This window comes from Maylandia zebra, linkage group LG3 (genome assembly GCF_041146795.1).
Source record: "Maylandia zebra isolate NMK-2024a linkage group LG3, Mzebra_GT3a, whole genome shotgun sequence".
Lineage (NCBI taxonomy): Eukaryota > Metazoa > Chordata > Actinopteri > Cichliformes > Cichlidae > Maylandia > Maylandia zebra.
Genome location: NC_135169.1, coordinates 28,477,458 through 28,765,082, shown reverse-complemented (window position 1 = coordinate 28,765,082; position 287,625 = coordinate 28,477,458). Strand labels below are relative to the sequence as shown.

General features: G+C 41.6%; 13 protein-coding genes, 1 long non-coding RNA gene and 1 other non-coding gene across 28 annotated transcripts; 5 read left to right on the top strand and 10 right to left on the bottom strand.

The window, feature by feature from the left end:
- Positions 1–58,290: 58,290 nt before the first annotated feature.
- On the top strand, positions 58,291–59,797 carry LOC143417057 (uncharacterized). Of its 2 annotated transcripts, XR_013097270.1 has the most exons (4): positions 58,291–58,320; positions 58,651–58,897; positions 59,116–59,224; positions 59,350–59,797. It is a non-coding gene; the product is annotated as an uncharacterized LOC143417057 (long non-coding RNA). The 2 variants fall into 2 exon arrangements; XR_013097269.1 differs by lacking the exon at positions 58,651–58,897.
- Positions 59,798–76,374: 16,577 nt separating this feature from the next.
- LOC143417054 (secretory phospholipase A2 receptor-like) lies at positions 76,375–81,070 on the top strand. Its single transcript, XM_076882693.1, has 7 exons — positions 76,375–76,421; positions 76,828–76,896; positions 78,166–78,507; positions 79,209–79,535; positions 79,750–79,841; positions 80,308–80,401; positions 80,536–81,070. The coding sequence occupies exons 1-7, from the start codon at positions 76,394–76,396 to the stop codon at positions 80,541–80,543; spliced, it is 960 nt and encodes a 319-aa protein (XP_076738808.1). The 5' UTR covers positions 76,375–76,393; the 3' UTR covers positions 80,544–81,070.
- Positions 81,071–94,653: 13,583 nt separating this feature from the next.
- On the bottom strand, positions 94,654–97,689 carry LOC143417053 (secretory phospholipase A2 receptor-like). Its single transcript, XM_076882692.1, has 5 exons — positions 97,325–97,689; positions 96,614–96,940; positions 96,321–96,412; positions 95,227–95,320; positions 94,654–95,091 (listed from the first exon to the last, which is right to left on the bottom strand). Exons 1-5 carry the CDS (start codon positions 97,563–97,565, stop codon positions 95,084–95,086), a joined length of 762 nt encoding a protein of 253 aa, XP_076738807.1. The 5' UTR covers positions 97,566–97,689; the 3' UTR covers positions 94,654–95,083.
- A 14,509-nt stretch (positions 97,690–112,198) lies between these two features.
- supt16h (SPT16 homolog, facilitates chromatin remodeling subunit) lies at positions 112,199–128,844 on the bottom strand. Its single transcript, XM_004563519.4, has 25 exons — positions 128,777–128,844; positions 128,437–128,678; positions 127,342–127,434; positions 126,618–126,788; positions 125,076–125,228; positions 124,839–124,985; positions 124,389–124,540; positions 121,974–122,146; positions 121,309–121,399; positions 121,160–121,233; positions 120,965–121,077; positions 120,690–120,755; positions 119,385–119,483; positions 118,867–118,982; positions 117,348–117,501; positions 117,083–117,210; positions 116,673–116,935; positions 116,440–116,558; positions 114,983–115,221; positions 114,817–114,892; positions 114,520–114,689; positions 114,284–114,413; positions 113,989–114,115; positions 113,761–113,835; positions 112,199–113,107 (listed from the first exon to the last, which is right to left on the bottom strand). The coding sequence occupies exons 2-25, from the start codon at positions 128,500–128,502 to the stop codon at positions 113,010–113,012; spliced, it is 3,093 nt and encodes a 1,030-aa protein (XP_004563576.2). The 5' UTR covers positions 128,503–128,678; positions 128,777–128,844; the 3' UTR covers positions 112,199–113,009.
- Positions 128,845–133,760: 4,916 nt separating this feature from the next.
- On the top strand, positions 133,761–133,832 carry trnat-cgu (transfer RNA threonine (anticodon CGU)). Its single transcript has one exon. It is a non-coding gene; the product is annotated as a tRNA-Thr (tRNA).
- A 7,944-nt stretch (positions 133,833–141,776) lies between these two features.
- On the bottom strand, positions 141,777–158,639 carry tox4b (TOX high mobility group box family member 4 b). Of its 2 annotated transcripts, none has more exons than XM_004563521.3 (9): positions 158,490–158,639; positions 153,994–154,062; positions 150,075–150,362; positions 149,729–149,989; positions 149,308–149,628; positions 149,145–149,225; positions 145,863–146,525; positions 145,606–145,760; positions 141,777–143,353 (listed from the first exon to the last, which is right to left on the bottom strand). In XM_004563521.3, exons 1-9 carry the CDS (start codon positions 158,493–158,495, stop codon positions 143,296–143,298), a joined length of 1,902 nt encoding a protein of 633 aa, XP_004563578.1. In that variant the 5' UTR covers positions 158,496–158,639; the 3' UTR covers positions 141,777–143,295. The 2 variants fall into 2 exon arrangements, with proteins under 2 accessions (XP_004563578.1, XP_004563577.1); XM_004563520.5 differs by lacking the exon at positions 158,490–158,639 and adding an exon at positions 155,839–158,460.
- Positions 158,640–160,034: 1,395 nt separating this feature from the next.
- Positions 160,035–198,033, bottom strand: slc12a6 (solute carrier family 12 member 6). Of its 10 annotated transcripts, none has more exons than XM_012922539.5 (29): positions 197,856–198,033; positions 193,218–193,234; positions 192,498–192,753; positions 184,290–184,384; positions 183,684–183,812; positions 177,252–177,398; positions 177,114–177,168; positions 175,089–175,219; positions 174,576–174,802; positions 174,373–174,491; positions 174,070–174,258; positions 171,984–172,148; positions 171,438–171,536; positions 170,287–170,344; positions 170,009–170,183; positions 169,368–169,486; positions 169,181–169,279; positions 168,984–169,103; positions 168,686–168,790; positions 167,724–167,892; positions 167,445–167,640; positions 167,192–167,361; positions 166,979–167,110; positions 166,269–166,376; positions 166,073–166,135; positions 163,003–163,077; positions 162,640–162,875; positions 162,425–162,558; positions 160,035–162,145 (listed from the first exon to the last, which is right to left on the bottom strand). In XM_012922539.5, exons 3-29 carry the CDS (start codon positions 192,715–192,717, stop codon positions 162,054–162,056), a joined length of 3,627 nt encoding a protein of 1,208 aa, XP_012777993.2. In that variant the 5' UTR covers positions 192,718–192,753; positions 193,218–193,234; positions 197,856–198,033; the 3' UTR covers positions 160,035–162,053. The 10 variants fall into 10 exon arrangements, with proteins under 10 accessions (XP_012777993.2, XP_076737754.1, XP_076737752.1 ...); XM_076881639.1 differs by lacking the exon at positions 197,856–198,033 and adding an exon at positions 197,575–197,812; XM_076881637.1 differs by having other exon boundaries at positions 192,498–193,234.
- Positions 180,529–182,158, top strand: LOC112431481 (uncharacterized). Its single transcript, XM_076881642.1, has one exon. The coding sequence runs from the start codon at positions 180,669–180,671 to the stop codon at positions 182,142–182,144; it is 1,476 nt and encodes a 491-aa protein (XP_076737757.1). The 5' UTR covers positions 180,529–180,668; the 3' UTR covers positions 182,145–182,158.
- Positions 198,034–200,336: 2,303 nt separating the features above from the next.
- nop10 (NOP10 ribonucleoprotein homolog (yeast)) lies at positions 200,337–204,598 on the bottom strand. Its single transcript, XM_004563529.5, has 2 exons — positions 204,362–204,598; positions 200,337–200,662 (listed from the first exon to the last, which is right to left on the bottom strand). Exons 1-2 carry the CDS (start codon positions 204,413–204,415, stop codon positions 200,522–200,524), a joined length of 195 nt encoding a protein of 64 aa, XP_004563586.1. The 5' UTR covers positions 204,416–204,598; the 3' UTR covers positions 200,337–200,521.
- A 472-nt stretch (positions 204,599–205,070) lies between these two features.
- Positions 205,071–209,129, top strand: LOC101488056 (uncharacterized). The gene is made up of 7 exons (XM_004563531.6): positions 205,071–205,146; positions 206,108–206,606; positions 206,691–206,791; positions 206,931–207,136; positions 207,255–207,383; positions 208,430–208,507; positions 208,623–209,129. Exons 2-7 carry the CDS (start codon positions 206,119–206,121, stop codon positions 209,127–209,129), a joined length of 1,509 nt encoding a protein of 502 aa, XP_004563588.2. The 5' UTR covers positions 205,071–205,146; positions 206,108–206,118.
- On the bottom strand, positions 207,257–218,684 carry LOC101487696 (lysophospholipid acyltransferase LPCAT4-like). Of its 2 annotated transcripts, XR_191502.6 has the most exons (14): positions 218,193–218,684; positions 216,430–216,793; positions 215,955–216,067; positions 215,776–215,836; positions 215,385–215,443; positions 214,050–214,084; positions 213,513–213,567; positions 213,119–213,201; positions 212,287–212,412; positions 212,023–212,176; positions 211,741–211,833; positions 211,521–211,659; positions 208,358–208,486; positions 207,257–207,353 (listed from the first exon to the last, which is right to left on the bottom strand). XR_191502.6 is itself a non-coding variant. In XM_004563530.6 (13 exons), exons 1-13 carry the CDS (start codon positions 218,280–218,282, stop codon positions 209,847–209,849), a joined length of 1,530 nt encoding a protein of 509 aa, XP_004563587.2. In that variant the 5' UTR covers positions 218,283–218,680; the 3' UTR covers positions 209,431–209,846. The 2 variants fall into 2 exon arrangements, 1 of the variants encoding a protein (XP_004563587.2); XM_004563530.6 differs by lacking the exons at positions 207,257–207,353; positions 208,358–208,486 and adding an exon at positions 209,431–210,004 and having other exon boundaries at positions 218,193–218,680.
- A 5,789-nt stretch (positions 218,685–224,473) lies between these two features.
- On the bottom strand, positions 224,474–235,420 carry lpcat4 (lysophosphatidylcholine acyltransferase 4). The gene is made up of 13 exons (XM_004563532.5): positions 234,986–235,420; positions 233,718–234,081; positions 231,745–231,857; positions 230,854–230,914; positions 230,618–230,676; positions 229,939–229,973; positions 227,965–228,019; positions 227,577–227,659; positions 226,594–226,719; positions 226,338–226,494; positions 225,500–225,592; positions 225,073–225,208; positions 224,474–224,943 (listed from the first exon to the last, which is right to left on the bottom strand). The coding sequence occupies exons 1-13, from the start codon at positions 235,076–235,078 to the stop codon at positions 224,792–224,794; spliced, it is 1,527 nt and encodes a 508-aa protein (XP_004563589.2). The 5' UTR covers positions 235,079–235,420; the 3' UTR covers positions 224,474–224,791.
- A 2,862-nt stretch (positions 235,421–238,282) lies between these two features.
- On the bottom strand, positions 238,283–244,840 carry emc4 (ER membrane protein complex subunit 4). Its single transcript, XM_004563533.4, has 6 exons — positions 244,688–244,840; positions 242,925–243,069; positions 242,079–242,193; positions 241,311–241,464; positions 241,074–241,234; positions 238,283–238,997 (listed from the first exon to the last, which is right to left on the bottom strand). The coding sequence occupies exons 2-6, from the start codon at positions 243,026–243,028 to the stop codon at positions 238,962–238,964; spliced, it is 570 nt and encodes a 189-aa protein (XP_004563590.1). The 5' UTR covers positions 243,029–243,069; positions 244,688–244,840; the 3' UTR covers positions 238,283–238,961.
- Positions 244,841–245,530: 690 nt separating this feature from the next.
- On the bottom strand, positions 245,531–260,436 carry cyld3 (cylindromatosis (turban tumor syndrome) 3). Of its 2 annotated transcripts, none has more exons than XM_004563534.5 (17): positions 260,341–260,436; positions 259,872–260,094; positions 259,269–259,386; positions 258,774–258,931; positions 255,280–255,777; positions 254,991–255,096; positions 253,255–253,715; positions 251,592–251,757; positions 251,297–251,438; positions 250,081–250,203; positions 249,534–249,625; positions 249,376–249,439; positions 247,832–248,030; positions 247,635–247,743; positions 247,431–247,549; positions 246,809–247,016; positions 245,531–246,725 (listed from the first exon to the last, which is right to left on the bottom strand). In XM_004563534.5, the coding sequence occupies exons 2-17, from the start codon at positions 260,037–260,039 to the stop codon at positions 246,541–246,543; spliced, it is 2,916 nt and encodes a 971-aa protein (XP_004563591.3). In that variant the 5' UTR covers positions 260,040–260,094; positions 260,341–260,436; the 3' UTR covers positions 245,531–246,540. The 2 variants fall into 2 exon arrangements, with proteins under 2 accessions (XP_004563591.3, XP_004563592.3); XM_004563535.3 differs by lacking the exon at positions 260,341–260,436 and adding an exon at positions 260,165–260,326.
- A 189-nt stretch (positions 260,437–260,625) lies between these two features.
- On the bottom strand, positions 260,626–286,387 carry LOC101464825 (adenylate cyclase type 2). The gene is made up of 26 exons (XM_004563536.4): positions 286,085–286,387; positions 283,287–284,537; positions 280,447–280,644; positions 280,086–280,247; positions 277,935–278,084; positions 277,047–277,201; positions 275,579–275,690; positions 275,334–275,461; positions 273,650–273,808; positions 273,409–273,568; positions 272,479–272,616; positions 272,305–272,330; positions 272,106–272,159; positions 271,233–271,296; positions 271,026–271,123; positions 270,841–270,925; positions 270,139–270,276; positions 269,036–269,113; positions 268,533–268,708; positions 266,536–266,620; positions 266,268–266,426; positions 264,877–265,023; positions 264,653–264,760; positions 264,345–264,459; positions 263,988–264,112; positions 260,626–262,009 (listed from the first exon to the last, which is right to left on the bottom strand). Exons 2-26 carry the CDS (start codon positions 284,181–284,183, stop codon positions 261,875–261,877), a joined length of 3,852 nt encoding a protein of 1,283 aa, XP_004563593.2. The 5' UTR covers positions 284,184–284,537; positions 286,085–286,387; the 3' UTR covers positions 260,626–261,874.
- Between the last annotated feature and the right edge of the window lie 1,238 nt (positions 286,388–287,625).

The window sequence follows — 287,625 nt, the reverse complement described above, 5'->3', positions numbered from 1 at the left end:
GGAGCTGTTAGTGGCTGTGTAGTCGTAGGTGTAGAGTGAGTACAGGAGAGGGCTCAGTACACACCCCTGTGGAGCACCAGTGTTCAGTGTGATGGGGGATGAGGTGATGCTGCCCAGTCTGACCACCTGGCGTCTGTCAGACAGGAAGCTAAGGATCCAGCTGCAGAGGGAGCTGCTCAGTCCTAGATCTTGCAGTTTCCTGTCCAGCTTCGAGGGAACGATGGTATTGAATGCTGAGCTGTCATCTACAAACAGCATCCTCACATACATGTCTCTCTTCTCCAGGTGTGACAGGGCAGTGTGTAGTGTCAGGGCTATGGCATCATCAGTGGACCTGTTGTGGCGGTATGCAAACTGTAGAGGGTCCAGTGAGTCGGGTAGTGCAGAGCAGATGAAGTCCCTGACCAGCTTCTCGAAGCATTTGCTTACGATGGGGGTCAGGGCTACAGGTCGCCAGTCGTTCAATGAGGAGATGGTGGAGGATTTGGGTACAGGGACGATGGTGGCCATTTTGAAGCAGGCTGGGACTACAGACAGAGAGAGGGAAAGGTTGAAGATGTGCGTGAACACTCCAGCCAGCTGAGCCGCGCATGACCTGAGGACGCGGCCGGGAATCCCGTCCGGACCAGTAGCTTTGCGTGCGTTCACCTTCCTGAAGCACTTCCGCACATCCTCCTCAGACACAGTGTGCGCACTGACGTCATCATCAGAATTAGTTCAAATCCCAGTGACATTGAACTTATCATCTAACTGTCAAAGAAGGTGGTGAAAGCTTACTGATTTGGGCTTGTTTTTTTCAGTTATTGAGTCATCTATACACCCCTCAAGGCCAGGTTGTATAAGGGTAAAGTTGCACACAAGTAATACATCATAAAGGAATTATGTCTCAACTTGATCCTTAAACTTCATCCTTGAAATGTACTTTTTCCTACTCAGTTTGAAATTCTGGACATGTGAAAGCATGCAGGTGTAAAACACGTCATTTGCTTTGCTTTTCATTTATATTCATGCTGATGCAATGTTCTTATTTAAATTCAGTCTATGGTTCTTGCACAAGTCTTTTAAGTCACAACTCATCTGCATCTCATATCACTGAACTGCAGGTTTGTTGTGCTGGTGTGGTGACTGGTTCCTGTGGGAAAGTCTGTGAAAGTCAAATGAAGTGATATATAACTTTCATAAACATAAATATCAACACTAAAATCTTCCAAAACAACTTTTCATTTCTGGTTATAGTATTGCATTAACAGTTTAGAGAAACAGCAAATCAATCAAAGTAAAACATAAAATATAGCCACTGTAGTAATTAAACATTTGTATCTAAATCCACTCAAAATAATTAAGAATGCAAGCTAAAGGTTTGCAAACATCATCATAGCTTTCCTGCTCCTGATGTCAGATCTTCTCTGCAGTCCTCTTTTAGAGTAAATCGCTGTCCTCCACACACGTATCTGCCGCTGGAAAACAAGATTGGTGAACCTGATATTATGAAATTATTTATGTTTTTTCTCTGAAAACAGGTGATGTAAAACCTAAAAAAGTCCCTCATCCTGGCCTCAAGGATTATCCACCACTTGTTAATATCAGATAGGACATTAGTGAATTCTAAACAGATCTGTAGCTCAATTTAGATTAGACGCTGAATTAATCAAAACATAAAACAAGCCATGAAATTTTGCTTCTTCTACTTACAGAAAACTTCTTTATTTAGCATATGGATAAAATAAAACATAACCATATATGGGTCACTTATGACATGGTGTAAATATGTTATTTAGGATCCGTACCTTCCTTTTGTTGCTTTTAACAGCTGATGTGCCTCCAACGCAGACTAACAACACCAGAGACCTGACTTTGAAGAGAGGCCTCCAGCTGAATACACAACATATAAAAAAAGAAAATGGCGTCATTTGTTGCTTGAGTTGCTGAGAGCTGATAAGAAAATGGAGTAGAGGTGTTTAAAAGCAGAGCAAACACATCTGTTTCCTGTACCTGCTGCAGCCCTTGATCCCTGATGTTTGGATCTGTCAGATCAGCACTGCTTTTCATTCTCAGCCTCACTACAGTCCTCTTCTGCACATCTGGAAATGGCAAATGAAATAATAATAATTATTTTCATCTTAAAAGAAATTCTTTAGTTTTGTATCAAACAGAAATGAAATGTATTGATGGACTTGATAAGAATAAGACTTATATAAGACCAGAAGCTGCTTCTGGCCTGCTACCGCTCCTCAGGGGAGAGTGTACTCTCCTGCTGCCCAGGTGTTTGGGAAGCAGGCGCCACAACTGAGAACAGGAAAGCTACGCAGAGGGTATTAACACTGCCCAAGAAAATCATTGGCTGCCTTCTGCCGCCCCTGGAAGCGATGACGATAAAGGCTACTCTGTTCTAATTTCTTTCATTGTATCAAGCTATGCAAATTACAACAGATTGTACCTTTCATAGGAAGTCTGATGTCAGTTGGTGGAGTTGTAGTAAGAGGAGTAGCAATGGTATTATCTGTTATAGTTGTAGTTGTAGCAATAGGAGTAGCAATGGTAGTATCTGTTGTAGTTGTAGCAATAGGAGTAGCAATGGTAGTATCTGTTGTAGTTGTAGCAACAGGAGTAGCAATGGTGGTATCTGTTGGAGTTGTAGCAACAGGAGTAGCAATGGTGGTATCTGTTGGAGCTGTAGTTGTAGATATAGGAGTAGCAATGGTGGTATCTGTTGGAGTTGTAGTTGTAGCAATAGGAGTAGCAATGGTAGTATCTGTTGTAGTAGTAGTAACAGGAGTAGCAATGGTAGTATCTGTTTGAGTTGTAGCAACAGGAGTAGCAATGGTGGTATCTGTTGGAGTTGTAGTTGTAGCAATAGGAGTAGCAATGGTAGTATCTGTTGTAGTTGTAGCAATAGGAGTAGCAATGGTGGTATCTGTTGGAGTTGTAGTTGGAGCAACAGGAGTAGCAATTGTAGTATCTGTTGTAGTTGTAGCAACAGGAGTAGCAATGGTAGTATCTGTTGTAGTTGTAGCAATAGGAGTAGCAATGGTGGTATCTGTTGGAATTGTAGTTGTAACAATAGGAGTAGCAATGGTGGTATATGCTGGAGTTGTAGTTGTAGTAATAGGAGTAGCAATGGTAGTATCTGTTGTAGTAGTAGTAACAGGAGTAGCAATGGTAGTATCTGTTTGAGTTGTAGCAACAGGAGTAGCAATGGTGGTATCTGTTGGAGTTGTAGTTGTAGCAATAGGAGTAGCAATTGTAGTATCTGTTGTAGTTGTAGCAACAGGAGTAGCAATGGTGGTATCTGTTGGAATTGTAGTTGTAGCAATAGGAGTAGCAATGGTGGTATGTGTTGTAGTTGTAGTTGTAGCAACAGGAGTAACAATGGTGGTATCTGTTGGAGTTGTATTTGGAGCAACAGGAGTAGCAATGGTAGTATCTGTTGTAGTTGTAGCAACAGGAGTAGCAATGGTAGTATCTGTTGTAGTTGTAGCAATAGGAGTAGCAATGGTGGTATCTGTTGGAATTGTAGTTGTAGCAACAGGAGTAGCAATGGTGGTATCTGTTGGAGTTGTAGTTGTAGCAATAGGAGTAGCAATGGTAGTATCTGTTGTCGTAGTAGTAACAGGAGTAGCAATGGTAGTATCTGTTTGAGTTGTAGCAACAGGAGTAGCAATGGTGGTATCTGTTGGAGTTGTAGTTGTAGCAATAGGAGTAGCAATGGTGGTATCTGTTGTAGTTGTAGCAACAGGAGTAACAATGGTGGTATCTGTTGGAGTTGTAGTTGGAGCAACAGGAGTAGCAATGGTAGTATCTGTTGTAGTTGTAGCAATAGGAGTAGCAATGGTGGTATCTGTTGGAATTGTAGTTGTAGCAGTAGGAGTAGCAATGGTGGTATCTGTTGTAGTTCTAGTTGTAGCAACAGGAGTAACAATGGTGGTATCTGTTGGAGTTGTAGTTGGAGCAACAAGAGTAGCAATGGTAGTATCTGTTGGAGTTGTAGCAACAGGAGTAGCAATGGTAGTATCTGTTGTAGTTGTAGCAATAGGAGTAGCAATGGTGGTATCTGTTGGAATTGTAGTTGTAGCAATAGGAGTAGCAATGGTGGTATCTGTTGTAGTTGTAGTTGTAGCAATAGGAGTAGCAATGGTGGTATCTGTTGGAGTTGTAGTTGTAGCAATAGGAGTAGCAATGGTAGTATCTGTTGGAGTTGTAATAAGAGGAGTAGCAATGGTAGTATCTGTTGTAGTTGTAGCAATAGGAGTAGCAATGGTGGTATCTGTTGTAGTTGTAGCAACAGGAGTAGCTATGGTAGTATCTGTTGTAGTTGTAGCAACAGGAGTGGCAATGGTAGTATCTATTGTAGTTGTAGTTGTAGCAATAGGAGTAGCAATAGTAGTATCTGTTGTAGTTGTAGCAACAGGAGTAGCAATAGTAGTATCTGTTGTAGTTGTAGCAACAGGAGTAGCTATGGTAGTATCTGTTGTAGTTGGAGCAACAGGAGTAGCAATGGTAGTATCTGTTGTAGTTGTAGCAATAGGAGTAGCAATGGTAGTATCTGTAGGAGTTGTAATAAGAGGAGTAGCAATGGTAGTATCTGTTGTAGTTGTAGCAATAGGAGTAGCAATGGTAGTATCTGTTGTAGTTGTAGCAACAGGAGTAGCTATGGTAGTATCTGTTGTAGTTGTAGCAATAGGAGTAGCAATGGTAGTATCTGTTGTAATTGTAGCAACAGGAGTGGCAATGGTAGTATCTATTGTAGTTGTAGCAATAGGAGTAGCAATGGTGGTATCTGTTGGAGTTGTAATAAGAGGAGTAGCAATGGTAGTATCTGTTGTAGTTGTAGCAATAGGAGTAGCAATGGTAGTATCTGTTGTAATTGTAGCAACAGGAGTGGCAATGGTAGTATCTATTGTAGTTGTAGCAATAGGAGTAGCAATGGTGGTATCTGTTGGAGTTGTAGTCGTAGCAACAGGAGTAACAATGGTAGTATCTGTTGGAGTTGTAGCAACAGGAGTAGCAATGGTAGTATCTGTTGGAGTTGTAGTTGTAGCAACAGGAGTAGCAATGGTAGTATCTGTTGGAGTTGTAGTTGTAGCAACAGGAGTAGCAATGGTAGTATCTGTTGGAGTTGTAATAAGAGGAGTAGCAATGGTAGTATCTGTTGTAGTTGTAGCAATAGGAGTAGCAATGGTGGTATCTGTTGTAGTTGTAGCAACAGGAGTAGCTATGGTAGTATCTGTTGTAATTGTAGCAACAGGAGTAGCAATGGTAGTATCTGTTGGAGTTGTAGTTGTAGCAACAGGAGTAGCAATGGTAGTATCTGTTGGAGTTGTAATAAGAGGAGTAGCAATGGTAGTATCTGTTGTAGTTGTAGTTGTAGCAACAGGAGTAGCAATGGTAGTATCTGTTGGAGTTCTAGTTGTAGCAATAGGAGTAGCAATGGTGGTATCTGTTGGAGTTGTAGTTGTAGCAATAGGAGTAGCAATGGTAGTATCTGTTGGAGTTGTAATAATAGGAGTAGCAATGGTAGTATCTGTTGTAGTTGTAGCAATAGGAGTAGCAATGGTGGTATCTGTTGTAGTTGTAGCAACAGGAGTAGCTATGGTAGTATCTGTTGTAATTGTAGCAATAGGAGTAGCAATGGTGGTATCTGTTGTAGTTTTAGTTGTAGCAATAGGAGTAGCAATAGTAGTAGCTGTTGTAGTTGTAGCTATATTAAAGAAGTTTGGCCATGAAGAGTCTGAAAAACAGGATGACAGATTTAAGGAGAAAATTAGAAAGAAATTAGAAAAAAATATAAGTATAAAACTATATTTATATAAAAAAAAATAGGTTGTATGATAAAACATGAAAAATGGTCACAGTAATTTCCATTAAAGACATCTTTTAGGCACATGGATGATTTCGTGTTGAGTTATTTAGTTGCTGTCATCATTACTATTGTTATTATTAGTTATTGCAGTACACCCCTGCTGCTATCACCATGTTCTTATTTCGGACAGTCAGTTATACTAGAGAGATATAAATTCACATTTTCTTACCTGTCAGCTGTGTTATCTGCACATTGAAGAAAGAAAAAAGAAAAACTCCTGTAAAAACAAAAGAAATCAAAATTCATCCCAAACAATTCAGTTCAGTTTTATTTATAAAGCACCAAATCACAAGATCAGTCACCTAAGGGCACTTTATATTGTAAGGTAGAACCTACAATAAAACATAAGCAAACCAAAACATATATACTGTATATATGTACTATTTCTCAACTAGAAATATAAGAAAAGAGTACAAACCAAAGATGAGCAGTTTCATTAATCTTCCCTCCATGATCTGCAATTCAACGCCCTGAATAAAATGGTTTTTTTTTTTTTTTTAAAAAATCTCCATTTATAAATACATAATGTATAATGTATTTCTATGAGTGTAGTCTTACCTCTTGGCTTTGTTTCCTCACTATGACAAAATTGTACCAGTGTATCTCCTTCCCCTTCTCCATTAACTTTTTATAATAAATAGTCCATAGCTTGGAGTTGTGTTTTTTGATTGTGCACTGAGCCAAAACATCACGTCTATGAACCGTGGCAAAGTGAGCAAATTCCTAGAGATGAATGTTAGCAGGGCACTTTGTCACGCTTGAAAACACATGTACGTCTGCATGTGTGAGTAAAAGAGACGTCTCAGATATTCAGATATATTTGGTTTGCAACTCACCGCAATTTGAATGATCTATGGTCAAGGCATTTGCTTAGTCTAGATTAAGTTTTCTTAGTATTGCAGGATCATTCAAAACTTTGTTTGTTTAAAAACGAATCCATACCAGGTCAGCTTCTTGTTTGTTTGCAATTTTCATTAAGAAAATTTTTTATATCATCCTGACCACCATATGTACTGTATATTTGACAAGAGTAGAAAGAAGTAAAGCAACAATAAATATATTACATTTATCATTCCTTCTGGCACAGATTATGGCTTTTTAGTGTTACACTCACAGAGCACTAAGAGAAGCTAAAGGGAAGAGAGCCACACAGAAACAAAGGTCAAAGATGTTTTAGTTGTTGTAATGGTTTGCTTTTATTGATGGGAGAGGCGTGAGTTTCTCGAAATGGGCTCATTGAGTGCAGCACGGATAAGATCTTGGAAAGGCTACGGCTGCTGTGAATACTCAGAATAAGATCTCTGACTGCAGGCTGGATACATCTCGGAAGGGCTAGCCCGGAATAACATCTCTGGGCGCAAATTGGATGACATCTCGGGGAGGCACACTGCCGTGAGTTCTCAGAATCGGCTCCTTGAGCACAAGAAATGACAACATCACAGAACGCAAGTATGGCGAAGCTTGCGGCTCTCCAACAGGAGATTGAGAGACCAGTGTTGGACTGTAGAACTGCTTTGAAATTCATATGAGCTGTTCGCACTAAAGTAAAAAGCACCATCACTTCATGCGGATACCCCTTCGGCGCCAGCTACAGTCGAAAGGCTGGAGCTGAACAAAACACCCTGATAATGACTGTGTTTAGACTGTTCCTTCCCATTCCATGCAAGGCCACCTGGGTTGGCTGGAAGACTGTTTATTTAGCCTAGCAGGGTGAAGGACACTGTCTCAGCTGAACTCTGGACACGCACACACATACATATACACTGATATGCACACACTCATCCCCCCTCCCTTTCCAAACACCTTCGACGCTTATTCCCTTCCGATGCTGACGGGGATCAAGGAGACCAGCGCACAGGCTGCAGGCCCGGATGTACTGTCTAAATTGGCGGTCTCTCACCCTTTACCCACCCCTGTTGCTTGTCATGTGTTTCTTTGGTGTATTAAGAGTTTTTTTTCATGTGCTATGTGCAGAGATGTTTTTTTCTGTTCTCAAACTGATCTCCCTGTTGGAGCTCAGTCTGGGGGGAGTTATTTTTTTCTCCTTATCTTTCTTCGTGTGGTGCATTTTCCATTGTTACTGTATACCTCTCTGACCTGTCTTCCCCATGTGATGTTTTGTGTAATGTATGTATGGTCGGAGGGTAAGATGGTGCCACCATTGCGTGCAATAGGTCGGCAGCCTTATGAAATTTCCCCTTGTGGGACTAATAAAGGTATATCAATTATTAATGAAAGTTTATTGGCTGTTTGAAATGATTGGCAGTAGTTATTGCACTGATGTAATATTGGCTCTCATTCCAGATTTTATTGTTTGTATGGGAACAAAAAGAAATCATACACATTCAGTAGCTGTCATGCAAATTGGAGGAATAAATGAAAGGGAAACTAATGAGTCCAGTCGGCTCTTGTATCTTGGAAACTGAAAAATAAATGTTGCAGAACCTCTTAGTCAGTTAGTTCAGTGCAATATAAAAATGCCATATAGTGCTGAGTGCAAGGGAGGCGGCTCCCAAGACTTAAAGGTTAAACGGGCCTTATCCATGTTTCGTTTATGGTAGGGAACGGAACTAGGAGACATATTAACTGCATGTGTAGGTTATATGTGATGTTTTCACATATAACTTCTTTCATTCTGGAAGGACAAACGCAAATGCAATACTTTGCTCTGGACTCATCAATGCAGGAACTGAAATATCTGGTCACATGTTGATCTGAAGAATCTACATTATAATGAAAATAATTTTTGTAATTATTTTTAATTATTTTTCGAAATCATGGATACTGCATCCTTCAGAATAGAAGAAGAGGGAACTGACTTGCTATCAGCACAGTTCAAAAGTCTGTATCTGTAATGGTACATTAGTGCCTATGATTTGCACTTTGCATATCTGGAAAGGCAGCACCAATGCTGATAGGTATATACAGGTTTTAGAGCACCCTATGCTTCCATTCAGATGACTTCTCTCAGGAAAACATTGTATATTTCAACAAATAAGGATCTAGTACAGCAGCATGGCTTCATAGTATTGTGCTGAACTGGTCTGCCGATATTTCACACCCTTCCCCATCAAATTCAAATAAAAAATTTGACTGGTGGTTTCTCTCATTTTAAACATTCAATATTTTTTCTGTGTTTATGCAATTTGCAAACCATTTCACATGGGTTGGACTTGTATATGGGTTAGTAAAAGGGACATTTCTGTATATTTGGTTTGCAGCTCACCACAGCACTGCACAATCAGGACATTTGCTTACTGCGTGCTTTCTGTGGCAGGTCTATTCAAAACCGTGTGCTTGTTTTGAAAAGGCCAGGCAAGCAGCTTGTCACATGTACCTCCCCTACCACTGCGTATCCCTGTTTTCTTGATACATAAAAAAGAGCAGATTCATTTAATGTTCATTAAATAAATGTGTATATTACTTTAATTTATTCAAATCAAATCAAATCACTTTTATTGTCACATCACAGGTGCAGGTACATTGGTACAGCACATGTGAGTGAAATTCTTGTGTGCGAGCTTCACAAGCAACAGAGTTGTGCAAAATACAATAATGTAAACAAGCAAAATACAAGAATGGCTACATCTGAAACTAATAAATATATATACAATATATAATAGTATATGCATTTCTGGATGTGTATACTAAATATTTTCCTACGTGTGTGTGTGTGTGTGTACACATATTTTACAAATTAAATAGAGTAAACAATAATAAATATATAAAAATAAAAATATACAGAGTTGATACATACATTGTATGTAAAAAGAGTAAAAGTAAAACTGAAGAAGTTATATTAACCCTCTCGAGGTAGGCATTGCCAATTTGCAACAGTTAAAAACTAACAACCTGGTCAAAGGAGCTTGCAAAGAAAAGCGTCTGGACTTCTTTAAGTTGCTTGAAGACGTTTCACCTCTCATCCGAGAAGCTTCTTCAGTTCTAAGGTCAAATGGTGGAGAGTCCCAGATATAAACCTAGTGGGAGTGACCCCCCACAGAGGGACAAAAGGACCCCCTGATGATCCTCTAATCACCTGAGCCAAGGTGTGAAATTGGGTGTGGGACCCAATCAGCCAGAGTTTCGGGTGTGTTCATTGTGAAACCTGGCCGCACCTTGTCATGCGAATTCCTGAGGTCAGATGGCCCAGGATGTGAGTGGGCGTTAAGGCGTCTGGGAAGGGATCTCAAAAATGGATTATAGATGGCAGAGAGTTGGTGTCGTAAACCCCCGCCTCTGTTCAAAGATGGTCGCTCACAGTGGACATAGATGCTTCTTTCACTCCTCTTTCAAACCATCTGTCCTCTCTGTCCAAAATGTGAACATTGGCATCCTCGAAAGAGTGTCCTTTATCCTTAAGATGCAGATGGACTGCTGAGTCTTGTCCTGTGGAGGTGGCTCTTCTGTGTTGTGCCATGTGCTTGTGAAGTGGCTGTTTGGTCTCTCCAATGTAGAGGTCTGGGCATTCCTCGCTGCACTGTACAGCATACACCACGTTGTTAAGTTTGTGTTTTGGCGTTTTGTCTTTCGGGTGAACCAGTTTCTGTCTGAGCGTGTTGCTGGGTCTGAAATACACTGGGATGTCATGCTTGGAGAAAACTCTCCTGAGTTTCTCTGATACACCGGCTACATAGGGGATGACAATGTTGTTGCGTCTGTCCTTCTTATCCTCCCTCGCTGGTGTCTGGTCTTCTTTTCTGTGCCTCTTTGCTGACTTTAAAAACGCCCATTTAGGATAGCCGCACGTTTTGAGTGCTTCCTTTACATGTGTGTGTTCCTTCTTTTTTCCTTCAGGCTTAGAGGGAACATGTTCTGCCCGGTGGTGTAGGGTCCTAATTACTCCAAGTTTGTGTTCCAGAGGGTGATGGGAGTCAAAGAGGAGGTACTGGTCCGTGTGTGTGGGCTTCCGGTAAATTTCGATGTTGAGTTTGCCGTTCTCTTCAATGTGCACGGCGCAGTCCAGGAAAGGCAAACAGTTGTCCTTTGTGTCTTCCCTGGTGAACTTGATGTTTTTATCCACAGCGTTAATGTGCGCAGTGAAGGATTCCACTTCTTGTGTCTTGATTTTGACCCAGGTGTCGTCCACATAGCTGTACCAGTGGCCGGGTACTCTTCCTTTGAAAGAGCCAAGAGCCTTCCTTCCCACTTCCTCCATGTAAAGGTTGGCTACAATAGGTGACACGGATCATCTGGATCCAGGGTAAGTTTCTGAACCTTTTCGGTGAAGTCGGTGGAGTTCTTGATGTGGTGTGGGGTGTTCCCCACGAGAGGCGCAAGGATGGTAGCAAGGTGTTTTGCAATGTTATACGTGGCTGAGTTTATGCTACTGACTATGGGTCTGAGTGGGACAGCTTCCTTGTGGATCTTCGGAAGTCCATAGATGCAGGGTATGGCATCCCCTGGGTAAAGGCGGTGATATGTAAGGCGGTCAATAATTTTGTCCTTTTCAAAGTCTTGAAGGCAAGCTATAACTTTCTTTTTGTAGCTGCTTGTGGGGTCTCGCTTTAGGGCTTCGTAGGTATTGTTGTCACTGAGGAGAGTAGTGATCTTTGTATGGTAATCTGTAGTGTTTAGGACCATGGTGCATCTTCCCTTATCAGATGGTAAAACAGTGATGTTGTGAAACATGGAGGAAGTGGAAAGGAAGGCTCTTGGCTCTTTCAAAGGAAGAGTACCCAGCCACTGGTACAGATATGTGGACGACACCTGGGTCAAAATCAAGACACAAGAAGTGGAATCCTTCACTGCGCACATTAACGCTGTGGATAAAAACATCAAGTTCACCAGGGAAGACACAAAGGACAACTGTTTGCCTTTCCTGGACTGCGCCGTGCACATTGAAGAGAACGGCAAACTCAACATCGAAATTTACCGGAAGCCCACACACACGGACCAGTACCTCCTCTTTGACTCCCATCACCCTCTGGAACACAAACTTGGAGTAATTAGGACCCTACACCACCGGGCAGAACATGTTCCCTCTCAACCTGAAGGAAAAAAGAAGGAACACACACATGTAAAGGAAGCACTCAAAACGTGCGGCTATCCTAAATGGGCGTTTTTAAAGTCAGCAAAGAGGCACAGAAAAGAAGACCAGACACCAGCGAGGGAGGATAAGAAGGACAGACGCAACAACATTGTCATCCTCTATGTAGCCGGTGTATCAGAGAAACTCAGGAGAGTTTTCTCCAAGCATGACATCCCGGTGCATTTCAGACCCAGCAACACACTCAGACAGAAACTGGTTCACCCGAAAGACAAAACGCCAAAACACAAACTTAACAACGTGGTGTATGCTGTACAGTGCAGCGAGGAATGCTCAGACCTCTACATTGGAGAGACCAAACAGCCACTTCACAAGCGCATGGCACAACACAGAAGAGCCACCTCCACAGGACAAGACTCAGCAGTCCATCTGCATCTTAAGGATAAAGGACACTCTTTCGAGGATGCCAATGTTCACATTTTGGACAGAGAGGACAGATGGTTTGAAAGAGGAGTGAAAGAAGCCATCTATGTCCACTGTGAGCGACCATCTTTGAACAGAGGCGGGGGTTTACGACACCAACTCTCTGCCATCTATAATCCAGTTTTGAGATCCCTTCCCAGACGCCTTAACGCCCACTCACATCCTGGGCCATCTGACCTCAGGAATTCGCATGACAAGGTGCGGCCAGGTTTCACAATGAACACACCCGAAACTCTGGCTGATTGGGTCCCACACCCAATTTCACACCTTGGCTCAGGTGATTAGAGGATCATCAGGGGGTCCTTTTGTCCCTCTGTGGGGGTCACTCCCACTAGGTTTATATCTGGGACTCCACCATTTGACCTTAGAACTGAAGAAGCTTCTCGGATGAGAGGTGAAACGTCTTCAAGCAACTTAAAGAAGTCCAGACGCTTTTCTTTGCAAGCTCCTTTGACTACGATGACCTGGATGACTGAGAACCTTCACAGATAACTAACAACCTGATTACCCCACATACATATTTTATGAGTTTTTTTTATTCAGAAGTACCATTGCAGGACTTGGTTGTGCATTAGCAACAAAACGTTTAATTTGAGCCTGAGAGGGTTAATCAGAATCACATTAAATTCAAGGACATCAACATGACAATAGCCATTTGAGCAGCAAAGTCCAGCCAAAGGTGTGTCCTTCCATGAAGCACATACTTCAATTTATATGGCTAGTGATTGTGGTTATTGCTCTGAGGTAGTATTAGTTTTCATTCAAGGTTTGTTGTACTGTATGCATAAAGAAATAGAAACAAAGATGTGTAACCATAGCTGATTTCTTAAGTAGTGAAACTTAACTCATGATTGTCCTGTCTTGTGCTTTGAAGGAAACAAAAACACTTTTAATTATTTCAATTATTAATTATGTAAATCAGTCTTTTTCTTTCTCTTGTAATTTTATTCTGGCCAAGTGAAACAGAGTTCACATAAATAACAAAAATGTTTGCAAAAAAAGACAAATCTATTTATTTATTTATTTATTTATTTATTTATTCATTTATTTATTTATTTATAGGGAACCTGAATGGCTGTGCATGACAAGTCACCTGGAGATAAGTTATCTGAAGTTTTAGAGCTGGGTCACACCCAAAACACTCCCTTGTCAGTCATACATCTATAAATGCCTACGTGCACCACACATTTAGCCCATCCGTACCCTTTTACTCTGGTGCAGTGGCGGGCGGGGGGGGGGGGTGGCTTACTGGGCTTAAGCCCGGGTTGTTTTGTCAGAAGTCCGGGTTCTTTGGAGTGTAATTTTTTCATAGTTAGATGCCTGGCTGACAACTGTATAAAACAAAAACTACACACAATATTCGAAGCACATAGTGCACACTGTGGGAATTTACGACTGTGCGTAAATCCCCCCTAATATTGGTATGATATGAGCTCAGGCACTAAGCGGGGCGGGGCAGCTGCTGTCTGCCAGTGCGCTGTTGGAGAAACGGAGCCAGGCAAACAGAGGAGAACTGAAGTTTGACCAGGTACCAAAGCAAATCATTCGTACTGTACAAATAATGTAAATATGACGGTGTATCATGAAAGATTGATGTCAAACTGATCACTTGACCCATATTACGTTACTTGCTCTTCGAGTGAATCAACAAATGGCGAAATGAAAAGCCGAGAAAATCAAAGAGACATCAACCAAAACACGTGGAAAAGAATTGTGGAGCTCCATAAGTGTGGCTCAGTTTGAATACTTGGTGCCATTTGCAATTAAGAAATACAGATAGTTTCTCTCTTTACTCTTAAAGTTAACAAATATGTTTTTTATATTTATTAATCTAAAAAAAATAAACATTTAGTTTGATTTGATGTGTAGAATAAGGAGGGGATGTTTTTCTCATTATCATTCATTATTTTAATATGGCATTATTAGTTCATCAGAAGTATATAACCAGCTTTGCATTAAACATAAATTGAAGTTTTTGACCTTATATTATCCTTTGTATTACAGTGATGGTTATAACTTTAGTTTGATCTTTTCCTTACAGGTACCAGAATAATAACATGATTTTTCATTGCCGATGTAACCATGATCATTTATACACATTGCAGTTTGTTGCTTATTCTAGAGTTGTGCTCAAGTTAATTAAAGGTTAAAAGCTACAGCCAGCGTGATGTCTGGCTGATCTATGGAGGGCAAAGGCTTTGAGCTTGGAAGGCCACACGCGCTTACACAGCACTTATACGATGTTATTCTTGGTGATTTTGTGCTTAGTCATGTTTTAATATGTTTTAAGTAGAAGTAGCTGATCCAGCAATATTCATTTAATATTATATACTTAATATTATATACTTGATTTAGAGCAATACACACTGATGGTCTTAATAAATGAAAGAGTCCTTGTAGCTGCCATGTTGTGTCTTAGCAGGGGTACAGACGGTTCCAGGAGACGGGGGCAGTCAGCGTCTGCCCTCGGGAAGGAGACAATGTTATTATTTGTGTTAAATAAAATTGTCAACATTGATTGTATTACAACTGTCACTACGCATGAAGGGGCGTTCTAATACCCTGATTTCATAAAACTATGGTGATGTGTTTTTTGAGCTGAGATCTGAGGCTGTCTGCATACAGTGTCCATCTCCCACGTGTGACCATTAAAATCATCGTTTGACTCAACCCGACCGGACCAGTGTTGTTATTGTGGGTTTTTCCTCTGGTGTCCATCCCCAATATTTTGAACTCGTAACAGATGTTACAATTAAAAAAGTGTTTGTGTTTTCTGAAGAGTACATAAATATCTGGTTTCAACTGTATATTTGATGATAGTCAGCACAAAGAGGGAGAGAGAGGAGAACGAGGACAGAACAGAGATGAACAAGAGCAGGTGAGACACACATGTTAGTCAAATGGTTGTTTACCAAAAGTATCACCGTATCATAGGTACTCATGTATCTCGTACCTAGTGTTTCTTTTTAGGTTTGCTATTTTTCAAGTTATATATTTATTAAGTTATGCAGGCTTGTTTGCACAACAAGGCTAAATAATTATATAAACTTTTCTCAATCTAAATATTGTACTTTGGTAGAATTAAAAAATAATTGTAGTGCAGGTCTATGATGATTTTTAGTGCTACTATCATCTAGTTCTGATTCTGGTTCTGTCTTGGTTACTGTTGTAGTCCTGTTTTAATTCTGGATCAGTTCTGGGTCTGGTTGAATTGGGGTTTAGTCCCTGTGTCTTGATACAGCCCTGATTTTGTTCTGCCTTGCTGCTTAATTAAAAACCTAGTTTAAGGTGTCCTGCATATGTGATATATTTTTTTTTTCATATATGAAGTCATTCTTTTTTGAAGAAAACTCAAAACAGAGCCTATTAATCTTTCAGTCTGCAAACTAATCTGACACTGTGTATGTTTGCAATGTTATACACAGCGCAAAGGGCTGTGTATTCCAGCAGCATTCAAAACATGGTGTGATTAATGAGGAAGGTGATTAATGGAGTCATAGTTCCTAAAGTAGAGTGGTCCCTCATTATAACGCAGATCACCTTTCGCAGCCTTGCTGTTTCGCAGGTTTTTTAAATGCAATTTTTCATGGTTTCTTTTTTACAGCGCATTGTGTTCTGCATCCTGACTGGCTGTAGACCATCAATCAATCTCCTCCTTGCTGTGTCTCCTGTACAGTACAGAATGTGTTCAGCTTGTCAAATTTACATAAATCTTCGATCGCTGGCTGTGTGACTCTGAAGTGCTGCACTTGTAAGTTTTCCCCCCAACAAACACAACAATGTCGACAAAACGTTTTGTTTGCACCATCAAAGACACCTGCGGTAGCACGCAAAAGGCAGAGGAAGATGCTAACTATCGCACAAAAAGTTGGACTTCTGGACATGCTAAAGGAAGGTAGAAGTTACCGTGTTCTTCGGACCATAAAGCTCACCGAAACAAAACAGTCAGAGAAGTCAAACGTTACTCAAGTCATTCTTCTTGCTTTCTCTACTGTCATACGATTGATTTATTAATGTTGAATTCTCTTGCAGCTGCTCTACTCCCATGTTCTGGATCTGAAAACAGGGTTTGGGCTTTGGTTTCATTCTATAATACTGGACTTATTTTTCTAGGAAGGTTTGGACTTTGAGAGAGTTTAAACAAGAGAGAAAAGTGTGAAATGTTCATGCTTGTCTGAGAAAAGTGTATAAAGTGTGTAGTGAGTGGTTTTACAGTCTTAAAACATTTATAATAATTGTAAAAAATAAAGCTGGCTACTTGCTTCACCTATCGCGGGTTATTTTTAGAACATAACTCCCGCGATAAAGGAGGGACCACTGTACACACAAAAGCGTGGCCAGTGTTTATCTTCTTCCATTTTCTTCCATTATTCTGTCAGCACAGAAGGACACGCTAGAACTTCACTCATTTTCAGAGAGGCCTGTTAATATCTGCACTTCACTATTAATGAATGGTAGAATATTCTGGAAGTAAAAGGAACATCTCTTATAAAGTCCAAGATTTATCATGACCAAAAGTTTTCTTCATCTTGAATGCATAATTGACCTGTGAAACAAGAGTACTGTATAAGTTTAATGATTACAATATTGTTCTATAAATTGCATCCCTTCTATAGCATCCACAAACATAAAATGTCCCAAACAGGCATTTAAATCAAGTGTCTTTTTGCAGTTCTCACTCCTGGACACTAAATTTAGCAAGTGAGCACAGTAAACAATACACCTGCAAACCAAGAGCAAATTTACACCACAGCAGAATTGTTAGTGCTAGCATTAAGGTGAAAGGGCTGCTTGTTCTCACAAAGCTACGGTCTAAAGTCTAAAGATAACTATAGTTTAATGCGATCCTGTCTTGTTGTATATCATAAATGACTCTGTATACAATCACAATCATATCATACAATAAAGATTAAGCACTTGTCAAATTTCTAATGATGTTACGTGAGTAGTAAATGATCCCCAGGTGCTGCCTGCATGTGTCCTTGTCCCAGAATGCAGTAAAAAGCTTCCAGACCATTGCTGTAAACTGCATGACAAGCTATCTCAAGCTATCTCCTGAGATGTTCTCAAAACTGTTTACAGCCTGTGCTGAAGGAAGCAGAAATGATACTGAAAAAGCTTCTGACAAAAGTAGTTTTGGTTATTGTTTACTTAATAAATACTAAATAAAACATAAGATATTTAAAAGCAATAAGTTATTGTAAAGGGTAAAGGGTAAAATTGCAAAGTTTAGATGAACCAGTTGAAAGAGCTTTGGCTTGTTCACTCTGGCTACAGAGGCTTATTCGTACGTTTTTTTCTCACTTCCAGGGTGAAATAAACGGGAAAATGGTTAAACATCCAAGGACAAGAGCACGTGTCAGATAAAAGTATTTCTATGTAACTGTAATGCTACCGAACTCGTGATTTACTATTCTCTATGAAGGAGTCAAATGCTTGAGGTGTCAGCTTTGTGTGGATAATCAAAAACGGTCTAAAATCAATCAGGGCAGAAAAGAACATTATTTATTAAAGTTGAGTTAAAATCTGTTGCGGAGATTTGTATAATAGTTTTAAAATATAATTTAAAATGAAGTGAAATGAAAAAAAAGTTTAAAAATTGTCATTAAATAGTTTCATGTGATATTATTTACAATATTATTTATATTACAATGTGTACATAATCACTGATATTTCTCACAAAATCCATTTAATTTATAGACCACTATGTGAATATAGAGATGTTTACATATTTCTTCTTGCTCTTTTTATACTCAATGTTTTATACTGGTTATGATTTATATCACAGTGACAATGTGATGCTGATCTTCATCTTTGATTTCATCCTAATTACATGCAGTTTTAGGAAGTACAACCATCTACTAAAAACTGTTACAAATCAACCTGTAGCAAATCCCATTTTCATTCATCAAAATCAAATCATTTTTAAAAAAAATGTCCACAGTTCTAAACGACTGAAAGACAAATATCAAAGGTCAGAACTGTGATCAGGTCATGCTTATTATTGATGATAAATCACGTCAACCTTCATGATGCAGAGACTTAATTCCAGCTTTGCCTGTTATAAGGGTTAACTGCATTTGTATTAACATGAACCCTTGGATAGTCTAAACCATGTTGAAGTGGCTGTGGCTGCTGCTGCCGCCATGGTGGTTGTAGTTCCAGTTGCTGTAGTTCATCTTCTTTTTCTCCATCAGAAAATTTCAGGATTAAGCAACACAGGAGTCCATCGAGAAAGACGTTAAAATTTGTGAAATAATAAACATTTACAAAAATTGTATTATAGTCAGCTCCTGGCTGCCCAGAGGTGGGCCTGCTGTAGACTAGGTACTTAAGAACAAAACTGGGGAAGTAGACAGCAAAGAACGTGACCATTGAGATAACTGTGATGCCTATCTTTACTATTTTTCCCCCTGTGGCAGCAAAGCTTAAAATAGCTGTTGAAACAATGGCCACAGCCAATCCACAAATGAGGATTTCTAGTAGGTAATCTGCCTCAATGGTGTAGAGCACAGAACTGTAGTGTAAAACACAAATCAGTAAAGACACCACAGAGAAAACACAGCGTAGTGTGGCTCCCAGGTGTGGGCGATACAGGTATAGGAGTGATATGAGGGCAGTCAGGAGATGTATCATCACTAAATACCGTCTTGAAAACATCCACAGGTATTCGGTGTACACACATGGGTTTCCAGGACAGGTAGTTGCAGCCAGTTGACTTCCGAAGGTCATTGCTCCGATGACATTTAGAACATCGATGAAAAGCAGAACGAAAAGAGAGATGTGGGTGTTCTGAGCACCTCTGAGGTTCATGTGCTCACATGAAAAGGACATGATGAAGCTATTTTTAAGGAGGCTTAGGGCACCTCGTTGGAACCAGAAGGCACCGATGTAGGTAACCAGGCCCAGCAGAGAGGTGGACAGGAGAATTCCTGCAGCCAAGTTAGTGTTTACCACAACACCCCAATTTTTTGGGCCAATTGCCAATTTTGGGCCATAGGGCGATTTGCTGATCACATCTGTGATGTTCTCCATGACGTGGTGATCTTACCCAGCTTTGTGAACCTGCTGGAGGAGAGAGAAGACCAATATCTGTATTAGTATTTTGCCCTGCAAATTACATTACTATACATTATATATTTTCATGTATAACTGTTGTAAAATTTATAGTGTAATGAGAAACATGTTGCTGCCTGTTCACATAAAGGGCACAGGGGCTTAAAATGTGCTAACTGACTGAAGTCTTTCTTGTTTCTCTTAAACTGTCACGGTTCTGGGTCAGTTTGACCCAGTATTTTGAGTTATGTTTTGATTTATTTTTGAATGATGGATTGTTCTTTATGCTTCTCTGGTGCTTTGTTGGGTTTTATGATGAATCTGCATTTCAAGTTACTTTGGTGTGTTGGATTGTTTTCTTATTCTCTTAGTGCTTGTGATGATGATGATGATGTTCTATGTTCCAGCTTATTCTGGTTTATTTTTAGTTCTGCCCGTGTTTCTTAGTCTGTGTCTTTGTGTCTTATTTCCTGTTTTATTGTGAAAGTCTTTGTCTTATGTTAGTGTGTGCAGCTTGGTTCCCCCCATCTCGTTAAGCCTGATCTCTCCCAGCTGTGTCTCCCTCCTGTTGCCCATTCCCTGATTACCATCCTGTGTATATTAGCCCTGTGTTTTCCTGTGCTCAGTGTCATGTCGTACCCTCAGAATTATGCCTGTGTGTTCAGTTCTCAGTGTCATTGTTCAGTTCATGTTTTCATTCATCACCAGCAATAAAGCTAAGGTTCTCAGTTTCAATTCAGTCTCAGAGTCTTGCATTTGGATCCTCCTCTCCATCCGCCTGCACACGGAGCCCTGACATAAGCTCTCATTGTGAAGGCAGACATTTGAAAATTAAAGGCTGGAATTTACACTTTTCTACAATAATCAACAGGAAGAAATATATACCCTCTGCTCAACAAACAGGAAAAACAACAACAACAAAAAACATTTAAAACATTTTGTTCTGTCAGAGAATCAGAGAACATGTAAAAATCATGTAAAAATCATTTAGTCTTTTAATTTTTACATATACAACATGAGAATTTGAGAGTAAAAAGACATAATTTAATCTTACTTTATTTACAAAGTGATCTCCTGTCTCTGGGGTAAAATTCACCAACTGACAAACACTGCCACACTGAGCTGCATATATATGGATGTAATTATGTCGTAAAAACAATTAGTCAAGCACATGTCTTATCGGGGTGTGTTCTTCTATTGGTTATAAACCATTTACAGCATGTGAAACAGACTGCTGCAAAAGTATTCACAATATGTTTTTGTCAAAACATGCCACGTAATTCAAAATAAAAAGGATTTTTGCTGTTAAGAAAAAAGTCATGAAAAAGATTATTGGACATCTTTAGTGCATAGACTGAGGTGTTTTCATAGATATAATTCCATGTGAAGCAACCCCCCTCCAGTAACAGAAAATATAATGATGTTTATAATTTATACTAAACTTTTTATAAAACATTAAAAGCTTTATTAGAATGTTTTAGTAACATCAAAACCTGGATAGTAATTTTTTAGAACTTTTATTTTTATTAAGAACAAAACTGAAGACATTCCTTGGCTTCCTATGTGTTTTAGGATTGATTTCAAGATATTATTGCATGTTTTTAAATCCCTTAATGGGTTGAACACCTGTCCAGATCACAAAGGGCATCAATGCGCTTTATGCAGTATGTTGCTTCAATGTCACTGGTCTGCTGACCAGCTCCTCCATATTCTAGAGACTGAACATCAGGGCCGTGCAGAGAGGTTTAAAGGGGCGGGTGCTCAAAGTTAAAAAGGGGCACATTGAACCAGGCTGAATAACAACAACACACATTCATCAAGAATCTAATATGGGAAGGGCAGGGCTGTGTTGATCTGAGACTGTAGACATTAAAAAGTCCATAGGAGAGATGGTAGCTGATTAAATGTCATGAGATAATAACAAAATGCAAAGATTGGTGACAGCGCTTGGAACCATAAGGCAACAAAAACTGTGAGAAATAATTTAGGCTCTGCCTGTGAATCACTCTTTGCTTCTCTTCTTCCTTCCATCCTATCATTTCATATATCACTCTCCACTTGCTGTCTATCTGAGAACAAGGCACAACTTGTTATTGCAATAAACTATAATCTAATTATCCACACCTAACAACTCTTGCACTTAATCTAAATGATGAGAGAAAAATGTTATAGCCCTGCCTTTAGTATCCTCACACAGCTCCTGCTGTTTCCTCCTCATGTCCTTACCAGCCATGTCTGGACAATGTTATATCATGAGTAATATTTTTTTTTTTTAAATCCATCTAAATAAAACACACACATGCACGCACACACAGTGACATTTTAGACCTTCTTCAGAATACTGTATATACTATGGGCATCACAGTGCTGATCCAGAATCCTTACATTATTACTTATTACTAGAGCTACAATAATAAAGCAATGAGGAGGGGGAAGTAATAAATATGAAATAATGTCATTATGATGATTCCATTTGTTTCACTATCCACTCTGTGCAGGGCAAAGCTTATTACATTTTTAAACTGTAGATATACAATCATTTTACTGCTGTAAAATCCAAATTTTGTCTTATTTAAAATATAAATCTAATATAATCTGCTTCTTAATGTATGTTCTTTAAAATACAGCGTGTGTTTTTAATATATTATAATTATAATTATTATTATGTGGACATGAATATTAGATCGTTTTTTAGTGAAATATAACCCCTCCAGAAAGGCAGGAAAAGCCCTGTAACTTACTTTAAAACTAAATATGTTTCTAAATACTTTAAAACTAAATATGTTCCCTAAAACGGTGACAGAGCTACAGACCCATGACAGCCTTACACAGGTAGCCAGCAGCTGTGACCAGCACTACTTGTGCAGTTAATAAAAGGACAGGTAATGTTTGTCGCGCTGTTGCACACACTCGTTTGTTTCAGTTCGTCAGTTGCAACAAGACATCTTACCAACGTGTACGTAATAAGCTAATACTCCTGGGTGCTACACACTACAGTGTGCGCTGTACACCTACTTACTGGGTTTGTCGCATCAGTCTGTGTCTCTGAGTTAACTTGTGTTTCTCCTACAGCTCCGGACCGCTAAAAATGCGCGTGCTCTTTGTGAGCTCGTTCCCGGCTCGTAACCAGCGCGTTCTGCCGTCAAGGGCGATCATTGGTTAAATGGATCATGTGACTGATGCAAGCCAGATCCTTTTATTTAGCAAAACTGTGATTAATAGCTAAATATTATTGTTGAGGGGCACAGACAGGACTCCGCACGCACACACACATAAAAAATATATATATATATATATATTTTTTTTAAAGTTGCCTCAACAAAAGGGCACTTTTGGCACCCATCAGGAAAGGGGCGGGTGCTCAAGCCCCTCTAGCCCCCCCCCTCTACACGTGCCTGCTGAACATAATAACAAGGGGTCAACCTTTCTCTGCCATAGAAACTGTGGAATGAGGTAAAAAGTACAACTTAAAACATATTTTGGTCTTTCTTTTTCAACCTGAAAGCTTGGGTATTTGTGTGTGTGTGTGTGTGTGTGTGTGTGGTATTAGGATTGGATTGGAAAGGATTCAGAGAAATCTCTGTGGGCAATGGACAAGGCTAAAACCCAGTATTGGATGCGTAGGATCTTTGGGCCCTCAGGCGGCACTGGATTAAAAACAAGAAAAATTCTATCATGGAAATCATTTCATGGATTCAGGAAGACTTTTCAAAAACAGTTAACTGTCATTGTAAACATGGCTTACTGTACCATTCACAACTGAAGCTTATATGTTTTGAAACTGTGTTTGTAACATGTAACTTAAGTGCACAGATTCATAATTTGTATTAGTTTTTACACATTAAAATCTGTTGTGGAGATTTGGATGATGTTTTACAAAAAAGAGAAAATGTGTTTGTAATGTGTCTCCAGGCTGTCTGTTTTCTTCCCTCTCATTTTACTTGCCATTTCCCTGGGTACGAAGACTGCAGCCTGTTGCCCATTTGTGAATCTAAAGCTAACTGGAGGAAGGAGGCTTTGAATGGACCAACCAGGAATAAGGAGAGGCTCATAAAAGGAAACTCGCCTGTGGTTAGAGGCGGCTTTCTCGTCCACTCGCTAAGGATCGTTTGGCACATGTGTTGAGCTGCCCTGCAGCATTCAATTTGTTTGTGAGAGGTTTGTGGTGGTAGTAAGAGGGCTGGGTAACTCTGGGGGAACCTGTACATTTTCACACATGTTTTCTGTTAAAAAACACTAGGTAGTAGGTTGGTGCCACCCATGTAATGTTTTGAGCTTATTTTGTGAGATGAGGATTAGGATCGTCTTTCTTTGCTGTTTCCCTCTTAGAGTAAAGCTCAGCTAGGTTCTGGTTTTGTCTCTTTGGCACAACCTAGCGCTCCCTTTCTCCCCCACATTGTTGTATAAGCTGTTGTTATGTGTGGTTGGGGTTTACTTTTGTTGTTTGTTTGTTTTTGTTTTTTTGAGAAGTTGATCTGTCAAAACCAGGCATAACAGTGTAAAAAAAAAAAGAAACAACTTTAATTAAAAAGGATATTTTTTTATTACAGTGTTTGTGTAGTTGCTGTAATTTGTCACATAATCACATTTATAGTGCATTCTGTGTGTACTTATTCTTCTGTGTTATACATTGGCTTTAAAATCACAGTAGAGGTACAATAATCATCTTAATCTCTGATTTAAAATTCCTTTCATCCAATTTTAAATTAAATTAATAGAACATAAAGTACAGCCATCTGAATAATAGTGCTATCAACCTTTAACTAGGCCCTCACCCATCTAGTCATTTTTTTAAGTGATTTTAGTGTCCACAGTTGCAAATACTTGGGAAAAAAATACTACATGTAGCTGATTTCAGAGATATGATCGAGTCAAACTTCATAGCACAGAGACTTAATTCCAGTTTTGCCTGTTATATGCAGTAATTGCATTTGTATTAACATGAACCCTTGGATAAATTAAGCCCTGTTGTTGCTGCTGCTGCCATTGCTGTGGTGGTGGTTGTTGCTGCCATGGTTGTGGTGGTTGTGGTGATTGTTGCTGCGATTGTTGTAGTGGTGGTTGTTGCTGCCATGGTCGTGGTGGTTGTGGTAATTGTTGCTGTGATTGTTGTGGCAGTTGCTGCAGCCCTTGTTCTTGTAGCTCCCATTGTTGTGGTTGTTGTTCTTCTTCTGCTGCAGACATCTTCAAAATTGAATAGCACAAGAGTCCATCGAGAAAGACTTGAAAGTTTGTGAAATAATACACATTTACATAAATTACAAAATAGTCTTCTATTGGCAGCCCAGAGATGGTCCGACTATAGATCAGGTAATCAAGAACAAAAACCGGAAGGTAGACAACTAAGAAGGTGCACAATGCAACAGTTACAATTCGTAGCTTGTCTTTTTTCCTCCCTGTGAGTTTAGATTTTGCAGTTATAGCCAAAGCCAGTCCGCAGGTGAGAACTTCTTGCATGTATAGTACTTCAATGGTGTAGAGCATAGAACTATAGTATAAAACACAAATCAATAAAGACACCACAGAGAAAACACAACGTAGTTTGGAACCCAGGTGTGGGTGGCAGAGGTAAAGGATTGAAATGAGGGCAGTCAGGAGATGTATCATCACTAAATACCGTCTTGAAAACATCCACAGGTTTTCGGTGTACAAACATGTGTTTCCAGGACAGGTAGCTGCAACCAGGTGACTTCCTAAGGTCATTGCTCCGATGACATTTAGAACATCGATGAAAATCAGAGCAAAAAGAGAGACATGGGTGTTCTGAACACCTTTGAGGTTCCCATGGTCACACGAGAAGGACGTGATGAAGCTTCTCTTAAAAAGACTGAGTGCACCTCTTTGGTCCCAGAAGGCACCAATATAGGTAGCCAGGCCCAGCAGAGAGGTGGACAGGAGAATTCCTGCAGCCAAGTTGGTGTTTACCACAACACCCCAGTTTTTTGTGCTGAATTCCATTTTTGGGCCATAGGGCGATTTGCTCATCACATGTGTGATGTTCTCCATGATGTGGTGGTCTTAACCAGCTTTGTGAACCTGCTGGAGGAGAGAGAAAAACAACATATTTTCAATTGAATATTTTGCTGTTCTGACCTTATTTGTTTCAAAGAAGACACTGTTTACAGTGCGATAAGTCATATATGTTTTTTAAATCAGAACTGTGCAGTAGCTCTTTGCAAGACTTTCCTATGGCTTATTTTTGTGAAAAGGTAACCGAACGTTGAAGTATAATAAAATTGAATGAATACACAGGCAAACACAGCTTTATTTCAAGCCAAATTCAAATTTTTAATAAATTCATGTGTATTATGTAGAACACAAGCAGAAAAAAAAGAGATTTGCTTTAAAGGTTATAACCTATGTTGTAGCTGTGTGACTTTTACTCGACTGAAAAAAACTGAAAAATGTGTGGAGCATAGGGAACAGAATCACTCAGAAATAAGTTTAGACTCCAATTTCTCAAGATGTGATACTGTGAAGCATCACAGTCGTCATCATCAACTTAAAATAAAATGCTTTGCAACAGTCCAACACTTCACCACAGTATTGCAAATTAACTACTGTAGTATTTTCATGGAACATAGTTAGTAACAAGACTGTTTTGAAAATGTAAGTGATACAAAGTACAGATATTTGCCTTAAAATACAGAGAGTAAAAGTTAAAAGTTGTCAGAAAAATAAAAGTTCAACCATAACTCAAGACCAGATTTAACTATGCAATTTTTTTGGTTTCAATCTAAATGTTTAGATTTTTTGCCAGGAAATGAAGATTTAATAGAATTTCCTAGAAACCCATATTTGTTCATATTTAAAAATAGAGTAGAGCAGTCCTAAAGTGCTGATCACCTCAGAAACAAATATTAAATACATAGAGAACAACAAAGTTTTACACGATGGTTGTGCAGTGCAGACAGGTTTGCTTCCCTTTAAGCTTTTCTTTAAATACATAAACTTTGAACATGTTTTTAAAAAATAAACATGTAAAAAAATAGACACTGAACCCCTTTTCAGAAAGAATACAATACTACAAAACTATTAGTATCAGTTAGATCATATATAACAAGACTTTGGGGGTGAAATGAAAAAATATCTAATCTTACCTGACAGACAGTCTATGCTGATGAGTTGTGCCCAGGAGAAAACCACTAACTGCTGTGAGTTGCATATTTATAGTAGTAAAGTATGTTGTAAAACTCATTATTCAAGCCCATGTCTCGTTATCTTTACTTTTATTATCGGAAACACTCAAAACAGGATTCTTTGCCCTCATAAACTTGACACAATCATTTAGAGAGAAATGCAACTGAAGCATGAAACCAACGGTTTAGTTATTCAAATAATCAGGAACATTAAAGAAAACGTGTTTTGTATAATCTAAAAGTATTCAAATCAAGTCAATTTAATGTGGTTACATTAAAAGGCAGCTTTTGGGAGCATGAATATTCTGATGAGTGCATGGCAGAGCCCACCCTGGTATTTTCTGCTATTGAGGATAAGTCGGATAAAATAGAGATTAAAATTGTGATGTGGATGATTTAAATTTATGGGGGGAAAAGGGGGAATATCTGTGAATGTTTTACCCTTTAAAACCTGAACCATGAAATAACTGCCAGAAAACTTTTTTGATTATGGAGTGTCTGTTGAACATTCAGACAAAATATATAAAAAATATATCAAATTTTAATCTGCATCTGAGTTTTAATTTGTATCACATTTGCTACATTAGCCACATTTTTCCAATGTAGTCATTAAACATGTGCCATGCAATTTATATCATTTTTGAGGTCACACTGATCATGTAGAAGTGTCAAAAACTCACGGAAACACACATATCAAGTATGATACGCTTGGCTTTAAAGGGTTAAGAGAAAAAAACTGGAGAAACATTTTATGGAATGCTGACCTGTTAATGCTGTAGGGTCAAACCACCAGAGTACTTCAACACTTTATTTTTCCTCTATCAAACAAAAAAAAGTATTTAGTAACTAGTTTTTGTTGTTGGGTTTTCTTTGTACTTTTCCATGCATCAATAAAATAAAAACACTCAGACACAATCAGTCACTGAATATTTTGGGAAAAGTGTTCACACGTCAATAATTTAAAGGTATTTGCAACAATTCGTTTTTCAAAATACTGCTTTTGCGTTTCTATATTTATTTAAAACATAGTCTTTAAGAGATTTAAAAATCACTGTGATAGGTTTGTAGCTTGTACCTATCCGCTGGAACGTTGAAGACAATATAATTACACTGCAAAGCAAGACACAAGTAGGCAATGTTCTTCATGTTTCTCGTGCACGGGAGAGAACCGGACAGGCGCCGTTCCTTCGCTTGACCCCAGTTGCTCTCGTCCGTTCTCCCGTACCACTGTTCTTTTATTGAGGTTACATGAATATGCATCGGTTCATTAACATATGACGTCTACATACACACAAAGAGTACCTTGCCTGTGTGTGTGTGTGTGTGTGTGTGTGTGTGTGTGTGTGTGTGTGTGTGTGTGTGTGTGTACTGCTGATCAAAGGGTCAAACATCCTTGGTCAGGAAGAGGGTAGCCTCCCCCTCACCCTAGATGGTTCACCCTAGATAACACGGTGAGGAAGTCCTGCAGTTCATCTAAACAAAGAGCACTTAGACTAGAACAGACGCAACTACGTTAATCCTACCATAAAACAATAAGACACGGTATGACCTCTCATGCTCCCAGAGTGCTCTCTAATACACACAAAGTTTGCAGACTATCAAGGATCAAAACCTCTACCAATCTACTACTAATTACAAAACTCTAAGCATATATAAGTAAATATTTCTAAGCATAAATGACAATCAACAATACAAAACCTATCACACTGCACTCTGTTTTAATGACATTATGGATGTGCAATAAGTTGTCATAAAGCTTATGACCATGTTACTCAAGTTCATGTAGTATGTAAGTATAGTAGCCAAAGCATATTAGTATAGTATACAGTATATAGTAGTATAGAGATACCTCTGGGTTTTTTTTTTATCGGGGCAATCGTGGCTCAAGAGTTGGGAGTTCACCTTGTAATGGGAAGGTTGCCGGTTCGAGCCCCGGCTTGGACAGTCTCGGTCGTTGTGTCCTTGGGCAAGACACTTCACCCGTTGCCTACTGGTGGTGGTCCGAGGGCCCGGTGGCGCCAGCGTCCGGCAGCCTCGCCTCTGTCAGTGCACCCCAGGGCAGCTGTGGCTACAGTGTAGCTTGCTATCACCAGTGTGTGAATGGGCGAATGACTGGATGTGTGAAGCACTTTTGGGGTCCATAGGGATTAGTAAAGCGCTATACAACTACAGGCCATTTACCATCTTGTACAAGTGTTCTAAATCTTGCAAAGAGGTTGCACTATGCCTGCATGTATCTGTCACTTAGATGAGCATGAGATGACCTTCTTTTATGGAATTTCCCTGTTCAGCAAAAAGTGAGAAAAACAGACTATTGTGCAACTTTAGTGCACAGACTGAGGTCAAGATGGAGGGTGTGTCTCTGTGTGTGACACAGAGACACACCACCTGTGGTGGTGCTGAAGCCATGCACTTTACCCACTTTATATGCATGTATGTGTTGGAAATTGTAGGGTAGATGCAGGAAACCCTTCATGAAGAATTATGATTTGTTTTATCCAGATATTGTGGCTCAAATGGAGCATTCAATCTGGCTACTCTTTGTCTTTTCTTTCCTTCCAAGGTGAAATAAAAATGAGTTACATATATAGTCCATTTTATTAGTACTGGGACAGTTACACATTTCTTGTTGTTCATGTTGGAATAGATTTTTTTTTTTTAAATCACAGTAAGAGTGTAATGATTGTCATGTCTTATTTTATCTGTACTCCATCCATATATGAGATATATGACCATCCACTAAAAAATCTGCTAAAAATTAGCTTTTACAAAAGTTTTTCTTCAACAAACAAAATCAAATCAAATGACATGAAGCTGATTTTACTGTTCACAAATATTAATAGTAGATCAGTCCAAAATTGTGAATCAGTCACTGTGACCTTGTGATGATGAATCATAGCAAACTTCATGGTGCAGAGACTTGATTCCTGTTATGCAGTAACTGTAATTGTGTTACTTGAATAATTTAAGCCTGTTGTTGGTGGTTGCTGCTGCTCTTCTTGTTGTTATTCCCATTGCTGTGGTTCGTCTTCTACTACACCTTCTTCAGCAGACAATTTCAGAATTAAGCAGCACAGGAGTCCATCGAGACAGACTTTATAATTTATAATATTGCTCTGATGTAATATTTACAGTATAATGAGAAAAGTACAGGATTTTTAAAATATATTCAACCACCTTTACCCGTAAACAGCTGCTGGCAGTGGTTTACACAAAGCATAATAGAGTTTTCCTAAGAAGAGTACAGGTTTTCTTTGTTTGTCCACATTTAGTGTCCAGTCTCTTTGTCAATATCTGCAGTAGCAGATCATGAGGAGCAGAGGGAGAACCCAAATGCATGGAGACGGGAATTAACAGAAGGTGAGTCATTTACTAAGGCTGTTTGGTGAATAATCCAAGAAGGAGAAAACCAAACTGAAACAAGGACATAAACAGGAAACCTAAACTAGGAAACAAAACACTAGAAACCTGAAACTCTTGGACAAGATGACCTGATGTTAAACCTTACAAGTGAGGAGGGGAGGGTGCACTTTCTTTTAACCACGACTGCAGAATGACTCTCTCTGACAATACAAATAATATCAATCACTGTTTAAGTCAAAGCCTGAGTCTTGTTCTGAATTATGTCAAAGAAAGTCAACATCTTGATTTCTTCTTCTTTTTTCTGTCTATTTATTTTTACAATTTAAATTACTACTTTATATTTTTACAATTAAAATCTACTTTGTAATGGAATAAATATCAGTTACAGCCAATGCCTATCTGAAAGTTAAAGAAAATTAAGGAAGCAAATCATAGTAATTTCCCTCAGTGTTAGCTACCTAACCTAACAAAGCTTTAGTTATCGTGTTGCTTGAGCTGCATACAGTGAAAAACAAAGAAGTAACCAATGAAAACTCCCTCACAAACTACAGGAGCTAGTTGGTTAGGGACAAGTTTGTTTCCTTTAAACTTTTCATCAGGAAAATAGACCTCAAACAGCTACATTTTTGGACTGAACCCTTTTAACAACGAATGGGAAAGATTATACAACCTCTGGTCAAACAGGAAAAAACAATAAGAGATTTAAATGTTTTCTTCTTCTGTATCCCATAATTTGAGAACACATATTTATATTTTAATGTGCTTTTTACGGTCTGGCTGGCAGACCGTGGGGAGATGGGGAAATAGGACCCAAACGCCGGACTTCTTCAGTGCAACAGTGTTTATTTACAAGGTGGTGAAGTAAACAACAATAAATCCCCAGTTTCCCAGACTCCCGTGTAGTGTCTTCTTCCCAAAAGTCCCCGTGTAGTGCTCTCTGCCCCAGCGTCCCTGCACTCCCGGTGCTCACTGCTCCATCTCGTCCCACACTCCTCCTGAGTGGAAAACAATAGAGGCAGCCGTTACACACTGAAGACTGCCGTGTAGTCAAACGCAATAATCCCACATCGGTGGAAGCTCCATTGCTCATCTAAATAGCTCCCCTGAGGAGACCAGATGAGGAGCAGGTGTGCGGCAAGGACTTCGGGTGTGGCCAGCCCTCAAGTCAGGCCACGCCCCCAGGGTTGAAGGTGCCTGTAACTTGGCCACAGAAGAAAGGCAACACACACACCTGCCTACATACAGATGTGCACAGGGGCAGTGCAGACAACACACCAAATAATAATAACAACAATAATAACAAAAACAGTCATAGTCCCCACTGCTCACGGACCCCGAGTCCCCAGAGTGCTAGTCATGAAATATAGAAAATTAGGGGTGAAAACAAAAGAAAAAGATGAATATTACCTGATCTGTAGATGGTAGCAATCACTTGTCTCTAGGAGCAAACTACTCAGTGGCAAATCCTCAGTGTTTAAATTGCATATTTAGGGTAATAAAGTACCTTGTAAACTCAAGGATTCAGCATATGACGTGTTTTTTTGTTTCCCTCTTATCATAAAACCCACACAGGTGCTTGTATCTAGTGCATAAAAAGCATTAATTTCCATTATTCCCCATTAAAAGCATAAACCTTAGCTTACCACACAGTTTGTTTGTTTTTACCGTGTTAATAGTACAGCAGCCTCTGAAAAAGCATCCATTTATAGCATGATTCATTTCCCATAAATTCATCCATTTCTCCATTTCTAAATTCATCCATATCCCATCATCAGTTTGTTACCTGTTGAAATTCAGAGCTTCAGATGGAGCCTGAGCAGTCAGGCTTTATAGCATCATGTTTTTGATGTTTTTTGATGTTTTTAAGGGCTTTGTCTTACTGAAAGCACAGATTTGCCATCATTTAACTGGATACGAACATATTTATTAATATTGTGACTTGAGTGTACTGTTTTTGCTGTATGGCATGAGGCAAAGCTGATGTTATTTTCAGAGCACCTGCATATGGATCTCTGTCAGTATGTAAGATGGACATAGATTCAAGGTCTGAAGACAGTAGACAGTAGTTCTCTACACCTGCATTCTTTCCAGTGTCTACCAATCAGAAATACTTTCAGACTGTATATAATGTCATTATAATAAAGTCTTTGGGACAACAACCCTTAGTTCCCATCCTCTGATCTTAGTATGCAGTTTCCTGATGTGGATAAACAATTTTTAGGATATGCTTGTTGGTTGATATTTTGTAACACACAAGTCATTAACCAATGGACATTTCCTGTCCTCAGTTCTAGAGTCTCGTACTCCTCTCAGTCTGGTTTCAATAGAACAACTTCACTTCATTAACCAGTGGGTGGCATCATTGTGCTACAGGAATCTTTTACATAGTCTATTGTGTAGTCACTGAGGAGTACGTGCACACACATGAAACAATAGCTGGATAGACTCACTCATAGAGTCAAAGGGCACTGAAGCATCTGGATTTACTTTTTTGTATAGTCCATAAAAAGATTACTGCTTCATTGCTGTATGATTGTGGACTTCGTGTTCACTGCTTGAATTGTACGAACCAAAAAGACCTTAAACTGGACTGGAAGTAACTATAATATTGTGTTGGATTACAATACTGCTTGCTACTATGTTCCAACATTATGCTATGTTCTTATTTCGGTCAATTTTGATGGTGCTCTAACTTAAAAAGCCGATACAGCCAAAAGAGATTTGGATCCCTTTTACTTACTCATTCAAGATTTAGAGGAAAATTGATGAGTAACTGGGCTGTGTTGTGGACATTACAGCTTTTATCCAGGGCCAAAGAGAAAAAATATATAAATTGCTTTCTTGGTCTTTCAGCTGAACCTCGATATTTTCCTCAAGGTCCTGAAACCATCTTGTTATAGGTCACTTGGAGAGTGCGTCTTTTTTCCCTTCGGGCATAATGCCACAGGAGAGCCCACCAAACACTCTTCGATAAACTAGATTTTGATAAAATCAGAAAATGGGTTACTGTTTCTTGGGCTTTTGTGGAAAATCACAAAGCTGGTCTTGACTGCTCTATTCCTGAATGTGGAAAGCTTAGTAAAAACTCCCTGTTACTTGTGCAGCTTTGCTAGCGCATGTCTGGTCCCATATTTCTCTGCATCTCACGTAATGGAAATTCTGAACTGAAATACAATACACGTTAAATACACCAACCTGCTTTCCACAATCTAAGTGCACACCTTTGCCTCTAACTCCAGTAAATAAATACTTAGAAGTCTATGTTTTCAAAGTTGTATTGTGAATTTCCACAAAACTGAAAAAAAAACTTATAAGTCATTCTCTAATTGGGAGTTTATCAAAGAATATGTTGGTTGAAATAGGAAAAACTGAATGACGTATACTTATTTATGTCTCTATCTTTATTTCCCATTCACTCTATTGGACCAGGTGTCAGTAGCTCACCAGGCTGAGTAGATGACCAGTATATCACCATTCTGCCCCAGTGGTTTGATGTTGTCTTTCTCCTTGCCGGTCTGCCTTACTGTCCTATATAACAATGAAGGTATATATGCCTAGAAATAAATCTAACAATGCTGCAAATCAAACTTTAGCCAAGCCCTCACCCAAAAGGAAATTGATCTCAACGTCCACAGATACTTGATGAATGGACAGCAAAGGCCAATGAGATGAGAACTGTGAGACAATTTGCCTGCTATAGGCAATATCAAATATCAAAAACATCAACTCTTGGACAGTGTGTCTGTTGCTGAGATTAAGGGAGTTGAGTCCTGGTTTAATATTATCCATTTTACTGGCAATATTGAACTGTTTCTTATGGCTTATATGGCTTAGAGGTGGTTTGCACAATGACTGAAGTTATGTCCTGGGTTAATGATCTTCTTGAAAGCACTGCGTTAGTAACTTATTCAAATGCCTAATATAACAGCACCCTCTGGTGGCTGTGTAGTCCATTAAGTGTAGGGGTTGTAGTGAGACTCAGGAGCGTACTTCTATGTGAAGAAAGGAATGCAGTTAGTTAGTGTGACAGAAGAGGATGCTTTGGATAGAGTGAGATGGAGGCAGCTGATCTGTGTGGCAAATGGAGCAGCTGAAGGAATGAGAAGGCATTATTTACTTTTCCAGAAGCATCAAATCTTGCACATTCAAAACCCTAATGTTGTTGGGGGTGGTGTAGTTGTAAAATGTTTTAAAAAAACATTGCAGTTGTGAGGCCACTACTTTTTTCCAAAATTTTAGTAACAAAAGAAGCTTTGACATCCAGGCCAAGGAGTTTCAGCAAGCACTGTATCAATGCCTGTTTAAAAGTTACAAGAACGTCTACTAAAGTAGCCATATACGATCTGTTTTCCTATTCACAGTGTGAGGATAAACATCTTTTTGCTCACGTAAAGTACATGAGAAACAAAAATACTTGCATTTGGTTTTGTGCATTGTCATCAAGCAAGCATTTTAAATGTTTTAATAGAAGCAGCAGTGGCTGACTTTAACTTTCATGTAAACATTGAGGATTCAATGTCTGGAATTCAGGCATGAAATCAAAAGAAAAACACTGAAAACTTATTTCCAAGGGCTGCTAATGATTTGTCCCCAAGATTAGGGGTGGGTATCATCATTGATTTCTATAACTCATTTGAATCTGGTTCACAAGGTCCAGATTGGATTCAGTTTTGATCACATCATTCAAACTAAAATCTATTAGAAATTGATTTTTTTAAATCCACCCCTACCCAAGGTGATTACAACTGATAATCATTGCCTTTTAGAGCTATTTAGAACTATAAAGTAGATTGTAATACTTGTAAAACTTTAAGCATATGCCCTTTTTTAGTTCCTTCTAGTATTGTAACCTGTTAAGGTGCTTGCATTGACTCCTGAAAGAGCATTCACTTAATTCCCATGAAGTTGAATCAGATTAATGATTCAGCTATTTTGCCACAGTGACAAGAGCTGTGTTTGGAGTAAAGTTGATGCTTTCCAACCTAAGAAAATTGAACCAACTGTTAAGCATGGTGGTGGTAGTATCATGCTCTGTGGTTGTTTTGCTACCATTGCAATTGCTGATACATCAGATGGCATAATGAAAGAGGCCTACCCACAAATTCTTAAGCTTCACCTCAAATTCACAAATAGATGGTTAAAACTTTGAGACAGTTGGGTGTTACAACAGGAAAATGATCCCAAAAACATGGATTTAAATGCTATGTAATGTTATGTTATTTATTTTAAAACAGTATTTAAAATCAAATAATGTCAGAGAGATTACAATGGTGATGACCATTTCTGATTTCATCTTTATTACATTCATGTTAAGATGAATAAGACAGGAAGTACAGCCAACTACAAAATACTGATACAAATCAACCTTTGCTTAAGCCCTTGCCTCCTATTTAACAAATAATGTCAAATACGTTTAAAGAAGAAATGAACAATGTCCACAGACATAGATAGTTAAAGCCTGAATAGCAAAGATACATGAGTTAAGAGTTGCGAGCCAATTACTAATTACATTTGCAAAAACAGCAAACCATTGACCTTCAAAATCCTGGTGTTGCTGCTCCTGCTACACTTGTTACTGTTGTAGTTGTAGCTCCCATTGCTGTTGTTGTTCTTCTTCAGCAGCTGACAACTTCAGGATTAAGCAACACAGAAGTCCATTCATAATCAGGTGACAGTTTGTGAAAAACAAAACATTTACGTAAATTGCATCGTACTCGTCTGTCACCTTCCTGTTGTCAGTGCTGTAAATTAAGCATTCAAGAATAAAACTGGGTAAGAAAACAACTAAGAAAGTGCACATTGCAAGAATCCCAATCAGGTCCTTCACTGTGGCAGCAGAAGGTAATTCAGGTGGCACTCTAAATTTTGCAGCGATACCCAGAACCAATCCAAAAGTAAAAATTGCCATCATGTATGCTGCCCACTGGATGAAGAAAGTATAAAATGGGATCAGAGCACACATGATTAAGTAAATAATTGCAAAGGTACAGCGTATTTTAGTTTCCTGTTGTGGGTTGCAGAGGTAAACAAGCGAAAAATAGGCAGTTAGGAGATGGAAAATCACTCCGAACCATCGCGAAATAAAATATATCAGAACAGTGTAGATACAGGTATATTTCAAGTTGCAGGCAGAAGTAGCCATCTGACTTCCCAAGATTATTGCTGCGATTACGTTTACAATATCCATGGAAATCACAGAGATAAGAGGTCCGTGGATGTTGTGAACACCTCTGGAGCTGAATTGGTGGCATGAGTAGAGCATCCACCAGCTTCTTTTAAGAAGAACAAGTCCATCACGTTGATACCAGAAGGCCCAGATATAGGTGGCAACTCCGAGGAGGGTGTAACCGAGAAGAATTCCTGCACCCAAGTCAGGATTTCTCACAACACCCACAGTATTGTTGGATGATGTGTCTTGTCCATAGGACCAATCACTGATAAGACTTGTGATGTTCTCCATAGCTTTGTAGTCTTAATTAGCTTAATAAGCTTTGTGGGCATGCAGGAGGAGAAAGAAGAAAAAACATCTAGATCAACACTTTATCAAAGACATTAAATATTCACATGTAATACTGATCTGTTTTTCCAGTTACAGTGTGAGGATAAACATCTTTTTACTTGTTCTCATAAAGTGCACAAGAATGAATATTCAACAAACTTTACTTTAAGTAGCTGTTGCTACCAACAGTTTTGGGTGTTAAACCATATAATCACCATTATATAATCATTTTTATTATTTACAGTGTGGCACAAATAACATGCGGTAGAGTGCCAGTACTGTTTATTTTTGGTTCATCAACCACCTGCTTCATACTCAACATTTGACCTGAAAGTCTAACTTAAGGAAGTGATTTTAATTCTGTTTCTTCAACGCCAGCGAGCAGCTACCTAATCTTTACTCTCACAGAGTTCAATTATCCTTTTCTTAACAGTGCTGCAGACTGAAGCAAAAATGTAGTTTTCATTAGCAATATATAATTTGAACAGTGTATCTTTGTATCAAACACTTACATATAACTTTCATGATCGAAGGGAATAATAATGAGAAGGCACAACCTCGAACACAGAAAAGAACAACGTGTTTAAATCATTAAAAGCATTTTGTACTCATTGTGCCCATAAAAAAATAAAACTCGTGAAAAAAAGGTTAAAATCCATCTTACCTGATATACAGAGGTTACTGTCCACAAAGTAAAAGTAACAAGTGAGAAACATTGTCTCTTTCAGCTGCAACTTTAGGGATATAAAGCAGATCATAAAACTAAGAATTCAAGCACATGCCCTCTTTTATTTCATCTAACCATCAGACTAGTCATAATCTATGCAGGTGCTTGTATCTATTGCATAAAAACATTAGGTTAAGTCCCATTAAGTTAAATAGGATCAAACAAAATTTTTAACTGATATGGCTGATGTGATATCAGTAATTTAAAAAGTCAGAAGATTGGGAAATCTTCAGATATAAGAGGAATATTATCATAAGAGAAAAACAAGAGCAGCATTTTATGTAATCTTTTTCTGACCTTTGTCTGCAAGTTATGTATTAATCCACTAGTATGGTGGCAGTGTCCCAGACCGGCCCGCTTCACAATAAAAAGAGTAGTAGGTAGGTTGGTTGCTGAGTTTAAGGATTGCTGTTTGAATCACCTGTGCGAGAGTAAAGACGCAGAGAAATACAAGAACTTCACGGACTCAGTCGGAACGCACATCTGAAACTTTATTGGCAAAGCTGCAAAAGCAACAAGGAGTTTCTATAAAGGTTCACACATCCAGAGATCGAGCAGTCAAGTAATTTCCCACAAAATCCCCCAAAACCTTCAGTTTTCAGTTTAGTTCAGTTCAGTTTAGTCTCCGAAACTAATATGACCTGAGAATGTGCCCCTCTCCAGGTCTTTGTATGTTGTATGTTGGAGTGAGTTTGAAATCACAGAGGAGCTGGACTTTATTACACTTATTTAACCTAATTTTTATTTCTCACTGAACAAGCATGACCATTCATTCATTTTAGGAATGGTGATCAGATAGTGATTAAATGTTGCTGTTTTTATTATGTCTAATTCCTGTGATACATTATGTCAATCCAGTTCTTCTTGGTCACTTAAAATATCTTGACTGGTGACTTCATTCATGACAAGTATGTTTGCAAACCCATTTACAGTAGTCTATTGAATTTTTTTTTACATGCTGCAACCTAGTGTTGCTTTGGGTGATGACATGGAGATAATTCCTCAACAACAAGAAAATAATTGAAAAAATATTGCACACATAAAAATCCACAGGCCAGTTACTCCTTCTCATTCCTGTGATCATGGTGCAAATGTCGCTCTGTGGAGGTATGTAAAAACGACAGATGTCTCAGTGTCTCACTCCAACTTTATTAGCTGACTCAGCAGAACTTCACATACAGTAAGCGCCAAAATCTCCACCCCAGCACTTCCCTTCAGCTTGGGTGTGAGTGGAGCCACCTTTAAGGAAGCGTGAAAAGCAGCCTTAAGGGACCTGTGGAACCGTTCACGCATCGCATTAGCTTGCGGGTTGTATGCAGTTGCGCGGTGGACCTTGGCCCTCAGTCCATCAGCCATAACTGATCAAAACTCAGAAACAAACTGGGGGCCTCTGTCTGAGGTAATGTCCACAGGGGGTGCCGAAACGCAAGACCCAGGTTGGCAAAAGCGCCTTGGCCACCACTGCTGCGGTCCGCCAGGGGGACGGCCTCCAGCCATGGGGTGGTGCAGTCAACAATAGTCAAAAGGTGTGTAAAACCTTGTGACTGCGGCAGAGGACCCACCAGATCAACATGGACATGATCGAAACGTTTGCCGGGTATGAAGAACTGCTCCAGGGGTGCCTTGGTGTGTTTATGAACCTTTGCACACTGGCATGGAATGCACGCCACCGCCCATTCCTTCACCGATTTGTGGAGGCCCGGGCAAACAAACTTTAACAGAGGACCAGTTTAAAAGAGGCCCAAAAACTTGACGACGCCATTAAACAGGAACTACTGGACAAGGGCGGCCGATGGAAACGTCACAGACCAGGAGAGGGCCGCCGTCCTGTACGGGTATGTCTTCCAGTATGAGGCCCGTCTGCGTGGATTTAAGCGCGAGGATGTCTGGGTCACCGCTCTGATCGGCAGCTATGGCAGAGTAGTCTATGCCGACAAAGATGGGAGAAACCAGCGCATGGGACAAACAGTCCGCCACATGATTGGACTTACCAGCCACGTGCTGAATGTCCGTGGTAAACTCAAAAATGGCTGCCAACTGGCGCTGCTGGCACACACTCCATGGATCAGAAACCTTGGACAATGCAAACATCAAGGGTTTGTGGTCCACATACGAGGTAAAGTGATGACCCCCAAGAAAAAAACGGAAATGACGAGTCGCCAGGTGGAGAGCTAGTAGCTCCCTGTCAAAAACGCTGTAATTGTGCTCGCTGTCACGTAGTGTACGGCTGAAAAGGTGAGCGGTTGCCAGACACCCGAGATTCGCTGTTCCAGCACTGCACCCACCACTATGTCCGACGCATCGGTGGTCAACGCAATCTGCGCCGACGGGGATGGGTGAGCGAGAAGGGCAGCATTAGCTAATGCCGGCTTAGCATCAGAAAATGCTTGGATGATTTCCGGAAACCAGTCAACGGAGTCATTAGCCTTCTTACCTTTTTAACGCCCCATAAAGGGGCTGCAGCAGATGCACCGCTCTGGGGAGAAAACGGTTGTAAAAATTCACCATCCCCAAAAATTCCTGCAGTGCCTTAACAGACGTGGGACGCGGAAAATCTGAAACAGCTCTAACTTTGTCAGGCAACGGCAAACTGCCACCAAGGCAAACAGGTCCCCGCAAGATGGGCGGAAAAATATTTGATGTGGGGAATGGGATAACGATCGTTCTCTGTGACATTATTGAGACGGCGGGAATCCCCACAAGGTCGCCACTGACCATCAGATTTGGACACCATGTGTAACGGGGAAGCCCAGGCACTATTCGAACGCTGCACGATGCCCAGGCGCTCCATGGTGGCAAACTCCTCCCGAGCAACAGCCAGTTCGGCAGGGTCGAGGCGGCGCGCACGCGCGAATACCGGGGGCCCTACTGTGCTTCATCACAGTGCTCGAGAAAGTGGGGACAGTGAGTGAGGGAAACTCAGAAAGCAAACACTGAAAAGCGTCACCCGAAGCTACTGAGTTAGCATGCACCACGGGCTGAGCACCCCTAGTCAAACAGGTTAATGTGTCATGTGTCAATTAAACGTCTGTTTGTCTGCAACATCAACCAGCAGTCCGTGAGCACAAAGAAAATCAACGCCTATTATAGGCACAGAGCTAGCAGCAACAACAAAGTTCCACTGAAAGTCACCGTCATCTAAGCAAACAGTCACCAACCTTTCACCGAAGGTTTTGATGGGGGAGCCATTAGCCGCAGCTAGCAGTGGCCCGCAGCCCTCAGCTAGCCTGTCCGAGCCAGCCGGGGTAAGAAGGCTCTTCTGTGAGCCGGAGTCCACCAGGAAACGCCTTCCTGAGCGTGAATCCTCTGTGAAAAGCAGCCTCTCCTTGTTGCCAGCGGTCGCAGCTGCTACAGAGCGCTGGCAGGCCTGTTTCCCTGGGTCTGGAAACTGCAAGGCGACAGACAGTGCCGTGCCTTCGCTCCAAAACGCTGGCTTCGTCTTCAAACCTTAGCATGTGTGCTACAGGGGTCACCAATGTGGAGGTATGTAAAAACGACAGGAGATGTCTCAGTGCCTCACTCCAACTTTATTAGCTGACTCAGCAGAACTTCACATACAGAAAGCGCCAAAATCTCCACCCCCAGAACTTCCCTTCAACTTGGGTGTGAGTGGAGCCACCTGGTGGTCCGCCACAGCTCATTGTTTTCTGTGCAACATTATTAGAGATGGAGAAAGATTAAAAAAAAAAAAAAAAAAAAAGATAAGATAAGACAGGAGAGGAGAGGAAGAAGAGAGGTTATTTTCAAGAAGTAGGAATTACTCAGCATGTGAAATTTAAACCTTTCATGTAATGTCTTCATTCATTTTAGAGCTTGAAAAACAATGCATTTCTCATGGGTTGCAGTAAAAGACCAGGCAGGTTAGTGCAGGCTAAGCTTGTTAACTCATTGCTTGTTGACACTTATTCATAGACACATTCAGGATTTGAATTTGTTTAACCCTTTAAAGCCGGTCGGAGCGGACACGCTCCATTTTGCTTAACTATTTTTAAATCCCGGTAGCACTGCAACCACGTGAGCTAGCGCAATCATTTTTTTTGCATATGAAACCGGAGGAGTTGTACTTACATCTTATGCCATCAGCTTGTCCTAGGTCACAGTTTCCTTCCACATATAGCTTTGCAAAAACTGCATAAAAAGCACTTGCAGCAACAAAAACATAATATTCCAGAAACACGCTTTGCCGATCCGATCAGCTGTTTGTAACACTTCCTACGTCCATCAGCGTGAACTATCACATGTCCGGCATGACCTGCCCGAAACCGGAAGTGATGTCATTTTGCAGAAATGTAGTTTTTTACCATTGTGGCCTTATGAGCCTATACTTGTGTTTTTAAAAGTTATGTTTGACTTTTTGACTTTCTGTGTCGTTTCTGGGATGCTGAGGACTCATATTGCACTGCTGGAAATATTTTATTTTGATGCATATGCTATTTTTTTTTTGCAAATTTGCACTATAATATATTTTTTCGTTTTTCCTTCAGTATATGAAAATTGGTGTATCTCAAAAATAAAACTATGAAGACACTTAAAATAAATTTCCTTTGGTGGGAAACTAGTTTGTGCAACTATTTTGTATTTACATTTTTGAGGGATAAGCCTCTTAAATTTCTCAAACTAGAAATATATGTTAAAAAAATCAAAAACAATTTAAAATGTTTTTGTAGTTTATTGCACTTTTTTGCAATTTATGTAATTACTATGCACTTAATGCAGACGTATTATTAAAATGTGGGCTATAATGGCTCCTCCTTGAATCGCTACCTTATCGTGGTGGAGGGGTTTGTGTGTCCCAGGGATCCCAGGGGCTATGTTGTCTGGGGGCTTTTGCCCCCTGGTAGGGTCTCCCATGGCAAATTGGTCCTGGGTGAGGGACCAGACAAAGAGCGATTCAGAAGACCCTTATGAAAAGAATATCGAGGGAACAGTTTACCCTGCCCGGGATAGGGTTACCGGCGCCCCGCCCTGGAGCCAGGCCCGGGGAGGGTGCCTGAGGGCGAGCGTCTGGTGGCCGGGCCTTAGTCCATGGGGCCCGGCCGGGCACAGCCCGAAGAGGAGACATGGGCCCATCCTCCCACAGGCCCACCACCCGCAGGAGGCGCCATAGGGGTCGGGTGCATTGTGTGCCGAGTGGCGGCCAGGAGCGGAGGCCCTGGCGGACTGACCCCCGGCTGCCAAGACTGGCAATAGGGACATGGAATGTCACCTCTCTGGTGGGGAAGGAGCCCGAGTTAGTGCGTGAGGTTGAGAGGTACCGGCTAGATATAGTCGGGCTCACCTCTACGCATGGCTTGGGCTCTGGAACCAGTCTCCTGGACTCCTGACTGTCATCTGTGCTTATGCGCCGAGTGGCAGTTCGGAGTACCCAGCCTTCTTAGAGTCCCTGGGAGGGGTGCTGGAAGGTGCTCCACCTGGAGACTCTGTTGTCCTGCTGGGAGACTTCAATGCTCATGTGGGTGACGACAGCGAGACCTGGAGGGGCGTGATTGGGAGGAACGGCCTCCCTGATCTGAACCCGAGCGGTGCTTTGTTATTGGACTTCTGTGCTAATCACAGTTTGGCCATAACAAACACCCTGTTCGAACATAAGAGTGTCCATAAGTGCACGTGGCACCAGGACGCTCTAGGCCGTAGGTTGATGATCGATTTTGTAATCGTATCACCAGACCTGCGACCATATGTTCTGGACACTCGGGTAAAGAGAGGGGCTGAGCTGTCAACTGATCACCACCTGGTGGTGAGTTGGATCAGGTGGCGGGGGAGGACGCTGGACAGACCTGATGCACCTAAACGCGTAGTGAGGGTGTGCTGGGAACGTCTAGCAGAGGCCCCAGTCCGCGAGATCTTCAACGAACACCTCCGGCAGAGCTTCAACACCATTCCGAGGGAGACTGGGGACATTGAGTCCGAATGGACCATGTTCAGCGTCTCCATTGCCGAAGCTGCTGCATTGAGCTGCGGCCACAAGGTGGTTGGTGCCTGCCGTGGTGGTAATCCCCGAACCAAATGGTGGACACCAGAGGTGAAGGGAGCCACCAGGCTGAAGAAGGAGTCCTATATGGCTTGGTTAGCCTGTGGGACTCTGGAGGCAGCCGACAGGTATCGACAGGCCAAGTGGAATGCGGCTCGGGCAGTGGCTGAAGCAAAAACTCGGGTGTGGGAGGAGTTCGGAGAGGCCCTGGAAAAAGACTTTCGGACTGCCTCGAAGAGATTCTGGCAAACCATCAGGCGTCTCAGGAGGGGAAAGCGGTGCTCTACCTGCACCGTGCATAGTGCTGGCGGAGTGCTGCTGACGTCGACTGAGAAAATTGTCAGGCGGTGGAAGGAATACTTCGAGGACCTCCTTAATCCCACTGACACGTCTTCCGAGGAGGAAGCAGAGTCTGGGGATGAGGGGAATGACCCGCCAATTTCCGGGGGCGAGGTCACTGAGGCAGTTAAACAACTCCTTGGTGGCAGAGCCCCTGGTGTTGATGAGGTCCGCCCCGAGTTCCTGAAGGCTCTGGACCTTGTAGGGCTGTCCTGGTTGACACGCCTCTGCAATGTTGCGTGGAGATCAGGGGCAGTACCTGTGGACTGGCAGACCGGGGTGGTGGTCCCCATCTTTAAGAAGGGGGACCGGAGGGTGTGTTCCAACTACAGGGGGATCACACTCCTCAGCCTCCCTGGGAAAGTCTATGCCAGGGTGCTGGAAAGGAGAGTTCGTCCACTAGTCGAACCTCGGATACAGGAGGAACAATGCGGTTTTCGTCCTGGTCACGGAACACTGGACCAGCTCTTTATCCTCTCCAGGATACTTGAGGGTGCATGGGAGTTTGCCCAACCAGTCTACATGTGTTTTGTGGACTTGGAGAAGGCATTCGACCGTGTCCCTCGGGGTGTCCTGTGGGAGGTGTTGCGGGAGTATGGGGTGTCTGGCCCATTGCTACGGGCCATTCGATCCCTATACAACCGTTGCAAGAGCTTGGTTCGCATTGCCGGCAATAAGTCGGACTCGTTCCCGGTGGGTGATGGGCTCCGCCAGGGCTGCCCTTTGTCTCCGGTTCTGTTCATAATTTTTATGGACAGGATTTCTAGGCGCAGCCAAGTGGCAGAGGGCTTTCACTTTGGTGGCCTCAGAATCTCATCTCTGATTTTTGCGGATGATGTGGTTCTGTTGACTTCATCGGGTGGGGGCCTCCAGCTCGCACTGGAACGGTTCGCAGCCAAGTGTGAAGCAGCGGGAATGAGGATCAGCACCTCCAAATCTGAGGCCATGGTTCTCAGCCGGAAAAGGGTGGAGTGCCCACTCCGGGTCGGGGATGAGTTCCTGCCCCAAGTGGAGGAGTTCAAGTATCTCGGGGTCTTGTTCGCGAGTGATGGGAGAAGGGAGCCGGAGATCGACAGACGGATTGAGGCTGCAGCTGCAGTAATGCAGACGCTGCACCGGTCCATCGTGGTGAAGAGGGAGCTGAGTGTAAAAGCGAAGCTCTCAATTTACTGGTCGATCTACGTCCCTACCCTCACCTATGGCCACGAGCTGTGGGTAGTGACCGAAAGAACGAGATCGCGGATACAAGCGGCAGAAATGAGGTTCCTCCGAAGGGTGGCTGGCCTCTCCCTTAGAGATAGGGTGAGAAGTTCGGCCATCCGGGAGGGGCTCAGAGTAGAGCCGCTACTGCTCCACATCAAAAGGAGCCAGCTGAGGTGGTTCGTGCATCTGACAAGGATGCCCCCTGGGCGCCTCCTGGGTGAGGTGTTCCAGGCAAGTCCCACCGGGAGGAGGTCCCGGGGCAGACCCAGGACACGCTGGAGAGATTATATCTCTCGGCTGGCCTGGGAACGCCTTGGTGTTCCCCCGGATAAGCTGGAGGAGGTGGTTGGGGAGAGGAAGGTCTGGGCCTCTTTACTTAGGATGCTGCCCCCGCGACCCGGCCTCGGATAAAGCGGATGAAGATGGATGGATGGATGGGCTATAATGGTTGTATTGCAAAATGCAAAATTTCACTTTCATATTATGAGTTACAGCACCCTCAAGTACACAGAATTTGTGGAATTTGGATTGAAATTTTTTCCAGTCACTTACCAAAAAGCTATATTAGAAAATAATTTTAACACAAAAGGAATCAGGTCGAAGCCTGGCATGTAAAATCGAGACGTTTTTTCCTGTATTGACCAACCACCTAACCCAGATGTTGATATCACAATTGAAATTATCAGTTGATTATCAGGTTTGTAAACATCCAGTAAACATCCAGTGGTCACAACCAATGGTTATTTTTGTTATTCTACATCCAGACATTACGTAAAATATAAATGGTGCAGTTTTGCTATTGAAACTATGGTGAATCCCACTTACACTGATCAACTGCAAGGACTACAACTTCAACAACATGCTGACACACGTTGAAAAGTAGAAACAAAGCTGACTGAAAGCATTTCACAGGGAGGCTCATTTACCTTCCAAGGAAATAAGTATGGGGAATGCTCACATTCAGGTTAAGGCTGAAGTCCACAAACCAGTGATCTAGGTCATTGTATCTGTAGATATCTTCCATAGTAGAGTTTGTCACCAAAGACTGCATGTGTGTACTTTTGTCTCTTTTACAACCTCATATAACTTTTATAGTTTGGTCTGTTGCATGTGATAGTGAGTTTTGTATCAATAATAAATCATTTAAATGTTTCCATCCAAATGTGCCCGTCTCTATCTGTCCTTTCCCCTTCTACAGTGTGCACGTCACATGGTGGTTCAAGATGAAGGATGAGTCTCAATGGATTCTCGTATATGTCGAGTAATGATGAAGTGCGGAAGAAATATGTATCTTATTTACTTTGAAAGAAACGTTGGCAGGAAAGAAGTCTTGGCAATGCGAAAACATTGTAACTGGAAATTTTACTATGTTTTGTGCTGTTTTTAATTGACAAAAACCTTTAATTGTTACAGTCAAGGAAGCTGACTGTGTGGAGTGAGGAGGAGGAGCCAAGTGCAGACATCTGTCAACAAAACTTAAACTTAACAGAAAATGAGCCGTTTATTAAAGGCTGGTTTTGACACTACAAAACAAAGGGCAAAGGAGAAACTACACATTAACCTAAACTGGATGAACTAAGGCTAAACACAACCCCCCCCCAAAAAAAACAAAAAACAAAACATGAATGTGAACATGGGCACCTGATATGAAAAACCTGAAATATGAGAAGGCTTGTACATTAAAATCCTAGAAACCATGGCATGAGCACAGCAGTATAGCAGGACGACCAGACAAGGAATGAAAGCCACTCAGAGATTAAATACACACCGGAGGTGATCAGGGGAAGTACAAACATGTGTGGAAACAGCTGATTCGAATGAACATAATGACACCAGGCTTGGAAGAACATTTACCATGAGCAACATTCCTATGCTTTTTAATGAAATGGGATTCACCTTTACCTTCCATTACATAATGAATTAACAAAAATCACTGATTTATCTTGATTTGGGAAGCCTGCATGGAAAATTCTGATTGTCCAAATTTAGATCTTCAATACAATATCTTGTGGTTGCCATTCAACATGCTCCTAGTAATACGATTACTATCGTGTCTTTGGATGGATCTATCAAGACACTCTGAGGCCAGCCATTTATACAGTGGAAAACTAATTTAAGAAAACACAAATGATTAAAACTCTTAAAACTAATAAATTATATTTCTTTAAAATGTGACAATGATGTCACCAAACAGATTTTTTTATCCATTGTTTTTAAAAAATTGATTATATAAGAATATCACATGCTGAAGCATGAGAGAATACCATGGGATGCATAAATAACTAAGCTGCTGAAGTAGGTATGTAATGCTCAATTAACTTAAAACAATTCAAACTAGCCTTAACCATCTTTGAAATCTTCATCAGAATCAGAATCAGAATCAGAATACTTTATTGATCCCTGGGGGAAATTATTTTTTGTTACAGTGCTCCATTTTAAACCAATTACATGCTTATCAAATTTACACTGACACAGGCAGCATTTAGAGCATTTAGAGCATAAGAATGATTCTTTAACTGGTATTTGTGTGAAATACCCACAAAGCTCTTAAAGCCTAAAGCACTGTCACCAAGCACTTGGTGAAAGTGGGAATGAAACTCTCTTTTAACAGGAAGAAACTTCGAGCGCAATCAAGCTAAGGGAGGAGCAGCTATCTACTGCAATTGGTAAGCGGTGATGGGAGAAAGACAGGAAAAAAGGCACAGTGTGGAAGAGAGACAGAGATCAGACTAAGGCTCAGCTTTATTGTCATTCAGTTGTTTGACATGGAATGAAACATGGTTTCTTAGGTCTTAGTACTGCAATATGCTTCCAAACAACAGATACAACAGTATAACTAACTAGAATAAATACTCAAATAAATATATAAAAATATAAACATATAAAATATATATAAAAACTATGTATTAAAATATACAAAAATAAATCGACCTTAACCCTTTCATGAAAAGTGGTCACAGGCTGTGAAACACACCCTACCTCCACCCTGAGTTGAGAATAACTGCAATGCCAACACTCATGGATATTACACATAATGCAACCAACATTCTTACCTCATTAAACCGTATTTATTACAGCACAACAGCAGGGCTGTAAAGTAGGTTATAAAACATGTGCCTCTTTTATTTGTCCTTTGACTTGTCATCAATCTACACACGTTTGCAGGTACTGCCTGAAAAACAAGACAAGAGCCCACTAAACAACAGCAACAGCTGGTTGGTGGCTAACAGCTGCAGAAACAGCAGCACCAACAGAAATGTTCAGTATCGCTGTCATCAGTGTGTACAAATTTTTATTTAATTATTTTTACACAAATGAAAGTAAAGACACAACAGACAGCTGTGATTGTTATAGGGTACTTTCAACAACAGAAAACAAAGTGAAATTAATCTAAACTAAAGGTAGACCAGCTAAACAAACAGAGGAAGGTAAACAGGCATCGTAACAAGCAACTAGGAAAAACTATAGCTCTAAATATACTGAAATAACGAGGGAGGGAAACATGGGGAAACACAGCTGAAACTAATCATGCTAGACAAGACAATAGAATCAAAACTAAGCACAGCACACACAAGATGAAAGACAGGATAAAATAAAACAGGAAGTAACTAAGTGGTTTTACAAGCAGAGATTAAAAAAAATTAAAAGAAAACTTGACAAGAAGGCACAGGGAACACAAGGTGCCTATGATGAACAAAGGGCCAAATACTAAGACATTACAACTATGAAAAACCAGATAACTAAAAAATATGAAGACAATAAAAACTCAAACCATGAATAAAACTGGAACTAATGACTCAGATCTCAGAACATTAAAAAAAAACATGCGTTTCAAAGTCCAAACACAAAATGCTGGGTCAACGACCAAGGACCATGACGTTTACAACTCTTCACTGCTCATGGAAAGTCATAAAGGAAGTTATTGTTCTTACACTGAGGTGTCATCATAGACATACCTCTGCACACCTACACATCCTCTAAGTCTCTAACCTAGAGCCATGTTTAACATGATAATTTTACCAAAAGTGACCTATGCATGGGAATTTTACAGTCAGATATGTTTCTCAAATGCATTACCTGAGTTGAAGTTTTGATTTTTGACAAGCTCAGCATTCAATCTGGCTGATCTTGACCTTTTATCTCTTTCCAGGGGGAAGTAAGAGAAACAGTTTCTTAAAAAATATCCACTGACTAGTTGAAAACTGTGTCAGAGTAAAGTAAGTGATTTGTGTAGATTGATAGGGTGGTGACCGTGCTTTTATTCGACAGATATCACTAAAAAAACATTTTTTTTGTGTGGGAATAGACTGTTTGACGAGGGCTGTGCCTTTTGTTTAATGCAGTTATTAAAATGAAAAAAATAATAATTGTTTTATACTTCTTTGTTCTTTTCTCTGTTAAGTTCAGATAAAATATGAGCATCAAATATAGCCAATGTTTATTAAAAAGACAAATGTGTTTACATTTTTTTATTAAATGGAAGTTTTAGAATGCAAAGTGTGTAAAGTATAATGTTTTCCTCTATAAAAATAAATTACTTGCTTTTCTTTGATATACATTGGATTTAAAATCAAGCATTAACAGTGAGAGTACAATGCTGATCTTCAACTTGGATTTTATCTTCATTACATTCAGTGCAATATGAATATGAGAAGAAATGCAATCTTCTAAATACTGCTGGAGATTAACTTCTAGTGAAGCCGCCATCCCTCTTTAACAAATGAAGCAAAATAAGTTTAAAATAGAAAGTGATGTCCACAGACAAAGACAATGTTGAGGCGTTTGTCCAACATATCCATCTACAAACTCACATAAGTCTGGTGCAGAAATTTAATGTGAGTTTTGTCCATTATGTATAGTAAATATAGAAGCATCACGTCTCCAGCCCTGTTGTTGCGGTTGTTGCAATTGACGTTGTTCCGGTTGCTCCTGCTGATGTTGTGGTTGTTGCCACTGATGTTTTTGAGGTTGTTGCCACCGAGGCCATTGACTTTGTGGTTGTTGCGACTGATCATGTAGTGGCTGTTGCCACTGTTGTTTCTGTTGTAGTTGCAACAGTTGTTGTGGTTGTTGCTGCTCTTCTTCTTCTTCTTCTTCCTCTTCTTCTTCTTCTACACCAGCAGACAACTTCATGATTAAGAAACACAGGAGGCCATTGAAAATTAGCTGAAGGTTTGTGAAGAATAGAACATTCTTATAAATCATTTCACTGTCAGAGGTGCCGATGATGTTGAATAGGCACTCAAGAATAAAACTGGGGAGGAAGACAACCAAGAAAATATACATGGCGAGTGCCGTGATCAGTTTCTTCTCTTTGGCAGGTGCAGGAGATGCAGCTGACAATCTAAAGTTTATAATGACACCCAAAGCCAACCCAATGGTGATAACTCCCAAAACGTAGATGGCCACCTGTTTTACAAATGCATAAACAGGGGACAAAACACAAATCAAAATGGAAATTACTGTTAAAAAATAGCACTGTTTGGATTCGCTTTTTGGATGAATAAAGCGATGCAGGCACCAAGCAGAGGTCAGGAGATGTAAAATCACTCCATATAATCTGGTCAACACCCATGTGACTGAAACCCATGAAGAACTGCAAGAGATTCCACAGTCGGAGATAGACTCAACATATCCACTTCCTACACTTATTCCCATGAAAAAATTTACAATATCCACACAGATCATATAGGTAAGAGGACAGCAGATGTGCTTAATGAGCCTGCGCTGATAAAAGAAAACGCAGATATAGGTAACCATGCCCAGCAGAGAGGTGGACAGAAGAATTCCTCCAGCCAAATTGCGGTCTTCATAAACACCTGCTCTGGTGTTCCCCATTATGTGATGGTCTTAACTAGTTTTATGGACCTAATGGAGGAGAAAAAGTAAAACAGAATTTTTTTTCTATTTAAAAAAAAATGTTACGTGACCACACATAACTTTCTATAATCTTTTCCACACCGGTTAGACATTTCATGTTAAAAGTGTTTCAATGCAGATTGACAAATTCATAAGAGGAATTATTTTATGTATAAAACAATGGTAAATATAACTATACAGCTTGAGTCATCCATGATGCCACTTGGACACAATGTGACCATTTAAAGGTTAAATTCTGACATTGTTTTTTCTCAGTGCCTATTGTGCTACTTTTAATGTATTTGCTGTCATAACTGAATTCGACATATTTGTTTTTGCAAATTAGCCTATAAAACAACTTGCTGAAGACTGCAATATCTCTGCTTAATGCTTCATTGAAATCGGGAAAACTAAAAGTTATCCACAGCAAAAATATTAAAATCACCTCAACGCATATTTTTTAGAAATTAACAAAACAGGTTCAACATGTTTTTCTTTTTTTATCTTCACACAATGCATTATGTTCATTGTCCAATTTTCATTGCACTGTGTAAAGAAATGAAAACAATTATTACTGATTACAAGTGATGAAACTGCAAAATGTTTACTTTTCACGGATGTAATCCAAATACATTTATCAGCATGAAAAGAATTAAAAGTAAGAAAACATTTAAAGTGTACTCCTACCTGTAGGTACTGACCATCTGTTGCCAAGCGAAAGCTTCTGAGTGACAAACACGTCTCTTTGTTCAGTATATTTATGGCTCTGAAGTGCCTTGTAAAACCCTTGGCACATGATTTCCAAACACACCCACTTTTAACGATGAATTTACTTTGAAAGCAGGCAGCACTCTGAATGCATGTTTCTTTTTGGTGAAATGGGATCTAACTTTGGTCACATTTCTTTACACTGAAACTGAATTCACTTCATTTTAATTGTGAGGGATTATATGATGTAAAAGACATAAAACATTTGCACTTTTTATACTTTTATTGAAGCCTGGGGAAATCTGCTGACAAAGTATGAGATAAAAAAAATAGTGCAGAATTTTATAAGATAATAAAATCTTCTTGCCACATTGATTCAATTTGCATTATGCAACATCCATCATGTGAAAAACAATGTCAGATGTAGCAAATATGATTGTAATCCTAGTCACGACACGTAACACATCGTACTTGAGATCTTAAACAATTATTTCATGCCTTGGGCTTTAAAGGATTAAACATTGCTTTTACCTGGAAAACTTTGTTTGAGCCACTTTTGGGGTGGAATGCTCAAATGAAAATGGGTGGTGGTCATTTTCATGGTGAACACAGCTGGGTGGTTTCACCTGCAATTTTAGGATAAAGATTTAGTGCTAAAAACTATCTAGTAATGTAAAGTATTTTTGCCTGATAATAGCTATAAATATATTAGAGAAGCATGGCACACAACATCATTGTATTTGCACAGCTGATGCTCATGACTCAGCTGTGTCTATGAGCATTAATTATGATCTTGCTCTTACTGGTCATGGGTTCTCTCCGGGTATTCCAGCCTTCTCCCACAGTCCAAAGTCATGCAGTTAGTGGAGCTGGGTTAATTTGAGATTCTAAATTGCTCATAGGACTGAATGGGAGTGCGAATGGTTTTGTATCACTCTATGTTAATACTGCATCGGACTGGCGACCTGTCCTGGGAGTACCCTGCCTCTTAACCCATGTTGCTGGGATAGATTCCAGCTCCAGATCATTTGTAACCTTCACAAAAGCCTTTTCAGTTCTGTGATGAGCTCTGAAACCTGACTAAAACTCTTCATATAAACTATTCCTCTGCAGATGATCAGTTAGCGGTTTTAAAACTAGTCTTTCAAGACTTTTTAAGATAAAAAGTCTTGAGATTGGCCTATAAGTAGCTAGGATAGCTTTGTCAAGTGATGACTTTTTAAATGGTCAGATTATTGCCACCTTAAAGGCCTGTGGTATGTAGCCTATTAATAGAGATAGATTGATCATATTTGAGGTTTAACGGTTAATTAATAATAGGATAATTTAAACAGTCGTAAAGGCATGGGAACTAAAAGATGGAGGAGGAAGTCAAATTGATTGATTGAGTTAATTATTGAAGTTCAGAAGGATCAATAAGACAGGACTCTAATATCAACAGTATTGAAACTAGCTATACATAATGACACTGTCTCTATTATTGAGTAATTGTTTCCTCTAATTGTTAACCTTTCATTTATTAGGAAATTCATGAAGTCAGGGTTAGGGTTAACCCTAACAGTTAAGGTTAAAGGAATACTCAACAGATAGTTCAGCTGAGTGCTCGCTCTTTGCTAGCCTTGCTACCGTGCTGAAGGAAAATCTGGGATGGTTCTCATTTTCTTCAACAAACAACAACAAACTCTTTTTCATGGATAAATCAAGATGTTCTAAAATGGTGAAATAATATTTTCTCTCAAGTTTATGCTTTAAGGTGTTTGAGAGTTGTACCAGGGAGTCAAGTAATTCTGACTTGAGGTTTTCTCTTTCAAAGGAGCCATCACTTCCAGAGCCATTTTCAGTGATGATGTAACCATATTAACAAGATAATCAACTTCTATGGGAATATGTCTTGGAATGAAAATGTCAGGACTTCTTTAGGTTCAGGGCAGGGATAACTCAGTAGGTAAAGTGTTGGCCCTGTGATCGGAAGCTCAGGGGTTCAAGTCCCCTGAACAGCTACCCTGAGGTACCCCTGAGCAAGGTACCGTCCCTACACACTGCTCCCTGGGCTCCCAGTGGCAGCCCACTGCTTCACTGAGTGAATGGGTTAAAAGCAGAGAGGAATTTCCCCACGGGGATCAATAAAGTATACATTATTATTATCCCCGAAGCTTATTCAGTTCTAAGAGCAATTCCTGAAGAGTCCCAGATTTTAAACCCTATGAGAGTGTCCCCCCTAGCCACACTTATTCAGTGTTATTCAGAATAAAAAGGGAATTTAATTTGTGCATTTGTGAAGACGACCCCACTCGACCCTAACCTCTGCATTGCATTCATTGAATACCCTGCAGTGTTATTGTGTTATTTCTTAGATCTGAGTGAAAACCAAATTCTTCTTGTGGTTGTGTAAGGATATACAATACTAATGATGTAGGTACTGATGATACTAACAACAAATATGACGTGGGCATAAAAAAATGATGTTCTGGGTTGTTGCATAGTTTAAGCACAGAAATGAACTGATATGATGTTATATTGAAATCTAATTGACTTTGGCACAGTGGTAAAATATTTACCAACTACAGTGCTGTCTCATTGTTCACCACTGGAGGGAGTAGGAACAACAGTAGAAGGAACATGATCTAGTGTGTGAGTATGAGAAATACTAGCTAGATGTGGTCAGGCCTCAATGCATGGCTTGTGCTTAGGAACCAAGGGAAGGGGTGCCGGATTCAGTTCCTGAGTTGCCCTCAGTCAGAGGCAGTGAGCAGGGGTGGGTAGACTTGTATACACCTGGCTCCTCCCATTGTCCTCCCATCACCCCCACTCAGATGGCTTGTTGAGCCTGGTTGAGCTGGTGGGGGGGGGGTTTCTTGACAAAAGTGACTTTCTACCGCCCCACTGTTGCCAAGTTAATGCATATTAGATCATTAAGTACTTAGTAATTGTAGGATTAAAGAAATTATTCACTGCTACTGTTCATAATCATCTTTATCATAGCATTAATCATCATTTCATCAAATTATTTATTGAAGCTGTTGGCATTATGTTATAATTTGTATTACAGGTGTTATCATAATCACACTAACCTTTATTACAGGCGCAGTTATAACCACTTTAAACTGTTGAGTTTAAATTTAGAATCTTAAATGCTTATATGCTGATTATATTGGGTTATATAAGAAAGGCCCAACTCTGAGTACAGTCTGTGCCAAAAGTCTTGACAGGAAACTGCATGCTTTTGCATAGCATGCTTTTGCACCCAGAAAGTGAAACTAAGCAGAGTGTAAGTGATGTGGAGCTTAGATGGTTAATCTTACAGTAAAATAGTAGCTGAGCAGAGGCCTGAGTGTATTCAGCAACCTGCTGCGTTGGAGTTTGCTTGGTAACAGATGACTCAGAATAAGTCAGGAAATATACTTCTAAAATGTCTTTGTTTCCTCTGTAAAGTGTGCATTTTTTGGTTGTTATTTTTAGGAGCTGTCTGGATGAGGTTTTGAATAATCAGGTTATTCATTATTATCTTTTATTCGTTTATATTCTTTTTTTATTAAGCTTTGAGTTTTGGCATTTAATTAAAGCATTTATTCAATATATACATATATAGTTTTAGTTAGATTTTTACACATATGAGAGTGGCCTCTGTCTGGTTGTGAGTTTTAGTAGGCGAGGTGAGAGGAGAAACAGAGTGCCTGCAGAATTGACAGTTTTGTTGCAGAGCATGCATCTGAGGTTTTGGAGAAGCAAGAGCGAGACGAGCTACAGGAAGCACCTGGCTTGGAGGCGAAGAAAATGTTCTTTTCTGACTGTGTCAAAACAGAACATTTGTGGTTTTGAAAGTTATGCATATATTGTATCTGCTTGACGCATGAGGGGGCGTCATAAATAATACCCTGATGCTCTAAAAACAATGTAGTGTTCATCTCCCCACACGTGTGTTCATTAAAATCATCGTTTGACCTAACTCTCCTGGACCAGTGTTATGATTTTGGATTCCTCCTGTTTCCCTCCTAAATATTTGAACCCTTAACATAATCTAGTAAGTTGATTTACAGGTGAAACTGTACATTTGTAAAGAAATGTGCCACGATATATATGAGTAATGCATTTAAATATTTATTCATGCTTGATATTGTCATGGTCCTGGGTCATTTTGACCCAGCGTTTTGTGTTTCCTTGGATTTCATTTTGTGTTTTGTGTTTATTCTGATTTTGTATTAGTTTAGTGTTGAACCTGGAGTTTAGTGTTTTATCAGCCCTACCTGTGTCTGTCCTCGGTGCTCTGTTCGTGTCCCCGTGTTTGTGTTGTAAAACAGTCTGTGTGTTTCCTGTTTTACTTTGAAGGTTCGTGTCTCGTCTGGTGAATTAGGTTCAGCTGTGATCCCCTCCTGTGTGCCATTCCCTCATTACCTTCTGTGTATTTATAGGGTGTGTCTGCCAGTGTCCCTCGTCGTGTCGTTTGTGTTCATCCTCGGTGTCTCTCTGTGTCTCGCCCTGTGTCTCGCCCTGTGTCTCGCCCTATGTCTCGCCCTGTGTCTCGCCCTGTGTCTCGCCCTGTGTCTCGCCCTCCTTTTGTTATTAGTTTCCCCAGTCTAGGTTTGTTTAGTTCTGTCCTGGCTTTGGTTATATTTCACTGTAAATAAATCCTCATTCGCATCTCCCCCGCCATCTGCATCTTGGGTCCTCATTCATTCCACAACACGTCTGGGTTGGGTTGCAGGAATTTTCCTATTGTATTTGATGACTACCACCAGGACTGGACTGCTTTTAACAGGGTCAAAAGAAACAGGTAAATAAGATTGCACAGCAGCAACCTGTTCTGAGTTTGTTTTTACCAGTTGCACTTTTGCATTATGTGTAATGTAATTTAGGTCAATGATCAAGGAGATGGTTTTGTGATTTGTACTGACACTGCAACAATACAGTATCAGAGTTTAAGGGAAATCACAAATCACCAAATTTAATTACTGTTGTAAGAATTTCATGAATTTACAGGTGATTACCCTTTTGGTTCTATACTTGTTTTTACAGTTTTATTGAATATTGTGTTGTCGCATCCTGTGTGTCTCAGGGGGTATCTCTTTTACATATCTCTGGTATTTCCTGCCTTCCTCTGGTTCTATTTCCGGCTCAGTCTGGTCTCGGTGGTTGTTTATTTTTCTGTCTTTGTGTCATCTGAGTGTCCCGTCTTTTGTTACTGCCTGTTTTATTTTGGTGGTCTTAAACCTCTTGTGTGTCATGTCTAGTTCTACTTCCTCTTTCTAGTTGTCTGTTAGTACTTAAGCCTTGTTCCCAGTTACTGTATGTGTCTTGATGCATTCTCAATCATCCAGGTAAGTAAATCTTCAAAAGTTGATTCTGTTGATCTGGACGTAGCGTTTTCAGTGGGAGAAACGTTTCGTCACTTATCCAAGTGACTTCTTCAGTCTCAGCTGACTGCAGGTTTCCCCAAATCTTATAAACCAGCCCACTGAAGGAACAATGGGCTGGGAGGTCAGTTCCTTGATCATTAATATGCGAATTCTCATGACCATTGATCAACAACCACTGATCAAAGACCACTGTGCTCTAATTATCCTTGACAAATTGAACCTCTGTGTTGATATTGTTTGTCTATATTTCAATAAAAAGGACAAACTAATCTCTTTAGCGCATTACCACTTCGTCAATGAATCCCTGAACTGGTATGAGGCTCAGAGCTTTTGCAGATTGAAGTACAATGACCTGGCCACCATAAATAACATGAATGATGAAAACCAGCTGATCAGCACACTGGGCAGCAATGTTTGAGCCAGCTGGATTGGGCTTTACAACGGACAGTATAAAAGGTGGCTTTGGTCTGATGGCAGCGGCAGAGCAGACTTCACCAAATGGAGCCCTGATGAACCAATCAACTCTGGAGGCATTGAGTCATGTGGAGAGATGTATGCTAATGGCTTCTGGAATGACGCACCATGTGGTGTAAACAAAGCTTATGTGTGTTACGAAAGTAAGTAATGCAATTAAAGTAATGTAGATAAAAACACACCTTAAAAACAAAGTGATTAATATTAACAGCAACTCTGAGATCTTATGAGTTCGTACTGCTTAATCTGAACTTAATTTGTCTAATGATTTTAATATAAATAATTTTTGATACTGATAAAGGTTAGTTTATATTAGTTATTTATATCTAAAAACAAAGACAAGAAAAAGTCATTAGTTGACTTGTAGACATGTTAGTGGTGTCATTCTGAGGGTTTGATTCACCACTTTTGGTCCACTGAAACTGAAATATCTGGATGGGATACTATGAAAATTGAATATTTTCAAAAGGATATATTCCTGGATATATCTGCAATTTAACATTAGAACATTAGAAATCTCATAGCCAATCAATGGTGGGGAGGTTCAGGAGGTTGCTACCCTTAAAACAAACTCGAGAGTGTGCTGTTGAAACTCGTTAAAATGGTTCAGAACACAAAACTACAAATCAAAACAGGAAAAAAAAACTAAGCGATTCATGGACAAGAAAAGGGGTCTGGGAACTTTGAGCATATCTACTAGCTTGAACAGGAATACTCACAAAAACAATACATCAGCCTCTCATTGTGTAAAAATTGATGTTTTTCTCCTAAAAAAGATATCCATACAGTTTAACTTTTGTTAAATAAGCTGTAAAATCATTTCTATGAAGATTAGCATATGGCTAAAGGAAATAAAAAGTTCAGTTTGTCAACTAATATGTGATCAACAATGACAGACATAATCCAACAGCAGTGGAGCACATTAGCAGCACATAAACAAGCAGAGTTTTATAAAGCAGGAAGTAATTTACTGACCAAATTTATAAAGTGCATGCCTGTGTTTATCACCAGAAACATTGTGACCCTGCTGTTAGTACACCTTTTGTATCGCTTGTATGTGACTATGGCTTTTCTTGGCAGAAATATGAGACCTGATTTCCTTTTACTCCTATCTTTTTTTGTGTGTCTAGCTCACCAGGATGGCAGCAAGAAGAATGTGCATTACTTACAGGGACAAACCTGGCCGAGCAGTCAGAATTTCTGCAGACAGAAGCACACTGATCTGGCATGTGTGCATTCAGAAGAGGGAAATGTAGCGATTAATACACTACCAGAAAGCAACATCCATGTGTCAAGGAGGTAAGTTCTGAAAACACAAAACTAATATGTTCATTGATAATGTGATCTACATACGTTTTCTATTTTTTACATTTTGGCATGAAACTTTGGTTTGGATCTCACTGACTCCACTACTTCCAGCTTACTCCTGCAGAAGGTACAAACGCAGATTGTGCAGCAAGAGTTCATAAGAGGGGGAGTGACGACAGCGAGAGAGAGGGAGACAGCGAGTTTTGAGATCTTAGAGATTTGTGGCGTTTAGCCTGTAGTGTGTAGTTAGTGTGTTATGTAGTCGTTGTTTTTGTGTTAGTGATTGTAGCTGACTGGTTCTTGCCATATGAATTCTAACAGTTGTCAAATAGGGCTGTCAGCTGTGTACCAACCTGACTTCTGCACAACACAACTGATGGTCTCAACCCCAATAAGAAGTGCAGAAATTCCACAAATGAACCCTGGCAAGGCACACCTGTGAAGTGAAAACCATTTCAGTTTACTACATCATGAAGCTGATTGAGAGAAGACCAAGGGTTTGCTGCACTGTCAACAAAGCAAAGGCCTGCTGCTTTCAGGAATCCAAACTATAAGACATATTTATAGAGTTATGTATCAATTTCTTTGCTAAATAATTCCATATATCTTTCTTCATATATTCAATGTCTTAAGTTTGTTTCCACAATGTAGAAACTAGTAAAAATAAAGAAAAACCATGAGAAACTAATGAGAAAGTGTCTCCAAACGTTTGAGTGGTAGTGTATATTTGGTAAATGTGGATCGAATGACAAACAGTTGTATTCTACTATCATATTTTTCTTTCAGTTGGAGACAATCCTAAGAGATCGAGAGGTGGCTGATTTCGGTCTTAAGTGGCAAGATGACAAATATGGACATGTCTTTCAATGCCAGCTAAAAACTACAGAGAAGACAGGTAGCTTCCTACAGAGATCACATATTATTCAGCAAGCTTTCATTTGAAAAATACCAATGATTTTGTGCAAAGTAATTTAGATAAGGTGCCAACAAACACCAGAAAATGTTTTTCTCTCTTTATAGGATGCTGACTGCAGAAGTGCTTGTTCTGCAGAATTATTGGTTTGTGGAAATGCATTATTTAAAGATTGTATCTTGCCTCGGGAAGTTTATCATAACAGGTAATGGATATTATAACTGAACTTAAGTCAGTAATTTAAGAACACTGGATCTCATCCCTTTTAGCCCCGAAGTAGTCATAAAAACCTTAACTATAGCTGGAAAGCAGTGCTTCTAAAATATTTTATCTAATGTAATAACATGAACTAAAATCCAAGTGCTACTAATAGATGCAAATAATGTTTTAAGCTTTAAAAATGTGCCTAGTAATTGTTTGAACAATGTTGTCTAAGTGCTTTATTTTGCAAAGGCTTAAAAAAGCATGATGATTAGATTTTTATTTTTTTTATTTTTTTGCTTCAAGCTGTCAGTATAATTCAAATAAAAAATTAATAAAAACATTTATAGTTGTCACCAGACTGCTTCCTCCATTAGTCATTCTTTTGCTTACATGTGGCCAACATATTTCTATGGGACAGCCACCTCTCCTAATAATAGATTGGATTTATATAGCGCTTTTCAAGGCACCCAAAGCGCTTTACAATGCCACTATTCATTCACTCTCACATTCACACACTGGTGGAGGCAAGCTACGGTTTTAGCCACAACTGCCCTGGGGTAGATGATAGAAGTGAGGCTGCCATCAGCCCCTCTGGCCAACACCAGTAGGCGGTAGGGTAAAGTGTCTTGCCCAAGGACACAACAACCAGGACAGAGAGCCCGGGGATTAAACCGGCGACCTTCCGGTTACAGATACGCTTCCCAACCCCCTGAACCACAGTCCTAATCCATGTTTATGGTGGCGTGAGGTCTGTCCACAATAAAATTACTTTTTCCTTTGGTTTTTATTGATGATTTCCTATGTCCTCCCCCATTAAAACTTGTTTTGCTTTTGCTCTTTGATTCAAAGAAAAAATGTTGGAGTGAAAGTTGCACCCAGAGAAGAAGAATTATGTATTCACTCCTTAATAGAACTAGTAGCAGAGTGTTGGTTAAACTAACTTTTTTTTTAATCATATTTGGACAATGATTAAAAAAATCATTTTTTAATCATTGTCATAGACAAGGAAATATTATGACGTAGACACATTCAAATAGTGGAAATTTGGTTTTGAGATGAGGTGTAACATAAACAAACTATATATGTAGATATGTATACATATGTATATGTATTTATATGTATGTATATGTATACGTGTGTGTGTGTGTGTGTGTGTGTGTGTGTGTGTGTGTGTGTGTGTGTGTGTGTGTGTGTGTGTGTGTGTGTGTGTACGCGTGTACACGTCATATCTGATTTGCAACAGGAAAACGTTTGTGATGTCATATATGTAAAGTAGATGCATAATGTCAAGTGACAAAAGTTCTGAGTCATCCTTCAAGTGACTGTAATTACACACAAAGTTCTAATAGAAAGATTTCACTTTGCAAATTCAATAATATTTAGTTTGGATCTTTACAAGTTTATATATATTATTTACAGGTCTACATATCTAATTTTTAAGTAGCTATTTTTAAGGCTTGTTTTTGTTTTGTTGTAATGTAATACTAACATAATATGTAATAAATAGAGTGGGGTTTTTTGTTGTTGTCTTTTTTTTTTTTTTTTTTGTAGGGTTTGAGACAAAACAAATAAGGATGATTTTCCATTCAAACAACCTCCTGTAGTTGACTGCAGCCATATTCAAATTCCTCTTGGTATTGCCAGGACGCTCTGCAGCCAAGAAAAGATCACATAACACAGATAACTAAGCATAGTGGCATTTCCATGAGCCTTTAAGACAAATTCTTTCAGAGTTATAATGTGTTAGTGACTCTATTAGATATGATGGCAGCTGAAACCAAGCAGGGTAAACTAAGAATGAATCATTTCTGGGCATAATGCAGCGTAACTAAGAGAGGACTCAGAGCCACCTGATGCAGCCCTAACTGTATGCTTTATCAAAAAGGAAAGCCTAATCTTAAAAGTAGAAAGGGTGTCTGACTCCTGAATCCAAACTGGGAGTTGGTTCCACAGAAAAGGGACCTGAAATACTCTAGGAACCACAAGAAACCCGCAATCTGAAAGTTAAGTATAGCTCTATAAGGGAGCTTAAGAAGAGTCCGGCCTGATTCTCTTACAGTATGACAATCATAATAATAAGTACAGTAACAGTAACATTAGTTAGTGACTAAAAAGACTTTTTTCTGTTTCTCACATAAACCATTTCAGTGCCTCATCTTCAGCTGCAGGTCTGAAGTGGAGACTGCAGGTCTCTTTTGGGAGCTGGAACAGGCCATGTCAGAGGGATTCTTAAATCCAGTGGCTCGCTTGGAACCCCAGTCGAGTAAAAAAGTACCTGTTACCAGGTACTATCACCTAACAGAAAACCCTAAAAGCCGTGTCAAGCTGACACAAGTAGGTACTGATAGAAAAGGGCTACCACTGTCTTTCCCTGCACATGTGCGCTCCACAAGTATTAATTCTCAGTTGAGATTTCTGTAGGTTTTGGTTTTCAGTGTCTTTTGTACCTTATATTCCATGTTTTGGATTTTCATTACCCGCCAGATAAAGTTTGAGTTTACCACAGCCTGCCTTTTTTTTTTTTTATTAGTACCTACTCAGATCAACTTGGCACGGTTCGCAATGGTTTTGCAAGATCTCGCAAAAGTCCGTCTTAATTTTTTTTTCTCCCATGTCCCCTGCAGGGCTCCGTACCTTACACTGGTTTGCATATTGCTATCTAATGGCTTTACTTGGCAAATATGAACTTTTTAAAAATTGAATCATTAAATTGTATCTTTCTGCTTCTACCTATCAGTAGAATAAAACACATTTATATTTGTATCCACACTGCTCCATTACCTTGATAGTGAATTTTGAGTTCCTAATACATATTTATGGAGGCATTTGGTCTGTCCACAATAAAATTGATAAAATTACTCTCCGAATGTTCAACCCTTTTGTCCAGAGTTTTGTTTTGGCATTTATTTGTGATATTTTTCTGTTTTTGTAAGCCAAATTTTTCACATTGTTGTATGTAATATAATAAAATATTCTTTAAATATCTGAAGTGATTTTTAGACTTGCCTGATGATGTTGACACTAAAAATCTCGGCCTTGTGAAACTAGTATGCTAAATTTTTATATTACACTTCATTCATAATTAGAATGAATTAGGAAAAAAAGAGTAATTTATGTTTGCAGTCTTATATTTCTAGAAACAACTAACAGCTTTTTGTGCTAGTTTAAGTGGCGGACTCAGTTTTTCTCATCATATTCGGAGAATGCTGTCATTAAAACATTATGACCTAAATACTGAAGTGAGCTTAAACAAATTCAAATGATGGAAATGGTTTCCAGTAATGTTTAAGATAAACAAACTATATGCATATGTCACACATGATTTGCAACAGGAAACAGAAAAAAATGACTGAGTCATGGTTTAAGTGACTAACTCCAAGCAATGTCTACTTCTAATTTAAAAGTTTATTTAGATAATATATGGGCATTAATTTAAATTTTAAATCAATTTCAATTTCATGTAATTTCTTCAAATTCATTTTGTTTCATTTCTTTCTTGTGAAGATGCTTTGAATCAACAGAAAGTTTACTCTTAATACTTTTTTAACTAAAGGTCTTGATATTGTAATTTACATTAAATAAATATTTTACAGTTTGTGTTTACAGTAAAGTTGATAATAAGTAAATACAGTATTTTCTTACCATCTGCATAAAACATGGTTCACCACCAACCAAAAAAGAAAGTTACGTTATATTAGTGTATACAATGTCTGAATGTTTGAGCACAATTCCCTAATTTGTGGGGTTGCTGAGAAAACAAATAAGGACAATTTTCTATTCAAACAATTTCCAATAACTTTCTCCAGACATATTCAAATTCCTTCTGGGAATGGTGTTTATGTACTTTGTCCTTTTGATGGCTACTCCCACGACTGCAACATTTGTGATAAGGTCCCATACAAAAGGTAACTAAGGATAATTTCCAGTGAAAATCTAGTGAGTGGCAGTTCTCTGGCTCAAAATGCCTTTTTGATGTCAGAGGTCAGAAGAGAATGAACAAACTGCTTTGAGAGGATACGAAGGAAACAGTAACTCAAATCAAAGTAACATTGGTTTAAGTTACAACCAAGGTATGCAGAACAACTGAGCTGAAGACACAATATGACAAATATTGAGGCAGATTTGCTACAGTAGCAGACGATCACACTCTGTGTTCCTCCTTTCAGCTAAGGTGTAGAACCCGAGACTGAAAATCATACGAGCCCACCAAAGTTGGATGACATAAGATTGGAAAATATGTTGCCAGGTCTGACGAGATGATTTCTAATGCAACACTCAGATGGCAGAGTCAGAATTTGGTGTAAACAACATGAAAGCATGGATCCATCCTGCCTTGTATCACTGGTTCAGGCCAGTGGTTTGATGGTGTGGGGGATATTTTTTGGGCATAAAATCCACAGCTTCCCCCACAATAATCATTTTCAAACAACACTGATTACCTATAGATTATATTCAGACATTCAAATAATACATTCATCCCACTGGATCATGATAAATAAATTATTTAATTTGAACTGAAAACATGTAACTCAAACATGAATTATAAATATGTGTGAACATCACAGTTTTATGTCAATCGTCATGTCAGTGCAGCTGAAACTACCAACCATGACCCCCCGCAAAAAAAGAAAATCAGTCACTCGAAAGCAGTATAAGGTGTGCTTTGTTCTGTTAACCAATTATCATGAAAATCCAAACTTACAGTCATTTAGTGGTCATCTTTAGAAGATCAGTGTTGATAAAATAGCATATCAATTATGATTCATCTCGTAAATCATGGCACCCTGCTCTCCTCCTACATAAATTGTACATTATTTTATGGTCTTTATAGTTTGTTTCTTGTCTTATCTCAAGCAAAATGAAGTTCATTTAGTTAATAATGGTATGTTTCATAGCCACACTGAGTAGTTGCAAATGAGTATTGGAGATAAGAATGACAAATGCTCAGGTGAAGTCTCAGTTCCACAAACCAGTGATTTGGGTCATGCTAACTACAATTTCCTGCACAGTCAAGCCTGCCTGTGACCTTTGCCCCTTATACAAACTTGTAAAACTGGTAAACTTTTGTTCTGGTTCCTTGTGATTGTAAGCTTCTGTGCCATTAATAAATCACTAAAATGCTTATGTGCAGTTTGTTGTCTGCCTGTCCTTTTCTCTTCTATGGTGTACACATGACGGTTCAGGGTTCAGAGTTCTTTTTATACAGAAATACTGAATATAAATATGCAACATATGTCTACATTTGCAGGATGACTCTTCATGGATTAGAGTACATGTGCATCTTTTTGAATTTGGAAGAAAACTTGGCAGTGAGAAAACCTTGTAGCTGGGGAAAAATTTAAATTTCAGTCTGGATCTAACCCAAGGCATATTACAGATTCCACTCTTCTATGGATTAATATTTTTAATTACCAGTGTTAAGGTTCAAAATTGAGGAAGGAGAGTACAAACCACCCTTGGTCCAGAAGCTCTTGGTCCAACAATGATTTTAATGACCAAATTTGGACTCTAACCAACAAAATAACCAATTCCCTACCAAACTACTTGAGACTCTAACTCAATTTCTTTGGGACTTCAACCCAGTATTTAAACTTTTCTTATCAGACTCTTAACTGCTTTCATTTCTTCTTAGCAGAACTCTAACTGCTTCAACTCATGAGATTTTTCATCAAAATCAAAACAGACATCCACCAGTAACTTCAGTGAGTAGACTTAAATTTTATCATGTCCAATTTGGCACACTTTGGAAATAATTCAACAGGTAGTGCCTTACCTTTTGGATAAGCCGGCTTATGCCTACTCACTTCGACCACTGGAATTCATGTCTGCCCGTCAGACCACCTAAGACCAAATTTCTCCATCTACACCTCCAATTCTCCCTCCTCAACCACCGGACGAAGCCCCCAAATGTTAAGGTTCAAAATTGAGGAAGGAGAGTACAAACCACCCTTGGTCCAGAAGGTCTTGGTCCAACAATGATTTTAATGAACACACGTGTGGGAAGACACTCTGTACGCAGACAGCCAGTAGTCCTCGACTTAATCAAAGCATGAACAGATATTTTATAGCATCAGGGTTTGATTTACTGACGCCCCTTCATGCGTCACAGATACATTTTATACATAGATCAGATCAACACTACAATGACTTTTCACCCAGAAGATCATCTTCTATTTTCATGGCTGGTACTTTCCGTTCTTGTCTTAAAGTGAATTGTTCCTCTTTCTTGTCGAGACATAACTAATCTCTCCTCTAAATAAATCTAACTAATGTGTGTGTATGTGTTGACCTCACATGCTCTTTGTGTCACCTCTTCACCTCCAACCTGCTGTGTCTCGTCCTCAAATGCTCTTTCTCAATTCACCTGTTGCACTTCTGACCTTTCACTAGACCAGAAGCTCACTGAGACTATGTGTATGTCTTCTATTAAATAAATGTTTTAACCAAGAACCTCTACTAAAACCTTAATATAAAATGATCTGATATATAAGTGTTTTGTAAGCATGTATTGCAATTCCTTCTATGGCTCCAAGTCACTTGCACAATAGATTGTCCGAACATCGCGCCGAACAAAGCTTCCGACCCCCAATTAATTGACCGAGCTCCAACTCTTTAATAAGCACAGATATGCATTGTGTATAAAATAGTCATAACTGCACCTGAAATACAAGGTCAACATAATAACTGTATGCATAACATCTTAAGGCCTTCTTAAAGCTATCTGTTACATTGTTAAAGCCTCGTCTTAGCCTGCTGCTCAAAATAACTTCCACTTCTGCAAACTCTCTGCAAGCCTGTTTCCTGTCAGCCTGTGACTTTTAGCCTTTCTGAAAGACACACTATTTAAACCTCTAAACACAATATAAACTCCAGATTATATTATTAATGCAATGGTAATGATGACAATTATTTAACAATAGCAGTAAAATAATTTCCCTGCTCCACACCAGTGAACTGTGGGGATTCATGTGTACTTTTCTGAAGTCAAGCCCAGTGAACTTTAAGCTCAACACTATTTAACTATTTAATACACTGCACTGCTGGTGTAGCATTTCTTAGAACTGACTGAACTAAACTGAATTCTTCTTCTCACAATGTGTAAGGATATAAAGTAATAATGATGCAGGTATTGATGATGCTAATAATAAATAAGAATGGATATGATGAAAACAAGGTCAAAAATCAAAGATATTATGAAGCCTGTTCTGGGCTTTTGGTTAGTTTTGGCATAGAAATGAATTGTTATCATGTCATATTGAAATATAATAGACTGTTTGGCACAGTAGTTATATATTTAATGTCACCAGTGCAGTGTCAACTACACTAATTCTCTACAGTGCTGTTCCATTGCTCACCAGTGGAGGGAGAAAGACCCCAGTGTGTGTGTGAGTGTGTAGGTGTTCTGGCAATCAGTATGTTATGGAGACAAAGATCTGTTTCCAATACGGGGACCTGTTGCACTCTAAGACCAAAGAACCATCTCACCATGAGAAACTGAGCACAGGACTTGTCACAATCCAGAGTCTGGTGACTCCATGTTTATGTTTTCTTTTCTTATAGTTCTGTGATTTAGTGGTTTTCATGGCTTTATCTTTTGTATTTCTAGTTTCCCCTCGTTTTTCTTTAGTACCTTGGTGATTTTCCAGCCCATAGGTTTTGCCACTGTGCCTACCTTGTGTTCCTTGTGTTACATCTAGTGTCCTGGTTTCTATGTTCGTGTATTTCCTGTTCACATTGACAAGTCCCGTGCCCTGCATCAGCGTTTTCAGTTTTGTTTCCCCTTTGTCTCGTCACCTCTAATTATGTTCAGCTGTGTCTCCCTCCTCTGTGCCATTTCCTTGTTTCACTCTGTGTGTGTAAATACATTGTGTGTGTTTTCTTCTGTTCCTTGTCGGATCGTCTGTTTGTCATCTTCAGTGTTTCTCCTGTGTTACCTCTGTTCATCTTTCCCTGTGTCTCATTCCTCTGTTTGGCAAATGGTAATGAGGCCCTAGGGGACTTCAATCACACTATTAACATCTAATCACCTGATGTCCAGCCACACCTTGTCATCCTCTCTCTTCCTCACACATTATTTAAAAGAAAGTTTAAACTTTAAAATCACTTCATTAAATTTTCTTCTTTTCCAATTTAGTATATTGACAAATTGTTCTGATCTTTGAGAGGAGTGTTTATCTCTGTCTTCCATTTTGCTAATAAAGGTCCAACAGAAAAGCAACACTGGAAATTCATTCCCCAGGGAACCAAGTGGAAATCCAAATCTTTATAAAGTTACAGTCCTTAAGGAAACAATGAAAATTCTTGGATGTTATAAATGAGAATGAAAACAATGGAAATCCAAATTAATATGAATTTATAATTAATTTATAATCCAACATAGCAAAAAAACATAAGCAGAGAATAAAACAAAAAATATGAAACTAATTTGTAACATTTGAATATTTAATCACATTAATCGCACTTCATGTTTCATTCAATTAATGCCATTTTACTTTATCATTAGATCAATTTCACATGAACATTCATTTCAGCATTTCTTTGTAATTCAGTTACAGAGGAATGCTTTCTCCTCACTTTTTCTCTTCAAACTTTTATGTTTGCTGATCACAACACACTTAATATACATTGTTGTTTTTTTTTGTGATCAAATCAAACATGTTAAAGTCAGAGATCAGTGTCTTCTTAGAGTTTCACTCATTCCCCCACTCACACACACAGACTCTCAGTGAGAGCCCTACCACTAGAATCATTGCTGTATTTCATTGCTATATTTTTACAGTGGTTATACCAATTAAACTTGTATTCTGATCAGAATTAAGCAATATATATATGTAAGGTAGTGACTGGAATAAGTCACAAGGTGTCGCTGTTGAGCTGCACATATGGTGTAAAATTTAGCAATTTTGACCATTTGTCCTCTGCAGGACACCGTACTTCAGATTTCTTGTTCGCGCGGGCGCCATCTTGGTTCAGTGTTTGCTGTGATTCAAAAAGGTAAGCACTGCCAGTGGCGAACTGCATCAGTTTTGTGTTGTATTCATCGCCGAGACCGTGGAATGTTGTAGAAGGCACGGTTATTGTTACTTAATGTGTATTCTGTGTATATGTGTTGTTGTATTTTGCAATGTTGATAGTCACGGAGTGTTTGCTGTGATTCAAAAAGGGCCAGCAGCAGAGTTGGAGTGGTGTTTGCCCCTGCTTCCGAATAAACGGCACGGTCCGAGCCACAAATCGAGCGCCTGTGTCCGACTGGTCTCTCTGCGGTGCACCCCAATCCAACACAAACTAACACAACGCAGAGCCCGGGGTGTAGGGAGGCCCCTGCACTGGTTGGGTTACATATATATATATATATATACATATACATATATATATATATCAGGGGTGCAATGATACACAAAATTCACGGTTCGGTTCGATACTTTGGTGTCAATTAAAGATGGCGCCGGTGAGGTCGGCTGCCGACTGCTCCGACCACTTTTTCTTTGTCTTTGTTTTTTAAGTTAGTTTTCAGCGTTTCTAAATCGGCAAAATCACCACCATTGGGTACATTAGGTATGACAGTGACACTCTTGTTTCTATTGGTATACAATGTACTCACAATTCGAAGTTTTTAACTCCGGATCCGAGCTGGCCGAGTGAGATGTTGAGGGAGAACAAAGGGAAGCGGCGGCGGCCTAGAGGGAAGCGAGCCGGCGTCAGGAACAGGCTGAGAGCTCGTGCACACCGCACACCTCTGCCTAGCATCCTGCTCGCCAACATCCAGTCACTGGAGAACAAGCTTGATGACCTCAGGGCCAGGATAAAGTTCCAGAGAGACATTCGGGACTGCAATCTCCTCTGCTTCACCGAGACATGGCTGAACCCAGCGGTGCCGGACCACGCCATCCAGCCGGCCGAGTTCTTCTCGGTTCACCGCATGGACAGGACACGGGACTCGGGGAAGTCAAGGGGAGGCGGCGTGTGTTTAATGGTGAACAACAACTGGTGCAACAGTGCGAACGTTGTTCCTCTCACACACTCCTGCACACCAAATCTGGAACTACTGTCCATCATGTGTCGTCCTTTTTATCTACCTCGGGAATTTACATCGGTCATTATAAGTGCCGTTTATATTCCACCACAAGCGGACACGGTCACCGCCTTATGCCAGCTGCATGAGGCACTCACACAGCACCAGACACAACACCGGGACGCTGCGCTTATTGTGACGGGGGACTTTAATAGCGCCAACCTCAAACGCGCAGCGCCGAACTTTTATCAACACATCTCCTGCCCCACCAGAGGTGAAAGGACACTGGACCACTGCTACACTACGGTCAAGGACGGCTACAAGGCACAATCCCGCCCTCCGTTTGGCAAATCTGATCACGCCGCCATCTTCCTCATCCCAAAATACAAACAAAGGCTGAAACAGGAAGTTCCGGTTCAGAGGAAGGTCGCGCGCTGGACGGATCAATCGGTGGCCGCGTTACAGGACACACTCGATGACGCAGACTGGGGCATGTTCAGAAACAGCTCCGATGATGATGTCAACGTGTTTACGGAAGCGGTTGTGGGATTCATCGGGAAACTAGCGGATGATACCGTGGAGACAAAGACTATCACAACGTTTCCCAACCAGAAGCCGTGGGTGGATAAAACCATCCGCAACGCTCTGAGATCCCGCACCGCTGCCTACAACACGGGACTCATGACGGGGGACATGGACCCGTACAAAGCCGCGTCATATAACGTGCGGAGGGCGGTGAAAGAGGCGAAGCAGCGCTACGGGAGGAAACTAGAGTCACAACTCCAACAGAGTGACTCTAGGAGCCTGTGGCGGGGACTAAGGACAATAACAGACTATAAAGCACCAACAACCGGTATGACGAACGCGGCCGTGACTCTGGCAGACGAGCTGAACACTTTCTATGCTCGCTTCGAGGCTGCAGCTAAGGACTCCAACGATGCTAGTGTTAGCGGCACTAACGGCTGCAGACAGGAAGATACTGCCAGCACCGGAAACGTGCTCGTCATCTCCGAGCATGAAGTAAGGAGAGCCTTCAAGAGAGTGAACACCAGGAAAGCAGCAGAACCAGACGGCATCCCAGGTCGTATCCTAAGAGACTGCGCATACCAGCTAGTTCCTGTGTTCACTGAGATATTCAACATCTCTCTATCTCAGTCGGTGATCCCCACATGCTTCAAAGAGTCCATCATTGTTCCTGTCCCGAAGAAACCCCACCCTGCTTCTCTCAATGACTATCGCCCTGTAGCCCTCACCTCAGTAGTGATGAAGTGCTTTGAACGCCTGGTCAGAGACTTCATCATTTCTTCACTACCAGACACACTGGACCCACTACAGTTCGCTTACCGTCCAAATCGTTCCACAGACGATGCCATCTCTCATCTCCTCCACACATCACTTACTCACTTGGACACTAGAAGGGGGAATTATGTTAAAATGCTCTTCATAGACTACAGCTCTGCATTTAATACCATAATTCCCTCCACACTCACCACCAAGCTGGAGCATCTGGGACTCAGCTCATCTATGTGTCAGTGGATCTCCAACTTCCTAACTGGCAGACCACAGGCAGTAAGGATGGGCGGACATGTCTCAGCCTCCACCACTCTCAGCACTGGAGCCCCCCAGGGGTGTGTTCTGAGCCCCCTGCTGTACTCTTTGTACACATATGACTGTGTGGCCACTACCAGCTCCACCACCATCATCAAGTTTGCTGACGACACCGTCGTGGTGGGCCTGATCTCTGATAACAACGAGACGGCCTACCTGAAGGAGATTAGGAATCTGGAGAACTGGTGCCAGAGGAACAACCTCCTTCTAAACGTCAGTAAGACATGGGAGCTGATAGTGGACTTCAGCACTAAGCAGGAGAGGAACTACCAGACCCCTGTCATCAACGAGTGCCCAGTGGAGAGAGTGGACAGCTTCAAATACCTCGGAGTTCACATCACGCAGGACCTGTCATGGTCCTGTCATATCAACACCGTGGTGAAAAAGGCCCGACAGCGTCTCTACCACCTCAGACGCTTGAGAGACTTCCAACTGCCCTCCAAGGTGCTCAGGAACTTTTACTCCTGCACCATAGAGAGCATCCTGACGGGAAACATCTTAACCTGGTTCGGGAACAGCACCATGCAGGACAGACGAGCTCTACAGAGGGTTGTGCGGTCAGCTGAGCGCACCATCCGCTCCGAGCTCCCTGACCTGCACTCAATCTACAGCAGGCGGTGCTGGACCAAGGCCAGGAAGATCGTGAAGGACCTCAGCCATCCCAACAACGGACTGTTCTCTCTGCTGAGGTCAGGAAAGCGATTCCGCTCCCTGAAGACCAACACAGAGAGACTGAGGAGGAGCTTCTTCCCGCAGGCGATACGGTCTCTCAATCACACCACCACACAGTACTGACCCACACATACAGTTCTTACACACACACTGGACATTCTGGACATTGTTTTCACTTCATTACTTAAATCACGCTGCTGTTATTGTGTATATATTTATTTATATTTCTTCATACATTCTTATATAGTTCTATATTGTGTATTTTGTTGTACAGTTATTTTATTTTCAACTTTAATTTATATATTTTATCTTATTCTCCCAGTTAAATTTACCCTTCATTCTAATTTGTGTTGTACAGTTATTTCATTTTTAACCTTAATTTATATTTTATTCCTTCCTAGTTAAATTTACCCTTTTTAATTTTTCATATTTATTTCCTATCTTATTCATAGCCTTTTCCTTTTTTGTTTTCTTTAGGTCACGAGCAGTTGTCCAAGCATTTCACTACATATCGTACTGTGTATGACTGTGTACGTGACAAATAATTTGAATTTGAATTTGAATTTGGTTCGTTATTTTTTCGATACAAAAAAATGTTCATGCTTTTTTAATTTGTCATTCATTAAAAGTATAAATATATATTTTAACTCAAAAGTACAATTTTTAAATTTAATGTTGCTTAAACAACAAAATAATAAAAAAAAAAATCTCTGATCGAGAAATCACTCATCTTTGGAAAAGAGAGTTTATTACAGAGAAATGTCTCTTTCCAAAATAAAAGCTTTACTATACTCTTCTTCTGGGCTGTATTCTCAGCAGCATATTAAACATATCAGGTCCCCATAAGGAGAATCATGTGCTAACGGCTGTCTAAATGACTCGGGTAAAGTTTGTAGCATGCTGCTTGTTGTTTTTGTCTGCTTCCACTTGTCTTTGCACTAGGATGCTGTCAGCGTTAATCTTGTTTAAATGACATTAACGCCATAATGCGGCAAATCTCCGTTAACGAGTTACCGCGGATCGCCCCGTGCGTGGGGCTGGATGGAGTCAACACGTTAACGAGCTAACTGCGCTAATGCACTAGCTCCCACCAATGTAATTGAGCATTGCGTGGCACATCCAACATACTGTTTTACTTTTGTCAATGACGCGCTTACCATCAGGGTCATTCGTCACATGAAAACCAAGATATTTCCAAACGCCAGATCTGAATGAGGGTGGGGGAGGTTCAATTTCGGGTAGCGTTGAAGCAGTTGCCATTGTTAAGGGTTCAAATATTGAGGAGGGATTCAAAATCACAATTTTGTCCAGGAGGGTTAGATCAAACGATGATTTTAATGAACACACGTGTGGAGAGATGAACACTGCACACAATCAGCATCGATCTCCGCCCAATAATACACAAGCAGTTGTTTTTATATCATCAGGGTATTATTTATGACGCTCCCTCATGTGTCAAAGCAGATACATCACACCTACATCACAAATTTTCTGTTGACGACTTTTGACACAGTTTGAAAAGAACATTTTCTTCGCCTCCAAGCCAGGTGCTTCCTGTAGCTCGTCTCGCTCTTGCTTCTCCAAAAACTCAGATGCATGCTCTGCAACAAAGCTGTCAATTCTGCAGGCACTCTGTTTCACCTCTCACCTCGCCTACTAAAACTCACAACCAGACAGAGGCCACTCTCATATGTGTAAAAATCTAACTAAAACTATATATGTATATATTGAATAAATGCTTTAATTAAATGCCACTACTCAAAGCTTAATGAAAAAAGAATATAAATGAATAAAAGATAATAAGGAATAACCTGGTTATTCAAAACCTCATCCAGACAGCTCCTCAAAATAACAACCAAAAAATGCACACTTTACAGAGGAAACAAAGACATTTTAGAAGTACACTTCCTGACTTATTCTGAGTCATCTGTTACCAAGCAAACTCAAACGCAGCAGGTTGCTGAATACACTCAGGCCTTTATTCAGGCCTGCTTCTAGATTATATGTGATATATGTATTGTAAGCGTGTATGCAATCCTTCCATAGCTCTAAGCCCCTTACACGATAGATTGGCTGTACATATCGCCAGCCAAAGCTTTTGACCTTCAATTAATAGACTGAGCCACAATTCTTTTATAGGCACAAAATGCAATGTGTATAAAATGATTACAGTTGCACCTGCAATGAAAGATTATTATATGATTATGATACCACCTGTAATACAGACTTTAATGTAATATCAACTAGAGATGGCACGATACCACTTTTTTATGTCAGATACCGATACCGATATCATAAATTTGGATATCTGCCGATACCGATATGAATCCGATATAGTGTTTTTTAATCAACAAAACAGTTTTTTAAAATATCTTGCTGCATTTTGCAAGTCTGCAAGTTCATACTCAAGTTTAAAACAACAACTACACTAAAGCTATTCTGTTATACCTGTATACAAAAAAAATATTTCATAGTTCAGCAATACTGATCAATCTAATAAACTTAGACCTACACCATCCTCCCTATTCTGGTATTTTAAAGAGTACTTAGCGTAAATATTAAGCAACCTAACTAATAGGGTTCCAACTCCCAGCAACAACAAAAATAAATAAATAAAAAATAAGGAACCACCCCTCACGCTCCACCTCATGATGCTTAATCGACGTAATCAACCTTAATTTGATGCAGTGTGAAAAAAAAATGCACAGAAATCAATTATTTTTCAAGAAATATTAAATAGATTCAACATCTTTCTTCGACAAAATTGCAGACTGCACAGATGGTACCTTCCCAAAGTAAAAAGTACTATAGCTTACTAGGGTATATATATATTAGACTTTATAGTCACTATATACAGTAATTGACTTCTATTCATTTTACATCAAATTAAAACTTTGGGTGTCAGATAATTATTTATTAAAAGCTCGACATTTTAAATGAGAATAAGAAAGAAAAGTGTGTCTTTGTGTCCCCTTTTCCCTGTTAATACCCTATCGGCCCCCCTGGCTAAACTTTGCTAGATCTACCCCTGCACAGTTACCAGCCGTCAGCTACGTAAAAAAAGATCCTGGTGTAGAAAGTAATATTAAATAAATTCTAACAACAGCTTATCAAGCTTAAACGTGCTGCTGTTGTTCAGCCGCTGGTTTCCTCTTTCTGGTGCAAAGTGGACCAAAAACAAACAAGAGAGACGGACTCGCACAGAAAAGCCGATCAGCTGATCAGTTTCACGATTGAAGTAGCAGCCGGAGAGCGAGAGGCAGTCGCTCGTTAAGCTTAACGCAGGAATGCTTTACAAACATTCAGAGATGGACTTACACACTTGCTTTACTTCTCTCGGGGATAACTTTGTCGGAGATGAAATGCCAGGTTGCTAGCGAAGCTCCAAATGCTATCCAGACCACCGACAGGTCCCGCATGCCACAGCCGCTCTATCACGTGATGCATACTGCTCCGACGTGCTAACGTTCTGAGGTGAGTTACGGCGTGTTGCAAGTTTTGTGAGGTGCTTTCGTGATATTTAATGGATCGGATTACATTTTTTATTTTTCTCCGATATCCGATCCAGTAATTTAGGTCAGTATCGGACCGATACCGATACGTAATATCGGATCGGTCCATCTCTAATATCAACAGCTCCAATAAATGCTTTAATGCAATGCTTGTTATGTGGTTCTAATGCAATGATAATGACTTAATGCAAGGTTAATTAATACAATGATAATACAGATAATAAGTATCAGTGAAATAATTTATCCCACACCATGTTGCAACGAGCTTAGCTTCTGTCTCGCTAGCTTGCCCTGTGCTCAGTGGATCTGCGCTCGACAGTGCAGCCTAGGCGGAGTAGTCGAACGCAGATCCACTGAGCTCTCAACACAGACAGCATCGTCAGAAGAAAAGTTGATAAAATAAATAAAAAAATTTGTATTGTTCGATACATATGAGTACCGAAGCGAAAGCACTGGATCGAACGGTTCAATATCGCTACGAGTATCATACACCCCTAATATATATATATATATATATATATATATATATATATATTAGGGGTGTACGATACTCATATATATATATATATATATATATATATGAGTATCGTACACCTATATACACCTACCTATCGTACACATATATATATATATATATATGTATATAATATATAGATAGATAGATAGATAGATAGATAGATAGATATCACATATATATCACTTATATATCACTTATATATCACTTAATGATTTTGCAAACAGCACAATATTAAAATTTGATGTTCTTGACGTCATAAGTTCTAGTTAGACTTGCCTGAAGACTGTGACTGGCTCTTTAAATATCTTATGGCACACCTGTAATCAAATAAGTTTCAGTGTCTTCATAAATGCTTTGCATAATGTGTAAATAAAAAGACCTTCAGATTTACAGGAAGCTTTAGAAACAAAACAAATTGGTGGACTATATCAGGGATGTACTCAGGTATGTCTCTGATTATAAATTATTTTTATAAATCAATTATTACCTTTCTTTACTTCTTGGTACTTGTTGTTACTGGTCACGAAATTTAGTTTTAAATTGTAAATGGATATGCTGTAGTTTAGAAAATTGAGTTTAAGGTTGCTGTTTTGCTTCTTTTCTTTCCAGACTATTTCTTCTAAGCTATGGGTCATAAAACTCTCATTTGTGCAGGTACGTCCAAGCAGTGAAAACTCATTTTTGTAAATTATTTTGAAGAATGATAATAAAAGAGTTAACTAAAAAGTAAACAATGTTTAACTATGTTGCAGTTCTACTCTTAAAAACTCATTACAAGAGAAAAACACCCAACATTTGCATTATTACATTAATAATGTTTGTTGTTTTTGTTTAAAAAACATTTGGTGAAGGAGTTGAAAAACTGCCTTGAATACTATACTGAAAATATTATGATTGAAAGATTTTTGAAACAAACACTAAGATGGATCTATAGGCATTCAAATGCTGCAATCCTGGAAGCATCTTTTCTGGGTTGAAAGAAGGCACCTAGTCACAGAGATTTTTAGTTTAGCAACATTCAGTGGATCAGTTCTAGTCATTCTACTTTTTTTTGTTGCAGGAATTTTCATAATGCATTTGATGACCACCACCAGAATTGCACTGCTTTCAGCAGGTTCCAGTATAACAGGTAAGTAAGCATGCACCTCAGCAACTTAATCAGTGTTTTGTTTTTTTAAAGCACATTTTTGATCATTGAAATCAACTGGATTTCGTTACAATTGTATTGCATATGTAATCATGGAGATTTTTGGGTGATTTGTAATGACACTCTATCAATACATTATCATAGTTAAATGGAAATTGTAACAAATTTAAATTAGTTCCATGTGTAAGAAGTCTGTGAGTTTACAATTGATTATTTTATTACTACTATATTTATTTTTACACTTTTGAGAATTATTGTGATGGGGTTTTCTTCACAGAATGAAAAGCATGTAAAACATGACTGAGCTATGAATCATCAAAAAGTGAAATAGTAAAATTAGAGGTGGATAAAAGTAGTAAGATTAGTTAAACCCAAAAATTTCTTTTTTTTATTTCAAGCTAAGAGGACACAGTGAACTAAATGATTGGCCAGCATTATTTGCTGATATGTTTCTGACTGAATATTCCTGAGACACACTAGGTTAGCATTTTCATCAGATTTGCCACAACCAATAAATATTTTACAATTCTAGACTGCACTCATCCAGGTTGGAGAACAAATTCTCAATAACAGATCGGGATATTTGTGCAGGCCATGCGCTGACTTTATTAGGTACATCTTGCTAGTACCAGATTTAAACCCATTTGCATGACTCATTAGCTCTTGGCTCTTTGTGATGGAGCAGCAACCTGTCCAGAGTGTAACCCGTCCTTCCTATGAAATATGAGGATGTATGGATGTTAAAAATCACCTTAAATTATAATTTTGAAAAATGCATTTAAGATAATTTCAGTAATAAGAATAAAATGAAATCATGTATTCTTTTTTTAATTAAAGGAACATTTGTTAGCATTTGCAAACACAGTACCCTAACTTTTAAATGCTTAAAACGTTGACCATTAAAAACTCATTATTTTCATCTCTTAAAACTGGGTACCCTCTAAACATTTAAACACACACACACACATACACACACACACACACACACACACACACACACACATACACACAAATTGAATGAAACAATGCTGAGACAAGGTTATTTGAACAGACTCAAAAAACGGTATTATGAAATGAAACCAGTTATAGGACGAGACACAAAGCATATCTTTATTGTGTATTCCTGTTGGTAGGTTTAATTAGAATAGTCAGGTTTGTAGTTATGCGTGACAAACTTGATGCTCGTTGTTGATGCAGTTTGTCTGTTTTCATTGAAGAATGAAAGGTTAACCTGTTGGGGTTTTTTTTTAGTACATCAGCAGTATCACTTCATCAATAAATCCCTGACCCGGTATGAGGCTCAGAGCTTCTGCAGATTAAAGTACACCGACTTAGCAACCATAAATGACATGGATGATGAAAACCAGCTGATCAACACACTGGGCGGTAACGTGACATCGTCATGGATTGGACTCTACGATGGACAGATCAACAGGTGGCTTTGGTCTGATGGCAGCGGTATAGCGAGCTTCACCCAATGGAGCCCTGGTGAACCAAACAACGCTGGAGGCATTGAGTCATGTGGAGAGATGTATGATAGCCTCTGGAATGATGCTCAGTGTGGATTAGCCATGGCTTATGTGTGTTATGAAAGTGAGTAAATGACACACTGATTTTTGTAAATGTAAACTGATGTAATTACACATAGTTATCAAAATGAACAAAACTTATAGGAGTTTAATATGAATTATTTGATCATGAATTCATAATGCTTATATCTTAAACTAGACAGGAAGTCTTCATCTGAGTAGCACACAAAATAATGGCATAGGCGTGGTTCTTTTAAATGTATACATATATATGAATACATACTTTACACAATATAAACAATTGAGGGCCCTTTTTAAATATAACCCCACACACACACACACACACACACACAAATAATAATAATTAAACAAATCACACTGAAGAGAAAGTCTTTAAGAACTTTAAGACCAATTCTACTAACTTCAAAATGAATACTAGTATTTGTTTTAACATCTCATTGTGCAAAAACTGATACTTTTCTTAAAAAGAAGTCATTAAAGCTCTAATTCTGTGTCTATAAGACAATGTCCTTCTTATGTGTATTCAATTCATTCAATTTATACGGAAAGTTCTGGTTGTTATCCAATGTGATTTTTTTGACGTAACAAAGCAAGCCTAAGTTTTCCATCAGTATTTATATGAACAAACGTCATGGCCTTGCTGATCATAAATCTGACTCTAAATCTCTTACCTGATTTCTACTTTTCTTGGCAGAAAAAAGATGTCTAACTTCCTTTTATTCCTCTCTCCTTGTATGTTTTTAGTTCAGCAGGATGGCAGCAAGAAGTATGTGGTTTACACACAGGGACAAACCTGGCCAAACAGTCAAGATCTGTGCAGGCAGAAACACACTGATCTGGCATGTGTGCATACAGCACAGGAAAATTTAGCGATTGCTGCAGTTACAAACGTAGTGTGGTTCGGTCTGTTTAAAGATTCCTGGTACTGGTCAGATGGAACAAAGACCTCCTTCAGGTACTGGAAAAGAGGCGGAAGTTATAGTGGAAAATGCGTTTCTGTGGAAGGATCACAGCAGGGACGCTGGGTACCAGCTGACTGTAACCAGAAAGGAACATTCATGTGTCAAGGAGGTAAGTTCCTGAAATACAAAAGCAATAAATGAGTTCCTAGAAAAATGTGATGTTTTTAATTAGGTGTCTGAACTTGGATAGAAAAATAATAATATTCATAATAAGGATCGCAATCAACACAACAGCTTTCTTCTTCCTTTCCTGGATGTAAGAGCATGCATCAAGACAGTCGAAATAATGGCTGAGATTATATTTCTGTGTTTGTATTCTGCAGGTCTCAAGCTAAAGAAGATGGTCATAAAGATGAAGGTGCAGTCTGATGTGGATCTCACTGACTCTACTACTTCCAGCCTATTCCTACAGAAGGTACAAACATAGCTTCAAGGGTCCACCAGGTGAAACTGGTTATACTGCAAGAGTTCATAAAATTACAGTAAACACAAAATGAACCAAAACTACCAACAAAAAAATAATACCAGTATGCAAAAAGTCTTCAGTAGAGTCAAAAATATAAAAAGAGTAATATTTTCAGTGAAGCACATCTGAAGCACTTTGTTATTTATGACATCATGAACTCATCCCTGAGGTCTAGCAAGACTGTCAATTCTATTTTTATACATAATACATTATGGTCTGTGTGCATTTGTTTTTGAAAGCAATAGAGACTGTTACTACATATTTAAATTCAACACTCCAATAAGTCCAACTGATGATTTAAAAATGGTTTAATTATTATAGTTATCTTAATGTTACACAGAGAGGTATGAAGCTGTGTGCTAAATCTGGAGAGTATGTCAAACAATTCTTTTCTTTGATCGTATTTTTATTTTAGTTGGAAACAATCCTGAGAGATCAAGGGGTGACTGATGTCCAACTTAAATATAAACGTGTATTTCAACCTCAGTTGAAGACCACTGAGAACACGGGTACGAGAGGCCTCCGTACAGGGAGCATCTATCATGCTAACCTTAATTCGAAACATACCAATCATTTTGTAAAAAGTAATTTAGTAAAAGAACAAACAAACAATCAGTGAAAAGTTTTTTTCCTCTCTTTACAGGATGCTGAGTGCAGAAGTGCCAATGTCGTTTTACTGCAACATTAGTGGTTATAGTGGTTTGTAGAGCTGATGGATGGAAACAGATTATTTAAAGATTGTTGCGTTCCCCAGCAAATTTATTTACCCTATACTTGTGTAGTTCATAACAGCTGATGTATATTCTAATCTACTTATTAAGCAGAGTAAACTTCTTACAAACACTGGATCTTGTCTCCAATTTCCCCCTTAAGATTTTTGGTCATAATATTGTAACTATAGAAGGGAAATAGTTATTATGTAATAAAATATTAAATATTGCATTAATTTGAATTCAAATTCAAATCACTTTCAAACTTTGCAAAATAAAGCACTTAAACGCAATGTCCAAAGCACTGGTAGACACATTTTTCAAAGATCAGCTTAAAAAAAAATGTATAATAAAAAGTTTTCTTCTTCCAGTCAGTCAAAAAAAATATTTATAGTTGTAACCAGACTGCTCTATTACCTTGCTAATGAATCGAGACAGCCACCTCTCTTAATCCATGTTTATGGAGGCATGTGGTCTGTCTACAATAAAATAACTTTCTGAATGTTGAACCTTCTTATCCAGTGTTTTTCTTTGATATTTATTTCCATGCAGTCCCCCACACCAGTTCTTGTTTTGCTTTTTGACCTTTGATCCAATATCTAAATCAAAAAAACATATGTATATGTTTTCTTTGTTTTGTTTTTTTAGATATCTAAAGTTATTCTCAGACTTGTCTGGTGATGCAAGTCTTAGATGACACTTACAGGAAGATAAATATTGAGAACTCAATCCAACCACAGCATGCAAACTCAACTCACACTGGATACTGCATTTGTCATATCTTTTATAACATGTTATAAAGTGAGTGAGTGTATCAGAGGCTAGGGTTGAGCATTTTTAATAGAAAGTTAGAGAAGCAAGACATGTACATAGGAGAGTTAGTGGATATTTTGGACAACTGATGTTGAAGATGGATTTTTTTAATCCATTAAACAATTTTTCCTAGAATGGCTTACTTTACATATATCACCAAAACACTGTTTGAGATGACATTATGTGTTGTAACAATTTATTGTGACTCCTTATTTCAAGACCTCGCAGTAACAGTTCACACTTTTGTTGTACAAACATGGACAGTACAGAGCATGTCTGCCACACAAAAAGATAGCCCTGGCTTTGACTGCGGGCAAGCATGAATTATATTACTGCACTGGCAAATTATTTCACTTGATTATTGTCTGGATCTTCTCAAAGTATATTTTTCCTGATATTTAGATAGTGAAATGCAAATGTCATGGGAGGTGCTTCATATAAAATGCACTTTTCTTTTGAATTTGCAACGGCCTTAATATTGATTTATTCAATTTTTAAGGTTTTTATTTTTTAAGTTATAATAATAAGTAATTCATTTCACATGATATGCAGAAACAACGACAAAAGCACAAGCAAAGTAGAGAGTGTAGCATGTGGTAGAGGGTAGGAAGGCTACTGTAGGGCAGTCCTGCAGTAACCATTATACAGTATATTGTTGAGAAAGATGGGATTGAAAGAGAACAAAGCCCTCCTGATATACCTCTCATTATATCTGAGAGGGTAAAAAGTCTTAACATCCAGCCTCATATGTTAAAAATGATAAAGAATGCTATGACAGAGTTTATCTGTATGTGCTTTTGATAATAGTTATTCATCTTTTATTCTACATTAAAGTATATGTTTAATTGTGTGTGTGTGTGTGTGTGTGTGTGTGTGTGTGTGTGTGTGTGTGTGTGTGTGTGTGTGTGTGTGTGTGTAAGCATGGCATACAACCCATCTTGTTGTATGCCATGAGGGAGAGAAACCTTTAGATGCTTGGTCAGGATGACAAAGAACATTTTTAGAGAATTTCTCTTTTGAGTATATCATAACAAACAGAGTATAGAAAGGAAGAGGTCAGAAAATGTATTCTTATATATTTGAATCAAATAGGAAATATGGTGAAAAGGAATGTTCATGTGAGAAGGAGCTAACAATAAATCTAACTAAAGTGAAATGGCATAAACTGAATGATGTGAAGTGTATTCACATGTGGCTGAACTGTAATGGAATTAATAAATAAGTAATGTTAAGTTCAACATACAAAAGAAGAAAATGCAATGAAATTATTTTAAAGTTTAAAAATTTGCTTCATTTACGTGGAATAGTCTGAGAAAGCAAGGATGATGAGGTGTGACTGTACATCAGGTAATTTCTGACTGGAATACTCCCAAGAACTTGGCTCCTTTCCTTACTGGTGTATGTCCACACAGAGACAGGTGCATTATTAGCAAGGTGTATGCTTTCTTTCCAACCGCTCTCCACCCAAAGATCAGAACAAAGCCAGAGGCAGAGGCGCAGGCGAAGCAGGTTCAGAGGCCGACAGCATGGAAAATGGCGGCTGCGAAGCTCCCCGGTAGATGGTCTGGAAGGTCGCCAGTGTTTGTGTGGTTTGGTTGATGGATGAGCAGGCTGTGCTGGAGGTGACAGTGGGCATGCAGGCCATGCTGGACGTGGACATGGATGTCTAGGACCAGACAGTGGAGTAGCAGGCAGTTGAAAGGTCGTTGGGAAGGTTGTTGCAGGTGGTGGATGTGATGGCGACATGGCTGCTGCAGGCGGTTGATCTGGTGGTTGAGTGGTAGATGGAGCTGATGGCTGGACAGACTCACCAGATTCGCCAGCAGAAACAGACTGCGGTGAAATGCTCCAGTTTTGCATGGAGGAATCGGACCACAGAAAGTGAAGGAAAGACTAAAGACTGGGGCAGTAGCAGAAAAGTTGGTTCAGTTTTTTCACTGTCAAGAGATGTGCATTCGAAAGGACCTTTGGAGATATGTCTGCAGATGTCACAACAAACCAAAAGAAGATTATTTAGGTAAGCAACCTGGAAGAACCGAAGTACTTGACTCTGGAGCCTGCATCAGCAGATGTCAAGTGGTGTGTGCAAGCTTGGTGTCATAAAACAACATGAGGTGCCTCAGTTGAGCAAAATGACAATTATTCATTTTGTCTAGTCCCTCTACAATAAATGCAGACAAGACCCTACAAAGTATGAATATACTTGACAGAAGCTCAGTGAAGTGGGACGTTTGTCGTTGTTTCTGAGCACAGAATTCTCAGTACACAACTTGGAGGAAGCTGTTAGGCCTGATAACTTTCAGAGAGTTTTGCAAGAAGAAAAAAAAGTTTTAGCTTTCAGTGTAGAGACACTGTCATACACAACTCAAGCACTGAAAATGGGACATACACTACACAGAATCTCTCATATTATCCATTGTCAATACCCCATTACAGAACATGAAGCCTTAATCAAGTCCATTGACACATTCAAGAAGTTGTATGTCTCCAAGTGGTCTTAAATGGTGTTTCACTGTCCCTTGACACATCTCTGCTGTTCCCAGAGTCTTCATTTCTATCATTGTGGTGAATGGTGATGATGTAGCCAGGTCTCTGTGATGATTAACCCTCTGAGGTCTGGGGTATAATTGGCCATTTTTGATTACTTTTGATTGTACTTCTATATTTCACCTTTTCAAACTCTTTACCCTGCCTTGTTGGGTATCATTCTTTTCAGCACAACCTCAAATGTCTTAATTTAAAAAGTTGTTTTTATTACTGCAAAAATCAAAAACATGTTTAACAAATCATTTTAATAACTTGAAATACAAATTAAGATGGAAAATTCTAGAAACCTGCACAAGTTTTGCAAACAACAAAGTTATATCCAACTACTTACCTAAAAATGCTGCCAGGCATTTTAACATGATCATTTAAAACTATTAAATGGTCAAGCAATCGGTTGTTCTGCATCAAATAAGATGCCACACAAATAATTTTTGCCACTACAAAAAATAGTTTTTGTCCACTATAAGACAGAGAAGCACATCAAAAGCCTGAAAGTAAGAGGTGAATCACTCCCCCTGTTTTCCACTTGAAGACAGTATTTACATTGCAAACTGACTTTGGTTGTTTATTGGATCCCAAAACTTCCCTCCTCTTCCTAAACATCCAAATGAACTAAACTTTAACTGAACTATTTTTCTTTTCCCAGGGTGGAGTTCTTCTACAGCAGTAATGATTTTTTTAATAACTGGGTATGCAAGTTTGAATTTGTTTAGGATTTTAAAGAAGTTAACAGTATTAATAATTTTTATGTTTCTCTAAAAGTTAGAGAAATATGTTTGAGTTGTTTAACTACTTGTAATATTAGAATGCAATTGTAGCTGATGGTTCACAGTAGATGTAGATGGCCTCTTTTACTCCTCTTTCAGGGTATGTGTCTTCTCAGTCCAAAATACGACCATATACATCCACAAAGGGTCTCCTTTGTCATTTGATTGCAGCTGCACAGCTGAGTCTTATTCTGCTAAAGTGGCTCTCCTGTGTTGAGTCATGCCCCTGTGGAGTGGTTGCTTGGTCTCTCCTATACAAAGGTTCAATCAAATGATTGAGTTACTTTTTAGTATGGTATCAAGTTTGGCAAAAGGCTGATAACAAGCCATTCATTTGATTCAGCTGTGCAGAGGACTGGAGTTGGAGAGCCTTAATATAACAAATGGCTGATATGATGCACATAATTAGATAAATAAAACTGCTGGGCACTTATAGAAAGTAAAACAAGCAACAAAACAGTTTTAAAAAGAGGGAAAAGTAAAACAGGATTTAACAGATATCTCGAAGGAGATATTGTTGTGATTTGGTGCTATATAAATAACACTGAATTAGTTTAACTTCATTCTTTATGATAAAATATAAAGAGATAAGTCTTGAAAATGAAGATGGACTGACCATTCAGACATTTTGCACTGCAAAGCACCAAAACTATTTTCAGTAAACAGTTCTTAATTCACCCATTTCAATCTAATCTAATAAATTGATATAATTTAAAAGAAAATTTAAAAAAAAACAGAAAAATAACAATAATTATAATTACAACTCACTATTTTGATCTATCCTTTAAATTTCTTTAAACACTGATATTGTGCTAAAGTTATGACCCACCCATCAGTTCACTATATTTTGCACTAGACAGGCCAGATTTTCAACCTACTGTAACTGCTCTCCAGGCTTTATGAAGGGGTTTGATTGATTGGGTGGCACTAAGTCCTGTTGCTCTTAAATCTGTTTTTTATCAGGAGTGGTGCAGGTGGAGCATTGTTGGTGCCTCAGCGGTCATGTCAGCGTGGGATCCGGGGGTTTCTCTGTGAATTTCACATTCCCATGGCAGTGTGCTGGGTACTTGCTCAGATCTGAAGTTTAATTTTTCGGTGTAGAAAGAAGTTTTCTTCCCACGCAGAGTGAACAGCAGACACTATTTTTTTTTCACTTTTTAGGGAATCAAATTCAAAGTAAGGTCAGTACTTCCACGCACTCTATCCATTGTTGATCTGCACGTGTCTGTTACCACAGAGGTCGCACGCGCTTACATCATTGTCATGAGACACTCTCACAAACAAAATCGCAGTTTAGTAACGACATAACGCAGCATGCTTACAGGAAAGTAACAGTAATCAAATTACTTTATTTGCAATAGTATTATTTGCAATAGTAATAGTTGCAATACTTTACTCCTTACTTGAAAAAAGTAATCAGATTACAGTTACGCGTTACCGCCCATCTCTGGTTGTTAGGACAAACAATAGAAGTAACAATAGAAGTAAGTGTCTGTGAAGGTTCTCAATCATCCAGGTCATCGTAGTCAAAGGAGCTTGCAAAGAAAAGTGTCTGGACTTCTTTAAAAATGCCCAAGGCGAAGCGGTCAAAAGTCTGGCTGTACTTCACAGCAAAAGATGCAAACTCAGCAGCCTGCAACAAGTGCTTTAAGCTGATACTGTGATACTGTCAAAGGAGGTAACACCTCAAATCCGATGAAACACCTGGCGACGCATAGCGTTTTTTTTAAAAGCCCAGAAATGCGCCATATGATAGCTTGCTGCGAGACCTCACACCAAGCGCATCTACTGTGCGTGGGTTGCCTGTTATCGGACCCGGAGTTAGCAATATCCCCCAAAAACACGAAGAGGAGAGTCCTGGCCCCTAGCCCTGCCAGTGTAGCAGTAATGATGAGGATGATGATGGCAGCAGCAGCCGTTCTTCTCTGCGTGAGTAGCTTAATGTTGTTCGTGTGTAATTTACGTTGAGTAGGCTAACCACGTTATTACATTAATGCATGTAAGGTGAACTAGCAAACATCATCATAGCTACATGCGGCTGTCTTCTTGTTTGATGGCAGATACTCCCTTCACCCTGGCCAAAAAGGCTAAAATGACCAAAGGAAAAAGAGGGAAACAGCTGAACATGAGAGGTTTTGGACAAAGTTTGTGTTTTTTCCATTGATTAAGCACTGCTTCCAGCCAAGAGTGATACCATATATGCCACATAGCTGCAGAAAAGGCTAACGTTGTTATCTTTTTACAAAAAACCAGCTGAACATGAGAGGTTTTTGGACCAATTTTGTGTTCTCCATTCTTTAAGCACCGGTTTGAACACCGTTTAAGCACCGGCACCGTTTCAAAAGTACCGATTTGGCACCGGTATCGGATAAAACCTAAACGATACCCATCCCTACTCATTCCTCTAATACATAGCTGTAATGCCTTTTACATAGTTTCATTTTGATGCTTTTTTTCATTTTTAGACTGCAACAGTTTACTTTGGCTAGACAACTTCGTCCTGCATCATGAGAAGAAATCAACACTTGCCTTCCTGTAAGAGGAAAAAAAAAATCCTGCTCCTCTCGCTGTAACTTCCTGCAGATCACATTACACTTTTTTTTTTTACCTTACAACATTTACACAAGACACACAAACACACACGCTCGTTCGTTCAGCTGTCTTAGTGAGGACCTTCATTGACATAATGTTTGCCCTAACCCCTTACCCTAACCCTAACCATTAAAAATTAATCCCTAACCTTGACCCTTAGCCTAAACCTAACCATAACCTAATTGTAACCCTGACACTAAAACCACATTTTGAGTCTTAAAAATACCTTCAAACTTGCAGGGACGAGCATTTTGTCCCCACAATGGACTCTTGGTCCCCACAAATATAGTAGCATACCAATTTTTTGTCCTTACAAAGATGTCTAAACATGTATACACACACATGCACACACACAAACCAAAGACAAGGGAAGCATAACTAGAAATACTCACATGAGACATGGACCTTCAAAGTAAAACAGGAAACACACTGACTGAACTCTAAACATGCAAACTTAACAGCAACTGAGAAGACAGACTATAGGGACCAGAAACATGGTACAAAGAGGTCACAGTAGACACAACATTGAACACAGGGAAGCCATATTACAAAGCCAAAGAACTAAACCTATGATAACCATGACTGAAATCTAGGGAAAAAAGAAACAGTACAACAAAGGACTCAAAACATACTCCATAATATAAAAAACACGAGATTTCTTCAAAATCAAACAGGAAACATGAGAGGAAGACATGGCAACATAAGACAACAGACATGAAACACATGAAGGGCAAGGGAGACTTCACAGGGGTTGAAAACACAAGGGGGAGCTAATAAGCAAATGAACACAGGAAACCTAATAAGCTTAAACATACACTATGAACATCAAAATGAACTAAAACTCAAAACACTGGGTCATAAGACCCAGGATCGTGACACCCTGCTTACAAAAAACATTTTTTATCATTATTTATATCATTATTGTACTCAGGTTATGGAGCAGCAGGTCAGCATTGCTGTCCCTATACCAGCTGAAAGTTCAGGAGACAAAGTGGTGACAAACTGCCAACAATGAGCTACTATCAGCTGCAGCTCTTTGTCACAATGTAACAATGTAACATCCTTTGTAGACCATTGAATTCATCCTGGGCTCACACAACAAACATGACTTACTTGATGCTGACAATGTGAAGGCTTCACTCCACTCTGTTGAAGAATATGAGTCATCTCTGCGTCGACTCTTACACATGTAGTCTCCACTGCTGGACTCAGAAACTCTGAATGTCACATCATTATTGCGTGTCCACACTTTGAGTGTCCTGGGTCCTCTCCATTTATATTCCCACTCGGTGGTTTCACCTCCTTCCTGCACCTCACATGTCAGAGTGATCGTCTCACCTCTGAATATCTGAGGCCAGTTGGGTTGTTGTTTTACAACAACTTTATTGGAAACTGTTCAAACATATTAACAGTTAAGATAAAAAATAGAAACATGAAATCAACAGAGGAACCTTAGCATCATTTGATAATCATGAGTGAATGTATATTTCATACTAAACTCACAGGTTTTCTCAATGGTGACATCATCACTTCTATCAGTGTAGTAAGCTGGGTTTCCTCTTGTTCCTCTGCAGCTGTAGATTCCTCCTTGAGATACTCTGATATCTCTGTTTTGTTGATCTCTGATTTGAAGTTCAGAGATTCTTTGGGTTCGTCTGAACCACTCATATTTCCATCCATCAGAGCTCTGCACAGAGCAGGTCAGTGTCACACTGCCCCCTACTGGTATGATTGTTGTTCCTGCTGTCAGTGTGGCCCTGGGTTTATCTGCTGTTATAAAAATTAAAGAAAAACAGATCCATACATTAAAAAAAAAGAAGCATGTGTTAATGTCATAAAACAGATAAGAGATAAGATAGAACTTTATTAATCCCTCGGGTGGGTTCCTCTGGGAAATTCGACTAAAACCTGCTACTTGCAGGAAAATCTTCAAAATTCTTCTTCATCATATTTTCTGCTCTTTGATTTTTTGCTGTCTTTCTCAACATGGTAACAGAGGCAGGGTGTATATCTCTAAATAAACAGAATATAACTGTTTTTCCATTGTCCTGCCTGACAAAGTGGACATAAAGGACCGGATTGGTTATAATGTAAGCACAATAACACAGAGTTATAAAGATACTTGAAAAACAACCACTTTTTGGCACAACACTGGGATTTGCATATTATTTTGTCACTATTTATCACTGTAAATAAACTCACTGTCTTTATTTGGAAGAGTTTGGGTCTGCTCATTACCTCTGATGTGACAACATTTAAATGTACAGGATCATAAATTTATGCTGTTGGTCACTGAGGACTTACCTAATACAGTTATAGAGACAGTATTACTGTTCTTTGTATAACTGTTGCTCGTCCTGTGACCAGAGCACTGATATTCAACACTGTGACCTGTAATTGTACATTTTAATCTGTGGTTTTTGTAATCACTGTAGCGGATAAATTCTTGACCATCCTTCTTGATTATATATTTCCAGTCAGTGTCTTTTCCTTCATTCATGTCACATTTGAAGACAATGAACTCCCCAATGAAAAAACTGGACCAGTTGGGTTCAATCGTTAGCACAGCATCTAGAATCCAACACAACCACATCGTTAACAATCTGAAACATTGAAACATTTTATTTAGTCAAGAAGCAACAACATGTTCATAAAAAATATAAATGTGTTGCAAAAATGAGCAAAACCAGAAAGTGCTTAAAACTGATGCAGTAGGCTAAGATGAATCTTTACTAAATGAATAAAAAGAAGTAAAAAAAAAAAAAAAGTGAAAACTGTTCAGTCACCTTGAGTGTGTCCAGTGCAGAGGAGCGTACAGAGCACTACAATAAAGACAGAGACTTCAGACATTATCAAACTAAACAAACCTTTCTTAGATAAACTAAACCAGCTCCACTCTGATCTGAGTCAGTGCACTAAAATCTAATCCAGTCTACAAACAAACATGTTGGTAACAAACATGAGTCCTCTGATCACATGACCTGAAATGGTACAAATGACTGATGCTCTGTTCTTCTTACTAAAACATGTTTATGGATCAGTATGAATCAAACAATAGGAGTCAGTGATGTACTCACAGAATAGGCCCAGCTCACAGAGCAAAGTGGCTCCCATCCTCACATCCAGCAGTGACACGTCTGAAAACTTCTACAACTTTCTGTAAAGACAGCGAGTGAAGCAGCAGCATAGCAGATACCAAAGAGCTGTGAAGACCACAAACACTTTTTATAAGTTTTTGCTTCCTTCCTTTTACACAGACAAAGCAAGAAGATCTGACCACAACATACTGTCACATGTTTATTGTCTCCTGCTGCTGCAGAGACATGTTAGGCAGATTTTTTTATGAGGAGATCACAAGTTAAAGTTAAATGTGAAGTCCTTTATTTTACACCCAGAAACACAACAAGAACAGAGCTCTGGCTGCACCTTCACATAACATAACATACTCCCTCTTGCCTCAAATACCGGGAACATTTTGGTTCTACAAGTTAATTGTTTATTTCATAATTACTTTGTGTAGTATGAATGATCATACGGGAGGTTTTTATCAGTAGGAAAAAGTGTAAAACCTGTGAAAATATAAATAAAAGTCCAAAAACTTTTTCTACTTGCTTGTTTGTGGTGAGCAGCAGATCAAATTGAGTAAGAATTATAAATGGCTTCATGCCACATTCAGGCCAGTGACTCATTTATGCACGCAGACACGAGCAATACCTCTGTGCTACATGCACATATTTCTGCATCTCTGCCATTCAAAGACACTTTGTACATAGTTTATTTTATGTAATATTCAATACTGGACTGTACATTTAGTCTTTTTCAAGAAGAAATTTTTCATTCAGTGTTTTCATAAAAGCCTTGTTTTTATGCATTCACTGCTAATAGGGAGAACGTATGAGGTTTAAAGCCTGGAAAAGTTTGAAACCTTTTATTCTCCACAATGGAAAATGGCTAAAAAATAAAAATGCGTATCACATTATCTTCTAATTTTATAAATCCTGCATTCAGCTTTGCAGTCTCCAACATCAGTGAAATGTAGTCAGATGCTGCTCATTTTATGTGTTCACTTGTTACTTTTTCTGACACGCTTGCATTTAAATGCGGCTCCCCGTCTCTCTGCATACCTGGCCTGTACCACCATCTTCAGAACGTCTGCCCTTCTTTCACATAATGGTGTGATCTCAGTCTTTGCATGTGATTGGCCGATTGTGTGCCCATAAAAATGAAGTTCCACCTCTTCCTGTATGTATCCGGTTGTTCAGTCTGACGTCACTAGCCATGTCTGGGCCTAAACTCCGCTGCAGGTCCATATATCAAACGATCACTATGGCATTACTGAGAGTTGAAAAACTGTCTAAAGTCTTTCATCTGTAATAAAATGATCAGCGTTCTGCTCTACCAGGTGTAACAATTGAGTTTAACATCCAGGCATCCATGAAAACGGAATTTATGACATTTAACGGAGTTAGAAGTTAGCAGAAAGTTAGCTCGCTAGCTTCTATCTAAATACAATATAGCATGTCCTGACTGCGGGGTTTTGGAAACAAATTAAAACGTACAGCTCTGCTATCACTTCCAGCATAAATGAAGACAGAAAACTAAACAGCAGTGACGTTTGTAGGGTTACTGAAGTTGGGCTAGCTGGTATATAATGATGTGCTACGTGACCGCTAGCGACACAGCTATGTTAGCATAATATAAACAAGCTAACTTTTTTTCCACTCAATAAAAGTTAACGTGAGTGTTCTGGGTGGTCAGGAACAAATGTAATCGCATGGCAGGATGCTGTAAAAGGACCAAACTTCAGCCAGGAGAACAACTGAGATAATCCATCCACAATACGGGGTTAGTCATTCATATACTGCTGCATGGGCTGGGCTTAGGGTTGCCAACTCCCTGAAAAATAAATAAGGGACACCTCGTGGCCAGGGCCAGGCGACCCAGTTGTCTTCACCCTTCCCAGTGTGGTGAATTTTCTAGCTCTTTTTTTGTGTGTGAAATTATTTTTTTAACCATTTGACTTGAAGTTGATTTAAGCAGATGCATATTCTATTCTTTGTGATATGAACACATGTGAAACAAATGATCATTTAGCCATTTATTTTTAGCTCAAAATTACAACATTAACACAGTAAAACAGGTCTCTTTCTTAAACAGAAGCCTGTCATGCTTAACTTTTGAGAATATAAGTAAATCTTTCTTTAAAAGAACTCTGTCCTGCTTAACTTAAAATAATAGAAAACAATAGAAAGAAAAATATTCTTGTAACAGTGCACATTTAGTGCATTTAGTACAATTGGCTTCAGTTGAGGTATTATTTCAGCTTTTCTAATAGTAATCAGCTGCTCCTGTTTGTAAACCCACTTGTTCCCATGATTACGCATCATAGCTCATCATCATTATTCATCTATGTATTACTTTTATGTATTAGTCATCTATTTGTTGTAATCATCTATCCTTGCAGTTGTTTATTACACAAAATAAGTTATATTATCACACTTCTGGCCACATAGCGCTGATATTCACTGCACATGCCCATATTAACTTTTTCCAGCCAGGTGTTTTCCTTTTCCCATTCTTCCCTTTCTCTGAGGGAAACAAACATTGCTGCTCTAATGCTGGGCTCACACTGTGCGGTTTTAGGCCCATTTTGAGCCGATTTTTGAGTGATCGGACCGATTTTGGCCTTCATCGTGCATCGTGTAGTGTACGTGGGGTAACGAGAAGCGATTAACACCTCGAGCAGCTCCCGATCATCAATCGCTCGTGATGGTGTCACCACAGGCGCTCACACTGCTCACGCGCAAACACGTAAACGTCGGTGAAAAAGACGTTGCAGCACGGCTGTGCAGCGTGTGATCTGGACACAAGCGATGGAGGCACAACTTGTAGAACTTTGGAAAGCTCATCCGAGCCTTTTCCATGTGGCATCACAAAATTATCACGACCACAACAACCGTGAAAATAGTTGGATTTACACTGCTGCTCAATCACAGCTGCCTGATCAATGTTTTTCATTAGCAATTTAACAAAGTTGATGGTGGTGGTGTGTCTGTGTGAGTGAAAGACAGAGAGCGCGACAGATTTTCTGTTATAACCTTCATTTTATGTTGGCACAGTGTGAGCACTCAGGTCGCATCAGAGCTACGTGACCTACGAACTTCTAACCCCTGCAAGTCAATCGTGCAGTTTGAGCAGGAGCTGAATAACGTGACTGAAAAAATCGCACAGTGTCTGCCCAGCTTTAGGTGTACTGACGTCCGAGACTTGCACCGCAGTGTCGGCGTTTGTTTCCCTGTTGGCCATGCTTGTTGTTGTGGTCATCTGTTGTCTTCCGGTATTTTCTCCGCAAGCGACCATTCCTCGACCAATGAGATGAGCGGTAATCTGAATTGTCATACTCGAATTGTCATAAGTGTGCTGTCAGCTCATTGGTCACAAAGCAGGAGAGGGGCTGGGAATTATGTTTTCAAACAAAGCGTTAATTCCATAAACATTTATAGACTACTTTTGATTCTCACTGTATTACGGGACAAAGTGCGTCCCTTATTAGCTCAATACAGGACGTGTACTTTTGTTTCGAAATACGGGACGATTCCGTATTTTAAGGAACGGTTGGCAACCCTAGCTGGGCTGTAGTTACATCCTAAGGTTTTAAAAACTGAGCTTAAATAAATGATTAGTGGTAATAAAAGCAGAGGGAGGTCAACAGGGATCACTGACTGTTTTAGGAGCTTTTTGAGATCAAATAGAAGAAAATACATAACATTAAACATGTTAACAACACAAAAGCCATATTAAACGCAGACTACTTTAGACCCGGAAGTAGGATTCGTCGCGTCATCACTGAACAACCGTATTCTCTGCAGGACTGAAGACTCAGCTCCCACACACCGACGGGCCAGACACATGAAGCCACTGTGGATGACTGTATTTTTTTGGTATAGACTAGAACATCTTACCAGAGTTATGGGAAAGGTTTTATCATGGCTGAGATTCTACCTGTCCAGGTGATCTCAGACTGTTAGTTTTAAAAATGATCTCTCTCAGACCTGTGCTGTGAGGCAAGGGGGGATAAATACAACAGAAAAACACTGGATAAGAAGGTTCAACATTCAGAGAGTTATTTTATTGTAGACAGAACACATGCCTCCATAAACACAGATTAGGAGAGATGGCTATCTTATAACAATATGGTGACCAAATGAAAACATGAGAGTCACTACAAAGTAATGGAGCAGTCTGGTTGCAGCTATAAATATGTTTGGGGTTTTTTCTACTGACTGAAAGAAGCAGAAAAAAATTTCTTCACACAATTGTTTTTTAAAAATTTAAAGTCTTCTCAAGATAAAGTACTTAGATGCCATGTCCAAAGCACTGTAATGCAAAGTTTTCAAAGCTTGAAAGTGATTTGCATCTATTATTAGCACTTTGATTTTGAGTTCATATTATTACAATATTTAATGTTATATTGCATAGGTTCTTCTTCCCACCCATAGTTACAATATTATGACCAAAAACCTTAGGGGGAAAATGAGGACAAGATCTACTGTTTTAATTACACTCTTAAAGTAAGTAAAAGTTTAATTTACTTAATAACTTAGGTTAGAATATACATCAGCTGTTATGAACTACACAAGTATAGGGTAAATAAATTTGCTGGGGAACGCAACAATCTTTAAATAATCTGTTTCCATCCATCAGCTCTACAAACCACTATAACCACTAATGTTGCAGTAAAACGACATTGGCACTTCTGCACTCAGCATCCTGTAAAGAGAGGAAAAAAAACTTTTCACTGATTGTTTGTTTGTTCTTTTACTAAATTACTTTGCACAAAATGATTGGTATGTTTCGAATTAAGGTTAGCATGATAGATGCTCCCCGTACGGAGGCCTCTCGTACCCGTGTTCTCAGTGGTCTTCAACTGAGGTTGAAATACACGTTTATATTTAAGTTGGACATCAGTCACCCCTTGATCTCTCAGGATTGTTTCCAACTAAAAGAAAAATACAATCAAAGAAAAGAATTGTTTGACATACTCTCCAGATTTAGCACACAGCTTCATACCTCTCTGTGTAACATTAAGATAACTATAATAATTAAACCATTTTTAAATCAGTTCCAGTTTGGATTCAGGAGACAGACACTATCTCTACTTTTAAGATTAAGCTTAAAACTTTCCTTTTTGCTAAAGCATATAGTTAGGGCTGGACCAGGTGACCCTGAATCCTCCCTTAGTTATGCTGCAATAGACATAGGCTGCCGGGGGATTCCCATGATGCATTGAGTTTTTCCTTTCCAGTCACCTTTCTCGCTCACTATGTATTAACAGACCTCTCTGCATTGAATCATATCTGTTATTGATCTCTGTCTCTCTTCCACAGCATGTCTTTTATCCTGTCTTCCTTCTCTCACCCCAACCGGTCGCAGCAGATGGCCCCGCCCCTCCCTGAGCCTGGTTCTGCCGGAGGTTTCTTCCTGTTAAAAGGGAGTTTTTCCTTCCCACTGTCGCCAAAGTGCTTGCTCATAGGGGGTCATATGATTGTTGGGTTTTTCTCTGTACCTATGAAGCGCCTTGAGGCGACTTTTGTTGTGATTTGGCGCTATATAAATAAAATTGAATTGAATTGAATTGAATCATCAGTTGGACTTTGAGGAGATACTTAAGTGTTGAATTTAAATATTTTTATTTAGTTTCTATTGCTTTCAAAAACAAATGCACACAGACCATAATGTATTATGTATAAAAATAGAATTGACAGTCTTGCTAGACCTCAGGGATGAGTTCATGATGTCATAAATAACAAAGTGTTTCAGATGTGCTTCACTGAAAATATTACTCTTTTTATATTTTTGACTCTACTCAAGACTTTTTGCATACTGGTATTATTTTTTTCTGTAGGTAGTTTTTGGTTGATGTTCTGTTTACTGTAATTTTATGAACTCTTGCAGTATAACCAGTTTCCCCTGGTGGACCCTTGAAGCTATGTTTGTACCTTCTGTAGGAATAGGCTGGAAGTAGTAGAGTCAGTGAGATCCACATCAGACTGCACCTTCATCTTTATGACCATCTTCTTTAGCTTGAGACCTGCAGAATAAAAACACAGAAATATAATCTCAGCCATTATTTCGACTGTCTTGATGCATGCTCTTACATCCAGGAAAGGAAGAAGAAAGCTGTTGTGTTGATTGCGATCCTTATTATGAATATTATTATTTTTCTATCCGAGTTTTGACATCACACTTTTTCCAAGAAATGACTTATTGCTTTTGTATTTCAGGAACTTACCTCCTTGACACATGAATGTTGCTTTCTGGTTACAGTCAGCTGGTATCCAGCGTCCCTGCTGTGATCCTTCCACAGAAACGCATTTTCCACTATAACTTCCGCCTCTTTTCCAGTACCTGAAGGAGGTCTTTGTTCCATCTGACCAGTACCAGGAATCTTTAAACAGACCGAACCACACTGCGTTTGTAACTGAAGCAATCGCTAAATTTTCCTGTGCTGTATGCACACATGCCAGATCAGTGTGCTTCTGCCTGCACAGATCTTGACTGTTTGGCCAGGTTTGTCCCTGTGTGTAAACCACATACTTCTTGCTGCCATCCTGCTGAACTAAAAACATACAAGGAGAGAGGAATAAAAGGAAGTTAGACATCTTTTTTCTTCCAAGAAAAGTAGAAATCAGGTAAGATTTTTAGAGCCAGATTAACATTTAGGAGGGCCATAGTGTGGCTAAATGCCTTAAACCATTGTAATTGTGTATTGATTCATATATGTGCACACATTTAAAAGAATCACACCTGGGCTATCATTTTGTGTGCTACCCAGCTAATGATTTTTCTTTCTTTGTTTTAGATATAAGAAATATAAATTTATATTTATCTTCACCATTAAATAATTCATATCAAAATCCTGAAGGTTTTATTTCAACTTAATCACTGTATGTAATTGCATCAGTTTACATTTGCTTTAAAGATCACTGTGTCATTTACTCACTTTCATAACACACATAAGCCATGGCTAATCCACACTGAGCATCATTCCAGAGGCCGTTATCATACATCTCTCCACATGCCTCAACTCCTCCAGAGTTGTTTGGTTCACCAGGGCTCCACTGGGTGAAGCTCGTTATACCGCTGCCATCAGACCAAAGCCACCTGTTGGTCTGTCCATTGTAAAGTCCAATCCATGATGATGTCACGTCCAGTGTGTTGATAAGCTGGTTTTCATCATCCATGTTATTTATGGTTGCTAAGTCGGTGTACTTTAATCTGCAGAAGCTCTGAGCCTCATACCAGGTCAGGGATTTATTGATGAAGTGATACTGCTGAAGCACTTAAAAAAAACCAGCAGATTAGCCTTTCTTTCTTCAATTAAAAACAGACAAACTGCATCAACAAAGAGCATCAACTTTCTCATGCATAAATACACATCTGATTACTCAAGTTAAACCTACCAACCAAAAATATATTTTGTTTCCCATCTCATAACTGTTTTATTCTAAAATACATTTTTTTCAGTGAGTTTGTTCCAATGAATAATCTGTCTCGTGAAATCAAGAAACATGAAATAAGGAATTTAAGAAACAAGCTGGTTTTAAGAGATGAAAAACGTCTGCAACTTTAAAATATTAATTGGTTGGCAAATCTGAGGACTATAAATACCTTGGAGTACACATTGACAATAAACTGGACTGGGCTACAAACACCACAGCACTTTACAGGAAGGGCCAGAGTCGTCTCTATTTTTTGAGGCGACTGAGGTCCTTCAACATCTGCCAGAAAATGCTGAGGATTTTCTATGAGTCTGTTGTGGCCAGTGCGATCCTCTATGCTGTTGCATGCTGGGGGAGCAGGCTGAGGGTCGCAGATGCCAACAGACTTAATAAACTGATCCGTAAGGCCAGCAATGTTGTGGGGATGGAGCTGGACTCCCTCAAGGTGGTGTCGGAGAGGCGGATGCTGTCCAAGATAAAGACAATGTTGGATAACACCTCCCACCCACTCCATGACATGCTGGTCAGTCACAGGAGCACGTTCAGTGAGAGACTGAGATTACCGAAAAGCACCACTGAACGACACAGGAAATCTTTCCTGCCTGTGGCCATCTCCCTGTACAACGCATCCACTTAACACACTGGTTACTGCTACAACTACACATGTTTCTTTTCTAGCTATTTATTAATACTTATGTATATATATATATATATATGTATATATTGTACTATTCTTAGTTAGCGTATTGTCTGTCTTGTCTTAATGTTGGTTTATGTTGGTTTATAATGGAGCACTGTAACAAAAAAATAATTTCCCCCAGGGATCAATAAAGTATTCTGATTCTGATTCTGATTCTGATAAACACGTCAATCCAGTAGGTCTCGGGAATATTCAGTCAGAAACAGATCTGCAATAAATGCTGGCCAAGAATTCAGTTCAGATATGGCTCGAAACCCAACCGTGTCCTCTTGGCTTGAAAAACAAAAACAAAACAAAAAACTGGAAATTATTAGATTATGCTGATCTTACTACTTTTGTCTACTTTTAGTTTTCCCTTTAAGTATGACAATGTATTAATTCACTGTCATTATAATCACCAAAAAATCTCCTCAATTTTAGTAAAATCCAGCTGGGTTTATCATTGCTCAAAAAAAATATAAAAATGTATTTGAAATAACTAACAGACGAACTCTCCTCTCCAGCACCCTGGCATAGACTTTCCCAGAGAGGCTGAGGAGTGTGAGTCCCCTGTAGTTGGAACACACCCTCCGGTCCCCTTTCTTAAAGACTGGATACTGGTCATGGAGGCTAACAAGGGCTGCCCAAAGAACATCTGGATTAAGACATACGGCTTCAAAAAGTTTTGGTGCTTTACAACAAACCTTCTCAGTCGCCATTGCCATTGGCAAGCAGTAGCCGCACAGACACCAGTAATTTTCCCTCACTCTCTCGTCCTTGTGTGACGGATTGTTTTCATCTTCATCTAAACTAAGTGCAGTTGACTATTTTCATTCTCTCTCTCGGGTTGCTCTGGTTCAAACTGGAAAGGTTACCCAGAGTGCATTGAGAAGTAAATAACAATGGCGGCCTACTGGTAAATCGGTTTTATGTAAAATGTGCTTAAAAGGAAAACATTTGGCGTATTTTAATACCACATATGTGTTATTGAAAGCACAGTACATATTTTAGCGCAAGAATTTCTTAATAGCCAGAATCCTATCGGGCTTGGTTAAGACATTCTTGACATTCTGTGTTTTTTGGACTTGGAGAAGACTTTCGACCGTGTCCCTCGGGGGATGCTGTGGCGGGTGATCCAGGAGTAATGGGTGTCTGGCCTATTGCTACGGGCCATTCAGTCCTTACACAACCGTTGCAAGAGCTTGGTCCGCATCGCCGGCAACAGGCCAGACTCGTTCCTGGTGGGTGCTCCGCCAGTGCCCACTCCGGGTCAGGGACAAGTTCCTGTCCCAAGTGGAGGAGTTTAAGTACCTCTGGGTCTTGTTCACAAGTGACGGGAGAAGGGGGTGGGAGATCGACAGACGAATTGGTGCTGTGGCCGCAGTGATGCGGACACTGTACTGGTCTGTTGTGGTGAAGACAGGGCTGAGTGTAAAGATGAAACTCTCAATTTACCAGTCGATCTACGTCCCTACCCTCACCTATGGTCACAAGCTGTGAGTAGTGACCAAAAGAACAAGATCGCGGATGCAAGCAGTGGAAATGGGTTTCCTCCAAAGGGTGGCTTGCATCTCCCTTAGAGATAGGGTAAGAAGTTCGACCTTTCGGGAGGGGCCCAGAGTAGAGCCGCTGCTCCTTCACATCGAAAGGAGCCAGTTGAGGTGGTTCGGGCATCTGACAAGGATGCCTCCTAGGCGCCTCCTGGATGAGGTGTTCCGGGCATGTCCCACAGGGAGGAGGCCCCGGGGCAGACCCAGGACACGCTGGAGAGATTATATCTCTCGGCTTGCCTGGGAACGCCTGGGTGTTCCCCCGGACAAGCTGGAGGAGGTGGTTGGGGAGAGGGAGGTCTGGGCTTCTCTGCTTGGGCTGCTGCCCCCACAACCCGGCCCCGGACAAGAAGAACAAAATGGATGGATGGCTGGATGGATGGATGAAAAAAACTAAACAAAACACTGATTGAGCTACTGCAGTGCATGCTTGTTTACCTGTTATATTGGACCCTGCTGAAAGCAGTGCAGGTCTGGTGGTGGTCATCAAATGCATTATGAAAATTCCTGCAAACCAAAGAAGAATGACTAGCACTCATCTACTGAATATTGCCATATTCAGTTGATGATATATCCAAACTGAATGTATAAATATATCATCTTTTTTGTTATTTTCTATGAAGTTACAGAAAGAGTAAAAAGAGTAACAATTGTTTTACACATGTATGATAATTAATTAATTTAAAACTGAACACATAACTTGACATATAGGCTTTGAATCACCTAACTAAATTCCTAAGTAATTCATTATTCAATGATGCAGGAGGTAGTAAACATGAATAATAAAAAGAATTGTTCATATCTAATGTATTGTGAAATGGAAAGTTACAAAAATCCTAACATTGACATAATAATTTACCATCCATTTTTTTACTTCTTCTTTCTTCCCCATTTGTACAGGACGTCTAAATCTTTCTATAACGATTACACACAATAACTCTCCTTTGATGTCGATGACACCAATTAACTGAGCAAGCTTAACATTTCCTATAAATTGTTTTATACTGTTTTTTTATTTAGGCTTGCAAAAACCTTGGTGTTAGATTTGTTATAAATGCAGAGAATCATATCACATTTGGTCTCTTGGCATGTCTTTTTAATGGGGGGTGTTTAGAGTTCTCTAAATACCGTTTTCAAATCTTGGCTCGTGTGATTTGGCATTTATCAATAGTTGGTCCACGACCCTGTCAGGGACACTTCCAATAGGGCTTAAAATCTGGGACACTCCACCAATTCTTCTCAGAATGGTAGAAGCTTCTCAGATGATAGATGAAACATCGTCAAGAAACTTAAAGAAGTCCAGACTCTTTCCAAACTCCTTACCACACTGTACTCTGTCATAACACAGTTAAACTCTATTATTCTTGTGGAGTTTCAATGACACTATGGGAATTGTATGTAAAATGATGCAAATGAGTCACTGGATGAAAAGATCTCTCTGACTGTGATAGAAATTGCTTCTTAAAACTCTGAAAAGATGAAGTTTGCAAAATTTCAGTGTTTATAGACCAAGCTCACTGTTTGTTTCAAAAGTTTGGTAGCGTATTGTATCACCAAGCTAAACTCTACCATTGTTATTGAGTTTCTATGATACTGTGGACTTGCATGTAAAGCAATACAAATGAGTCACTGAATATAAAAATCTCTGTGACCAGATGTCACCCACAAAAAATGTTTTTACTGTTTGGATTTACCTGCACAAATGAGAGTTTTATGACCCATGGTTCAGAAGAAGTAGTCTAGAAAAAAAAGCAAAACAGCAACTTAATACTCAGTTTTCTCAACTACAGCATACAACACCACATACACCATTTAAATATTTTGCAACCAGTACAGCAACAAGTACCAACAAGCAAAGAAAGTTAACGGTTGATCTATAAATAATTTATACTCAGAGATATACAAGATAGATATACAAGTACCTGATGCGGTTCAGTTTGCTTCTGAAACCTCCTGTGAATCTGAAGGTCTTTTGATTTACACACTATGCAAAGAAACTATGCAGACACAGAAACTTATTTGCTTATAGGTGTGCCAAAAGAGATTTAAAGAGCCAGTGATAGTCATTAGGCTAGTATAACCGGAGCATGTGACATTAAGAAAATGAAGTAAGATTACATTTTAATACAATAATAATTTTAATAACAAATACATTTTAACTGGCTAAGATGGCGCCGAGTATGGCAGCCTCGTCGCGAGCTCCCCCAAGCAACAGCTGTTTTTTGTGTTTAATTTTACTTTTCCTTTATTTTTTCACGAGCAGCACTTGTCTCCTTGTGTACGACTGACAAACCTTACTGGACATAAAAGACGGACTTTCTCATCACTTTCCGGAGTTCAAGTTTTGCAACACGGACGCTCCGTTTGCAGACCCCCCATTCATCTCACCTGAGACGCCTTTGTTCTCTGACCCTGGAGGCCGCAAACGCCGACGCAGAGGGAGAAGATCTGGCGTTCTGGTTCGACTGAGACGGTGCACTAGCAGACCACCGTTACCCAGTTTATTACTGGCTAATGTGCAGTCTCTGGAGAACAAGCTGTGCGAGCTTCGGGCACGGATCTCATTCCAGCGAGAGATGTGGGACTGCTGCGTGATCTGCCTCAAAGACACCTGGTTATCGGATAAGGTACCGGACTCTGCAATACAACTACCGGGGTTCTCTGTGCACCGTGCGGACAGGTCACAGGATCTTACTGGGAAAAGCATGGCTGGAGTGTTTACACACATCTTCAACCTTTCCCTCTCTCTGTCTGTAGTCCCAGCCTGCTTCAAAATGGCCACCATCATCCCTGTACCCAAATCCTCCACCATCTCCTCATTGAACGACTGGCGACCTGTAGCCCTGACCCCCATCGTGAGCAAATGCTTCAAGAAGCTGATCAGGGACTTCATTTGCTCTTCACTACCCGACTCACTGGACTCTCTACAATTCGCATACCACCACAACAGGTCCACTGATGATGCCATAGCCCTGACACTACACACTGCCCTCTCACACACAGAAGAGAGACACGTATGTGAGAATGCTGTTTGTAGATTACAGCTCAGCATTCAATACCATCGTTCCCTCGAAGCTGGACAGGAAACTGCAGGATCTAGGACTGAGCAGCTCCCTCTGCAGCTGGATCCTTAACTTCCTGTCTGACAGACGCCAAGTGGTCAGACTGGGCAGCATCACCTCATCCCCCATCACACTGAACACTGGTGCTCCACAGGGTTGTATACTGAGCCCTCTCCTGTACTCACTCTACACCTATGACTGCACGGCCACTAACAGCTCCAACATCATTGTGAAGTTTGCGGACGACACTACAGTGGTGGGTCTTATCACCAACGGTGATGAGACGGCTTACAGGGAGGAGGTCAGCGCCCTGACCCACTGGTGTCAAGACAGGATATGTCCTTCAATGCACATATTAAACAATTATGTAAGACTGCTTTCTTTCCATTTGCACAATATCTCTAAAATTAGAAATATCCTGTCTCAGAGTGATAATGAAAAACCAGTTCATGCATTTTTACTTCCAGGCTGGACTACTGTAATTCGTTATTATCAGGAAGTCCTAAAAACTCCCTGAAAAGCCTTCAGTTAATCCAAAATGCTGCAGCAAGAGTCCTGACAGGGACTAGAAAGAGAGAGCATATTTCTCCTGTTTTGGCTTCCCTCTGTGGCTCCCTGTTACATCCAGAATTGAATTCAAAATCCTGCTCCTCACATACAAGGCCTTAAATAATCAGGCCCCATCTTACCTTAATGACCTTGTAGTACCATATCACGCCATTAGATCACTTCAGGTTTCTGCCTGTTAAAAGAGAGTTTTTTCTTTCCACTGTCACCAAAGTGCTTGCTCATGGGGGGGAGGTCATATGATTGTTAAGTTTTGCCTTTATGTAATATTGTAGACCCTAGGGTCTACCTTAAAATTCAAAAAATGTGTCTGTTGTTGTGATTTGGTGTTGTATAAATAAAACTCTATGTTTAGATCCCAGGGACCCATCCCTGTTTCCCGGTGAAGATCCCCAGTATTGGATGATTGGAGAATAGCTGGAAGCAAGCAGTGAGTGAGTGAAGAAGAACGAATGCTTTCCCCCGTCCTCTCCACCTTGGATTCCCTGGAGTCCTGACCCCTGTCACACTTGTATATAGCACAGTTCCCTGCACTGTCTGTAAATACACCTGGTGAATGTGAAATAAACCCCACTGTGTCTCCTCAAACCGAAGAGTTCCACGTGTGAGTCCTCAGTGAACCGTGACAGTCACACATTGTACAGGAATTTTCACCCCCTTAGCTGTCAGTCTCACATTTTTAGCCCTTAATGGCTAGAGAAAGTGTAAACAGACAGGAAAGTGGAAAGAGAAGGGAAAACATTTAGCAAAGGGCCACAGGTCAGACTCGAATAAAAAAACATATATTTTGGTGTTCATAAATAATAATTAATAATAATAATGGATTGGATTTTATATAGCGCTTTTCAAGGCACCCAAAGCGCTTTACAATGCCACTATTCATTCACTCTCACATTCACACACTGGTGGAGGCAAGCTACAGTTGTAGCCACAGCTGCCCTGGGGCAGACTGACAGAAGCGAGGCTGCCATATCGCGCCATCGGCCCCTCTGGCCAACACCAGTAGGCAAGTACTAGAGCTTTTAATTTTACTTAGAAATTATATTTTGAAATTTCTTATATGAGTGAGCTTGGAGGAGTGAATATGTTCTCCCTCCTTCAGCTATCTGAGCATGTAAACACATGAGCATTTGGTGTGGCTGATTCAAGTATTGCACTTGTTAAATCTGTCAGAATTAATGCACAATGATACAATAATAATAAAACCAAACAAAAATCACACTTTCACTTCACGTTATCAACCCATATATCATAAAAAAAATTCATAAGTAAAGCTTTATCCACCAGAACTGAAACTGTCACCTTATTTGTAATTCACATCAATAAAACAGGGTTTACTAAGGGCCAACAAGCTAATAATAAACATATATTGTTTAATAAAATTCATCAAACAAATCACATCTACAAAGAAACGATAGTAACTACACTGGAGGCAGCAACGTTTTTGATGGTGTCAGCTGTAAATTACTTCTACATTACAAAATTTGGATTTGGAAAAGTCTGTTATCATGGATCAAAACACTAAAACTCACCACAGACTGTAGTCACAATCACTGGGTTAACATCTTCAAGCACCACACTTCACAGGGGAACAAGACAAGGGTGCCAACTTTCTTCTGCCCTTTTTCCTATCTAGACTGCACTACATAACCCACTGAACCCACAAGTATGGACTGATCTTTATATCATAAGTCCTGCACGAGAAAAAAAAACATAATTTGAGCAAATCATTTCGTTTTAAGGGTGCAACTGAATTCCTTGTGTGCAAATTGAACAATCCGTATGGGTAGAAGTCGCCAACAAAACACTGCGCCCATCAGAGTTTCTCCTTTGCTCGCACTGCAGTAGTTTTACAGCGGATGTGGGCAGTTTATCTGCTCATGAAACTCAACTTTACTCGCACAGATCACTTTGACTTTTGACAGTTTGGAGGCGAAGCCCAAAGGAGGCCAGAGTCCTAATGTGATTGGTCACTTTGATGGACCCTTCAGGTTACTGGGTTAAAATGAGTTACACTGTGACAGCGACAGAAACGCTGTTTTAACCCTCTGGGGATAAAAACATAAAGTTCACCAGGGAAGACACAAAAGATAACAGTTTGCCATTTTTGGAGTGTGGCATGTGCATTGAGGAGAATGGAAACCTCAACTCTGAAGTTTACCAGAAACCCACACACACGGACTAGTATCTCCTCTTTGACTCCCACCTCCCCTTTGTAGCAGATTTGTCAGAGAAACTCAGGAGAGTCTTCTCCAAGCACGACATTCCAGTGTACTTCAGACACAGCCACACACTCAGACAAAAACTGGTTCATACCAAAGACAGAACTTCTAAAAACAAATGTAACAATGTGGCGTATGCTGTACAGTGCAGCGAGGAATGCCCAGACCTCTACATTGGAGAGACCAAACAGCCACTTCACAAGTGAATGGCACAACATAGAAGAGCCACCTCCACGGGACAAGATTCAGCAGTCCATCTGCATCTAAAGGACAAAGGACACTCTTTCAAAGATGCCAATGTTCACATTTTGGACAGAGAGGACAGATGGTTTGAAAGAGGAGTGAAAGAAGCCATCTATGTCCACTGTAAGCGACCATCTTTAAACAGAGGCGGGGGTTTACTACACCAATTGTCTGCCATCTATAATCCAGTTTTGTGTGGTTGGAGGATGTGTTTGTGCGTGCGTACGTGTGCGCGCGGGGGAGGGACATTTTCCTTGTAAAACAACGGGGGACCCAGCAAAAAAAGTTTGGGAACCACTGTAGACAGTGATCGTGATTACCATCCGTGGGAGCGCGCGCAGCTGCTTAAAGCTGTCGCGTCCAGATTACTTACAGCTACTCCCCTGCAACTGATATAAGATGCAGTAAGCTGGACACAGCTTCAACCGTCTGTTTGTTGAAAAATAGTAACGCGTTTTCTTGTTAGTAACTGTAACGGCGTTGTAACGATAGGAATAGTAATTAGTTCGATTACTCGTTACTGAAAAAAGTAACGCTGTTAGTAACGCCGTTACTTGTAATGCCGTTATTCCCATCACTGGTGTACAGTAATTTTCATGTCTTGCCACAGATACTCAATGGGATTTAGGTCTGGACTTTGCCTGGGCCATTCTAACACGAATATCCTTTGATCTAAACTATTCCTTTGTAGCACTTGCTGTAATTTTAGGGTCATCGTCTTGCTGTTAGGTGAATCTCCTTCACAGCCTCCTACAGGTTTTCTTCCAGGATTGACCTGTATTTAGCACCATCCATTTTCCCCATCAGTTCTGACCAGAGTCCCTGTCCCTGCTGAAGAAAAGCATCCCCACAGCATGATGCCACCGCCACCAGAGTGACTATGGGCCTCTTGGAAGCTTCTCTGTGCTCTCCTTGCTCGGTCTGTCAGTTTAGGTGGACGGCCATGGCTTGGTAGGTTTGCAATTGTCGCACACTTTTAAACAGTGCTCCTTGAGATGTTCAAAGCTTGGGGAATTTTTCTTTCTTTTTTTTTTTTTTTTTTTAATAACTTAACACTCCTTTAAATTCATCTACAACTTTATCCCTGGCCTGTCTGGTGACTTCCTTGGGCTTCATCATGCTGTTTGTTCACTAATGTTCTCTAATGTTGTGTTTGTTTGTGTTGTTTTTTTTATTGCTAGAGTCAACTCTAGGAGGACTAGCGGTTGTTTTTAAGAAGCAGTATAAATGTAAACCACTGCCCTTATCAACATCACCTAGTAGCTTTGAACTGAGTGTGTTTGAGCTAGGTCGCTCTCACACAGTGCTCTGTGCTGTGGTTTACAGACCTCCAAAATACAATAAGAACTTCTTAAATGACTTTTATGATCTGTTGGCTGAAATTATGCCAAAATATGATCATGTCCTTATTATTGGGGGCTTCAATATTCACGTGTGCTGCCCTGACAAGCCAATGGCAAAGGACTTTTTTAAATCTTATTGACTCTTTTGAGACATCTTATGAAGACTCTAGAGCGGCTCTTCCTCAACCTCCTCCGACCACAGGTACAACATGCCCAGGACCCACTACAGTTTGCATACAAGGCGGGTGTCGGAGTGGAGGATGCCATCCTGTACCTCCTGCATAGAGCCCACTCACACCTGGATGGGGGAAAAGGCACGGTCAGGATCCTGTTTCTTGACTTTTCCAGTGCCTTTAATACCATCCGGCCCTGTATGCTTCAGGAAAAACTGAACAGGATGGAGGTGGACCCCTGCCTGGTGGCTTGGATCTCCGACTACCTCACCGACAGGCCACAGTACGTCAGGCTGAAGGACATCACGTCTGACACTGTGGTCAGCAGCACAGGAGCACCACAGGGAACTGTGCTGTCCCCTCTTCTCTTCACCCTGTACACCTCTGACTTCTGCTACAACTCTGAATTATGCCATATTCAGAAGTTTGCAGATGACACAGCCATCATGGGGTGTATCTGGGATGATCAGGAAGAGGAGTACAGAAGTCTGGTGAGGAACTTTGTCGCATGGAGTCACACAAACCACCTGCAACTCAACACCTCAAAGACTAAGGAACTGGTTGTGGACTTCGGGAGGTCCAGAGAAGGTCCACTGCCGGTTCAGATAGAGGGGGAGGAGGTGGAGGTGGTCAACAAGTACAAGTACCTCGGGCTGTGGGTGGACAATAAACTGGACTGGTCATGCAACACAGAGCACCTGTATAAAAAAGCCCAAAGCCGACTGTACTTCCTCAGGAGGCTGAGGTCTTTTAACATCTGCAGGAAGCTCCTGAGGATGTTTTACCAGTCGGTGGTTGCTGGAGTACTTTTCTATGCTGTGGTGTGCTGGGGGAGCAGCACAGCAAAGAAGGACTCATCCAGGCTGGAGAAACTGATCAGGAAGGCTAGCTCTGTGGTCGGCATGAAGCTGGACACTCTGGTGACAGTGGCAGAGAAAAGGACATTAAAGAAACTGATGGACATTATGGACAATGCCAGACATCCTCTGCACACGGCCATAAACAATCAGAAGAGTCTGTTCAGTGACAGGTTGCTTCTCCCAAAGACAAGAACTAACAGACTTAAAAACTCCTTTGTCCCACACGCCATCAGACTGTTTAACTCCTCTCTGGAGGGGAGAGGGAGGGGAAACAGGAGGACAAAGGAGGGGGGAACAACTAAGCTGTAGTGCCTCTTCACCTCACTGTACAATACCTTGTGCAATACTTTTGTAAATAGTCAACAGTGCAATAGACTCAATACTTGAAATGTGCAATTCACTTGTACTTTTATTTTTTATTCCTATTTATTCTATTTATCCCCTTTGTATATTTTATTTTTATTTATATTTGTCTCTGTATTTATATATGTGTGTGTGTGTATAACATTCTGTAACTGTAACCGAATTTCCCAGAGGAACCCACCCAAGGGATTAATAAAGTTCTATCTTATCTTATCTTTTGATCTTGTGCAACCTGTGTCTGTGCCTACACAAAAATATGGGCACACGTTGGATCTTGTTTTAACTCACAATCTACCTGTCTCTACCTGTAGGCAAGTTAAAGCCAAATTTGAACCCTGGCTGAATGAAGACACCCGGGCTGCCAGAAGAAAGTGTAGGAGAGCTGAACGCAAATGGAAGAAGGATCAATTTCAGGTGTCATACCAAATATTACAAAACTACTGGAATTCCTATCAGGAGACTGTAAAAGATGCTAAAAGGAAACATTTTGCTGCTATTATTCAGTCAAATTGTCGTAAGCCTCACATCTTATTTAAGACTATTGACATGGTCCTTCATGCTCCACAGACTGTTGGTGTCGAGTCCTCTCAGGAAATTTGTGAAAACTTCCTACACTTCTTTATTGATAAAGTGCTATCTGTGAAAGCGCAGATTCCCAGTCCATTATCGACCCTTCTATCCCTGTCCCTAGCTCTGCTGTCTTTGACAGGTTTGAGCCAGTTTCTTTGCTCTGCCTGCAGGAGTTGGTTTCTCGCCTGAAGCCCTCAGGTTCCCCTTATGATGCTCTTCGTCCTCGATTGTTCAAAGAGGTTTTTCTAACTATAGCGCTAGTTGTACAATCCATTGTAAATAGTAGTCTTTCCTCTGGTGTTGTACCTGTCAATCTTAAACATGCAGTGATTCAGCCTCTACTCAAGAAACCTGCTCTTGATCCTGATATTATTGCAAATTACAGACCTATTTCCAAACTGAATTTATAACAAAAATTCTCGAAAAGGTAGTTTACAAGCAATTAATGTCCTTTTTAGAAGAACACGGTATTTTAGAAGTTTTCCAGTCTGGTTTTAAAGCTCTACATAGTACCGAATCTGCCCATTTAAGAGTTTTTAATGATGTGTTTTTAGCAAATGACTCAGGTGACTGTGTTATTATCGTGCTTTTAGATTTAACTGCTGCTTTTGATACAGTGGATCATAATATTTTAATTTCCCGTTTAGAGCAGTTGGTGGGTGTTAGGAGTACCGCACTGCAGTGGTTCAGATCCTATTTGGAAGAGCGAACTTTCTCTGTGAACTCGGTGAGTTTGTATCCTCTGCTGCTTCTCTTCAGTGTGGGGTCCCACAGGGTTCAGTTTTAGACCCGCTTCTTTTTTCCCTATATCTCCTACCCCTTGGGTCTATTTTCAGGAAACATGGGATTTCTTTCCACTGTTATGCTGATGACTCCCAGATTTATTTCCCACTTAAAAAGATAAAGGCCTGGATGGCTTTGAACTTTTTACATTTTAATGAGCAGGAAACAGAAGTGATGGTTCTTGGTGGCGCTTCTGAGGCCACTACTATAGATCTTGGTTTGCTGGCACAGTATGTTAAACCAGTCATCACTAATCTGGGAGTTAAAATGGAGGCAGATCTTAAACTTGAAAGCCAGGTCAGAGCTGTTGTAAGATCTTTTTTCATTTGAGGCAATTAGCCAAAATAAAGCCCATCTTATCGAAACAGCATTTTGAGACAGTAATCCATGCCTTTGTTACTTCTAGGCTGGATTATTGTAACGCACTTTATTGTGGGGTTAGTGATGCGTCCATTAGGCACCTGCAGGTTGTGCAAAATGTTGCAGCTCGTCTTTTAACTGGAACAAAAAAGTTTGAGCACATTACCCCCATTTTAATTTCATTCCACTGGCTACCTGTACATTTTAGGATTGTTTTTAAAATTCTCTTATTTGTTTTTAAATCTCTTAATGGCCTGCCCCCCACCCCCTTCCCGTCTCTGAGCTCCTACAACCATATACACCTGCCCATTCCCTTAGGTCCGCCAATCAGCAGCTTCTTTAGGTACTGAAACTAAGTATAAATTTAAAGGTGATCGTGCTCTTGCTGTAGCTGCTCCAAAGTTGTGGAATGATCTGCCCTTGCACGTTAGGCAGGCCTCTTCTCTTCCTGAGTTTTCTTAAAACATATTTATTCGCTGAAGCCTTTGGCACTGATTAAAGGGATTGACTCAATTTGTTTTAACATGTTTTCATTTATTTTAGTGATTTAATCTATTTTATCTTATTTTTATTCACTTTACTTATGCTATTTGCATGTACAGCACTTTGTGAACTCTGGTTTTATGTTAAAGTTCTTTATAAATAAAGGCAGTATGGTAATGTTCTCTAACAAACCACCAAGGTCTTCACAGAGCAGGTGTATTTATAATGAAACTAAATTACACACAGGTGAACTCTATTATCTAATTTGGTGACTTCTGAAGGCAACTGATTGCACTGGGTTTTATTTAGATGTATCAAAGTACAGGCGGCTGAATATAAATGCACACTTTTCAGATTTTGATTTGCTTAAAATTTAGAAAACCCATGTATCACTTTTGTACCTCTTCACAATCATGTGCTACTTTGTGTTGGTCTATCACAGAAAATCTCAACAAACATTTAAGTGACAAAATGTGTAAAAGCTCAAGGGGCATAAATACTTTAAGGCACGTACAAAGATTCAGTAGCAGGAGAGCCACTTCCACTACCTATTTTATTAAAAACACACTGTGCCTCATGCAGAGATATGCCAAGTGTTTAGCCAACAGTTCATTAAGAACCACTAAAGAATTTTTTTCCAAAAAAAAAAAAAAAAAAATCATCACTATTTTGTCTATCAAACTGTTCTTTGGTATTTTTCACATAAAACATGAAATGGGAACAAATCACATATTTACATCAGGCTGCTAGTAAGTAAATGACTAAAGATACAATTTTTAAAAAATGGTTCTCTGTGAAGTCGTCTCTCACGTAGGAAACACTTGTTCACCCTTTGAGTTAGGCTAGTTTTTGTGTTTGAATGACTCACAAGTCAGCGTTTTCTTAAGTGGCTTAAGAAACATGTTTCTCTGAAAACGGTCGGGTACAAGGACTGGAGTGAAAATGAGTTTATAAAAGCAGCCTATGTCCCTCCAGAAGCCTGGAGAACTAATGCTCAAGAGCACTGCTCTTAGCCCACGACTGAAAAGAGGCAGTGGTCTACGACACCGGCAGTAAGTACACAACGACTAATCTGCAAAACTGAAAGTGTGTGAAAGAGAGAAGAGTGAAAACAAACTACAGTTCCTTTTAATTTTATTACAAAAACAAAAACAGGATTTTCAGAATTAACAGTACAACATATCTACTCAGACTGACCAAAAAAAAAAAAAAAAAAAAAAAAAAAAAAAAAGGGGGACAGAGAGGAGGATAAGTGCGAGGGTGAAGTGTGTCTGTGTCCAAATCCATTTATAAATCCCACTTTAAAAAAAAAAAAAAGATAAAATAATTAGAAAACGTGCATCTGCCCCCTCCCATCCCTAAAAAATAAAGGACATTTTCCCCCATCTTATTACCACAATTTAACAAACATTGACAAAAATAAGAGGGGAAAAAAAAAAAAAAAAAAAAAAAAAAAAAAAAAAGTGGACACGGTGGGGAAGACGAGAGGAAAAAAAAAAATCAGATTTCTCAGTTTATATAAAACACTTGGCAGAGGAGATGTCAAGTCTTTTTATTTATTATCCATTAGTTAAGAAACTCAGCTTTCTTTAACAGAAAATAAACAATGCTTGCAATAAAAACCCATTTAACCACACTCGCACGCACTCGCAGACACACACACACACACACACACAGACAATAAACCCTGATGGATGGATGAACGAAGGTGGGAAAACGAAGGTAATGAATGAAGTGTGGCTGTCCTGCTGGTTCTGCAACATGACACTTCACCGACAACAACTAAAAAATAAACAAAGGGGGCGGTGTCTACGTCTATGTACACGGTGTGTGTCTGAGCGCAGGTGTGTGTCTGTGTGAAGTGTAGGGAGCCGGCCGTGGTGGGAGGGAGGGTCAGGTTTGGCAGTATGAATGGATGTTTGGGACGTTTAGTGCCGTCGCTTCTTCTTGCTCGGCGGGGCTGATGGCCGCACCTTCCTCTTCCTGTTGGAGGTGTCCTCGTCCTCATAGTGGCTCTCTCTGTCAGCTGCAGGGGAGGAAACAGAAACAACCATGAAACAGCCCTGTGCTGTGATCAACCCTCGTGGCTGATACTGCAGATTCCTCCACCACATCCCAACATGTGCGTTCAGAGATGCTCGTCTGCATAACGTCTACAGCCTTCAAGCAGTCTGTGATCAACAAGGCAGTTTCTCTCAGAGAACTGCCGCTCACTGGATATTTTCTCTTTTATTTTTATTTTTTTATATAATTCTCTGTAAACTCCAGAGATATTTACGTGGGAAACAACAAACACTTTTAAACACTTTTCTTCCTCATTCTGATGCTCAGTCTGAATTTCAGCAGGTAGTGTTCACGCCTGATTGCTGCCATGCGATTAACAGAAATATTTAAGTAACCAATGACCAACTAAAGAGGTGTGACTATTGAAGCGCTCGTGAGTTAACAGCCATATTTAAATCTGTGATTCCTGAAGAGACCGTTTGTATTTAGTCACATGACAGTTAGGTGCTGCAGATGTGAAAAGTTTGCTTTTAGATGAGTACTGTGGGGTTTGTGTGCATTTGGTGCCCTCTAGTGGCTGATGCCAGGTTTATTTTGAGTATGTGGACACTGACAGCGAGCCCTGAACGCTCTTCAAGTGCAAGTTTTGAAAAACCAGAGTCTACAAATACAAACCTTTCCTGGCTTCTTCCTCCAGTTCATCCCAGTCTTTCCCGCTCTCCTCCTCACTGCCCAGTGACGCGCTGTAATCTGTATCACACACCCAAAAAAAGAAAATCTGGTTCATCAGTGTGTACAAGTGTGAGTTCAAGGCAAAGAGCTGCTCGGGTACAAATCATTTTCTCAAGCTTTTATTGATCTTTTCATTCATCAGAGGTTCAAACTGGCCCATGGAAATCATACCAGAGTCCTCCGTCTCTGAGCTGTAATCCTCATCACTGTCTTCCTCTTCCTCTTCTTCTTCATCTGCAGATGGGTTGAACGTCTCATCCTCCATTTCTGACTCTGAATCTTCCTCGCCGCCGCTTCCCTGAGGCAAAACATGGCACGCAGAGAGGCATGTAATCACAAAACTAGCCGCTATTTTATTCTCAGCACTGTGTTACGACGTGAAAGGAGTTCTTGAAAGGAAAAACTGGGAACATGGACCATTTTAAAACTGTAAATGTCTGCTTAGGTTATGAAACCATGAACTCACCTCGCTCTCTGGATCCAAGAAAGACCAGCCCCCCTGCTCGAAGAACCCCTCTGGGTCGTCAACGATGGTCTTCATGATCTTGGTCCAGTTCAGAGACTGGACGCCCTCTGTGTACTTGATGTCACAAGAGCTAAAAAGGAGAAAACGGAGAAGAGAAAAAAGTATTAATAATTCATCTGAGATATTTTTTTAGATGCATTAAAAATTAAGTCACTGATTAAATCGACTGGCCTTACTTGAGCCACTCTTTGATAGGGTCAAGGGAGTTCACGGGCACAGCGTTGATCATGGTGACCTTCTTGTTGTAGTCCTTGTAAACGATGACCACGTCAAAGTTCTTCAGGTGGAACTGCACGCGCTCAAAGTGAACCAGCTCCACCTCGTCTAGAGTAACTACAAACGGCGGCTGCAGACGGAGGAAACAGATTTTTAACAGACTGAACTGCCGGCAGGTCACTGCACACATTTCAGCTTTCTTCTTCACAGATTAAACCTTTGAACTGTCTGCAGCTCAGTGCCAGCTGCTCACTCACCCATTCAGTAACATTGACAAGAGAACTGGACGTGGGTTGTAGCAGGCAGGTACTCCTGTAGGGGGCGCCCTGGAACCTGTAAACAAAAGAAGCATGGGCCACGAGCTCACAGGGGTGTCCACATTGTCCTCGCACGTTTGCGTTCCCGACGGCCTCGTTTACTCACCCCAGGTCTCTGAAGGGCACCTCGAACTCCAACTCCTCTTTAGTCAACGTCTCCACCTTCTCGATGAAGTTCTTGAAGGCCGACTTGAGCTTGTGCCTCATCTCCCGCTCCATCTGCTCGGCGTACAGGTCGTCTCGGTCGTGCATGTGTTGGTGTTTGCCCAAGTCTGTGGTGATCTCCCCCACCTCTGTGTAGAACTGGACGTCCGTGTGGCGTCTCTTACCAAACATGATGGCGTTCTGGAGAGAAACGCAACAGTTTTTAGACCATTTTCAGAATATTTAAAGGGAATCGCTAAAATACAATGAGAGACAGACGATGAGTGGGGGGGTCAGCGACCGGTGTCTAGGCCTGTGCGACTGAGGCCTAATACAATAAAAGATCAATTAAGCGCAATCTCAAAAATGGCAGACTTTTACAAGCCTCTTTTTTATTGCAATGTGTTAAGTTTCTGCAAAGTACTGCAACTTAAGAAAATATCAGCAAATAAAAGTAAATAAATAAATAAATAAATAAATAAATAATGCTGCAAAAGCTCACAAAACACACATTTCTATGTTGAAGAACCATGTGTGTTTCAATCGCATTAGTCATAAATGACTGTAGATGCATGTTTGCCCTCAGTAGTTCACCACAGCTGTTCCATCTTTTTATTGTATCCATCTAAATCACTTCAGTTCTCTTTTGTTTGGAATTTTTTGGGGAGCTTTGCCAACATTTTGTTTTCAGTTTTTGTTGTGCTCTGCATGTTTTTTGCAGTGTGTTTACCCTCTTAGGGCCACCATAGTTACTGCAGGTCTCAAAAAGTTAAACTCCTTCATAAGAGGTGAAATTAACATCAGCAACACTCCCACAGGGCTCAAATCTGGGACTCTCCACCATTTGACCCTAAACTGAAGAAGCTTCTCGGATGAGAGCTGAAATGTCTTCAAGCAACTTAAGTTCAGACGCTTTTCTTTCCAAGCTCCTTAGATCAACAACTAACCTGACACTGTAAACCATTTTATTTTTCATCACAGCTCAACTCTAAGCTCTGATGATATTACATCACTGAGCGTTTGGGTTTGTAATATTGATTTTACACAAATATACTTATATATACACAATGTTAAAATAAATTAAGGGAGCACATGACCATCACAGTGTGGAACAAAGTCTGTGAAAGTTCAGTCTGTCGAGTGAGGAAGCAGAGAGCGCTGTCAATACACTTCAGTTGCTTTGCTGCAAATCAAACTGACAGGAGAGGAAAACAGACCTCCTAGCATAGTTGTTGCTACAGTCTCGTGCTGCCATCAGTGATAAGGACACAAACAAACACTAAAGAAAACTCAGTCAGCAGGTCTGAGCAGAGAGCTCTGTGGACACCTGCTGCCTCTGTGATGATCGAGCGTTGCCCTAACCACAGATGAAAGTGAAGTCTCCAGATATTTTAAGGGTGTATTTTTGAATAAGCATACCTTGAGGTGGAAGTGCAGTACGATGATCATCTCACCGTCACACGGCTGGAAGATGGCGTGTTTGATGTTGTTGTAAAGAATGTCCACTTTGTCACCTCGGACCGACGTGAAACGGAAACCTGCACAGGGGAAGGAGGGGAGGGGGAGAGAGAGAGATTCCCAGTTTTAACGACAACATTTTTGAGATTTGGGCATCCTCGTTTCCCAGCATTCCCACTGACTGCTGTCCTCACCATTAGTATGAGCCTCCAGCGAGCCCTGCATCCTCTTCTGTGCGATGTTGGGTCTGATGTAGAGGTCTTTGAGTTTGGGGTTGCTGCGGTTGAGGTTGATGACCAGCGAGTCTTGCTTGACGATGCCCTCCTTCTCCTTCTCTTCGGCCTCTCGTGTTTTGTAGCGCTTCTGCACCTCCTTGATGATGCGGAAGGCGTTCTGCAGGTTGGTGGAGGGCACCGATGTGTCGCCGGGAGCCTTCAGGTTGGACGCCCGGTACGTGCTGAGAGGCGAGCGAGGGAAAGAAAAGGATTATTGGAACATCTGCTCCTTCAAACACTGCAGCACAACAAACACACACAGTGACTTGGCCAATGTGTGAGCAGAGAAATCTACACACATGCTGATAGAAAGAGCTGGACAGACTCACATTTCTTTGACGAATGTGGCTTCAGGGTTGGGGAAGATGTTTCCCTCCTGTCGGCCCAGTGAGCTGCCAGGGACGTAGAAGTTGATCCTCAGGTAGGTGTAGTCTCCTTCTACAGACATACTGATGTTCTAAAAAGGCACAAACGCAAGAAAAATGTCTGTAATTAAAACCAAAAAGGTAACACAGACTCTTGGTGTACCTAAGTGCAACTGGTTTGGATGTAGTTGTGGTAGACCCCCCCATAGAAGGCATAAGCTAAGAGTACCTTGATGGTGGCGATGTGAAATGGTGTGGCGATGCCAAAGACAGGCATGACGACAGTCTCATACTTCTTGTCGATGAAGATCTTCATGTCCCGGATGTCCTTTTCTCTGGGCATCTGAGACACGTTCTTATAGGAGACGTTAGATTTCCTGGCCCTGAGAGGAAGCAGAGTGGAGTCGCTTAATCAGGAGAAACTTAATTAAAAGTCAGAATTTACAGTTCTGCTGCCAACTTCTGTCCTGGGTTTATTTATTTAAAAAAAAAAGAGAAAAAGAACACAAATCTAGGCACTTAAAGTTTCTTGTGTGGCGTGCAAAAAACAAATATAGCTAAACACCCCACACATCTTTTCGCTCACACTCAGCTGATGCCGACATCGATCAAAGTAGCAATGAGACAGCCTGTCGCGCATCACTTCAGAGCAGTTCATAACACGTCCTGCACAAAAGCGGACCGGCACGTTGTAAAAGGCACAACTTTTATTTTGATGGCAAAAGGGTCCCACTTCCTGCTTGTTTTGCACTTTAGTTTCACTGAAGCTTGAAGAGTAACAAATCAGACTGCAGGCTTTTGTGACTTTGCTCTTATTCACACGATCCAATTCAGACACCAAAAAGGTCCACAGGTTATTAGTGTCACACAGGACCAAAGTCTTTTACTACTGCCCCTGCTGGCCTTTAAACACTTTTCCCTAAAGGTTTCCACTTTTCAGCTCAAAACTCCAGCTTTTACTTCATCTGAAGGCAGGAGCCTTCAGCTCAAACTTAAGGAGGTCCAGTTAGAAAAGTAAAATTAAGACGGGTTCAACACTATTTATTATTAATTATCACAATGACCTCGAGGGTCTGCCGATATATATTTATTCCCATATATTTCCCATATATTTATTAGTTTCAGGTTGGCCATTCTTGTATTTTGCTCGTTTGTGTTGTTGTGTTTTGCACATCTCTGTTGCTTGTGGGGCTCGCACACAAGAATTTCACTCGCATGTGCTGTGCCAGTGTGCCTGCACATGTGATGTGACAATAAAAGTGATTTGATTTGATAATAAAATATTTATCATTTCAAGTTAAATAAAGTTTACATTAAAAAATAAATTTACGTCATTTGAAAAAAAAAAAAAAAAAAGGTCTAGTTTGAGTTTCTTTCACGCGTAAACCATCTCAGCTTCACAACTTCTTCCGCCCGTTTCCTCGATTTATCGCGCCTCCTCGCAGAGTTTTCTGTTTTCGCAAATGCTCTGAATAAACGATTTGATTGGTTGAGCAGCATCGGGTGGGATGAGTTACAATGTAAGTGATTGGTCTGTGCGTTTCCTCTGTACAGACCAGACCAGTCTGGGTCCAGATCTGGACTGCGCTACACCTACTGGTGACCTACAACCTACAGCAAGCATTTGCGTGGTTGAGCACTACATTGACCCACTCTAGTTTAACCGGAGTGGATCTCTTTAACACATTCATGCCGTTTCTTCACCTGATAGCTTCAGTTCATTATGGATGGTGAGAGTACCGACTCACTTCTGGATCTGCTGCTCTCCTTTCTGCTCCGTCAGACGGCGCTTCGCTTCTTCATTCAAGTGATTGGCCAACTCCTTCTGGTGAGCCCGCCTCTTCTCCTCCGCCGTCATCTCGTTCTAAGTTTGACAAAAGACACAACTAAGTGACCACACGGAGACACCAGGACCACGTTTTGTTTTAAAAACTATTTTTAAAAAAAAATAAGGTGGAAAAACACAACACACATGCAGAGAACAGATGTGTTAAAGCTTTGGATGGACAACAAACAGAAACAAACACAAAAGTGTCACTCAAATAAAAATAACAACTTCATTCCCATCAGCAAAGGTATTTTTGAGACTAAACCAGTTCAGCTGATGAGATTTTAGGAAAAAAACAATGAATACTTACCTTCCCAAGTAGCTGATAGAGTACAAAGACATTCACACTCTTAGTTATCAAAACTCCGTCAAGGCGGCAAAAATCACAAAAAAACCCCCACCAGTCACACACTGAGCGACGCACGCGCCCGCACTTACCCTGGTTCTGTCAGCGAGCAGAGCGGCGCTGCGCGCGCCTTTCCCCAGCAGCTCCTCTGCGTCGTCGACCTCTTCCTCCTCATCCTCTTCGTCATCATTCTAAAAGAAGCGAAAACAACGTTCACTTCCTGCTCTCCGTCTTATTTAAATCAGATTCACAAGAAATCCACCACACTAACACTTAAAACGTAGATGGTGAAAGAAAAGGTGAAGCACCACAGAAAGCATCTGTAACCATGTAAATGTCAAACATATCTATGAAAAGTCAAGAGCTGCATCTCAGGTGCTGCTGCTGAGTATGCACAATATACAAACTATGAATATGAAAGGATAAAACCCTAACATCTGGATGGCACATCAGCATTTCCCCACTTCACTCTGCTAAACTGCCCAGGTGTATTTTGTCCTTGTTTTAGCATTTTTCACACACTTTTGAACCCCTCCCTCTTATTTTGAAAGTCCAGTTGCTGCTCCTTCCCACGTTCCCTGCAACAAAGAAATCCTCTGCAAGCCTCACGGTCTCCTTTAACAACAACCTGCAGCATGTATATGTTGCTCTACCATGAAGCTCTCAAAGGGGCAACAAACTGCATTTCCAGAACTGGAGTCCACACACAACAACAAACTGACCAGAGTGAAAGCTCAGCACTGACAAATTAAATATCACATATGCTGTTTATAAACTGAAAGCAGGGCTGTACTACAGGCATCACCAACCCAATCACACACGTACAGTGCTTTTAAAGTGCACCGGGAGTGTCCAAACACTTTCCAAAAGTACCGTATTTATTAATGGGGAAGAAAAACCCCACTTCGTTTTCAGTAACACAAGAACTGTCATGATGGCGATCACTTGTTTTCAAGCCTAAACACAATAAATCTACTTTTTCGCTCAAATGTGGAGAATAAAATAATAACGACAAAGCGGTCAGCAATACGTGAAACTTCAGTGAAGCTGCTGAACATCAGCGTCTCAGGCTCATGTTAAATGTGAGTTACTATTTTGTGTATTGTAAGTCTTATTCTTATTTTGGTTGCAACATGGATCAGATGGTGCTGCCACCATGAGGTGAACAGAGAAATTACACTTTATTAAAATCTGTGGTGGCAAGCCATAAATATATGGCTTAATAAATAATACACAGGCAGGAGTACCATTCAGTCAACCACCAGAGCCACAGCAACCCTAAGAGGTGTGGCCCAAACACCTCTGTCCATATAATACGTGATTATAAATGTATAAGGACGTAAATACTCCTCTTCAGCTCCTGACTCTTATAGAAAGCGGACACAGTGACCACGCACCTTTAGGAAGATTCCCACGTTTTTGATCTTTTTCTTCACCGGTGTGAGGACTGTGGCGGCCTCCTCCTGTGATACACACACACACCAGGACATCAAAAAGACTGACCGTCATGCTTCAGCATCAGCATGAAGACAGCAACTTAACCAGATGCACACGTATGTGTTTAACAGTGTGTACAGACCAGTCATTACTGTTTTTTTAAATTAACATTTATATTTTTGTTGCTTGTCTGACAAAGTCATTTGCTGGGATCTACTCCAACAGGGCTGCTTACCTCATTGATCTGTATAGTGTCACCAAGAAACAAGGCGTACTTCTTCTGCTCTTCTTTCTTCGCATCTTTATTCACCAAGTCAGAAAAACCCAAGCTGACGCTGAGCACTATCCCTGAAGGACACAACGTCTCCTTTAAGAAACTTTCACTAATGCATAAAACCACCTGTGTGCTTAACACAGTCGACAGTCTCACCTCTTTTTAGTCTGTACTGATTTTTGGCGTTCAAAACCAGCGACCCTTCTCTGAACTCGATCCCCATCGCAAAACTACAACAAGGAAACAGACATAAGTGTTCTGAATTTGAGGACGTCCGAGAGAAGAAAGCCCCTGTGGGTACTTACCCGAGGTTTTTGGTCAGCTTCTGCGCGAGCTCCGGCTTCTCTTTCTTCACGTACTCCATGACTGCATTGTATGCGTCACAGATTTTGACTCCTGTGGAGGACATGCAGGAGGTTTACACACAGACAGCACTGACACACTTCCCTCCTGCAGCCTAAAACTCATTAACAAGTTACAGTTCAGGTTCAGTGAAAATGTAAAATATGTGATACTGATTTTCATAATGCAAGACAGCCTGATTTTTTTTTTTTTTTTTAAAAAAAGCACAGCTCCCCCCAAAGAGCCAGCGCTAAACCGATGTCTGACCTTTGACCTTGAAGCATTGCATACGCATTTCTCTGACCTTTGGCGCTGTCAATGAAGGTTAATAAATACCCTCATCCAGTGTTAGCAACTTGAGCTGTTATATGCAAAACTTGAACATCTTAGACTGTGAGCACTAGACTGCTAACAAACAAATCGACCAATGGAACAGATCACATCCCTCCAAGAAGCAGCAATGAGCATTTTTTAAAGATGCTACTCAGGTGACCTGAGTTTTCGCATTCGCACAAAGACTTTATTCCCAGTGCTTCAAACTACGAAGCCCTGCACTGCGCAAAGATTACAGAACAGAGCACAAACCAGCTCGCTCCCAGTTATTCCACTGCCATTCTCCTAAACTCACCGTGCTTGAGCTCCTTGAGCAGCTCCTCTTCCACCTGCAGCAGGAAGTTGTAGTTGTCCTGCATCTCCTGAGAGGGGTCCACCATGAGTGTGCGCACCAGGTTGGAGCAGTACGACTTGTAGCGGATCCCCATGGCACACGTGATGGCACCAAAGTGCATGTGGTTCTTATCGCTGCGCAGAGAGGGAACGATAGAGGGTCATTGATAACTGGTCTCTGCTCCTCATCTTGTCCTGTTGACTGAATCTATCATCTGTGAGCTGTACTTAGGCAGCATTTAATAAATCCTAGTGTTTTCCTACCCGATTTAAAACAAACAAAATGTTCAAGAGCAGGGGCCCGTTCTTCGTACGTCGCTTACTACATCCAAGATCAAATGACACATCCAAGATCAAATCATCGCGCTAACCGTGAGCTCGCTAATCCGGTTCCCCGAACACACCTGCTGTTGACGATTAGTACAGCTGGACGCAGTAATGTGACATCACTGGGTGTCGTAAAAGGGGCTACGCATCGATAGTAGAAACATTGATCGGCAACCCTCTGATTGGTCGGCGAAAATGTCGACGGAGCGCGCTCGGCTCGGTATTTTTCGGCAGCAGAGCAAGAACTCTTGAGTGAGGGATTTCAGGAGTTTCAGAGTTTAATCAGAACGCAAGGGAACACTGCAAAGGCTGCAAAAGCAAGGAGCGAGGGCTGGCAGGAAGTTGCTGACAAATTAAACTCGTAAGTAATTTAATAATAACAATAATAATGGAGTGGATTGATATAGCGCTTTTCAAGGCACCCAAAGCGCTGTACAATGCCACTCTTCATTCACTCTCACATTCACACACTGGGGGAGGCAGCTACAGTTGTAGCCACAGCTGCCCTGGGGCAGACTGACAGAAGCCAGGCTGCCATATCGCGCCATCGGCCCCTCTGGCCAACACCAGTAGGCGGTAGGGTAGATTTATTATATTACACTATATTATCCAATATTATATTACATTATATTATAATATGTTATATTTTATCCTCTGTCACATTAGAGCCACGACAGGACCCACTAGAACATGGGAACAAGTAAAAGTGAAATATAAGAATATTCTACAGAATGGTAATATTTATCACTTATATTGCTTTTAGTCTCTTGGAAAGAGACCCTGGAATAATCTGTTTGTTTATAACAGCAACCAAGAAAAGGGCAGAGCAACAAAAGACAGGTGGTGGTCCTGCACCCCCTCGTCAACAAGTTGGTTAAGTAAATAATACCCTCACGGGAAAATCGATATCTCTCTATGAGCACACTGTCGCGCTGAGCTAAAGGATCCTGTCTGTCCCGCAATATACGCTGAATTCTGAGGACTCTCCTTATCAATCTTGCACCTTCCGCAATGGGTGGCTCGCGTATACGGACAGGACATGGCTGCGACAGACTTCCCAAATCCACCTTCGCTTTTATAGCCGTGGTCTCTCATCTTGATTACACGAAGTAATTTACTATTACTACTCTGAAATATGAATTACATCTGTAATAATCACATACATGTAATAGAATGTTAATAGTACATTTCCCTTTTTTAGGGAATGACCTGTATGTATCTGTGTGAAATCAATAAAAGGATCAATGCTGCATTATCTTTAGTTACATTGATGTTATTTATTTATGGTGAAACAGTGGTGGAATATCGCTGTTGCTTTCGTATGAATGACGCGGACATACCTGCGTGGCCGCGATCTAATCCTGTTTACATAAAGTAAACCTGCTCCCCAGCAGGTTTACGCTTACGGCTCTGTTGCTATGACAGCAAGTCCCGGATGAGCTTCAGGGAACCGACTGATCCAGGATCACGCGAAATCGTCAACAATCTAATCCGGCTAACCTACTTAGCGAGGTACGAAGAACGGGCCCCAGCTCAGTATTTTAGGGAATATGCTGCTTTGTTTCTGAGTTTAGAGAGGATTAGCACAACTCATCTATCTGGGTGCTAAACAGGTGTGTCGCCAGGTATGTTAGCTCTGCACTGAGATCCACCTGAAAGCATCTCTGAAGCTCATTAACACTCGAATACTTTAATTCACATCAAAGATTAAACCGTAAAAAACATTAAGCTGTGGCTAAAGACTCATAAATCTACTCATCTAATGCTGCACTACATGTTTCCCATAAAATGTAAACTTTTTTTTTATATTAAAGGCTGCTGGATCCTGATTTTGGATTTCTTTAAGTTTTTACTCCTTGAAAATCAACTAGGACCAACCCTGAAGCTCTTGTGAACGTGAATCTTAAAGAGCTTTGTTTAAAAAATTAATTTTAAAAAACAAAACAATAAATTAATACATTTCCAGCACTACCAAAACCAATTTATTTAATTGTGACAAAACCAGCTGCAAATGCCTCCTGGCTTTAAGTGAGACTGGACCTGCACACACCTGACCACGCTGAACTTGAGACTGTAGTTCCCACCGCTCTGGATGATGGGAGGATAACACATTTCCACGGTGGACGGATCCGCACCGCCCAGGTACTTCTTTTCCTCGATGGCCTTCTCCACCGACTCCGCCAGCTTGCTGTGACGCACTTTCTGTTGGAGAGGATCAAAAGATACAAATAAAGACGTGTGGCGGCTGCTCCAGTATTAGTTACACCTTCAGGGACAGAGTCTCCAAAACTAATCTGAGAGTGTTTGTGCGTTATTACAAACTGTGCTACACTGGACCTTCATAATCTACAGATATACTGATGACCGAAAAGTGATGCAAACACTATGATATGACATGGATAAATTGTGTCTTAAGCTGTTCTAAGCACTGAAAGCAGACAGCAACACACAGCTTGAAAACACAAAATGACACCAAGTCCAGCTGCTCCTCCCCCCTCACCTCATCAGCATCAACAATCTCCATCACGCGCTCCTTGAAAAACTTTGAGTAAACCTCGCTGGTAATGGCTGCCGCTTTCTTCATCAGGGCCAGCTCTCCGTCTTCCTTCACCGCCATCGTGTAGGCGACCACAGCACTGATGTCCACCTGCAGACAGAAGCAGAGTACATCTGATCACGACTGAAACGGGAGCGTAACATTCACAGAGCTGGCCGATGTGTTGGGATTGCGCCTCACCTTCTCCAGTCCCTCAGCAGAGAGCGTGTCATTCCAGCTCTTCATGTACTCTCCTGGGAATTTGTCTTTGCTGAACACACCCACCGTCTTGCCCTCTTTGCTACCTCTGATCGCCTCGATCATCTTGTCAAAGTTGGCCTTGTTGCTCTCGTTCTGAAAGACAAGTAATACACTAATAAAAGGATGAAAGGAAAAAGAAAATCATTTTTAGCACACTCCGCCTTCCCCTCCTCCAAGGCTGTTCGATTCATAACCTTTTAAATCCCACACAAGGCATATGTTGACCACCGACGAGGTAGAACACAGGCGCTAATGTTCCTGTTTAACGTTCAGCACATTCACAGAAACTTTGATTCCTGCCAATCCCAACACAGTGCTCTCTGCAAGAAACCTGCCTCTCCCGTCTCCACCCGAGTGCAAAACCATCACATCTGAGTCATCCTTCTCTCCACACGACCATCTCCTCTGTGCCGGCTACATCTGGTGTGGTCTCTCGTCTCCAGCTACAGCCTGACAATTAACCAGTCCTTTCGTGGAAGTGGCAGCCACGTGCATGAGAAGGATGCAGTTTTTGAAGTATGACTACTCCACCCTCTACAACCCTTGCTTTTCTCTGCAGGAGGCCCTCCTGAGCAGTTCGAGCATGCAGGGGGTGTCCAAAGAGGAAGAAGGACGTCAGATAACAGCGTCAACCCAAGATGTTGACGTGACAGTTTGTGCAAAACCTCACTGGACTGCACCTCTTTAGAGCAGTCACAGTGTAGTCAAAGTGCAGAAAAAGGTAGAAGAGGAAAAAGTGCTATATGAAAAAGGCTTGTGCTAAAAAGCTCAAAATAGAAAACTGATACAAGACCAGTCCATCTGCAGGATCACGACCGCTGCCTGAGTCCTGCTCTGCTCCTCTCATGGAGTCTTTTATCACCTATGAGTACGACTCAGTTACAAAATAAACTGCCTTGAAATTACTGCTGTTGTAAATTAAAGCAAGTAATAATAACAACGCACATGCAATGAAACTAGATTTGAAGACGAAGTCAGCAGATACATACGTGGCTAAAAATCTTCACACCCTCCAAACTGAACCAGCTATTAGTTATTATCAATCTCTGGCTCTCTTCTTCCTTTCACCACCAAATATTCATGGCAGAGCGCTGCCCCTCCCTTTGCCTGGTTCTGCCAGAAGTTCTTCCTGTTACAAGGAAGTTTTGCCTTCCCACTGTCGCCAAATGCTTGTCATGCAATTGTTGGGGTTTTCTCTGTAGTACTGCAGGAGCTTTACCTTACAATAAAAATCACTTTGAGATGACAGATGAGAAACAAAACTGCATTGGATTGAACAACATGTGACTTATAAAGAAAAAAAAAAGTCTGAAGAACTCAAACCACAAAAGAGGAAGCTTTCGATTTTTCTCAAGCACTCAATAACAAATCAGATTCCTCTTTTTGGATAAACCTAGCCATTAACAAAAAAAAAAAAAAACACATCACACTCTCTCACCAACTTCCATGTGTGTGTATATGAGGCGACTTCACGTGCGTTACCTTTTCTCTGGTGAGCAGGGTAATGGGCGGGACACCATTGGCATTCTCGTTGCCTTTAGTTATAGCCACCTGCTTGAGGAAATCCACCTTTTTCTTGCTGGCGAGGAAGATGATTTTGGTGTCACAGAACACCATGATGGTGTCGGTCAACTCGTAGCCAAACAGCCACGTCTGAGAAAGAGAAAAAAAAAAAAGGGGGGGGGGGAATCCCAGTACAAATTTAAACATGGACTCACTGGAGAAGCTTGAGGGCTGTTTTTTTTTTTTTTTTTTTTTTGGGGGGGGGGGGGGATTGGGGAGGAGGGAGTAAATTTCTGCATTTGGTGGCGTTTTACTGTTTTGGAGCTAAATAATAATTTTCTACTTGAATAACCCTCAAGGACAGCTGGTTGTAGATGCATATTGCATTTGCTTTTCTGGAGGCACAGGATGCAACAGCTCTGTAAAATGTTTATCTAAGATATAACAGATACAACGTGCTTGAGGACTTTAGGGAACTACAAAAGAGATTTAAGCCACACCCAAGGTCAATTTTGTTAAATTAAGTTTCAAATACTCAATGGCAGCTGAGATTCTTGCAAAAAACAAAAAATAAAAATAACAACTCATTAAAGTCATTTGAATAGCTCAAACTGACTGCAGTCACTCTGCAACAACCATTTCCCTTCCTAAATGCACAGAGAGAAAGGTGTTGCCTTCCTTTCACGTGCTGCTCCACACTTACCTGTATGGCTGTGGATTTGGCATACACAATTTCCTCATCAACCCCCACAGACACCACGATAGCGTCGACTTTGCCAAACTCATCTTCTCCCTTCTGCAAAACACAAACATACACACAGTTTGATGTCACGCATGAGATGATAAAGAGCATATAATGAGGTCCACAGTGAGGTGCTCCTACTCCATCTGGACTTGTTCTTTGGGGAAGTAGTGGCACAACCACACAACTCAAAGCTAATCCAGTTTATCATTCAGGATATCCGGCGATATTATATTAAGTCCCATTAAAGGTGCTTTAGAGGCTTTAAATGGCAGTTCCAATGCACATGAAACAGTTAAGCAGCCTGAGAGCGTGACATGGGGTCAAATATGAGCTGAAAAGTCAGCAACAAGAGCCAGCAGCTCTTAAAATGTACTTCAACCTATGAAAAGAGTGTACTTAAGATTAAAATAATTCACGCAGGAATCTTTAAACAAAGGTGAGAGCGGTAATAAAGAAAGCAGCTCTGGACGTCTTGCACATGTCACCAGGATGCTGGCGTTACTTTCATGCTAACTAGCCAGCTAATGTTAGCATGCAGCCAAGTGCGAAGTGGCAGTAAATGTAAACAAGTGGTGCAGTTAGCCACCTGTCAGGCACATCTATGTGCCTGACGACCGTCACAGCACGGCTTCATCTCAGTTTAAGTGTTAAATCAGAAGTGGCTGGTTTATTACACAGTTAGCCGCTCGGCTAATAAGTTAGCTTGGAGTAAAGTTAACATGCTAGCACGCTAGTTAGCGTGGTGAATGGGGCGATTTTGGTGCGCTAACCAGAGGCAACCAGCCTGCCAGTAGAGACAAGAACAAAACAAAATAAGGGTGGTGCAAAGGTTGGATTCGTGTGTGAAATAAAAAGGAATAAAGGAGCTCAGGTGGCGACCAGTGTTCGCCCTGGTATTGAGCGAGAGACACATCACCGCTCATCCTAACAACAGTGCGCTCGCTCGGGCAAGAAAAACGCGGCTAACTTGTCGCCAGCAGCTGCACTTTTCTCCACTAAAGCACACCGAGCGGACACACGCCTCACATCAACTCCCCCTGTACTATATTTTACCTTCCAGTTACTGTATAGTCTCTTGATCCGGCGGTAGTATGCGTCCTTATCCAGGTTTACCGCCATTGTGAGCGCTCCGTTTCAAACTCCAGCTCCCGGCTTCGCTTCGCAGCAGGCCGGATGAGGATGATGAGCAGTGTCAACTAACAACAACGCACTTTCTTTCCACGCCTGCTGGGCTCCAAATACCACCACGAGATGCTGCTGCTTCCCTTATAATTATACAATAGCGGCCCTCTGAGCTGAGGAGACATGTAAAAACACAGCGCACGCTAACCTTACAGCCCGCTTTCACCTGCTTTAAAACTCGCAAAATTATTAAAATTGTATTTTTTCCCACCTCCTACTCGACACACACGACCACGTACACACCAATCTGTTATAATTAAGTCCACAGCACCCCCCTCCCCTCCAGTCTTTTTTTCCTCCCTCCCCCCTCTGAGACTTCACACATCAGATTTTATAAAACCGTAAAACATAACATAACGCTTCATTATATTTTCACACCAACCGAAACATAATAGAAAAAACAATCGCGTTATTTCACCTCGATTCAATTTTTACTTTCTTATTTTTTATTTATTTTATTTTATTTTAGTATTATTTTTTGTGGCGCATTTCACACATTATCTGCACAACAGCACCCCCTGTCTAGTGTTGACCACGCTGCATTGCCCGCCACCGCGGTTTTCCCGCCACCGTCATCAAACGACTCATTTGACGTAATTCTCGCGATACCAGCAGTGGTTACGTATGGCCCGTGATGCTCTCCCAGTTTAATTGTTTTTCTCTGCAGGGTCATGTTTTACATGACATTCTTTGTCGGGTTTTCATTGACTAAAATTAACGCAGATTTTTATTTAATTTATTAGTTTTATATGTTTGTGTGTTTGTGTGCATACATTAATCGTGGGCATGAATATCATGGTACTTTTGGGACATTTTATTATTCGGTAGAACTGTTCTTCTTCCAGGGTGGCATATTGTACAGCATGATTTAATTACCTTCAAAAGAAGAATTGGGTACACAAGTCTGAATTCATTTCGGGGGGTTCTGATTCATACAGTGTGAACAGTATTCATTCAGGCTCAAACGTACAAAAACACACAAATGTTTTAATAAGTGGAGCTGAATGTCTTAACGTACGGAGGTCTATAGCTTGTTTTTGTTGACTGAGTAGACCTGGTATTTCCGTTTTGCAGAATAAAGAATTAAAGACGTTAATGAATGTTAATCAACATGTTTTCCTAATAATAATTATTCATTAATAAACCTTATTTTTATTAATATAATAATATTTATAATAACGATAACAATTATATTATTAAAGCTTATCTTTACTGTTATATCACATTCCTCTTGAATTTTTCAATTAATGTTAATGAACATATTTTCCTACTTCAAGAGAACCATCAAATCCACTTTTTATCAAATTAAATATTCTCAAATTTAAAGATCAAATTCAAATTCAAATTTTATTTGTCACGTACACAGTCATACACAGTACGATATGTAGTGAAATGCTTGGACAACTGCTCGTGACCTAAAGAAAACAAAAAAGGAAAAGGCTATGAATAAGATAGGAAATAAATATGAAAAATTAAAAAGGGTAAATTTAACTAAGAAGGAATAAAATATAAATTAAGGTTAAAAATGAAATAACTGTACAACACAAATTAGAATGAAGGGTAAATTTAACTGGGAAGAATAAGATAAAATATATAAATTAAAGTTGAAAATAAAATAACTGTACAACAAAATACACAATATAGAACTATATAAGAATGTATGAAGAAATCTAAATATAAATAAATATATACACAATAACAGCAGCTGTACAAGTATTAACCGGAAATGAAGAATATAGTGACCAGTGTTGTGCAAAAAAACAATGTGTGCAAAAACAATGTCCAGAAAGTCCAGTGTGTGTGTAAGAACCATATGTGTGGGTCAGTACTGTGTGGTGGTGTGATTGAGAGACCGTATCGCCTGCGGGAAGAAGCTCCTCCTCAGTCTCTCTGTGTTGGTCTTCAGGGAGCGGAATCGCTTTCCTGACCTCAACAGAGAGAACAGTCTGTTGTTGGGATGGCTGAGGTCCTTCACGATCTTCCTGGCCTTGGTCCAGCACCGCCTGCTGTAGATTGAGTGCAGGTCAGGGAGCTCGGAGCGGATGGTGCGCTCAGCTGACCGCACAACCCTCTGTAGAGCTCGTCTGTCCTGCATGGTGCTGTTCCCGAACCAGGTTAAGATGTTTCCCGTCAGGATGCTCTCTATGGTGCACGAGTAAAAGTTCCTGAGCACCTTGGAGGGCAGTTGGAAGTCTCTCAAGCGTCTGAGGTGGTAGAGACGCTGTCGGGCCTTTTTCACCACGGTGTTGATGTGACAGGACCATGACAGGTCCTGCGTGATGTGAACTCCGAGGTATTTGAAGCTGTCCACTCTCTCCACTGGGCACTCGTTGATGACGGGGGTCTGGTAGTTCCTCTCCTGCTTAGTGCTGAAGTCCACTATCAGCTCCTTTGTCTTACTGACGTTTAGAAGGAGGTTGTTCCTCTGGCACCAGTTCTCCAGATTCCTAATCTCCTTCAGGTAGGCCGTCTCGTTGTTATCAGAGATCAGGCCCACCACGACGGTGTCGTCAGCAAACTTGATGATGGTGGTGGAGCTGGTAGTGGCCACACAGTCATATGTGTACAAAGAGTACAGCAGGGGGCTCAGAACACACCCCTGGGGGGCTCCAGTGCTGAGAGTGGTGGAGGCTGAGACATGTCCGCCCATCCTTACTGCCTGTGGTCTGCCAGTTAGGAAGTTGGAGATCCACTGACACATAGATGAGCTGAGTCCCAGATGCTCCAGCTTGGTGGTGAGTGTGGAGGGAATTATGGTGTTAAATGCAGAGCTGTAGTCTATGAAGAGCATTTTAACATAATTCCCCCTTCTAGTGTCCAAGTGAGTGAGTGATGTGTGGAGGAGATGAGAGATGGCATCGTCTGTGGAACGATTTGGACGGTAAGCGAACTGTAGTGGGTCCAGTGTGTCTGGTAGTGAAGAAATGATGAAGTCTCTGACCAGGCGTTCAAAGCACTTCATCACTACTGAGGTGAGGGCTACAGGGCGATAGTCATTGAGAGAAGCAGGGTGGGGTTTCTTCGGGACAGGAACAATGATGGACTCTTTGAAGCATGTGGGGATCACCGACTGAGATAGAGAGATGTTGAATATCTCAGTGAACACCGGAGCTAGCTGGTATGCGCAGTCTCTTAGGATACGACCTGGGATGCCGTCTGGTCCTGCTGCTTTCCTGGTGTTCACTCTCTTGAAGGCTCTCCTTACTTCATGCTCGGAGATGACGAGCACGTTTCTGGTGCTGGCAGTATCTTCCTGTCTGCAGCCGTTAGCGCCGCTAACACTAGCATTGTTGGAGACCTTAGCTGCAGCCTCGAAGCGAGCATAGAAAGTGTTCAGCTCGTCTGCCAGAGTCACGGCCGCGTTCGTCATACCGGTTGTTGGTGCTTTATAGTCCGTTATTGTCCTTAGTCCCCGCCACAGGCTCCTAGAGTCACTCTGTTGGAGTTGTGACTCTAGTTTCCTCCCGTAGCGCTGCTTCGCCTCTTTCACCGCCCTCCGCACGTTATATGACGCGGCTTTGTACGGGTCCATGTCCCCCGTTGTGAGTCCCGTGTTGTAGGCAGCGGTGCGGGATCTCAGAGCGTCGCGGATGGTTTTATCCACCCACGGCTTCTGGTTGGGAAACGTTGTGATAGTCTTTGTCTCCACGGTATCATCCGCTAGTTTCCCGATGAATCCCACAACCGCTTCCGTAAACACGTTGACATCATCATCGGAGCTGTTTCTGAACATGCCCCAGTCTGCGTCATCGAGTGCGTCCTGTAACGCGGCCACCGATTGATCCGTCCAGCGCGCGACCTTCCTCTGAACCGGAACTTTCTGTTTCAGCCTTTGTTTATATTTTGGCATGAGGAAGATGGCGGCGTGATCAGATTTGCCAAACCGGGGGCGGGATTGTGCCTTGTAGCCGTCCTTGACCGTAGTGTAGCAGTGGTCCAGTGTCCTTTCACCTCTGGTGGGGCAGGAGATGTGTTGATAAAAGTTCGGCGCTGCGCGTTTGAGGTTGGCGCTATTAAAGTCCCCCGTCACAATAAGCGCAGCGTCCCGGTGTTGTGTCTGGTGCTGTGTGAGTGCCTCATGCAGCTCGCATAAGGCGGTGACCGTGTCCGCTTGTGGTGGAATATAAACGGCACTTACAATGACCGATGTAAATTCCCGAGGTAGATAAAAAGGACGACACATGATGGACAGTAGTTCCAGATTTGGTGTGCAGGAGCGTGTGAGAGGAACAACGTTCGCACTGTTGCACCAGTTGTTGTTCACCATTAAACACACGCCGCCTCCCCTTGACTTCCCCGAGTCCCGTGTCCTGTCCATGCGGTGAACCGAGAAGAACTCGGCCGGCTGGATGGCGTGGTCCGGCACCGCTGGGTTCAGCCATGTCTCGGTGAAGCAGAGGAGATTGCAGTCCCGAATGTCTCTCTGGAACTTTATCCTGGCCCTGAGGTTGTCAAGCTTGTTCTCCAGTGACTGGACGTTGGCGAGCAGGATGCTAGGCAGAGGTGTGCGGTGTGCACGAGCTCTCAGCCTGTTCCTGACGCCGGCTCGCTTCCCTCTAGGCCGCCGCCGCTTCCCTTTGTTCTCCCTCGAGATCTCACTCGGCCAGCTCGGATCCGGAGTTAAAAACTTCGAATTGTGAGTACATTGTATACCAATAGAAACAAGAGTGTCACTGTCATACCTAATGTACCCAATGGTGATGATTTTGCCGATTTAGAAACGCTGAAAACTAACTTAAAAAACAAAGACAAAGAAAAAGTGGTCGGAGCAGTCGTGACGGCAGCCGACCTCACCGGCGCCATCTTCATTTCAGATTGGTTAACCTCAGACCTGCGTAAACAATATACAAAGCCGCAAATAAATCTTTGTCCCACAACATTCAGAACTTGTTCCAAATAAGACCAAAAACTCATGACTTCAGAGGAATCCTTATGTTCAGCAAGCCAGTGGACAAATGTAAAATATCAGAGCATTACAGTCATGGGAGTTAGTGTGTGGAACACCTGTACAGATGAAATCAGGAAAAGTACGTCAATACAAAATAATAAATTGCATCAATATAGGAAATCTTCCTTTCAGTGACTGAAAGAGCAAAATACCCCAATAAATTATTATTGGGATAACATGTTCATCAACGTTAATTGAACAATTCAAGAGCAATGTGATGTTACGGTATAGAAAGTTGTGCATGTGTGGCATGGTGGCCAAGTGGAAAGGCATTGGTCTCGTAAACCAAAGATCATGGGTTCAATCCCCATCCGTGCCTTTAGTGCCTTTGGTGATCAAGTTGCTTTGAGTGGTGCAAACACTCTACTCCCAATAACCAGAGACATTAAACATGACTGTGGTGCAACAACATCACTATTGTTGGCGCTTTACTCAGTGTGAATATCAGTTTCCTTTACTCACAGAATATAACTCACATTGTGAAGAGTCAAAGTGGACGATCCAAACAGGATATCTGACAACAGGAGACATTCACAAATGCATATTTACACTGATGATTCATATTAATGTTAATAATGACAAATTAAATAATTGGTTGAAACAATAAAGGGAAAGGAGAGTCTTCTAGTACAACAATCATTTTTGCAATTGTTCATCCAAACACTTTTTTCTCTGTTTCCAACAAACCCACAAAAAAACAAACAAACACACTAATCTAAAAGAAATTCATTGGATTAAAGTTTTAATGCGCCTGATTCACTGATGTTGTCACTATTGGTGATGCTATACCTTGTTTATAGCATAATATCTGAACTGTGATGTCATTGTGAAGTCACCCTGCAATGTGATATCAACTGAAAGCTCATAACCGAAGCAGAGCAGTCATTTTGTTGTGACCATGTAACCAAGAATGGATGCAACCCTTTCTCCACGGCGACTGTGGTAGAATAAGAAAAATCTTCTCTGTTAATTTAATCTTCTGTTTAATCTTCTGATTAGAAGCAAAGCAGTGTATAAACACACATCCATGCAGAGTGTGGTCATTAACAGATTAAAGTTTTCCATCACATTTTAAGTCAATATTATCATTTCAGAATAAACTTTGTCCAAACTCAATTCAAACCTAAATAAAGAGGAGGATTCTCACTCTTGGTCTCAGACTCTCAGGGCTCCACTGCATGTCAGAAAAGATGTTATACCTCCTTCAGCACACTGATATGACAAATTCAGCTGATGTTTCATCAGAAAGAGTCTTTCTACAATAAAAACCTCCAGGAAGTATCGGATCAGTATTTAAACTCAGCTTAACATCATGGAAGCAGTAAAGCAGAGGGAATAGCAATGAATGGCACATAACAAGAGAGGAGATGCTTCAAATGAAGTGAAAGGTTTTCAAAGAAGGTCAAGATTCATTCATTACTGAATCATTAAATACTACACATGAATCAGAATCAGAATACTTTATTGATCCCTAAGAACATTTGTCATGCAGCCAAGTTACTTACACTGGAAACAACATCAGCAAGAAGAGATATAAGGCTGTGTATAACTGTAAAATAAAATTACTGATTTATGTGCAATAAAATAATATAAATCACACACCAAAGTACACACAGGACGTTTTATTAGTAAGTTACAATGCAGACACATGCACTGCCAAGGACATTTAAAAAATAATGCAATGACATTTCATCATGTTTCATTTAAACAAGTTAAGAATCAAGCAGTGAATTGAGAAAACATTTGTTCTGTTTATAACAATTACAAAATGTATGACTGAACACAGATGATGCACTTTACTGCACATAGAAAATAAACCTAACTGTAGAAAAACATACCCTTTTCTTTTGACAAACACTTGATGATACAAATGGGTTTGCAGTGACTGACTCGCCTGAGCCACAGGTTAAAAGGTTAAATGATGTTTATCGTCTCACACAGCGTGCTCTTTGGAAACTTTTTCAGCGCAGCAGTTTGAGAAAATATCATAAGCTGTCTGGATATCACCGGTGAGTGTGTGAGTCAGCGGTGTGAGCAGGGATTCCTTCAATTATGTCACGAACGCGGAGCTCGGATTATGAATGACTGGGAAGCATTACGCTCAATGGATGCCATAGGGCTTTGGAGTTGTCACACCGCAATGCATTGTGGGAGAGTGGCACCATTTTAGCAGGCCACGAATCAAAACAAACACACTGTTGGAAAGAAGACCGCTACGAACCATACTTAAAAGCAGCTCAAAAGAAAAAGGACTTTATAGAGCCAGATTGCGTCCAGATGCAAAGAGACGGTACTTGCAAAAAATAGCCTGCTTTGGAAATGTGGACCCGTATGAAACACGGCAGTGGAGTAGAAACCCTGAAGAACAACCGGTATTGACTGAGCCTGATATATTCTCGTACCTCGTCTGTGGAGTCAGCGCATACACGGCGCACCAGTTTATAAATCTCTGTAGGCGCACATGCAATTCACCAATGGTTGGGTACAAGATTTGGCTATTTTTAGACCACGTTGTGAGTACGCCCTCATTCAAACAAAGGTAAGTCAGCTTGAGTACAGCGAGTAAAATGCGTTTGATTTCCCTCCAAACATTCAGATTAGTGCGATCATAAATTCATTCATGAGGGGAAATTACAGTGAGAACATGTTGAGGCTCTGTTAGATGGATAACATAGAGTTCAGTGCATTGATGTGACAATGTCCTGAAGGATTTTGTCATTCTCTCTATGGTTAAAGATATTGCACTAATTAATTCATATTTATTTTAAATAAATCCTAATTACACATCTTGCTTCCATATTTGTGTGCTGTGTCACTAAAAATACATTGTTTTAGTTTTTTACATTGATTAATGACCTGCAGAATCTGTGATTCATAATTGTCACTTAAAGTCAAACTTTATGCTCCCTCTTGAAAGTGATTACATCCTTGCATTACATACTTTAGATTCGGTTTTGCTGGCAGGTTTAAAAAAACAAGACAAAAACAAAACAGGCAGATTTAGAATATAACATGCAGCGTTCTATAGATGGATACATAAAAAGATTAAAAATTACATGTATGTGGCAACTTTCTAAACACTTTGTTACATTTATGATAAATGGATTTGAAAGTAGATCAAATACATATGTTTCACATATTATAGGCCAACAAGTTACTTATACCAGTTTAAATACGAGCAATCAGTTTTTGGCAAATACCGGAAATCACTTTTTGGCAGACAATCACTTTTTGGCACAACACCGGTGTTCCAGATCTACTGGCGTTTAGATCAACTGGCGTTGGTCGAACAGATGTGTGACAGTCTTGCGTTTCAGGAGCTGCTACCGACAAACCAGCAAAAAACGCCAATTGTGTCACCTGTGACACTTGTGAGGTTATCTCAAACACACTCCGTCAGTCTTGATGCTGTTGAACAACAAAATGTATAAAAATGTGGCGAGTTTACTTGGTGATATCCTCATGCGCGACGCGATCGCGAAAACAGCAAACAAGTAACACCACGCCGATGTTGTTCACAGGACACAAAGAGTAAACGATCGGGAGACTCTTGTCGTCGTTATCGTTCCCCTTGCACGGTTTGTTTCTCCGGTTTCAGCGTTTTTGCTTCACAACTACAGCGAGCTGTTTACTTTGTGCACTAACATGGACTCGAGTCAACCAGCGCCACCTCTGGCCAAGTGCCCCAGCCTACAGCCAGATCAACTTGTGACACACATTTGCACCACGTTTGAATTCGTTTCATGCACATTTGTACCTTTCAACCGTGTCTGTTTGTGCGTCATGCAAATAAACGTTTAATATGATTGAAATGATATCATATATTCCTTATTGGCCTACATTTGTACAAAATTCCAAATTATATACACAAAGTCATAGAAATCACCACTCCAATTGGTCATCATGATTTTAATATTCTCTTTTTCCATAACAATGAAATACACCTTGGACAAATATGACACATCAATATTTCATTAGTGTTGTCACATCACATCCTGTAAGCATCGTCTGTCTGTGTCTTTTCCCTGGAAATGAATATTTCCAGCCAATACAGGCAATCCATCAACATGGCTGGAGAGTTGGTAGTTATATACAGTCTGTATAAGTGTGGTTAATCTAATGAAGATTTGTAAGGAGACGGCAGTTACTGTGAATTCACAGCAGTTACACAGTGATTAGTAATAAACAGCCAGTGAGAGTGAGTGGATTTAAGAAAGTCAGTGACTCAGGTGTGTCGCTTGGTTTGTCATCTGTTTGTGAGACTGGAGGAGACGTAGAAATACTTTGTTTTAAATCTTAGTTAGGAAGGTTCCTGTTTGAAAACAAGCACTTTTTGTGAGAAATGCAAGAAGTACATCTGCAGAAAGCACACAGTTACATTTTGTCCATCATGTGGACAAAATCGAAAATGTTGAGCATTGGAAAACTGTGAACATTGGGAAAGTTCAAAAGAAATGTGTTTGTAAGAACGAAAAACCAAATTGTTCCTAAAATAGTTATGGAAAGTCTAACTGTTGTATGTCTGTGTTCTACATGTTTATCTGATGGGAAATAAAGTTGCTATTATTTTATTGCAGTTTTTGGATAATTCTGAGTGGATTTACACAGTACGGATCTAAATGACCCGCAACAAAATCAATGTCAATTGTTTGTTCTTCAACATAGTACAAGGGTTAATGTCCAAAACTTGCTTATGATCTTCAATTTGTAGCAGATCCACTATCACACAGCAGCTGGAGCAGTCTCCAATGGAGGTCAGTCCACTGCTGCCACCTGTGGCCACATACCATAGCCTACTACTAGATTAACTTGTGACACACCTGCTGCTATGATCACAGTGAGTAGAGGCTGAGTGGCTGCACTTACCCCTTGTACATCCAAATCTACCCACAAACATGTTGAAAGATGCAATGCCAGCAATGTGGATTGTCAACACTAAAAACAATCAGTAAGCAAAGACAACAGGGATCACTTTTTTCTGTTTATTTAGCACCCACAACATTTGTAGTCACCTTCTGCACAGGGGAAGTCCACACACACTGTGTGGTACCACTTTCCACAGAAGGTGCATTCATTCTGCAAGACTGAATGAGATTGTCAGAGTCATTGTCTGACTGTTTATTACTAATCACCTGCTGTACATTCACAGTAACTGCCATCTCCTTACAAATGTTTATTAGATTAACCACACTTATACAGACTGTATATCACAACCAACTCTGAAATGTTCGTTTGCAGAGGGAAGACACAGACAGACTGCGCTAACGACATGTGATGTTACAACACTGGTGAAATATTAGTGTCATTTCATTCATTTCAAAGGTTTATTTGCATGACGCACAAACAGACACAATTGAAAGGTACAAATGTGCAAGAAACGAAATCAAACGTGGTGCAGATGTGTGTCACAGGTTGATCTGGCTGTAGGCTGTGGCACTTGGCCAGAGGTGTCGCTGGTTGACTCGAGTCCATGTTAGTGCACAAAGTAAACTGCTCGCTGTAGTTGTGAAGCAAAAACGCTGAAACCGGAGAAATAAACCGTGCAAGGGGAACGATAATGATGACAAGAGTCTCCCGATCGTTTACTCTTGCTGTCCCGTGAACAACATCGGCGTGGTGTTAATTGTTTGCTGTTTTCGCGATCGCGTCGCGCACGAGGATATCACCAGGTAAACTCGCCACATTTTTAAACATTTTGTTGTTCAACAGCATCAAGACTGACGGAGTGTGTTTGAGACAACCTCACAAGTGTCACAGGTGACACAATTGGCGTTTTTTTGCTGGTTTGTCGGTAGCAGCGCCTGAAACGCAAGACTGCCACACATCTGTTCGACCAACGCCAGTTGATCTAAACGCCAGTAGATCTGGAACACCGGCAAACCAGCCTGTGAAATGGATGAAACACATCGTGACTGGGCTCCAACTGCGTTTTGGTGAACATGTTCCCCAGTGTGGTAGTAAAACCAGGGGAAAATGCTCTCGTTAAATACTCTTAAAGGTCTTGTGCTGTATATGTAGTGATACGTTTTCAAAAGAGACAGTAAATGACAAAATGCTAGTAGCAGATGATATTATTTAAATGCTGTCATGATTTTATGTGAACATTTTGTCATTTGTAAACTATAAACAACATGGATTCTACATTGTAACTGATGTGATGTTCTACAAAGTGCTTTTGATAATAAAAAAACATTAGTTTCTTTATTCAACTTTTTGAACAGTGGTACTTAGTAAGTACATATTCAGTAAATGCAAATTATTTACATGCCCCCCTAAATACAACATTATGGGTTATTCAGAACAGAACTCTGCTTGGAGAAATATTTTCCCATCAGTTGATCCAACTCCTCCATAGTAGCAGGTGGAATTTTTCTGTTTTGAGGACGGCTTCTTGTACCTGTCACTACGGATGGTCTGTTTATGTTTTGATCAAGAGCCTTTTTTTGGGCAGCTGAAGAGGAGAAGTCTATCTTATGGCCAACCTCTGGCTGTATCTTGGTCATATCACCCAGCAAAACCCAGTATGCAGGTTCATCTGTAACAGTCCTTGTGCCACGGATCAACACTGTTGCTTCTACTTTAAACAGAAGAGCAGCGACACGACTGCAGGTCTCCACGACTCCGGCCATACAGGTGCAGTTCAACCTTCCCTGTGATGCTCACTATGACCCATGCCCGCAATGCTGGTTCATTCAGTCTTTGAGAGTGCAGGACCTGAAACACACAAAGTTAATTTAAGACAACAACTTTAATGAGCCAAGACCGACACAAATGTATTTGATCTACTTTCAAATCCATTTATCATAAATGTAACAAAGTGTTTAGAAAGTTGCCACATACATGTAATTTTTAATCTTTTTATGTATCCATCTATAGAACGCTGCATGTTATATTCTAAATCTGCCTGTTTTGTTTTTGTCTTGTTTTTTTAAACCTGCCAGCAAAAACGAATCTAAAGTATGTAATGCAAGGATGTAATCACTTTCAAGAGGGAGCATAAAGTTTGACTTTAAGTGACAATTATGAATCACAGATTCTGCAGGTCATTAATCAATGTAAAAAACTAAAACAATGTATTTTTAGTGACACAGCACACAAATATGGAAGCAAGATGTGTAATTAGGATTTATTTAAAATAAATATGAATTAATTAGTGCAATATCTTTAACCATAGAGAGAATGACAAAATCCTTCAGGACATTGTCACATCAATGCACTGAACTCTATGTTATCCATCTAACAGAGCCTCAACATGTTCTCACTGTAATTTCCCCTCATGAATGAATTTATGCTCGCACTAATCTGAATGTTTGGAGGGAAATCAAACGCATTTTACTCGCTGTACTCGAGCTGACTTACCTTTGTTTGAATGAGGGCGTACTCACAACGTGGTCTAAAAATAGCCAAATCTTGTACCCAACCATTGGTGAATTGCATGTGCGCCTACAGAGATTTATAAACTGGTGCGCCGTGTATGCGCTGACTCCACAGACAAGGTACGAGAATATATCAGGCTCAGTCAATACCGGTTGTTCTTCAGGGTTTCTACTCCACTGCCGTGTTTCATACGGGTCCACATTTCCAAAGCAGGCTATTTTTTGCAAGTACCGTCTCTTTGCATCCGGACGCAATCTGGCTCTATAAAGCCCTTTTTCTTTTGAGCTGCTTTTAAGTATGGTTCGTAGCGGTCTTCTTTCCAACAGTGTGTTTGTTTTGATTCGTGGCCTGCTAAAATGGTGCCACTCTCCCACAATGCATTGCGGTGTGACAACTCCAAAGCCCTATGGCATCCATTGAGCGTAATGCTTCCCAGTCATTCATAATCCGAGCTCCGCGTTCGTGACATAATTGAAGGAATCCCTGCTCACACCGCTGACTCACACACTCACCGGTGATATCCAGACAGCTTATGATATTTTCTCAAACTGCTGCGCTGAAAAAGTTTCCAAAGAGCACGCTGTGTGAGACGATAAACATCATTTAACCTTTTAACCTGTGGCTTCCACATATTTGTGAAACAGAAAATGATGACATCGCTCAAATAATCAGAACATGGAACAGTTGTCCAACAGTCAAGTTTCTTTTCTGCACTAGTGTACACACAAATCACAACAGCAGTTGCCTCAAGGCGCCTGCTTCATTGCATTAATGTCTTGAAATACCAGGAAACCAAACGTCTGCATCTGGAGACTTGATTCAAAAGGCAATAAAAACCAAAACAAATGTTTAAAAAAAAAAAAAAAAAAAATGAATAAAGGAAAAATTACAATTTCACAAATGTCAAACATTTTTTAATTAAAATTCCTCTTTTTTTTTCCTATTAAAAAGTTGTAAAAATGAGTCCAAGGCCTTGATGCCGTAGCATCTAGCTTTGTTATTTTTTGTGTCATACAGTCTGTGTATTTATTTACTTATATTTCCTGAACGGCGCACAAACTTTTTCTTTAAATTAATATAAAAACAACAACAAAGTCAGACATTCAGCAGCAAATCTAACCTTGTTACATGAGAAGAAAAATCATAAACAGAAAATAAAAGTCTGTATTCTTGTTACTACAGCCGTAAAATGTGAGGCCAAACTGTCACCAGGAGTGTACTGAAACATAAAATATTTTTATTTCATGATTAAAAACATTTCCAGTACATCTGCGCTGCAGGATCTCATCACACTGGGAAGCGTTGTTTTTTGGAAGCAGCCATCATTCTTCCGTTTCACCTGAAACAATGTCCCGGTTAAAAAATAAAGCTTTAACACCAATTTCCCTTTACAGTAAGTAGTGTTTGTCAGAGCTGGTGTGTTAATTTGCTGCGATACATCTCTCTTATTTTTGTTTCTCTTTCCTCAAACAGAAATTTTTACCTCATTAAGAAAAACCCAGCACACATTTAAAAAGCTCTCAGGACACAGGGCCTTCCAGCAGGAAGAGAGAACGACAGACAGAGATACTTTTCCTGAATCTTAGCACCTTATTTAAGTTGGAAGTAACCTTGTTTGTTTCTTTTCCCCTCAGGCGGCTTGTAAAAGGTGACAAACAGCATTTAGCAGACAGCAGATCACCGGGTCTCTGAATGGCTTCAGACCTTTCAACCTCTTCACGACTCCAAAGTAGCTTTAAGACCATTTGTGCTTTTGCCTGCGTGTTGCTCCCCCACCCAGCCCCCTTTCTCCTTAAAAAAAACAACAACAAAAAAAACCCCAAAAGCCAGCCCCACTTTACTCAAGAACAGACGACTCAAAACTCTCAATTCGTTCACATTGATCGCTCCTCACCGTGACGAGTAAAGGGAATAGCAAACACACTTAAAGATTCATTTTTCTGAAATGAATAAACTGAATACGGCTGTGATGATTTTCTTTTCTCCCCATCTTTTCAAAACAATTAAAAACACCATAAGCCTGTATAAAACGTTACTTTTTATCAAGTCTGTGTTTTAAATTCACAATCAATGATCGAGAGCAGGAAATGTCTGGAGCAGCAGAGCCGAGCCTCTGTGGTTTCTTCGCCGTCCACGCGATCGTGGTATTCGCAGATGACTCAAGAGTTTGTTTTATTCTGCTAGAGAAGCTTCTTGTGGGAGGTACAACACAGGGACTTCTTTTTTTTTTTCCTTTCTTTCTTTTTGTGTGTCCACAAGATGACATGAGCACGATAAAACAAACCATTATGTGCCAATACCTGAGTCTATTATTCAGTCTTTTCTCTGTCCGTTTGCATTTCATGTGGTATTCTCATCCTTTTCCGTCTCCGAGCATCACTCCTCCCCTCAGGTGTGTCCCGGTCCTATGTTACCGTGGTGGAGTTCTGCCCTCGGATAGCGCACCAGGCCATGAAAACGTCTCTGTGGAGAAGAGAGGATGATGAAAACATTAGGTTCAAGCAGGTCTGAGTAAGATGCACTTGTAATCCAATTTTAGGGGTTTGAAGACAAAGATCCATACTGTTCACATTCCAATAATTTGTTCGGAAGCTTGTCTCTATACTTTTCTGTCAAAACTACACAATGCAAACCAAAAGTTTATTTCAAGAGCTTGTTGTGAGAACACACTAAATAAATAAATACATAAATAAATGGTTGGTATACCTGTGATCAGAACTAGAAAATGTTACATTGTATCATCATCTCTTCTAAAAAAAAAACAAAACAGACTATCCGGTTGTTCAGTCTGACGTCACTAGCCGTGTCTGGACCTAAACTCCGCTGCAGGTCCATATATCAAACGATCACTATGGCATTACTGAGAGTTGAAAAACTGTCTAAAGTCTTTCATCTTTAATAAAATGATCAGCGTTCTGCTCTACCAGGTGTAACAATTGAGTTTAACATCCAGGCATCCATGAAAACCGAATTTATGACATTTAACGGAGTTAGAAGTTAGCAGGAAGTTAGCTCGCTAGCTTCTATCTAAATACAATATAGCATGTCCTGACTGCGGGGTTTTGGAAACAAATTAAAACGTGCAGCTCTGCTATCACTTCCAACATAAATGAAGACAGAAAACTAAACAGCAGTGACGTTTGTAGGGTTACTGAAGTTGGGCTAGCTGGTATATAATGATGTGCTACGTGACCGCTAGCGACACAGCTATGTTAGCATAATATAAACAAGCTAACCTTTTTTCCCACTCGATAAAAGTTAACGTGAGTGTTCTCGGTGGTCAGGAACAAATGTAATCGCATGGCAGGATGCTGTAAAAGGACCAAACTTCAGCCAGGAGAACAACTGAGATAATCCATCCACAATACGAGGTTAGTCATTCATATACTGCTGCATGGGCTGGGCTGTAGTTACATCCTAAGGTTTTAAAAACTGAGCTTAAATAAATGATTAGCGGTAATAAAAGCCGAGGGAGGTCAACAGTGATCACTGACTGTTTTAGGAGCTTTTTGAGATCAAATAGAAGAAAATACATAACATTAAACATGTTAACAACACAAAAGCCATATTAAACGCAGACTACTTTAGACCCGGAAGTAGGATTCGTCGCGTCATCACTGAACAACCGGATAAGAGGCTTTTGGACGAACAAGCAATTAGTTTTTCAACTATTGAGAGGACATAAAGGGCCCCCCCATTGCCCCCTGTAGATCCACCCCTGCCTCTGATACCAGCCTTCATCGGGTATTTAAAGAAACACAATGGAAACACCCAGGCAATTGTTTTAGTCTTTGACAAAAAATTTTTTTTAAATTTCTTTCTTGCTTTTTAAACTGTAACTTTAATCAAAGAGCACCATGAAGTTCTTTGATTTTAAAACTAAATATGTTCTCAGAGCTGAAAACTGAACATTTTTGTACCTGAAATATTTGAGGGTGGGGCATCTTAATGTCATACAGTGCCATGTTGGTCTTTCAAACAGGAATCTTGGTCAAATGTTTAAATTTCTGTGTTTTGGTGAATTTTTATGCACGAGTTGAGCGGACGATCAAGATTTTATTTTCATGTTTTTTTAAACCAACTTTGACATCTGGTGATCCGATACAGTCTAAGTGTTTCTCTCGTCTCTTATTTAGCTTTGTTGAATTTTCATCTAACCAGCCTGTGGTGGGGCGTGGTCTGCAGCACGGCTGCGAGGGAGGTGGATGCATCTGAGAGGCACCTACAATCGCACCTCGCCGACTTAAAAGACAATGAGCTAGAGTCCTGTGAATCCTGTGGTTGTTGTTGTGTATGTGTAGGTGCAGCTAAAAAGCTGTGACTGAGTGCTGTAGAAGAAAACTAATAAAAGAGTGCTGAAAAGCGTTGAAACGTGGTCGGGTCTGTGGTGGGTTTGTTACACAGCCATTATAAATATCAAATATATTATACTGATATATTGCTAATTTTAGCCATCACTTACACACCAATAAGACTCTAATCTAGAGGAAGTAAAACTGAAGGTTTCAGTAGGTGAACCTGTGGATTATTAACCGTCTTTTCCAACCGATCTCAGAGTCACTATGCTTTGACTCTGTGTTTCTTTGTTAAACAGCATCTTTACGACCACCTAAAGTACTTCACAAACCTCTGGAAGTGAAGCAGAGCACGCTGTGGAAACATTTAAAGTACTGACGCACACTCCAGGAGTCGAGTTTAGGTCCGTCTGTACGCACCTGCAGTGTGTGGCGACACACTCGTTGCTACAGTACTCTTTGTCCCAGTCTTTGCTCTCCACGGCGGGGTTTGTGCAGCCGGCGCGCACGCAAATGTTCGGGTTGGCGGTGGGAGTCACACTCGGGCCAGGAGCAACATTAACCTCCACCTCCATCTGAGAGGGCGGACAAAAAGAAACACCGAAATTTATGTGAATGTGTATTCATCCAAACACTTAACAGTAAATGTTCGACGTGTTCGAAGTTCAGCGGCTCACCCCTTCCTCGCCTTCAGCCACTTCCTCTCCTCCCGTCACCTCACCCGTGTGTCCAACCTCCACCGCCAGAGCAGAGGTGGTGGCAGACACTGTCGTGGGGGTTTCCCCCGTTGACGTCACAATGATCGAGGCGCTTGAATCTGACTGGCGTGCTGAAGGCACTACCTTAAGCGGCGGCGGAGCAGTGGTGGCTGCCGCCGCCCCTCCTCCACCACGCGGTTTGGCCTGGAGAGGCGGGGGTGCCTGGGCGTGCACCATTTGCTGCAGCCGGGGTGGAGGAGGGGTGCTCTGCATCTGCTGCAGCGGCGGAGGCTGGCGGGGCGAGGAGGCGGTCGTCACCGTAGCTGACATGCCGCCGGAGGGTAGCGGTGTCTGCTTGATGATGATTTTGGTGACGGGGGCAGTGTTGAGGGCAGTGCTCGCTGGTGGAGGCTGCGGTTTGATGGCCCCGGTGCGGGACCGGGTGGTGACCTGAGGCAGGTCCAGGATGATGTTGGAGGTACAGATGTTGGTGATGGTGTTCTCCTCTGGGTTGTAGTGCTGCGACCTAGTTGGCCGGGTGGGCGGGGTGGGGGCGGGGATGGGCGTAGGCATGGCTGTGACCACAGGAGCTGGGGCTGAAGGTGGGGGTGATGGTGTGGTTTCCATGACCTCAATAGGTGCCTGAAGAGAGGAAGAAGAAGAGAAACGTTTAGGTGGATATTTGTGTTGCTCTGGTGTGTCCGCACCAGGACAGCAGAATGTATCCTAAACTTTACGATGCAGAACATCAGAACTACCAGATTTACAGCTGGAGTTCCAAAGCATCAGGATAGAAACTGTTTCTCGATGAGACGAGACATTTTTAAACTGTAAGAAAACCATTCTCATGGTAGGCAAAGCTCTTTGATAAATCATCAGTGTGTACTCAGTGCTCAAGGTTTACACGATTTAAATCATAGAACTTCAACTTCAGCTCTCGTGGTGAGAGCAGCAACTGATGTAGCTACACCTTGAGCTGGCACCTGCAGAACAGGCTGAGACGTTACACCATGCTCAGGTAGACTGGCAGACACTGGCAGGGCCACCATCCCTTTCTCCACCAAGCCATGACACAAGAGCAGCCTTCAGCTCAGCCTTACGCAGAGCTGTGGAGACACAAATGCCATAAAATGATGCCACCTCATGCAGATCCCTCTTCCTACAGGCGTCCAGCTGGACAAGCGAAGGATTTTCCTTGAATCAGAATCAGAATACTTTATTCATCCCGAGGGAAATTAGGGGTTACAGCAGGCAGCACGCTAATGGCGCATGCGCACTCACAAAGGAACCTTCTGACCAACTTTACACAAACATCACATTGGGGAGACATGTCAGAAAGGTAGGCTGATAGGAAAAACAACGAAAATACACTACATGAGGTAAGAGGAGGAGAAAAAAAAACTCCACTCAGACTGAGCTCCTGGTGGGAGAACAGTTTGATAACAGAAAAAACACCTCAGCACAAAAGCACATGACTATCAATACACCATAGAAACACGAGACAAGCAACAGGGGCGGGTAAAGGGTAAGAGAGAGCCGGCGTAGACAGCGCATCCGGTCCTGCAGCATCTGCGCTGGTCCAGTTGACTGCTATCTTCCCCGGTAGGGCACAAGCATCGAAGGCGTTGGAAAGGGAGGGGGATGAGTGAGTGCTTGTCAGTGTAAGTGTGTGTGTGTCCAGAGTTCAGCGGAGACAGTGTCCTTCGCACTATCAGGCTAAGTAAACAGTCTGCCAGCCAACCCAGGTGGCCTACACGGCAATATCAAAGGTAGCCATTAAAACTAAAACTACCTGAGGCTAATAATAACAACAAAGAAGAACCACCTCCAATACACAAATCAAAAACAGGTGGGAAATATGTGTGGCCACAGGGTTAACCAATAAATAAAATTAACACCGACCCTCTCCTCAGACCTGCCTACTAAAATCTTAGCCTGCTTAGCTTCTGGAGTGTACCAGGCTCGAGGCAACTTTAAAGGCTAAGCATTAAGTGCACAAAGCACCGACAAGCCTACCCTCGACAGGGAACTAATCCCCACCCAGGATTACTCCGAAATTAAAAAAGGCAAAATAAAAAATGAGTGCCTGAAGGAGGAGCTTACGCTCAGCTAGACACTCCCCTTTGCTAACTGGAGAGAGAGCGCAGCAGATATAATACAACTAAACAAGCCACCGGCAAACAACTCACTAAAACTCAATTGCTGTTCCTTCCATTCAGATCCCGGACAAGCCCCCACATTGTTACGTTCCCCCCGAAGGGGTCTAGGCATGCGAGTGAGGGGACCAGTAACAAATGAGTCCAGAACAGAATGAAAGGAAAACAGAGAGGTGGTTTTTAGTAAATAAAATAGTCTTTATTATAGATAATCTTAACATAAAGAGCCAGCAACGCCGTTTTACCAATAACACTTGGAAAAAGGAAAAAAGGCTGCAACGACAAAGAACACGAGCCAGGTGCAATATATCAGCCACCTTTCATGTTCAGGCAGACACACACTGCAGTAACATGGCAGCAGCTGGCTCTTCACTTCCTTTCTGGGGCAGTGAACATGGTACATAATATCTGTAGAAAAGTTGGACTGAAGGTCAGAGCTATGCAGACTGATCATTGAATCACCGCAGTCACTCCCCACTGCCACCACACCTGAGCACAGAGCACATCTTCTTATATACAGAAACTCTTCATGGTTTAAGTTTCACATCGTATTGCATCACGTGTAACCATTTCCTTTTAATAAAATCCTGATATGAGTTATTGAACCACATGTCCTCATAACAACTGCATAATGAGTGAAAGATGTTACAACTCATCCACATGGATACAGCTGAAAGTTACAGTATTAGTCTGAACTGGTCTGGTGTTGGTGCCTTTGAGATTTTTCTTATCTAAAATATTTTAGGTGTATGTGCAGAACACTGAGAGGTCTGCTTCTTGTCAATTATTAGTAGAAATGCATGCCTGTGCACAGCACCTGCACAGTTTATGAATGCAGCTGCATCAGGACTCATCTAGTCCAGTCTCTGCAAACTTTATTCATCTGTGGTGCCACATTAAAGTCATGGGTGCTGATACTGAGTAAGCAATAGTAAATTCATCCTGTCATCCCTAACCCCTCACTGATATACACTGAGGTGTAGAAAACAGTCGTCAAATGTCGTCTTTATGAGGGAACGATTGAAGAGTTAAACCCTGTGTGATCAGGACATCATGCTAGCATACCTGTGGTTTGTCTGCTTCAAACTATCAAGGTTTGACTCACCTGAGAAATGAGACTGGCTCTGTACTCTGCCAGCGCTTTCAAGTAATCCTTCTTTGCTGCTTCGTTTTTCCTCTTGTAAACCTAAAAATGATAAATATTAAATGACTACACAAGCACATTTACAATCTTAAAAACCTTGAAGGAACCAAAGAAACCCTCTTACTTGTTTCTGCTCCTCCCCCAGACTGTCCCACATGGACGCCACGATCTTGGAAACCTCTCCGAAAGTCGCGTTGGGGTTTTGTCCCTTAATAGCTGCCTGTGTGTCCCTGAAGAACAGAGCGTAGGCCGACACAGGTTTCTGGGGCTCGTTGGGATCCTTCTTCTTCTTCCCCTTCTTCCCCCCTCCTGCTCCTCCTTTCCTTCCCGTAGCAGAGGAGACGCTGGAGGTCGGCGCAGACAGCGGGGATTCAGACGGGGAGGGATCGAGGGAGATGACTCCAGGGGAGACGGCCAGAGAGACCGGAGATTCGACTAGGACGCTCTGATGGAGGATGAGGAGGCAAAAGGGCACGTTGGAGTAAATAAATGAGATGCATTTTCAAACAGATGAGTGCCAGACGCTGGTTATATTTAAGACTCACCCTTCTGAAGTCGTCCATGTCATCATCCTGGAGCGAGCTGGTGGGCGAGGCTGTGGCCGACAGCGGGTTTTCGGGCGACTGCGGCCGCTGAAGTATGTTCCCGCCGCCCAAGCCAAGCCCCAGTTGAGCACTGAGCTCTGATTGGTCTATAGTGGTGAGCTGATTGGACCCCAGTAAACCCTGGCCCATGTCACCTAGAGGGACGTCGATGGTTACCGGGGACGAGCTGCTGAACTGAGAGCCAATGGGATGACCGAGATCCTGGGATAGGGAGGAGGAGAAAAGGGGCGTTACTTAAAGAGGAGACTGAAGGTGGGTAAAGGTTAAAATGTCACGTATTCCTTACCATTCCCAGTGACGACCCTAACAAAGTATTCCCTCCTGACTGGGTCATGACTCCAAGAGTCAGGTGCTCCAGTCCCTGAGAGGCCGCACTAACAAAAGTGGACGCGAACGAGGGGTCGTCACCTTCAACGACGGCGTTCCCAGGTACCACCACGCTGTCCGAGGGTCCAGTTTCTGACAGCTCCCCGAAATGGGACACGACATCTGACACGGAGAGGGCAGAGTCCGGGTCCAGAGAGATGGGAGGGATCTCGAATTCCTCATCGCCAAGGCTGGGAGTGTGGAACGTCTGGTGAGCACGGGGAAGACAGAGGAGAGGAAGAAGAAGTAGTAGTTAGGATCTAACATCACTCCGACACTTGGTGAATAAACTCTCATATGTTGTGAAGATCACACTAAACCAACTCCAAACTTTTATCACTTCTAAGCCTCCCCGAGCCCCCACCCCTACCAAAGTTTTCTCTGACACTGATTTCATACTGTGTTTTCCATTTACAAGTTCTGACGATGATGGATTGTTCAGGCCTGGGAACAGGAAGCTCCTTGACAAGAACTTGCTAATAGCTGGAGTGGAAAACCAACAGAGGCAGCTGATCTTTGTTCAGTTAACCTATCAGAAGGAGTAAAGCTCAGTTCAATCAGGGTTTTTCCCTTTAATAAACAAAAAACTCACAGCTTTAGCATAGAAACTGTTAAAGCAGATTTAAAACCGGCTAAAACCAGGTGCTTGTTGAGATGTTTTACCTGATGATGCCATAGTCAGCTAAGCAGCTGCTTGCACATTTACATAATGACTGTTCCACAAAGTGCAGCCTGCTTCAGCTTTTAGGTTCCCGTCTATCCTGACGGGAGAGCAGCAGCGAAAAGATGTCAACTTAAACTCTGACTGGCCTCAAACTAAACGTCCATATTCATCATGTGTCTGCAGCTGCATCACTGAAAGCCCCCATCGTTTGACTCACACGCTAGATGAGTCAGTTTTGCAGCTTTTTAAATAGTGTCTCATGACTCATTCTCGATAAAAAGCCTGTTTTCTACAGGACAGAATTATCAAAAAGGTGCCTGGATTTGAGGCGGTGGGGTGTGACACTTAAAGCCTTTTTATAAACAGTTCACATCCCACAGGCTCAGGTGGACAGCAGGTTGAAATGACATGAACGTGGTTTAAATTAATCCAGCCTGTCTCCAGGAGAGTGGAACCAGAAAGGGTGCAGTGTCCACTCTGAGTCTGGGACAAGTTGTTGATCCAAGTGGAGAAAGTTTCAGGGTCTTTTTCCTGAGCAGGAGAATGGAGCGGTGCACAGGCGATTCACCAGTCCATCTATGCTCCCACCCTCACCTGTGACCACGAGCTCTGGGACATGAATGAAGTTCCTGAGATGCAGGGGGGGGAAACAAACTTCCTCCAAAGGCACCTCAAAATGCCCCGTAACATTCTGGAGAGATTACATGTCTCAGCTGGCCTGGTGTCTAAGCACTGAGCCCCAGAGCTGGAGGAGATGGGCAGGAGAGGGAGGTCTGGGTTTCTGTGCAGCAGAAGATTGATGGTTTAAGTAAATGCTAGAAAACTGCTGCTACTTAACGTGGCAAGATTGTAAACTGCTATCAAGTTGAGCTTCATTTGTGCTCTGTCGTAAAGGCTCAAGTTAAATTTACTTGCTTACGGTATCAAAACCTCCTCACAGAGAGCATCACTGTCACCTTAAGCTTACTGTCACAGAGGTGCTGTATTAATCATTGTAATCATCGTGAAAACCAGAGAACAGAGAAGGATATGGAAAGGATGCCTTTCTTCCTGCTCTATAAAGATATACCATCTCAAAATGAACAACTCAAACATGCACACAACACAACACAGCCTGTTCCCCTACAGCACAGCAGATTTCAACATAAGCCATCTATTATTTAAAGCAGCAGCACTATAACCCAGCTCAGTGTATTCATCAGCAGAAATATCTTATTTTAATCGTTTTTAAATAGAGTGTTCGACAGCTTCTTGTGTCATTTTTCTCAGTATTAACTTTAGTTCCTCCTCCTTTTTATTTTGGGTAGTATAAAACTTTCTCAGGCAGCCTGTCTGCTGGAACAATGATGACTCTCTAAAGTTAAATGGACATTTCTCTACACTCAATCTTTGTCCCAATAATATATCTGATGAATGGCAGTAAAGGGTAGAGTTATTTCTGATTATTTATGCCCTGTTACAGTTTCTCTGATGCCGCTTGATTTTGCACCTGGTTTGGCTGCTGAACGGCTCTTTGGCATCTTTGCATTATGGCACTCTCCTACAGCTTTCCATTGAGGCTCTTCTGAGCTTTTTTTAAGACCACTCCTGCAACGCACATGTCAAACCTCACCTTTTAGTACCGGCTCAGCTTTTTGGGAAAGCCAATAATAGTGAGTTGTTTATTTTTTTTACAAAAAAAGGGATCTATCTTCAAAGACAAAAAACCAACTGGTGTGAAGTTGAGCCAGACCATCAAGTGCAAAGAGGACTTTAGCTCCGTGCTGGATCAAACCCTCCCTGTAAACTTGTCCAGCCCCAGCTTGCGCTACAAATAACTCTCAAAGCTAAGTGCCCGTTTTCTCAAAAATAAACAGACTATAAACGTCTGAAAAACTCACAGGGTCACTTACAGTCGCTTATCAATGTTCTCCAGATGTTTTCTTAACAGTCTCTTTGAAACATCTGGATAAGAGATTTTACAGTGTGCCCTGTGGAAAAATTCTAACTGATGGCAAAGTGTGCAGTCTTTGAGAACGTTTGAAAATTTTCTTGAATTATTGGATATTAAATCTCTTCAGGTCTCCACACATTTTTCAAACTTAAATATATACATATATAATTAGCAAAAATACCCAAAACATTTGATTAAACTGATGCAAAATCAATGACAAGGGTTTCCAAAAGACCTTTTACCATGTGGAACAGCAGCTCTGCTTCCCTACTGTACAGTGCAGCTTCTGTTGATAAACAGTCTTACAAATGCTGGATGCTCACATTAAATGCAGCTACCAAATGACCTTTGAATATGTGCAAGTATCCAAATAGGACTAAATATTTATACTCCTGGATCTTTATGACATCAAAAAAAAGGGGATGGCCCTAATATATAGTCATCTACTACGCTCAAGCCCCACCCACCTACCGTTCAAACCTCACATTTGCAGGAGGTAGCCAATCAGAAAGAAGCTGGCTTAAAGGTGGGAGGAACTGAAACAGCTCGTTTCAAAGGGCAGTAGAAGATAAACAAGGATTATTTTTGAACCGTTAATCATCAGAGTCCAAAAGTAAGACTTGGTCTTTTACAATCTTTCTAGGTGACCTATCGCCAAAATAAAAAACAGGAAGGTAAACTGTGCAGCAGGTGGTGAGATAAGAAAGAGCTTTTCAGTGACTTTTACAGTGGTCGGTTTTTCTTTTACATGCCTTTATAATGTCATTAAAGCCTATCACTTAAAATACTATGCACTGGCAGTTTAATACCATATTTTTAAAAAAAATTGGTTTCTACTAAAGAAAAATCAAGTCTTCAGCAGATACATTTTTAGACAGTATTTTTTAGGGGGACAGAGTTTAATTTAAATCAGCTTAAACCCAGTTCTGTCAATAAAATGGCCAAAAATAACAGAACAGAGGCCAAATTTCACTTAACTAAAGCAACAAAGACTGTTTGCCTCAACTACATATGGACCAAATATGCATATGTCCACAGATGCCCTATCTGAGCCAGGAAAAAGCCTGTGTATCTATAAAATATATGAAGAAGTGACACAAAATTTTATCTATGCATTCCTTATTTTTGTCCTCTTTAGCACTCTTAGAGACTTCTAATGCCTTTAACTCTGGCAGGATCTGCTGAGAGGTGGGACCTCTGCAGAAACAGACCGATGCTCGTGTCTCAAGTATAAAGGCTTACCTCTGAAGAGGAGAGGAAGGGGTGGCCGGAACCAGGAATCGTCAGGTAGTTGTCGCTGCCTCCAGGGAACTGAAACGCAGGGGAAGAGAGTGTAACAGTAAGGGAGGAGGGGCGACACCATCATCACAGCAACACAAAGAGCTACCTAAACGCACCGCCAACAGGGGCACACCATAAAACACACATTTACCAGCAAATCTAGCTTAAACTGAGAGTCACAGAGGAGGCTTCCTCTTTACACCTGGTTAGTAAAGAAGAGCTAGTTTGAATATATTGAAAAATCTGCAATTGACACTCTGAGATGCATTTGACTTTAGTAAGAGTAAATATGTTTGTGCAGGTAAAAACAGGACTTCCTGTGGTGCCAGAGGCAAATCCAAAATGCGGTTTTTAAATGACGACTTCATTTATTAAGAGAAAAAAGTTATTCAAACCCATCTGCCCTGTGGGGAAGTAACTGCCCCCTAAACCTAATAACTGTTTGTGCCACTCCTAGCAGCAACAACTGCAACAAGTCTTTCACGTCACTGGAGGAGTTTTGGCCCCCTCTTCTTACCAGAATTGTTTTGATTCAGTCGCATTGGTGAGTTTTTGAGCATGAACAGTCTGTCTAAGGTCAGGCCAAAATGTCTCAATCTGGTTCAAGTCCGGACTTTGAACAGACCACTTCAAAACCTTCATTCTGGTTTTTGGCCTTGCTGGTGTGTTTTTGATCGTTGTCCTGCTGCACAAACTGAGCGCTCTTGAGCTTCCGGACATGAACTGATGGTCGGACGTTCTCCTTTATGGTTAGTCGTCCAAGTCCTGAAGAGGTAAAGCAACCGGAGACCATCACACTATCACCACCATGTGTGATGTTCTTTTTAATGCTGTGTTAGTTTTTTGTAGATGTAATGGGACCTAAACCTTCCAAATTCAGCTTCTATCTCATCAGTCCACAGAATATTTGCATAAATTCTTGGGGATCACCAAGATGTTATTTAGTAAATGTAAGACGAGATTTTGTGTTCTTCTTGGTCAGTGGTGGTTTGCTCCTTGACCTCTCCTCCCATGGATGCTATTTTCATCCAGTCTCTTTCTTACTGTTGAATCACTGACTCTGGCCTTAATAGAGGCAAGTGAGTTGCTTACGTGCTCTTCGAGTAGTTTTGGTAGGTCGGACACTCCTGGACAGGTTCACCACTGATCCAAGGTTTCTTCGTTTGTGGATAATGGCTCTCACCGTGGTTCAGACAGTCCCAAAGCTTTAGAAATGGCAGGGTAACAGTTTTCCAGATTGATAGATGTCAATGACTTTGTTTCTCATTTGCTTCTTTAGATCGTGGCATGTGTTGCTTTCTGGGATCTTTTAGCCTCCTTTACTATGTCAGACAGCTTCTACTGAAGTGGTGTCTTCATTCATCAGGCCTGGCAGTAATCAGGGCTGGGTGTGGTTACTGAAACTGAACTCTGCCTTCTAAAAAAAATGTGATTAATCACTGTTAATTCATGATTTGACAAAGAGGGCAATTACCTTTGTACACAAGGTCAAAAGTAATTGACTGAAGCTGAAACAGGTAGGCACAAAAAACAAATAAACCATCACTGGAGATCAGAGGGTTAAACAGAAGATATGGTTTCAAACAGCCTTATTTCAACACAGGAGAGGAGCATACACTCACATGTTGGCTCCTTAAGTCCAACATGCGTCTTTATCGATTTGTTTTAAGGATGATTTTTAGTCGCACAGATAGGTTAAAGGTTTCTAACCTAAGCTGAAACTATAACTCTCTCTAAAACGGAAATACTCCATTACTCAAGGGTCCAGTACTCGAATAAGCATGCACGGAGCGGCTGTTCAGTCACCTTGTTGTCGGAGTCGAACCCATTGAAAGACTGCGGATCCAGGAACTCCGGATCCCCGTCGTGCTGCCCGGTACCGTCCGTTAAATCCGAGTAAAAATTCAGATCCATCCTTTCAGCTGGGCCTCATGTGTGAGCTGTGAGGCCCCCCTTCTTCGCTGCGATACGACGTCAGGCTATTAACCGGATCTCCTTTCCCCTGATTTTTCCGCCCCTTGTCAGCGTGCGATTGACGGATAGGCTGGTTACCGACCAGCTCCGCCGTTAGCCCGGGTTCTCCTTTAAAAACCCGCCGACAGTGACAGCCGTGGCTGGCAGCCAGCTAAACTGAGCATGTGTGTGTGCGCGTGCCAAAAATAGCCCGGCCCGTGAGCTGGCCGGCTCTCTGACGAGGTAACGTGGCCGTTTAACCGTCTTTCTCGCTGACTTTGTCCTATCACGGTTTAGCGTTAGCTGGCTTTGACGCAAGCCTGCAGAGGCGCTCACATTTCAGCCCCCCTCCGCCAGACAGCCCGGTGCTCGTTTGTCTGTCTACCTGCCTGTTACTCCTCCGACGTCTCAGTGACCGTTTAAACGGCAAACCGACCGCGGTCGTGTCAAGGTGTCTGACAGCCAAGGGAAACACACAGAGTCTCCGATTTTTAAGCTTCGCTTTGGCTCGGGCCAGGATCCTCAATGGATCCCGAGAAACAGATCGTGGGTTGGATAAACAGGCAGCGGTCAAGCTACACTGGTGCAAAGCCGGATGTAGGGCGAAGCGGATTTCAAAATAATCGTGGACGAATAAAATCATTACTGGAGCTTCATGTCCTCTTTTACAACATCCATGGATCGTCTCTGTGGTCTTCCTCTTTTTCCTCCTCCCTGGCAACATCTTTTATCCAATATATCAATCACCCTCAACATTTCCAAACTGCTCAACCTCTTCTGTTACAAATCACCTGTCACACTTGTCTCCACCCTGCTTGCACTCTTCTTTACCTCTCTTTGTTGCTTTGTAAGTTTGCCCCCAGGTAACAAAAACGCCTGCACTTCACCCCTTCACTACCTCTAGTCTTTGCAAATGACTTTTCCCACACATGTATTCTGCCTCGCACCTACGGATTTGCGTTCACCTTCTCAACAGATCATACAGCCGCCTGCTCCTCCACCTGCTCCCTACTCTCACCATAGATCACGTTGTCTGGGACAGACTACCACCTCCTGCCTGACCTCATCTGTCAGCCTGTCCATCACCCTTGCGAGTATCAAGAGACTTGCACCTTAATAATGTCTCACTGTCCTCAAACACATTCTGCACCGCCCTCACATACTTCTCTACCACTCCTGACTTCCTAATGCAGTACAGGCACTGGAATTCGACTGGCTTGTTCCAGGTTTTTGATTTACCTCCCCTTATAAATCGAAAACCCTATACATAAAAACATTTCTATGGCAAACAGTAACTACATCTTATTTTGAAAGGCCAACTATAAAGAAATGAAGCATGGCTGAAAACGTTTACACAGTACTACAGTACTACTAACTATACAGTGCTCCGTGCATCACGTTTACCTTCATTTTAAAGTATGCTTTTTTTGCTTATGGTATCTAAGACAAGGATGTCAAACTAATTTGACATCATGGGCCACATAAAGCCAATTCTGATCTTAAGTGGGCCAGAACAGCAAGATGTTTAACTTCACATTTAATCCCTGGCATATCTAAATATAAGAAAAACAAGTGCAAGTGCAAGAATATGTTATAGTTTTTCTATGTGATAAATGTGCACAATAACAGAACAACTTCTGGTAGCTAATTGCCCAAACAGTATAGTATTTTTAATGACGTTCTTTTTTCCTAAAACAGAATATTTCTACAGTAGATATTGAAAAAAAAACTTTTATGTCATTTAATTGTTTATCTCTTAGGTAATTATTTGGTGTAGCATGAATATCAATAGGAAAAGCTAGAAAACTTGTGAGAATATCACTGAAAGTTTCAAATCTATTCTCTCCTTCAAATTCTCCACAGCATTCCAGTGGCCTGGACTGGAGTCTTTGTCGGGCTGATTATGGTTCCCGGCCCTTATGTTTAATACACCTGATATAACATGTCTAGATTGTAGAGAATTAATATTATGCTGCAGTAATGTCTCCTTTATTTTGAAAGGTTTAAAGGGAAGCTGGCTGCTACTGCTGTTCGGCATCAATTAACCCGGTTAGCACTCGTATGTTATCTAGATTAAGTCCTTTAACATAAAGTTTCCTGTCTGACATGGACTAACACCCCACATTAGGCTGGTTCTTACTGGATGGGGATGTTAGACTGTTTGTTGGCGTTTAACAGCCACCTTCAGCTGATTTAACTGCTCTATCCTGTGGCTCCTTCCTGGATAAACGAGCGGCATATTTTTTGTTGTTTAAACCGATTAAAGTTCACTAACACTGAGACTGCCTCAGGTCCGCCTGCTCGGACAGACAGCTGGGTTAAAACGAGGCTGAACATGTTAGCAGAAGTTAACGTGAAGTCCGTGAACAGAGGAACAATGATCAGTGAGGTCAGCGCGTACAGCAGGCCGCCAATGATGTCTGACAGCCAGACTGCGCGTGCTATATTTTGTCATCTTGTGTGCGTGCGCAGCAGTTTATTTTGTTAACACCAGCCACTCTTACCTCCATGCTCACCCCGAAACCTGTTTAACTGTGTTTGTTTGTTTGTTTTTAATCCCACTTTTGCCAGGGAACTTCACCCAGAAGGGATTTCCTCAAATATCACAACATGGCACCGGCTTCCGGATTGTACGTGCAGAATCACGTGACCTCAGCAAGCACAAGTTGGAAGCTTGGCTTTCAAAATAAGACGTAGAAATTTATAGCATTGATAACAGAAAAGCAATTAAAAGGAAGTTCTAAAAAGGAGCTATGTTTTTTTTATTCGTTTAAAAAACGAAATTGGGTCACGGAAAAGTAGTTTATAAGGCAAAAACAGTGTTTGTATCATTTTAATGAGCTTGAAAGTCAATATTTGTCTTTATTCTTCAGTACAGCCTGAACTCCTAGACAAGGTTTCTTGGATTGGATCAAAGACACATTTAAAACCTGCAGGAGACCGGCCCTTGAGGCCTGGAGTTCAACACCTGTGCTGTAGACCAATGGGCCTCTCTCCTGAGTTCTTCTGTACATTTTGACAATTTGAACCACAAATTTTACATTTGGATTCATCACTCCATAAATCCTGTTGTCACTGAATTTAAGTTAGTTCTGGTGTAATTTGGAATAGCTCAGCCTTTTCCCCATTTCCTTTCCTAATAATGGCCTCTTGACAACTTAATGAATCTTCAGTTAACAGTACATGCATCAGCTGAAGGTTCAGATGCATCTGTCAGGTCTTTGTTGGAGTGTTTTAGGGCATTTTTATTCACTTGTCCAGTTTCCTCAGATTCTTTTTGGGGTACACTGCAGGGTATGTCCAGATCTCTGCAGACCACTCACATCCCGGACACAAACTGTTCAAGCTGCTGCCCTTAGCCAGGTGCTACAGAGCTCTTTACTAAAACCAGCCGCCACAGACTTTCTTGCCCCGGGCTGTCACTCTGTTGAACACTAACCCACTGTTATGTCATTCAGGTCATATGCACATTGCACTATCCAGTTTGCACTGGTTCATGCTGGTTGCACTACACTCAGCCTATTTAAATATATCATTCACGCCCAGTTGTAGTTTTGTACAAGTTGTATAGTTTAAAAAAAAAACATGTCAAACTGTTAAATTTGGTATTATTAAACTGATTTGGCTGAAAAAATGAAAACCAGTGATGCGTTTTTTGACAGGTAGTCAGTAGATACACTAGTTCATCCCTTTAGTTAGGTGCCTTTTTTGGCTTGAATCATTCATAGGTGAGTGTTTTGTGGAGTGATAAACATTCCACTGAAAATGGTCCAGTACAAGGATGTGACTGAAAATGAGCAAAAAGCAGCTTATGTCCAAATAATTATTTCTTTGGACAAACAGATCTTCATTTCAGTTTAATCAATTTAAAATCATCTGCTCAGCTGTTCTTGTTAAAGTCCACTGAAATGTCTACGGTTAAAAAGTCAAAACATAAAAAAGATTTGATAAATGTGTCTGTCTATAAACAGGCAAAATAATCCAACCACCTACACTATCAATCATCAAATATATACAATAAAACACAGATCACAGTTTGTGCATTTTTTTTTTCAAAACTGTTTTATTTATTCCCATTTTTTTCCAAGCAAAGTTTTTTTTATTCCTTTTTATATTAATGTAATTAAAAAAAGATAAAACTTGGGATTTTTCATTTTTATGTACAAGCAAGAAAAAAACAAAACAAAACAATGTTTAGGAAATAACAATGAACAGAGAACAACCCTGCACGGTAACACTGTAAAAAAGAAAAAAGAAAGCGTTAGAGTGGAATCAAACACCTGCAGTTCAGAGCTCCTCATTGTAGCTTGTGAGCCCACATTCTCTCACTCTCTCTCTCTCTCACACACACACACACACACACACACACACACACACACACACACACACACACACACACACACACACACACACACACACAAAAATGTATACACATGAAGTGTGGTGGTCCTCTCCACGATGGTCCAGTGTCTCCACAATACTGTTTCCCTTTACAAGGTCGTTATGGCAACAACCAAAAACTGTCCCCAGCCCCCCCCCCATCTCTAAACTGAACTCTACGCTAACGTCGAATAACTTACTAACTATTCAGGTGCAGTCCAGCGTGGGCCTGAGAGAAAACGAGAGAGCAGAGAGAAAACCTCTGACCATTTCCTTTGCACTGGTTTCATTTTGGTGTCACATCCACAGCTGTGAATGTGTTGAACCCTTGAACCTTGAATGTGGTGCAAAAGACCGAAATCCTCTTTAAGCAATTAAAAAAAAAAAAAAGAAAAAAAAGAAGAAGTGGACACTGCTGTATCAGCAAGGTTTGATGGGTTTCCGGAATAAACCTTGTGATTTTAAACTGAGCTCTGACAGGTTTTCTTCTAATTATGGAAGTTCTGAAGGGGGAATTCTTGTAATTACCCTCTGCAAAAATGAGCTAAAACTTACCACCAGGGGGCAGCACTTCACCAGTGGGATGTTTGCAGGTAGGTGCCGCTTTGATTTTTAGTCCCACCCCCTCTTCCTCAACGTGCATTGCCTTTGGCCTGGCGCCACAGTAAAAAGAAATAATAATAATAATAGTAATAATTAATAAAGGTTACACTGACCCTGCAACACAAGGCCTGCGTGGCTGTCACTTTAGTTAATTTTTGATGTTTCAAACTATTTTTTAAAATACAGGAATTTACAAAAAGTACCTTTGAATTTTTATTTGATTTTTAAAAATGTAAATAAAACTCAGGTGTTATCAATTTTTTACACAACATAGTCCTGCTGAATGCCAATAAAATAGACCTTATCAGAATTTCTACTTATCCATTTAAATTTTATATATATAGCCTGAAATTCTGTCTTAATATGCTGTATTTATTAAAATATTCATCTGATATGAATAAATTCATTTTTGAGGTAAGATGTCTGAATTTTAAACACCCAACATTTTTATGTTAAAGGCTGTTGTGACTAAATTCTAAGTAGTAGCAGCGAAAATCAAAAAATAAATCCTTGTCAGTGCGTCTTAATAAAGCAGATTCTCGTCAGTTGTGTGCAAATACTCCTGGATATGAAAATAAAGAGTACCGATACGCTGGTAAGAGTAAACAGATGTGTTTGTGAGAAGCAACAAAAAGAAAACCATACTTGATTCTGACAGAAAACTGCTGTCTGCTTCCAAATTACATTCTGTACAAAAAGCAACCCTGAGTCTCATCAGCGGGTCGGCCGCTCCGCAGCCTCTCACCGTTAGCCTCTGTGGTCCGCCCCTCCAAACGCAATCGCTCCTAACACCACAGTGCTCCCTTCCTCATCGAGTCAGAGGACCCTCGGGTGGGTGAGTCAAACATAAACACACACACACACACACACACACACACACACACACACACACACTGCTCCTTGTTGGAATTGTGTTGGCATTTTTGTAGCTTGGACAGCATGTGGGATGGAAACCAGCGCCACGACAGGGAAGTGTGACAATCGACAATCGCTCTTTTTCAGGTTCCCAGATCCCATCGTCTTCACTCTGCTCTCTCCTGCACGACTGGCTGCTTGCTTGATGCTGGCTTCCTGTGTTTGTCTAATCAGGAGTAGATGGTGATGACTTCACTTCCTCCGCCTCTCACCAACAGCACACGCTCCAATCCTTCTGTCAGGACCTCCAGGAACTCCATGTCTGCTCACTGAATTAACGAACTTCTCATACTATGTTACTTTGATAATATAAATGAATTCTTTTAAATAAATGAAAAGCTTATACGTTTTAATAATCATGTTAGTAAGCAAAATTGAACTAAATTTCCTTTCGTCTTTAAGGCTTTAGTGATTTTGTAATTAATTTTTTAAACCCTGTTTAAGCCATCATAAAGGTGTCTGCTGTAACAAAAGTACACTCAGTGACTGCAAAAACAAGCGCCTAACATTTAATTTGGTGCAGACTCGGGGTTAAGGATACAGTTCTCATCTCCTTCGGTGTTCCTGGGAGGTCCAGGCATGTTGAGCAGGACGATCCGGGCGTCGTGGGATCTGTTGACGATGACCTCGTTGAGTTTGACGGCAGTGTGCATTCGCCTGACGTTGGAGTGGTCCCTGGAGGAAAAATGAGATGCGTTAAAGGACCTGGTTAGCGCGGATCTCAGTGTCACAGAGAAACCTGCTGTGTCTGCTCACGGCCTGATGCTCAGCATGTCCCTGAAGCCCTCGGGGGTGGAGCAGCCCGAGTGCGTCGCTCTGTATTGTGTGGTCTTCTCTTTGGTCCAGGTCATCTGAATGCGGCGGTGGTGCTCAGTACTGCCGCCGCTGCCGCTCGCCGCCCGGTCTCGCTCGCCGCCGTCTGTGTCATCTTCGTCGTCTGAGCCGATGCTCGTCAGACGCAGCATGGAGTTACGATCCTTCACCAGCTGGGCCTGGCGTGTGAAAACACACAAACACGCTCTCTCTCATCTCTTTTTCCAGCCTTTTCTTCCACCTCATTGGCAAACCTCTCTTTTCTACAGTCATTCCTGACTCCTGCCTCTCTCCGTCTCTCTGTACCTGTCTGTCTCTGTCTCCTCTGGAGGTGTTTGGCGTGAAGGGTCCAGGACTTTTGTACCTGGGGGAAAGATACGCCTACAGAAAACACAAGGTCACCTAACTCCCCAAAATCAAACACAGCCTGCATCTACTCTGGTGGGCACTGAAGCACAACTACAGGGACACGGCAGTAAATAAAAAAGGCCCGAGACAAAAAGCTTCTGAAAATCTGAAATGAGAATGAGTGTGAAGGGTAGAGGGAAACAAAGATGACAGAACAGTTAAAGGAAGAAGCATCTGACACATGTTAGCATTAACTGAACCCTTCAGATAAAGAACTGGACTGACAGTGAAATAAATGTGGATTTGATCTACATTAGGGAGGTCAAAGGATTCACTCTGTAACAATTCAGTGTTTTATTTAAAGCAGGGGTTTTCAAACTTTTCCCTGACACACCCCAATGAAGAACCCTGGAAAAAGTTCACCCCACCATCCTGTAATTATTAAGATCATATTATTTTATTGTGTCTCCCCATAGAGGAAAATCATGCTGGACTGCTGCATCAACGCTAGACAACACCAAACATTACGATAACATCACATGTAATGGAAGTGTTTTTAGGAGGCACAGGCTTCAAAAATTAAAGCTGCAGTTACATTAAAGCTGCTCCATGTGAATGTGACAGTGCTGGTGTACATTTACAGTGGGGCAAAAAAGTATTTAGTCAGCCACCGATTGTGCAAGTTCCCCCACTTAAAATGATGACAGAGGTCAGTAATTTGCACCAGAGGTACACTTCAACTGTGAGAGACAGAATGTGAAAAAAAAAAATCCATGAATGCACATGGTAGGATTTGTAAAGAATTTATTCGTAAATCAGGGTGGAAAATAAGTATTTGGTCAATAACAAAAATACAACTCAATACTTTGTAACATAACCTTTGTTGGCAATAACAGAGGTCAAACGTTTACTATAGGTCTTTAGCAGGTTTGCACACACAGTAGCTGGTATTTTGGCCCATTCCTCCATGCAGATCTTCTCGAGAGCAGTGATGTTTTGGGGCTGTCGCACGGACTTTCAACTCCCGCCACAGATTTTCTATGGGGTTGAGGTCTGGAGACTGGCTAGGCCACTCCAGGACTTTCAAATGCTTCTTACGGAGCCACTCCTTTGTTGCCCGGGCGGTGTGTTTTGGATCATTGTCATGTTGGAAGACCCAGCCTCGTTTCATCTTCAAAGTTCTCACTGATGGAAGGAGGTTTTGGCTCAAAATCTCACGATACATGGCCCCATTCATTCTGTCCTTAACACGGATCAGTCGTCCTGTCCCCTTGGCAGAAAAACAGCCCCATAGCATGATGTTTCCACCCCCATGCTTCACAGTAGGTATGGTGTTCTTGGGATGCAACTCAGTATTCTTCTTCCTCCAAACACGACGAGTTGAGTTTATACCAAAAAGTTCTACTTTGGTTTCATCTGACCACATGACATTCTCCCAATCCTCTGCTGTATCATCCATGTGCTCTCTGGCAAACTTCAGACGGGCCTGGACATGCACTGGCTTCAGCAGCGGAACACGTCTGGCACTGCGGGATTTGATTCCCTGCCGTTGTAGTGTGTTACTGATGGTGACCTTTGTTACTTTGGTCCCAGCTCTCTGCAGGTCATTCACCAGGTCCCCCCGTGTGGTTCTGGGATCTTTGCTCACCGTTCTCATGATCATTTTGACCCCACGGGATGAGATCTTGCGTGGAGCCCCAGATCGAGGGAGATTATCAGTGGTCTTGTATGTCTTCTATTTTCTGATGATTGCTCCCACAGTTGATTTTTTCACACCAAGCTGCTTGCCTATTGTAGATTCACTCTTCCCAGTCTGGTGCAGGTCTACAATACTTTTCCTGGTGTCCTTCGAAAGCTCTTTGGTCTTGGCCATGGCGGAGTTTGGAGTCTGACTGTTTGAGGCTGTGGACAGGTGTCTTTTATACAGATGATGAGTTCAAACAGGTGCCATTCATACAGGTAACGAGTGGGGACAGAAAAGCTTCTTACAGAAGACGCTACAGGTCTGTGAGAGCCAGAGATTTTCCATGTTTGAGGTGACCAAATACTTATTTTCCACCCTGATTTACCAATAAATTCTTTACAAATCCTACCATGTGGACTCATGGATTTTTTTTTCACATTCTGTCTCTCACAGTTGAAGTGTACCTCTGGTGCAAATTACTGACCTCTGTCATCATTTTAAGTGGGGGAACTTGCACAATCGGTGGCTGACTAAATACTTTTTTGCCCCACTGTAAGTTACTCCTCTGGTCTGAAAAGAGAAGTCACAGCTCACATTTCTAATATATGATTTGTTTTCCTTAAATGCCAGCAGGGGGCGACACCTCCTGACCCTGAGTTCAGCTCACTGTGTAAATTTTGTTTCTAAGAGCGTGAGAGGAGCGTATGCTTGCAGTTTCAGTCCCAGCTTCGTGAAGACACTTCACAAACCGACGGCTGACGTCACAGTGACCACATCGCTTTTTTCCCTCTCAACTCTTCATCTGAAGGGCTCAGCTGCACTCACAGCTGTTCAGAGGGTTTCACTCTTTACTTTGACAGTGTGTCCTGACTGCAGGCTACTCTACAGAGTCTAATCTGCTCTACTTCAGACAGGTGTTGCTTCTCTACTGCGCAAACTTACATCATCAAAACTCCAGCGTACCCTCTGAGGAGATGAGAGGCAAAAGGAGGCGACATGAACGTTTAACAAACATCTCAATGCAAGTTACCGTCTGCAGTGCTTTTTTTTGTCAGTAGCCCGTGTCCCTTACCATGAGTGTTACCCACCAGGATTTCTTTGCTATCACCTCAGTACACTGCACTTTAGTTTCTTTAGCAACCTTTGGACCTTAACACTGAGCTCTTTCTCCTTAAATCTAATTTAATCTGGAAGAAAACGGTGACCTCAAAGACAAAACATGGCGTCTGTACTGGGAACCTGATCTCCACTTTGTTCCAGCTTATTTTTGCAGAACAAAAAATATTATTTTTTATATTTCCTTAAACTCCTGAACTCACAGCTGACCTTGACCTCTAACCTCACCTGAGACCTTGTAGCTCCACCTGCCTCTGGCCTACCATTGTTGCTGCTACTGCTAGGGCTCTCCTGGTGAAAGTGGTGGACAAATGCTTGTTAAGACCCAGCTTGCATAAAGTTTCAAACTCCTAATCAACCCTACACAAACCTGCGGGCATTTTTCACACCACACAAAACCCCGCTGTAAGCTTTCCACACCTACCTCTCTGTCCCGATCAGATTTAGACAGTCGCATCTGTCTGAGCATCTGACACCTCTGCTCCATCATCAGCGTCCTCTCATAGGTATATGCACTGATGTCACTGTCGTGCTGAGAAGAGGTACATGGACATGCTCAGAAGAGGTGAGAAAACAGCTGTTGTAGAGATTAGTGGAAATCAGACTGGAATTTATATTTTACTGAGATCTTAGGTCCACATTTAACCTTATATTCACACAGTGGTTCAGTTTATGCACTTTAAGAACTTCATCCAGTTCAGAATTAACATTACACGCATGTCTTTGCACTGCAGAAGAAAGGGGGAGTGCCCAAAGGGATTTAAAGCAGGTTCCTTCTGTCTGTTTTCATGTTTAAAGAATTCAATCCACCAGAGGCCTCAACACAAAACTCTGGTGTACTCTGAAGTGCAGAGAGAGACACCTCCTGCTCATAGGCTTAATCATCACAGTAGAATCTCTTTAGTCAAGAAAATGAAAGTATTACCTGTTTATTTTTTATGTAAAAATCTGTGATTCAACAACAACATAAATACGATCTTAAAGGCTGTAAAAAATTATGCATCTACATGTTTCAGCTGGCGAACCAGTGCAGCCATTAAAGGTGAATATTTCAGTCAAAGTGCAAGTGGTCAGACCCGGTAATATGTATATATATATATATATTATTTTTATTAGGGGTGCAACGATGCGTACCATCTCCACTACTTCCACCTCAGCATCGATGCGTAGCTGATAGGTGAAGGTTAACAAATCCTTCTTCATCTGGATGGAATTATCCTCCATCTGGGCCACTGTGAAGATTCGCATTGAACACTTGCGCCACACCTGGGCAGAGACAGAGCAGAGGGTTCAGCGGAAACTTTAAAGGCTTTGTTAGAGTTTAAGATCAACACTTTGTTTTCTTGCCTTGTGTTGTCGCAGGAGGAAAGGCAGAAGCATCAGCATCCCGCCGTCATGGACGATCCACCACACATCGATGTAGCCCTCTGTGCAGGGCTCGGAGTTGCTAGGGAACAGGGAGATGTTTTTGGGCACCAGAAGCGCAAGGTGGGCCGCTGTGGTCACCCGCACTGTGTCTGAAAGGAGGAAAGAGGGCGTCGTTAGCTTGTTAACTCTGAAACAACCCCATTAACCGCTTTGCTGTCCTCTCTTGACTCACTGATGAAGGTCTTCCAGGACTGTGGGTCCTCGCTTTGCCTCCAGGCGTGAGGCCAGCCCATCACCACAGTGTTGGGTTTCATTCCTCCCAGGCCACTTGACTGGATCATGTGGCTGATCCCATCACGTGGCTTTTGAGCCACGATGCACTGGCAGAAGCCCTTCACGCGCTCCTTATCCATCAGGTGCTTCAGAGTCTGAGGAAAGAAGGATAAAAGGTCCAACTCCACATTATCTGAAAGCAAATACATTTCCACCCATCAATAACAAACGGCCCTACCTGCTCAGCAGCGAGCGCCTCTCCATAGCTCTGCAGGTAGTTCCCGGGGACAACAGTGCCAACAATGGTCAGGCCTTTTCCCGCCTTTAGCTGGCTGGCAAACGTCAGGAGCCGAGGAGACTTGACGTGGGCGTCTTCGTCCAGTTTTAGTAACACCAAAAGCTGAGGCCTGGACACGGACAGACAAGGCGATGAACAAGAGCATGTGTGCGTTAGTGGATTATTCCTAAATATTAGTGACAGCAGAGCCTCAGATTGTCTGTCTTTATGCTGTCTACATTTTTGAATGGGTTTTGAAAACGTCACAGCCAAGTGCTCAGATAAACAAAATAAAAGTAAATGGAGAATTGGTCATCTATAATTCAATGCTAACTTGATAAACATCAGCTGAGGACTGTGAGACATGATGGAAGCGCTGGAAAGGGTAATAAAGAGGCCTTTCATTTAGCCTGATGTGCATCTCCCCAGTTGTGAAACCAAAGCACCACTATGAGGCAACTCATTTTCAGAGTTCGCTCACCCCCTGTCCTCCTGTCTTGATGCAGTTAGTTCAGCTCAGTCAGCATCATTTGAAGCACATAAAGAGACCCAACAAAGTCACACGGAGGCCCCATGGCTGGCTAACATGTCAAAATGTAATTACATAGCAACAAACTGAAATTCAATTTATTTGTGAAAGAAAACCAGTGTCCAGCAACCTGGAGCTCTCCCAGATCTGTTTGAAAGTGACAGTAGTGACCTGCAGTGTTTAATTTACTGATCTGCTATACCTAGTACTGCACACCAAAAGAGACTTGGCACATTAAAATCATCAGATTCTTGTTTATAATGCTAAATGTGACGCAGATTCTGATGATGTCTTGCAGCTTTACTCCCAGCACTGCACGCAAACTTAAGTGCAAACAGTTCATCAACTTCTAACAGGTCAACTTGCATCCTGTGTTTGTGAGACATTTCAATACCTCCAGTTTTTAGTATGCGGTGGTCCTTCTTCCAGCCTCAGCAGAGCATAACGGGCAGCGCTGAGTGACAGACCACGGATCCCATCTCCCCACTCCTTCTCTGCCCTGATACACAACCACACCCAGAAAATATAAGAGAACATACAGGTATATTTATTTATGCACAAACAGTATACACTGTACACTCTTCTGTTCCCCTGAAAATAAAATAAACATGTTAACACGAAACAGACATGTTTACACACCAGTCTGTACATGCACAATCATGTAGAGGGAGTACATCTCCATGGCAACATACCCTTGATACTCAATGTACTTGTAGATCATCCCGGCAATCACCATGGCAACGATTGCGTAGTACCAAGAGGATATGAACATGAGCGCCAGGCAGAAAGTCATCCCCAGAAAGGACAAGCTCCTGGACAGATGAGCAGAGCAGACGTCAGGGGGGGGGGGAGCGAGAGAGAGAGTGAGTGAGTGAGTCTTTGGTAGTACCAGTGGTAGTATGAGAAGCGAGGCCTCCAGTTGGGTGTCCTCAGGAGGGTCTGAAGGGCACAGGCCAGGTTCACAAACAGGTAACACATAAGGAAGAACCTGGAAAGAGGGTTGGAGATTCAAACTGAGGTGATGAAGGCAGACTAAATGTGCACATGCACACACATGTAACATAACTGCATCTTACATTGTCAGAATAGGAGCCACCATGTCCAGAGATGCGATGAGAACCCCCAGCTCAGCTATCAGAGCTGTCAGCAGCAGAGCCCACGTAGGTTCCCCGTTAGCTTTCCCGTGGCCAAAGACCTGCCAGAAACACACAGAGTTCAAATATACACACACAGACCCAGCAAATCACACTATGTTTAAGGAAATGGCAAGTACTGCAAATGAAAAAATAAAATCTGAGGGTTGTTATTACATAGAGAGTGGAAGGAGGCAATAGCCTGAGCACTGAGAATCAAAGAAATAATCAAAAGCTTCGGTGAAAGGCAGGAATTGGAGAGAATACAGCATCTCCAGGTAACTACAAATTACACTCAAACTACCTAAATAAATAAACAGAAAACATAAAACACCATCACTTTAAAGCATTTTAAAGCACCACAGTTCCATCAAGGTATTTGCACACTGTCTTCCCCTGCTGCAAGATGTTTCTGTATGCAAGTGGAAAGAACTGAAGTATGCAGCATAAATACATCAGTAATTCAACATCAGTAGGGATTTCTGCTTCATACAGCATCATTAAGTTAATCCTGAGCACAACAAGAATAAAGGAGAAGTGCTTGGACAGTCCCTGTAATTAAACTGAAAACTAGCAGCTCTAACCCGGAGGAAGGGGATGATGTTGTCTTTGGCGATGGCCTGCAGGAGTCGTGGAGCGCCAGTCAAAGACTGGAGGCCCGCGCCACATGTGGAGAAGAAGGACCCAATCACAATGACCCACGGCGAGGGCCAAGCCAAAGTCCCCACCACCAGATTGCCTTTAACTGAATCTCCAAACCTGCAGAAGTAACAACACATGAAGTAGTTTAAGCATCAAAGTCCTTCTGCCTCACATACAACACAACACATGCAAATACAAACACAAGAGCAGGTGTACTGACTTGTCTCTGAGGACCACCCCCTCGATGCAGGCTCCAAACAACACGACATTGCTCAGATCTGGATGAACAGCAGGTCAGGAAAAAAACAAAACAAAACAATACAAAGTACTTTCAGTGCCACGAAAATCGGACTGTGCTGAGAAAATTCGAAGAACTGCCTCTCAGTCATACGCCTCCACTGCCCGGTCGAGATACGCCATCCAGTCTCTGTGGACTCTCCACATAAATCACAACAGCACTCGCCTCAAGGTGCTTTATATTGTAATATAAAGACCCTACAGTAGCACAGATGCCCCCCTATAAACAAGAACCTGAGGACAGCAGGAAGGAAAAACTCCCTTTTAACAGGAAGAAATCTCCACCTCACCCTCAGACACGACCAGTTGAGGAAATGAAGACAGGACAAAAAACACGCTGTGGAAGAGAGCCAGAGATTAACAGTAACTAATAATTAAATGCCGAGTCATGTGCCAACACTCAGAGTGAAAAAGATGAGTGAAGAAGAAACACTGAGTGCGTCACGGGAAGCTCACAACAGCCTAGGACTATTACAGAGTAACTAAGGGAGAATTCAGAGTCACCTGATCCAACCCCAACTATAATTCTTTTTAATTATAATTGTTTTATTTTCAAAAAGAAAGGTTTTAAGTTTTAAAAGCAGAGATAGTGTCTGTCTCCTGGATCAAAACTGGAAGCTGGTTCCATAGAAGAGAGGCCTGACACTGAAGCCTCTGCCTCCCATTCTACCTTTAAATACTTTAGGAACAACAAGTAAGGCTGCAGTCTAAGGGTGAAGTGCTCTAGTGGGGTAACAGCGAGAATGGTGAGCAAACTAAAGGTGAACTTTCGACCTTTGACCTTGATCTTAACCTTGGATTAGCAAATTTCAATCAGTCCACCTTTTAAAAAACAAAAAAAAACACAATTCAAGGTATTCTCAGATGGATGTAAGGATGGACAGACAGCGTGAAAATAAAACAGGTGGACAGACTTAATCCACTAACAACAACATTATTCTCATTAAATATTTCCATGATCAGCATTTAGGTTAAAAACTTCAGAATTGTGTTGTAGCATCTTAAATTGTGCTTTGAGTTGCTTTTGAATTTGAGTGCATGAAAGTTCAATCAAATTGTCAGATGAAAGGATACAGACTAAAGAGGTGGTGAGGATGGCGAGGATGGTTCCGATGGGGATGGAGCGCTGAGCATCTTTTAAATCCCCCGACCGGTTGGAGCCGGCCATGATTCCTGAGAAACAAAATCATTCAAAGGAAGAGGAGATAAGTGATAACTCAACAGCTTTGTGCTTAAAATATCAACTTTAATGTTACACTGAATATACCACAGTTTTTTAATAAACACCCTCATGAGTGAAATGTGTGATCAATATTTCAAATCAAAGAGAATCCATCTCCATATTTTTTCTTTTTTAAAGTTTTTTCAAGCTAAAAAGTGAAAATAAAGCCAACTGCACAGACACAAACAGAAATCCAAGAATAGATGCCTGACAGGTTTGATCCTGAATCAGCAGCTGCACCGTGAGCGGGAATCAATATCACGCCTACAGCGCTTTTCCTGTCAATGATCCGTTTTCATCACTGAACCAAGCCAATATTAGGTTTAAATTTCTTATATGCTTATATTTCTGAATTAACACTGAATGGAGCCCAGTTAGTATTTTAGGGGCGTCTGTACCTGTGACCGAGGGGAAGAAGATGCCCACGAGCACTGTGAAGGAGGTGGTGATGTCAGCAAACACGTACGGATAGCGATCAGAGGCTGGGTGTGCAACTTGAGAGGTGTGGAGGGATCTTTTCTCCAAAACATCCCCTTTGTGGAGGTATGTACTCCACAGGTTCTCTGTTAAGAGGGAGAAAAAAAAAAACCCATGTAAGATCAGTCATTGACATTGGCAGAGGATAAACATTCACCTACACATTCACACTTATTTAGATTTAGAGGCCCTAATTAGTGTAGCATTAGTAAGCTGGTATAATATCTGCCTCCGTCTCCTTTGATAAAACATCCTCCAACTGCTGCTTATCCAGGGCTCAGTTGTAGGGGCGACAGCCCTAGCCAAGAAGTCCAAACCTCCCTCTCCATAGCCACTTCTCCACCTTATCCAGGGGGACATTGAGGCATTCTCAGGCCAGCTGAGATGTAATCTCTCCAGCATGCCCTGGGTCTGCCCCGGAGCCTCATTCCGGTATGACGAGCCCAAAACACCTCAGCCAGGAGGCATCTTAGTGAGATGCCTGAACCACCTCAGCTGGATTCTTTCAATGAGGAGTAGTAGTGGCTCTACTCTGAGCCCCTCTTCCATCACTGGACTCTTCACCCTTTCTCTAAGATAGAGTAAAGTCAAAGATTGACCAGTAAACTGTCAGCTTCACGTTTACATAGAGTTCTCTCTTTCCTACAACAGAGCAGTGCAGTGATGTGGTTCATTTGTCGATCTCCCTCTCCCCTCATTCGTGAACAAGACCCCCAAATTACTTAAACTCCTCCACTTGGGGCAGTGGAGGGACTCGTCCTTGACCTGGGGTGACCACTCCACTCTCTTCCACCTGAGGGCCATGGCCTCAGACTTGGACCTTCAAATTCTCATTTCTGTGAGCTGTGAAGCCTTCTGCCTCTCAGCTCTACCTAGAAATTCTGTCCTGTCTGTGATATTATGTTCATTTTATTCATCTAAGATGTTTGGCGTGTTCACATATTGGGGGATAAAAACTGGATTTCTTATCTTTCTCCTTAAAGCACCAACATAACTTCAGACCAGATTGCTTTTAAAGCATTCTGCTGCACCAGGCCAGCTGAGGTCCATTACTGTTACAGAGCACAGTATGTCAGGATTTATTTATGGGCTCAAATTGTGGTCATAAATATTTTGTACTTGTAAATCACGATTTGTATGTGTAAAAAAAGATTTGTGTGTGGACTCCATAAAGCACCCCTCCAATAGCCAAACCCACCTGTTCTCTGATTGGATAGTTAAATTTGTGATTGACATAACATTGGCCAATCAGATGAAAGGAAGAAAAACCGGGTCAAAATTCGTACTTGTAACTTGAATGCACACACACACACACACACACACACACACACACGCACACACACACACACACACACACGCACACACACACGCGCACACACACACGCACACACACACACCCTGATTTACAAGTACAAAATATTTATGACCACAATTTGAGCCCATATTTATTTTACTCCTGTTATTCCGTCATTCAGCTGCTCAAGCTAAGTTAATAGCTACAAGGGAAAACATCAATACTAAGTTCTTCCTCTTTTAATCAGGAAGAATCAAGAATACATTTTGAGCCAGAGGGACAGATACTGGTTACTTATCCTTCTTACAGTCACTTAGCAAAAACAACATTAGCACAACAATTTAACGCCTGTTTAAATGTGACGGTTTAAAGTTTTAATCGATGATATTTTTTTAAATGCACACTCAGTAAATAAGTAATTTCATACTGGTCAGCTATAAGTGAGGTTCTAGCTTTCAGCCAACAACACTAACAGTGCAATCCCAGACTTTCCTGGAACTTCCATGGAGACCACAGACTAAAAAGAAGATGGACACAGCCAGACTTGGCTAATGACCACCCTCATCAGATTTAAAAAACAAACAAACAAAGAGGCAATGGTAAAACACTCAGCTTGGCTTCGTAACAGGTGGATGATATCACATTGGCCGTGTCCATATTTTATATGACCTCTCATTCAGAGAATCACTGCACTCCTCATGCATGCACTCTACCTGATATGGCCCCACTAGTCAGTCCGGGGATCCCTTTAATCTCAGAGAAGTTGTTTGAAGTGAAGTATTCGTCACAGGTGGTGTTGAGCTGTGCGTTATGGCAAAATAACTTCCAAAGATGTGTGGTCTTCTCCACCATCACCTCTGGGACATGGCTGGGGTCAAAAGTGGGGCCCACTGTGCTGTTTTCTATCAGAGAGAGAAAAAAAAAAAAAACAGTGTTTCAGAAAAACACTGGTGTAACTCAGAGAGACACTCTTACTCCTCATGACTCGTAACAGAAAGAAGGAAATCTGAACCCACCGTTAATCGTGAAGTTGCTGTCTAATTTCTCAGCTGGAACTTTAACCAGGACAGTTTTACTACAGTGGTTGTCAACAACATCATGGGCGTTGATAGTTCTGTTTCCCAGCATGCATACGCTGTGGATGAAAGCCCAGTCAGTCAAAAATGTGACGCATAAATGATCGGTCAGCTCTGTGTTTCTCCAAATAATCAAGACTCACGGAAAATCCGGCACGCTGAAGGCAGAAACCAGCGCTCCGACATAAATGGATAAAATGGAGATGATGACACAGGCCAAGAAGACAGAGGCCAGTTTGTTCACATACTTGACCCCCACGAAAACCAGCAAGGCCATGAAGAGGAGAAAGATGGAGCCGTATATCCTCATGTTGTTCAACATGGCTGCTCCTTCACCTTCAAAGATCGCTGCTCTGGGTGCAATGTACATCTGTCAGAGGGAGAGGGAAGAGAGCAAGAAGCAGGCCTCACTTATCTGAAGGTTCAGTAATATAAGTGTGTTTAGTGCAAATCAGCCAATCAGGTCACATGTTTATTTAAAATAACTGAGCTTATGGGTTTTGTGAGGTCCACATATAGTGAAGGCAATGAGTCGTTGCTACCTCGTATTGGTATAGAGTCACTCAATGATCACAACGTAAGCCTTTACATCCAGAAGAAAGTCTGGAGAACACGATACTAACTGGAACAACAACAAAGCAAACAAAGCAACTCACCAGAAGGATCTCGACAGCTCCCAGGATGTACATGGCTCCAGCGAAGGTTGTGCCCAAGTAGAAGCACAGGCCTACCGCCCCCCCAAACTCTGGACCCAAAGAGCGGCTGATCATGAAGTAGGAACCTCCCGCTGGAGGAGGAGGAAAGAAGCAGGAGGAGGAAGGTGTATGTAAGGGTTGGAGGAAGTGGAAATGAAGAGGGAGAAAGAGGGATGGAAAAAAGTGGGATGAAGACAGAAACAGATTGGAGGGGGGAAAAGAAGGGTGGAAAAAGAAAGAGAAAGAGCGGAGGCGGTGGATGGTTAGTAACATTATGATGTTGGGAGGCAAAAGGGGAGAAAAGAGGAGTCATACTATGCTTGTAGAAGTAAGCATAATGTTCTATGTGACACAAATACAGACAGAGCGGGCTTTCATTCAAACGGCATCTGCAAATGCACACGGCAGCAGCTGCTCAGCTCACTCCAAGTGCTGGACCAGGTCGAGCTTAATGCATCCAACCTTCTGACATCAAGCACCAGGCTGTACGTGAATAAGCCAACACTCGGGTAACACAGCCCAGCCCGCATTACGGTAAAATTAACATTGCCCCTACACAACTGCTACTCCAAGTGTGGCAAGGCAAACAGCGGCTATTTGCTGATACCATTTGAACCACATATAACACAAATGAGGCAGTAAGAGCAGATACCAATACTCTGCTGACTGCGAGCATAATTCGGTGTTTGGTTTCCAAACAGCAGCATTGAACATCACACAAAAAGGAACACACAGCAGGGTCGATGTCACAAAAAAAATGTAATTGAATATGAATGTGGTAGATTTAGACATATTTAATGTGAGAAGTTCCTGAGCGAGGCCACAAAACCTGCTGGACTTTCAGGTCACTATGTCTGCACAGGCTGAGTGATTTTTAGTGCTGAGCTGTATTTGAGAACCCAAACACACTTTATTACTTGTTCAGCCTGACCTCAGTAAACCAACCACACACACACACACACACACACACACACACACACACACACACACACACACACACACACACACACACACACACACACACACACACACACACACACACACACACACACTCGCTACCATCTGAGAATAGAAAGCATGACAGCTGGAAGCTGCTCAGGTGAGACAGAGCGTGGGGTAAAATGCCTGATGAGAGTCAGAACTTGTTAGATTAATTTTCTACTTTACAGAGGTTTTCTCGTTCTACATTCAATTATCAAACTGTGCCATGCTTGTTGGAAAATAAGTCAGTTAATCAAACTACTCTGACACTCAGGATATTCGCCTCGAGGCATTTCGGCGAGAGAAAAGGTCAATGGCAGATAAATATTCTAGGTTTTTAATGAAGGCACAGACAGAGAGGGAGAGCAGACAGAGGGAGAGACGGGACACAGAAATAACACTCGTTAGCAAAACGTCGTCAGCGCGCCCAAAGCTGGAAAATGAGAAGGACAACCGGGAAAGACAAACTACAAAAGTCAACACAACATCCACAGAGGCCACCAGACTCAGTCCACTGCAAAGTGTCCACATAAAAATGTGATTTATTGTGGAAATACACTTCAATTCAGAGACACTGAAGCAGACAACACAGAGGTGACCCTAAACTCAGCACCCTGCTGGATTTATAGCTTTTTGTAAAGAGTGCATTTTCTTTCTTTGCGTAAATAAATTACAGGATGAATAATATGAAGTTAAGAAATAAGTTACATTCATTATGTAAAGTTAATCTATGTAAATCACTTTGTGTAAATCTTAATCTAATAGATTAACAGTACCCATTGTGCTCTTCATACTGGTTCTAAGTGTGGATAAATGGGAAGGAAAAAAACATGGAAGAAGAAGAATGAGGAGGGGAGGAAAGAGTAGAGAGAAGAACAAATAAAGGGAAGGAAAGGAGGGAAAAGTAAAGAAGATGAGGAGGAAGAAGCAGAAAGACAAGAAGGAAGGATCTCTGGGCCACTGTGTCCACAGAATGAAGGAAGAAACATAAAGATAAAGGAATACCTGGTACGACTCCATTGGTTGCGATTGCACTCATTGATATGGCGGTCAACATTGTCTGGAGAGGAGAGACGGCAGTGTTTTAGAAAGGTTTCCTGTTTTTGTCTCCTTGGGGCTGCTTGCTAATACTCCAATACTCACACAGCAACAGCACATAAGAACAATACAGAAGGCCTGCAGCACGCCGGCAGTTCCCACCACCCAGGTCAACCGCAGGAACAAGATGACGCCGAAGATGTTCTGCAGACAAGGAAGGTACACGCCCATCAGCGTCCCCATCTGTGGCGACTGGAAGATTACGCAGAAGAAAAAAGGTTTAAGCAGAAACGAAATCCAAAGACAGCACGTAATGTTACACTGAGGTGCTCATTTGGAATTTGTTCGTTTATTTCAGTCCATCATACTACCTTCATCTGTAAATAAAACGAAACTAAACACATTAAACTGATGTTACATTAAAGGTTAATTCAGACTTTCGATGAACATCATTTTAGCCATTCTTCAACAACTTTATTTGTGTGGGCTCCCCCAGGGTACTCCAGCTTCCTCCCATAGTCCATGTTAGGTTAACTGGTGATTCTAAATTAGCTGTAGGTGTGAATGTGTTTGCCCCTTAACAGCCTCTCACGCCCTCCGACAGATGGGACAGGCTCAAGCCCCACAAGCAAATGCTAAAAACATTAGATTCATCAGAGGAAAGAGGAAGCTAATATTAGATACTGTAATTAGCCAATAAGCTTACATTCTGAATGATCTACATTCTGCTGTAAGCAGACCTTTCATACACTGCAACATGTTTTGACCTGCCACCTGTCCCACTTGGTGATGTGGACTTTGAAGGTTTACCCAAAAAGCAGTACTAATGCCTGGGCCCAATACTCTACAGACAGTCAACCGGAGAAGTTTTCCTATAGAAATTATTTATGCCATGATACTCACACACAAAGTTCAGAAAAAACATCATGTTGTACAAAAACAAGAGTCTAGCTGTATATCATGAGACCTGGAGTGGGTATAAAATGGATTTGGTTGCAGCTTTTAAACAGAGCCTAAATGTCTTACTGCTAGCTCAAAAATGGTTCAAAACTGCTGGAAAACAAACAAACAAACAAACAAACAATCAAAAAAATCCCTCAAATCCATGTTTATGTACTCTGCGGACTCAGACAACTTTCCTGGTATGGTCAAATTGCCTCATTTAGTGGCGGGGCAGATGGCAAATATTTATTCCCATATGTGTCTGATTTTATATGGTGTTATGACCCAGGGTCATTATTTGCAGTACGGTGTTGTTATTGTTTGTATTTGTATTCAGTGTTGCTTGTTTCCAGGTGGAGGCCACCCATTGGTGGAGGAAGGAAAGAGGCCAGCTACAAAAGGGGTTGGACTGGGTCGGCGAGCAGACTTCCTGGTTTCCCGTGAGCTGTGTGTCTGGGGACCGTCGTGGTGTGTGACTGCACGGGGCTGCAATATTAATGCTGAAAAAGGGGTTGTACCTGGGCTTGGTAGCTGTAGGGGTGGGAAGCAGTTTTCTTTTATTCCCCTCTTTTCTCCTGTTTCGGGTAGGGAGACAGGTTAGAGAATTGTATTTTGTTTTGGGATCGTGGGAGGTAAGTTAGCTTTGTTTTTCTTTCTAGTGTGTTTTGTTTGTTGTTTTGGCATCGCCCACCCTGAAGCTCGCTACCTGTTCAGCAAATAAATTAACCAACTCTCGTCATTCTGCCGTGGTGTGATTTTTTTTGTCGTTATTATGTATCGGGTTTATCTTTTTGTTGTGTTGCACCCCGGCTTCGGGCCGGTGTGTAACATAAATGGGGGCTCGTCCGTTTGAGGGATTTCGGGGTCGTTTGTGTGTAGTGGGGTTCGTGTGGGTGTGTGGGGTTTTTTTTTTTTTGTGTTTTTGGGGGTTGTTTGTGTGGGTGGCCGCGGATGGAGTTTGATGTGGATAAGTTTGCCGAGGCGCCTTCCTTGCAGCAGTTGAGTCGGTGTCGGAGGGAGGAGTTGCTGCTTATTGCGGGCCGTTTTGATGTGCGAGCGCCGGCGGGGGTGAAAAAGGATGATTTGTGACAGCTTGTCACGGTGGCTTTGAGCGAGCGGGGTTTGCTGTCGAGCGTGCCGCTTGTTGGTGGGACGGGCGGGGCGGCTATGGAGCCGTTGGCTCCGTTGTCTGTTCCTCCTGTGGCCGCCCCCTCTGTGGCTCCTCCTGCTCCGGTGGTGGGGTCGTCGGCGGAGGAGCTCCAGTTGTTGCTCCGCATTAAGGAGGTGGAGTTAAGTAGTCGCCGGTTGGAGGTGGAAGCGATGCATTTGAGGGTGAGGGCGTTGGAGTTGGAGCGCGGACCTCCACCGCGTGCCCCTGACTCTTCGCCGCCCACGCCTGCGCCCTCTGTGCTCCCTGCGCCGCCGGCGCCTGGTCCCGCCCCGGCTCTCCGTCAGGATTTTGATGTTGGGAGGCACATTAAATTGGTGCCGCCCTTTTGTGAATCAGAGGTGGAGTCGTTTTTTCCTGCTTTTGAGCGTGTGGCTGCCGCGTTAAAGTGGCCGGAGGAGGTCTGGGTTTTGCTGTTGCAGTGTCGGCTGGTGGGTAGGGCTCAGGAGATGTGGGCTAGCCTGTCAGCATCTGAGAGCTTAGATTATGGTGTGGTTAAGGCTGCCGTATTGCGTGCTTTTGAGTTGGTGCCTGAAGCGTACCGTCAGAAGTTTCGGCAGTGTGTGAGGGGGGGGGGGATCAGACTTATGTGGAGTTTGCGCGCGAGAAGGGTTTGCTCTTTGATCGGTGGTGCCAGGCTAGTGAGGTTAAGGAGTTTGCACAGTTGAAGGAGTTGATGTTATTGGAGGATTTCAAGGGGTGTTTGCCGGAGCGGGTGGTTGTTTATTTGAACGAGCAGAAGGTCGTTTCCCTCGCAAAAGCGGCGGTTCTGGCAGATGAGTTTGCTTTGACGCACAAGAGGGGTTTTTCCCCTCCGTTACGTCGGGGTTCTAGAGTTTTGCCGGAGGTGGGGGGGGGGGGCGTTCTCCCCCGCTCTCGCGGCGTAGCCCTACGGTGGCCGCTGGGGACCGCCGATGTTTTTTTTGTCATGAGCTCGGTCATCTCGTTGCTTCTTGTCCCGTGCTGAGGGCGAGGGAGGGGGCGCGGGCCGACATTTCGGGGGGGGGGCCGTGCAGTGTTGCTCCGCGGTAACCCGCCCTAGCTTAATGCCGGTTGGCGTCGTTCCGCGGGGGATAGATGAGGTGTTTCGACCGTTTGTTTCGACGGGGTTTTTATCGTTGTCTGGTGATGCGGGGGACCGGGTTCCGATCACCATCTTGAGGGATACAGGGGCGAAGCATTCGGTGGCACGGCATGGAGTCGTGCCTTTCTCTCAGCAGTCGTACTGTGGTTCTGATTTGCTGGTGTGGGGTATCAAGGTGAGTCTTTTACGCATGCCTCTCCATACGGTTACTTTGACCTCGTCCTTCGTATCGGGCGCTGTGCGGGTGGGGGTTCGAGATCAGCTGCCAATTGAAGGCATTGATCTTGTTTTGGGAAATGACTTGGCCGGGGGAAAAGTGTTTCCGGCTATGCCGGAAGTTATTGAGTGTCCTACTTCGGATCGGTTATGCCAATTCCCGTCGGAGCTGGGTGACCCCACAGTTTATCCGGCATGTGTGGTTACTCGTGCTCAAGCTCGTCGCTCGGGTGGTGAGGTGGACATATCCGAAATGTTTCCGGACGGCTCTGAGCCGCATGATAGTTCTGTTCCGGGGGTAGATGGTGGGACGGCGAAGGTTTTTAGTATGGTGTCGGAGAAGGAGGCAGCAGGTATCCGCAGGTTTGTGTGTGGTCAACTCCGTGACGAGGCAGACCTGAGCACGCTGACCTTGGGAATTTTAAAAAAGAGATATCAGACACACAACAAATGTGACTCATTAAGGCCAGAAGTAAAAACTTTCATGAAACAGGTGGTGCAAGAGGAACTGATGAAAATGCAGGATAATGATGAAAGTGAAAGTGACTCAGAGACTAAGAAGCTCCAGAACAAAAGGAAAAGAGAAAATGGAAATGACGAGGTCATGAGTGAGAGTGAAGATGAATCCTGGGCAAAGAAATCACAAAATAATCATTCAAGCTCATCATCAGAATCTGAGGTTCAAGAAAGTAAAGAAAGCAGCAATGATGAAGAAAATGCCAAATCTCATGCTGATGGTGAAGAGCCAGAGGTGAAAAAATCACAACAAAAGAGAAATGAAAATCGTCAAATTGACAGTGACGAGTCTTCTGATGAGGAACTCAGTGAGGAAAGCAACTGCAGTGACAGTCCAAAGAAAATGGTGAGAATGAACGTCGGGACAGTAACCAGCAGTAAAGATGAAGGAAGGAGAACACCACTGAGTGATGCAGGAAACGAATCAGATGGAGACTGCAAGTCAGAAACGAGTGACAAAATTAGGAGCGACGAGTCTTCTGACAGTGAAAAAGAAGATACAAAAGTGGAAGAGAAAACCAGTGACCCAGACTCAGTTTCATCACTACCTTCTTTGGAAGATGAAAAAGAAAATAAGACTGATAAAACAAATGATAAAAAGATGAAGAAGAGTGTGAAGAAAGATGAGAGCACCAGAAAACCAAAGTCTGATGACAAATCGGTGGCGAGGCTTGAACGTTATATTGCCCTCTGCGGCGTGAGGAGAAATTACAAGAAGCTGCTGGAGGACTGCCGCTCCCAGGTGGCTGTTCTGAAGAAGGAGCTTGAAGAGCTTGGTGTACATGGTCAGCCAACTATTCAGAAATGGAAAAAGGTCAGAATGAAGAGAGAGCAAGCTCAAGAACTGGCTGCTCTTGATGTTAACAACATCATTACCACACAAGGTCGACCTACACGCAGGGGTGCCTCAGCAAGTCAGAAACAACAGGACTGTCCGTCCTCTGAATATCAGCGCACTCTAAACTCGGAATCAGACAGTGATCAGGAAAACAATACCCACAGAGGTCGCAGGAAAATGTCCGAATGGGCCAACCTGCAGGGGATCATCAGTGATGACACAGACAGTGACTGATGAGTCGGGTTTCCCCCTAGGAAGTGTTCGATTTGTTTGTTTGTTTTAATGTTTTTGATACTAGGTCTAGCATCTCCCTAATGAGATGCTTGATTTTAGGTGGGGGGGTGTTATGACCCAGGGTCATTATTTGCAGTACGGTGTTGTTATTGTTTGTATTTGTATTCAGTGTTGCTTGTTTCCAGGTGGAGGCCACCCATTGGTGGAGGAAGGAAAGAGGCCAGCTACAAAAGGGGTTGGACTGGGTCGGCGAGCAGACTTCCTGGTTTCCCGTGAGCTGTGTGTCTGGGGACCGTCGTGGTGTGTGACTGCACGGGGCTGCAATATTAATGCTGAAAAAGGGGTTGTACCTGGGCTTGGTAGCTGTAGGGGTGGGAAGCCGTTTTCTTTTATTCCCCTCTTTTCTCCTGTTTCGGGTAGGGAGACAGGTTAGAGAATTGTATTTTGTTTTGGGATCGTGGGAGGTAAGTTAGCTTTGTTTTTCTTTCTAGTGTGTTTTGTTTGTTGTTTTGGCATCGCCCACCCTGAAGCTCGCTACCTGTTCAGCAAATAAATTAACCAACTCTCGTCATTCTGCCGTGGTGTGATTTTTTTTGTCGTTATTATGTATCGGGTTTATCTTTTTGTTGTGTTGCACCCCGGCTTCGGGCCGGTGTGTAACATATGGAATGACCCTAGTGTCCGAAAACCCATGTTTTTAACATTTTGTACATCTGCTTGCAGGAAGCACACATACATGGAGACCCATGAATCACTTCTACTCTGGTCCAGTTGGGATTTAACGCTGCTCCTTCTCCATTCAAATGTTTTCTTATCCAAATATTAATCTCTTAAAGCTGGTCATTAAACTAGCCCTGCTCCACTGTCATCTTTCCAGGTAAGGTCTTGAAATCACTGCACGGCTCCTCCCTGCTGTACCAGACTTATGTTGATGCTTGTACTGAACACACGGTGGGGTCCAGACGGGAGGATTAAACATGTTTTGGTTTAACTTTCCCTGCCGTCTGTTGGCAAATGTGTCCGAGCAATCCGGCAAACGTGCAATTACTCTCAAACCGCCAAAACAGACAGGCAGTTCTTATCTGGGCCAGCCAGCGCCTTATCAGGAAGGATTGGGCTCCACACCAGGGTTACATCCAAACGCAATTTCAGCTGGAGGCAGCGAGTCAGGAGGGCGGCAGAAAGAGTCAGTTTTCTAGGACAGGGCCTCAAAAACTGATGAACAAATGGATGTCTTTATTTTTATTGTTTCAGGTGCAACATATGAACTAGTGACCATGTGAGGATTGTTACTGTCATCCAGATCAACTTTGTACTTACTACACCATTGCTACAACCAGGGCTCATCCTGGTTATGACACTGCAGTAAAAGATCATTGTTCAGCCAGACAAAGTACAGCTGGAATTGTGCACTCCATATGGGCAGATTGCCCAACATGCCTCGCCATCCAGTGAATCTCATTAAAACACTAAAGGGATTTAATGTTTTACGAGGTCACACTTGTGTTTACGTGTGTTTCAAGGTTTATTCGTTTGTACCTTGCTGGGTTTCTTTTTCTCGCCGATGCTCTCGGCCTCTTCATGCTCTTTGGCCCCCTGAGTCAGGTTGGTGTAGTTGACCAGGCGGCTGAGGAGAGAGGACACCTTCGGCCGAGTGTCCATCTCCTCCTGTGGGTAGAGGACGAACAAAAAGAGGAGACAATGAAGTATGGTGGAGCGAGAAAGAGATTAAAACAGATGGAGTAAAGATGGGGCAAATTTAAAAAAAGGAGGAAAGGCATAAATTACTGTGAGGCAGAGATGAAGTAAAGATAGGAGAACAAGTGAAAGAAAGATAAAATGACAACCGGAGAAAGGCAACAGACAGAATGAAAGAAGAGGAGGCAAAGAGGCATACTGAACCGGTAGATAAAGAAGTGGGAGAGAGAAGAAGGAACTCTGTAAGCTATAAAACCTGAAATTATCTACACCCACCAGCCACATGCTGGTTATTCTGGGCTCCAGTTAGCAGACATTCATCAAATAAACAGTCACCATCCTTTTCTATTCTTAGCCCTGTGCTGTATAATAAAACCATAAGAGTGAATACATTATAAGAAAGCAGCAAATACAGCCACTAGAAAGAGTGGCTGAAATGTTTTGTACCTCAAACAAGGCCAGGTTTTTGTCGTAGAAGTCGTCATCGTCCACCTGATGATTGCTGTTGATGTACACACTGGAGGTTTTCGAATTTCCCTCACCTAGCCAATAAAAGAAAGACAGAGAGAGAAATAATAAACAAAGGGAAAGAAAAGGAAAGGATGATGCAGCACGAATATGACTGAGCACAAAGGAAGCCTTTTTTTTTTTTTTTTTTTTTTAAATTCGCTGTCATCATGGCTCGGTGGTGTCGACTTTCAGCTGTTTCCCTCACAGACACAGTTTGATGCAGCGACCCCGTGTCGCTGGCTCGGTTCCTCCCGCCGGTGCAGACCGCTGCATCGGCAGCACCTGAGTCAGCAGCATCACTTCCCCCTCCCTGCTACGCCACACTCACGCTAACAGCAGCCAAGGGTCACACGCTTCACAGAAGGGCACTCAGAAGAAAACCAGAGACTGAGGGATGAGACAAGTTTTCCCTTCTTGTGTAACATTCCAATAGCAAAATAAATAATAACGGTGTGGATTCCCCTTAAATACATGTAAAGTTACCCCAAACTGAAATAATAACAATAAATAAATAACAAATCTTCCTATATTTACTTCATTTTCCTGTAAACACAGCAAACTTCCACCTCTTCACACCTGTAAAAACTGTGGTGCGGCCGGGGGGGGGGGGGGGGGGGGGGGGGGGGGGGCATGATTCATTTTTAGTGTTTACTCTATGAATGAGTTCACACTAGCTGGTGAATCTAAAACTGCCTCAGCAGCTTTCACTGTCTATTTTAGAACATCGGCTGGTTACGTGCCAAAGAAAAAAACGAATCAACGATCCCTGGGAGGAAATAAAGAAAAAAAAAAAGCCAGCATTTGTGTGGTGGGTGGTAACTTCCCATCCTGTTCGCAGTGCTACATTTGGCCAAAGATACCGAGTGTGATACTGACTCAACACAGGCAAAACCTCACTCCTAACAATCAACAGCTGAAGCACGATGGCATGCTGGGAGATTTTAACTAACGAGCTAATCAGGTAGCTCGCTCATTTGTTCATAAAACATGTTAACTGGCAGGTCATCTAATGCGTGCTCCTGATTTTCATGATGCTGCTCTTTACACACAGAAACTGAACCATGTCAGATGAACACAGATAAACGTGAATGCGCCACATCTCAACAAGCTCACACTCGCCCGGATAGATTTGAAAATGGCGTTGTCGTCTCCGCGTCCACACTAGCGTTTTCAGTCGTTTTCACAGAGTTGTGCGTCCACATTGAAACGGACGAAAACGCTTACGGTCCAGTACTGTGCATGCGTGAAACGCAAGAAGATTCCACCTGCCTCATTTCTGTCTGCTGTTTCTTTACTTTCCGGCTCTCTGAAACGTCGCAGCAAAATGTCGAGGAAAAGCACCGAGTTTTTAAATGGACTAACAATGAGGTGGAGTTGTTGCTGTGAGTAACACAAAAGTACAAAGTTGCAAAAGCGAGTGAGAATTAAAGAATTTGAAGAAAAGCTATCTGAAGCGTGTACAGACTGATATTAATCTTTAATAGGGCTGTCAAAATTGAGCGCAAACAAAACAACTGCTGTATAATGCCCTCCGCTATCTTAGTTTAATTGGTCACATGACTGCATCACATGACTAACATGCGTCATCGTTTTCGAAAGTCTCAGTTTTCGCTGTCCACTCTGCGGCGCATAAGCACCCTCTTCAAATGTATGCGTTTTCGACAGCGTTTTCAAAACGCTGCGTTCTCCTTTGGGGAAAACGGCGTCTCAGTGTGGATGGGAGGCCAAAACGATGTGTTTTCATACAAAACGCATCAGTGTGGATGTAGCCTCAGTATGTTTAGCACTTAACCTGTTAATCAGGACTGTCGAGATTCACACTTTCTATCTGCTCAGGCTGTTGTGGAGAAATCATCTGAACTTTCAGTTTTCACAAGGGGGGGGGGGGCGTTTAGATTTGCATTCTTTGGCTCGACTACATGAGCTCTGCATAATCAAGATTTCAGTTATAATCTTGAACACACTTCTTTAAGCCAACATTATTGGGATTCTGATTGGTTGGCCCTCACAAACAGGTTTGAACAGCAGGTTTACACAGTAAACTGTGACATCATACAAAGCCAAACTGAAACCAGCATCTAGGGCAGTCTGAAGTCTGAGCTTTTGGCTCACAGGGACCAATTAGGACATATTTAACATAGCGATCCACCATCAAGACAGGATACCTACTCACACTGTGTGCCTTCTTAAAAAAATAAACTCTTTTTAAATGTGGAAAATCATTTGACTGACAGTCAGCATCAGAGCTGAGAGCATCGGGGAAACTACCTGCTTCCATGTGGTTAGTTTTGTTGTTGCGTCATTTGTGAGACCAGCCTTGGTGTGCACAGCTTACAGATGATGCTGCTCTTTTTAAAAAAGTTCAGTGATTCAGACAACAACATGTGACTCAGGTCAGACACTTCTCAACCGAACAGCCAACTCGGCTTACAAATACAGTCCCAAGTTTGTTTTTCCTCAAATATGAAAGTATACATTTCTGTTTCCCCACAAACAGGCTTTATTTGGGTGTGCTGCCAGGTATTTAAACTGCAACCCAAGAAATTGCGTGAGTCATTTAAGATTCTTTTATTTTGAAAGCTTGCTCAGCACTAACCAGTCAGACCCTGCTCTGCCCGTGTCAGCAGGATGTCATTTAGCTGAGTCTCTCAGCAGCAAGTTAATGTTTATGTGCCGTTATGCCAAAATCACTGATGCAGCAGAGCAAAATGAGAACTACTGTCGCAGCCTGCTGTTCCGCCCACGGAGATGCATCTGAACACCAATCCACTATTTATTGTCACCAAGTATGTTACTATTGCAAATAAAATAAACGCTGCAGTTTGACAGTATATTGGTGGATATCCATCGAGTTCTATACGCTCCTATCTACACCAGTACTGATCTGAAAACCTCCTCTTAGCCAAACTAAAAGCTGTCCAGAGACACATGTGAGCTCTTACTGCTGTCCTCTCTGTGCTCAGCTGTTCAACTTCATTCTATAATCCACACCCAGTTCAGCACAGGGGAACACAGCTGTGTGTGTGGCCCCAAGAGGACAGGTCCTCTGCCCACACCTGAGTATGATACTGTGTGTGTGTGTGTGTGTGTGTGTGTGTGTGTGTGTGTGTGTGTGTGTGTGTGTGTGTGTGTGAGAGAGAGAGAACGTACAGTCAGTGGAGCAGAAAGTTACTGGAGCCAGATGTAGCAGTGTGTGGACTATATGCATGCTTCAGTAGGGAACTTTATCGGTGTCAACATTAATGGATCACAGAGTCTATGACCTTTCTGAAAATAACTCTCCACACCTCCTGTCTTTCAGGGCTTTGGCTCATTTACTTCTACAACAGCATTTTTCTTCCTCTAACACGCTTGCTCTGCTATTTCTGCACAGACTCACAAACGGCCACCGCAGCATCACTAAAGCTTGACCGAAACTCAAGTCGGGTTAACTGGCTTAATATCTATTTATGGAAGCTTATTAAAGAGCGTGGGCCATGCTTACTACTATGAAAGAGCTTTACCGGATCATCTCTGCACGGTTATAACCCCTTTTGACACCTGCACAGTCACATCAGTAAAATGGAAGCTGTTTACCATTATCCTCTATTCTTCTGGATTCTTCTGAAAATACACATATCTGTGCATGTGAAGGGGTTTGTGATTAAGGAAAGAAGTGAATCAGTTCAGAACTGATGTGGCTGTATATTTTTTTGTATATTTTTATATATTTTATTTATTGACTCTATTTAATTTGTAAAATATGTGTACACACACACACACACACACACACACACACACACGTAGAAAAACATTTAGTATACACATCCAGATTTCCCCCCCCCCCCCCCATATACTATTATATATTGTACATATATTTATTAGTTTCAGATTTAGCCATTCGTTTATTTTGCCTGTTTACGTTGTTGTATTTCGCACAACTCTGTTGCTTGTGAAGCTCGCACACAAGAATTTCACTCGCATGTGCTGTACCAATGTACCTGCACATGTGATGTGACAATAAAAGTGATTTGATTTGATTTGGCAGTAAAGGAAGTGGAACATGCGCTACAATCACAACAGAATGAAATCCTCTTATTGTTCTCAGTTTCTGCTAACCGCAATGATGGTGAAGTTCAACTGTTGCTCAATTGGCTGACTAGCCCTGAGGGGAGCACTCTGGCCTCAAGTTCTCACTTAGAAAAACAAATGGAGAGCTTAACAGCCCAGAGAGCCATAAAACCTATTTAAAAATGCATTTTTCAACTTGAGACATGCATGAGCACATCTCAAGAATCTAAAAATAGCATTTCCCTTTTTATTTCCTAGAAAATGAACAGTCTGGGCAAAAAAAAGCTGTAGAAGACCTTTCTTTGTGTCCGGTGAAAACCAGTCTCACTAGTTCATGTGTGGGAATTTGTTGCATAGGAATTCAGCATTAGTTTTAACATGAGCCATCATAACTAATGTTCCCCTCATGAACCCACGCCCAGCGGGTGCCCTGCTCTTCCTGTTCAAACCAAACTAGCAATTCTGAATTTATTTATTTATTTATTTATTTTATTTTATTTATTTATTTATTTTTGGCCTGTCCCGTTTGGCTCTTTTGCCCTCAGAATTGTTGTCTAAAGGCAAAGAAAGATGCCCAACGGATTTACTTTACCAAACTGACCATCCCAGCCTTGCCGTAATGGTCCATTTGATTCACCTTTTATTGTTTATTTTATTTTCACTTACTGAATACGGGACAGACTTGACTGGGGGAAAGAAGGGGAGAAAGAAAGAGGGAAAGAGAAACAGCTGAGAAGAGGGACGGGGGAGAAGGGCAAAAGACAAAAACCAACAGAACGGGCAGAGAAAAAAAAAATGCATATATCAATCACCTGGATCACCTGCTGAGAAAGAAAAAAGAAAGCAAGCAGAAGAGAACAAGAGTAATAGAATAAACAATTCTGAATTTAGAAAAAGCGACAAAGCAAAGAATAAATTTTAAAAAGGCAAAAGAAAAACAAACAAACAAAAAACCCATACACAAACATACAGTACAAAGGAAGTACATGCTGAAGATCACCCTCTACAAATGCCTTCATGACTTAATTAACATGCTACAGCATGGTTCAGAACAACGGCGATGAATGAGTCTTCATCCTCACCTTAATGTGCCCACTGATCCCTGTCAGGAACATTAATTACAATCTCAACAATGTAACAGCTGATATATCAGTATTGCTTTTTAAATGGCAGATAAATGAAGAGAGATGAGAGAAACACCATTCAACACATTATGACTGTAGTTTTGGTTGTGCACCAGAGGGGGCACTCGTCCTCTAGGCAACTCGTGTTTGGAACGCTACAAACAACAACCCAGCTGATCCAAGTGGTGTCGAGCAGAGCTGCGAGTCGTAATATCTCAGTAAGGACTCATAAATGACTACACATAACAAATGTGAGGGAACTCTGTTTATGTTGTGTGTCTAAAAGGGAAAAAACAAAAGCAAAACAGAAAATATCAGCTGATATCAGTTTTTTTTTTTAAATCAATAGATATCAATATCAAATTGGATATCAATCAATATAAAAATCTGGACTAAAAGCCCAACTAGTGCTTATAAAACTGTAAAGGCCTGAGAATGACAACTAAAAAAAGATCCAAGAATAACAACATAGTAGATGCTTGAACCTGGAAAAAAAAAAAGCATCTAGCAAGCAGACACAGAAGCACCATTATCAGCTCCCTTTCTAATATTGCATAGTCTTTATCTCACATTACTATGTTCCCTGAGATGTCTGCTGCTGCTGTCTGGAGGTATAAAAACAAAAACAAAGTGAACTGAACTAACGTGAACTGCATGAACTTGAACACAACTTAACTGACTTTACAGAGAATGTGTGGATATATGGATATTAGGGGTGCAACGATACACAAAATTCACGGTTCGGTACGGTACTTTGGTGTCACGGTTCGATATTTTTTCGATACAAAAAAAATGTTCATGCATTTTTAATTTGTCATTTATTAAAATTATAAATATATATTTGAACTCAAAAGTACAGTTTTTAAATTTAACCCTAACCCTTGTGCGCGTTTTTTATTTTGACAGCGAATGCGCACCTGCGGACCACTTATGTGCAGCCCTGGTTATTTAGCTCATCATATTGCAGCCACAGAAATTATTTTGTCCATGAAACCATAAAGCTGCACTTTCTTTTTGCCTTATAGTCTGATTTGTCATAACTTCTCCGTTTTGTGGTAAGCTTTTCTTTGGCTGTCACTTCTTCACCCTGACCTGTCTTATTTGGCTCAGCAGAACTAAAATATATATCCTGCTGCTTTTACACACGCACTCACATAAGCTCAGCGATTCTCTGCGCGATCAACCTCTCACATGTTTAAGCTGCGGGAGATTTCACTTGTCATGTTTGCATAGTAAGCTAACGATTAATAAGACGATGTCAGAGGAATTGGTGCACAAATTATCATCACTCACAGATCAGTGCTGTCGCTCTCTATACACAGTTCGCACGATTGCAAAGTGAAAGCAAAAAAACAAGCGCAAATTCAAACGCGATTTCAATATGTCACATATTGACAGTGGCTCACCGATGCCAATGACATAATTACCCAGCTACATTTCTGAAAGAATGCAAAAGCATTGACATATATTTTTCCTTCCTACGATAGCCGGACGGGCAGGGAAGAGATAGATTTTGGTAGCCCGACTGAAAAAAATCGCTAGCCCCGGGACGTCGGGCTAGCGATATTGCAAGCCCTGTATCTGATTGAGGAATCACTCATCTTTGGAAAAGAGAGTTTATTACAGAGAAATGGCTCTTTCCAAAATAAAAGCTATACTATCCGCTTCTTCTGGGCTATATTCTCAGCAGCATAAGGAGAATCATGTGCTAACAGCTGTCTAAATGACTCGGCTAAAGTTAGTAGCATGCTTGTTGTTTTTGTCTTTGCACTAGGATGATGTCGGCGTAAATGTGCAGTCATATTCGTTGTGTTCCCACTAGTGCTTTCAGGTTAATCTCGTTGAAATGACCTTAACGCCACAACACGGCAAATCTCCGTTAACGAGCTACCGCCGATCGCCCCGTGCATGGGGCTAGACGGCCAACACGTTAACGAGCTAACTGCGCTAACACACTAGTTCCCACCCATGTAATTGAGCATTGCATGGCACATCCAACATACTGTTTTACTTTAGTCCATGACTCGCTTACCTTCAGGGTCATACGTCACATGAAAACCAAAATAATTCCAAACGCCAGATCTGAATGTTGCAAGGAGAGCTTAACTTCTGTCTTGCTAGCTTGCCCTGCGCTCTTCCTTCTGACTATGCTGTCTGTGTTGAGCGCTCAGTGGATCTGCGCTCGACAGTGCAGCCTAGGCGGAGTAGTCGAACGCAGATTCACTGAGCGCTCAACACAGACAGCATCGTCAGAAGGAAAGTTGATAAAATAAATTACAAATGTTGTATTGTTCGATACATATGCGTACCGAACCGAAAGCACTGTATCGAACGGTTCAATATCGATACGAATATCGTTGCACCCCTAATGGATATATATAAATAACTAAAACAAACTGAACTGGGGCTCAAGTAAGACAGGAAAAGGACTGGCATTAGAGACTAGACAGTAAAATTCAGAAAAAAAAGAAAAAAAGCAGACTAGTCATAAGTCTCAAAGACTCATCAATATCTTTTATCGATGCCTGGATGTTTTTCTGACACTTGGACATTGCAAAGTCAATGACGCAGACATCATGCCACATAGGAAGTGACATGTCAAAGCTTTTTTCTGTTCTCTTGCCACACCGTTTTCAGACACCGAGCTGAAAAGTTAGGTAGGTCAAATTTTTTCCACAAAAAAAAAAAAAATCAATCAATTAATCAATCAAACCTTATCAGAATCAATTTTAAAAACCAGTCATCATGTAGCAAAAGCCAGGAAACAACACACCGACTTAAGCAACATAAGCCTGATCCCAGCCCCCCTTTTCCGATGGTTAAATCATGGTCACTGCACAGGCCTGTCACACATAATGCAGCCAATGAAGAAACTTCAAAGAGGACGTGACAGCTGTCATGTCTCAAGTATAAAGAATAAACACCATCAGTTAAAAAGAAATGTCTTTGTGTTAGGTGTGTGTATCCTCACCTTGGTCTATGCTGCTGTGATCCGGGGTGTCAGCCCCTCCTCCTGCAGAAGTCGTCGTCACACCTCCAGAAACTTCGCTTAGTGGGTCACTTCGGTTGGCGCTGTCTGACTCAAAGCGCACACGGGAACCGGAGCGCAGGCTGATGTCAGGTGACAGGTCTGACCCCCCTGGGAGGTCCTCCGCCTTAGTGGGCGTCACGGTGAAGCGCACCGATGCCATTATAGCTCACTTGAAAGAGACAGGGGTGGAGGGGCACTATGTGGGAGAAGAGGGAAGGGGAAGGAGGAGTCACGGACTGGCCAGCAGGGCTGAGCTGAACTAGGCTAGGCTATTTTGCAGTTGATGCTGAGGTAATGGCGTCCTCTACAATTTGCCCTTTTGACGCTGAAATTCTCCATTTAAGCAAACTAGACTTCTTCCACACGGCATGTGAAAGAAAAGGTACAACAAATAAATGTTTCCAGTGACACAAGCACAAAATGATCAAATCCCTGGCTATAAATTTGGGAATGTGTAGAATAAAAACTGAGACATGATATGACACAAACAGCTGAGGCTGTCTTTTATTATCAAGCTAAATCTTTAAACTGCCCTCAGTGCGTTCTCTCTTCTACCTGCACTTTGTTTCAATTCCTATGGCTCAGCAGTCAAGTGCATTAAACTTGTCTTTCTCTGCTATTTCTCAAGTAAACATAAGTAAAACTTGTCTGTCAAGCAACCTTAGAGGTAAAGATGTCTTTATAATGATATCACACATTAGAGGTCAGAGCCAGGGCAAAGGAAGGGAAGAAAGTGGTGCAGTGAGGGGTACAGACAGACAGGAAAAACATAAAGCAGAATTAAATTTAAAAGAAACAAACAAACTGAAAGAAATCTGAAAAAAAAAAACAAGATAATAACAGCAGCTAAAATACTAAATGCATCCATAAACCAACGAGGGAGAGCTGGATGTGTCCATCTTTCATATACAGTGTGTGTTAACACCAAGCACTTCTTCTGTTGTACCATAAAATGCATCTATGCACCAGTCATGGTGCTTCTTAACTCAACATAAAAAACCCACACATTTCAACCCAATTCCTTTTCTCTACATGCCAATGAAACAACTCTATGAAAACGACTGTTCATCACAAGTATCATCTTCTCAGAGCAGCATGACTGCTCTCTAAGTAAAGGAGGTGTGAAACAGTAAGCACTGTGAACATCACTGTTGTCCAGCGCCTTCAGTGGTTAGTGAACTAGATATCCAGTGTGCTAACTAACCTGAGGGAAAGAAGTGACCCAGCACAGGTGGACATTGTGTATCTGAATTGTTGTTTTAGCTTGAATCATAATTTAATTATTAAAAGAGAGCGGTTCCAACCGGTTGTGCCAGTAGCTCCTGGCTGTTTTTTCTCACTCTGCATTCACAGACGTGGCCTCTCTTTCCTGTTTTATAACGCTACCCGTCTAACAGTCTTTGTCAGTCTGCATTCAGAAGTGGACGAGATGGGTGGAGAGGGGGTAAGGAGGGGGGTTTCTCAAAGATAAAGAAAGCTGCAGCGTGAAAAGCATCTGCTCTGAGGCGGGCGTGAGGTTATTTTCGTGAGCCTCCTCCAGCCATATTTGAGCTACACCTAAATTAGTTTCCATTATAACTCACCAGCATGTGTTTCTAATAAGAAAGCTAGATTTGGGGTGGGGGCAGACAACGTACAGCGAGGTGATAGAATGAGCTGGCAGAACATGTCAGAGCCTCAGCGCAGATATTACTACCTCAATCTTCAGTCTGACATTCACTGATAGACAACTGAGCCTTGCCTCCTACTAGAGATCAACACGCCCGTCTAAATCTAACCCAACTTTAAGTTCACGCTGATGTGTAGCGATGCCAACATACAGAGAGCAATGTAGAAACAATTCAGTGACCATGCTGTGGTCAACGAGCAAGCAGTGGCCTTTAAAACTGCCACTGAGGGCTGATTCCAAAATGACCCAGTCCATGTGAGCTGTATGTCTCCAGGCTTATCAGATGCTTCTATCAGTGTCAGTGTGTTTTTCTCACAGTTGTGCGTAACTAAATGACGCCATCAAACTCATGGCAGCAGAGCTTTCGCATGCCATGAGTCACATGCAGGATTTTATCAAATTCTGTTACTTGTCTTTAGAGTTTTGAAGATTCTCCAAACCTGTGGAGGCTTAAATTTTTCCACAATTAATCATAAAAGAATCAATAAAGAACGAGACAGAAGAACTGATAAATGCTTGGATATCCACCCAAATATATCCATCCCTGCTGAGAATGCCTCAATCCACAGATGCACAGTTTACTACACTTCTGATATAACACAGATACTTTGGCTTCAAATATGTGATGATACTGATCCACCACTGTGGTAAAATAAATCATCTGTAACCCTCACTGTTGCATGTTCAATGATCTTGTAAGTGAAATAACAGCTTCCCGACATGTGACAAGACCAACTATATGATACTGACCACCACCATGGAATCCCTGGGAAATAGCATCACTATTCCCAGAAGAACACTTGAACCTCAGGGCGCAGATAGTACGAGTGTCCAAAGTAGCTAGACTGGGAAGCCCTGGGCTGACCTATCCAGTTGATGACCACCTTTATGTGACTGCCAATGTTGGCTTCATAGACAGTAGAAAAGAATGACGTAGTGATCATGATGTCATGAGCTTGTTTCTGAAGTCTTGTTCTGAAACCTCCAGATTGATGTTTTCACCGACAACAGCTTGGTTTAAAAAACAAAGAAACAAAACAAAACAAAACAAAAAACCCCAGCAATGTGAAGAGGACGAGGAAGGAGAAAGAGCAGGTCATCCACTAGTTGGAAGGTACTAATCATGTGTCTCTTTTGGCCCGTCTTCATCCCAAGAGTCTTTCCTCCCCACTATCACTAAGTACTTGTTCATACAGAGTCATCTAGTTTAGGAGTTTTCTCTGTATTATTGTAGGGTTATCTCTAGGGCTGCACAATTAATCGTTAGAAAATCGCGATCTCTATTCATACTTATGTGCGATCTCATTTCCAAATGACAACGATTTAAAAAAAAAAAAGAATAAGAAAAAAAAAGACGACGATTGTACCGCATTTTGATCCAGGACGTAATCTGCATGAAAACAAGCGCTCACTCTTCCTGCTCAACAAATGACAAGGGCGGAGCCTTATACCACGTGATACAGAAGCTGGCTGCTAAAATTAGCAGGGAAAAAACAACGGAGAGCACCTCAGGGATGACGAGAAAGTGACAGGAGAAAATCCGTCCCGGTCAACCACCCAAACATCAATAACGGGAACCTTATACAGCGCTTCCCCATACCCATCGACCTCCCGCAGGCACAAAGAAATTACGGAGGCTATCACTTATCACCTGACCAAAGATATGGCTCCCATCAACACTGTGCAAAACGAGGGATTTAGGAAAATGATCAACGCCCTAGACAAACGCTACACAGTGCCGTCCCGCAACTATTTTTCTATTGTTGCACTACCTGCTCTGTACACGCAGTGTGAGCAACGGTGGAGACGGAATTTCAAGCAGTACAACATTTTGCGGCAACGACAAAACGTGAGACATTTGTTGTTTTTATGTTTATTTATTGTTTTTATGTTCAGTCTCAACTGTTACGAAGTTGATGTGCAGTTAATAAGTGCAATAAATATTTATACTGGAAAAGAAAATCGTGAGAGAATCGTGATCTCAATTCTAAGCAAATAAATCGTGATTCTCATTTTATGCAAAATCGTGCAGCCCTAGTTATCTCACAATATAAAGCACTTAGAGGTGAATTCTTGTGTTTTGGCTCTAGAACATTTATAAATAAACCTGAAAACCTAAAATCATTCCAACCTGTGGACATCAAACTTCCCATTACACCTGGATTTACTTATAATATTTTATCTATAATACACATAGCATTGCTTTAACCTTGGAATATTTAACACTGCACTTTTGGGTATATTAGTTTGACTGATTTTCACTTGTTTTACTGCATACAGTTTACAATATTTTCACTGAGCAGTGATTTATTTACAGTGACCCTTTACCCAAGCAGTGCCAGTAAAATTTTGGTGCCTCTTTGTTGGTCATTTTTTATTAATGCTGCCTTATCAACACTTACAAATGCCCAAGACAAACCCTCAGAGCTCAAACATTAGTCATTTGAAACGAATGCCTGGCTCTGGTTTCCTTTAAAGAATATGTTAAACACACACATTTACTCTTATGCGTGTCACTTAGATAACATTACAGCATATTCAGCCACCTTTTTTGTCCAAGCATAAGGATTGAGCACATTTTGTTCCTTTTTCGTGCTAACTCGGGGCCTATTTTTGTATTTTAAGCTGTTACCTTTGCATCAGGAGACAGTCATAATGCCTTGCTACCAATGTGGGCCAGTATTAATGATCATGGATTAGTTTGCCAAGCTCCCAGATCAATATCTGTGAGGCTACCTGACCTCCTAAACATATCTAACCGCCATGACTAAAGATTATTATTTTAGCTAAACTAGCAGTAACTAGCTTTAACCTCATCTAGTTCAAGATTTTCCCAGGTCTGAGATCAATTAAGTGAAAATACTGCCTTAATTTTACTATCGTTAAGGAACTTTACAGTCAAATTAGGGAGATTGGGTCCTCTTGCGCTTTTGGCAGGCAGCCTCCATCACGAGGGTAATGCGGCTGTAAGCAAATATGATCCAGAGACGAGGACATGGCCAAACACACCTTTACCAATTAAGAAAAGTCTTTAATTAACCAGTTTAGGGAAATCAAAGCTGGCTGGGATGCTCGCCTCTCTAACCACCGCCCATTGTAAGCCAATTAAGCTGGCCATAATAATTCTGGCTCGAACCGGTCACTGAACACCTGCAGACGACACGATATGGCCAGAGCCAGCGTTAGGATAAAATGCCAAGCAGACATTAACTCAAACCTCGTGAAGAGCGATTTTTACGACGTGGGGGATATGTTTAAGAGCGGCTTTAAAATAAAGACGTAAAAAAACGTCCAAAAACGCGTGGTTATTCCGGGATAAACCGGCCGGGTAATTAGCTCGTTACTCACAAAGTTGTGATTTTCCTTTCAACCAAGCGTCTTGTGTCGAAGAGCATCACGCCCAGCGCCGACCCATCAACCAGACATCCATAGGTGGTAACAAATACACACACTCATACGTGGAGGTCGTATCGGGTGAAGCCGCTCGTCTACAGTCGGCGCGGCTAACCGAAGCTAGCTCAGCGGCTAGCCGTGCCATAAACTGTCAACTCCGCGGAGCCCCGGCTGCCTCACCGACACCGATAGAGAAAAAGCCCGGAGTTCAGACAGTTATCACATGAAACACATACCTGGCTCTGGCTTCCATGTGGCCCTATGCACATATGGCTGTTTTAAATCACTAAAAATTTGGGAGTGTCTCCCAGGTTTTCTCGGGACTTTTTTTTTTTTTTTGGGGTTGTTCAATCGACTCAACCATACACACGCGCGAGCGCCTGGGGGGTCCTCTATTCCTCGCCGTCGCTAAAACGTCTTGCGCATGCTTAGTGACAGACACGGGGTAAAAGCTACTTGGGAAATGTAGTTCGAGTAGACAGCGGCTAGCTATCGAACAGTGAACACGAACAGTGCTGCTAAAAATATGAAATGCATCACTTATTTCTTTAAATATATTTTTGATCAATACCAGATTTAATACAGATTTACTTTTTACACACTCTTTTGCTATTTGTAATACATTTCTGGTACTTTTATATTTATCTGCAAGCTGTAGCTACTAGTTACTTTGCCATATTAAAAATACGTTTTAAGTACTTCTGTCAGCTAACATTAGTTTTGCTTCTTTCCTCACACTTATAGTCTGACCCTTTGGACTAGGCCCAAATCCACATATTGGGAACCAGTACCTGGCTCTAAAATATGTAACTTACATAAATTATCGGTGCATTAACAATTCAAGAATGTAAAATTAAATATCTGAAATACTATGCCCTTTGCTATTTTCTGAATTAAATTGTATGTTCTTCTAAAAATACTTCAGTAATCAATTCTTTCCATTGTTTCACTGTATTTTCTGCTGGGAAAGCTTTAAGTACTTTTTACGGGTAATTTGATTTTAATCTGACTAAGTAAATATAAGTAAGTAAATATATGGCTCAAGAAAATGAAGGGAAAGCTTGATCATTTCAGTGTAAAACGGTTCAACTTCAGGCATGTTAAGCTGTCTTTATAAGAGTCAGCCTGAAAATAGGTCAAAAATGTGCTGGGGTTAAATCCTCAGACCTTATGCTGATGCAGTAAACCCAGGGTTCATCTCATGTGGGAAAACATCAGGCCTCTTGTGATCAGAGTGTGCAGGCAGATTCTGGACGTGACTGTCCCTCACACACCCCAGACCGGAGCCCAGACCTTTCATCATGTCAGAAATGCTGTGCAGGAGCCCACAGATATCTTGATCTAGGACTGGGAGAAGATCCAGCAGGACACCATTCATCATCTCATCATGCAAGGTGATCCCTCAGGCTAACAGGAGTGACAACGGCAGTCAGGAGGGATAAGGAAAGAGCAATAGTCTGAGAAACCATTCCTCTTATTGGCTTTCTACAAATGATTTATGTTTCCAAACCGTACACTCTGATCTCCCTGAAGTTTAACTGACTTTGGGATAATTTGTGATGACTGAGTGGTCCCTTAATTTAAATTAGATTTTTTTTTTAGCAGTATTCAATGAGCATAAGGAGGTGAATTTTAGTACTTTTCTCCTTTTGGTCTGAATAACTGCCGTTTGTTTCCCACAAAAATATGGGTGTCAGTCCAAATGCACTTTTTTGAATTACAACTTTTTTCCTTTCTAAACTTTGTCACATTTTAAGAAAGCCGACAAATTCTTAAAAAAAAAAAAAAGGACAAAAAAAACAAACAAACTATATTTACCAAGTTATAGTTCTCTAATCCATCCAAGTTAGAAAAAGGTAGCACATTATTCAGCTGACATAAAGGTGACTTCCCTCACAATGTCCATTCATTATTTAACAATTGGAGGTCAGCTTTGTACCAGTTCTTTGTATTGGCTTCTTTTAAATAAGCAGTAATCAACATTTAGCATAAATACTGTTTGAGTTTGTTTTTTTAATAATATCCTCTTGTTTACTCCAAGGTACAACACCATGACATCTACACTTCCTTTCTATTAGTTTGCATCATGTTGTGCACACATCTTGTGATGTTGGAGTCACTTGCAGTTCCACCTTTAACATGTTGTCAGCAGCAAAACACAAGTGAAGTGTTAACCTGCTGGAGACCTCTGATCACAGCCACTCAGTACCAGTCAGGACTTAAAGTGTCTTTAACAGCACTGAATTTCAAAATGGAGCCAATCAGAATGTGGGACAGGTGGACAAAAGATATATAAAAAAAACAAAACAACACAAAACAAACAAAAAAAAAAAACCCTGTGCAGTCACACACAAAGAGTCACCTGGCTGTCGTATATCTACAAATCGATCCAGTGTTTGGCTGCAAAAGTAAAAGAATGATTTTTTTAAAAAAAGCTTTGAGAGGAAGTTATGGCTGTCTTGGGAAACAAATGGAGAAAATCTGCAGGCTCAGCTAAAGTGCTTCCTCAAATCTATCATCAGCTGTGTTTTCATAATGCCACAAATTACGTGATCGTGTTATTTTGGATATAGGGAAATCCTGTAGGACAACCTTCATACTACAGCGCCCCCTGGCTGGTAGGTTGGTGGCACATTAAAGACTATCTGCATTTAAATGCTTCATTTGTCCAACAAGCTGTCAGCCAGTCTGGATTTTAGACACACACAGGCAACACGTGAGGAGCTATGACGCAAAGATTTATTTAGTATGAACAAATTAAAAACCGCCACCCTTAAAAAAAAATATGAACAAATTCCATCATCGCATCAATAGAGGGTACGAGCAGTCCTTTAAATCCGGCTCAGGTGTTTTCTCGCTCTTCTCCTTGTAGCTCCATCCTGATATGTCTTTCTCCTCCTCCTCACATGACAGGCTTGGGCTGCTGGGTCAGCAGTATGTTGAAGCGTTTCTTCAATATCACCCGGTGCCGGGAAAACTTGTCATCTGGGGAGAATCGAGCCGGGTGGGCCGAGCTGGTGGGCTCCCCATCTGGAGTCACCTTCTGTGGAAAGAGAAAAGAGTGTGCTTGTGCTTTTTAAGGGTTTCAAATCATGAAAATAGATTTTCAGTACGTTTTCAGATTTCTCCATGACAGCTGGCGGCGTTGCAGAGCTAACACAGGGAGAGAGAGACAACCATTCAGACCCAGGACCAGTTTAGAACTGCAGCAGTCAGAAGTCATGGTCCTCATAGCCCAGTGTTGGACCCTGAGACACAGACAGCAAAAGCTGTAGATGACGCTGAGGAGAACCACATCCAGCACCTGGAAAAATCAGCTGTGGTGGCCTCAAGAGTTGTGTCCTCTCCCTCTACACAAACAACTGCATCACTAAAGACCTGTAGGTCAAAATCATGAAATGTGCAGATGACATGACTGATGACTCTCCATACAGATGTGGGGTTGAACAGCTGTCCCTGTGGTGTAATCAGAACAATCTTGAGCTGAATATGCTCAGAAATGGAGACTTCAGTTGGAGCTGTTCAGCTGTTCCAACACAGACAAAATCATCAAGAAGACGCAGCAGAGGATGAACAGCCTGAGCTTTTGCAAGAAGTTCATTCTCTGCACTCTGAAAAACATTACTGTATGGTTTGGATTTAACAGGACGAGACCAGACTATAACAGACACTGGGGTCTGCAGGTAAAACAAACAAACGTTGGTGTCGACTCATCCTCCATGCAGGATTCGTACAAATCCAGAGTCAGGAAACAAGCAGGTGAAATTACTGCAGACCTATCACAACCTGAGAACCTTCACAGACATACCGCAAACAACCTGTTCCAACTCCTCCCCACTGGTAAATGCTACAGAGCACTTCATGCCAAAACAAGCAGACACCTGGATCGTCTCTTCCCACAGGCCGTCACCCTGTAACACCAACACTCTCATAGTGTTTGTACTTAAAACATCCATTATTACTGCTGCTGAACCAAATCGAGCTGTATACACCGTTTTGTTGTCTATATACCATTTACACAACACTGTCAAGTTCCCATTTATTTACTGTATGTATCGTAACCAGGTATCCCTTATTTATTCATTTAGTCCAACACCTTCACACTCATCTTGTTGCAATTGTCGGTGTCATGGTATTATTATTGTCTGAATTCACTGTTTGTCCAGTCTGAGCCCTATATTCCTCAATAAAGCTCCCAATTCAGACCAATTTGATCTTAAGTGGGCTGGAGGAATAAAACCATTCTCCAGTAACCTATATCTGAAAGAACAGCTCTAACAGTTCCCTTTTCTTTGAGTGTACAAACTATTTCCATGTTCACATTCAATCACTGAGATTTCCTGTGTCTGCAGACTGCTTCTGCCTCAGGCTGTGTGTTTACTGGCCCCAGGCAACTAGACCACCTCCCAACTTTACAAGCCAGCACAAGAGTTTCTTCACTTGTGACCTAACTAATAGGTAACCAACAGTTGTTGAGCTAAAACTTGCCCATAATTTCTCATTTCCTTCAAGGTGATTGGAAAGTCACAGGATGCAAGACGCCCTTGCTGTCGAAAGGGCTTTCCAACAGACTCAGATTTAATAAACAACATGGTTAAAATGAAAAGCAACTCAAGATGTACATTTATTTATTAGGAAGAAAGATAAAACTACACGACAGCTACAGGGAAGTCACGCAAGAAAATGCTCACAGTGAATGTGACAAAAAAAAGCATGAGGTACCTCAAAGTCGACTAAAAGCATTTAAGTAAAAACTGCCAAGTGTTGGACATGTCCTTACGGTGGACGAAACGCATCGAGGGCAACTCCAAACATTCGTTTGTGGGCGCATACCCTCTTACGTGCCCAACATATCTGGTTATTCTGTAATCGCAGCTAATTTCAAAACACCCCGATGAATACCACCAAACACAGAAACTGCGTCTGTGCAGTCCTAACCCAGGATCTGTCTGCTTAAAAGTTAATGTGTGATAACCTCACACTCAAGAGATGGAGGAAGATGGAAGCAAGAGCGGACCGCAGGGGAAGCAGGAGTTACGCTCTAAGGTAAGGACCGCTTAGCTGTGTGGGAATTCCAAGCTGAACGCCAACATCACCTCAAATTTCTACAGGTGTGCAATCGAGAGCTTGCTGACGAGCTGCATTACAGTTTGGTACGGAAGCTGCTCTGCCAGCAGAGCACATCACTGGCATGAGGCTTCCTGCCATTCAGGACATTTATCTTCAGCGATGCCTCCGTAAAGCACACAGCATCATCAAGGACCACAGCCACCCAGCACATCAGCTCTTCTCCTTGTTACCATCTGGCAGACGTTACAGGAGCCTGTCTGCTCGGACTACAAGACTTAAAAACAGTTTCCACCATCAAGCCATACGACACCTCAACCACAACACTTAAACACACACACACTCTCCACAGGATGCACTCAGAAGCTACCCTGCAGCTTCACAAGTACTCTGTATAATCTGCACTGGTCACTCCCCTTTATTGGTATTTATATTTTTAAAAAGTGCAATACTGTAACAACTGCCACAAAAAAAAAAAAAAACTTTTGTACTGTTTAGTTTGTACTGCTGCTCATTCCTGTACAATATCCCATCTGCCCCCCACATTCCTATTTAAGATTTTCTTTATTTAATCACTAGTGTGTACATATATTTATATATACACACACACATACACATATATATATATTTAGTCAGTTAACTGAAAATCTCCTTTTTCTTTTACTACATGTTATTAATATTTTGCTCTTACTATTTTTCTATTTATTTTTATTATATTTTATTTCTACTGTACCAGTCTGCTGAGTGACTGTCTTCTGCTCGTCAAATCCATTTCTTTGCGATGTTGACCCTGTGCTAACTTGCATATGACAAATAAAACTGAAAGCTTAACGTCCCAAATTATCTCATGATTCCTGAAAATCAGACACTGAATCTGTGCATGCGTTGCTCGCTGAGGTTACCTGGTTGGTTTGCATTACTGAGGCACACTCCAGAGCAGTGCTGGACTACGGTGAAGAGGTGCAGTCCTCGTTGTTGGATTAGATTAACGGTGGTCTCACATTTATACAAAATTTACAGGGGCGACAATTATAATGAGCTCTTCTAATACAGCTGCTTATAGAGCTGGCTCTGCTGTGACCAGTCAAGCTCTAGACGGGCTGTCAGCAGAGAGCAGCCTGTCCACTACAGATATTAAAGAAAACTGTTGTTCCAACTTTCTGCAAAGTCACACTGCCCCACCACACCTGAGCTACATGCCAAAGCCTACTTTAACTTCTGCCCAATAAACTCTGTTAACTGTCGTGTTTTACTACTTTCAGCCACCTACTTTTATGTTTCACTTGCTCAATTTGACATATTTCACTATATTACACTGACCTACTACCTAATAGCTTTAATTAAACGCATACGTCTTGTATTTTGTCGTGTTTATTTTGATTTCAAAGCAGTTTTACCTCAAGCTATGACAATTATCGAGTGATACTCCACTCGGGTTTTTAAACGTATGCGACTGTACAAACTGTGCGTATGGTGGCTTCGTGACGATAAAATCCCCGAAACGTTTTGCTGTAATGTTTACTGTATACAAACATACATATAAAAAAACAGACCATATTTTAAAGTTGGGCATTTTCCCAGGTGTTTCAGCTCTTTACATCTACGTTAACGTTAGCAGCGGAGACGCGTTTACAAAGAATAAAGGGAAACATGTCGGAGATAAACACAACTTTACCTTCAGAGTGTAGACTCTGTCCCCGTTTTCATTCAGGTAATACTGCAGAAACATCCCGACCGAGCTGGTTTGTTTTTACACTTCAGGGGTTCAAAATATGTATACGAAGCTGTTTATATCGAAAACAACGCAAAAATTGCTGTAATGCGCTCTTTTCTCTTGGATTTCCACGTGCAGCGGACGTTGGTTCGCTATGGGACGGAAGAGCGGATATCCGGTTCAGCACTTAGAGCATTCTGGGAAACGAAGTCTCACTAGCTTTTTCTACCCTTTGCATTCCGTTTGAATCTCAAACGATACCCTGGAGACAAGATCCGAACTCTGTTGCCATTAACGCGATCGCTTATTATTGTCACGTGACCCAGTTTTAAAAAATAAAATAAGATAAGATAAGATAAAAAGATTAAACCTGAAGTTTCTTGCATAATTTGCTTTTTTCCGTTAATGATTATGTTGTACTCCTTCATAAAACATTACAGCTCTTTGTATCTGCAATCAAAAAGAGACAAATAAATAAATAAACAAAACAATGAGCCCACATGTCATAAAAAGTTGCAATGGATAAAAGCTGTACTATAAATAAAGTAATTTGTGTGTGTATGTGTGTGTATGTGTGGGGTGAGGGAGGGGGGGGGGCAGAATTCTTGTGCATCACGGTGGGTGAAATATGGAATGTTTACATACAAAAATTTGCCTTCATTTGGTTTCTTTTGAATTTTGGTCTGAGCAGAGTGTGCACCTACTACAGCATCTAAGAGAAGATTAGTTTATCTTCACTAACAAAGGTAAGGCAACCGAGAAATGCTATTAACTACAGTGTGCACTGTTTCTGTCGTGTGCATGTAACGCTGAAAGGCTGTCTTGTGTTTGCAAACACCACTGTGTGGATATCTTTCACTGAGCACTGATTGTTTTCATAAAGGTTGTCATAACTGCTCATGTTAAAATTAAACGGCATGTGTTGAAATTAGAGGTGACTCTGTACCACCAGTTCAGCTAACCCAGTCTTAAGCATCTAAACTCCCTCACCTAAACACTAAGTTAATAATAAAAACTTATCTGCATGCACTGAGCCCGGCTAAGTAATGTTGTTGTCTAACAGTCACACAGTTAGAGTATACTCTGCTAGAGCACACAGCCCACAGCATCACTGTTTTTATTCTTACTACGGTCTTTTCAAAGGCAGATCGCTCTTCTAAGCTTCTCAGGCTCGGCTTGTTTGTCGTTTCTGACATATGTCCACGTAGGTGACACAGTCACATCTCGTTGTGTTATTAATGACACATTTGTCTTTACACCACATTAAGCATTTACATGTTAGTTAATGTGGAGCTGTCCATACGTGGAGTTCCAAAGCACCTGTTTGCAAGAGTGAAAGCTGGCTTTAAGATAAGACACGAGCCTTTGGGCATCAGAAGAGGAAACGTTTTTATAATCTTCAGTTGTCTAATTTTGGGAATTGTGTATAAATTGGAGCCTCAGTTTCCTGTCCTTGGCTGCCAGCAGTGACACCAGATGTGGTCTTCTGCTTCTGTGCATTCAGATATGCTTTTCTGCTTACCTTGTGTGCACCTACAAGTGTTTATTTGAGTTACTGATGCCTTCTTATCAGCTCCAACCAGTCCGCCCATCATGCTTTCACCTCTGACATCTAAAAGAGTGTAACACAGAATGGTCTTTCTTGATCCTCATCGATCCTTTAACTGTTAAAATCACCAATATGAATCGCCCTATTATCTCTGACAGTAAAGAAGCAAATGCACAGAACCAGGATGGATCCAGCTCAGTTGTTTCCATTCTCCCTGCAACATCCCAACCCCCACCAACACCTTCAGCAGCAACACTGGCAGCACCTTCAGCAACAGCAGCTCTATCCTGTGAGCTCAGCTGCAAGGGTAAATCCATTTGTCCCCCAAACAAGAGCTGCAGAAAGGCAAAGAAATAGAGTAGACTGGCATCCAGGAAAGGAGCAGCATGCTGTGCAGCATCTCCCAGCCCAGGTGGACTCCTTCCAAATCCTCCTGCCAGCTGTCTACCCGCCTCCGCTCCACCTCCAGCCTTTATCGCCTGGCGAGCCCCTGTATAGGCCCTACTCTTCTCAACAGTCCTACTGGCTGCCCATGCCCAGCTACAGTTACAAGGCCCAGCCCTACATACAGCTGCCCTTCAGCTCCAGGCCCGGGCACCTCCCACCAATTCTGTGTCCGCAGATCGTGCTGCTCCCTCAGACTCACTGTGCAAACCAGTAAGGGCTCTATTACTGCACATGTTACAATAACTAATACTGGATATGTCTTGATTGTGTCTGACCCCACCATTTGTGCCACAGGGTCTACATAAGTTCGCCCGCAGAGGTGACAACAGCATCAAGACAGAGGACAGAGGTGGATGCAGGGTCAGGAGGTCAGGGGTCAAAGAGCTGTGCAAAAGGTACCTGAACAGCTAAGCTGACCACCAGCTGAAAAAAAATCAAATATGATTGAAATTTAATTAGACTTTTAGCAGAGTAGTGAGAAATAAAAGCTAATAGTTATTGTCCCGTTTTTACTATGTCTGTCTTCACTAACAGAGGACCAGAAGAACAATCCACACAAAGGCAACCCAGGCAATGAAGCCGAACCAGGCAATGAACGCAAGACTCCCAAAGAAAACATCCCAGCCAGTCTTACAGAGGACTGTTGTTTTCCTGGACCTACAGCCTCTTTAGATGAGGAAGCAGTGAACAAACATTCCATTGACGAATGTTTTAGTCTCCTAGGGTCCTTCTTTGACCAGGTGAGCAGTTGTATTGAAACTGTAAACAGCCTTTTTCAACCAAGTCATCCACAAGTAGAAAAAATAAATTTTGTAAGCTGTGTTTGTGTATAGATATTTTACCCTTCGTCTGTTCCAGCTGCTTCCCACTCAGGCTGAAGACCCCAGGGAGGAGGAGCATGGAGAGGCTGGGTACCTGAACATGGAAAACAGTTCCTTCCTGGAGTATATGGATGAGCTGTGCAGAGACGAGGAGTTTGTCAGTAAGGTAAACTGTCCATGTATAACCCTTTCATTATATTTAGAGCAGGAAGACAGCATCACACCAATAAATTATGTGAAGTGTTATATATTTGTTGCCGTTAGCAACTGTTAAGAAAAAGCTGATGGGGACCTGTGATTTGAATTACTTGTAATAGCCAGCAGGGGGCGATGCCTCTGTTTGTAAACATTAAATCTGAATGCAATAGTCTGGAAAACAACCTGCTCCTTACTTGATCGGCAGGCTCAATAACCACCGTCATGATGAGTTCATGGCTCAGTCAATAATTTGAGGATTTACTGCATAAAACACAAAGCTATGTTTTGTATGTTTTGGGGCCCATTGTAGAGAAAAAGAATGATTAAGCAGGTGAGGCTTTAGTGTGAGTGGACAGTTTCCCTCAGATTGTCCACCATCCTCCAGCTGTTCAGGAAAATGTGTAACCTCCCTGTGGTCGGTTAGTGGTTGCTGGAGGTAGCTGGGTGTAGCTAGGAGAATGTGGTCCTAAGAAGGGTCTGGCATGTCTGCAAATACTTGTCGACTAATTGCAGAGTCATAGTGAAGCTTGTAAAAGTGCAGCTGACGAGTGTTTGCAGGCAAGCTGGCGTCTTCCATAAAAAACTACTGACGGAGGAGGTTTGCAACTGGTTAGCTACCACTTGCCAACTAGTTGGTGAATACAGATTTTTACTTAGAGTCCAGTTTTTTTCCTGGATGACCCTGAAGGCCCTTTCACATTGGACGCAGCTTACGCTGCGCTCACCGCTAGCTAAAGCAAAGGACACAAAATTTGTGTCCCGCTGACCACTACGCTCTGCTGGTACTAGATGTGCATGATCCTCGTAATTTCAAAAAATTGTATTTCTCTAACTTTGTATCCCCTACAAGAGTTTGTTTTGTATTATGTTCACATGTTTAATAAAAACATGTTTCACTCATAAAAAAGCTTTGCAACTATACTTGCAGCACATTTTGCTCACAGCACTTCCTGAGTATTAGCCCTTTTTATGATGTTTTGTTGTTCAAACTGTTGCCTTTGCTCTTTGTGCCAGGTGGAGTCCACGGTGAATATCGAAGCCCTCATGCCTCTCCTCTCTGCCAGCCAGGACCTTTTTGAAGAAGAGCAAGAGGTAGCATCCTTTAAATACTGATACAGTACAGTAACAATAATTAAAAAACAAAAACATAAGCATTTATTGAAAATGAATGTTTAGGGGATATTTTGTTTGTTCTCTTGCTCTACAGATGATCTTGCAGGAGGAGCTGCCTCCATGTCCTGCAAACAGCGATCATTTCTACGGAGAAACACCTTCGGTATCTTCACAGTCACTCTCTTTGGACGCTCCAGGCTCCCTCTTTGCAAGTAGCCCCAATAGAAACGGACAAAATTCATCCCAGAATGAAGTTGGGATCAGCTGCTCCCCCCTCCTGCTTTCAAACCTTTTAGAAGAACCGCCTTCACCCAAAACTCTCGAACAGGAGGTTCAGGCGAGCGAGGAGAACCAGACCAAACCCAAGACCAACATTCTCGAAGCGCTTGCTGCGGTCCTTAAAAGAACACGTGGAACAGAGAAAGACAAGGAGAAGAAAAAACTGCAGAAAAAACAAGGAACCCAGTCATTTAAGAGAAAGCGGAGCCGGGAAACAAAACTAATGAGCACTGCAGAGCAGTTTCTGGAGCCGGCAAAGAAGAAACAGCTCAAGAGTCCCAACGTTGAAGGGATTTTTCGCGACACAATGCCCCAAGTTTAAAAATCACCCGCGTCAAACAACCAAGCCGGCGGGAAGAGGGGACGCTCGGGAGAAAACGCAGGGACGGCAATGGAGCAACTGGAGTAGAGTCCCACAAAAAAAGCAGGAAAGCCAAAAGAAGCTAGGAGCAACAGTTTGAAAGAAAAATAAATGAGTAAGAGAAAAATGATGTTTATTTGTGACAAACACCTCAGGACTCTTAACGTCCATTTCCTGCTGCAGTTTGATCTGTTACAGGCGCTTAAGGCGGGAAAACAAACAAGGTTTTGTAAATGAATTCACAGTTTATTGTTAAATGTAAACATGGTTCATTCACACAGAATAAATCTTCCAGAGTATACTTTGTTTTTGCACATGCAATTATCATCATTACTATCATCATCATCATCATCGTTATCCCTTTAACAACACAAAAGTCACTAAAACACATATGAGTGGAAAGGTTATAAATAAAAAAACAGGAGCTGTCCTCACACCTCAGAGCACCACAGCAGCATCACTCAGACTAACTTTAAACCTCAGAGGTTCTTTTTTTGGCTTTTCTGTGTCGGTGCAGACTAATAGGATATGTAACACTTTTTGAAACATAACAGCTGGAAAAAAAGACTTAAAAGCTGAAAATACAATCTTTAGCTGTTTCTGTTCTGTTTCTATCTGGCCCCGCCATCGTGCACTCTGGGGAAACACAAAGAAGGTCCAATTACAGAGAGGAGATCATCATTCGGACTTCTTGTCCTCATTAACGGAGCTGTTCAGGAGGCTTCTATTGTTGTTCACAGACGTCCCGTTGGCGGATGGCAGTCTCTTGGACTGCAGGATCTCCTTTGTCACTTTCTGATATATCGGGTGGGTTGTCAACACGAGCAGCAAGCTCTCTATGGAAATGTGAAGACATTTTAGCTCCTCCCATCCCCCTCAGTTTAGTTTAACACAGCACAAGGCACCACAGCTCAGTGAAGACCAAGCTCAGGTTAAACACATGTATCCTCTAGGTTTGATGATTATTTTTTCTGATAGAAATTTGTAGTATAAAATATAAAGTTACTAATAAACTAGACAAAACTGGCTTTTCAGCCGGCTGATGCAGAGGCCCAGATCCCCAGGCTCGGGGAGCAAAGAGGTTATTTTAATCACTGTCAACAGTAAATAAGTACAAAAAACCTGAGCTGAGTAAAAGAGCTGTCACATTAAACTGAGGACTTCATCAAAGAAGCCCACAAACATGGTCCTGCAGGCTAGCTATGTGTTTATGCTCCTGTGTTAATGCAGCTAGTTTATTATTTACAGACGTAACTCTCTGCTGGTGGATGTGATGGCCCTCGTGGGTTCTTAATCCTTTGAGTTATCTTCCTTCCAGCCTTGTGTTTCATGTAGTGTTGCACATCAAATGTCGACATGCATTATTCCCACTGGAAACACGAAATTCAGTTGGAAATTCAGCCTCAATATTCCAGTTTGTGGTTTCAAAGTTTTTGTTATCCCGTGTTTTTCTGACACGATTAGTTGTTAGTGAGTCCAAACTCTTGTTTGGCTCCTAAGCTCAAACACTGCAGCATCACCTAGAGTTCAAAGCGTTCTTACTGAGGGATTTCTAATAAGCTAAAACGTGCAGCTCTGCTGTTACTTCACACATAAATGACAACAGGAAATAAACAGCAGCTATATTTGTGGGATTATTGAAGTTGGGCTAGCTGGGATATAACAGTGCACTGCCTGGTGGCTAGCTACAGGCTATGGTTAGGGTAATATAAACACATTAGCACAGTGAAGCTGGAGCATGAGCGTTTTCCCCTCAATAAAATCAATGTGAAGGTCCCTGATGGGCAGAGACAAATGAAATCATATGGCAAACAGTCAGGAGAACAGCTGAGAGGATCGATCCACAACACAAGGTTAGTAATTAATATGCTGCTGTGTGGTTTGTATTACTGGCTATCAAAACGTCCTGATCCTCTGCTTCATGTAGCCACTGAAATCTTAGGCAGACTCAGAGTGATTCTTTTATGGGGCACTCACTTCTGTGTCTGGTGACCCGTGAACCTTGTAAGCCTTTAAACACTGAGCTTAAAGATGTGCTGCACATAAACGGTGCTAATAAACAGCCAGAGAAGCCCACAGTGACCACTGATTATTTTTAGGGGCTTGTTTAAATAAAATAAAACACAATACACTACAACACGTTAAAGCAGATATTAGCCTCAACCAAGCAAGGTCGATGCTTCATCACTTGACAAGCGGCTAAAACTTCCTGTGTCTGCACCTTTTTCGCTAATCCTCACACTCACCACGAGTTTGTAGTTTGTATGCAACAACGCTAACACGCAGCTCTATAATCTCCAGCGGCTGCACAGCGATGTGCCGTCAGCAGCTGCTTCGCCGTTTGACTCTCACCTTCAGTGAGCTGCTCCTGGTCCTCGGTGGCAGTGTCGTAGAGCTCCTCGGTGCTCTGCTGAGGAACACCCAGCAGTGCTCCCATGAGCTCGGTCAGCTCCTCTTTAGTCAGACTGCCTCTGCCCTCTCTGTCGAACGCCTGCAACACAAGACGGCTGTGTCATCACCGACAAAAACAAGAGGTCTGCTCGAAATATGAATCTAAGAGAGCAGAACTTACAGCGAAAGCAGAGTGAAACAGAGAGATCTCGTCCACATGTCCGATAAAGGCTGCCATATTGAAGTAGATGTGTCTGAGGTCCACAGTGTCATCCTGAAACAAAACAAGCACACAAAAACACGTTCTCTGTCACCTGAGCTTTTATTTTGGTGGCCTTTCTTCTGCTCTGCTTCCTTCAGCAAACTCATATGCTACTGAATAAACTGACAAGCCTCAAAAATCAAAACATCTGGAACATCTGTGGCTGAGGAAGAGCTTGGCTGGCTCTAACAGTAAGAGTACCTTAGAGTAGAGGCTGCAGATGTGGATGGCTGTCTTTTTGTTAAGCCCGAGAATGGAGGCGAGCTCCTCTGCGTTGGCCTTTGTGCCCTCGGCTCCTGAGCGACACCTGTCAATCATCCTGTCCAACGCTGCCTCTACATCACGTGGGCCCAGACTGATAGGAGAGGAGGACAAAGACCACAGTGTGAGGAGAGGATGAGGAGGAGTTTCTCACGTGATAAATAAACCAGATTTAGTAAAAGGTAAATCCAAACGGGCTCTCACCCTTTTCTGTATAGAAGTGTCATTGCTTCTTTCCCAGGAGACTCAAGCGGGACAGAGAGGTCATTCAGCTTACTGACTGGAATCCGGCCTGCCATCACGTAGTCTGAGGCAGGGACTCCCAGAGCGCTAACATACAGAAGAAAAAAGCAAACAGATTACAACAACTGACACAAAGTCAAACAAAGATTTCCCTTTAATCTGCCTGAAGAGTCCTTTCAGGTCTGGAGTGATTCTATTTGAATTACTGGATGATTCTGTTATTATTCTAACATTTTCTTCTTTCTAAATGGAAACACTGGTTGTGAGCTCTGTTAGGATCAATGTGACTCCAAAGTGCAGTTTACACATACACCAACAAAAACAACTAATGTAGATATTTATTCTTCCTACACCGAAGTCATTATACAAATATTTGGTCCCTGAGATACCAGAAAAACCAACAGCAGGTGCCTTTCAGCAAGCCTTTTTTATTTAAAACAGCTAAAGCTAGTTTGAGTTTCATTTCAGAATGATAATGAGACATCTTTAACGACAATACACTTATAAAAACACAACATCCAAAACTCTTATGAGGCGATCAATGAGCCTTAACTTGCTGTAATCAGGTGGATTCATCTTATGTAAAGCACAATACTGCTAAAACAGCTGAGTGTGACATGTCAGGGTCTCAGATGAAGGCCCAGCTAAGCCGCACAGTCCTGCAGGACACTGGATGCAGAAAATAGGCAGTTTTTGTCATGTGTTCAGTGGTGTCTGTGATTCCTTTTAGTTTGGAGGGACACACGTTTTAGTTTGGCATGGCATAAAAGCAGCTGTGTGACGTGGGTCTCACCTCGCCATGACTTTCTGAACGTTGCCTGCAAAGAGTCTGGAGTCCTTCTTCTCCTCCTCGGACGGAGTGTAAACCGGCAGGAACTGCAGCACAATAAACAGGCAAACATTGATTTGTGTGTTTACAGCGTCTAGACAACAGTAACAGCTCAATAGAGAGGCAGGCACACGAATCAACACAAACGCACGCAGAGGATCTCGTCTGCAGACAGGTGCGCTGTCAAAGCAGCTCTAAAAACTGAAGACGTAATCTCTGCCACACCTCCGCTCACACCCTCCACTGCTGATATCACCTGCGCCAAACGCACATTGTGTACACCTTTACATCATCAGATGTGCTGATAACGTCTAATGATTGATAACAAGCGTGGTGGTTAACCTCGGTGAGCTCTTACCTCAATAGTGATGTTGGTGTACGGCTGTGAAAGCGTGTGAAACAGCACCTGAAACCTAACGAGACAAAAACAGGAAGATATTGGTTATTTTTTCCAAAATACACACATCCATCTATTTTCTTCCACTTATACAACTTTCAGCCCTAAGAAGTAATTCATTGTAATATATGTGACTCATTATTACATATTTTTCTTAAATAAACTGATTGCTGATGCTAAAAAAGGGACCTGTGCTTACATTCAGTCTCAGATTTAACTGTCTGAACTGTCTGTTAAATTCATTCTTTTTTAAGTAGCCCTCTGTATAACTAACCATTCAGGATTTATAACACTGATGCAAAGCTAACAAGCTAATACTCACTTTCTGTGTATTAGTTAAAACTCATGAGCAGCATTTCTCAGGCCCATGAGCAAATTCAGAAAGTAAAAGAGTTAAAAAAAAAAGGTCCAAAGTCCAGGAGGCTTCCAGCTGATTCCTTGTGCTGCCTCAAAATGTCAAACACACAGATTCTGAGCTGGAGAAGTGAGCAGACTCACCAGTTGCTTCCTTTGTATGTCCAGCGAATAGTATCCTGAGGGAGAGTCAGAGAAAAGCTTGCATTAAACTGTTTAGCATCAGTCTGAGTGACGCATTTTCTCACAGCATGTATGACTTTAACAGTATTTCATTTCCCCCGTTTGCACACGCTGACAGGACCCAGCGTGTGCAAACGCCACAGTGTGTTTAAATGGTGCCTGGCACCACAAACAGTTTCCTTTTAGAAGGCCTCACAAGTACTTGTCAGTCAGTGACTATATCAAAGGCTCCCACGTGACATTAATAATGCTGATTTGGCTCCCTCAGTCTAAGATTAACTCTCCTTCAGTATTAAGATTATCACTACGATTGTCTTCATTCTGTTTTGTTGTTTTGTTTTATTATGTAACTTTACTGTCCTCCTCTGTGTAAGGACCTCTGGTCAGCCTGTACTCTGATGTGTCTGCAGAGCAGTTTAGTTTCATCGCTCTGACAAAGAAACTCTCTTGGATACTTGGAGGTCAGGAGGTAGAGCCAGAGAAAGCCCTGCTCTGTGACTCTTTCGCTGTGCTTGCTGAACAGCTGCAGATAGATGTAACCTTTTGACTGCAGCCATCTCGGCTAATATAGCTCACAAACCCTGCCTGGTACTGGGAGGAAAAATTACATTTCTGGTCTTCGCCTCCTGTCAAACTAGACTCGTATGTACGTCGCTGCAGAGGATGCTGTTATGGAACGAGATGCATGTAGTTGGCGGCGCTATCGCAGCGTGAATGTGATCAACTAACCTTCAGGCTTAAGTTACAACCTTTCATTTTGACTAATTTCTTAAAATGTTGTTATTACCATATAATCTGCCTTTCCATTAAACTGCTGCTCGTCACTCATCAGTGTCACGGCTGAGCAAACATCCTGATCTCTTACAGAACTATGCATCTCTTTAAGCAGAGACCAAGACCAGGAAATATTCACCGACAGATAAGCATTACTTAATGGAGTCCAGTATGATGTTATTAATATGCCAAATCATGACAGCCTAAGGTGCGAGGCTTAAACAGCTGCAGATAAATGTCTTTATTTGCAGCAGGTTTAACTGCATTCATTCAGATTAACTACAGGCAGCAAAACAAGTGAAAGCTTGCCTGAAAAACCCACCCCCAAATCAACACATAACTCTACTGGCAGGAAACTAAATGTTGCCTCTGCATTGTTGTACAATTACAATTTATTACATTTCATGTCATGGAGGTTTTGTCCTCGTCGTAATTGACAAAAAAGTTTGGTTTCATTCACAAAAAGCTGCTGTGTTGCTGATAACTAGCAGATCAAGCTGCTGCTTTAATGATTTTACTCACCAGCTCGTTGGGGTAATGCAACACGACGGGCTGGACGGGGACGCCGGGAACGAAAGCACCTGATGTGACAGAGACGCAGAAATAAGACAGAACTCCTCACTCACTTCTCAATCTTTGATTCCTCCTATTACGTCGAGTGCTCAGCGCCTGAGACACGGAGTGAGAGGAGTCGAAGCTCAAAGCATGTAACACGATTAGATATGCTTTTAACCTCCATGTATTTGTTCTTTTACAACCCAAATCTGCTGCTTAAGATCTCAGAAACAGTGTTTTTAACTTTTTTTAATCATTATTATTATTAGGTTTAGTTTTTAATGAAACATGGCATCACGTGAGATTTTATTTATGTTTTAGGGGGTTTTCTTTGTCTCTGTGTGTAGATTTAACTCACCAGTCTTGAATCTGAGCAGACAGCGGCCATTAGTTGTGGTTCCTTCAGGAAACATCAGTATCTATGCAGGTATGAAGAAAGGGCAGTTTCAGTCTTTATACTTGAATATATTAATGATCCCTTTTAGCAGAAAGACGACATGACCCACAAGAGTATCGAGTGACACAAAAACATCTCACCTGAGGCCAGGATCCATCGGAGGTGACCCTCTTGTTTAGCTCTGAGACGGCTTCTTTCCTGGACTCAGGGTCCCTCCTGCTCACAAGAACAGTCTGATTGCACTCCAGCAGAGCTGAAACATTTAAAAAAAATCCCAGAAATCTAATCAGGAACTATTAGAGCAGATAGAGCAGATTAGAAGCTAGAGGAGTGAAGCTCCTGATCTTGTCACTGGATCATCTTCATTTTTTACTTTAGATATTACTACACAGTACGTGGGCATCCTGTCTATACTGCAAACGCAAGCTAGACCTCAATAAATGACTAAAGTGACAGCTCAGCCTGTAAAATGTGAACTGTGTCTCAGTCAGCAAAACAAAGAAACACCAACAGCTCCCATCAGGATACTTTAAAAAGAAACTCTTTAGCGATCCAACAGGTGCTTCCAGGTGTATAAACAATGGCAAAGTAAACAAATTCCATCTCTCTCTTCACCTCCTATGACCGGCAGGTTTATGTTTTCCGACCGCGACACAACTGACGGCACCCCGGCTGGAAACATGATCACCATGTCCAAGAAGCTGCTGTGGGGCGCCACTACCAGGATCGGCGCCTCCTTCACATCCGCCTTACGACCTTTCACCTTAACCCAATGGAAGCCCACGCAGAAGAACACTGCACGACCCAGCAGCCACAGGATCGGGTGGAACAACCAGCGGCGCCAGCCTGATAAGGGTTTGGAGCGTTCCTCCTGAGACAGGCCAGCCAATCTCGGCACAGCGACGATCCAAGCAGCGATTAACAAGATCCACGCCAGGAAGACCCGTATGGGGAGCAGGGTGCAGCCCAGGATTATGCCCTGCAGGATCAGAGGGCTAAAATTAGAGTTGTTTAAACATAATGCAGGGGTCCCATCAAGTGAAACACATCATCATGGCTTTCATTCATTTTTAAGAAAAATAATTCTTAAAAAACACACAATTGATGAAAAAAACGCTTTAGTTCTCGTTTGTATGCGTAATAGTATGTTAGCATCATTAGAAGACCAAAATATAGATGATCTGGGTACAAGCAACTACAGTGAACTCCTCCGTGTCAAGGTTCAAACGAACTTTTCAAAGAAGATCCAAACAAACATCTGGTTTACAGATGTGTAATATTTATATACTCTGTACAGAAACACTATGATTTGGATTCATAATCTCTATAGCAAAACAGAGATGCCTCATTACGGAAGAACTGAGTTTTAAAAAAGTAGATGTGAGTTTGTATGTTAGCAGGTTAATGTGACTTGGTGTATAACCCATTATAAAAGGTCTATAAGGCTCGATAAGTGGCATGGGTAGATCTGACCATGAAAAACCTGACAAAAGATTTAACGTCTGACCTTCACTACATCATTTGCCTTAAGAAAAGTCACCAACATACAGTCTGAGAACAGACCTAAAAGTTAAATAGTTTCACCCCATCCCTGAATCAAAGCATTTACCTCTAATATAACCTTTAAATTCACTGCTGCTCCTAGAGACACACTTCTCTAAAATCACTAATGGAGCATTTTCCTCAGCCTTATTTAATCTGTTCAGTTTGTTTGGTTTTTAATCTATTTACAGCAAAAATATGTAAAAATTGGTTGATGATTTAGGTTATATCAAGTTATACATTCAGAGAAAAAGGTCAGAATAGAAGTTTTTAGATATTTTTCCCAATTTTAGGTAATTACTATTGGGTCCTTATACTTATTAAGTAATTAACTAATTTTATTTGCTAAATTTGATTACTAATTACAGTAAAAGCGTGGGAAAATCAGGTTACATTAATTGAGAAATTCATACCAAAATTTACAGAGGAAATAACAAAAAAGGACCAGAAAAGGAGATTTTTACATACTTTTTCTAATAATAGTAGATAATTTTCCTCAATAAATAAATATCCATCTAACATTCCCGTTTCATTTACTCACTTTGATTATTTAATTGGATTTTGATTATTTTAATTCTGATTATGTTTTAAGTTAATTTTAAGCAGAAATATGTGGGAAACTGAGCTTTTAAAACAAAATAAAACAGGCGATCACATCTGGTAGCATAAATTAGCATTTTGCGGATTACCTTTATAACCTCCAAAAACCGGAGACAAACCCAGAGTTAGCAAGGGTCCCTGGTTAAGCAGAAGATTAACTGTTTAAAGCAGGGCAGTAGGTTTGCCTGACATCCTGCCCTACTTCCAAGCATAAAATCAATACATGTAATGAGTACCTTGATCCACTGCGCCTTGGTCAGCTTCAGCTCATGAATGAAAGGGTTGGGGTACTCCTGTGTAGCAGCCCTGCTGCTCTTCCTCTCCATGGCGAACTAGCAAAAAAAACCAAGTTTTACTAACTATAAAAAGTTCAAAATGTGATTCAGGCTCCTTTGCTGCTGAAAGTTTATCTAAAAATGCCAGAGGAAAGAAAAAAAGAAAGGGAAAAACTGGTCAGGGTGCGCTCATTGCTCAGCACCTCTCTTTTTTCGGAAAAGTGTCCTTGGCAGTTTGGAGTTTGAAAACCTGAGTGTTAGCTGATGCTAGCTCGGACACCCTTAGAAACAAAGATAAGCTAGCAGAAACCACGAATTTTTCAGTTTCTACTGTCCTCATGGCCAAACCGCACACATACTAAAGAATTTATACCCTCTGTTTGTTACTTCATCACCTGTCCCGCCCCTTTACAAGTCGCTCAGCCCACGCCACTGAGCCCTGAAGTCAAAGTGCTGGGTGAGAGGTAAACTTTACCTAGGTGAAGGTACAGAAGCTCACTTACACCAGGGAACAGTTACAAATTACACTTTAAAATGTCATTTTAATTTCATAGAAGTCCCAAATACCCATTATATGCATCTCAGCCTGTCAAATATCATATTAGCTCTGTATATAACATACGGACCATACAGGTTTTGGCTGCAATTTAGTTTGGAGCCACCAGGAGGTGCTAGAGAGATAGTTACTTACTCTGAATGAGGTGGCTGAGTTAAATTAAAATATAATTTAATTTATAATTAAACTGAAATATTCATTCAAATGAGTTTCTATATTTAAAAAATAGAACACATTTTATTTTAGTTTTAACACAGCATTGACAGTGTGTTCAAATGCTTGAGTTAAACTTTTATGCTGACTGGTTTTATAAACCCACCTTCCATTGGCTATATGTTATTAAGGCACAGTTTTCTCCATTTCTATTTGGGATTGTACTTTTTCAAGTTTTACTACCGTCAGGCTAGTAGTTAGTGGGTAAAAAAATTAAAAACTGGTAATCTAACAGCAACCAAAGCTATACTCTTATTTGCAACCAATCAGCAACCTCCACTAACCACTTTTATCCAGTTTTTCCATATACATTTTTCCCTAGAAACTGGTGGTTGTATCATACCCAATATGAAAGACAACTCTCAAATATGATGTGACGCATTAACAAAAGATTTTTGTAGCCACAATAAGGCATCCACTGGTCTTGGACTCAGTTTGACGCCTCAGTGTTAGCATGTTAGCTGCCGTACTGTCGATTTTTGCAGCCAGAAGTTACTATATTTGAGTGTCATCAGTCATCAACACTAACAAACTACATTCATAAATGTGCTCAGAAGGGAAACCAGATGTCACCAAACTAAATGTGAGGCAAACACTGTGTATGTGGTGCAATTCTGAGAGTTAGCCTGAATATTATTTCAGTTATTTTGGCTGCACCTCTGCTCTTCTTTGGGTTTCAGTTTGGAAGCGTAGATAAATTGGCAAACCTTTTTTGAGCCATATCAGAAAATTTTTAGTAATTTTATGCAGTTTTGGGACACACATATAAGGCTAGCACGTATCTGTAACCGGAAGGTCGCCAGTTCGATCCCCCCCGGGCTCTCTGTCGTTGTGTCCTTGGGCAAGACACTTTACCCTACCGCCTACTGGTGTTGGCCAGAGGGGCCGATGGCGCGATATGGCAGCCTCGCTCCTGTCAGTCTGCCCCAGGGCAGCTGTGGCTACAACTGTAGCTTGCCTCCACCAGTGTGTGAATGAATAGTGGAATTGTAAAGCGCTTTGAGGGTCTCGAAAAGCGCTATATAAATGCAATACATTATTATCATTAATTTTAGTCCAGTCCTTGTACTTGACCATTGACAAAAGGTAGATTTTTTTGTTTGTTAAGCCACTTGGTACTCTCCTATGACCATTCAAGCATAAAAAGTCACCTAACTGGGCTCTTTGTTTCTAGCAGTTTGTCACAAAAACAAAACATAATCAGCTCAGATTTCTTTACTCGAATCTGTGAAAAATGTCAAAGATAACGCAGCTTGACATGAATAATTTAATAAGCTTTAAAAATGTGTTATTTGCAGAATTCCAACTTTTCTGCTACTACAAGTCAAACAAATATCCAACAATTGCATTTTACAATTAATACAATGTCATATGAGCCGAACTTCGCCAAAGCTTTGGAAGCTAACTGAAAATTAGCACCTGCCCTCATTTTCCCTCCAAATTGATGTTGTCTAAAAGAACCTCAGTCATTATGGGCATCACATCAGAAAACATATCATGAAAACGAGACAATCAGTTTCAGGACCCAAAATTAATGGAGGTGTTGGGGCGATCGTGGCTCAAGAGTTGGGAGTTCGCCTTGTAATCGGAAGGTTGCCGGTTCGAGCCCCGGCTCGGACAGTCTCGGTCGTTGTGTCCTTGGGCAAGACACTTCACCCGTTGCCTACTGGTGGTGGTCAGAGGGCCCGGTGGCGCCAGTGTCCGGCAGCCTCGCCTCTGTCAGTGCACCCCAGGGCAGCTGTGGCTACAATGTAGCTTGCCATCACCAGTGTGTGAATGTGTGTGTGAATGGGTGGATGACTGGATATGTAAAGCGCTTTGGGGTCCTTAGGGACTAGTAAAGCGCTATATAAATACAGGCCATTTACTAGTATCAGAGACAGCTACAGTAGTTCCAGTGTGTGGTTGATGGTATACCTGCTCACTTACAGTTATATATACAAACTCTCTCTTCTATTTTAATTCAGTTGCCAAAAACAGACAAAAAATACAGCTTAGCGCTATTTTTTATTCAGTTTTTATCTTCTGTACCAGACATCCAATCATATCATTAAATGATTTTAATCATGTGAAGAAAATCTGATATGGTGACAGCCCTAAATAACTCAGTGGTTTACTGTAAGTGGTCGGGGATGAAGTTAAAGTCCACCTCTGACTAAAGAAAACACATTTTCAAATCATAAAAACTGCAAATCCACCAAACTGATTTAAAACGAAACTAAAACCTAAACTAGTTATCACAGTTACAGCTAACACCAAGGTGTTTTCCAACCTTCCCACCTTCTACAACCTTTTCTCACTTCAGTCCGTATTTCTTCTGGCTCCTAACTCTACTTCTTTTGTCCTACTTTTCTATTTGCATAAACCCACTGGAGGTTATTTATTAATAGCATGCTGAGGTTTCTCCCCTGCCCCTGTCTCTCTCTGGATTACTGTCCCTGCGTTAAAGGCCCTCCTTTCACCCTCATTTCATGAATCTACGACTCGTTTGCTTCTGCCTCATCACTCAACAAAATATTCTCCTAAACTCTTGGAGATCATCAGGATGTTATTTGGTAACTATGAGACAAGCATTTGTGTTCTTCTTGGTCAGCAGTGGGTTTCCTCCTTGGACTCTCCCATTTCTTTCCAGTCTCTTTTTTATTAGTCAATCGTGAACTCTGACCTTAACTCAGGTTTTTACATGTTGTTCTGGGGTCTTTTGTGACGTCCCGAATAAGTCGTCGACGTGATCTTGGAGAAGTTTTAGTAGCTCGGTCACTTCTTAGTGTTCTCCATTTGTGGATGACTGTGAAGTCCCAAAACCTTCGAAGTGGCTTTATAACCTTTTCCAGACTGACAGATGTCAGTGACTTTGTTTGTTAGCTGTTTAGGATCTTTTAGCCAGCCTTACTTTGTCACACAGCTCCTAATAATGGCTGGGCGTGCCTACTGGGCAGCTTTAAAAACAACTTTTTACTTGGTTTATCTTTGTCTAATATTAAAATCTGTCTGAAATTTGTCTAAAAATTTGTGAAAAATGTAGGTGTGACAAATGTGCAAAAAAACCCCCAAACCCTCAGAAATTAGAAAGTGGGCAAATAAGTTTTCACAGCTCTGTCTTTTGTTGCACACGTACACTCTTTATAGAGGCAATTTGCTATCAGCTGTTGATAGCAATGAGTTGATAAATCTGCACCCGACTGTGTCATCCAGATAAGGTGACTTCTGGCTCCAAAACCACCAAATGGCAGATGCCAAGACACCAAAGTTGAGGCTTCAAAATGAAGAGATTAGATCCAAAAATCAAGTCACAGCAGCTATGTCCATGTTTTATGCCCTCTGTGGAATACAGAGGGCACTGGATCACGGTAACAGCTAATTTAGAGCTCTGCAGTGAGTCTTGGTAGATCCTACAAACCAACTTATGTATTGATCCAGCTTGTGTTAATTACCGCATGGTTGTGTCCCAATGTGTTACACGTGGTACCCGACAGTAGAAACAAATACAATGCTGCAACTTTCTTGTTGATGTGCATCTCTATGGAGATATAACTGCACAGAGAACACAATCACATGGTAAATAACACAAAACGCAGCACACACGACCATAAATGTGGCCAATAAAGCGTTTTCAGAGGGGTTGCATTGCAGCCCCGACACTGACTGGGATAAACAAACACAACTCCTGATCATCACTGCCTGATCAGTGCTGCAAGGCAGACATAGATCATAAAAAATGTGACATGTTCCTGATTCTCTTCCTGAAACGAGACCCGGTGTGCTCCCCAAAGCCTTCCCTAGAACAGATACTAGTTTGGTTTTTCACAGAAACAGGATCAAAGACTGTCCCGATTCTCTCCCTGTTCCACTGAGTCATTGATTTTAGAACGAGTTTTAATGTTTTTTTCGTCTCACTCTGTCCTGTTTCTCTTTGTTCCTTTACAGCCTCACGCCACCATTCCTCTCCTCGTGTCTCACAGTCAAACTCTTTAGACACTTTCCTCATGTCCTACTTTCCAGCTTTTTGAACTTTGCCTTTTGCGTGCCCTCTGCACTAATTGTTCACTACGCTGGCAGAGACGTATTTATACAAGATTTGCCAGTTACTACTTGTAGGTTAAAAGTCGGTTAACGTTTAGCTTTCTCACTTTTCACCTTCAACCTTTGAACATGAATAATTAGGCGCTAAGAAGCAGAGAGAGCAAGATCAAAGTATGCTCCAAATTAACCTGCGGATATATAAAATTGAAGAAATTGAAGTATAAAACAGGTCAAATGTTCTAAAACATTGATTCTGTTCATACAGTTGTTTAATGTTTTCTATTTTTTTTTCATGATGTACAATTTTGGAAACTTTTGTCAACTTTTTCCCAACAAGCCGGATATTTCAAAGGGTGAGAGGACTCTTTGTATAGAGCTGAATTACTGCTGAACTTATCCAAACGCAAGGCTGGAACAAAGCGTGTAACATACTGTGTTTGTGGGCGACAGTCCATCTCCTCTTTAGGGATGAGGTTTCTCTGATTTCGAGTTTTTCGACCTGTCTCAGAGTTTAGAGAGCGCTGCAGCATGGTTCTGGATCTTCTTTATTATCTATATGTTTTTTTTTCTTTCCTTGCATGATGGAGTTTTAACTCGCCCTTATAAACACAGCGATGCTGGTTTTGTTTGCGTTTGAGACGGCGTGCCCTCGAGGGGTAAAAGGTCACATACATTCACCCAGATCCAGTGCGTGTTTCAGAGATAATTTTTAACCCAGACTCTTTGCGGCTTTATTTTTTTCTTTAAATGTTCAGCTACTTTGCTCATGCTCTCTGGGAATCCTCGGTTTACAGCAGGCAGTGTTACTGATTAACGTGAGCAGTTGTGAGATATTCCACCAGATGTTTTAAGAGGTTTTGCACTACTTTTGCAGCCTTTTATCTATTTCATTGTGCTCTTCAGTTTTTAAATATCATTATCTTGCCCATTATTACTCAGCTTCTTTCACAACCCTGTGGAGCAACAGCGTGAGCACAAAGAAGTTAACCAGCTCACCTCCTGCAACCACTATATGCGCTTCTTTTGCAGTTTGGACTCCTGACATTTCTTTGGAGGTGGAGGAACACCAAAGTAATTGCTTAAAGGAGCTTACTTCTTCGACATCTTTAAGAGTTCTGAACAAATGTCTGTCCTCTTATGAAAATCTTATGTACGCAAACACGCGTTGCAACTTCTTATCTGGTCTTTTATTTTGACAGCACATGCGCACCTGTGTACCACTTATGTGCACCCCGGTTATAGTCAACTTTTTTAAAACTTATATTAGCTTTGTCATGTCTTTTATTGAGCTACACATTCAGATGGCACGTTATTGGGCATACGTGTACAACTGTTTTTGAGTGAGTGCATATACTTCTCAAAACGATTAAAGGAACACTTCAAGATTTGACTATGTGAATGAAAGAGAACCGAGTCAGAATTCAGGAATGATGGAGGACATGACAGCAGCTCATTTACTTGACACTTTATTTGTCACGTGTAAACAAAAATACACAAATTCATGTAGAAAAATAAACCTTTGGACTCCTATAAAAACCCCACCTCAGCAAACATTCAAAGAAACTTTATAAATAACACGTTCAAGACCTTTGGACTTTAACAGCATCTGAAGCAAAGATTTATTCAGAGTAACACACACACACACACACACACACACACACCTGAGAGAGGAACTGTATAAATACTTCAATGAACACATCACGCCTCACATGTCTACAATCTTCTGTCCAGTATTCTGCCCCCCCTAAAATAACCCACTGCGAGGTCCTCATTCAGACTTCTTGCTGTTGTTGTAAACTGATCCGTTATTGTTCACAGACCTCCCGTTGGATAGAGTACCTGCAGCCTCCTCGGGCCTCAGGTACTCTTTCGTCACTTTCTGAAAGGTTGGGTGGGCAGTCAGCACCCGCAGCAGACTCTCTGTGGAAACAAAGCCACAGCAGGGATGGTTTTTACTACTGTCTAGTAACAGGCATTCACTGACCGCCCTGGTTCTTGAGGGAAATTTGTTCTTTTGCAGCTCATCTACACTGTTCAGCTGATTCTCACCTTCAGTGAGCCGGTTCTCATCGGAGGCGGTGGCGTAGAGCTCGGCAATTCTGTGCTGAGGGATGCCCACCAGCGCCTCCATCAGGTCCGACAGCTCCCTTTCACTCAGGCTGCCTCCGCCCTCTCTGTTAAACAACTGAAAAACAAACAGTGAACAATCAAGAAAACAGCAGGAGGTACAAAAAGGCTCCTTATGGAGGTGAAGACTGTTTTTGTGCAAGCCGATCGAGCCTAAGTTCCACAGTTTGAACTCAGGGAAAAGTCACAAATCCCACTGGGGGAGTCAGTCTTAAAAACTAAAACATGCAGGGCTCTTTAATTCTGTAATTTCTTACTGCGGAGTTAAAATTATATCCTGACTATGTGTCATATTTCTAAAGGCACACAGGGGAAAGTGGAGAAAGGTGAGGCGATCAGCAGGACTTACAGTGAAAGCAGAGTGAAGCAGTGTCTTCAGGTCAACACATCCAGTCAGGGGTGCGACACTAAAATAGATGTGCCTCAGGTCCACAGAGTCATCCTAAAAACACACAGATTACATCAGCACCTTCTCCCTCTCAGCTTTTTAAATGTTGCATAATCTGAAAAAGCACAGATGAGTTATTATAACGCCTCATTTATAAATCAAAACACCAAAATCACAATGCACTCGTCTTTATGATATGCCCCAAGATCTGTTTGCTCTCGGTAAACACAGCAGGGCTTTTTAAATCCAGGATCCTGTGGTTAGAAGAAGCAGCTGCGAGTTTGTGACTTATCGGTTAACATTCATCAGGGTTTAGTTTGTCCTTGCTCCTCTGAATAGATCTGCTCTTTCTGTGGATTGTGAGAATCATCTGTACCGTTCTCACTCGAGCGTCGCACAAACTCTTTAACAAGAAGCTGGCCGACGAGCTTTTATAATGCTCTGCTCAACCTGCTGCCAGTAAGTACGAGTTACAGATGGATGGAAGGGTTTGTGTTTCACCTCGTCACTAATTGCTACACAAACATCTGCAGTTTCTAACAGCAACAGAGAAACGCGCTGAACCTTTGTCGTGCCCTCCCTCCTTGAAGAATCAGTTCATCGAAAGCGGCTGAAGCATTTCATTTTGAATCTTGTCGGCTTATCGACTTCTCAGATCTGAGTATAGTTGACTCAGCTGTCGCGAGTTCTTGTGAAAAACAAATATTTGGTGCACACAGTGTGCACTCAGGCGCAGTTTATAGCCATAAAACCTAAGAGGACGGTCTGACTCGGCTGCAGCGCGTACACCCGACCGTACCTTGGAGTAGAGGCCGCAGATGTGGACAGCTGTCTGCTGGTGGCTCAGCCCGAGCATGGAGGCGAGCTCCTCTGCGCTGACCTTTGCACCCTGAGCTCCTGAGCGACACCTGTCAATCATCCTGTCCAGAGCAGTCTGTACTTCATGTGCTCCCAGACTGACGGAGAGGAGGACAAAGGAGGTGAAGTAAGCTGATGTGTGATGGAGATGAAAGGTTTTAAAGTTTAGTAAAACATGAGCAGGAGTAATCTCTCACCCGTTTTTGTGCAGCAGCGTCAGCGTTTCTCTGGCTGGAGACTCCAGCGGGAGGGACAGACCACCGACTTTGCTGACGGGAACCCCACCCTCCATCACGTGGTCTGTAGCGGGGACTCCAAGGGCCCTAACACACAGGAGAAACAGCTACGTCACAACAACCAGCAGACACAAATCCCTCACCAAGAGAAAGCTTTTACTTTTCTCCTCTATCTGCCTCGTACATAAGATCCAACCTAAAACTACATGAAATATAATTTCCCATGACCGCTCACACGTAACTACACATCATAAAAATGTGACATTGCAGAGATAACACATAAAATCACCAAACAGAGCCAGAAAGTATTTAAAAACTCAGAAATTCAAGGACCAGAAGGCATGTTTAAACCTGCAGTTTCTCTGCATGCCACCAGGTGGTGACAACTGTTGGTAAAAGATACGTTCTGGTGCTTTTGAGGTAAACTGCTAACCACTTGTTGGCCCTCTGGGATGTGTGATAGGTAGGATCAAGTGAATAAGGTTCCAGTCACACAGGCCTAGAGACTGGTCTGCAACTGCCTGTTGCTATTGACATATGTGCTGCTGGGGCCTTGTGAGACCTTTCTATTGGCTTATCTGAATAAAATTAAGCTAAACGTGTGCAGTAAGTCTGTGCTTTGGTTTTATTGGTAACAATACTTAGTTGATGTGGTCAGTGGAAGTACTGCAATTTTTGAATCTCCACTGTTGGTTTTGCTTACATTCTTTTGGTGCTTGGACACAGGAATTACAGGAATGTACCTCCATTGTAATGCATGTCTACTGTAACATGAGCAACAAACCAGTTCCCCATAACAGGGAGAACCAGTAAGTGGGATTATTAAAAAAAAGAAAAAGAAAAAAGGAGGCATTCAACAATCCACTTTAACTTTAATTAATCAGCGGCTGCAGCCAAACTGTTAGGCTGACGTGTCATAAAATGAGGGAAAATGTGCGCCTCACCTGGCCATGAGTTTCTGAACGTTGTCTGCGTACAGGTTGGGGTCCTTCTTCTCCTCCTCTGAAGGGTTGTAAACTGGCAGGAACTGCAGCACAATAAAGAGATAAACACTGTTTGTGTAGTCACAGTAACAGTTCAACAGAGAGGCAAAAGTCAACACACACACACACTTTTTTTTTTTTTTTAAACCACGCCAACTCTGTCACACCTCTGCCCACACCCAGTCATGGCTGTAACCTGTCACTACAATTAACAATAATGTCAGATTGTGCTAAACACACACGTGGGCGTACACACCCACATCACTGAGGTGTGGGTGTGTAAAAGGACATTTCCACAAGTTGTAGATATATACGCTTTTGTTTGATAAGCTGAATGACCAGTTCTCACCTCAACAGTCACGTTGGTGTACGGCTGGGACACCGTGTGCCACAGAGCCTCGGTCCTAACACACAGAGCAGAAGATTAGATTCATCATGAAAAATTAGCATTTTGTTTTGACTAAATCACAGTTCAGGCAGGATCCTGTGTGCAGGGGTGCTACTATGGAGAAATATGTTAAAGGGATCTTGGTGTATAGCGCTCGATAATACTGTTTAAGAACACCTGTTTTGGTCCCGTCTGGTCCAGAGTCATTTCTGGAGGGGTATTATATTCACCTGAATAACAATGGCGCCATATTTGGCTGCTATGATGGGACAAGATCACATCTGTCCCACCAAAGACGAGCTGTGAGAGAAGGCAGGATCATTGGAGTGGAAAATCAGCATCCCCCCTTCCCTGTGTACACTAGCTAACTTCGATTAACATTTTCCCCACCTACGTTTGTCCTTTGTTTTCTGTTCTTGTGTTTTGGTATACAAAAAGAGTAATTCTGAGTTTTGATGTTGTATATTTTGTGTCAAATCTCTAAAAACGCAATAACGAGTTGTCAGGTGCGGTCAGTATTACGCTGGAAAAAACGAGCACATTTCCTTAGAGTGCAAAGTCCGGAACGCTCCAGCCTCGTTTAGCTTCACAAGGGCTTCGAAAGGTCATAAACAAAAACGCTCTCTAAGAGGAAGGCTTCCTCCACTACCATGCTCTGACAATATCACACTTCTTTCGTCACTAACTTACATTTACACACTTATTACATTGAATTTTGACCCTTATGCAGAGCTTTTTTAAAATAAACAAAAAAAACCCCAAAACAAAACACTGGTTTCTGCTTTTTAAATTTTGCTCCATTCTTCTATATTGTCTACATCATAAAATTTATACAAATGACTTGATTATTTGCAACAATATTGCCAATATCCTTGCATTTTCCCCCCCAGTGTAATTGAATTATTGATATGTTGTATGTGTTAAAAACAGAAGCTAAACCTGTTGGTGTGGTGGGCGGTTCACCATGGCAACGTACGCTAGTCTGGAGCAAGTTATGTTGGAGATTAGCGACAGACAGGTATGAAAACGATGGCTGCTGACTAATCTGAAGAATTGCATCGACATTCCTGGATGATCTCTCAGCTCTGTGTACAGAGAGTAGGACAAACTTGAGTTTTTAAAGTCTTTTTCTCTCCCTGATGAGCATCAGTAAGAAATACAGATTCTTAAAAGCAACTTCGAAGGTTTACAGAAGTGGGGTGATTCTGTTTATATTCTCTTCTTGCTCTCAGACTGTTAAACACCAACAGAGCTGCAGCTGGAAGGAAAAAAACAAACCATCTCCCAAACAAAACTTTGATGGGACCCTTAACTGTAAGCACATGTCTCTTAATATTCGAGCCGTGGCACCGAGAAGTCTTTTGAACTTGTGCAGTCAGACTTTTTGCCCACTTTCCATCCCAGCTTCAAACAGGCCAAACTTTATGATACAAGAAATCTTTTCTAGTCTGACAAAAGCACTTGAAGCTCACACACATTGTGTGTTTGTTCTCTTCATATCTCTCTGACGTAGCGGTTTTATCTTTGTAAAAATATACACCCGTGCCCGTGATTGGTCAGACTGGCGACGCCACCTTTTTCCACACGAACGCGCTCATCTCAAGCGACGTTCGTGCGACTGCTTATCCTGATTGCAGATGGTAGCATAAGTGAAACCAGATAAAGCCAGACGTCTTGGTTGTGTTGGACTTGTTTCATAGCACAGGCCCTGCTGATCTGTTACAGCTGACAATGATAAGCACTGCATTGAGCTTCTAGAAAAAGCATAAGGATGCTGAAAAGCTGCTCTTGTATAATTATTTTAAGCACCAAGTTCTTACTTGGAGCTTACCTTAAGTAGATTTTTATTTTCATTTGTTTCTGGGGTTTGTTAAACTAAACCCTGACATTAAACATGTGTGACAGATGTGCAGGTGAAGCAATGAAGGAACTCACCAGGCTGTGCCTTTGTATGTCCAGCGAACAGTATCCTGAAGAAGAGACAACAAATTTAAATAAAAATTTAAAGTTTTCTTATCTTTCCTCTGAGTTGCTTTCCCAGAGTGGGAGGGGTTATTATTCTTTTATTTTATAGCATATATAATACCAGTCAGTCCCGGCACACCTCGGTAGTACCCAGTGTGCAAACACAGTGCCTGAGTAAACATCACAGTGTGTTCACAAATGCAACCTCAGCTGATCCTCAAGACACGTTACGAACCCTGAATGAACACCAAGGCCATCCTTAAAGACATGATTCATTAAAGCCATTCAATCATATCATGTATGGGGTGCATGGGAAACATTTGGATAATGCTTGAGGCCCGTTTACCCAAACAGCACCTCCCTGGTACAGATCTCTCTGTGGATGAACAGCTGCAGTTTCAGGCAAACCAGCCCAGTGTGGCATAAACCTGAGCTGTGATCACAGACCTCTTTAAAAACAAAGACCCAGGAACATTTGAGAATATCTGTCACAGACCGAGGACACGGTCCAGGTACGATAAACGGAATCAGAGCCGACAAAAATGGCAGTCCTGTGTAAAATATGGAAGGGCTCAAATGATTAATATAACCTAAAAGAGCCAAAGAAGGCGTCTGCTGTCACCAGCAGCACGCCCATGGTGTTACTCACCAGCTTGTTGGGGTAATGCAGCAGCACAGGTTGGACAGGAACTCCAGCGAGAAAGGCACCTTTCATGACACAGATGGAGACAGGAGGAAGAGAGGAGCAGTTAATCACACAGCAACAGCACAATGTGCAGCTTCGCCCTTCCCGCTCACACAGGTCATTCCTGCATCATTTGTTCAAACGGCTGGAAAACCAGCATGATGTCATCTACGTGAGTCGCACGCGTAGGTCCCACTCACCGGGCTTGAATTTGATGAGAGCACTGCCGTTAGTCGTTGTCCCCTCGGGAAACATCAGCATCTGGACAGAAATGAAAAGAAGCGGTGAGCTGAGAGAGCGATTTCCAGGCTTGTGATGTCATGGCAGTGTTGCCACCTCACACGGGACTTTCAGACTGCTTATGGCTCCTTTCACTTTAAGCTCTTTGGGAAACATCAACATCCCTTATCTTCTCATCCACAATTTCACATAGTTATTTTACTTTTCTCTTCATAAACACTGAGTCTTTTAATCTGTGTCCCCGCTTTTTCTACCAGCAGTAACAGCTGCCCTGAGGTGACTTTTTCAGTGTGTAAACCAGGGGTCCCCAATCTCAGTCCACGAGGGCCGGTGTCCCTGCAGGTTTTAGATCTCACCCTGGGTCAACACACCTGAATCACATGATTAGGTCATTACCAGGCCTCTGGAGAACTTCAAGACATGTTGAGGAGCTAATTCAGCCATTTAAATCAGCTGTGATGGATCAAGGATACATCTAAAACCTGCAGGGACACCGGCCCTCGTGGACTGGGATTGGGGACCCCTGGTGTACACTGTTGTTAAGGACACAAATGTAAACAAATGTGTTCCCGTGAGGCAGAAAAGTGGATCATTTCCCTCTTCTTCCATCAAGAGGACCTAATCTAATCGTGATCAACTGCTCAACTGCTTGTGACAAACTACAGATTTTTTCTAAACCACAAGCAGTAAACAACAGAAGGACCATTCCCATTAAAAGATTATCTTTAATCTGCTTTGCATTCCTCAAACTGCTGCCAAGTCTGACGGGATAATTTGGTAGAAATTTCACTTCTGTAAACAAGAACCCAGCCGAGGGAGGAGTGACATTCTGTCAGCCGCCAAAGTCTCACCTGAGGCCAGTAGCCGTCGGAGGTCAACCTCTCATTGAGTTGAGCGACAGCTTTTTTTCTCGACTCTGGATCCTTCCTGCTCACCAGCACAGACTGGTTGAACTCCAGCAGAGCTGAAACACAATTAAGAAAAGAACAAGAATCAGAACCAGAAAGCAAGACACCCTGTAAGACGCAGCAGATCAGGAGCGAGCGGTGTGGGCCGCTTCTTTATCTTTGGATCTCCTCGCATGCTTGCAGAACACAGGGGCGCTGAACTCCAGGCCTCAAGGGACAGTGTCCTGCAGGTTTTAGATCTCACCCTGGGTCAACACACCTGAATCAAATGATTAGTTCATTACCAGGCCTCTGGAGAACTTCAAGACATGTTGACGAGGTAATTTAGCCATTTAAATAATCTGTTTTGGATCAAGGACACATCTAAAACCTGCAGGACACCGGCCCTTGAGGTCTGGAGTTCCCCCACCCCCTACTCTAACTGTTCAATGGCCAAATATCGCTCTGGATTGTTTGTGTGAAAAAGGTGGAGCGCGAATGCCTGCTCTTATCAGCACACTGCACTGTGAATACCTCCACAGCACAGGAAAATATGATGTCACCCAGGCACTTGTCATTACAAAAATGCAACCAAGTGACTAAAAGCAGATAGGTTTACAATCCAGAGGAGAAAAAAGCTTTCTTAAAAACTTATTTGGGGGCAAAGTTGGGAAACTTTTCAGGTGTTTATTATCAGTTGTGTGGTTGTTCTATATGTGCAGTTTTTTTTAACCTGTGAAATTAAGTTAAATTAGATAATGCTGCAAAATAACAGCTCAACTAGAAGTGCTGAGGGGTTTCAGGATGGATTCCCAGCAGTGAGTTTGTTTTACACTGTGGTGGAGCTTTCTGACTGTCAGTCAGAGAATTCAGCTAATTCAGATGTAAAGACAAGAGGATGAAAAAAGAGAGAAACAAGAAAAGATATAACTATATCTATAACTGCAAATACTGCGCATTACATTTTGACTTCTATGAAATCCAACCTAGATAAACAAGTAACTGGATAAACAAGTAACAAGTTCCTTGTAAACAAGGAAGTCTGCACTTGAAGCCTCGACCTTCATGTTGTCATCGGAGGCTGAGTCAGCAGAATAGCAGAGGGGTTCCCGTAAAAGATAAAACACGCGATCAAAGGCAGATTTCTCTCCTACAGCAGACATGGAGACATCTGAAAGGAAGCAGCATGTACGCCCTATGTAAGACCATAGCTCAGCAGCACCTTACATCAGCATGCAATAAGCTGTGTGGGCAAGTTTGCAGGGCTTCTAGCACGGCAGCAGCAGAATTCTCAAGAAAAGGAGGCACACATTAATCTAACAGTTAATTTCTTTATTCATTATCGGTGTCAGAAATGTGCGAGTGTGCTTCAGCTCCTCAGAGGCTACAGTGATGGCTTCAACGCAAACAAATTCACGGATCATCTGCCTCCATCTCCACCCTGTTCCTAGCATCCTCCTCTTCTGTCACACCAACCCTCTTCACTATATCCACAAATCTCCTCTGAGGTCTTCCTCTTTGCCTGGCAGCTCCATCTTCGACATCCTTTGTCCAATATACCCAGTGTTCCTCCTCTGCACATGTTTAAACCATCTCAGTCTATTTGTCTCATTTCTACTCTTGTCCATTCTGATCATTCCCAGGGAAAATCTAAGCATCTCCATCTTTCTGTCAGTGCCATTGTCTCCAAACCACACATTACATCACATCACAGCAGGCCTCACTACCATCTTGTAAAGCTTCCCTTTCACTCTTGCTGCTATGCTTCTGTCATGTCATAGTTCTCTGACACCTATCCCTGTACAATGTATGTAATTTCTAACTGTTTTACTTGAAAATTGCCATTATTGTCGACCCACAATAAAAAAAAAATGCGCGTGAAGGAAATGTATACATTGATAAATCTTAAGAACTAGCTAAGAGCTACTCTTGTTTACCTCCTATGACCGGCAGGCTGGTGTTCTCTGACCTCGACACCACCGTCGCAAGCTGGGCCGGGCAAAAAACCAGCATGTCCAGAAAGCTGCTGTGGGGCGCCACCACCAGCACCGGAGCCTCCTTCAGGTTTGCCCTGCGACCTTTGACCTTAATCCAGTAGAAACCCAGAGAGAAGAACACAGCTCTGCTCAGCAGCCAGATGATTGGGTGGTAAAACCAGCGGCGCCAGCCTTCTACGGGTTTGGAGCGCTCCTCCTCGGACAGGCCGGCCAATCGCAGCCGGGCGATGGGCCACATTATAAGCAAGAAAAGGACCGCCAAGGTGACGCGTATGGGGAAGAGGATACTGCCGAGGATGATACCCTGTGAGATCAGAAGAAATACATTAAATGCGCAGTCACACATACGACCCAATAAATCTCATACCGCTCAGAAACTGGACTTTGCATGATTTGAAATTAGCAGCGCTGCGATAAATACATTTGTTTAAACCTAGTTTCATCAGAATGAATCACAGTGGACATTTTTGCTTAGCAAATATTTACAAATGAGGCACAGATTTCTGTCAAATAATGTAACAGACGGACTCCTTTATTGGTTAGTTAGTTTATTCAGTCACCAAAGTCCCATTTTGTGACAGGAAAACCCTGATTTGTGGCTATTAAATAGCCTTTTATTTGATGGTTTTACAACTTTAGTCTGAAACTACTGAATAAAATTAAGATTAGAGCTTTGCACCTGTGAAGTTCGTCCTGCGTATAAGGGGAACACACTCAGATGCCCATAGAGGTGCAGTTTTACACATGTTTATAAATTGAAAGCCTATCTCATTACTTCCCAGCCACACTGATTAAGTTTTCCAAAGTTGTGGAATCCTCTGGTATGTTGTTCTCATCATCAAGCCCGCTTATCCGTGCTGGGAAACATTTATGACTTGGCTCATTTGCTTGTGATCTCAGAGAAACAGGGAGCTGTGGAAGCCTAAACTGAAGATTGTATCGATATGAGAAAAAAATAAATTGGCAAACATAGAAGAAAATGGGAAACCGGAAGAGTCCCAAGAGAAAACGCTTGATAGTAAATACTTCGTAAATAACTTTTTAGTGACTGGCTCCTCTTTCCGTGTTGGTAAAAATCATCATATGGTTGGTTTCAGGTGTTAACACTCAATGTTTGAATGACTGATGGTCACTAAAATTAAACACGTCATTATATGAGTTTTTCTATTTTATTTTCTATATTAAATCGATATATATTTGAGCGTTACCCGGATCCTTTGCGCCCTGGTCAGCTTCATTTTGTGAATGAACGGATGTGGATACTCCTGCGTTGCCGAGTAACCGTCGTCGATCCTCTCCATGGCGCGAGGTAAACTGGAAAAGTTTATTAATTTTCTTAAAGGAATTTTAACACTTAAAAAAGTAATTTACACTCCCTGAGGGGTTGATTAAAAAGTTACATAAAGCTGTCACTTCCCCTGTTTGCTTTTATTTTAAATTAAAAAGTTAATTAAAGTGCCTCGCGCACTCTATTAAAAAGAGCAGTTAGCTAGTAGAAGCCAAACGCTCGCGTGCAATCCTTTGAAGCAGCAAAAACATAAGACGACAACCATCTAAAAACCAACTTCTCCGGTCCTTCTCCTCCACATGGCCAAATAAACGCCACAGCAACGCCACCCAGCCTCATTTAAAGCTTCGCCTCACCCCGTCCGTCCCCTACGTAAGCTCACAGCCCGGCCCACCAGCAGGACAGCCAAGTCGGACCAGACAAACCGGTCGGAAAGCATGTATGGAATTGTTATTAAAAAAGAAATAAAAATCTGTGTGTGGGGGTGTGTGTGTGTGTGTGACAAATTGAGTGTTACCATACGACTGTCAAAAAAGTGACAAGTGATGTCATACAAAAAACCAAAACAAATTTCAGTAATTTTAACACATCTAGATTAACTTTAATAAATATAACCATAAAGTGCATGCGCAGAACCACCGCTCGAATCAGGATTGTCTCTCCCTCGTGGATCTCATCATTTGGATATTTCCATTTACCAGATTTTTACCAGTCCTAGCTTTTTCATTTGCTACTTGTGAATCTTATACCAGTATGCTAGCTGGCTAAAGCGGGATTTATACTACTCTCAGGTTGGGGTGTACAGATGTTTGACAAGGGATTTAGACACATTTAGACAGGGTGCGAGACTGGGTGAATGAAGCTGGTATTACAAAACGCTCCGACAGCTCAGTTAGAGGAGGAAGGTGCTGCGTAAGCACCAGTCCGTCAATCTCTCAGAAGGATGAAGTCTGCTCAGTCCTGAAGATGTGCAGTGGAGGAGAGAGTGTCCAGATGTGTAACTTTGTGTCACTGTGTGGGATGGCAGCTGCTCCCTGACAGAGAAGAAGGCTCTTTAAACATAATCTCTGTACCAGTAATGCAGACGATGCTACCCTCTCTGTGTGTTCTCTGTGCTGTTTGTAAATTTAATGCACACTGTGTGGCAGTACTGTGATAAGATGAAGATACCTGTGAAGAAGACTATATTTAATATGTTTTGGGACATTTCTGAATCTCAGATGTTACATTAAGAGCCAAGCTTTCATGTTTATTCACTGATGACTACCAAACGCTGTGAAAGCCTCATGGCCTCTGGGGTTTCTGCCATACCTGATCCTTCTGTTCTGGGTGCTGATAAATCCACACCCACAAGAAGAAGCAAAAGGAATGGAGGAATGGAAAAGTTTGGAATGAGGCAAAGACGGGAGTTGAAATTCACTGCTGGCTGAGCTGAACTTTTATTTTGATACTTACTTCCTGTAATTGGCTAAATGTTGATACAAGCACGTTGTAAAGGCCTGCTTTCAAAACAGGCTCATAAATGTTATTCACCAAGACGGCTCTGTGTGAAGCCTGAAGCATCCATTCTAAAATTATTTACTGGTATCATTTATGTTATATATATGTATTTCTTATTTTCCCTTTAAACATATATGATTTAACAAAACACACATTTTTAATCTTCTCATCAGGGACCTATAAGTATATGTCCTGATAGCCAGCAGACACACACCCACGCATCCTGCTCACTACAGCAGGTGGTGAGCCCACGTCTCCTCTTCAGGCTGGGCCCGGTTGGGTCTCATGGGGTAAGACCCTGGCACTAGGCACTCTCCCTTGAGCTCCCTGCCAGGCCTGGCTCCAGGATGGGGCTTCAGTGGTTTTCTGAATCCCTCCACCAAGGTGTGGGGAAAGAAGCCAGTTGAGTGTGTACATACATATATAAGAGGTAGAAGGTGAAGCCCAAAGTGGTCCAGGTGGTAAAAGAAGGATTAGGAGCTAATGTGATGTTCTTTGGTTTTACTCTGTTAGTGTTTTTGTTAGTTCCTGCAGCACAGTCAGGTATATCAAGAGTATAGAGGAGTTCTCCTGAGACAGGCCGTCACACAAGGAGAGCTGGATGGGGCTGTAGAGCGACTTTAACCCAGCAGGAGCTTCTGCTCCAACCAGTACCTTCATTTACACCAAAACAGTTAAAATGAATTCAAAGTGGTTTCTGCTTCTGAACCGGAGACTAATCTCACTGAAGGATCTTTTAAAACCAGTTACATTAAAGGAATATCTTTGCTACCTCTGTGAATTCATGACTGTGGTTCAGGTTATTTATTTCCAGGATCTCTGAAAACATTCAGGACAGTGGGACTTAACTGAAAGTGATTAACATTTGAAGCCAACCCCAGTATAAATCCAGAAATCCTTTAAAGTGTTCTTTATGACTATGATAGACAAACATTTGAAAAAACCAAAAAGAGACTTGGGAGGCTTTGTGACATCTCAGAAAATCCAACAAACTAAATCAGATTCAGACCTTTTGAACTGGGTTTGTGGACAGGGTGCGGTAAATATCCGACTAAAAACAATCTTATCGGCCGTGCCTTCAGGTGTGCATTTTTCTCTTGCAACCAGTCATATTGTGTAATATCATATCACTCTGACATATTAAACAACTCTCGTGCTTATGGCTGAAAAATGTCATAACTGAGCAAATAAACTGAAGTTTTTCCCTCCAGATTTAAACATGTTGGACAAGAAGACCCAAAGTCTGACATGGTCCCCAGTAGTTCACACCTTAATCACCAAAAACATGAATGGTAAATGGCCTGCATTTGTATAGCGCTTTACTTAGTCCCTAAGGACCCCAAAGCGCTTTAGTCATTCAGTCATTCACACACATTCACACACTGGTGATGGCAAGCTACATTGTAGCCACAGCTGCCCTGGGGCGCACTGACAGAGGCGAGGCTGCCGGACACAGGCGCCACCGGGCCCTCTGACCACCACCAGTAGGCAAACACGGGGTTAGTATCTTGCCCAAGGATATTTGGCATGCAGCCAGGAGGCAGCCTGGGATTGAACCACCGACCTTCAGATTAGTGGCTGACCTGCTCTGCCACCCCTACAGCCTTCATTAGAAGTTTTATAGTTTAGTTTCTGTGTAATTCCACTGAACATTAAGTATCTTCATGAAACAACTTACCAAAAAACCACTGCAAAAATAATCAAACATCCAAACTCATTTGAATTCAACCAATAAGGATTTATTTCCTAGAATATTTTCATAGGGAAAAAACTAATCTGCATAAATTAAACAAACCTATAAATTAAACAGGTGAGTAAATGCTGTGGGCTAGCTTGGTGAGTTCATGTTAACATAATGAAGCGTTCACAACAAACTGAACGACTGATGGAAGAAAACAAAAAAGAAAACTACTGTACTATTCATGAGAAATGACCTCCTCCCAGGGACTCCCTCGGGAGTTACAGGTAACACTCTGCCATTAGTGATGTTTACCCTCCAAAAATAACCTTGTCGATAATCTCGTATTTTTAGCATGTGAAGTATCAAGTGAAATTACAGTAGTTGAACAGAAGTAAATATGATGATCAGCTGGCTTTAAGAAAAGAAGAACGTCAGAGGTGACGGCAAACGTAAGCAGAGCAGCTGGCGGAAGTAACGTTTCTCTGATAAAAGGCAAATAGTGTATGTGTGTGTGTGAGATGAAACCCTGGCGGTGCCATTTTAGCTGCCGCGCTCGAGCCTGGATCTGCTGAGGACGGGAAAAAAAAGCCAGCTGGATTTTCCTCCATGTCAGCTTTGCCGGGCGGCCTCGGTGGTGCGGCTCAGGTGGAGTATTTACAGTATCTAACCTCTGAAGGTCAACATATCAATCCTTTGCATGCACACGTGGTCCTCTTCACAACACCATCCCTCCTCCCATGATCTCCATCCTCTGTGGAGAAGACAAATGTGGGTACAGTGAGAGGCAGTAACCAGTGTGACAAAACACCGCAGGGACCTGTGTGACAACTGAAACACTAAAACTGGGAAACACTACTCGGTTAAACTAATTACCCATACTTAATTAATTGGCAGTTAGCTGCTGGTTTCAAGCTCTTATAGTCAGGAACACGTGGCTGTCACTGTGACAGGAAAATAAAGAAGCCTGAAACACTGCGAGCTGGAAAATGAGTGGACACTAGAAGGAGTTATACAGCCGACATCTGAAGACCTCCCCTCTGACACCTCAGCATATATCAATAAAAAGGTGCTTTGACCACCGTTAGAATATTTTCTGGGTAGCTCCACAGGCAGACACCACCCTCACTAACTTCTGATGCAAACAGTCATATCTCCCGTAAACAGGCCTTAAATATGACATAAACCACTCAGTTCAGAAAAGAGCTTCAGATGTTACTCAAAGTCTGCTTTCAAGGGGTAAAGAGGTAAATGATGCCCAAGTTTGACTGTTTTCTAATTCACACAGGCCTACACACCAGTTAGCAACCATCAGGCAATCTTTGTTTGCTAAGGAAAAAAAATCTGTATTCCCCAACTGGTTGGGAAGTGGTTGCAGGAGGTTGCTGGGTAATACCAAGTGAAACTGGTAACAAAGTTACTTCCGGCTGTGCACACAACTAGCTCCGTATGTTTGATTCAGGGACATTGCATACTCTTCCTGAGGGAAATCCAGAAGGATGTGCATCTCCTCCCCAGAGCACATCAGGGAACTTTTGCTTACTGCACCTAAAACCAACTTGCAATCATTTTACTTGCAAGCAGACCTGCAAATGATTCAGTCACACTGTGAAGGAAGGAAGGAAACAGACTCTCAGCATTAACTGTTTGATGTTTATGTGCAGTCACCCCTCAAAGGCCCACTCTGAGGTATTTTAACATTAAAAAGGTAAGATTTTATTTGTTCCTGCATGTTACAAAGATGTTTCTGACGACCAAATAAATACATCATTGATAACGCAAGGTGTCTTCCATGACCTCAGGAGAATTTGAAACTAAGCCAATTCTGCCCCCTACTGAGCTAGAAACAGTAGTTCAGCAGGTTGAGGATCGTGACACGTCTGTTTTATAAGAACTTAATGAAGAAGCCAAAAAGCCTGAAAACATGAAAAAATTACTTTACAGACCAAACCTACTGGGCCATTTTTCAGGTATTGTGTTTCTGGCAGACAGCGCAGTGGTTCACACATTCACAGAACAAGTGAAGGGTCACCACTTCCACACACATCCCTTCAAAGGCTGCATTAGAAAGAATCTGCCAAATCAAACATGTAGCGCTGCTCACAGCAGCTTTTATCAACAAACAGTCCGATGAAGCCAAAAGCTGAGCTAATGGAAAGCTTGTGTCAGACTCTGTACCTCATTTTATTGGCTGTATTTTTAACTAGAATTACTCAAAATGTGAACAAAGTGTGAAAATCTGCTCAGTGGCAGATTGTACTGCTCCGTCATGACAAACAATGAGGTGTTTTTATTTTCCCCTGTAAACAAACCACTTACAGCTTTCCCTTTTTATTTGTAAGCAGGGGGTCCACAGAAATTTGGGGTAATGAGCTGCAGAAACCTTTATCTAATTTAATAAAGTTTAAGCCCAAACATCGGCTGTGCTGGTGGATTTCTTTGTGGACAAACTGAGACAAGTTTTATAAATATGAATGTACTTAAACTTTACACTTAAACAGAAGGGACAATTCTAAAGGTTAACATCATCATTTATTATCATTTTTTACTATTACTACCATTATACCCATTCTTATTACTACTATCATTATTACTAAAAACACTGGGTACCAGCAGTGCTACCTGTCAGCCTCCTAGTACACACATCTATGGTATCAATTATAGAATCTGCATCTCAGCCCTTGTTCAAGTCATTGCATATACAAGATGTACAGAAAACTTGACCTCTGGCCTTCAGGTCAAGGTCAAACTCATCTTAGATTTTTAGTAGATACAGTTAGGGTATCAATTTGAAGAACTATTTATCCCTGCTGCACGTTTACGACCTTACCTGCGGCGGATCTATGAATGCCAGCCAATCGGACGAGTGTGTCGGGAGCAGTCCCATCGACTGACACTTGTAGATGGCCAGCGCCGAGCCCAGGAGGTTTCCGATCAGGTAGACGAGGCCTTGGAGCCACTGCTGGCTGGAGCTCTCCAACAGCTTGAAGGCTGAGGCAGAGAGAATGAAAGGAGCAGTTAGCATCCGGTCAGGAACATAAACGGTGTCCGAGCGCTGGATACTCACTGGCAGACATGGACATGAGAGCCTGGATGGGCCTCCAGGCCATCATGCACACCATCATGATGGGGAAGATGGAGATAGTGTTGCCCGACATGTACATGATGAACAGGTTCATGGGGATCTGCTTCAGGGGCCCAAGGGCCACGTCCCAGCACCTCTGCACCACAGCAAGACGAGAGAGTGGGCGGGGTCAGACCAAGTACCACATGTTTGATTTAAATCCCTGCTAAAGACCCTCTTACGTCCACCCAAAACTAAGCCTCGCTTTCTTTACTGAGCTCTTTTCTTTTCATTCTAAGCAGATCACCTTCATTCTAACACTCTTGTGAGGAAACATTTTGACTGTAGTCCTATCGTTTTAAATGTCCTATCAAAATAAAAGCGACTGTCTTTAAGGCACCTATTCCAAAGTACGGGCTGACCGCTCATTGTGAGAAGGCACATAGACTCTCCTCTGTGCCAGTTCCAAAATCCACATCCAGTTTCTGCCCAAAGTACTGATTCCACATGTTTGACAGAATAACTATGTACACCATGGTTATTATAGTCATTATAAAGCTAGTACAAAAACTATAAAACTACAGTAAAAACAAAATCTGGATGGTCACTGTAAAAAGATTTGTTATTGTGTTTATTTCTCACAAAGTAAAGCATAACTAATTCAGCAATGGTAGCTTCACCTATGAAGTTAAATAGACATTAAATCCACAGACTGGTGGTTGGGACCATTCGAACAGGAGGGAAAATGTGTGTATCTGGAGCTTTTCTCACCTTCTCCACCAGGTTCTTGTCAGTCTCCTGGATGCTGGTGTCGGGGACCGGTTTCTCAGAGTAGCCGATGGGGTAAACCACATCTCCCTGACCGCCCTGCCGGTCACCGCGGCTCCTGCAGCGGGAATAAAAATGACCAGATTTAACCTTTATTCACCGTCTCATAAGCTCTGCCGTTTAATTTAATATCAGCATTTAAACCACTCAAGACAAGAGTGTAAAGCCCACATGCACACACTGTGAGGACGCCCAGGTAAACAAAGAGAAACTGGATTAGCTGATTTCTAAAAAGTTTGGAGGCAGAAATAATCTGTAGTTTAGGCGGGACATAAGTAAAAGGTTGCTAGTTTAAGTCTAGCAGGAGACACAAATGCCCTTTGGCGTTGAATCAAGATGAGCATTCGATGTACAACTTCTAAGTTTAGACAGGACACACTCCCAAACTGTTCACTGGGAATGGGACAATTACCTGCCAGGAAAGATTTTGAGCCATACTGAATGTAACACAATTACTTAAATTCTCAGTTTATGAAACTTTAAATAAAAGCAGCGACCTGTACTGAACTGAATGGACTTTTTTCAACTTTAATTACACCTGGAACACAGCAGTCTGGTAATGCAGGGAGGCAGAAATATTGAAAGGGACGTGCCGAAAAGTGAAACCATTACAGGATAACAGACTTGTTGTTTAATAATTCATTAAAGCCAGAATCATATCTTACATGTAAATTCGATCACCTGGACAGAGCTGTTACCTGCACTACTCTCACCTCTACGCCAGAGCTTTAGTCCACACCTCCTGGTGGTGTGGACAAATGTTCAGGGTACGTGTCAGTTTCCATTTACCTGGTGTTGCCCAGGCTCAGCTCCAGAGCCCACTTCATCCTCCTGGCACCGCTTCCTCCTCTTGTTGACAGAGCTCCTCCTCCTTGTCCTCCTGGAGACGCCATGGCAACCAACTACACTGCTGGACCTCGGAGACAGAAAGCACCTGCACAGATAGGATGCATAAATAACTGCAGACGTAAAAGGCTTGTGCAGCTTTCTGTTAAGCCAAAGACAAAATATGAGAATAAAACACCAGTCGATAAATGGAAGTCATTGATTTCAGACATCGAACAGGTTTCATCCTTTTAATCTTCCCCAAAAGGAAAACATTTTAACCACTTATTATAAAGTAATGTTACATTTAATCAGGAAAATAGAACCCACAAATCCATCAACACAGGCAACACTGCCTTAACCACACACAGCCACCTTTACTACTGCAGAAGCAGCAGCTATACAGTCGCTGTCACTTCAGACCTGTTTTAAATCTTCACAGAATAGATTAAAAGATGCTCAGTTGGTACCAAGAAGATGTTATGGACACCACTACACCACCAGCACCTGAACTGCAGATAAAGGCAGAATGGATCCATGCTTTCATGCTGTTTACTGGTAACTCTGACCCTACCATCTGAACGTCGCAGCAGAAATGGAGGCTTATCAGACCTGGCAACATTTTTTGTTGTCTAGTTTTTAAGTGCAGCACGGCATTTTCACTCAAAGAACTTGGCTCGCTACATATTTTCCATGCAAACTCTAGAGATGGTTGTGTGCCAGCAGATCAGCATTTTCTGAAATACTCAGACTAGCATGTCTTGCAGCAGCAAGCATGCCACGTTTAAAATCACTTAAATCAACTTACTTTCTTATCTGATGCTCAAGTTTGAACTTCAGCAGGATGTCTTGACATTCCTACTTGTCTAATGTATTGAGGGCAATGGAGAAAGAAAGGTGTACCTAATAAAGTGACCAGTGACCTGTCACCTTGTGTGTGTGTTTTAATGCTGTCAAATATCAAATCAAATCAAATCAAATCACTTTTATTGTCACATCACATGTGCAGGTACATTGGTACAGCACATGTGAGTGAAATTCTTGTGTGCGAGCTTCACAAGCAACAGAGTTGTGCAGAATACAATAATGTAAACAAGCAAAATACAAGAATGGCTACATCTGAAACTAATAAATATATGTACAATATATAATAGTATATGCATTTCTGGATGTGTATACTAATATTTTTCTACGTGTGTGTGTGTGTGTGTGTGTACACATATTTTACAAATTAAATAGAGTAAACAATAAATAAAATATATAAAAAATAATAAGAGAAACAGAGAAGACCTTACTCTGCAACTAGCACTGTGTGAACACACTGTGATCTCTACATGCTCTAACAGAGGAATGGCCCCTAAACAACATAAATTATTACTATCAGAGTTCCCAGTTTGTCTCCAACCTGTTCTTTCTGTAACAGATCGATCCTGGGATAACAGCCAGTTCTCTGTTTTTTCTGCAGATAAAATGTCGGAACAGCTTCGGTGTCTCTGCACCTGCTAACAGCGGCCACCTCTGTTGTTATAGACCTAAAACACTAAGCACAGTTTCCCGGAGAGCTAACATTAACGGTTCAAGTGTGTACTCAACACACTGCCAGCTATAAATACAAGCGAGCCGACCAGAAGCTAAGCAGGAGGTCACCAGCGCCTCACAGCGCTGTCACTAAGCAGCACGTTATAGGTGAACGAGGCAGCGGAGCGTTATTTCAAAAAATGTTGTACCTTACAGAAACAGCCAACACTCTCAGGAGCTTCTTTAATCGGTGTCGTTTTAACGGAAAGAGTCAAAGCTTCCGACGTACGCTCAGGTTTAGATAACCCCCTCGTCGCTCTCTCGACGTTTCCGGGGCTCTAAATGATGACGCAGTTTGCTGATACGGATATTACGTCATATGTCCGCTAAAATAAAATAAAATATTTCCTCAAGGGGAAAATATAATAATTACTTTTTTAAGTTATAGAAAATAATTTGCGGGTTAAAAAAATTTACCATATACGGAGAAGACTTAAAGTGAATATTCATTTAAATAACATGGATGGTTAATTGTGGTAAGACTATTTAATTTGAGGAAAATTGAACGGCAGTTTTTCCCCCCAGGCGGTGTAGACAATATAATATATAATGTAGACTTCACATGCTTGTGATACCAGTGTTCTGTTTGTGGTCGATAGAGAAAATCCACAGAACAGTGTTAAAGGTATGATGGGTCAGTGATTTTTTGTTTTATTTTGATATATTGATAATGTTTCTTGTCGTTTCCCGTTTAAATATTATATATTATAGTTTATTTAGCGAAAGCTTCACTGGAAGAACGTATAGAAAATATACAGAACCCATGTTTTTAAGGAGCAGATTTGGGAAAATTATGATTATTTCTCACTCAGCCGTTTAAGAGTTGGGAAGCACAGCGGTGTGGATTTTTTGCTTCACAGCAAAAAGGTCCTGGTTTAAATCCACCATAACCAGAAGAAGATAGATGGACATGTCCCACATGTTTTAGATTTCTTGACAAATTTGAACAATAAAAAAAAAAAAAAAAAAAAAAAGGCAAAAACACTAAGACATAGGAACAATATCAAATCTTTATTCTCATTGCGTGTAGCTGGATTGCATTAAAGAACCTGTAAGCAATCTAACAGTTTAAACATCAATGTGCAATCTGTGCTGTCAGTTACAGGGAATGCTATTATATACAGATGAACTGACGTGTAAATAAAGCAGTGCAAACTGAACTGTGCAGAGTACAAGTGTTACATGTTACAGGCACAGTGGTTTCATACAGTGTGAGAGCATCATTAAGGCACAGGTAAACTCACCAGCAGGTTGGCAAGTGTACACAGCTCTTTACCTAAACATAAGGCTCTTTGTTCAACAGGCACAGTAGAAGTGTGGAAGTATGGCTGACTGCTTTCTGGATGGACGGTGGTTTATTCTCAGACCCTCACCACTTGTCGTCCTTTACTGGGCAACACTTCACGAAAGAGTTTAAAGTGCATCTTGTTTGTAGACAAACTGCAACTCCTGATATACAGAAGATGTGAACATTAAGGCCGTGCCATAAATCTGCAGCAGTTTGGCACTTAAGCAGTTTTAAACATGGATGACCCAAAAAATTAGCCCCAATAACAAACGTCAACCAGCTTAACCTTTGCTGTTTTACACCATCTTCTTAAAAACCTTTGGACTCTTGCTGCTACATCTGCTATTTTTACATCTCTGAGTGTGTGAAGCTGCGGGCAGCCAATTCTGGAGAGTGTTCAGGGTGATGAGCAAAGTTTCTGTTACAAAAAACCTCCTGGGTCTGTACATGAAGGCCAGTTTGTGTGTCTAACATTACCCACAAAGAAAAGAAGCTGCACTTCAACATTCCCGTCTCACTGGGAACTTCAGTCTCTAACCCCACTTCACAGGAGGGAGTAATAAAAAAAAATGCTGGTCATGGTGAGAATAAGGCAGATTTCATGTTACACCTGATATTCTGAAGTGCCACGTTTTATTCAGACAGCTGTGCGAAGGGAAGAACCTGAGGACAACACGTCCACTTCAGTCTGCACGTCTGTGCTGAGTGTCCGTGTCACTTGTACAGGCTGAGCTCGGGGCTGTGGTACAGGCACATGTACGAGTCGCAGAGCAGGCGACGCGCAGCCTCCCTCAAGGAGCTGGGGTCCACTCTGCTCAGCTCCTCCTCTGACAAGCTCAGGTAGCGGCCCACCTCGGGACAAGCCTTCACTTGGGGGATGTTGAAGCCGTTCTCTCCACCTGTGTGAGAGCACATGGAGAAACGTGAGCGCGTGCTCCTCGCTGGCTGAATGTAAGATTCGGTTATCGTGTTTGAGTTTCACCTTCCCGATCCGCCATGCTGTCGAAAAACAGCCAGTCGGTGTCGAGGGGCCCGTTCTTGACGAAGCTCACGTAATGGCTGGTCTCGATGCACGTCACAGCGAAGAGAGACATTCGCTGTCGCGTGCAGTGCAGGGGGCCTGTCCACTGTTCCCCGGGGACGCCAATCTTCACCGGGCTGTGGGACGCTCGTTTCCTGTGACTGTGGACCTGGTGATCAAAGTCAATGAGTAAAAAACACAGACTGTATATAAAAGGCGGCAGCAGCTACCATGAAGCCAACCACTGAATCACAAGTGCCCATACTTGGATGACAGAGTGGAGTGCTGAGATTATGTGAGGAGCAAGCACCAGCATCCAGCAGTTACAGTTATAAACATATCTGATATTTAGTGCAGAGTAAGACACAAAATAAGAGTGCTTATTTGGCAGCCAACTTTCAGCACAGGGTACAATCTTAATCTGGTATCATGTACAGAGTACCGAGCGAGTCTACAGAGTATCAGCGATCCAGAAAACCACAACACTGGGCTGAATTAAGCTGGACTGCTGCAGACGATTCCATCTTTAAAGCAGAGGCTCTTTGGTGCATGTCTCTATAAACCTGAAGCAGTGAAGGGCTACCTGAACGTTGCAGGTCTTGCAGTACTGTTTCAGATGTCCAGGAGTGATGTCTACATCATCGTAACACTGCAGACACTCCCACTCGGCTACAGCCTGACAGATAGTACACTGCCTCAGAGCTGCAAGAGAAAGGAGAACATAAAACTTAAGCTACTTCAAATCTTCAATGAGCAGGAACAAATCGCTCCCTGTGATCGTCCTTACTGTCATCCAGCAGGTCTGTGATGTCCAGGCTGAGGGTCGGCAAGATGGCGTCAAACATTTTGAAGTCTTTCCCGAACCTCGGCATGAGCAGCAAGAGGCAAGAGGGAGCCTGGTGGGCACATCAAGCCACACATAAGAAAATATAGTAACTCCTTTTTACTCATATTGATGTGAAATCTCTGGCTTATTTCTATCACCTCAACAAACTTGAGGCCGGAGTGGAGAAAGGAGGACTCCAGCAGGGTCTGGACGCTGGCGACCCTCATGGATGACGCTGAGGAGAGGGGGATCGGGGAGTTGACTGGGGAGAGAGCCTCGGGCGAGGAAGGAGAGGGGGTAAGGGCAGGAGGGAAGAGCTGATAGAGGTGACACTCCTGTGGCTGCTGAGACATCGATCTGAGGAGAGGAAGAAGGTAGGGAATTAAATATGTAGAATGAGCTCAAGATTTAGGTGATGATCAGGCCTCAGCTCCTCTAACTCGAGCTACTGAATTTGACCTTTAACTGCTAAACCTTTAACGTTCGATACATTGTTGTGGAATTCATAAACAAATATTACCTCCTGAAGCATGTGGTTTTCTGTGTGGTGCAGCCCATCCAACATGTCTATGCTTCAGGTTTTATCAATGAAACACCAGCGTGTGTGTGTACGGTTTTTAAATGCAGTCTGCAAGCCAAGCTTGTGAGATCTAGCTGTCTAATTATGCTGCCCTCTGGCTGCACTGTGGATCATGTCTCGTTCAGTGTTGCTTTGTTATTGTTTCCCTCGAGACCTTGTTTAACACCAGAACAAAGCCACCGGGTGCAATCCTAAAACACTGACAGAGCAGGCATTACAACAATGACCACCTTTGATGCTTGGCTGTGTAAGCATATAGTTATCCATAAATATTTGGATAATAACAATTTTCCTTGTAGTTTGTCTCTGCACGCCTTCACAGTAGACTTTAAATCAAACAAGATGTGAGCCAATTTCCAGCTTTAATTCAAGGGGTTCAATGAGAGTATTGCATTAACTCTTTAGGACCTGCAGTCATTTTTACCCTTCAGCTATAAAAGACTGATGGGGTATTGTCATTACCCTGCCAACTATAGACAGGCGGGCGGGCCGCGTGGTCACGATAACTCAAGATCAGTGCAACACAGGACTTTCAAATTCATAAAACAGGTGCATCTATTAAAAAACACTGGCAAGTTTGAATAACAGTGACCTTGAAGTCAAGGTCAGAGGTCAAGTTTGAGATCCGTTGAGTCACTGAAGTACATAAAAGGGAGGTGAAACACTTCATGGAGCTCTAAGCAAATAACAACATGGACAAGCATGAAAACACTGAACGCAGTCTTCACAGGGACACTATAGACACAAGAGGCAAGTCAAATAGTTTTAGGAAGAGCCACAGTCTGTTTGACCTCCAGGCTGGAAGTCCCTTTTCCTTTAGTTAGATTTAGACAGTGTGAACTTCAACAACAACAAACAACAACCAGGCAAATATTTCCATCACCTTTGAACAAAAGTGAACTGGTGGCAGGTTGTGTTCTCACAGAGGAATGCATGAAATGTAGAAGAGCGACAGTGTTGGAAAAACGTCATCCAAATTCAACTTCCAACCGCGTCGATGCAACAGCTAACCTGTGTGTGTGATAATGACTGTGTGCAGGTAATCTGGGAACAACAGTCCAGTGAGAAACTGTCCATGCAGACAAAAAGAAAAGAAAAAACAGCAAGTGTCGGCAACATTACCTGATCTTGAGAAGCGGCTCGACTCGGAGAAGCTGGAAAAGCTTGTTGAGAAATTCTTCAGGATCTGACAGAAAGAACAAGAGAGGTATGACAGCATTCCTCGAAGTCTTTAACTATGTTTGCAGCACAGTCCCTGGTGGAGGAGAACACTTGCATACCTTTCTCCTGGTTGGTGAAGCCCATATCACTGTTCGCAGCTTCCAGCAGTCGCCTCAACGCCATTGTCTTACTGGCACACACATAGCCGTACCTTTAAAAACACGGCAGCACAGGAGCGCCTCAGACACGTCACACAGATATATAACAAGAATGTGAGCACAAACTAAAGTTATGAGCGCTTCAGCCTAGCGACACGTGAACATGTGGTGTTTAATGACTGCAACCTTTTGGGCCTCCTATTAGAATGACATTTGTGTTTAACGACCACAAACAGAACACTGGATTAAACTCCACATGCTTGTGATACCAAAGGTCACTATTCTGGATAAGTAGCAGTAGTGTTAGTACTGTTATCAGATAACCATGGCCACTGACTCGTGTTTTAAAGCCAGTCTCAAGTGGTCACTAGAGAAACTTCAGTTTTTGTTGTAGAGATGGTGACAACAGAAACTGATAGTAAGGAGACAGGAAATGGGCACAACAGTCCCTCCATCATACCTCCCGGTTCATTTTAACCAAACAATGACCAGTGACAACAGCACAGACCTCCGCAGTGGGTTGACAATGTCGCAGCGTAGAAGGTCCTGAGCCTGACTGGAGCTCTGGTCGGTTTTAGGGTCGGTGGGCCAGAATAACACACAGTCAGCTGAACTGCAGCAGGAAAACAGACTGTGGAGACAAAAGCACACAGGTGGGGTTTAAAACAAGCAGCTGGGTGGAATCTTGGTGCACCCCCTCATTTAATGCCAGGCTCCTTCATTTCTACCTGTAGGTAGATTAGTTCAGCAGTGGTGAATCATCCATCCTCACGTGCACACTCTCAATGCAACAAATATACATCATGCAAAAAATATTAAAAGTGAGAATTATTAATAATTCATTTGGGGCATCATGTAGCCCACAAAACTGGCAAAGCTATAATTTGTTTATCTGCGTGACGGCTGCATAAACAAAGCTTTTTTTAAACCAGATATCTTTGTCCAGAAGGAGGAAACTAAAACTCTGTGCAAAAAGAAATCGAACCAGTGAACCGCTGCAACTGTCTGGTGTGCAGGGATGCTTGGGTTCAGCTGTGCTTCACCGATCAGCCTGTTAGACCACTTCACCATTTGACTGAGCGATATTCTGTTCTTTACATGTAAATATCCAAACCAGGACACCAAGAAGAAAAAGATAAGAACGATTCAGTAAAAGCGCAATAAAATAAAATCATCATTGTTTTTATCAACGTGGAAGAAAAGAAGCCTTCTCAAACATTCTTGCACACAGCTTCACAATAACTGCTCCAAGATATTTATAACACTGAACATATTCCACAGTCGGACATGTGACATCATATGCGAGTGCACTTTCATGTCTTTGCTTTTGATATGTTCAACTGAAGGTAGCAGTTTTAGACTGCTGACCTTCCTCTAAGTCCCTGGTTTCCACGTGGGCGGAGTTGTGAGATGACGGTCTTAGTCATATCTACTCTCTTCCTCATCCAGCAGCAGAAATAAGCCTGTCACATGCATCACTTCTAATGGTCACATTTAATATGTATTGTATTGTATGTACAGTATTGTAACAGTATACACAGCAGAGGCACAGCATGTCTGCTGTAGATCACAGTGACAAAAAACATTCATTATCAGCCTTTTTGTGAACAATCTGAAAGATCTGGTATAAATCTGAAAAACCAGCTTTTGTCAAAACAACATATTTACACCAACAGTCTTCTTTCTATGAGATGTAGGACAGTAACTAATGTCTCAGATGTTACCTGAACAGCGTGGCATCCAGGTAGCAGGAGTTGAGGTGACCCTGGATGCCTTTCTTCCAGCCCTGGTAGAGCTCCCGGGCCTCATCCCCCTCCACAGGAGGAGTGTGCTCCTCCACGCGCTCACTGCCCCACTCTGCAAAGGCTGGCAGCCACAGACACAGAAGATGGTATTAGATATCAGAGCGTCATAAATGCTGCTTTAACAGCGATCATCAGCACGTATGCAAAAATGAGACAGAGAGCTTTGACGGCGAGGTGCTGGCGTGGCCTTGTGTCAGATTACAGCCTACTTTACCTATAGAGTTGCATCGCTCCACTTGATTGACAGGCATCTCGGGGGCGGGGAATCTGGAGTCCCGTCTACAGTTGCGAAGCTTTACGAAAAGTCCCTTGTTGGCCGGGCAACGAAAGTGACGCTCCCCGAGGTAACTGCCATCCGTTCCAGCAGACAGCTCCTGTTCCTGACACACACACACACACACACACACACACACACACACACACACACACACACACACACACACACACACACACACACACACACACACACACACACACACACACAGTGGGGATTTATTAGCCTATTGCAAACCAGCATGATAGGAGGTCATTAAACTAATGGAGTGAAACCTGTGACCTGCTCCAGGCAGGCAGCCTGAGCCCTACGTACTGACCTGCCTTGCAAATCAAAGACATCCTCCCTCTGGGGCTCATATCACCCCCCCTGTGTGATATGCGGCATATTTGTGCCTAGAGCCCACACATCAAACTCCAAGTTTCCTCTGCTGCTGTAACAAAGTATTTGATTCAGCTGTTGATGGTAAAAATGAATCCATTGGAACAATATACTGGAAGAAATCAGTTTCTGTACTGATGCTTGATGCGCCATTACAACTGCTATAGATTAAAAAACAAACAAACAATTAATGTAGCTGAAGCTGTAACCTCTGTAACAAAAAGGTGAAACCACAGCACAAGTGCCAAAAACTGCAGTACCTCTAATGCGCACTTGAGGCTGTCTCTCAGGATGAGTCAGTCCCCACAGACTCCTACATAGCAGATCTATCTCTATAACCTTAAGCTAATCTATACTTGGAGTGATTCATAGTCACATGGCCACCAGATACCACAGACAGTGAGCAGCATACTGCAACTTCAAGTGCAGGGGGCTAAGTAGTTGATGAGTTCCTGATGCCTTCATCTCTTCTTTTCAGTGCATGTGTAGGTCAAACATTTGTATATCCTCTTTTGAATCTGCGAGTTCAGCAACTCAAACCCTGCTTTGTTTGACCTATTTCACTCTTAATGGGACGATAATTTACAAAATGGACATCATGTTGTAGTAATTCAAACTCCTAACTAAAGACTGGGCCCATGAACCCGCCAGGTAAAAAATTGCTGAGGTCATGGATCAAGTGACAAGAAAAATATATACAGAGTATTTATGTAATAGGAGCTGTCCTCCAAAAACGCAGCATTAAAGCACTTCTGCAGAGGCTTCTCAGACCACCTGCAGCCAGCAGAACACAGAACAGGATCAAGAACAGGCAAGACTTTATCAGGAATCAATCCACAAGAACTGCCAACAGTTTCTTTGAAAAGAGAACATGCAGAAACATGAATGCTTGGTATGAAAGGTATCCTTTAACAAAGAGCGAATGATCTTCTTAAGTGTAAACAAACTGCGGCTTCCTTTTCCGTTGCCCTCATAAAAGTTAACAGGAAGTTTGTGTAATAATGAAAAAGGATATGTGGTGACAAATGTGGTGATGGAAATAACCCGTTTTTGTTTAAATAATAATGCTAACACGACTTTACCGGCATAAGAAAACAATGATTCAGTTATAAGTAGCAACTGCTTTCAATCCGTCTGGGAAGTAAAAAACTGATGTAGAAAACTCTGTATGAGTGTACAACCTCAATAAGGGAATAAAAACTGAGGCACAAACTGTCCTTACCAGTTCGATTCCTGCCACTGGCTCTGAAATCCCGTTTATCCATCCAATCCAGCGGATAACTCCAAACAGCGGCGGATCATTCACTTCAACCATCGACCCGACCTCCAGATTGCTGCCCGATCCTGCCTCTCCATTCTCTGCTGCGTCGTCACCGTTACCCGGAGCCCTCAGCGGTGAGGCGGGTCCGTGAGTACCATTGGTGTGCTGCTGCTGGCCGGCTGTCAGGCCTTGCGGTTTGGGAGGGGGTAGAGGAGGAGGGGGAGGAAGCCCGGATTTCTGGGCGGGTTTTGGCAGAGGCAGAGGGGGAGATTTAAGTGCTGGTTTGATTGGGGGCATCAGGGCTATCTTTGGTGCAGAGGCAGGCGGCGATACAGGGACTGATTTAGTAACTGGGGGGAGTGCCACCTTCAGGACGGTTCTGGAAGATTTCTGAGTGGGGTTGGTTCGATGGGACTTTGGTTCTGAGGACGCAGAAGTGAAGATGTTAGATGTTAGATGTTTATTTTTACTGTTATGCTCCTGCAACGCTTCGTCTCTACAAAGCTCAGGTGTAAACACAGTTGTGTCCACATAGCCCTCATTCACGTCCACTCGGCCCTTATGACAAAACACAATTCCTTGTTTTGACTGCGTTTTCATTTGGTTCAGTTACACATCTCTGTATTGCTTTTACTTAGTGATTGTTGGTGTTAATTGTTTCTTTTCTGCAAGATGTTTATAAAAAGGTGAGGTCAAAAAAAAAATGTGGCAAGTGACCCATTACAAGCAAAAACACTTCACAATTTGATGTAAACTTGGTAAGTGCCTCCTTCAAAGTTGTCATTTGCTGCTTTCTAGCTCTTCTAGCATAAAGAAAAAAGACAGCGACTTATCGAGCTTCGTTTCATTTTAGGAAGTGTATTGATTCACAGTTCATTTTAATTCCATATTTATTCATATAGTGCCAAATCACAAAAACAATATTGCAAGTGAAAGAGCCTACAATAATACAGAGAAAACCCCAACAATCATATAACCCCTCTGAGCAAGAGCTTTGGCAAAAGTGGGAAAGAGAAACTCCCTTTTAACAGGAAGAAACCAGAACTGCTGTCAGGTCGATCTGTGCACGTTAGGTGGACAGAAAAGAGGCACTTGTCTTTTCCCTCTTGGTGACTTCAGTTTATGAGGGAAAAGCAAAATTATTTCATCACCTCATGTAAACAGTTTAAACGCGTCTTAGTAAACCAATGAAAAGAATCCCCCTTAAGACACTGTGTGGTTATGTAGGCCCAAGGTTTATATGGTTGACGTGATGCAGGTAACACAAAAGTAATACAAGTATTGTAATGACTTACTTTCTGTAATGAAAGAAAAAAGCTAGATTTGCGTAGTTTGTAAAAGTTAACAAAGTCAGGTGTAATACAGGGTTTTTTGTTTGTGTTTCTGACTCAACCACAGAATCTAAAAATGGAAGCAGTGCTGAAAAAGGCACAAGGAAATTACCTTGATGTGGACAGCTGCCAAATTTAGGCAGGTTAGCCTTATTGTTTCTATGTTTCTCGGTCTATTCTCATTTGACCGTATTAATTGTGGAAAAATACTGGAACTAAATCTGCCATTTTTTAATTAAATTTTTCTATATAGAAGTCAATTTATGGTAAGAAGAGTGATTAAAATCTAAAGTTTAAAATCTAAATTTGTTGAGTTACCTGAAATAACTGAGGCCTGAACTTTCTGAGTGTAAACAGCTGCTTTACCTAAGGAAACCTTGTTGACTGACACCAGCGCTCCATAAAGGACTGAAGGAATGTGGCAGAGCTTCTCTCCCTTGTAAGTCCCGTCCCAGCTACCATCAGGAGTGTCCTAATGTACAACACAGAGTCAAACATTAAATGCAAATAGAACGGCTTCACCATTACACTGTATAAGACCGTCAAAGCGAGGGAAAATATTTTTTGCTAACAGTTAAAACATGTCCTATTTTCAACAAAAAAACAAAACAAACAAACAAACAAACATCTTCTCTCTCTCATGGGTCATACTGACCAGAATGGCTCCCACGTACATTCCTGATGAGGCCCGGCCTGGCAGGGGCCCACAGAACACCACTTCCCCTGCACAGACTTTGTCATCCAGGGGGAAACACACACGCTGACCAGGGCGAAACAGCGGGGGTGACGCAGGGCCTCGGACATGGTTTTGAGCTGTGATGGGTGCTGAGTCTGCAGTTCGTGGAAGGATGCTAAAGGGGGACACCTGAGAAGAGCTGTTGGGTGGATGCTGGTGGAAACTAATGTGACGACTGTGCTGGTGCTGCTGCTGGGGCGGCAGCTGAAAATGGTTTGGGCGGCCATTGCTGCTATGGTGACCGTTGCTGCTGCGGTGTTCTCGCTCACGGGGTCGCTGGTGTCCCTCGGAGCTGCTGGACCACTGGCGGGGCCTGATGTGACTGGCCGGGACGAAGAGGGCGCAAGCTTCGGGGCAGGTGAATAACCTCTGGCCTTTGTAAGTGCCGTTGCTTTTTCCCCTACCCACCGCTGAGCCCTGGAGGACAATCACACACACAGTTAACATAGTTACACTGCAAGTGACACAGCAACTCAGCTCCTACATCTGTGGTTTGTATATAAACCTATGATTTGATTCCCCGGATATTTTGGTGCAGTTTTATGCTCGCAAACTTTGGAGCTTTATGTATGCAGTAATTGTGATGATTGTGCCAGCCACTGATTATTGTTGGCAATGGCACTCCCTGATGGCTGCAGCCTCCCCATCAGGACAGCACACTGTAGGAAAAGTGTGAATTAATGAGTTACATTATTTATTTTTATGAACTTCCAAATGTTTCTTTTCAGATAAATGTAGCTTTGGTTAGTCTCCACCCTGTTCATTTTAACTTTTATTTATTTTGTTTTTTAGAAATGTTCAATAGAACACACTTAAGAAACTAATAACAAGTACTACAACATAAACACTTGAGTTAAAGTCACACCAAAGCCTCCTCACACAGGTTGACATAATTATCTGAAGAGCGTTCATGTGTACTATTGTTTTATTTTAGTGAGTACACATCTAGTTTTTATTTGTATTTCTGATACCTGTATCTTTTTGTCATATTTCATTTTAGTTAGCTACAAGTCAAAGTCAGAGTCAACTTTACTGCAGCAGACATGAGGACTGCACAGTGGACTCAACAGCTTTACAAATATGAAAACACAGCACAACAGCAATGAAGGTTAGTCATCATATGTGAATGTCTGTACTGATGAATATTAAACTAAAGTTATGCAAACAAAACTATTGCACAAGCCAGCAACAGTTAAAAAGGAAGCATTGTGGAGGATGACTGTGTGTTTTCATGTATACAAACAATTATAGGATTGTGTGTCTGTAGTGCATGATTATGTGTATTTAAAATGAGTACACAATCCTGACTGCCTGTGGGAAGAAGCTCTTGCAGAACCTGGCAACCTGGTGCCTCAGGCTGTGACAGCATTTGTCAGATGAACAAGGTCCAAACTGGCCAGATCGCAGCCTGATCAAGCATTGCTTGAACGAACCTTATCCATGGAGGCCTCACCCAACAACAACAACCTTTAGGACACAAAGAATCAGCTGCCAACACCACACTGCCGAAGGTATAGGACACTCCCAGAGGTTCACATCCCAAAGGTCTGCAGATAGTTTGGCAGCACAGGGGCAACCTGAACAACATTAGGAAGGATTTTTATAAATATCTGTGGGTCACTTGATTTCACACACAGGGGTGAGGATCCAGTGGTTATTTTATGTAATCTGATGTGAGGAAAATACAGTCAATGGACGACATGTTTAACCAGCATTCAAAGTGGATATTTTCCAAATAGGTTTAAAAAAATTAATTTCTAATTTAATTTCTTCCTGTACTTAAGTACAAGGATTTCAGATGTGTCACCATTTTGCCAATGTCTGGCAGAAGATGGGAAAAACAAAAACAAAACAAGAAACCTCTGATGGAAGGAAATTGGTCGGGATGTTTAGGAGCCACCAAGGCTCAAGCCTGACATGGAGTGGAAACTGCTGCATGACCAGTGCTTCTGTCCACAGTGAAGACAGCGTGACCTAACAATGCACTGAGAGGGTGCTGACCAAGAAAGAAGCCCCTGCTCCATAACTGACACCTTCAAACGCGATTGAAATGGGGAACTTTTTTTTATAGTCAGACATGCAAACCAAAGAACACTGTAACAACTGTAAAGCATGGTGGTGATAGCATCATGCTCTTAGGCTGTTTTACTGCCAGTGATACTGATACATTGTCCTAAGTGGATGGAATAATGAAGGAGGGCTCCCTCCAAATTTTTCAACTTCCCCTCAAAACAGCTGGACAGTTGAAAGTTTACATAGTTGGGTGTCATCAGGACAATGTTCCCAAACACACATTAAAACTGGAATGGATGAATGAAGCTCACACTGAGCTTCTTGAATGGTATTCCCAAATCTCTCATCTCAACCCTAATAAAAATCTATGAACTACACTTAAAAGCTGGGCCTTGGCCAGGAAACCAACAAGTTTAAATAAACTCTACCAATTCTGCCAGAACAGTGGACTAATGGACTAGTTCTTATATAGCGCTTTTCCACTCTTCTGAGCACTCAAAGCGCTTTACACAACTTGTGCATTCACCCATTCGCACAAGCACAACTGACATTCACACACATTCATACTCCGATGAATGCATCGGAGAGCAATTTCGGGTTAGTATCTTGCCCAAGGATATTTGGCATGCAGACTAGGGGAAGCCGGGAATCGAACCACCAACCTTCCAATCAGTAGATGACCTGCTCTACCACCTGAGCTACAGCCACCCAGTGGCCAAACATTCAACCAGAATAATGCCAGAAGCTCGCTGATGGGTACCAATAGAGTCTGGTCATGGTGCAACTTGCAAAGCGATCCTTAAATATATATTAGTGGGGTGTATGTATATATTTGAGCCTGTATTTATACTTTTGACAATGTGCATATTAGAGAAAATCCAAACATTTTTTAAAACTTGTGCACCCAATTCTTGTTTTTTTTTTAAGTCATTAAAGATGTATGCTGTACAATTATCCCACCCTGGAAAAAAGAACAACTGAAAGATATAATTATGAGTCCAAAATTACCCTGACATTCATTCCAGTGAAGAGTGGATGTAAACTTCTGACCACAACTGTAAATATTCTGCTGTGGAGGGTGGTTTTAACAGTGTAGCTGACTGGTGTACAGCTAGCACCCACAGAGCAATATCAGCACTGATCCTGTGAAGCTTCTGGGTAATGAGTCAAAAAAAAGATCCCAGGAAGTCTCTTCTTTTAGCGATTTTATACTCTGGCTCTTTAGCTGCCATCTTTTTTTTTGCCCAGGTTTGGTAACGAACAGCTATTGTAGGTAGTGAGAAACCGCAAAGCAGGTTCAACAGTATCAGCTATACCATGCAACGCATAAGTAGTTCAAACTGCTGATTAAAGCAACTTAAAATATTTGAAAATTCAAACAATCCAATGATTAAGCCAACCTTGAGTTGGACCCCAAAATACACAGCGCTGCTTCCTCTGGTTAAGGGCCCGATGTACTTCAGCTCTGCCTCTGCCAGCTCATCCTGCTGACCTATTTGGACCCACAGCGGGGAGTCAGACGGCAGAGAAGCCAACTGCTGCAGCTTCCCAGGCTGGTCTGAAAAACACAGAACAATACAACAAACAAACAAATAATTAGCAGATTACAAACTTCTAATTACATTTGATTAACATCCTCTGGGACAGTTTTTGGTCACATTTCAGGCCATAAATGTACTTATAATAGAGAAAAGCTTCAGTGTGCTCTACAATTACTGCGATAAACAGCCATTACAGTGTGCACAGTGTGCAGTAAAAACAGGGCAGCTTATGAGTAACTGGCAGCACTTAAGAGACACAAATCTGAACTCTCTCTCCTTAGAAAGTGAGTTAAATCAAGCTTCGAGCACATTTTAAGTAAGCAGCTGTAAAATCTGCAGTATTTTGCTTCTTACTTAGAAGTTTTAGTCGAGCCTCTGGATCTCTAACAGCCTCCAGCAAGCCAGTGAGGTCAGTTGGGACATCAATTAAGACTCTCCTTTCTATTTTTCCCATGAAGTCATTGTCCAACACCTGCAGGAAAAGAGGAAAAACACATGTGGGAGAAAGAAACAGGGAGAGGAGGGATGGTGGTGTGGAGTATGAAAGAAAAATTAAGAACAAAACAACAGGAAATTTAAGTCTGACGACTTTAAAAGCAGGAACTCAGCAGCGGCTGGTGGATGCTCGAATCTGAAGTGGAACATAGTGAATGTGTTAGGAGCAACATAAGACATGGGCCACCCAAGTGATGCATAATGTATATAATTAACTGAGATTGCACAAAAACACCACTTTAAAAGTCTTTTCGAAATATTATCGCAAAATACTCAAGATTACTCCACCAATGTTAATTAATTTTAATCATTCTAAGTAAGAGAAATAAAAACAGCTTGTATTAGTAAAGTTGACGCTGACAAATGGTAGCACCTTTCAGACTCTCCTCCTAGCACTACACAACAAGTTCCTCCATGTGTCAAATCTTGTGTAAATCTGTGAATGCAAATATATGTTAATACCTTAACCCAGGGGCTGTCCCCTTTTTTATCCAAATCTTGCTCCTGGCAGATGAACCCCCGCTGTAGCGAAATGGTACCTTCCAGCTGGTCGCGCACCTTTATGTCGGTCGAGATCAAGAACGTTTTGGGGGGGCGGCGCTTCCTGATCTGCTCATGGGCCCCTGACATCTTACGTGTGTGTGAAGTGTGGCTGGTTCACAGTCGAATTAACCCCTTCATTTTTCTAAAAAATTGAGAAAAATAGTTAATTAAAAGATACGTAAAGAGGGTTTAAAAAGAAAAAAAGAAACAACCTGTCTGTCGGGCCAAGTGGTAGCAGCGGCAGGTAACGTTTAAATTTTCCTCACTGGCGTTCAAACTCAAGGTTTGTCAAAAGAAATGGCAAAAGGCTAACTTTCCGTCATTTCCTCAACAGACAAAGACACACGGTTAGTTTTGTAAGTTTTGTAGGCGTCTATCAGAAACTCACCAACTTCATGAGCTCCGACCGTCAACATTTCCCCTCACATTTAAAGGAGCTTCGCTGCAATAACAAACCATACTGTGAAGCAGGAAGCGGGCTGACTGACACCGGCGGGGGCCAATAGCAAGTTAGAAGCCATAACCGAGGGAGGAGCGTAGACCAATCAGAGCACTTGTGGGCGTTACCATGTTAGGCAAAGGGGGAAATTCCACAGTTCTTGTTAAAGTGCTCACTGATGCACGTAGGAAGCTTCCACACACACACACAAACACCACATGTGGTTTTTTTTTTTATTTTTTATTAGCTTATAAATAGAGTGAATTCTTCAACTTACACAGAAATACACATCCAAAAAAGAAGACGAAGAAATATTCTGAGCACAATCAGAATAGGATCCTTTAAAACATAAAATAAGTCTTTTTAAAGTGCAAAATTTCCAAATGTGCATCATGTGACTCTTTTTTAATGGCGTAATTATACTGATATTCTGATGTTTTACAGCATAATTAATGACAGCTATGGGGCCACACTCGATAAATAAATCATATTTCAGAGCTATATGGTTTTATTAAATCTCTCTGGCTCCAGCAGTGAGGACATATGACCAGCCAGTCCTTTTTTTTTCAGAATTTCACAATAAAAGCACAGGTTAGAGAATAATAACAATAACTAAAAAAAATCGCAAAAATAAATATATTTTACACAAATATTTTTCTTTCCTATCCAATGGAACAGCTTGTGATTCCCTCAGGTTAAAGCAAAAATATTACCAAACCTGTTTTCAGCTGCACATATAAACCCTTTTCACAGGCGTAGCTAAAGTTATGAGCAGTGCCAGTGTTTTTCCTTCAATGACGAGTCATTATATTAGAAAACAGCAAATGCAGCAATACAGTAAAAAAAAAAAAACAAAAGTGAAAAATGTAAAGATATCTGAGCTAAAACCTAAATGTCTGTAGTGAAAAACATAAATAATCTAAAATAAAATCCTCTAAATGTAAATCCTATATGATCCTTCATATAACAGCAGTGATCTTTGGTACCTTCTAACTTCATACACGAGTACTGTGTGATTCAGCCACGACCAATGTACCAAAAAAAGCATATTTCATTTAATGTTTTGATAATAATACAATGAAAAGTGTCTGCAGCAGTTTCACATGAAACACAGATACAGTACAGAAACAGTAGGCAGCATGCGTGGAAAGCTCCCTGCTTTCGGCTGCTTGCTCGCAGTTGTGCGCCTTCCTTTGACCAGTCTGAGGTGGCTTCTCTTCGGTGAATGTGAATGATTGCCGGGTGTTGACCTTTGCCGTCACATCACACAGAGGCCGTGCAGGTGTCTATAATGACTGCCGGCCTGGCTGAACATACAGTGGTGTTTTATTTTAAGTCCTTCACACTGATTGTGTTTCTCCGTGTGGAAAAAGAAAAAAAGAAAACCCCAGAATGAGTCATGCAAGTGTGAGCTTGGCTGCTACAGACAAACAACAAGCACCTGCAGCTTGTGTCTGGGCCGTGGCCTGCAGTGAAGGCTTGATCAGAAATCAGGAGACGTGTGATCCGTGTTAACAAAGTAGGTGGTGAGCTCCCCCTTCCCCTTCACATTCACTTTTCCTCTGAGAGTGACGCCGTATCCCACAGTCTGAACCATCTGGGACGTCTCCTCGGTCACCTGCGAGCCAGAAAATGACAATAAAAAGAGTTAGGTTATATGTCTCTCCAGGCATCTTTAAGCTGCTGTGCCAAAAAAAAAACCACACCTGAGGCAACAGAAAAGCACAAGAGGCAACGAGCTGCCAAGGCAGAGCTCACAGCTCAGTATGAAAGAAAAGATGGTGTTGTGCTGGAGTCACATTAAGAAAAGTCCTGACCCCAGTTAATTCGATTATATGAATCCGACCACGTCCTGTCACTCAGCACGTCCAACCAATGACGAGGGGAGTAGACATCAAGACCTTATTGTAACGAGAACCCGATGGTGCTATCTATCTATCTATCTATCTATCTATCTATCTATCTATCTATCTGTCTATCTATCTATCTGTCTATCTATCTATCTATACATGGTACAGTATGATGTTAAAGCCTTAGATTTGCTTCCAAAGAGTTAGCTTTCTTGTCATTCTTAAAATGCTCTTGGACAGTAGTTCTCCAGGTTTTATGAAGGTATTTCAAAGTTTTCTTTGGACATTGGCTGCTTTTTCACTCGTTTTCAGTTCATTCTTTTTGCCTTTTAAGAGTAATGTTTGTTGTTTTTATGCTTGAATCCTTCAAGCATAAAAAAGGCTCCCAAACAAAAAGCAAGGGACCAAATTTAGCCACTTTGTTACTAACAACCTGTTGTAAAAACACTTAATTTGTTTTTAATGTCTTTAGTTGAATCTATTGAAAAAAAGCCAAAGATAGCATAGCTTGTGTCATGGTTCTGGGTCAATTTGACCCTACATTTTGAGTCTCTTGTGTTTTGGTAATATTTTGTATTATGGTTTATGTTCTGGTTCACTAGTAGTCTCTGTTTAGTTCCTTGATTATTAGATTCCCTCTTGTGTCTTGTTTTTCTTGCGTTCCACTCTACGTTTCCCCCAGCCCGTCATGTCCCCCCTTTGTCTGCCGTTCCTCCGCTCTGTCAAACTCGTGTGTCAGTCTTGCATTCCTTCATTTCCTGTTTTATTGTGAAGGTCTTATGTTCCATGTTCAGTGTGCTTACTTTAGCTTCCCTGGTCTCGTCATGTCTAATTTGTCTCAGCTGTGTTCCCATGTGTTTTCTGTTCCCTCGTCGTTGTACTGTGTATCTAAGCCTCTGTCTCCCTCTGTCCAGTGTTGCGTCTCCTTCATTCCCTGCTGTGTGTTCTGCCTGCCTGCCTGCCTGCCTGCTTAGTTACTTGTACATTCCAGTTTTAGTTAGTTTTGCATTGTCTGATATTCTGCAATAAATTATAATTAACTTAAAAAATTTATTATTTGCCTCCATGAGTCTGCGCTTGAGTCCTCTCTTGCCTGCTTCACACAACCAGCACATGGCAGCTTGACATACATGAAATAGTGTTTTTGGACCAACAAGGTGATTCACAGGCAGCTATTGGCTGAAAACTTGGCATGTCTCAGCCTGATGAGCGGGATGTCCTTAAAATACTGAGGAAACCGGACAAAGGAAGAAGTTGCAGGCCTAGAAAACCATTACATTTATTGTAGTGTTGTTGTGTGGCATTCTTACCAGAAAACTAAAAATACCCCTAAAAAACACACAACAAAAATAGTCTCCATTAAAATTTTATTAGATTTTTTTCTATCTAATAGAACTTTACCTTGAAATATTTGTTTTGTCGTATTGTGTCCTTATGTCATTTTATTGAGCCATATATTTTGTTCTTCTTCTATAAGCTATTTTAGGTCGTGTTTGAGTTGTAGCCGCTGTAACAAACGACTTTCCTAACCTTTGAGAGTCAGTAAATAAAGTTTATCTTATCTTACTGAACAATATTGAAACTTTCATCAGACTGGCGTCCTTTAATAATGCATTAATGCCTTTACAAACATCAATAAACCACCATACAATATTTTATTATCATATTATAGGCTTGTTACACCAAATCCATCAAACACTGGTGAGAGAAACAGACTCAGGATATATTCCAAAAAACAAAACTGACCTGGATCTTGTCCAGTACTCCTGTACTGTCCATCCTGCTGGCCACGTTAACAGAGTTCCCCCAAATATCATACTGAGGTTTATGGGCTCCGATAACTCCTGCAATCACTGGGCCGTGGTTGATCCCTGAAGGTGAACAGCAGACAGAAGTTATTTCAGGGTTATCAAGACTGTCTGAGGAGGTGAGATCAGCACCATCCATGCACCTGTGTTGTCTTTCTTTAAATCATTTAGCTGTTTATAAAAATGAAAAATAAACAGACATCATGCAACTTCTGATTCGACTCTGAAAATAACAATAAATAACCAGACTATAAATAATCTGTAACATCTGCATTATTCTTCTGCAGAGACTCACCAATCCTCAATTTAAAGCTGTTAAAAGAGTGCGTGTTGATGTTTTCTAGTTTGGCCATCAAAGCGATGGCGAACTCCACCATGGAGCGCACGTGGCTGTAGGACATGTCACATTTCTGTAGGGGGAGCCAGAGATCACAGTATTCAGTCAGAGGGAGCGTGTGCAGTTTGTTTACACTTTAAAAGTAGACCAGAAGACGGCTTTGCAAGCCTGGATTTGCAAATCCAAATTCCTTTCCTGAGTATGTCAGTCATCCTGTGTGCAACCTGCAGGTAATAACCTAAAGCTGTGACTTCAGGGTCACAAACCTTTCTTTCATCCCCCGGAGCCAACTGTGTCAGCCCTGCAGCGGCCATGTAGGTGCTGCCGATGGTCTTAATCTTCTCCACCGAGGAGAACTTGGGCTTTGAAAGAAGCTGCGTGAAAGAGACACAAAGAGGAAGAGAGAGTGAGAAAGAGGCAGAAAAGACAAAACGTTCCAGCAGGCTGGTGCTGACAGCAGCAGGACTTCACACCGTCAGCTTCCTCATACCTCATCGAAGTCTGATATGATTTCGTTGAGGAATCGCAAACACTCCAGGCCGTCTTTGTTTTCGCTCGTCTCGTTGTAAAACTCCTTGAACTGAGGCACCGATGCAAACATCACGCACACGCAGTCATATGACTGACTGTACAGGTCCTGAAAGGATGTAAAATAAAATTATGATTAAAAAAATAATTCCAGCATAAGCCTATTTTCATCCAATTTGCATGCAGGAGCCAAGTCAAACCTGTTCTGCTGCTTTTTGCACATGAAACTCCAAAAAGGTTTCATAACTGGAAACTAGCGTGTTGGTGCCAACACTCAACTCACTCAACATCCAAAAATCATTGATTTTTTTCCCTCCACAGTGTTTTCAGACTAACTACTCTCAAATATGGCTGACTGAATGATTGAGGTGGTACAAATAGTAAGAAAAATATATGAAGCAGAAACTTTTTTCCCTTTATTTCCTGTCAAATATGTGCTGTTAACCAATAATTCACACGAGGTCAGAGTATGTACAAGTAAAGGCCATGAGAATTAAAACCACTCTAAGCACTGTTTTTGAGATTGTCGTCTACTCTTTCACTGTATGATGTCAAACAGAGTGGACATCCGTAATATGGCCATCTCAGCCAAGAATGCCCATCGTTCACAAACCTTCTGTTTGCAGGGGACAGCCAATCAGAAGAAAACTGGCTTAAAGGCAGAGATAAAGCAGCTTGTCTTTGATAGAGGATGAACTGAGGAGCTGCACCAAAGCCAAAAGACAAATATAGGGGTGTGCAACCGACTAGATTTAAACCTAAATTCTCTTTTTTGGCTTTCAAATAAAGTTTTTTTTCCCCATCAATCCATCCGTCTTCTGTCATTTATCCAATTCAGGGCTGCAGGTGGGTGGCCGAAGCCTATCCAAGCTGCCACAGGGTGAGAGGAAGGGTACATCCTGGACAAGTCACCAATCTGTCACAGAGCTAACACAGAGGGAAGAACATGCAAGCTCCACACATAGAAAGACCAGATGGTGGATTTAAACCCAGGACCTTCTTGCTGTGTGGCTAAATCGCTAACCACTGTACCACCGTGCCGGTTTGTTAAAAATATTCCTTAAATCTATGTTCAATTGTGCCAAATAATCAAACGGGATAACTGATTTTTGCCTCAATCGAGCAGTTCTTGATAAATAAGAATTATTTTGAACTGTGAATCATGCAAAGCTCCAAGGACAAAAATGTGGTGCTGCAAATCCTCCTTACACACCCACTTTCATATTTCCTCATTAAATTCCTCGGAATGTCACACAGTGGAAGATAAATATGAATATCAGGCTTGTTTCCAACTGGATCTGTATTGAACAGATAAAGGACAGAAGCTGTGCACCTTGGGAATGTCTTACTTACCTGGTTATTGATGTTTTTGCCCACGAAGAAAGAGGCGACGTGGAGTGGCAAAACGTTCTGCAGGAGGAGCTTGTTGACGTTCTCCATGGTCTCCATCTCATCTCTCTCTGTCTTGAAGCAGCGCTCCAGCAGGAAATCTACACGGCAGCTCAGCTCATCCTGAGAGAGAAGCGAAGAAGCATTGGTTTAAACCCGGATGTGACATGCACGGCATTTCCTTTGTTAAAGAACTTCTTGCACACGGACACACACAAACACACACACTCACCTGTCTGGCCAGTATGATGCATACAATGTAAAAGATGGACAGCCAAATCCCAGACATGATTTGAGGGTCCTTCAGGACTCCGGGCCTGTGGAAAATCCCATGCATGTTATTATTTGTAGAACCGTGCAGGCTTCTAACATGTTTCCATTACATATGTTCAAAGACCAGTGTCTTGTATCACACACAGCCGATGCGGCCGGCGCCCCCAGGCGGGCCTCAGTCTATAGAAAGCCGATGAATAAGTAATGCTGATGTGAAACTCCAGACCAGGATTCACAATCTGGACTCTCAGAGGTAGACAAAGAGTAGGAAATCCAACACTTTGGCTTGGCAAAGCACACTATGGCCCAGTTCCACCTCTTCTCCTACACCCTCTCCCTGCACACTTTTACTTCCTGTGGAGGCTCGTCCACATTCAGTGCTGTTCTAAAACAAATAGCTTAAAGCTGAAGTGGATAATTAAGACCCCCCCTATTAAAGATTAGCAGCACACTTCTAAAGTGGAGCGGCTGATTTGTGTCCGATCATTTATAAACCAAAATCCTGGTGATGTGTTTACCTTTTTTTTTTTCAAAAAGGTCATGCTTCTCAACTGGAAAAGGGTGGAGGACTTAGGCTACGTCCACACTAATGGGTTTTCATTTGAAAACGCATCGTTTTCTCTCAGTTTTGGCCTCCCGTCCACATTGACATCGAGCATTTCGAAAACGCTCACGAAAACACATACATTTGAAAACGGAGCTGTCCCGTCGCAGTGCGGACACTCGAAAATGGAAACTTTCTAAAACGATGACGCATTTTAGTCATGTGATGCCGTCATGTGACCAATTAAACAAAGATAGCGGAGGGCATTATACAGCAGTTGTTTTGATTGCTCTCAATTTTGACAGCCCTAAAAAAGATTAACATCAGTTTGTACATGCTCCGGATAGTTTTTCAAACTCTTTAATACTCACTCGCTTTTGCGCATGCGCTGTACTGGAACGTAAGCGTTTTAGCCGTTTCAATGTGGACGCACAACTCTGTGAAAATGACTGAAAACGCTAGTGTGGATTTTCAAATCTATCCGGGCGAGTGTGGACGTAGCCCCAGAGTTAGGAGCTCAGGGGCTCAGAGTAGACCCAATACTCCACATAAAAGGAGGCAGTTGAGGTGGTTCAGGTATTTGACTGGGATGCTTCCTACATGAAGTGTTTTGTTTGTAGATTACATCTGTCAGCCAGCTTGAGAACACCAGGGTGTCACACTAGATAAACTGAGACTAGAGGAGGCAGCCTGGGGGTTGAGGGAGGTCTGGGCTTGTCTGCTTAGACTATTCTTATTGTGGAGGGGAGGGTGGTGGTGGTGGTGGGGCTGGGGGGTGTTAGTAAAATACTGTTACACTTTTCTTTCATTTTTGGCTTTTTAAAAAGACACATGAAAACACATGTAGATGTTAGTTGCAGCTTTATTTATCATGAAAAGTTTAACATAAGAGGAAAACTTCTGTCTTTAAAATCACATTTACAGCTTAAATGTGGTTGCCAACATTTAAAAATACTAACCACCACCCCTTCCCAGTCATCGTGTTCACAGCATTTTCTGAAAACCTGAGATTGACCTTGAGGTTAAGATTCAAACTCATTCAAGATTTATTTATTTTATAATTAAATTTTATCATTTTATTTTATTTATTTGTTTATTTATTTATTTGCATTTCATTATTATTATTATTATTATTATTATTATTGATCGTTTTTACAATTCTTTATTTTTTTAAACATATTTATTTTTATTATTTTTTTCATTTTCATTTAGACACTATGGTATCAACTGATGCAATAGTGCCTTTTGAAATCTATTTATTAAAATCTGCTACAAACATGAGATATTGGAGGACTTGAACCTTGCAAAGTTATTGTAACCATTGCTCTGGGAAATGTGGAGAATGAGGCGAGTGCTTTGCTTGTTTATCAGCGTTGGCTTTTTCCATATGTGGAGAAGTGAAATGTACTCACTTGGAACCATTATAAAACAGTTCGATGAGGCAGGTTGATCTTGACTCGAAAACATAGAGGAAGAGGGCGAGGTAAACCACGACAGCCAGCGTGAGCAGCAGTGTTTTCACAGACATGCACGTCCTGGTGAACACAATCACTCCCAGCATGGCCAGCAGGCAGCAGTACAGGTAATACTGCATGTTTGGACAGAGGGAGGTAGCAGGAGAAATATGTGAGTACAACAGGTTAGGCGTGACTTGGAATACTTCGAGTGAAATGTTCCAATAAGTTCAAGCAGCTATGTAACTCTCTTGGCCAAATATCTTTCAGAAATGTAGGAGCTAAATGTCAAGTATTTTAGCAACGTTCAAGTCTGTGCAGAGACAAAAAAACAAGTCACATAGATCTATAGATAACAATGTTATGAAGAAATCTAACAAACTATCATACTGCCCCAAAGAAATGATAAAGTACATTATTTAACATGTAATAAAGGTGCAGTGAAGCATTTATTTACTCACAGGCAGCGTGTGGAGTTTCAAACTTTCCCACACTGTGGTGTTGGCTATGCTGGTGCAGTTATTTCCAGGAAGGAAGTGCTGCAAGAAATTTAAAGTTAAAACAGTAAATGAGATATAACAGAGTAAAGAGGCCCATTTAGTTAATCTACAAAAGATCAATAATTATTTAGCCATAAACTGTTTTGTTTTGAATGAATTTATAGCTAAACGCTATTCTGTGCCAAAGTCTTGAGTCACCCCTAATTTCTTTTTATTTTGTTAGGAATATAGGAAATAATTGCAGTGATTTACTGAAACAGATGCAAACGTGCTTTGAAATACATTATATAGGGCATATGTTGAGATCTGGGAGAGTTCTGGGGAGGCTGATACTGTTTCTACACTGAACAAAAATATAAACACAACACTTTTGTTTTTGCTCCCATTTTTCATGAGCTGAACTTAAAGATCTGAAACCTTTTCTACAGACACAAAGGACCCATTACTATCAAATACTGTTCACAAATCTGTCTAAATCTGTGTTAGTGAGAACTTCTCGTTTGCCGAGATAATCCGTCCCACCTCACAGGTGTCAAGGTGCTGATTAGACAGCACGAATACTGCACAGGTGTGCCTTAGACTGCCAACAACAACAGGCCACTCTGAAATATGCAGAGAAAAGTAGATTGGTGGATTTTTTCTCTAAGGATCATCTGCTGGTGTCCAGTGTGTCCTTAAAAAAGGTAACACTCATTATAATGAGATATAGCAGGTTTTCAGCTCTTTGGCAATAACCTTGTTGATACAAAAACACAATTTTTATGTCTGTCAGACTGAGTTATCTTTCACATTTTTAATAGATTCAACTAAAGAAATGGGAACAAATGTGTTTATTACGACCAGCTGCTAGTAGAAAACAGAAAATTTCCTCTAAAAGTAAAACGACTGGACTGAAAATGAATGAAAAAGCACCCGATGTCCAACTTTGAAAGAACTTCAGGAAGCCTGGAGAACTGTTGGTCAAGAGCACTTTAAAAAAATAAAAATAAATAAAAATGAAACAAAAAGAGAGTTGTTTTTTACTCTGAGACGTTACTGGCAGAACGACCGATGAAGGAACTTACAAGGTTGAGCATGGCCATCAGCAGAGTGATGAGCACACAGATAATGATCACAAACAACCGCAGCACAGCCCTGGTGGCGACGCCGCGGGATAGCCCAGATATCCACTGGACACCCACCGGCATCTTGGAACGCCATTTCTGTGAAACAATAAAAAAAAATGCTATCTTAATAAAGCTATTTGCAGCGATTTTAGTTGCTTTAACTGTGCATAAACAAGTGTCTGCATATTGAGACGTTTGCACTTTCCATCCAAACTGTGAAGCACTATTTAATTAAATTAAACTGAATTTAAATCGCTGCTCTTTTCAGAGTTAAAGTGAGATGATAACGTTGATAACACTCGGTAAAAGTGAAGGGGTACTCTTGTGCAGAAACGGACTGAGGAGATGGACAGAGGCGTGTTAAATGTGTCTCAGCGAGAGTTGGTATAAGATTGGGGGTGTGCATGGTTTGGTTTTCATTGTTTTCTTTGCTTTTGTCTTGTATTAAAAATAAAAAATGCAGGACTAAATGTGCAAAAGCTCCTGTGTGTTCCTCTGGAGCCGTCAGTCAACCCTGAACCTGGACCGTTCATACCGCAGGTGCACGTACGCGTGTTTTCTCTTCATTTGAAGAACCACTGACACTGAAACCTGGACCGTCGATAAAAGGCGGATCACCTGTTGATATGTATTAAACACAGCCCGCCTGGGTTTGTTTACCTCCAAGTATCCAGTGAAAGCAATGAACAAGAACACCACCATCACTGCAAAGGTCACACCGTAGGACACCGCCATCACGAAGTTCCTGTGGAAGAGTGAAAATTCATAGTTCACACCACTTTCTCCCCAAATAATAAAAGACGTGTGCGCTTGTGAGACGGCAAGCAGGAAACAGTATTACTCACGTCTTAGAGACCAGCATCTGGACGGTGAAAAGAGCGACGAAAATTAAACCTAAGCAGCTCATTGAGTGGTGCAAACCTTCCACTTCTGAAAAGCGGAACTGAAAACAAACAAACAAAAAAATAGTGTAAATGGCTTAAAAATGCTCAATAGAACCTTAAAGGCGCTTAAAAGTCCAGTAATCTCATCTTTGACCTGAATGAATCTACCTGTTTCTCTAAGTTGATATCGTTGAACAGCAGAGTCAAACAGTTGAGCTTCTTTGCTCTCTTCCTGAGTGAAAGATTGGAAAACAATCAGAGGACGAATCACAGAAGCCAGAAATATTCAACAAATCAAGTTTCTTAAATTAATTTTAATGAAAAGCTACATACACCCCCACGGCGTCCACAGGAGTTAAGAGGGTACGGTTGGAGTCAGGCACTGTTAATGTCAAATGTCCTTAATTAACTGAACATCAGCAGGTGTCAGAGCACCTAATTTGCTGCTCTGGAGCAGTCAGGTGTTTGTTAACACAATGACATGATCTGACAGCAAATTCACCCCCGAGGTCAGACTGTGCTATGTTCAGAGAAACTGCACAAAGCTCAGACTCTACAGGCCTCAGTTGGCATGTTAAATGTTAAAGTTCATGACAGCACAGTTAGAAAAAGATTGAACATGTATGGAAGGCCTCTTCTCTCAAAAATGAACAGGTTAGGTTTACAAAGTGCAGCCAAACACAGACTATCAGCTGTGAAGCATGATTTGGGCTTGTTTTACAACCACAGGGCAACTTGTGCTCGCTGAGTCGACCGTGAACTCCTCTGTTTGCCAAAGTGTTCTAGAGTCAAATTTGAGGCCATCTATCAGTCACCTAAAGCCTGGCTGAAACTGGTTGATGCAACACAACACTGGTCCCAAGCAAAGTCCAGACCTCAACCTGAAACAAATGCTTGACTGTGCATAAATAAATCCTCACTGCCAAGAACAGTGGACCAAAAAAGTTCTACGAGCGACTGAATCGTGGGGTGTGCTGAGTTTTTCAGAGGACTGTTAAAACCGTTTTAACTCTACAGGAGCACAAAAACAATAAATCTTACCTTTTAATGTCCAGCGTGTCCAGCGATCCCCTAACACTGTTATCAATGACCAAACTGGGAAAGAAAGAGGAACATGTTAGACACATCCAGGGATTAAAGGATGGATGTTATTGTTCTATTTATTTCTATTAAACTTGAATAAACAACTAATGCTTTTTTGCATGACTTCTCTAGTGATCTTTGGTGATCTTTTACTAACCAGTCATCTTGTGAAACCGGGCGTTCCTGAATCAATCACACAAACAAACAAAGATAAACACAATGGAGTTAATAATGAAACGCTGATTAGAGGCCAAGCAAAGGAGGTGACGTGACACGCTGCATTTCTGAGGGAGAAACTAAGCAGCAACAGCACAAATGCACAGATACGTACGGTGGTTGACTTCTTGGGCCGTCTGGCCTCGGGGTTGCTTAGGCCTTCGAAGGGGTTGACGCTCTTCCAGGACTGGAGGTACTGAGACATCCGCAGTGACGCTCGCTGCCTGTTCTCCCCTGGTGTAAGATGGCTGGGCTGAAATTGGGGCAAATATTACAGCTTAACATGATTTGAACTGTGATTCATTTTCCTAACAGCTACAATACACGCAACAGAGGGTTTCCAGAGGGGACACCACTATCATCTTCCTAACAGTTTTTAATCTAACAGCTTCCCTTTTTACATGTAACGGTTTACATTGTGGTTGCTGTTGTGAAATTACATATTACAGCAACGTGTTGATTCCTTAAGCTGGGCACAAACACGGCTGAAATTCCTAACATGGAATGAGGCACAACATGTTTGATCTTCTGGCGCGGCACTAGAGCGAGAAAACACTCGAAAGATTCAATCTGGCACCTTCTGCCTTTTAAAGACAACGTGTCACAAGTTTGTTTAGTCGCGGGTCAAGTGAGCGGGAACAGTGATGGTATTTTCACGAGTCCTTTTGAGATGATTTCCCCGCAGTTGTAAAGAAATTCACAAGAAGACAAACACGTGTTTTATTTGAAGTCAGAGGTTGGGATTTCCAAGGTTCGAGGAAATGAAAGGTGTTTCAGCTTGATTGGCTGCAGTATTTTTAACAGGAAAATTTAATGTGGGTATTAATAAGGTTACCAGGGATCAAAAATACTACAAAAATTTGACTGATAAAATAAAACATAACACACTGTAAACTGAAAACCAAAGTATAAGAAAAAACCAAACAGCTTCTGTGAATATCTGTATTTACCACTTAGTTTATAAACTTGGAAAGGAGTAGGATGAAGTTCACATTTGTTTGATATAAATACCTGACCCGTGCCTCATAGATGGGCAGACACCTACCAGTCCGTGCCTCCTGGGAGGACGGTGTGGCTTCTTGGGGTCGATCACCAGGTATGTTTTTCTGCCCTTCAGAAGATGGTCCCGACTCCCCCCGTCCCCATCCTCAACTTCGTACACTCCGTCCAAATGTTGGAGCGTCTCCTCTGTGATGTGGACCCGCCTATAGATGAACAGTAGAAATAATAAAATACACACAGCTCAGAGTTTCATTATGTTTAAACTGACTTTAAGCGTCTCTCACCCAGGGAGACCTCCGGACTCCATGTGGTTGGCTAAGGTGACGTCATCTGACCACACGTCGTACTGCCACTTCTGCAAGCCAATTACGCCGCAGAGCACGTTGCCCGTGTGAACGCCTACTCGCATGTTGATCTGCACCCCGGTTGCCTCTCGCAGGTTACTACAGGGAGACAAAGGCATGAATCAAATCAGTAAAGTTCAGCCCTGATCATTTCTGGCCTTGTTTCGTCCACAGTGCTAAGAAGATAAGAAAAAGTACCAAAAGACAAATAAAACAATATATATAAGTGTATATATATTATATGCATTGCTTCAAAGACCCTTCAATAATACGGAGAAAACGCCAACAATCAGACAGCCCGTATTTGAAAGCACTTGGTGACAGTGGGAAGGAAAAACTCCGGACCTGCTCCAGACTAGGTTTTGTGTTCAGCATCAGTTACCATGGTGATTTAGCTAGGTCAGAAACGAGCAATTTTCCTGACATGGAAAACTCTGACGTCAAGCTCGACACAGCTCGCTGAGCCGTTAATCTCATAGTGCACCACTGTGGACCTCAACAAAGGGCAGAGACGGAAAGACAAGTCAACAGGTGACAACAATGAGTGAGGGGGAAACGGGAGAGGAAGGAATAGAAAGTAAAACCAGATCAGGTCACATGCAAAAGCAAACCTTCAAAGTAAAACAAGGAGCCAGTGAGACAGACAAACCCAGAAACAAAAGAAAGGAAAATAAGAAGAAATCAAAAATCAAAAACATCCAGCACTTCCGTTCCTTTGTGTTTTATCTTTAAAACATCCATTGTGTGTGTTTTATCTTTTTCCTTTTTTTTTTTCTTCCGTTGCGTTTAAAAAAAAAGAAACTTCTGTTCTGTTATTCTCTACTTCCATTTCTATTTTTTTTACACTGTATTTTATTAAACTTCTGTTCTTGGGAACTGCTAATGATGAAAGCAACAAAAATAAGAAACAAAGGGCTGCAAATACTTTGCAGAAGTGGCAATCCCCTGTTTGTGCAGTGAAACACAAGAAAAGATGGTGATGCAGCGGAAGAACATTATAATCTCATGTTAACGTTTCGTTAGTTTAAACAATAACCCACACTGACCGCCCTGTAGAAGCTGCTTCTGTACAAAATGTTGTTTTTAATTTATGCCTTAGAGGGGAAATCAAAAATGAAAGACTATTAAAATAACCCCCAATCATTAATGTCAATCACTAATCTTCCCATCAGACTGACACATGACACTGTAATGTAAATTTATACACCTATTTTTATCCAAATGTGAGCAAAACCGTGCAAACAAAGCCAGATATTTTGACATTTCATGAACATTGTGGGACAAAATCACACAAGACCTCACTGAAATAAACAGCACCAGTGTATTATGGACTCTTTATAGTTGCCACTGTATGCTCCCAGCAGCAGGATAAAGTCTGCTTTCAGTCGTACATTTGAATATGAGCGCAACAAGCACAAAGAGGAACTTAAACAGGGTACATCACATGCAAATTCACAAAACCGACGTGCTTCACTCAGATGGAAAATTATTTTTGGCACGTCAGACGTTTTAAACAAACGTAAAGCACATTTCTTTTTCTTACAGTCGTCTGTATGTGTGGAGAAAAACAAAATCGCCTGAAATACATATGAGTAAAACTTGAAATAACTTGAGATAAACTGACCTGATGGCAGTGCACATGTCCAACCCCATCTTAACACAGTTCTTGGCGTGGGTGGGAATGGGGTCAGGCAGACCAGACACACAATAGTAGCAATCCCCCAGGATCTTAATGCGAAGACACCCATTCCTCTACATATGGAAAGAAAGGGACGAGAAAGTGAGTCCGGGAGGTCAGAGCTGACACAAAGCAAGTCTTTGTGGGGAAATGAAAGGGTTATTTCAGGGTGGGTGAGCTGGTATTTGCACCTTGGCGATCTCGTCGAATCTGCCGAAGAGCTTGTTGAGCACAGCGACCAGCTCTTCGGGTGTGCAGGTGCTCGCCAGCTTCGTGAAGCCCACGATGTCGGCGTACAGGATGCTACATGAACCCACACAGACAAACACACCACTTTACTTTAAGCCTTATTAACTGACACTCATCCATTCATTAAAGGATCTGTTCTATGCCTTAAAGTCCTTCTAATCATCATAATCATTGCACGCCACCCTCACACCTTCCCATTTCTGGCGACTAACGAATAAACTGCCTTCATCGTCACCTCTGAGGTTTCCACAAGTGCACTGCAAGACTGTGTTAGCCTGCTACCAAGCTAAAATCAGGATGTTTTATAAGCATTTAGATAAAACTGCTAAGATACCTTATCAGCTAACTCAAACTCTTTTTACACACATAAGAACAGGTGTGTAAATGTTAAAGGTGTAGCCCTATTGTACAATCTAAATATAGACCTTTCTATGTTTAGATTGTACATTTGGTCATAATTTGGTAAGTCTGAACTAACAGCACCCTGCGGTAATGTTAAAGAACAATGTAAATATCACATATATGACGCCATATCAAAGTTGGTGCCATGTGGTTACAGATGATTATGTTTCTCTAGATCAAAGTGGTTCACAAACACAGCGCTGTGTTTGTGTTGTCTTCAGGAAGGGGCCCGGGCCTTGTTCTCACGTCAGCATTATGTCATTTGATCAGACATCAGACACAAACAGATGACGCTACTACTACATTTGTTTGTGGAGGGGGGGGTGGTGTAAACAGCAGAACCGTGTGCTGGAAACTTTCACTGTGACCTCACCCGTCCACACCTGAATTTGAGACAATTTAATACAGGCGTGCCAAACATAAGGGCCGTGTGCCGGAATTGGGCCGGTAAAGACGCCAATCGAATCTGACCCACTTTTAACTGTATTTTCATGAGTTTTACAGCTTTTCTGTCAGCTAACAAAAACCTTCTGTTTTATAATTACGGGTCAGTCTCATTAATGACCACCCAGAGCTTTTTCTGATATTTGACACATTTACTCCTATTAGATTTCTTACAGCAGCATTGCTTTGTCATGTAAACCTTCTTTTTCTTATATTAAGGTATGTCAGCGATTCAAAGAGTAGTTAAACGTCTTCTTAGGAGAGTTTCTGACCCCCTTAAGATCAGTGCTTGCGTCCCACGATGCAAAGTCAGCTTGACATTCCTGATTTCCTACTTTTGAAGTCTTTTCTTGGTACACGTGTGTACAGCCGGCGAGTCCGCCCCACTAACCTGCTTGAAAATGTCTGCTATCTCTTATTCTGATGTCATTCACTGCATATTTTTACATTTTCAGGACTTTGTGTACTTCTTGAGATAGTTAATCCCACCAAACATGAATAATAGAACGATATCACAGTCGACATCACGAAAGGACAATCAGCACTTTCTCCGGCGATGCTCACCTGACGTCTCTGTGCTGCCGTACATACAGGCTGTGAAAGTTGTTTGAAGTTGATTTATTCTCGTCGTCGCTCTTGGGATTCGACAGCCTGCTTATTACCTCCGTCTTCAGCTCCACGGCGATGTACCGTGGCAACACGGACAGCAGGAGCTGCTCCTGTTGCCGGGGAAACAGACAGGACGGGGGTTACGTGTGTGTGTGTGTGTAGAGAAGGTGGGTGAGGAGTTCACAATGGCTGTAAAAGAAAGAGATGGCCATCAAAAGCCTCCTTGAAGCGCTGCCATGTTTACTCGGTGGATCAAGTTTCATCTATTTGTTTACTTGCTGTAAATGGTTCCCATTCAGGCTCGCCTATTATATACGCTGCTCGACTTCAGACAAGTGAATGATTAATCTATTGGAGTAATAGCAAGAAAAGCATACAGTGTCACATAAAGAGGACTTTAATGAGAGCGATTACACATACGAGTCAATTAAATGAGCTGCCCCCAAGAGGAATGGAGGAGAGATTAATTTATCAAATTATCTCATTTGTTTATTTTACTACTTTAGCTGTAGGATGGATTAAAGCACACTCTTGTATCTTTATTTCGGAAATTTGAAGCAGGAGCGAAGAAAATTAACTTTCTGGCTCGTCACGCTGGCAGCGAAAGAGACATCGAAACAAAATTATATTTCATTAAAGGCAATAAAACGCTCCAAGCCAAAATCAGTAAAGGGCGGGGTCAGATACTTTAGTTTTGTGTCATTCATGTAAGCAAATAACTGCAATGTGCTAAACAAAGGTAAGCAGAGCGGACGAATGCTCTGCCCAAATGAAACGACAATGAAACGGGTCTGAAAGGAATTCGTGGGCCTGATGTGAGTCACGTCTGTTTGAGAAGCTGACCTGCTGATATTTCTTTATTTCCTTCTGGGAGCGTATGGCGCTGAACTCCTCTCGCTTCTGATTGGATATCCGGAGGTCTTTCTCAGTCCTGTACAGGTGAAAAACTCCCACGGCGTTCACGCATGCAAACAGCACAGCGTTCGCCACCAGCTGAGAGAAGAAACAGTCAGAGGAGAGGGGGTGTTTATACTTAAAGCCGTCCTCTCATATGCGCTGTTATATGAAAATTAGAGACACAGATCACGAGATATGTTTCACTAACTGAGAACTGCAAACTGCACAGCTGCTTACAAACACATTTAATTTGATTTGATCCATGGATCATGAGCTTGAATGAATGCCGTGGCAATTTTTGGACTTTTAATGATTTCTTTGAGCTGTTCTTTGTCCAGGGTGGACAAGGTTGAACATATACTGCTTAAAAGTATACATAGAGGCTCAAATATATACATGCACTCACTTAAACATTTAATATGTTCTACAGTGTCTTCTCACTAACTTCTCGTAAGTGGTCATGACTGACTCCAACTGGTAGTTTCTCTTTGCAGCATAAAAATGATTTGTTTGATAGAACTCATCGAGAAGATCTGAGAAGGAAAGATTGTAGACTTACAAAAGCTCATCAGTTTAAATGATTTTATGTAAGTACAAGTTATCCGATGTGTCACCACTAAGACCTGAGAGAAGACCCACGGATGTTCAGGAATAACCCACGAACCACCAAGGCTCAAGACTAACATGAAGTGGAAACTGCTGGAACACCAGCATCACTGTCCACAGTTTGAAGCCAATATTACATCATGGATTGAGAGGGCGTTGACCAAGGGAGAAGCCTCTGCTTCAATCTCGACAGGAATTTGCAGCTCTCCACATGGACGAGCCAAATGCCATCCAGAGAAAAGTTTTCTTGTCAGATGAGGCTGTTATGAATTGCAAAGCACGTACCCAAATACAGACTCAAAAGCTGAGCTGAATAAACAGACACTGACCTTTGTTTACAGAAGCAGAAAAATCCCAGACCCCCAAAACAAAGTCCTCAAATCCAAATGCGGAAACATGCAGGCAATGTACAGGAAACAGAGGAGGAAAAACAGTAAAACAAACACAGGCAAACAAAGGCTTTAAATAGACACGAGAGTTATCGGGAAAAACCAAACAGCAGGGCAATTACGAACCAGATGAACCTAAACCAGGACAGGAAAGGAAGGAAAACTAAACACAATGTACATGAGGCAAAAGACTAGCAAACAAAACAGAAGGGCCGCTAAGCCACTTACAAACAACTTGACATGAAGTAACCCTAGATACTGAGATTTCCAAACATACATAAAAACTGGTTTTGGATCCGATAGAGTAGGCTAACATTAAACTTCTGGAAAGACCTTCAAAAGTCCCCTCGACCACCTTATTGAGGCCAGGGGCTACTTATCTTCGCTAGCAGGCCTACCACTTATATTACTGCAGAGGTCCATGACCTTCGTAACACACAGTTATTACTGCTTTCTAGGGGATGCCTTCTTTGGGGATCTGCCAGGCCCGGGAGCCGCTGCCAGTCCCCATCCTCACTATGCTTAAAAGCCGGGTCTGTGCCAGGAAACCAACTTATTTAAATGAATTCTAGTGATTCTGCCAAGATAAGTAGTCACACATCTAGCCAGAATTATGCCAGAAGCTTGTTGATGGATATCAAAAGACCCAACATGTCAAGAGACAGTAACCCAATTAATTAGTGGGGGGTGTGTCTATATCTGACCCTTGAAAATCCAAAAGAAATCATTAAAAGTCACGCACATGATGAGTGAATATGAACATCTGACCACAACTGCATGTGTTTATGACTTCACTAATAATAACAACAGGTGATTTACATTTTTCCAAAGTAACTGAGCCCTGTTGATACCGCTATATCACTCTATTTGAATTTGAGGTTTGTTTTTTTTCTTTTCTGGCTCATGCAAAAGGAAGCATCTCTCCAAAATTTACATATGAACTTCCAAAGCACACACACCAATTATAATTTCAGCACGACCAAACCCTTTTCATTAATAAGAAATAGGGAAAAACAATTAACGTCACAAGAGGAAGGCTAACATGACCCTCGTGCCGTTAGAAACTAGTTTAAATATATTCAAATATGATATGTGTGTGAACCTGCACAGCCAGATCTGGTGTCTCTGGTCTGGTGACAGGAACGTAGACGCTGATGATGATGACGTGCGAAACACTGGTCCCTATCCCGACCATGAGGGCCCAGGCCAGCGAGAGAGGCAGCACCGTGTACACGCTGAGAGAGAGGAAGAGGAAGAACGCGACCTAAGAAGAAAGAAACATGCAGCAGTTTAGAGCTTATCCCAGCTGTCCTGGGCGTCTTTTCACTTTTAACTTCTCCTTTGTTTCCCAAGGAGTTGCCACCGTGGACAGATGTGTATGTGTATTTGGCGCAGATTTTACACCGGAGCCCATCCTGATGTAACCCTCCCATTTATCTGTGCTCAGGACCATTGGGACTCACCTGTTCCCACGCTGTCACTTGTCCGCCCGTGAAGACGAAGACCATCGCAGTGATGTATAGTATCCCCCAGACGAAGAGGGCCAGCGCTCCTCGACAGCGCCTCACCGTGGCCAGCCAGGGCAGGCAGACGAGCAGCATCGTGCTCAGGCAAAGAACAATGCTAACAATGGACAGAGCGCCCACATGTTCGCTTATTGTCTGTGAAGCGACAGAAAAAGTGAAATAGTGCTTTAATGTCACCAACATCTTAGCTGTTTGAAAGTTTTAAAAAATGCTCTAAAAGAAAACTAAATTGTCTGCTCCTGCACAAACTCCTGCACAGCATTAACAGTGGCAGGGAAAGGAGCACTTCCTATTAATATAAATGCATTTGGAAGAGCTTACTTTGCTGTTTACTATATCCAAAAAACACCTGCCTGCTTAGCACAAAGGAGCAAAATTAAAATGCTTGTATTCATCAGACGTGAAAGCCGGGCTCAGCTTCAAACAGGTGGTGCCATGTTTTTAATCTGCTTCAGCCACAGGAAGTAAAGGTATTTTAATTTTCACAATGACAGGGAGGATTGGTTATTTTTAAAATGGAAATATTAGTTTTGACTAAGGGTTATGGTCATCTATCCACTTTAAAAGTTGGTATTTATAAATTAAACAGGAGGGAGATTAGCATGCTAGCTTGGTGATGCACATGCAGTGTGCGGCTAGCGTTAGCACTAAATACTGCTGTGCAAACACAAGACTGGACAGTATTATGACTCAAATGTAGGTTTATGTGTTTCAGAGAACATAAAGTGAATTGAAATTCACGAGTACAATGAAAAGAAGTGCTTTCTCCTTTGTCATTATATAGCTTAGCTGGGCTATAAATGAGAAGCAAAATGTGATTATATCTTATTTAACTTCTTAGATGTCTTTTAGACCTCAAAACAGAAAACTTGTTGAGCAGGTAAAAGTGAATAGTGAATGTTTGGGATAAGCTCGAGTGAAAGCCTCTGTTCAAGCCTAAAAAGGCGATTAATCAACTTTCTCCCCCCCACCCAAAATTTAGACATAAAGGGAAGCCTTTGTAAATACCATTAGCGAAAATGTTACCTTGCATATATGTACATTTTATCTTGTATAATATTATTGTTCTTTGGTTATACTGGATCTATTTATTCTTGCTCTGTCCAATCTACTGCTGTAATGATATGAATGTACCTATCTACCTATCATTTATGGGACTAATAAATAGGGGTGGGGGGAAAAATCAATACTGTGTAGTATCGTGATATTTTGTTTGCTAATAATGTATCAATACAGGGACAGCAGAAGTCGATATTTTGTTACAAAAAAAGTTTTTGTGGACTGGAACATGCTCTGACTTCAGAGCATGTTGATCCTTTTTCTGAGCAAGAATCCTGACATTCCTTCACTGTCCAAATGTGTTTAACTTTTTTTATGGCAGCAATAAACATGACAGTTTACTTATTTTAATTTAAGACATGTTTTATTTTAATTAAGTTTAAAACTTTTTTATTTAATGTAAAATTATATTTTGTTTTAATTTACTTTCAAATTCTTCAGTTGCTGAAGGGGCTGCATAGTTTTCATAAATTGCATAGTTCAGAATAGCTATAATTGTACCAGATGGTTGCATTGAGTTAAGTTGGAGTGTGAGACTTTGATATTAGATAAAATGAATATTGATAAAGTTTACCTTTATGTACAGAATCTGAATATCGCAAAATATTTTAAAAAATTGCAATAATATCATATCGTGCGTTAAGTATTGTGATAATATCGTATCGAGGAATGTATGGTGATTCCCACCTCTACTAATAAAGGATATCTTAACTTATATGATCTTATCTGAAAATGATAATTTTTTTTAGCTTTTTAGATAATTTGATGTTTTACTTTTATTGTATCGTCTGATACGATAGCAACCGGTTCTTACAGATCACCCTTTTTTAGAGACAGAAAACAGTACTTAAAACAGACTTTTCAAAGGCAGGTAATACTTGTATGTACGGCTTTCATGTACAACAGTGACTTGCAATTGTAAGAAGTCATGTGGTCTAAGTGAAGTGCAACAGGAATGCTGTTGCGTTTTGGTGAAACAGGTTTAATCCTCCATTTTCTTGGTGCCGCTGGCTGTAAGATTTCTCCTTTGCTTACGCTCATGTTGATAATCTCAAAAGTGGCAGTTCTGATCTTTTCTTTTAATTCTTTGGCATCTACGTGACTTGCACTTATCTGACTCTATATGCTGGCTATGTTTTGCTGCTTTAGGTCTCAGTCACAGGCCACCTACTGGCAACCATCTGCGCAACAGAAGTCAGATTCACACACACACACAGTTATAGAGCTCTTTACTGTTTACTGAACTCTAAGAACTTTTAATCTCTCAGCCTATCACACCTCGATGGATGCATTTTGGGGTGAAGTATCTTGCCCAGGGAAACTTGGACTAAAATAGCCATCAATGAGGCTACTCTGCGTTAAGATAAGATAAGATAAGATAACCTTTATTAGTCCCACACGTGGGAAATTTGTTCTGTTACAGCAGAAAGTGGACAGTGCAAAGTTACATAGCAAAAACTAGAAAAAACTCTGAATACGGTAAGAATAAGATACTGATTATGTTGTCTGATCTACAATTTCAATCAAATTTTGAACTCAAGAAACTACAGATCCACGTTCTTTTATTTTGGAAACAGCAACTGTGTGTGATGTGGACATCTACTTCCCTCTTGCATCAAAATCAGACATAAAGGGACCAGGAAATGGACCTCTGGTGCTCAGTGGGGTGCATTTCCCAAACTGAAGCATGGCTGGTTAGTGTTCACTTTAATTCTCACCCTTGTGGCGGCGAGGACGATGATAATGACCAAACTGAAGACCAATGTCAGCACCAGTCCAGACACCATTAACGGAGTCTCCTCCACGCACTGCAGACAAGCCCTGTGGGTGGCCTGATAGCAGCAGCACACGCCCTCTATCACAGTCTGCCTGGACAGGTTGCTTCGTCGGTCGTCATCTTCGTTGGCCCACCTGATGTCGATGCTGTCCCCGGATTGGCTGGCCCTGGGGGAAACACTGGGTAATTCTGGCGAGCTTCCACTCAGTGAATTTTTCGTTTTTGCTTTAGTAGTTATGTCAGTTTTAGAATCAATGCTATAGTTGTCATGACTGTTTTTAGGGGTTTGCTCAAGCTGAGAGGTGTTCAAGCTGGATTCAGACAGATTGATGGGAGAGATCCGGCTAGCCTTTTCGAATACATTTCCATCGAGCTCAGACAGCTCTTCATCACAGGAATCAGCGCTTAAACTTGCGCCACCGTAACCGGGAAGGGATTTTGAGCTGCCGTAGTCCGAATCACTGCAGCTGTTCTTTTGCATCGAATCCCTGCTGTCACTTTGTAGCTTATCACGATCTGCACCTGCTCCCCTCACCAAAGAGTTGGCTTTGTTTGGTTCGGGGGCCTGTCCAGTCTTGGCCACTCCCACCTCTACGGAAACCTGGGATGCACTGAGTCCTGACTCGCCTCCGATGACAAGGCTGCCTGTGCTACCATTTCTGCTTTTAGCAGAGCGCTTTAAGTTGTCTGTGAAGTCCTCCAGCTCAATGATGTTGCGCCCGTTGACTTTGCCCTCCCCGTCGTTGGAGACGACAACAATATTTGGCACCAAGGACAGCTGCGAAGCTTCTGCTCCAGGCTTCCCCTCGTCCTGGATGCCTCGGGACTCATCTGGCATGGTGACCCAGTGTGAGTGCGAGGGCTTTCACAGTCTGCCAACCTGTCACTTTGCTTTTCCCCTTGTGCCCGTCAGCTCCTCTGCATGACAAAAACACACTAGAACAGTGTTTGTTTGTCTTTACTTTCCCTTGTCGGATGCTGTTAACGTCTGAGCAGCAAGGAGAAGAGTCAGAGAGTATTTCAGAGAGAGTCCAGCTCCTCTGTTTTCAGCACTCTGCAAGTCAGGCGATGAGGCTAAAGACGCTCCCTCTGGATGTGTTACGGACCCAAAGATTGTCGATAAGGAATCTTAAACTGCAAGATAACCTCTTTAGATGAGCTCTGATCCATACTGGGGGGAAGAAGGGTCTCCCTGTCAACAAGAAAAAGACAGAAAGACCACACATTCAGCAAAGGTTAAACCAAGCCAAGCCTTCACCTTCAGCTTCCAAAGCCTGATAACACGTGCACTCAGTTTGTACCTGCCCTCGGTTTTAATGCTATTTTAATGACTGACTTCTTCTAGTCCTTTCCCCATTATGCAAAAAAAACTTGTTAGTCTGGCTGCAGGCACTTCCCCAGTAACACACTGTTACCCTGTTCAGGTGTGTACTGGAATGACACGCAGCTGACGCACTCACTGAGCATTGGAAACATTTTTTCAAGCCACCACCTAGATGCAGTGGTTTGCTCTGATCTGCCTCTTCCCCTTTCCTCACTCTATCTGATTAGTGTGCAAAACATCATGACTGCCACTTCCAAGTCCCCATCAATTCACAGATTAAAATATTCTTTTGATCTGTCCAGTCTGCTGCAAAAAAAACATCAGATATCAGATTTAATAGCAGAGTCATGGAGGGATTACCCGGTAATTCATCTGATTCAAACCGCTCACCTTGACCAACCTGCACCCGGCGCAGGAGGTCAGCTTTAAGCCGCACACTTTGAGATTGAATGACAACAGCGTGGTTTCTTTCATTCACTCTCTAACACAGGAGCACTGTGTCTGCTCATGTGGCAGAGACAGCGCAGTTATTGTTCTTACTTTGTGGTCCTTTTCCAATGCCTGCTGGTTTCACTACTCTATTCTGTGTCTGTGAAGCACTTTACAGAAAGAAGAAGGGGCTTTCCAAGAAAATCAATGCAGATACCTGGTCCAGGTTCTCAAAACTGTGTAAAAGACTATTTCATAGTTAAGATTGACAGTTTAATAAAGTGTACAAAACAGGATCTCTTTTTTAACACTTACAGGACACTTAAAGCCATTTTAAACCACCTTTTTTAGGTTATATAACAAAGAAAGGCAATTTGAAAGCATACAAAAAAAATCTCGTTATAAAATTATTTTAAACTTAATTCTGTGTGCTGAATGCCACAAACTCGACCCACTGTCTTGACTTTGGCGACTAAAAATCATTGGTCAAGCCAAAGAAAGTCCCACAATTTAAGGATTTCTCGCACAAGTTCAAGGGCAGCTGGTGAAGTTTAGAAAGAGCCTCTCACAGAGAGATTTTACCTGCACGGAAAACCTGGAAATCAGAGTTTGTAGAGAGCTTTAAAAGCAAATTCAGACAAAAAAGATAAAAGGGGGAAGGTAACAAAGCCACCTCTGTCTCTGTTTCTGATGGATGATGGAAGCATCTGTCAGAGTTTAATAAACTAGTAATTGGCTAAAACGAGAGGGATAAAATATTAAGTAGTGAGAACAGTTTAAAATAGGTCTATCCGTTTGACGTGCGGCTCTTGCTTTTGTTGGGTGGTTATTGTCGCTTTAAAACCGATTTAACTGTAATAAATTAAAGCGGCGACGTGAACTGTGCGTCAAGGCGGAAAAAAGGCGCTTTTGCGCATTAACATCTGCGCTACAGTTACTCGATTTAAACGGCGTCAGTGTGTTAGAAAGACAGGTGAGATTCTTACCTCATTTTTTAATGATGTTAACGTCTCACTCACTGTCACTTACAGCCTTAGATCCCCCCCACACAGTAAACCTCATTTCCCTCTTTACGCGTAACTTCCTCCGTCATCCACGGAGCGCTCACACGCAGGCTTCACTTTCACAGAAGTTCACAAAAATTAATAATAAAATAAAAAAGGTGAAAAATATCCTGTGAATTTAGTCCTTTCTTTTCGAGAACAGACGTCAGAAACTTGCTGTATGTCTGTGCGCACCGAGCGACCGCTGGATTGGTTCTGGCGCGAGGCAGGCAGGTGAGCGGGGGCGGGGGCGTGTGTGAGCACGCGAGGACGAGCGCTCCGGTCAGGCAGCAGCAGCTATGCAAATATGATGAAGGTAAACAGAGAGGCAGAGACTGTCGAGGAGGACGGGTCAAAGGTCAGGCTGCAGGTGTGTCGTGTTTTCCTCAGCGATCCTGCGTGGAAGCTGAAGATCTGACGCTGTTTCGGGGTTTTAGAGGTGATATTAGCTAATGAGAGAGCTGCAGTGAACCTGGACTGTTTTCAGCAAAGCAAACCTCAGCTCTGGAATTTTGGATTCTTGTTTAAAATAACTGAATTCTGACTCCTGTGTGGATTTCACAGATGCCCCCCCCCCCCCCCCCAGTTGCTGATTCTAATCTTTAGCTTTTGTGATCTTCCCGATTTCTTTGGGTCCCCCCCCCCCCCATATTTATCATGACTTCAAGTTTCAGATCACGAATCAAGTTTTAATATAAGACAAAGATAACAAGTAATTAAAAAAAGCAGTTTTTAAATAACGGTTTCATTTATTAGAGACAAAAGCTACCAAAACTGAACCCACACTTCATGCAGAAACTCAGATGGGATCTTCTCTTTGGTCAGAAAAATGGTTCTTCTATTTCTTTTGTAACTGTAGACTGCAAAACAACTGGAGACATGAGATGAAAACAGTGCAAAAAAGAGTACACTGTGTGGAAAACTGGTGACAAAAAGTGGCCAACAGGAAACGCAAATATATGATGAAAACAGTATAGCTCAGCAGAAACAGCAAAGATGTAGGAAAAGAGAGAAAATGGGAGGTACAAATAGTTCACAAGGAGTAAAAATATGCAACGAAAGGGGAAAACATCACAGCTGTTTCATTGCATAGATGTAAGAGGTCGAAATCACTGCACCAACTTGCAGGTATACATAGAGCCTGTTTGTTGACCCCTCTCAGAGGAATATTTCTGCTATTTGTTGAATCACTTCACACTGACCTCTGAATCATTCAAATTCAAATTCAAATTTTAAATTTTATTTGTCACGTACACAGTCATACACAGTACGATATGTAGTGAAATGCTTGGACAACTGCTCGTGACCTAAAGAAAACAAAAAAGGAAAAGGCTATGAATAAGATAGGAAATAAATATGAAAAATTAAAAAGGGTAAATTTAACTAGGAAGGAATAGAATATAAATTAAGGTTAAAAATGAAATAACTGTACAACACAAATTAGACTGAAGGGTAAATTTAACTGGGAAGAATAAGATAAAGAT

Excerpts from the sequence above, each read along its gene's own strand:
- LOC143417054 (XM_076882693.1), top strand. The coding sequence starts at position 76,394 with ATGGGTCATAAAACTCTCATTTGTGCAG. Across the intron at positions 76,897-78,165 it reads AGCAGGTTCCAGTATAACAG|TACATCAGCAGTATCACTTC; the intron begins GTAAGTAAGCAT and ends GTTTTTTTTTAG. Across the intron at positions 79,536-79,749 it reads AACATTCATGTGTCAAGGAG|GTCTCAAGCTAAAGAAGATG; the intron begins GTAAGTTCCTGA and ends TGTATTCTGCAG.
- LOC143417053 (XM_076882692.1), bottom strand. The coding sequence starts at position 97,565 with ATGGATGATGAAAACCAGCTTATCAACACACTGGACGTGACATCATCA. Across the intron at positions 96,941-97,324 it reads GGCTTATGTGTGTTATGAAA|TTCAGCAGGATGGCAGCAAG; the intron begins GTGAGTAAATGA and ends GTATGTTTTTAG. Across the intron at positions 96,413-96,613 it reads AACATTCATGTGTCAAGGAG|GTCTCAAGCTAAAGAAGATG; the intron begins GTAAGTTCCTGA and ends TTTATTCTGCAG.
- supt16h (XM_004563519.4), bottom strand. The coding sequence starts at position 128,502 with ATGGCGGTAAACCTGGATAAGGACGCATACTACCGCCGGATCAAGAGA. Across the intron at positions 122,147-124,388 it reads CTCAAGTTCAGCGTGGTCAG|CGATAAGAACCACATGCACT; the intron begins GTGTGTGCAGGT and ends CTCTCTGCGCAG. Across the intron at positions 118,983-119,384 it reads TGCTCGCTGACAGAACCAGG|AACGAGATGACGGCGGAGGA; the intron begins GTAAGTGCGGGC and ends TGTCAAACTTAG.
- tox4b (XM_004563520.5), bottom strand. The coding sequence starts at position 155,946 with ATGGATCTGAATTTTTACTCGGATTTAACGGACGGTACCGGGCAGCAC. Across the intron at positions 150,363-153,993 it reads CCTTCCTCTCCTCTTCAGAG|ACGTTCCACACTCCCAGCCT; the intron begins GTAAGCCTTTAT and ends CGTGCTCACCAG. Across the intron at positions 143,354-145,605 it reads TGTGTCGCCACACACTGCAG|AGACGTTTTCATGGCCTGGT; the intron begins GTGCGTACAGAC and ends TCTTCTCCACAG.
- LOC112431481 (XM_076881642.1), top strand. The coding sequence starts at position 180,669 with ATGCCGGAAGTTATTGAGTGTCCTACTTCGGATCGGTTATGCCAATTC.
- slc12a6 (XM_076881637.1), bottom strand. The coding sequence starts at position 192,717 with ATGGCATCGGTGCGCTTCACCGTGACGCCCACTAAGGCGGAGGACCTC. Across the intron at positions 175,220-177,113 it reads AACCAATGGAGTCGTACCAG|CGGGAGGTTCCTACTTCATG; the intron begins GTATTCCTTTAT and ends CTCCTCCTCCAG. Across the intron at positions 162,876-163,002 it reads GAGGAGACAGAGACAGACAG|GCCCAGCTGGTGAAGGATCG; the intron begins GTACAGAGAGAC and ends TTCACACGCCAG.
- nop10 (XM_004563529.5), bottom strand. The coding sequence starts at position 204,415 with ATGTTTCTGCAGTATTACCTGAATGAAAACGGGGACAGAGTCTACACT. Across the intron at positions 200,663-204,361 it reads ACAGAGTCTACACTCTGAAG|AAGGTGACTCCAGATGGGGA; the intron begins GTAAAGTTGTGT and ends CTCTTTCCACAG.
- LOC101488056 (XM_004563531.6), top strand. The coding sequence starts at position 206,119 with ATGCACAGAACCAGGATGGATCCAGCTCAGTTGTTTCCATTCTCCCTG. Across the intron at positions 206,792-206,930 it reads GTCAAAGAGCTGTGCAAAAG|AGGACCAGAAGAACAATCCA; the intron begins GTACCTGAACAG and ends CTTCACTAACAG. Across the intron at positions 208,508-208,622 it reads TTTTTGAAGAAGAGCAAGAG|ATGATCTTGCAGGAGGAGCT; the intron begins GTAGCATCCTTT and ends CTTGCTCTACAG.
- LOC101487696 (XM_004563530.6), bottom strand. The coding sequence starts at position 218,282 with ATGGAGAGGAAGAGCAGCAGGGCTGCTACACAGGAGTACCCCAACCCT. Across the intron at positions 216,794-218,192 it reads CCAAGGCGCAGTGGATCAAG|GGCATAATCCTGGGCTGCAC; the intron begins GTACTCATTACA and ends CTGATCCTGCAG. Across the intron at positions 212,413-213,118 it reads GTTCAGAAAGTCATGGCGAG|CGCTCTGGGAGTCCCTGCCT; the intron begins GTGAGACCCACG and ends TCTGTATGTTAG.
- lpcat4 (XM_004563532.5), bottom strand. The coding sequence starts at position 235,078 with ATGGAGAGGATCGACGACGGTTACTCGGCAACGCAGGAGTATCCACAT. Across the intron at positions 226,495-226,593 it reads ACGCTGCTGCACAAAAACGG|TCTGGGAGCACATGAAGTAC; the intron begins GTGAGAGATTAC and ends CCTCTCCGTCAG. Across the intron at positions 225,209-225,499 it reads TGCTTCACTCTGCTTTCACT|TTGTTTAACAGAGAGGGCGG; the intron begins GTAAGTCCTGCT and ends TTTGTTTTTCAG.
- emc4 (XM_004563533.4), bottom strand. The coding sequence starts at position 243,028 with ATGGCGTCTCCAGGAGGACAAGGAGGAGGAGCTCTGTCAACAAGAGGA. Across the intron at positions 241,465-242,078 it reads ACAAGAACCTGGTGGAGAAG|AGGTGCTGGGACGTGGCCCT; the intron begins GTGAGAAAAGCT and ends GCTGTGGTGCAG. Across the intron at positions 241,235-241,310 it reads TCTCATGTCCATGTCTGCCA|CCTTCAAGCTGTTGGAGAGC; the intron begins GTGAGTATCCAG and ends TCTCTGCCTCAG.
- cyld3 (XM_004563534.5), bottom strand. The coding sequence starts at position 260,039 with ATGTCAGGGGCCCATGAGCAGATCAGGAAGCGCCGCCCCCCCAAAACG. Across the intron at positions 253,716-254,990 it reads AGTCAACAAGGTTTCCTTAG|AACCAAAGTCCCATCGAACC; the intron begins GTAAAGCAGCTG and ends CTGCGTCCTCAG. Across the intron at positions 247,017-247,430 it reads GCAAGACCTGCAACGTTCAG|GTCCACAGTCACAGGAAACG; the intron begins GTAGCCCTTCAC and ends TTTGATCACCAG.
- LOC101464825 (XM_004563536.4), bottom strand. The coding sequence starts at position 284,183 with ATGCCAGATGAGTCCCGAGGCATCCAGGACGAGGGGAAGCCTGGAGCA. Across the intron at positions 280,248-280,446 it reads AAGTGACAGCGTGGGAACAG|GTCGCGTTCTTCCTCTTCCT; the intron begins GTGAGTCCCAAT and ends CTTTCTTCTTAG. Across the intron at positions 275,462-275,578 it reads GATTCGACGAGATCGCCAAG|AGGAATGGGTGTCTTCGCAT; the intron begins GTGCAAATACCA and ends TTCCATATGTAG.